At 32.0% G+C, this 269528-nt stretch overlaps 35 protein-coding genes, 3 long non-coding RNA genes and 1 other non-coding gene across 55 annotated transcripts in view; 25 read left to right on the top strand and 14 right to left on the bottom strand.

Annotated features, from left to right (window-relative positions):
* On the top strand, positions 7296 to 12419 carry LOC109358919. The gene is made up of 7 exons (XM_019603414.1): positions 7296 to 7737; positions 9034 to 9133; positions 9805 to 9870; positions 10431 to 10548; positions 10691 to 10773; positions 11167 to 11228; positions 11953 to 12419. Exons 1-7 carry the CDS (start codon positions 7574 to 7576, stop codon positions 12065 to 12067), a joined length of 708 nt encoding a protein of 235 aa, XP_019458959.1. The 5' UTR covers positions 7296 to 7573; the 3' UTR covers positions 12068 to 12419.
* LOC109357651 lies at positions 13042 to 17794 on the top strand. 3 transcript variants are annotated; one of them, XR_002108883.1, is made up of 11 exons: positions 13042 to 13406; positions 13498 to 13558; positions 14157 to 14205; positions 14448 to 14502; positions 14583 to 14670; positions 14925 to 15043; positions 15824 to 15949; positions 16319 to 16412; positions 16701 to 16855; positions 17360 to 17483; positions 17651 to 17794. XR_002108883.1 is itself a non-coding variant. In XM_019601638.1 (10 exons), exons 1-9 carry the CDS (start codon positions 13092 to 13094, stop codon positions 16907 to 16909), a joined length of 1116 nt encoding a protein of 371 aa, XP_019457183.1. In that variant the 5' UTR covers positions 13042 to 13091; the 3' UTR covers positions 16910 to 16914; positions 17360 to 17794. The 3 variants fall into 3 exon arrangements, 2 of the variants coding, with proteins under 2 accessions (XP_019457183.1, XP_019457182.1); XM_019601638.1 differs by having other exon boundaries at positions 16701 to 16914; positions 17360 to 17794; XM_019601637.1 differs by lacking the exon at positions 17651 to 17794 and having other exon boundaries at positions 17360 to 17641.
* On the top strand, positions 19709 to 21199 carry LOC109357825 (protein SHORT-ROOT-like). The gene has a single exon (XM_019601881.1). The coding sequence runs from the start codon at positions 19739 to 19741 to the stop codon at positions 20963 to 20965; it is 1227 nt and encodes a 408-aa protein (XP_019457426.1). The 5' UTR covers positions 19709 to 19738; the 3' UTR covers positions 20966 to 21199.
* On the top strand, positions 24992 to 27293 carry LOC109357812. Its single transcript, XR_002108890.1, has 3 exons — positions 24992 to 25087; positions 25862 to 25977; positions 27003 to 27293. It is a non-coding gene; the product is annotated as an uncharacterized LOC109357812 (long non-coding RNA).
* LOC109358193 (electron transfer flavoprotein-ubiquinone oxidoreductase, mitochondrial) lies at positions 28921 to 56476 on the bottom strand. 3 transcript variants are annotated; one of them, XM_019602288.1, is made up of 20 exons: positions 56120 to 56476; positions 55949 to 56025; positions 54907 to 55013; positions 54492 to 54573; positions 54313 to 54421; positions 53908 to 53954; positions 53731 to 53805; positions 53428 to 53544; positions 52620 to 52688; positions 51776 to 51868; positions 51045 to 51147; positions 50551 to 50675; positions 50425 to 50474; positions 50240 to 50306; positions 49936 to 50015; positions 49242 to 49370; positions 49088 to 49151; positions 48629 to 48711; positions 31572 to 31592; positions 28921 to 28932 (listed from the first exon to the last, which is right to left on the bottom strand). In XM_019602288.1, coding segments are annotated over exons 1-19 (1782 nt in total). In that variant the 5' UTR covers positions 56424 to 56476; the 3' UTR covers positions 28921 to 28932; positions 31572 to 31591. The 3 variants fall into 3 exon arrangements, 2 of the variants coding, with proteins under 2 accessions (XP_019457833.1, XP_019457832.1); XM_019602287.1 differs by lacking the exons at positions 28921 to 28932; positions 31572 to 31592 and having other exon boundaries at positions 48500 to 48711; XR_002108926.1 differs by lacking the exons at positions 28921 to 28932; positions 31572 to 31592 and having other exon boundaries at positions 48628 to 48711; positions 49009 to 49151.
* LOC109358192 lies at positions 33332 to 37462 on the top strand. Its single transcript, XM_019602286.1, has 4 exons — positions 33332 to 34923; positions 35188 to 35496; positions 35784 to 35875; positions 36376 to 37462. The coding sequence occupies exons 1-4, from the start codon at positions 33838 to 33840 to the stop codon at positions 37244 to 37246; spliced, it is 2358 nt and encodes a 785-aa protein (XP_019457831.1). The 5' UTR covers positions 33332 to 33837; the 3' UTR covers positions 37247 to 37462.
* LOC109358197 (probable hydroxyacylglutathione hydrolase 2, chloroplastic) lies at positions 38850 to 42676 on the top strand. The gene is made up of 8 exons (XM_019602291.1): positions 38850 to 39058; positions 39530 to 39715; positions 40096 to 40299; positions 40778 to 40901; positions 41043 to 41143; positions 41874 to 41948; positions 42043 to 42141; positions 42312 to 42676. Exons 1-8 carry the CDS (start codon positions 39035 to 39037, stop codon positions 42456 to 42458), a joined length of 960 nt encoding a protein of 319 aa, XP_019457836.1. The 5' UTR covers positions 38850 to 39034; the 3' UTR covers positions 42459 to 42676.
* On the top strand, positions 44084 to 47509 carry LOC109358194 (probable transcription factor PosF21). Its single transcript, XM_019602289.1, has 5 exons — positions 44084 to 44199; positions 44575 to 45399; positions 46133 to 46265; positions 46428 to 46512; positions 46895 to 47509. The coding sequence occupies exons 2-5, from the start codon at positions 44678 to 44680 to the stop codon at positions 47272 to 47274; spliced, it is 1320 nt and encodes a 439-aa protein (XP_019457834.1). The 5' UTR covers positions 44084 to 44199; positions 44575 to 44677; the 3' UTR covers positions 47275 to 47509.
* On the top strand, positions 60913 to 63357 carry LOC109358199 (B-box zinc finger protein 24-like). Of its 2 annotated transcripts, none has more exons than XM_019602293.1 (3): positions 60913 to 61325; positions 62101 to 62400; positions 62809 to 63357. In XM_019602293.1, the coding sequence occupies exons 1-3, from the start codon at positions 61143 to 61145 to the stop codon at positions 63049 to 63051; spliced, it is 726 nt and encodes a 241-aa protein (XP_019457838.1). In that variant the 5' UTR covers positions 60913 to 61142; the 3' UTR covers positions 63052 to 63357. The 2 variants fall into 2 exon arrangements, with proteins under 2 accessions (XP_019457838.1, XP_019457839.1); XM_019602294.1 differs by having other exon boundaries at positions 62812 to 63357.
* LOC109358195 (leucine-rich repeat receptor-like serine/threonine-protein kinase BAM1) lies at positions 63974 to 65366 on the top strand. The gene has a single exon (XM_019602290.1). It carries the CDS (start codon positions 64049 to 64051, stop codon positions 65285 to 65287), a length of 1239 nt encoding a protein of 412 aa, XP_019457835.1. The 5' UTR covers positions 63974 to 64048; the 3' UTR covers positions 65288 to 65366.
* Positions 66434 to 69660, top strand: LOC109358198 (protein FAR1-RELATED SEQUENCE 6-like). The gene is made up of 3 exons (XM_019602292.1): positions 66434 to 66592; positions 67899 to 68470; positions 69114 to 69660. Coding segments are annotated over exons 1-3 (753 nt in total). The 5' UTR covers positions 66434 to 66591; the 3' UTR covers positions 69294 to 69660.
* Positions 70222 to 73803, bottom strand: LOC109358191 (serine/threonine-protein kinase-like protein ACR4). Its single transcript, XM_019602285.1, has one exon. It carries the CDS (start codon positions 73201 to 73203, stop codon positions 70426 to 70428), a length of 2778 nt encoding a protein of 925 aa, XP_019457830.1. The 5' UTR covers positions 73204 to 73803; the 3' UTR covers positions 70222 to 70425.
* On the top strand, positions 77252 to 77333 carry TRNAS-GCU. Its single transcript has one exon. It is a non-coding gene; the product is annotated as a tRNA-Ser (tRNA).
* On the top strand, positions 77654 to 79524 carry LOC109357712. The gene has a single exon (XM_019601729.1). It carries the CDS (start codon positions 77708 to 77710, stop codon positions 78104 to 78106), a length of 399 nt encoding a protein of 132 aa, XP_019457274.1. The 5' UTR covers positions 77654 to 77707; the 3' UTR covers positions 78107 to 79524.
* Positions 81393 to 93042, top strand: LOC109358524. 4 transcript variants are annotated; one of them, XM_019602813.1, is made up of 21 exons: positions 81393 to 81662; positions 82453 to 82614; positions 83109 to 83183; positions 84028 to 84143; positions 85047 to 85161; positions 85413 to 85541; positions 86181 to 86228; positions 86469 to 86596; positions 86685 to 86881; positions 86971 to 87263; positions 88155 to 88304; positions 88398 to 88718; positions 88901 to 89050; positions 89697 to 89772; positions 89969 to 90096; positions 90236 to 90430; positions 91080 to 91220; positions 91303 to 91341; positions 91396 to 91431; positions 91574 to 91780; positions 92663 to 93042. In XM_019602813.1, exons 2-21 carry the CDS (start codon positions 82480 to 82482, stop codon positions 92840 to 92842), a joined length of 2859 nt encoding a protein of 952 aa, XP_019458358.1. In that variant the 5' UTR covers positions 81393 to 81662; positions 82453 to 82479; the 3' UTR covers positions 92843 to 93042. The 4 variants fall into 4 exon arrangements, with proteins under 4 accessions (XP_019458358.1, XP_019458356.1, XP_019458355.1 ...); XM_019602811.1 differs by having other exon boundaries at positions 91080 to 91215; positions 91301 to 91431; XM_019602810.1 differs by having other exon boundaries at positions 81394 to 81662; positions 91303 to 91431.
* LOC109358510 lies at positions 93646 to 100417 on the bottom strand. Of its 4 annotated transcripts, none has more exons than XM_019602777.1 (11): positions 100257 to 100417; positions 99419 to 99944; positions 98885 to 99035; positions 98250 to 98360; positions 97676 to 97760; positions 97394 to 97600; positions 96444 to 96680; positions 95931 to 96000; positions 95292 to 95467; positions 94260 to 94326; positions 93646 to 94025 (listed from the first exon to the last, which is right to left on the bottom strand). In XM_019602777.1, the coding sequence occupies exons 1-11, from the start codon at positions 100392 to 100394 to the stop codon at positions 93877 to 93879; spliced, it is 1917 nt and encodes a 638-aa protein (XP_019458322.1). In that variant the 5' UTR covers positions 100395 to 100417; the 3' UTR covers positions 93646 to 93876. The 4 variants fall into 4 exon arrangements, with proteins under 4 accessions (XP_019458322.1, XP_019458321.1, XP_019458320.1 ...); XM_019602776.1 differs by having other exon boundaries at positions 97394 to 97606; positions 97637 to 97760; XM_019602775.1 differs by having other exon boundaries at positions 95292 to 95464; positions 97394 to 97760.
* Positions 102817 to 107345, bottom strand: LOC109358511. The gene is made up of 8 exons (XM_019602779.1): positions 107036 to 107345; positions 106366 to 106541; positions 106188 to 106235; positions 105686 to 105752; positions 105213 to 105313; positions 104944 to 104988; positions 103737 to 104207; positions 102817 to 103291 (listed from the first exon to the last, which is right to left on the bottom strand). The coding sequence occupies exons 2-8, from the start codon at positions 106504 to 106506 to the stop codon at positions 103118 to 103120; spliced, it is 1047 nt and encodes a 348-aa protein (XP_019458324.1). The 5' UTR covers positions 106507 to 106541; positions 107036 to 107345; the 3' UTR covers positions 102817 to 103117.
* LOC109358884 lies at positions 119515 to 121525 on the top strand. Its single transcript, XM_019603366.1, has 3 exons — positions 119515 to 119709; positions 119843 to 119923; positions 120833 to 121525. Exon 3 carries the CDS (start codon positions 120879 to 120881, stop codon positions 121281 to 121283), a length of 405 nt encoding a protein of 134 aa, XP_019458911.1. The 5' UTR covers positions 119515 to 119709; positions 119843 to 119923; positions 120833 to 120878; the 3' UTR covers positions 121284 to 121525.
* On the top strand, positions 124747 to 131742 carry LOC109357624 (cyanogenic beta-glucosidase-like). Its single transcript, XM_019601596.1, has 13 exons — positions 124747 to 124941; positions 125429 to 125498; positions 127387 to 127445; positions 127992 to 128067; positions 128168 to 128245; positions 128345 to 128432; positions 128678 to 128933; positions 129033 to 129178; positions 130244 to 130461; positions 130561 to 130592; positions 130695 to 130797; positions 131277 to 131385; positions 131486 to 131742. Exons 1-13 carry the CDS (start codon positions 124777 to 124779, stop codon positions 131655 to 131657), a joined length of 1572 nt encoding a protein of 523 aa, XP_019457141.1. The 5' UTR covers positions 124747 to 124776; the 3' UTR covers positions 131658 to 131742.
* Positions 136331 to 141882, top strand: LOC109357626 (beta-glucosidase 12-like). Its single transcript, XM_019601597.1, has 13 exons — positions 136331 to 136594; positions 137196 to 137265; positions 138205 to 138263; positions 138455 to 138530; positions 138631 to 138708; positions 138830 to 138917; positions 139373 to 139628; positions 140032 to 140147; positions 140541 to 140758; positions 140992 to 141023; positions 141109 to 141211; positions 141389 to 141497; positions 141593 to 141882. The coding sequence occupies exons 1-13, from the start codon at positions 136427 to 136429 to the stop codon at positions 141759 to 141761; spliced, it is 1542 nt and encodes a 513-aa protein (XP_019457142.1). The 5' UTR covers positions 136331 to 136426; the 3' UTR covers positions 141762 to 141882.
* LOC109357912 lies at positions 143114 to 146169 on the bottom strand. Its single transcript, XM_019601966.1, has 4 exons — positions 145749 to 146169; positions 145525 to 145629; positions 144322 to 145403; positions 143114 to 144025 (listed from the first exon to the last, which is right to left on the bottom strand). Exons 1-4 carry the CDS (start codon positions 146068 to 146070, stop codon positions 143195 to 143197), a joined length of 2340 nt encoding a protein of 779 aa, XP_019457511.1. The 5' UTR covers positions 146071 to 146169; the 3' UTR covers positions 143114 to 143194.
* LOC109358911 lies at positions 149617 to 155041 on the bottom strand. The gene is made up of 12 exons (XM_019603403.1): positions 154778 to 155041; positions 152363 to 152522; positions 151915 to 152115; positions 151771 to 151835; positions 151628 to 151655; positions 151452 to 151534; positions 151281 to 151367; positions 151122 to 151172; positions 150666 to 150887; positions 150508 to 150601; positions 150265 to 150405; positions 149617 to 149902 (listed from the first exon to the last, which is right to left on the bottom strand). The coding sequence occupies exons 1-12, from the start codon at positions 154982 to 154984 to the stop codon at positions 149817 to 149819; spliced, it is 1425 nt and encodes a 474-aa protein (XP_019458948.1). The 5' UTR covers positions 154985 to 155041; the 3' UTR covers positions 149617 to 149816.
* LOC109358910 (uncharacterized protein DDB_G0283357-like) lies at positions 157029 to 168607 on the top strand. 2 transcript variants are annotated; one of them, XM_019603401.1, is made up of 23 exons: positions 157029 to 157137; positions 158558 to 158689; positions 159246 to 159526; positions 159634 to 159738; positions 159860 to 160201; positions 160329 to 161029; positions 161589 to 162091; positions 162197 to 162406; positions 162512 to 162721; positions 162829 to 163038; positions 163144 to 163353; positions 163457 to 163666; positions 163774 to 163983; positions 164387 to 164596; positions 165018 to 165227; positions 165334 to 165543; positions 165955 to 166164; positions 166324 to 166533; positions 166641 to 166850; positions 166959 to 167168; positions 167277 to 167486; positions 167595 to 167882; positions 167987 to 168607. In XM_019603401.1, exons 2-23 carry the CDS (start codon positions 158595 to 158597, stop codon positions 168345 to 168347), a joined length of 5616 nt encoding a protein of 1871 aa, XP_019458946.1. In that variant the 5' UTR covers positions 157029 to 157137; positions 158558 to 158594; the 3' UTR covers positions 168348 to 168607. The 2 variants fall into 2 exon arrangements, with proteins under 2 accessions (XP_019458946.1, XP_019458947.1); XM_019603402.1 differs by lacking the exon at positions 165334 to 165543.
* On the top strand, positions 171464 to 176859 carry LOC109358069 (DNA topoisomerase 6 subunit B). Its single transcript, XM_019602138.1, has 19 exons — positions 171464 to 171666; positions 171754 to 171806; positions 171910 to 172007; positions 172132 to 172237; positions 172442 to 172579; positions 172797 to 172848; positions 172971 to 173035; positions 173206 to 173312; positions 173397 to 173499; positions 173670 to 173755; positions 173844 to 174040; positions 174122 to 174237; positions 174359 to 174444; positions 174724 to 174796; positions 175279 to 175370; positions 175518 to 175656; positions 175727 to 175821; positions 175925 to 176102; positions 176582 to 176859. Exons 1-19 carry the CDS (start codon positions 171573 to 171575, stop codon positions 176726 to 176728), a joined length of 2025 nt encoding a protein of 674 aa, XP_019457683.1. The 5' UTR covers positions 171464 to 171572; the 3' UTR covers positions 176729 to 176859.
* LOC109358070 (ETHYLENE INSENSITIVE 3-like 3 protein) lies at positions 179328 to 182507 on the top strand. 2 transcript variants are annotated; one of them, XM_019602140.1, is made up of 3 exons: positions 179328 to 179661; positions 180347 to 182120; positions 182281 to 182507. In XM_019602140.1, exons 1-2 carry the CDS (start codon positions 179627 to 179629, stop codon positions 182088 to 182090), a joined length of 1779 nt encoding a protein of 592 aa, XP_019457685.1. In that variant the 5' UTR covers positions 179328 to 179626; the 3' UTR covers positions 182091 to 182120; positions 182281 to 182507. The 2 variants fall into 2 exon arrangements, with proteins under 2 accessions (XP_019457685.1, XP_019457684.1); XM_019602139.1 differs by having other exon boundaries at positions 182207 to 182379.
* LOC109358068 (pre-mRNA-splicing factor ATP-dependent RNA helicase DEAH7) lies at positions 183677 to 194359 on the bottom strand. 2 transcript variants are annotated; one of them, XM_019602135.1, is made up of 17 exons: positions 194156 to 194358; positions 193917 to 194055; positions 193423 to 193644; positions 191874 to 191944; positions 190905 to 191115; positions 190566 to 190736; positions 190296 to 190438; positions 190003 to 190100; positions 189211 to 189319; positions 188029 to 188206; positions 187707 to 187936; positions 187447 to 187623; positions 186384 to 186455; positions 186059 to 186235; positions 185808 to 185869; positions 185572 to 185724; positions 183677 to 185492 (listed from the first exon to the last, which is right to left on the bottom strand). In XM_019602135.1, exons 1-17 carry the CDS (start codon positions 194159 to 194161, stop codon positions 183893 to 183895), a joined length of 3819 nt encoding a protein of 1272 aa, XP_019457680.1. In that variant the 5' UTR covers positions 194162 to 194358; the 3' UTR covers positions 183677 to 183892. The 2 variants fall into 2 exon arrangements, with proteins under 2 accessions (XP_019457680.1, XP_019457682.1); XM_019602137.1 differs by having other exon boundaries at positions 183893 to 185492; positions 190905 to 191103; positions 194156 to 194359.
* Positions 196295 to 212795, top strand: LOC109358077. The gene is made up of 3 exons (XR_002108908.1): positions 196295 to 196307; positions 209801 to 209803; positions 212711 to 212795. It is a non-coding gene; the product is annotated as an uncharacterized LOC109358077 (long non-coding RNA).
* LOC109358072 (UDP-glycosyltransferase 92A1) lies at positions 197682 to 199235 on the bottom strand. The gene has a single exon (XM_019602142.1). The coding sequence runs from the start codon at positions 199194 to 199196 to the stop codon at positions 197697 to 197699; it is 1500 nt and encodes a 499-aa protein (XP_019457687.1). The 5' UTR covers positions 199197 to 199235; the 3' UTR covers positions 197682 to 197696.
* On the bottom strand, positions 201449 to 204390 carry LOC109358071 (IRK-interacting protein-like). Its single transcript, XM_019602141.1, has 2 exons — positions 203881 to 204390; positions 201449 to 203017 (listed from the first exon to the last, which is right to left on the bottom strand). The coding sequence occupies exons 1-2, from the start codon at positions 204130 to 204132 to the stop codon at positions 201506 to 201508; spliced, it is 1764 nt and encodes a 587-aa protein (XP_019457686.1). The 5' UTR covers positions 204133 to 204390; the 3' UTR covers positions 201449 to 201505.
* LOC109358075 (histone H3.2) lies at positions 208941 to 209525 on the top strand. The gene has a single exon (XM_019602148.1). It carries the CDS (start codon positions 209031 to 209033, stop codon positions 209439 to 209441), a length of 411 nt encoding a protein of 136 aa, XP_019457693.1. The 5' UTR covers positions 208941 to 209030; the 3' UTR covers positions 209442 to 209525.
* Positions 210971 to 211638, bottom strand: LOC109358076 (histone H3.2). The gene is made up of 2 exons (XM_019602149.1): positions 211134 to 211638; positions 210971 to 211102 (listed from the first exon to the last, which is right to left on the bottom strand). Exon 1 carries the CDS (start codon positions 211562 to 211564, stop codon positions 211154 to 211156), a length of 411 nt encoding a protein of 136 aa, XP_019457694.1. The 5' UTR covers positions 211565 to 211638; the 3' UTR covers positions 210971 to 211102; positions 211134 to 211153.
* On the bottom strand, positions 212774 to 216743 carry LOC109358073. Its single transcript, XM_019602143.1, has 5 exons — positions 216161 to 216743; positions 214396 to 214679; positions 214079 to 214306; positions 213093 to 213782; positions 212774 to 213038 (listed from the first exon to the last, which is right to left on the bottom strand). The coding sequence occupies exons 1-4, from the start codon at positions 216579 to 216581 to the stop codon at positions 213273 to 213275; spliced, it is 1443 nt and encodes a 480-aa protein (XP_019457688.1). The 5' UTR covers positions 216582 to 216743; the 3' UTR covers positions 212774 to 213038; positions 213093 to 213272.
* Positions 221738 to 224631, bottom strand: LOC109358074 (transcription factor bHLH130-like). 3 transcript variants are annotated; one of them, XM_019602147.1, is made up of 7 exons: positions 223776 to 224631; positions 223102 to 223337; positions 223006 to 223047; positions 222603 to 222752; positions 222203 to 222268; positions 222026 to 222094; positions 221738 to 221909 (listed from the first exon to the last, which is right to left on the bottom strand). In XM_019602147.1, exons 1-7 carry the CDS (start codon positions 224182 to 224184, stop codon positions 221856 to 221858), a joined length of 1026 nt encoding a protein of 341 aa, XP_019457692.1. In that variant the 5' UTR covers positions 224185 to 224631; the 3' UTR covers positions 221738 to 221855. The 3 variants fall into 3 exon arrangements, with proteins under 3 accessions (XP_019457692.1, XP_019457691.1, XP_019457690.1); XM_019602146.1 differs by having other exon boundaries at positions 223006 to 223337; XM_019602145.1 differs by having other exon boundaries at positions 222603 to 222764; positions 223003 to 223337; positions 223776 to 224630.
* On the top strand, positions 232257 to 233451 carry LOC109357869 (DNA-damage-repair/toleration protein DRT100-like). The gene has a single exon (XM_019601925.1). It carries the CDS (start codon positions 232324 to 232326, stop codon positions 233428 to 233430), a length of 1107 nt encoding a protein of 368 aa, XP_019457470.1. The 5' UTR covers positions 232257 to 232323; the 3' UTR covers positions 233431 to 233451.
* Positions 240953 to 246358, top strand: LOC109357913 (AP2-like ethylene-responsive transcription factor PLT1). The gene is made up of 9 exons (XM_019601968.1): positions 240953 to 241134; positions 241235 to 241559; positions 241670 to 241752; positions 241888 to 241896; positions 242002 to 242090; positions 243401 to 243474; positions 243634 to 243684; positions 244964 to 245040; positions 245127 to 246358. Exons 1-9 carry the CDS (start codon positions 240984 to 240986, stop codon positions 246356 to 246358), a joined length of 2091 nt encoding a protein of 696 aa, XP_019457513.1. The 5' UTR covers positions 240953 to 240983.
* On the top strand, positions 250647 to 252064 carry LOC109358594 (protein slowmo homolog). The gene is made up of 2 exons (XM_019602916.1): positions 250647 to 250773; positions 251050 to 252064. The coding sequence occupies exon 2, from the start codon at positions 251057 to 251059 to the stop codon at positions 251612 to 251614; it is 558 nt and encodes a 185-aa protein (XP_019458461.1). The 5' UTR covers positions 250647 to 250773; positions 251050 to 251056; the 3' UTR covers positions 251615 to 252064.
* LOC109358596 (zinc finger A20 and AN1 domain-containing stress-associated protein 8-like) lies at positions 253148 to 255742 on the bottom strand. Its single transcript, XM_019602917.1, has 3 exons — positions 255619 to 255742; positions 255425 to 255521; positions 253148 to 253873 (listed from the first exon to the last, which is right to left on the bottom strand). The coding sequence occupies exon 3, from the start codon at positions 253856 to 253858 to the stop codon at positions 253340 to 253342; it is 519 nt and encodes a 172-aa protein (XP_019458462.1). The 5' UTR covers positions 253859 to 253873; positions 255425 to 255521; positions 255619 to 255742; the 3' UTR covers positions 253148 to 253339.
* Positions 258688 to 265837, bottom strand: LOC109358711 (outer envelope protein 80, chloroplastic). The gene is made up of 16 exons (XM_019603114.1): positions 265186 to 265837; positions 264429 to 264522; positions 264255 to 264337; positions 263897 to 263994; positions 263706 to 263775; positions 263304 to 263394; positions 262705 to 262786; positions 262327 to 262362; positions 261718 to 261871; positions 261482 to 261622; positions 261177 to 261247; positions 260988 to 261066; positions 260794 to 260909; positions 260509 to 260656; positions 259414 to 259483; positions 258688 to 259020 (listed from the first exon to the last, which is right to left on the bottom strand). The coding sequence occupies exons 1-16, from the start codon at positions 265714 to 265716 to the stop codon at positions 258866 to 258868; spliced, it is 2019 nt and encodes a 672-aa protein (XP_019458659.1). The 5' UTR covers positions 265717 to 265837; the 3' UTR covers positions 258688 to 258865.
* The window catches only part of LOC109358083, a 966-nt gene continuing 371 nt past the window's right edge, over positions 268934 to 269528 (top strand). Inside the window, exon 1 of the long non-coding RNA XR_002108909.1 lies at positions 268934 to 269503. This is a non-coding gene — a long non-coding RNA (uncharacterized LOC109358083). The remainder of the gene's footprint in view (positions 269504 to 269528) is intronic.

Raw genomic sequence — 269528 nt, forward strand, 5'->3', positions numbered from 1 at the left:
AACTATAATATCTGTAACTATAAACGTAATCATGACTGCAACTATAATTTAAAATAATATGTACATCTATCATTCTAACGAGAGTGGGAGCATCGTGGACTGAACCATCCATTATGGCCAGATTGTGTAATCCAAACATTACGGCATGGTGTGAGGAAAAAGTGAGGCATGGGGCTGTTCACATGCACCAAGGCGGTATCAACATCCTTAGAAAGCCATGTTAATGCCATAACGTGCATAACAAGGAATGTGCATTCCATGTGACCAAAGACTTGGATTTGTGGTTCATATTTAATTCTAATACACTAACTAAGAGGATGGACCTTTTTTGTGATCCAATATTTCATACAAATCGAGAATGGTCCTATCTAATCAGTGAGTAGAGTATTATGGATACAGGGTTTCATCTGCTAATTGCAGAGTGGTTGATCTACCTAATTATTAAGTTTGATATTGGCACTACAAGAATCTGCACACCATTTTTCTGTCTTTGATAAGGGTTCAATGTCTCTTTACATCATTTTGCACTAGTTAATAATATACCAGCATAGTTTTTAATCAATGATTTATATTATGTAGTCAATGAGGTTAGTAATATTAGTCCTTGTTAATTAACAATAACCCTCTTACTCATGATGCATGTTAATGAAGTTAGTAGTTAACAATAGCCATCTTACTAATTATACATCTAGGGACCCATTAGAAAATTCATGTAGTGATAAAAAATTTTATAGATGAAATGATTAAGAAAGACTCGAAAATCATTGTTTTTGTCAATAAATATGATTTATAATAGAACATTATAATAATGTTCGATTCATGTAGTTGATCTCACCCTTAATATAAAATCTTGATTTTATTGTAATTGTGGTTTCAGGAGTAGAAGACGTAAAGGAAGAATCAAGAAAATGGTGATTAAACACCAATCACTTCCATTTTTTACACCACTTAATAATCTATAATTTTCTTATTAATAGCCGTATCATGTGATTTGGGATTGACAATTAAGAGTATTCTCTAATTTGCCAAATGACATGTTAATTTACTTTAAAAAAAATTATGTTGAAAATTGGTATATTTATAAAATTTCCGTGAAAAAAAATGCATGTTTATTAACTCTCACTATAAGTTTACCATTTTTATTGAGTTAAAGTACCTCATGTACGTATTAATAGAAGAGACTTCTGATATAAAAAGATAAGTTATTTTCTTTCACCACTAAAATTATGACATATATCCTATTTAATTATTTTTGACAAAAATATTTTTAAAAATAAACAAAATAGTACATGTGTCATACTTTTATTGGTTGGAGGAAATAATTTATCTCGTGCTGCTATGAATAAATACTTTATTCTCTTAATCAAAAAAAACTTTTTTTTTGCTAACCAACTCACAAAGTTGAAGATGAATAAATGCAATGAAATATGAGTCAAATGATTGTAAGTCATTTATTATGATGGTTGGTCACAATGGAGATGAAATTACTCACAAGATAAAGGGGTTTGAATCCTGAAATCAATATTCTAAGACATTTTATCTTACCCATCAATGCACAAAGTTTAGTTCCATGTGTATGTTTTGAGGATACCGGGTCAATGGGTAGGAAAAAAAAATACACATGATGGAAAGTGTAACACCTCAACCCTAACATGCGATCACCCAAGTTCATAAATACATTGGGCGTGCCACCCCGTTAAACTTGAATACCATTGCAATATTTTATTCCTCTTCCAGGGAAGCCTTTCGCGACTCGAACCTGTGACATCAGGGATAATGGTAGTGACTCAGTGATATAGTGGCTATTTATACTTGAGATCACGGGTTCGAGTCACGGAAGGCTCCCCTACGAGGGGAATAAAATATTGCAGGATATTTAAACTTAATGGGTAGTACACCTAGTATATTCATGAATCTGAGAGATCACATGTAACAACGGAGTGTTACAGAAAGCAACTAGACACTACCTAAACATGCAATTAGGCATACAAAGTCCTCGTGCAAAATTAAAAATAAGCCAAGTTGAAGCTAATTTGTTGGTAACAAAAAGCAAAAAGTGTTAAAGTTGAAGCTAATTTGTTGGTAAGAAAAACAAAAAGGTAGTGTTAAGATTTAAGGTTATAGTTATATTATTAGTGTATGTTTAAGAAATTAAAGAAGCTTTTGAGTTGAGTGTGTTATAAACATAGAGAGTTAAAAAATAGTAATGATGAGTTGTATTAAAGAGTGAAAAGAAAACAAGAACAGCATATATTGGGTATGTGTTGAAATTGAAAATTGGTCTTAATTAATTGAAGGTAACGTTTGCTTGTAATAAAGGCTTAGTACGAAATTACTAATTCAAGCAATGTGGTGGCTGGCAACTACACTTAGAATAATTTCCATTTGAGTACAAATACAACTACTCAACTGGAATGTTGAATTTAGAACTCTATGGTTTATATCAAAATGATATATTTTTTATACTACCAAATATATTCTCTCACTTTTCTGATAAAGAATTAATTTATTTTGAAGTTTGTGGCTGCCCTTCCCAATAAGTGTCACTAGTAGAATTTATTCTATTTATGCTTGTATTAAGCAATATAAATAAATTAAACTTTGTTCACCTGACACAAAATGTGATTGTTAGCCACAATTTCCTAGTGTGTTACATGTAGAGCTCTAAATATTTGAGTTATACATTCATTTTGACACATCCATTTAATCAAATATAAACATTTACATTTATCTTCACTTTACTTTATAGCTTTATTTTACTACTATTGCTCAAATTTAACATATAATTCAGACTTTCTCAACTAGAAACTTGATATCTAAGACATAAAATCCCTTTTTAAAATATTTATGAATAAGAGGAATCATCTAAAACATGTTAGTCTTTACTTATTATATAGTATAAAAACAAACAGACATATGCTCTACTTGTTTTAATGTAAAGAAACATATATCACTACTAAAAAAATGTGGAAGAAGTATAGATTCTCATGGATAATTTCAGATATCACCTATCCCGATCAGATTTGATTGTTCTTTTTGTTTTTAAAAATTTTCTTTTATTTATATAATAATATGTGATTAATTTTAAATAGGGAATGAGATATCATTATGGGCATGTGATGATTGTTCCTTTGTCTCACTCTTTATAAGGATATTCTTATTTTTAATAATAAGATTTTTTTTTGTAGCATTCAACATTTCTTCTGACATCAATTATTTTAATAATGTGTTGTTTATAAAAAATATTGTTTAATATTATTTTTCGCATTGGATTTATTCTATTTTTTCTAATATATTTCACTTAATTTAACTATCCATTTCATTAACGTTCATGAAATCATTTTTTTGTTAAAACTTCTTTACATTCGATGACTAATATTTATGATTTTTTTTTAACAATTTGATTAATATTCATAAACTTAATTTTTAAACGTTATTTAGCATTTCAGTGTTATTTAAATTGGGAACTAAAATAACTTTTAAAGAAAAAACATAACATGAGAAATATAATCAAATATATGTAGTCTATCACATATATTCTATATAGAAAGTAATTTATTTTGAGTTGGAAACATTCTTACTCTATACAAAACTCTAACCCCAATATTGCTTAGAAACCAACATATTATACAAATCTATTAACTATATAATAAAAAAACTCATTCAAATCACATGTCACATCTTTCTCATTTTTTCTCTCTTAAAATGTTCTATACTATTATTATGTACCTTCTCACATCACGTCTTTATTTTCTGTACATTTTATATTTTAATAATCTATTAATTAACTATATAAAAAATAAAATCTCCTTAAAGCTACATGTCAACTCATCTTCATTTTTTTCTTCCTAAAAGGTTATATGCTACTACTATGTATCTTCTCACACCATATCCATACTTTTTATACATTTTGTATCATACTAATTTAATGATAAGTAGTGATGACCTCTATGTTTTGTTATGTTAAAAAGTAATAACATTGAACATTAGATATGAATGAAATCGTTTTTCACATATGGACTATTTCGTTTTCCTCTTTCATTTATTTATACTATTAGATCTTCGTCTCTACCTACCTCTTCACCTCTCACATAGGAATCTAAGTATGTAACTTCATATAAAGGTTGGTGGGTGACTTGGGTGAGCAAATCTTATGCTCTCACTTGTGGTAACAAAACTTTAATATAATTCCTTCATATTCCCTTATGTAGTTGTTTAATTTAAATTAAAAAAACTATATAGTATCATGATTTGATTTCTCTATTTTTATTAAAAAAAATCATATTCGAAATTGAAAATTTTATTTTATTTCCTACAACTTTTAAAATATTTATTTTAAAAAAATCACATAGTATCATGTTTCAGTTTCCTTGTATGCTTGAAAATGCAAGCAAATACACATGTAATACGTGTGTTCTTAACAATGTGAATATACGAGTAACATTCGTGTTTTAACTATGCGAGTGCACGTACAACATGTGTTTTCTTAGCCTTTATTTGGTAGGATAGAATTAGAGTGGAGAGAATAAATGAGAGAGAGATTGGAGAGACACTAAAGATTTCTCCCCTTTGGTTGTGGAGGGAGAAGGAGAGGAAAGAATAAAAAAGGTGTGGGGTTCACATATGTTCTTTCTCCTCTAATGTGGTGAGAAAGTGAAGAGAGAATTGTGATTTTATTTGAAATGTCAAATATATCCTCAAACTTTTCTATTTGTTTGTTTTAAAAGTGTAATATCTATGATTGATAGTGTAAAAATTTATACATAGTTAGTGCATCAATCATCATTCATTTGTATTAATTTTATTTAATAGTAAATGATGATTGAAAGTGAATAATATAATAACAGTGTAGAAAACTCACATGCTAACATTACATACATATTTTCTCTTGCTTTAAATATTATTAACATACATAAATCTTTTTTAAATATAAAATATTAATTAAAAAATGAAATTATAATAAAATATAAAATTATAAAATTTATTTTTAATTAATAATAAAACAATAATTTTATTTGTCTTTTATTTATTTTAGGGACATTTTTGTCATTTGAACCATAACATTATCCATCTCTTCTCATTTTTCTATTCAACCAAACAAAAGATAAGAGAAGAAAATATATATTTCTATTCATTATCTCTCCTTATTCTCTTATACCAAACATCACAAAAATCTACTTTAATTCTTCTCTTTCTCTTTCTCACTTCTTATTTTTCTCTTGTCAACCAAATGAAGCATTAGTGATGCAAATTTATGGGTAACATGTGTATTTTTAAGCATGTAAATGCATATGTCACATGTGTGTTCTTAACCATGTGAATACATATGTAATATGTGTTCTTAATCATGTAGCAAAAAAATATTTTCTTGTGCGAATGCACAAGTAACTTGCTAGTTTTGTATTAAATTTAACATTAAACAAACATTGTTGTAAAGAAGAGTTTAATATCTATATACTATGTAAAAATTTATACATAATCATTATATTATCCACTATTCAATTGTATTTTTTAAGAGTCAATGATGATAAAACATGAATATTGGATAATACAGTAACAATTTATCAAACTCATACATTATTAATGCATACAATAAGAATTTAATATTTATGCACTATTAATATAAATATTTATATACAATCAATATATTATTCACAATTCAATTGTAATACTTTTTTATACAGTAACACTTTACTGCATTCACTTTGTCTCTATAAATAAATATTTGATATATAAACTGGTGTAATATCGTAATTGTATCTCAATGGTTTCTTGAATTTTCGAGAGAGTGAATAAAAAGATAAAGTTTAAAGGATAAAATATATCTGTGAGATAACTCTAAAACTTATTTTCTCATTCATTTTTGTCTGGAATTCAACTCTGAAACCCTAAGAAATTGGTAACTAAATTAAAAAGGGTGTAGTTTTAAAAAAGATCTTGTGAAGGGTGATATCACAGCTAATATTCTACTCTTAAGTTGTTACTCTAAGACCGAAGTAAAACTAAGGATGCCCTTAATCAAGTAGTTCAAATAGAGTGAAATGCCTCTAGGCATAAAAGGTTTTTTAAATGATGTATAATTGAGAAATAAAATAAACATTTTGTTTAATTTTTCAATTAAAAAAGTTACCTTTTAAGTTTTAGATTTCATTTTTTCACATTAAAGTTTATATAAATTGGATCTGAGCTACATGGGGATTAGGCAAGTCTCAAAGTTATGTACTTATATTGTTGGTCCATCATATCCTATTTATTCAATGTATTTTCTATCCCATGAAAAAAGTCAGGTTACAAACAAGTATTATTATTATATAATAATGTAACTCCTTATACCATATGAATCTCTTGTTCATATCATATATTGACCAACAAAAATACCCAAAAATTCTTAGCTATGAATAATGAATTGGGAAACCCCAATAAATAAAAAATAAGACCTACATTGAGGAGCAAGGTAAATAGCATATATTTTGACATGATATTCTCTTTTAATACAATATTTTATATTTATATTAAATATATGTAAAGTCAACAAAATTAGAAATATAATTAAGTGAGTGGTACATGAGTTTTAGCAATGGATCAAATAGCTAGTGAGTGACAAATGATTAGTGAGTGACAAATGATACATGAATTCTACCAAGAAGCGAATTATGAATAAAAAAATTACTAAATTAATGTTTGCCAATTTTCTCATTCATTAATATAATAAGAGTAGTCATGTTTTTTTTTCTTCATTTTTTCTTTTACACTTCCATTTACCCTTCATCCTTTTTCCTTCCCAACAATATCACCTCCATTTTTACTATGTCTACAACTAAAAAGATAATTTGAAATAAACATTTTTCTTATAATAACCTAAGATTTTCAGTTGATATATTATAGTTTTTTTCCAAAATCATGGTTTCTCTCATGCTCTTCTATGTTTTCAACATATTTGGATGAGGATTAATATGAAATGGCAATATTGGAAAGTATTAACAAATTGAGGAATACTTTTTAATCAACAAATTAAATTGAAGCATAATAAAGAAAATTATTTTGGCCTAAACACAATACTCCTGTAAGAAAAAAACAAGAGGACACATAAGTAATCCAAATACTCTATTATTTTGTTTTTTTTAGTTTTAATTCTTTTTTCGAATCAAATAAGTGTCACTCAGAAAAATAATCGAAATTTTGGTCTTGATTTTGTTTTTGTAGCATAATAATGGATATATCTTAGTCCAAAACTGGCTAGTTGGCAGTGTTCGTCCTGTTGCAGAAAATCTCATTTTCCTTTAAAAGAGAATCTTTTTAATTTTATTTTTCATTATCATAATTTCCAATTTCACACTTCCTTTTCCATTCCATTCCACTCTCCTTTCATCATTACCTTAACTCTCATCTCTAACAATTCAACCTCACTCTCTCTATTTCATATTTTTTTTTTCATCAATTTTGATTTTTGCAGTGTAACCTTGTTGCTGTAATTGGCCGGAACCAACGATTAATTTGGATACCCATTAATCCAATTTGGCGATAAAACGTGTAAAGTTTGAGTCTTTGATTGTATTTGAAGAAGGGTTTTTTGATGGCGAACCCATCTGGGAACAATAATCAGGAACAAACACACCATGTTTCAGCTTTTAATGGGAACTCAGCTTTGGATACTTCTATACCTATGAAGCATAACCCTGGAATTTCCCTTGATTGGACCACGGAGGAACAAGCCATTCTTGAAGAAGGACTCGCTGAGTTAGTAAATTTATTTGTTTATAATTTAATTCTGTAGTGAATTGTTTGTTTTAATTCACTTTGGGTTTTGATAGTTGTAGATGTGTTAATTTTATATTGGGTTTTATTCATGTGCAATTACCAAATCATTAACTTTTATCTTTATGTGATATTTACTGATATTGGAAATGTGTTTTAGGGCTGTTTTTTTAGATTTTTTTATATGAAAAAGTGTTTTTTCCTAATAAAGAATCATTTCAGAGATTTTGTACTTGTTTGTTAGGCTTGTACTAAAAAGCAGAAGCTAAAACAAGCTGAAATTCAGCTTTATGAGAAACTATATTTTTCTACAACAACAACCAAGCCTTAATCCTAGTAGGTTGAGTTAACTACATAGATTGAACGACGCCATAATGTTCTATCATACATCACATTCATCGACAAAACTATATTTTTCTACTTCTTCAAAATTTATTTCTTAGTGTATCTTAGAATAACTTTTCTTAAGGCCGAAGAATGGTTTTGTGATTTTTTATATTAATCTAGATAGTCGCAATTGGACGTGAGCTGAAAATTTTGGCTTGTTTGTTAAACGAGTCAAGTTGCTCGTGAGTCGGTTCCAGAGTCATTTTTAGTTTAGTTCATAATCACAGAATTTGCCCGCCCCATACGGTTTGTGGTACGTTCACAACTTGATTCACTGCAATTAGATAACCCAGCCATGGAAGAGAAAGAAAGCATAAGCAGTGGAGAAGTGCATGATGTCGCCGGAGGAACAATAAGGAATGGATGGGAACTGAACATGCTGCGCAGAAGAAAGAAATTCAGCAGCAGCAGAAGAAGAAGAACGTGCAAAGCAGAAACACAGCAGAGAGAGTGAATGGCACTAACACAAGGATGGGTAAAAAACCCTAGTATACGGTTTTTCGAAACATACTGTGAACCCAAAGAGGTGCCCCCTCACATACCATATATTTGCAAAATGATGTACAGTGTACCCGTACCCATACCCGTGTCAAAGGGTATCACATATCGGTTGACTATGATTTAGCTTGTATTGATCATATCGAAAATCCCAATTTTTTTTTAAAGTTAAGATCCCAAAGTTAGTTTTGGGTTTCATAGCTTTATTCAAAATGTGTTTCTGTTAGTTTATTTTGTCAGCATCCTGCAAATACCCGCTCACTTCCATTTATTTACACAAAGACAGACCAGAAATTAGGCAACCTAATTGATAATTTTATACATTTCTGTTGTCATACTGTTTAACACCTGACTCTTCATTAAAGTAATAAAAATTTCAATGTTTCCTTGTAGGTATGCCTCAGCATCTAACATAGTACGCTATGCGAAGATAGCCCTACAGCTACAAAATAAGACGGTCCGAGATGTAGCACTGCGAGTTAGGTGGATGAATGTGAGCTACACACTCGTTTGTTTCTTCCTTAAGCCATTCATGTAATTGTGAATGCTACTAAATTCTATTTCCCGTGAGTTATTAGTGGTGCTATTGCATTAGGTATAAGCTTATGACCTTTGAACCATTTGTACTAAGTATCAACTAGGCAGCATCTCTAACTTATCACAGCCTTTTTAGAAGATTATCATAAAGCGTTGAAGAGCTTAATGTGCGTACTTTGTTGTTGTGAGAATTTCTTATTTGCTAGAGACATGAGAATCTTATCTTAGATATGTCAATGCATGATAAATATCAACCAAATATTTCTATTATGTAGTTATAAATTTTATAAGGTTTTTGCCTCACGTAACATCCTTCTTGTGAACTTGTTATATCCTCCTGTTCTTTATCTTAGATAAGATTCTTCATAAGATTTATTGAAAAACGTAAGATACTTAATAAAGTTCTTTATGGTTAGCTGTGCTGTGCCTTCCTGATTGGAAAGGGTACTCATGATTGGTTCCTCCATTAGAATGATGCTAGACACTCTGGTTCCCGACGCAAGCCTCCTCACCCTTGACAAATGGAAATAGCGATCTCATTTTTATTTTTGGGATATGAGATTGCTTTAAACTTAGTTTCTACTTACTCTTATTAATAAAACTTGTTTGTTTTGCTTTTTATTACAGAAGAAAGAAAATAGCAAGAGAAGGAAGGATGATCACAATTTGTCAAGGAAAAGTAAAGATAAAAAGGTACCGTGTACATTTGTTGGTCACTCTTTTAATTAGTTTCTGTGTCACTATTGAGATGCTTTTTAATGTCTAACTCTGTTATATGGATGTTGATTGGGTCTAGAACAGAATGTGAATGTATATGTTGAATATTCTCTTTTTCTTGCTTGCTGATGGGGAGAACCCCACCCCTAATTTCAACATTGATGCACATATCAAGATATATATTTAAGTGAGAAAACTTTGGATGATAGTTATTATATATTTCTCGATAGAAATTGCATTATGAAGGTTATTATATTATTTTTTCTTTTTTATAGAACGGGCATTGTAATTGTTAAATTTCGGAACTAGGAAGAAACTAGCATGATTTTTTGTTGCCTTATAGCTTTTGATTTGTTAAATTAGGAGTAGTTTAGTACCTTGGCTAAAAGAACAGTAGCAAAGGGGAAGGAAGCTAACAGAGTATCAGTGTATTTGTAAAATACAGGAAACTCTAGGTTCTTTCTTTAAGTCTTTATATTTCTATTTATATGCAATGGGACTTTATATGCTCGGCCGAATTCTATTTTTGTTTCCAGGAAAGAATTTCTGATCCTGCAGCAAAGCCATCTCACTTTGCTGCTCGGTCCAATGTTCCCCCGTATGCGCCTCTGCCGATGATTCCAATGGACAATGACGATGGCATTTCTTATAAAGGTCAGATTCCATATCTTGTGGATTTCTTCATAGCTTTGGATGTTGTGGTTTGAGAACACAACAATACAGGCTTCTTACTTTGTTTCTCTTAGAAATGTTCAAGCTTCTCTTTTCCAACTCGAATTGTTTTTTTTCTTTGCAGCGATTGGAGGTCCCACTGGTGAGCTACTGGAGCAAAATACTCAGGCCTTGAATCAAATCTCTGCAAATCTTTCTGCTTTCCAGGTGATTTTATTTATTACGTGGAAAGAATTGCTGCAAAAAATAGTATTTCTGAATCAGCCTTGTTATCTATGTATTTGTATTAACCACATGGCTAAGGGTATTAGGCAGATTTTTCCTCAAAGTTCGCTTTTATCGTTTCCGTCCATGTTATTTTATATTAATTTCATACCAGTTAGGTCAACAATAATATGCTTATCATTATCAATGACATGAGTAAATTAGCTAGTCTTTGAGTTGAAACTAATTAGTTTGCTTCTCTTTTTATTTCAATTCAGTTTTTCTGTTTTCTTGTCTTGGTAGAAAATTCTCAGATATAGGATTTCGTTTGATGCTTTGGATTCAGAAGAAGCCTTATCAGAGGTTAACACTGACTGACACTTTTTTTGTTTCCAGATTCAGGAGAACATCAATCTTTTCTGTCAAACTAGAGATAACATCCTCAAAATCATGAATGAGTAAGTTATACTGTTTCTTCTTCTTTTTTTAGTGGTACAAGTGATTTGTTTGTTTCCCTTTTGATATCATGGTAACAAAAGCGCTAACAAGTTGTTTTCCATTCGATTAAGTTAGAACTTTAAGTCGGCATTTTAAGGACCAAACTTGGGTGAAGTTCGTTAGGTGTTTGTGCTGTTGTTTCACTCACACTTATAAAAATGTAGCTCATGTATACCATTTTCTTAAATCTCATCAATGAGGGCACAATTATGTTTTTCATGGTGAATAGTACCACAAGCACCTAAAGAACTTCACAAAGTTTTATCCCTATTTCAGTAAAAAGGGAATACCGATTTATTTAGGTAAAGTAAGTAGTTTGGTCCCTTGTCTTTTCTTTCCTTTCAATTTGGACCCCTAACTTTTATTTTCGCCACTTTAGTCCTCATAGCTTGCAAATCATCATTCAATTTGGTCCTCTATCATGGCCTTGTTGCAAACCCTAACAGAAGTGATGATGCGTCACTAGCCAGTCATGTCCACACCACCACCATGTCGTCACTTACGTTAGAGGAGGACCACGTTGAGTGACGATTTGCAAGATGGCCAGACTGACAAAAAAGAGGGAGGGGCCTAAATTGAAAAGGAAATATTGGAATTATATGTGTTGCTCTAATTCCAAATTCCACTTCGACTTGATGTAAAAAGCTTCATTTTTTTCTTGTTCTCTTTACTTTCATTTCGCAGTTTCAACGACTCGCCAGAAGTGATGAAGCAAATGCCGAGCATTCCCGCGAAGTTAAATGAAGAACTAGCGAACTCCATACTTCCAAGAACAATTCTCCCACCACCGCTATCATGATGCTGCTTATTCATCATTAACTGGGCACATGCCCCTTCCATCTTTCTACCTGAAGGGGTACTCAAATCATATTCTGCTTCTGATAAAGAGAATAGCTTCCAGTCAATTTGACCCAAGATTTACTTCTGGAGAAAATAATGAAATAATTGTTGATAATCTTCAAGTTGAATTAGTCTTTCACAATTACTTCTTTCCCATTTCAAATGTTTGTTTTTCTTGCTCTTGTTCTCTTATTGGCTCTAACTCAGAGCTATACTATAGGGGGATTATTTAGTATTCCTGGTATTAATTTCTTCTAGGAAATGAGCTATTTGAGCAATAAGTAGTGTTATTACATTTTATGGTCTCTTAATTTTGTTTAGTATATGCAGGCAAACTGTTGCAAAGTATTTGGATGTAAATGGTTTGTTTGTAGATGTGATTCATAATAGACTATAATTACATCATCCGATTCATGTATACCCACTAGAAAAAGACTTAGTTGTTGTCGATATTGCACGAAATGAATACCATGTTTCTCCTTCAGTTGTACTCGATCTTTTATCTTTTACTAGCAGTTTTCTTAGTGTTTAAGAATAGAATTATTTAACAAAAGTCATATTTAATGTTTGTGATTAGTTGCGTATATTAGATGTGTTTAGTAATCATAATCATTCAAACACTTCCATGGTTGGTTGATTGTGCCATGCCTATAAAATCAACATACAAGTTCTTCTACACATATTACTAGAAGAAAGTGACATGCCTATAAACTAATCAATTATCACTTCGTTAATTTGGCTTTGGAAGAAGTGTGAAGAAGGTCATTCCTTGTAACTAAATGAATGTACCGACAATCATTTAATCATTATCGACTCTTTAAAAAACAATATAACTGAGTAGTGAATAACATAGTCGTATAAATGTTACACCCTATTTTTTAGAGTAATTAAGATACAAGTTCTGCTACACATATCAGTAGAAGAAAGTGATGAAGAAGAATGGTGATGGTGGTGGTGGTGGTGAAGATAATGAATCTCCTTGGATGAGAGATTGCATAGATGAGGTTATGAAGTTGACTCTCCAATCTCACTCTCATCTCATAAACCTCTCTCCTCAATTCTGCTCCAACCTTCTCAAACATGATCCAATACACTCTCCATCCTCAGATTCTTCGAAAGGAGTTCCACTGTATCCCTTGTATAAGCATCTTGCCTCATCTCTCTTCAGATTTATGGATTCTCATTCATTTTGTTCCACACCCTGCAATTCAGCAATGACGGTTGAAGACACTTTAATGCACTACAAACATAATCAATGGCACAAATTGGTTCTGGACAAGGGATCTCAATTACTCAATGTAAAATCTTATCTTATATATATATATGTTAAATCTTTGTCTATTAATTTAAATGGTTTCAATATATTATTTTATGTTTTTGTTTCAACAGATTTTGAGGAATGTTTCATTTGAATTTCATGTTCAAGAGCCTTTCTTTTCACAGCTAAAAGGTATTAATCACTCCATAATAGTCTATGTGAATATGATTTAGCTCCATGTAATCACAGCTAATTGCATAAGATGTGCTACATGGTTAAAAAATTATTTAGTTAGTGCCTATAATACAAGAATATACAAACTGCACACAATTGCCATCAATAACGTCTTTGAAAATGGCATTCTAATTCCAATTTAAATTCAATTCAACTAAGTCTTATCATTAAACTCCATGTAGCATATATGAGAATGTTGTGTTTAATGAGTGGACATACTAGACAAAATAGGATTAAAATTAATGCATTAGGGAGAAAGTTGAAGTTTCCCCTATTGTCGAAAAAATGGTAGAATTGCGCCTTAGGTGGTTTGGACATGTGTGGAGGAGACCGATAGAAGCCACAGTAAGGAGAGTAGATCAAATAGAGATTGGTCCAATTTCTATAGGAAGAGAGAGGACTAGTAAAATCACGGGAGAAACGATTAGGAAATATGTAGAGATCAATATTTTGTTAATGATGATTTATGAGAGAACATTATGATATTGTTCGACCTAGTGAGGTTAAGGTTTGGCTGTTGTTGTAATTCTTGTGATTGTGATATTATTGAATGCAGATGGCCTGAAAACAATTGAAGGGAGGTGTGCTACCAGTAAATACAGCAGGTTTCAGTACTTTTCGATTTTAAATCTATGCTTAAATATGTATTACTATCATCTTAACTTTCTTGATCAACATTCGCCAAATTTCTTCCATTATAGAAGTTTTTCATGCATTAAAATTTGTAATTCACATGGACTTAGTAGTTGATACCAAATTCAATGTTGTGACTGTTATGAATATTTTCAATACCCTTCAGGGTAAAAGACATAGATTTAAAAAAAGTTCTTCCTATTTTGGTTTCCAGGATTGAGTTGGGAGATCTGATTCTCATAAATAAGTCTGTGGTGTTTGAAGTTCAGGTGATGATTAGTTTCACTATTAATTGGTTCTTATGTGTGTAATGCCTTTGCTCTTCTCTCTTAACTTCACCAATATGTAGGGAATACGGCGGTATCCTACATTCTCTGACATGTTGGAGGCAGAAAAGTTGGAAAAAGTTCTGCCAGGGGTTGAAAGTGTTGAAGAAGGTATTGAATATCCTGGTTACAAGCAAAGAAGTACAATCTACTAGTATAGCAAGACAAATAACCATCTGGTTATTCAACTAAAAAATGAATAGCAAAATGAGCTAAATAACTACTTTGTGTGGTTATTTGCTCCTTCATTGTAATTAAGCATCTAAAAATCCCTCATGGTGAAAGAAACCCCATTTACTCTATGTTTAAGTGAAATCCAGATTTTATACTGATGCTTCCAGAGTAACACTTATATAGAATTGCAGGTTTAGAAGTCTATCGGAGGTTTTACACAGAAGAGAAAGAACTAGCAAATGGTGTTCTTGCCATCATTGTTTCAAAAGTGGCCTTTCAACCATACATTCCTTTGGTTAATTTATTCTCTGTGAGTTCACTTTCCTTTGGCTTATTGGAGTTAAAAATCATCTTAAAATCTTCTAAAGGCTGCTCCCATCTGATTGGTCAGTTATTAGTGTGAATTTTCCTTTGATTTGATAATTTTTATTACTTCCCAATTATCATAATTCATAATAGCCTTAGTATGCATTTCTTTTTATATTTTGATGTTTTGAAAAAAGAAAAAGATACAAGCAGTGAAAGTTAAGTCTGAAGACCATAAGAACTATGTTACTTATTCCCTATTAGAAATAAAGTCCCATTGACAATTATATTCTGGTTTGGTTGTAATATTGCAGCATACTAAAGCTATAAATTTTATGCGATTAAACGACATGGTTTCAGATAGGAAATATTTGAAGAAAATATTTCATTAAACAAGAGATTAACATCAACAACAATGTAGGAATACATTCAGATATTTCTTAGCGTCTTCATTGCAGAAAATTTCAACTTGTTCCTTCATAGTTCAAATAATATTTGGTTTTATCAGATTTCCCTATCCCCATTTACCGCTGTCTCTGCCTCTACAGTGCTAATGTTTCAAGTGAACTCAACTGTCCTACTTTTGATTGCCTTGCAGTTATTGGTTGTGGTAGTTAATGTTTTAATTTGTTAAAGCACAGAACCAATCACAGATACTAATGTTTCTGTACTTACATATGTCAAATGTTTCACCTTACTGCATGTGAACTAATTCTTGAGTGTTCTCATATAAAAGTTCATTTCAGATAGTACCTGACTATTGCACTATCATGCCTTTATCCAGGGATTAAGCTATGAGGGTGTTCAGGGCCTTCTAGGTCTGATGCATACCACAGGGACAAGTCCTGATGCACTTCCACCATCAAAATCAACTCTGTTAGCATCATTTAATATGCCTTGCAATCCAAATGTAAAAAAGTGACTCTGTTGCACTGCTCCTTTTTGTTTGGTACTTACTGAAAGTTTTAGTCATTTTCCCTTTGTCAAGGCATTTTGGACTGATGTCTGTATTTATGATCAATCTTAGGATAAATACCCCACTTAACAATTTGAATTAAAACTTCGTAGGAATTTTCACTGTTTTTACTATAATAAGTTGTTCGCACCCAATGGGATAATGACTTTATTGACACTTCACGAGAAACTGTATATGTACACTTTCTGATCATTATTTGGGAAATTATATTGTTTGGTATTATGTTGTCTAGACTTAATGTTCACTGAAAGTTCTGTGTATCTTGATCATCTATGACACCCTTTGTTGTCTTGGCTGCTTGAGGTTAAAAGTAGTTCCTTGACACATGGAGCTCGAGCATTGGCCAAGCATGCAGGTAGAAGCAGCAACGGTTATTGGGGCTCTCTGGATGGAAGCGGTAAGGTTTTTCTTTTGTTGAAAGATAAGCTTTAGACATAACATATGATAATAATTGCTTTACAATTTCCATACTGCCTTGGTTCTATAGGTTTGTGTGCATGTAGAGTCTGTATCCCACAAAAAGAATTTGTGTGTGGATTTTTAATGAGTTTGATCTTTCATGTGTGCCTAAAGTAAATATGTAGTGAGTAGTGACTACTACTGACTTGTGAGTATATTAATGGCCCGTCTCAAATAAGTTGCTCATTGTTTTTACTAATCCTATCTTTTTAACCATTCTTTGCAGATTCTAATAAAAATAGGCTTGCAATGAATGTTATTAACTACTTGATTGGACATTGTTGTTGGATGAATCTGCATGCTGTCTCACCACACGGGGTTGTATTTGAAATACGGGTTGCTGATGGATATGGTGCACGCTGGACAGAAGATGGAAGTAAGGTGTGTGAATTCCCACCAAATTCTGGAACTTATCTGCTTCAATTACAAGTTTAAACATGGTATGCTGCTCTCATTACTTATGGTTGAAGTATGAGTTTATAACTAGATTTACAACTTTGTTCTGCTGTTGGTCTTTTAAGGATCCATGCAATAACGTTTGAAATCACTTCAGAACTTAATTGTTGACAAAAAGCTTTCAGGGGCATATCTGTTGACACCTTTCAATGATAGAATTGAGTATTTACTCTTACAGTTTTCCAGTTATGCTTCTGGATTAGCACATGATCCATTATCAGAAACTCACCAACTCTAATAATTCATCTATGGAGAGGAAATTTAATTAGCTTTTGATTGTTCAGCTGATAATTATTTATCACAGGTTCAACCTGAAGAAAAGCTTTCTATTTCAAACTTTTAATATTCATATTTCTTTGAAGTTGGTAAAAGATTGAGTTTGTTCCAAAATAAAATCCTACCTACTTATCAAATTATCTTGTTTTTCAGTTTATTGGATTTTTAGAGCCCTACATGAGAAATGGTCATTCAAAGGGATGGAAGCACTAGTTCTGCTAGCCAGAAGGCAACAACAACAACACCCTTGTAATTAAATGCCACTTATGAAATTGTGTATATGGTACATTATTTTTATTTAGCATATGCTTTAGTGCTTTTCAGTACTGGACTTATGAAATCATTTCTCATACCTCTGACACAGAGTGATATACTCTCTACTGACTTTTGTATGTATAAATGGTGACCAATAAGATGATTGAGTCAGTGTATATATTACTTGTCTTGATCTTATACAACAAATTAAGTCTTTTTCCATTAAATGGGATTGGCTTAGCCTCCACTTTTCTCAACCTTGTACTTTTAGGATCTGTTTGCGAGTTGAGCATTGGAGAATAAGGAAAGAAATGAAAAACTTGAGAGCCATGAAATACACTCAGCATAATTTGGTATAAATTTGGTGCCACAACTTTACTATATTAACTGTCACAGAATGAGATGATTAAAGACCTTTTATGAAAAAATAAAATAATTAACAAACATTTCCTACAATTATTAAAGAGTATATATATATTATTTAGGCATTGGCAATGTAAAGTGCATGCGTTTATTTCGCATGATTAAATGGTACCTTGTATTTTAGGTTATAGATTTGGCACTTAGCAGTGATAGAGTAAATGATGTTTTTGAGTAAATGATCTTCTTATAGCTATCATTATCATATATATTATACAATCATGTTACATTATTATATATTATATGTATGTAAAATAACATTTATTAATGTATAGCAGAAGGAGGGAACATGGTATATGTGAGAAGAAACAATTAATTGTAGCAGGGCATGGTCTATGTATATATTTTGTAAAGACTAATAGGGAAGTGAACTATGTTATAATAATCTACCAACTTCATGTCACATTATAAAACAGTTATAGTTTTCATCAATTGTATCATATTCTTTATCATTATCTCTTTGTTTTCATTCTCTCAAGAAATATGTTGTTTGTTATTTTTCATTTAGATTATCTGATCTGATGATTCCTCACCCACATATTTTGTGTGGGAACTTATATTCTATATATTCCTTCCAATCCAACTTGTGTGGTTAAACTAGACACTATGATAACAAGGAATTATGGGTTCTGCTGTTCTAAATTCTTTTCATAATTCAGAGCCAGGTTTCAAAATTGTTATGTGGGGTAACTATATGGGATTACTATCCCAATTTTTGTATCACTTCATGTACTGTTAACTTTGATTGGTTGGAAAAAAAATATTTAATTTAAAATTGTAATTATTAAATATTTTTCTGATCAATCATACATCTTAACACGTGGAGTAACACAAAAATGTGGGACAACAAATATACTCCCGTATAATTAGATTGTTTGGTTTGAAAGAAAAGTGGAAAAAAATAATAATAAAAGCCCACTTCTATTGGGTTATCTGTCAACCATTTTGTGCAGGCTCCGAGTTCTCTAACTCAGTCACTGAGTTTATTATGTAGTTATTCAAGTTAGTTTTTTAGATTTATACCCTATAAAGTAAGGAGGATCTTTTGTTTTTACTCTTTCAAAAAAATTGGTCGAAGCTCTATAAGTTCATTTATTATGATTTTAATTTGATCTTTGTTGTTAGTTGCTATTGTGTTTCATAGTTTTGAATTTAGTTTGTAATATGTGGATATATATTTTGGACTTAGTCCTGTAATATAGCACTATTTTAGATTCAATCATTATAATGTATTTGGATATTGGATTTAATCTAAATAAACTATTTATGTGAATTTAAACAAAAAATTACAAAAAGACAAGCTAAAAACATATTTAAGTAATAAACTTATACTTATATATTATTAGAGACATCCATTTAAAAAAAATTACTCTACAATTTAATGGTTGAGATCTATTCACTACTTTTAACTATTAGATTTATCTAGAATGAATCACTATGACATAGAATAGGTTTTTTAGAGTAAATGTATCTCCTCTCATATTATAGTAAATAGAGTATAAAATTATGTATTGTTAGTATAAATATTTATATATAGTCGTTATCATTTACTTTTATTTATATTACTTATATTACTTATATTTATAATATGAATAGTATAATTTAAAAAACTTCACACTATGTATAATTTCCAAATCATATGGTTTTTATATTTGTTAAGATTGAGTGAAAAAGAGATAGGAATTTGTGAGAGAAATATAGGTAGGGAGTTGAAAATACTGTGTGACAAAGTCAATTGTGAAGCCATTGGAACATATGATGGATATGAGTCTTTATACTTAAAAAAACACTTGAACATTATTCGTTACAACATCACAACAACAACAACAATATTATGAATAAGCAGCAGCCATAGACATGCACCACAACCACCACCATCATACATCAACAAGCCATGATAATTCTTCTGGCTCATGTCATAATGAACCTTCTAAGGATGCTAAATGGTCTTCCAAGCTTCTTAGGGAGTGTGCTATAGCAATATCTCAAAGAGACTCCACCAAAATCCACCAACTTCTATGGATGTTAAATGAGCTTGCTTCCCCTTATGGAGATTGTGATCAGAAACTAGCTTCTTATTTCTTGCAAGCACTTTTTTCCAAGGCCACAGGATCAGGCTATAGGTGTTACAAGACTTTATCCTCAGTTGCTCAGAAAAACCACTCCTTTGATTCAGCAAGAAAGTTAATACTCAAGTTCCAAGAGGTGAGTCCTTGGACAACTTTTGGACATGTAGCTTCAAATGGTGCTATTTTGGAAGCCTTAGAAGGTGAGACTAAACTCCACATAATTGATATTAGCAACACCCTTTGCACTCAATGGCCTACTCTTTTAGAAGCCTTGGCTACAAGAAGTGATGAAACCCCTCACCTTAAGCTCACGGTTGTCGCGATAACCGCGAGCTTGGTAGGGTCTGTGATGAAGGAAGTTGGGCAAAGGATGGAGAAGTTTGCCAGGCTAATGGGAGTGCCCTTTGAATTTAACATGATTAGTGGTTTGAATCACCTCACAAAAGAAGGGTTAGGGGTTCAAGAGGATGAGGCTATTGCTGTGAATTGTGTTGGGGGATTGAGAAGATTGGAAGTGGAAGAAAGGGAAAGTGTGATTTCCATGTTCAAATCTCTTAGTCCAAAGGTGGTAACTATTGTTGAGGAAGAAGCAGATTTTTGCACCTCAAAAGATGAAGACTTTGTGAAGTGCTTTGAAGAGTGCCTTAGGTTTTACACCCTCTACTTTGAGATGCTGGAAGAGAGTTTTCCTCCAACAAGCAATGAAAGGTTGATGCTAGAAAGGGAGTGTTCTAGAAGCATGGTTAGGGTTTTGGCTTGCAATAACAGTGATGAACTTGAAGATGGTGATTGTTGTGAGAGAAGGGAGAGAGGAACACAATGGTGTGAAAGGCTTAAGAAGGAGTTTTCATCATATGGGTTTAGTGATGATGTTGTTGATGATGTCAAAGCATTGCTCAAGAGGTATAGATCAGGTTGGTCACTTGTAGTGCCTCAAGGAAATGATCATGTTTTGGGAATTTACTTGACATGGAAAGATGAACCTGTAATTTGGGCATCAGCATGGAAACCCTAGATAGCTATATAATTGAATTGATGAATATGTATCGTATCTACTATTATTTGGTTCATGTAACCATTTGCTATATATCATATTATTATAGCTACCTAGTAAGCTAGGTAAGCCTTATACCCAAGGGTTTGAAGATTTGTACACTAGGAATTAAAGATTGCTTATTTTGTGGAGAAAAGATTATTATTAGCCATGGATATATATGGATACCAATATGGAATTTTAGTTTTGTTTTAACTTTCTCTCTTGATTCTTGCATACTTTGTAATCTTTCTTCTGTCAAAGTTCTCTGAAGAACTAGCTTTTTGCTTGGGAGTTTGTGCTGTTTATAGGGCTCTTTGCACTTTTGTTGTAAGTTCATTGCTCTTGTTTGAAGGTGTTTGCACTTGTGCTCTTTTTATGAATTCCATGGCAATCCACTTTTTTCTTACATGGACTACTATGATATATTCAAATGATTCTATTGATATAGGTAGCATTTGATATATATATATATATATATTATATATATATATATGTTATTGTCTTTCTTCCTTGATTTATTGATGGCTACAAAACAGAATATCAAAATTCTTCAATTCGTTTCAGGGAGCTTGCACTATTATTTTTTGTACCCTTTGATCGATAAGCATGGATAAAAATTGTGAGAAAAGTGCAATAACTATTTCTCGAGTTTTAAAATTTTCTGACTAGACATTAGCATTAGTATCACCCAAAGAGATTGACATAAACTTAATAGAAACAAAACGTAATAATTATTCCTCCCATTTCTTTTATGCTAATTTCTGTCTATTTGCAAAGAAAACTGTAGAAATTAAATCCAAGTGTGATGAGCATTGTTCTTAAGGATATAGCCTTTGCCCTTTGGTTCGTTTCATGCTTAGTTAGGAGAAAGAATTGCATGAATATGTGCACTGTGCATTTTTTGGGTACATATTCCCTTGTATTCTTTGGTAAGGAATTAATCCATTTCAAAGAATTTAATAATGATTTGTTGTTTTATAAAAAGATAAATGATTTGTCCACTAACATTGTAAAATAAACTTTTTTAAATTGTTATTTTAATGACGACATGCAAATATTTGATTCATTATATCTAATAAGCATTGACCCATACAAGATCTATTATCTACATAATTCTATCTGATCGAAAGTTCTTGAAGTTAAAAGTAGAGAGATAATTAGTCCAGCATAAATAAAACATTATAGTGTACATGATATAACACTGTATATCACTCCACAATAAACTAGTTTTAGTTCCAAATAATAAGAAACACCAAGATAAACTCAAACCACATTTAAGATGGGACGTGGATTGCGTTAGCATGAGTCAAAGTTATGCATTTACCTAATAATAATTACTTTTATAACAATAGTAGTAAAAAACAATTATAAGCAAATATATTATAAAACTATGAAAATGTCTCCTTCTTTAGTTAGATTATATGAGCAAATGCCCGAACCAAAATATGTTATTGCTATGGGAGCCTGTACAATTACAGGGGAATGTTCAGTACCGATTCTTATAGTACTGTTCGGGGCATAGATAAGCTAATTCATGTGGATGTCTATTTGCATCCTACAAAAAATAGTTTAATACAAGTATAGAGATGTATACCATTGAATAAAAGTGTAGAAGTAGATCACATATTTTTAGAGAACTATTATCAGGATTTAATTTGGATCAAATTCATAATGTAGATAAAACTAGTTTCCCCCTAAAAATAATGCCATTCCTTATACTCCAAATGAAACAAATAACAACAAACCACAATATTCTTCACGAAGATTTTCCTTTACCAATTTTACATTTTAATCATGAATTTGAGGCGCTTCCGTAATGAAATTCAATACATTAATCTAAATTTGTTGTCAATAATAAAATCTTTTCCACACATTAGAGACAAAAGGGCAAGATGCAAACAAATAATGCCCAACATATTCATCATATAAAACACAAAAAACACATTTCAAATCATCCACCCTACTATATTTATCACTCACTTAATTGCTACCCTTCCTATGTACAATAGTAATAAAATAATATTATATAAACACATAATGATCAATCAGATGGCCTTGATGGTAGATATTGATATATTATATTATATTATATTTGTAAATCCTATAATAATTTATTGATGAACACACATAATAGACACAATATATTGTGTCCACATGAAAATCAGAGATAGTCTCAAAAGAGTGATGGATGCACAGTACAGTGATCTTTACCCTTATAGTACAGGCTTTAACTTTAAAAGGCAACTTGGTGGAAAGAAGATTGATCTCACTCTTAGTGGGAAACATGGAAACCTACATGTGCTATATTTTTCATAACTGACAAGTGTCTCTAAATTTTTTCATGGGCCACTTTATACACATTTCTTTCTTTCCTTTTTCCTTCAATGTTTACCCTAATGTCATTGCTTTTATAGATGCAATTATATGACCTCAAGCCTTCTTTGAAACACTCAAAGCTAGACATATCCACAAGTTCATGCATCCCTTTTTGCATATATACATCCACCAGCTTTATTTCAAACTGTGGACCACTCCAGGTAGCAAGATTACGGTTTCTATGATAGTCGCAATTATATCATACTGATGTAATCGTATTGGAGTCGTATTTGGTCATATCGAATCGTATTAAGGTGCATGTATTCGGAAGTAAATTTTCAATAGCAAAAAGATTTCATACCATAATGTTTGGAAGTCGTAACAAGATGATCCTGAATTTCTGATACTCGTAATCGCAACCACGATAACCACAATCGCAGATGCTGGATGCATTGATTTCCATATTATAACTTTTGTGTATAAAAGTGGGAGGTAGAATGAAAAAGGAAGAAGAGGGGCCCTAGCAAGAGGGAGTGAAAGGCATGTATTACTTTTGGTCCAGTGATTTGAATAGCATATTTGGCTTTAATGACAGAGCTTTTGCATTGCATTACTATTTGATTTTTACAGGCCAACATTATATAGTGGCAAGCAACTTTTTAGGATTTGGATTAGACTTGTTTGGTACCAATTACTACTCTTTTATATTCTTGGTTTCTCTCTTTGGTATCCATAGATATGTACATGCATAAGAATGCAAACATAACATCAACATCTAAATTATACTTGTAATTGAGTTATCATTAGCTTCAGTTGCTGTCAATATAATCTACAATCATGATTTAATATATCAGAATATTCTATGGTTCAAACATCTATTGAGTTGTAATTATGGTTGAGTTCATGTCAATATGATCTATAATCATGGTTTAATATCTAAACCATTAATTTTGATTATATTTAAATAAATTTAGTTCATTAATACTTGTTTCTTGGTATAGATGTGTTCAAGACCATTACCCACGAGCAACACAATAATTTCTCTAAATAGACTTATGGTAGTTTTTTTTTTATTTCACTTGCACTTGAGGCAATCATGTCCGAACCGGGAACATCCACGGGTATCAAGCATGTACTACTTGAACCAACTTTCATTGGTTGGTAGTTGTCACAATATTAAAAAATTATGATGAACACATTAAATGATTATTGATTAAGATATGTTTTAAATCATTGATCTCGAATGGTGTAATGGTTTCCCTTACTATACACTTGTTGTAGTTGCTGCAAGGCCATTCATATCACATGGTGTGGCCTTCATTCTTAAAACTTACATAATATACACTTTAGAAATGAAAAATACACACATTTGATTGTTGAAAAATGAAAAATCACCATTTGGAGCTAAAAAATTTAAAATATAAATCAAATTGTTGGATAAGGCTCGTGAACAAAATATTAATAACCAAATGTGTGGTGCGTTTTTTGTAAACCAATTTTAAGTCTTTATTCTAAAATAAAAATAAAAAAAGGCTTCCTTTTTTGGGTAAAAAATCCTAATACAAGAAACAGGTTGAAGAGCCCAGATATGTGTAAGCTTGGCCCAGAGAAGCAGGGCTAAGCCTGACTAAAAAGGCCCATTTTATCGAAGGATATAATCGTCATTTACCTAATTTTTCCTCGGTGGGAAATTGGAATTTAGGGTTTTGTTTATGAACCCTAAAAAAGCAGGATTCTGAATCTGAAGTGGACAGTGACTAAGGAATCGTACCCAACTCCAAAATGGTAAAAAAAAAACCGGTTTGAATACGATTTACATGTTTTCATCACTTCTCGTATTTTTGAAGTATCTATCTCTCTAATCTGTTCCCCTTTTACAATGTCGAAAAGAGGGTTTTGAATTCTCTTTTTTTTCTTTCAATTTCTCAATAACACGCCAACTTAGATTTCTACTTGTTCAATTTTATGATTAGAAGATCAAAATAAGTGTAGATATAACTAAGATGATGAAGCTGAAACGATTTTTTATATAATTTTCTTGCCAAAGGTTAAAATAGTGTGCTTGATTAATTGTTTGAGCAGTGAGGACGTTGTAGGCATGTTTAATCTGTAAAAAATTTAATTTGCTGTATGCTTTAGTTCAAGTTTCTGAATTTTGCTGTTATTAGTTTCTGCATGTTTGTTTAAATTGTGCCTTTTCTTTGAATTATATGTGTGGTTGCATAAAGTGCGTGTTTTAGTAAAAAAATCCCACTAATTGCTTATTTAATAAGTTTTTTTTGTAATAAGCTAATGAGAACTTATATTTAGGTCATCAACTATTTTTGTAAGCAGTTTTTTTAAGTTATTCTTATAAGCCTAAATTAGCTCTCTATAAACTATTTCAAATTATCTGCAGTTATTTTTATTTTCATTAAAATTAACTTATGATCAATATTTTACTGCTTTTGAAAAACAACAATCACTCCTTAAAACTTTTTAAACCACCTGTGGACTTGTACTTTTATATGGTAGTCGCTGCTCACGTATGCTTTGTGGTGTTTTTAATGTTTTATGCAGCCTAAGCAAATTCATGAGATTAAAGACTTCCTTCTCACTGCGAGGAGGAAGGATGCTCGTTCGGTGAAAATCAAGCGGAGCAAAGATGTGGTCAAGTTCAAGGTCCGCTGCTCCCGGTACCTGTACACCCTGTCTGTGTTTGATTCTGACAAGGCTGATAAGTTGAAGCAATCACTTCCTCCAGGTTAGTTTATTCAGAACTGTTTCTCGTGAGATATATGTTTGGCTTCTATTATTATTCTTTTTGGTGCTGCAAATAACATGTATATATAGCGTACACTTTTTGGGGGGTGAATTAAATGGATTGTATATTTCCCTTTGGCTATAAGTTGGAGCTTAAAACATAGGATAAAGTGTATATTTCTGCTGTTACGTGTTTGATTTTTTGATATAATGCTCATGTGGTTCTAAATGTTAACATGTGAATATGTAAAACCTTTGGTGGATGAATTGCATAAATGGTATATTTGTGTTGGAGCTTTCATAATTTTTACTTTTAAATTCTTTAAAATGGCAGAGTAATGGATAAGATTGTACTGTGGCCAAAAATAACAAAACTGTATAGATTGCATGTCTCAGCTGCCTGCTATGGTGCTTGTCCCAGATGAATGAATGTGTTTGGAATGTTAATAAATGGGAAATGATTCCACTATCTTATGTTCGGAGTATTAAATTTTTTGAAATGATTTGATTTCTAAAATTCCATGTTTTTTATTTATAAATTCCATGAAATTTGTTAAGAATTGATTGGATTTTACCCTTAGTAAGTACCCTACAACAACGAACAAACCTTTGGAGTCGACGTCATAGATCGAACGACACCATAATACTCTATTATAAGTCTGCCTATGTGTGTTTGATGTTGTTACATAGCCTATCCTAAGCCCGGATAAAAAAGTGAAAGTTGTGTTAGATAGTCGACCAACTTAAAACTTTAATCTCAATGATACGGAAGTACCTTGAAAATGTAAAATAATAAAATCAAATCAATTTCCATTGTAATGAATTTGAAACACCATTTAATTTCTAAATTTTAATTGATTCCAGAGTATCTTTGGGGTGATGTACTTTGATGAGGAACATGTGTTAGACCTTGAGTTTTATGTCATTCTCTACTCACATATATGATATGGTGTTGCAGGTTTGACTGTGCAAGACGTGTAATTCTGATAGTGAAGATCAAGTTTTGGTTTGGAGTTTAGCTTAAAAATTGTTGTTATATTTGTTGCTTATGATTATGATTATTTTTTTGACGGGTTCAACTTGCTTATGATAAAAGTGGCTTATGATTATGTTATCAACTTATTATTATGATGCCTGTCTTTAATTTTATCTATTGACCTATTCTACCTCTCTCATGTACTCAATTTATTCTAGTAATCTCTTCACTTCTTTTCCTTCTAGTACATAATTAAATGAGTTGTTATTGGTTTACCTTTTCTAGCTTGGTTTGAACAACTATCTCGTCTAAGAAAACAAAAAATGTTGTGTACAGAATGAAAAAAGTTTAGTGTTGTAGAGTATATGATTCATTGTGGAGGACTATTGATTAATTTATCATTGCTATTAGCCACCAACTTTGTTGGACATAAATTATAAATAAAACAGCTTTGTCTCAATACAAGACTCAGACCCAGGTCTATGCCACCAATTTCAACTCCAACCGCAATTTTTTAACTTGAGTGAGAGTGACAGCAACAACGAGTGAGAGTGACGACGACATCGACCTAGAGGTGGTTCTCATGAAGGCTAAATTTTCTACAAGTTATGTGTGAGTAATAAGTGAGTTGTGTTTGTTTACTATTTTAGAATTTTTTTAATTGGAATTAACGGCCAATTTAACCAACCGGATTATTCCAGGTTCTACCAATTTAACTCAATTAGATCAGATTTAACATGGTCCAAAACGACTTGGAATAATGCCCGGGCTGTGGGGTGGTAAGGGGTTGTTTTTGCTTCTAGTGACCGTTGGATCGTCCAGTCCTAACAACCTTGGATAGATGTATGTAATTTTAGCCTGTCAGCATAGAGGTTGTCCAATATTTGAACTTGTGATTACTAATCAATAATCTTACTATTACACGATTGACTAATATAAATTATGACTTGAAATGGGCATCATTGCTACTTTACGAATAATTTTGTCCATGAGTTACTCGTGCTCCTTAGGTGACTATTCCTCCCACTCGCACTAATACATTTCCCCAAGTCTGAATGGAACCTTAGAGTTAGATGCAACAAATTAAACTCTAACTTTCTCTTTATTTTCTATTAGCTTAGTTTTCATCTAAAGCATGAGCCTAGTCAATCCATGGTGTTACCAACTATAGTAGCTCTTTAATTATTTGGACGATGTCCCAAGGTCAATGATTCAATTTCTGAGAATAATACTTGTTAGGAGGGACAGTTATGAACTTTGAAATGGATTAGTTCCTTATTTAAAAAGATGAGATGATATCCTTAATAGTACCCAAAAAAGAATTATTTGAACATGAAAGACCTTATTATGAAGGATTGGAACAAATAATTTCTCTAATAAATTTAAGGAAGGAAATTAGTTTGTACACTTTTTAGCCAATATTGGGATCAAGAGGTAGTTCCTTTTTTGGTTTTTAAGTCTTTAGAGGATTAAAGATATTTTGGATCTCTATTTATATCTCTACAATTTATGAAGATCGTAGTATTTAATATTCAGTTTTAAGATACTAAATAATATAGCATAATGTTTGTTTATTCTTTACTGTCAAATTAAACCCCAATGAATTTCCTTCCAAACCCCATCTTAATTAAACACATGCTACTTTTTATGGAGAAAGTTTTGTGTGGAATGTAAGGAATTTTGGGTTACATATATGATGTTTAAATGTGTTTAGAGTTATTATTTTATGTAGCCAAATTAAAGTGATTTAATTAAAGTAAGATATATGACTATAGACATAATTGCCATAAAAATTATTGTATAGATACTTAAAGTCGTATTTTTTTATGATGGGCAAAATTGGAAATAAGAAATTAAGTAGCATCACTCTTCATGGAATGGTATGCACTTCTTATAAATAAGGGGATCATACCTTAATTGTATATTAACACCACAACAACATAAAACAATATGAATCACAACATATCAAGTTATATTCTTCATCCCATTAGAGGAGAAACTAAGACTAAGAGTGATATACGATGGAAGGCACATGTTCTACTATGAACATGCATTCATATTCAAGGATGAAGGACATGCATGGACTTGGTTGATACATGATGAAGGATGATATAAAGTTAATTCACCATATTCTTCATGAGTATATTAAGGTACATTTCCACATTAGTTTTATATTTCTTCTTGATGATTTAATATGAAAGATCTTGGCTATATACGATGATAGTTGTTCATCATCTTTATTGTTATATATCTTTAAGTATAGTCTCCCATCACATATAAGTCTATCTTAAAGATATTTTTCCTACATGAAAATGTATATGTATATAGATACGCTGAATAAAATATTTACAACATGTAAAAACTGTGTTCAGGGGGAGTTATTGTCTATCGTTGGCCTCTATGGTAGAATCAGTCGGGGCCTGAGAGGCGGTGGTTTACCCTGTGGCGGATGTCAGCGGTTCGAGTCCGCTTATCTCCAACTCGTGAACTTAGCTGATACAAAGCTATATAATAGCACCCAATTTTTCCGATTCGGCAGTTAATCCTAAATAATAACATCATAAAATATAAATACATTTATATCTAAATATGACATATTATATACATCTATTTCTTTCTTTTTATGACATTAGGTACAAGAACTCGTGCTACTTATTTATAATTGGTGTAACTAGAAAACCACAAGAAAACGTGAAAGGAACATCTTTGTCACTGTGCTTGATAGGCTTAAATAGGCAACTAGTTATTTACTTCTTAAGCAGACAAATGTAATATGCCATAAATGATTTTTACAACTTAATGATACTTGCTGTATTATATTTATTTACGCAGGCTACCATGTATCTAAGCACGCATCAATATTGATTGCTAGTTACTATTTACCACTATATTGATTAAGTAAAGAATCTTTTTGTTCCATCCTGGTAAATTGGATATCTTATCCGATTAGGATGGAACTTACCCCAACAAACAAGGCTCAATTGACTAGACACTTATGTTACTCTCACACAAGCCTCATAATCACCTCTGACGCTTCATTAAATGCATCATCCAATTGGACTATGTCATGTCACCTGTAAAGTCACTTTGTCCCCTTAGCCAAACAAGTCAAACTTGGAGGCTTGCATAACTCGCATTAAGTGTCATTGTTCCTAACATCTCATTCAATGCACCCTCAATTGGGCTCTGTCATGCTGCCTACAACTTCAACATTTCCCATCTGACAGTACAGTCAGAAACGAACCTACTATGAGGCGGGGACAGATTTGCTACGCCCCTATGACACCTGCTATTAATCATCAGCCACTGAATAGATGACACATCACTACAAAATTTACTATAAATAAGGAGTGCCCATTACAAAATTTACTAGCATTTACTCTCATATATTCTCCACTAATCTCTCATATACTCATACTGATTTGGGCGTGAGAGAACCTTTTCCGATATAACTCATACTTACACCATATTATTAGGATAGAAAACAAATCTTTTGGATATGGCCAAGCTTATCCTCTTAATAATACATTGTATAGTTCTTTAGATCTATAGTGCACTTCTATAACTACACCAATGCTTTTATTTTATAATTAATATTTTCAAAATTAACAAGGCAAATAATTAAATAAAAGGGATAAACTCGAAACTTTGACGTAAAAGACATATTTAGATTCTTGAAACCATTAAATATAGAGTAAATTATACTCGCACCCCCTGAGTTTTAGCGAAATTATATAAATCACTATTCAATTTTTTACACCTACATAAACCCCTTCATTTTTATATTTCATTACACTGACCACCTCTGAACGTGAAATAAGTGTAATAAAAAGTGTGATAAATGCAATTTAGTTAAACAAAATATTGTATATTGTGGAGACAAATCCAAATAATATATGAGTTAATAACTATTTATCATTTTTGGTTCGTTACGATATAATATAAGAGCGATTTAAACAATATCTCTTTAGAATTGTTGATGCATTTTGTAACAAAAAATAATAAAGATACATTGATTTGTATATTATTTGGATTTGTCTCCACAATATATTATCTTTTGTTTAACTTAATTGCATTTATTATATTTTTTTGTTTAAAAAATTACATTTATTTCTCATGTAGGGGTAGTCAGTGTAATAAAAGTGTAAAAATTAGGGATTTTTATATAGGTGTAAAAAAGTGAGGAGTGGTTTGTATAATTTCACTAAAATTCAGGGGTGTCAGTATAATTTACTCTTAAATATATGTCAATAAATTAGAATAAAATATATAATTTTATTTAAAAATTTCTATTGATGCATATAATTCCTTTTCTAAATTTATAGTCAAACCATTTATCCTTATAAACTCACCTATTATGAAAATATCTTATAATTAAATATATCATAACCTACTTATAAAAAATTCAACATTAAGTCATGCGAGTAGTAAAATATTCCATCCAAAACTTGGTAACATGTTAAACAATTTTCTAATTGAAGTTAGTTTACTTTTTGCCTAATGTCTTTGTAGAGTTTAGAAAATAAAAACCACACAACTCAAATAGTTTACTAGTACTGCTCCTTCTGGATCCAATTCGCACACTTATGCTTTCTTTGGTTAAGAGAAGAAAATGAAAGAAGATAGATTAGTGAAAAGAGAAAAGGGAGAAATGGATAGAGAAGAATTATGGTAGATTTTGTGTTGTTTGATATGAGAATAAGAAAAAAGAAAAAGATAGAAATAAATTTTTGTATGACAAAAATATCCACTCTTTCCTATCTCTCATGGAAACCAAAAGGAGAAATATGTCAACTATCTTCACAACTTTTTTCTTCACAAACTCTTACATACCAAAGGAATGATTAATTAGATCGGACTTGAACTTCCTTATATGCTTTAAGTTTTTCTTAAACAATATTTTATAACTTTATGGTTTGGTCAAATTTTATACAAGTATATTATTATTTAATAATTAAATATCATTCATCAAATCTATTTTTCTCTCATAAGTAATAGATGAGAATATTTTATGGCAATATTATATTATTTAATAATTTATTAATTTATATACGTGTATTATTAAAAAGATAGTATAAATTTATATATAATCGTTACATACCTTATTTTCTCTTTAAAATATAAATTATTAGATAATCATAACATTTTGTTGGTAAAATTTAAATTTTGTGAGGTCAAATTCAAGTCATGCTGCAAGTGAAACTTTTCAAACTTGTATTTACTTGCCATTAATTAGACACCTATGTACATCACCCTTCTCCATGAGAGCATCCTCAATAATATCCACAAAATAATTGATTTTTAGGAGAGTGCATACAACTTCTATAAATTTTATATTTTTGATAAGTAGATATTATGTATGGTTTCTTCAATGTTCGTTTATTTATCTCTATTTGCTTTACCATCGTATCTTTTTACTATATATATTATCTATACCTAAAAAATGATGTGTGGTGATATTTTCCTTTTTTATTAGTGGTGTAATAAAAGACCCATTTCTTATACATTATTTCAGATAATAAAATATCTTTTAATATAAAGAAATAAATTATCTTTTCTGACTACTAAAATCATAACACATCTTATTTAATCATTTTTTTAATAAAAATACTTTTAAAATTAAACAAAACAATACACAAATTATACATTTATTTATCGAAAAAAATAAATTATCTCATTATTTTACAATGATGTGATTCATTCTTCCAACACACCATAACCTTTATTTTGTCGTCAAACTTACATGCACATGCAATCTCTCGTAGGAAAAATTCAGCCTTAATCGTTTACCATAGAAACTCATGTAGATATATATATATATAGAGGTCCACACATATTTATATAGAGACAAATAATAAAATTTTGATAACACATTAAAAATTTATTTTCTATTCAAATTTAGTCCTACATAATTATACTCAATAACACCTTAAAAAATACACTTATATCTGAATATAGGATCATACATATAAATTTTTGTCCCCCCATAATTCTGTGTTTGTTTCTGTAACCCAACCAAAGCATGAGTTCCACCAATTATTATAGACCCTCCCAAGTTTTTTCACCACCATTCAATTCCAAAGTCCACGCAGATATATAGATTATAGAGTACCAATTAAAAGTACTTATTTTTTTCCTCCCATCCTATACATTCTAAAAATAAATTGTAATATTTCATCACCTTTTTTTCTTGAGTTTACTATATATATGTAGTGAGAGTCAAAAAGTTATATCATTTACCATAAAGGATTTAATGATTATTGCTTTTAATGAATAAAATTATATATTATTACATGATTCTGAAATGTAAACCAAATCCAACTTATTACCAAATGGCGTTATGAATCTTTTTCTCCACTTATGGAATTTGCATGAATGCTAGAAGGTTTATGAATAGTAAAGTTTAGCCTGTGGTTTTGTTTTACTTCATGCTTCTTCTTAATGTATTAGCTTACCCACCACCCACTGAAAAGTGAAAAACCGCAGTTTATAATTTCTGATTCAACAACCCTTAATTCCTTACTTTGCTGATTTCTTGTCTTATTTGTTACTTACTTTACATTTTCTACCGAAATTGCTGTTTCAAATTTTGAGTAGTTGCATAGGTGAGAAAATGGTCCTTTTTTTTACAATCCATGATGTAGGCCTTATTTGCTGAGAGAAAATTTTCATTTGGGTTTATAGTTTTGTGCCAAAGTTCCAATCTTTGCATTCTGGGTCTTGAAGAGTAGGAAGAAAAATCCTTTCTTTCTTTCTTTCTTTCTCCCATTTAAATAATCACATTTTGGGTGTTTGAAAAAAGTGATGCATATTGAAGATGTTGGTGCAACAAAGAATGACAAATCTTGTTCCAGGAGTTCTGTTGAACCTTGTGCATCATATGAACACAGATATGAAAGTTTCTGGTGAGCACAGGTCATCACTGTTGCAAGTTGTGAGCATTGTTCCAGCACTTGCAGGGGGTGAGTTGTTCCCAAACCAAGGTTTTTATCTTAAAGTCTCAGATTCTTCTCATGCCACATTTGTGTCTCTCCTTAATGAAGATGTTGATCTCATACTCAGTGATGAGATTCAGTTAGGACAGTTTGTTTTTGTTGATAGGCTTGAGCCTGCTTCTCCTGTTCCCATTCTTCATGGGGTTAGGCCTGTCCCTGGGAGACACCCTTGTGTAGGAACCCCTGAAGATATTGTTGCAACTCATTCACTTGGTTTTCTTAATAACAATGACACTGACAGTGACAATAATAATAAGAATAGGAATAGGAATAGGGATAGTGTTAGTTCTGGTAGTATAAACATGGATAGATCAAAACCTCCTATGAGAGTGGTGGGAAATCGCGGTGTTGTTGGAGAGAAGGAGAAAGAGAAGAGAGTTATTAAATCAGCGAATGTTGGTGATCGCGGTGCTGCTAAGGAGGAGCAATCAGAGAGGAGAAGTTCTGTTCTTGGTAGATTGAAATCTCAACCAACTAAGTCAGGATTGGCATTGAATGCTATTCTGAAGAAGGAAAAGGAATCATCATTGGTTCAATCGAGGTCTATGAATTCGTGGTCGATTTCTATTCCTCCATCGCCGAGAAGTTGCTGTTCGTTGCCTGGCTCCTTTGCGAGGTTTGCCAATGGGGTCAAGGGAGTGGACAAGCTTACCAGTAAGGTTAAGAGAGTGGACAAGCTTACCGGTAAGGTTGGTGTGGTAGATACAAGAAAAGCTATCCACGCAGCTAGTCCTTCTGCGACGAAAATTGGAGTGGGAAATCCAATCAAAAATTTGGTGCAGGGTATTGAGTCGGGGGCTAAGGCGATGCGTAAGAGCTGGGAAGGGAGTATGGAGGTTAGGACTATAGAACCTTTCAAACTAAGGCCAGCCACCAAGTATGATCCTAAGCCTGAAGTTCTTAGCTTGGTAAGTGTGATCCACAGTTTGCACCTTTTAATAACTCTTGGTATTAAAATCCATTTGATTTCATTGCATGTTTGATTGCCCTCCTTCATTTTGTTTTTTGTGTTTTTTTCCTCCGTCGATTTTATACGGAATTAGAATACTTTGCTAGTCTGCTATATAGTTAATTGATGTCAGTCTGAGATACCTGAATCTCATTACCTCTGGCTCTATATTTTTGAGTTAACCTGAGAATCATGCTATTTATTTCATTTTATGGTTTACCAGACTCGTAGGAGAAGTTTAACAAGTGAGAGGTTGTTCATTAAAGAGGAGAACAGGATCAAAGCACCAATAAAGCCCTGTAAGGAAGAACGGAAGACTCAAATGTCAGTAAAGAAGGCTACAACTAATGGAACTACGGCGGAACATGAAAATTCCAGTAAGCAAAGAACTTCCATCCGAAAGAAATCACTAGAAGGTTCAAACAATGGATTCCCTGGAAACTTGGTCAAAGTTTCACTAAATAATAGAAAAGTAACAGATGCAAGTGTTCAATGGGCTTCCCTCCCATCCTCTTTATCAAAGCTTGGGAAGGTATATCTCTTGAAAGTTCCTCGACTTTTACAATTAATCCGAAGCGTACATGACTGGGTGACAATTGTAATAGAAATAAGAAAGGAAGGCTTGAGTCTTATAAAAAAATGCCTCATTAGTGTTACGAAAACACGTATATGTTACGTCATAAATACATGTCTGCTGCGAGTGTAGTGCTGCATCAAATGATTGGATTACACACATTTACTCGAGTAAACGCTTTTACTAGATGACAAATTCTGTAGCTGCTATGTTTAGTTCTTATTCTATTTTCACATTTGTGACAGGAAATAATGAAGCAGAGAGATGCGGCACAGATGGCAGCAGTTGAAGCTATGCAAGAGGCTGCAGCTGCAGATAGCTTGCTGCAATGTCTAAGGTATGAATATATTCAAGAAAGTAACTGAAATGTTTAGATCAGATCTCTAGTGTTACACAGTATGGTCAAGATTGTGAACCGGACACACTCGCAATTTAGATTTAGAACAACATTATATTACTACTGTGTACTTCTCAGTATATTCTTTCACCTAGTAATGCAAAGCACCTCTAGAAGATATGCAGAATAGTCTTTTTTACTCAGTTTATTGAAGATGAAATCAAAGTCATTCCAAATTGTAATTTTGATACTTTTTGTCTAACTATGATTTCCATCACTACTTCAATATCCTGCCTAACCATACGATAATTATGATAAGATTTAATCTTAAGCGTTTTGCTTCCTAGAAGAAATTCTGAACTTTATTAATATCAATGCTACATAGGGATTTTCTTCACCCTTTTGTCCCATTTAAGTTTTCCCTAATTTATTACTGATATATTGATTATAAGGTTTTAATCATTCCTTTGTCCTATACCCTTTTGTGATATTTCTGGCAGTATGTATTCAGAGCTAAGAAGTTCGGCTAAGGAACAGAACCCACAGCCAGCAGTGGAGCAGTTTTTAACTCTTAATGCTAGCCTGAATAGTATCAAGATGATTGCTGAATCCTTATTGAAACCAATACCAGATAGTTCATCTCCAAATTCTGAAAGCAACACAATGGAAGAAGCACGGAAAGTAATAACAGATAGACAAAAACACGCGGCTTCCTGGGTCGAAGCGGCATTAGCCACAAATCTATCACCCTTTGCTGTTTTTACTGAAGAACCTCAGTCATCCAGGCTTCCAGCTTCAAGCAATTCTCAAAATCAAAAGACTATACAGGGAAGTCAGCACATGTTAATCCTGCACAATTCAAGTGAAGACGCTTCGTCAAAAGCTCGAGGAAAAACTCGCCTAGCGACTACTTCCAAGCTTGCCACTCAAGCAACTACTCGCAGACCACCAAGTGGTGCATTAGCAAATGGGCACAAGCAACAATTCCAACCGCTCCCCGAGTGGATTAAAGGAAATGGCCTCAATGAGGTGCTTCATTTGGTCGAAATGTTGCAATTACAATCCCGAGACTGGTTTTTGGGATTCGTTGAGAGATTCTTGGACAGTGATGATGATATTGCCTTATCAGATAACAGCAAAATAGCAGGTATGCTCACTCAACTAAAGAGCGTAAACGATTGGTTAGATGAGATAGGATCAAGCAAGGGGGGTGAAGGCGAATCAAGCCAGATTTCAGCAGAGACGATTAACCTATTGCGGATGAAGATATATGAGTATCTTCTAACACATGTCGAATCCGCAGCTGCGGCACTTAGTGTTAGATCACAACCATTGCCAAAGATATACAAACAACAAAGACTAAAACCATAAGGTGAATGAGTACATAGCTTAGCTTAAAGGATTCATAAGTAGGGACAATTGGAACTAACCTTGGTCACTAAAAGGTTCTCCAAGGAGCTAGGTTCCCTCCAAAGAAATTTATACATTTTCTTTCTGTTCTTTGTACATAAATCCTACATGGGGTTTGAGGTATAGATAGAGTAATGCGAAAAATTAATATGGACTATTGAATCTTATTTGTATAGACACATGACTTTTGGTCGTAAAAGCCAGATTTATTATTCTCACAATTTTTTATAATACGAGAACTGTTACTTGAGTCACTCTCATATACTGAGTGCTGATTATTTATTATGGGAGGTAGGAAATGTGTCCTGTGAGCATCTTTTTCTACTTTCATTGTTATAAAATATTGTTCAGAATAATTTATATACAAAATGAAACAGTGGAAGATATAGGTAGACATTTATCTCTTCTTATCCCCTCCTTGAATGTGGTTCTTGTATAGTTTTTGTTGATTATGGAAATAAATGAAAACAAGGTGATATAACTCTTATTCCCCTAAACTTGAAAGCATGAGGTGAGTTTATCACATCTCTAAAGTGATTTAACGTGTAAAGTCAGCAAGTAAATGTAGATTAGTGTAATATTTATGTTGATTTATACTAGCTAATATATCTTCCATAATTTATTTATATTACTTATTCTTTTATTTAATTATGAATGATGAATGTTACGATAATAATCCTCACTAAAAAACTTATGCTGTCTATATTAAATATTACAACAATAATAACATAGTTAGGATCTTCTCTATTAATAAAAAGATAAATACTTCAAAAAATAAAGAGAAGTGCAACTTTCAATTATACATATAACTCTTTGATTACAATGAAATTACATTTTTTGCCATTAAAAATAAGTGAAAAATATACACGGAGAATCCTTACTCACAATAACAATATTGGGTGGTATTTTTAGCATACATCTATACAATAACAACATTGGGTGGTATTTTTTTAATCAGGTGTTGTCCAGTTATGCATAAATATCATTAAAAATAATCACCACAAAATGTTATTAAATTGAGGTTATATTGACACCTCAGAAAATGAGAGAGAGAAGTGTGATGCATAAATTTCATAATAAAATAATCAGATAATGTATAAGAAATATATAGTTAAAAATCTATCTTGAAATTTACAAATTTTAACACCTAATTTATAAAGAGAAAATATTATATGCATTATACTGTATGAATTTTATATATTATCCAAGATAATCTACTAGCTACACACTTAAATAAAATATAAATAAATAATAGATAATTATGTATAAATTTTTACACTCAAAATATATAAATATTACATTAATTTATCAAATACATAGTACATATTTTTAAAATACAAGTTTTTTCCCGATATTTAATTGATATCCTTAACACAATCATTAACCTTCCCATGAAAAAAAATACTAGGAATGATTGTAAGGACAAGAACGGATATTACAACATCATTAGCAACTATCGTGCATGTGATGTTAAATAAATTTTATAATATAAAAATGATTATCTCAAAGAAATGTGAAAATGAATGAACTGAATAGAGTTGAGTGGTGATAGAAGAGTGAAAGAGATGATAAAAAAAGTAACTTGGTTTTCAAAGAAACTATACTAGTTAGTGTTTGGTGTGATGCCACAACCACTCTTTCCATTTTTTTTGTTTTTTTTTGTTTTTTCCCTTTTCAATCACATATAAGAAACAAAAGCACATAAACATAATGATGCAGATTCTATCTAAGGCTTAATCTGCCACTGCCATGACCCCTTTCCTTTCTTCTAAGGTCTCTCTCCTTTCTTTCTATTTCTTAATCATTTTTTATCTTTTAATTTCGTTTCACAAATTATTCGGCAAAATTATGTATTGAATAGCAGAAAGTTCATTTCTTTATGTGAGTTTCGAAGCAAACAAGAGAAAATGGATAGTTTTGACCCAACAGCTTAAATCATATAAAGATGCTTTTTTTACATTCATATAAAAAATTATGATTATGATAATCACCATGTTCATCATTTGGTTTCTTAAAGTAATTTGTAAATGCTAAACTATCATATTACAATTTGATTTTTGAGTACTTCTGTTACTGTTTTGCATTTTATGTATGTATTTTTTGTTTGCTTGTTTTAATAGTATTTTGATGTCTACTTTCATATTACAATTTATTATTTTTAATGATTCTGTTTGGTTGAAGTGGTAACTGTTGTTTATTTGGTAATAATAATGGATGTTGATTATTCTGTGTTTTCTTTCTTAGATGAGAAGTAGGTTTAAGGTGTGGCCAGATGTGAGACAACTTTGCTTTAGAAAAGGCCTTCTATATGGATTTGTGAGGTTCTTTTCTACTCCATTAAAATCATTGCATAGAACTGCTAGTCGTTCACTCCGAGTTGGCCGATTTTGCAGTGTTGTCAATATGTCTTCCTCATTGCAGATTGAATTGGTTAGTGCACCTCTCCTGCTACTTTTATAGCGTGTCATTGGTGCCATTGATTAACATTAGACTAAGTAAACCTTTAATTTAGTTATGGAAAGATTATGGTGTCACCAGATCGGTCCATGAAAGGTTAAAGGTTTTTCTCACCAAATTAAATCCTTGAAATAGTTATAGCTCTCTTAAAATTGAAGTTTTTGTCACCACTCAGAAGTATCATCAATGCCGTGATGTTTTAAATTTTAAGGACTTTTTTGATGTCGAAAAACTTTCAAGTACCTAACGGGTGAGACCATATTGTTTTTAGGACTGAATTGAGAGCTTACTCTATTAACTATTAAGTCACACAAGCTGATAACATTTCTCAGGAAATATTCTTAAATTTTTAGGTACCATGTCTGAGGGACAATTATGCATACCTTTTACATGATATGGATACAGGCACAGTTGGTGTTGTTGATCCTTCTGAAGCTGTGCCTGTCATTGATGCACTGAGCAGGAAAAATCGAAATTTGACATACATTCTCAACACTCATCATCATCATGGTCACACTGGTGGAAATTCAGAGTTGAAAGCAAGATATGGGGCAAAGGTATGGCATGTCTTTCTTCTTCTGAATATGATGGGACAATGAATAAATTCAACTCTTGGTTGTTGTTGTATTGTTTATGTTTGAAATTCAACTCCCTTGTGAGAAGTGTTTTAAAGTGAATTTTGCTTTGCTTCGTTGGTCTTATTTCTTATCATGTATGCTCCACTAGACCATACTTTATTTTTGGATGGAGAGATTGCCTTTACCTTATAAGAATAAATTAAGTCTCTTCGTACTTGTCCAACTTGATGTTCATTCTTAGATCTAATTACTGAAAACTTGGCAAAGTAATTTGTTGCAATTTTGATTGGTTTAGTTATTGACCTGCTATGCATTTTGATGACTGATCAATCACTTTGGAAGAATTGACTGCTCTTACTTCGAGGGTTTTCATTTTTATGAAACCAACGTTTTCTGTATTTCTTCTATATGCTTAATACTTTGTGTGAATGTTAACACTTTGTAAGTTGCATTATAGGTGATTGGTTCAGGAAGTGACAAGGAAAGGATTCCTGACATTGATATCTATTTGAATGATGGTGATAAGTGGATGTTTGCTGGCCATGAGGTGCATATAATGGACACCCCTGGTCACACCCGAGGTCACATTCATAGAAATAAAATATCATTTTTATTAAATCTTCTTAATTTTGAAAATTAATAGAAAAAATATACCAGCTCAGTTTTTTTTTTATCGTGTGGCTCATTTTTCTATTTTCCTATTTGCTTATACCATAAAGCAGGCCATATAAGCTTCTACTTTCCGGGATCTGGGGCAATTTTTACCGGAGACACTTTGTTCAGCTTATCCTGTGGCAAGCTCTTTGAAGGAAGCCCTGAACAGGTTGATTTGAATTGAGTTTGCTTTTCTTTTTTGTTTCATGGTTTTAGATTTCTATCTGCAGTGATAAGTCACTTCATCTTGTGATCTGTCTTATTTTACATTTCATGTTTTATTCCTTTACCAGAAGTACTTGATATTCGAAAGTGCCTCCGATAAAAGTTTATAAGTCCTTGTTATTTAAACGGCACATAAATGCAGACTGTGATATTTGAAATCGGTATCCTTTCTGCAACTCTTAAGTTGAGTGTAAATGCCTCTATACAATATGGTAGAGTTGTTTGACTTGTTTCTGGAAGGCTTATCTAATACCGAGTCTTAAGTTGTAGATATAGAATAAGAATAGTCCAATTAAAAAGTTCCCCTAACTCTGAAATCCTAATGCAGGAACAGTTGATTTGTTATACGCGGTTATGCTATTTCTTGCTACTCGCTAGTCATAAATTATTTACACCACTAAACATCTGTTTAGTTGTTACAATATTGTTTTCATTTCGTTCTTAGGATATATGTCTAAGTTAGGATGTACAAATTCTTTACTCTTATGTCTGCGTCAAACGATGCTTGTCTGAGTTGTCTCTAAGCCGAATATTGGAAATTCACTACCAAATATGTTGTTGCTTATGTGAAGTGTGGTTATGAATGTAAGTCAATTCTTGCATGGTGTCAAGTCGGTTACTTTGTATAGTGCATGTTGTATCTTGGACTATACAGAAATTCATCCATGTTGCAGATGCTATCTTCTCTTAGGAAGATCATGTCTTTGCCAGACAATACAAGTATATACTGTGGGCATGAGTATACATTGGTTAGTTATTTTTATTTTCATGCTTCGTCTTCTTCGCTGTGATTTCTTAGCCTAACTTCCGTGACCTCGACTTTGGTACTTCGGAATTTGGCAGAGTAATTTGAAGTTTGCATTGTCTATTGAACCTGGAAACAAACAACTTCAATCCTATGCTACCCATGTAGCTTATCTTCGAAATAAGGGCTTACCGACAGTAAGTTTCCGAACTGCGCTTCTTTAATCTATGATTTGAAGTTTGAAGGGTCATCCCTCTCTCCCTAACAGCTCTTCTTTATTAGTATGTCACATTGTTTTTAAACTCACATACCTTTGTTACTCTATTTGAATTTGCTTTAAACAAACTGATAAGTATTGTTTCCTCAGATTCCTACTACGCTGAAGACGGAAAAGGCCTGTAATCCATTCCTTCGTACATCGAGTGCCGAAATCCGACAATCATTAAACATTGCAGCCACAACAGATGATGCAAAAACCCTGGATGTTATACGGCAAGCAAAGGATAATTTTTAGAATTTTTGAACTTTTAATTTCAAAGTCCAAAGATGCTTATTATGTATAGAGTAGGCTTAGAATCCATCTGTACAATCCTGTACACTTGATGATGCTATCTTCTCAAAATTTAAGAGGATTAAATGTTTGACTTCACTTAGTTTTTTCTTTGGGAGTTAGTTATTGAATGGCAACAGAGGGAAAGAAAAGACTTCATAATTATGAAATATATTTGTAAGATAACTCTCAAATCATTTGTTTCCTTTTATTTCATTCTAAAACATAATTCTCAAATTCCGTGTCTCGGTTTGTGAAATGTGTATATACATTATATTCGACAGACCCATGTATAAGATATCTCGGGTACATTCTCATACTTATGAATTGTTTATTGTGAATGGTCATTATTTGTAATTTTCAGTATGTCAATGCATGATACTTATTTATTACACTACATCCATGCAGAAAGCAACACTGCTTGTGTTGAATTCCTAAATAGTTTCATGAAAATATGAATTCAAAACAATTAGTGTGAGAATACATGGCTGATTGAAATATATGTAGTATTAATCACTCTCAACCTCTTCAAAGTTTAAACTAATGAAGATAAAATACTCCATAAAATCATATAAGTATTTATTGTCAATGTTTATTTTACATAAAGTTTTTTATTCTTCATAGGGGGTACCATTATTCTGCTGCAGAGAACAATATTAAACCCAGTAAGATTTTGTGAATAGATTTCCCCCTCCTTTTCATATGGATGGACAAATGCTAAAAAATGCATTGATTTTATTTAGAGAAATTGAAGAAAAAAATCAAATGTCATCCAGAATTGTAGAGTGTTTTAATGAATATATGAAATCAAATATGGTATATATTTACTAAATTGTTAAAACCTAACATAATTGTTAAATAAAAAAGAGTTATTAAAAAAATATTATTTATTAGTTATTGGTTTAATGATATATGTATCGATGTTTCAAGTTTTAGAATAGAGTCATTGGTTTCTTACATAAAACCAATACTTTATATTAAAATTGTTATTTTAAAATAAAATGAGAATTTAATATTTTAAAAGCAAAACAAGATTTAAACAGCAGAATCAGAAGTAAAAGAATCAAACTGAAACTGAAAAAATAATATTTTTATATTCCAAGGGATTTTTTGTTTGTTTAAACAGCAATCTCAAAACAGATTCAGATGAAAAAAACTCGTATGATAGACAACATGAGCAAAAAAAAAATATAAATACATTCGTTCCAAATATAACGTGTTATATTCTATAGATTTTTTTCTGTCTGAATGATGAATGAATAATAAATATAGAAGATAATAATAGAGTACATATTCACACTTAATATAGAGATTTACATACTCGATCAATTATTTATATTATTATTTTTTATATTATAAAGAAAATGAATTTTTTCTTGGTTTTCCATATATTTTCTCATAGTGATGACAATCCTGTCCAAACCAAGAACCCAAAAATATCACAAATATATGAGGTTAAATCTTCTAGAAGGTATTTTTTCATCGATAAAACTCGAACGCTAGATTTTGATTAAGATGAATTATAACAACCGCCAGTTGAATATTGAATAAAATGTTCCCTCCATCCCTCACTTGGAAGCTTCCTTTCCTGTCTCAGATCAGATCTCGCTTTTCATTTTCTCTCTCTTGATATCATCAACTCTTCCTCTACGCTTTTCAATTTCGCTTCAATTTTTATTCCGATCTTCCTCTCATCTACGCCAAGGTAAAATTTCTTACTCTCTTCTACGCCTAAGGCCGTTTCTTTAGAAATGTAATTTTACCAAACTCGTTAATTCGAGAAGCTGAAAAATATAGCTTCTCCGTAAAAGCTATATTTCACTTTTTTTTGCAGCTTCTGCAACTGCTTTTATCTTTTTCAATCACAATAAAGTAAATGTGCAAGTATTAGAAGTGAACTTTTTTTATATCAAAATAATTGCTTTTACTTGAAAAGCTTGATCAAATGAGCCCTAATATACTCTATCAGTGTAGCAATGTTTTTACTTTAAAGTTTTTTGTTTTTCTTACAATTCAGATTTTTTGACATGAATTTTCAGCTACAGAGTTGATTTTTTCTTTTGTTTGCTTCTTGTTCTAGGTATTTCCATTTTCCTGCAACTTGAATATCACTAGGGTTTTAGAGTTATTGGACTGGATTATCAGTGTGATTGAAGTAAGTTTTATAGGATTAAGGAATCTCCATGGATAAGGACAAATCTTTGGGTCATGGTGGAGGTTTCCCACCTCCATCGGGGCGTTATTTGGGTTACTCACCCCCCAAAAGTGCCGCCTTTAACGTGAAATCTGAACCTGCATCGTCATCATTGTCATTTCCTCCACCGGCTGTTCCGGGTACCAGTGCAGATTCTAGTCATTTTGGACATGGAATGTTGACAAACTCTAGTGGATTTAGTCATGATATTAGCAGAATGCCTGATAATCCACCGAAAAGTAGAGGTCATAGGCGTGCTCATTCAGAGATTCTCACCTTACCTGATGATTTTAGCTTTGATAGTGACCTTGGTGTAGTTGGAGGTGCTGATGGGCCCTCATTCTCTGATGACACCGAGGAAGACTTACTGTCAATGTATCTTGATATGGACAAGTTCAATTCTTCGTCTGCTACATCAACATTTCAATTTGGTGATCCATCTATTGCTGCAGCCGCATCAGGTTCAGGGCCAGCATTGGCACCTGCATCAGGAGCACCCAATTCTTCTACCATGAACATAGTTACTGGTACTAATGAAAGGCCCAGAATTAGACACCAGCATAGCCAATCCATGGATGGGTCAACAACCATTAAACCTGAGATGCTAGTATCACGTTCTTCAGATGACATGTCTGTAGCTGATTCCAAAAAAGCAATGTCAGCTGCCAAGCTTGCAGAACTTGCCTTAATTGACCCCAAGCGTGCCAAAAGGTATTTTTCCGGAACAATTTTTTTGTTTTATCATTATCTCTGGCTTTGGGATGATTTTCTGTAGAAAATTTTTTAGACATAGAATTCTATATTAATTCTTGAAGGCATATTTGTAATAGGAAAGCACTTACCATATGAAATTCATAAACTATAGAAGGCATGATAAAACTTGAGCAACAAGAAAGAGCAATATATTCTACAGGAATGTTTTTAACTAATATTAATGTAATTTGCTTGAGAATGAGTTTGGCGCAACGGTAAGGTTGTTGCTTAGTGACCATGATGTGACAAGTTCAAATTTTGGAAACAACCTATCTGCTTGCAGGGGTAAAACTTTATACATCTACCCTCCCCGGGCTGTACTAAGTGGAAGCCTCATGCATTGGGCTGCCCTTTTTATAATGTAAATTGCTAGGTTTTGAGATCCTTTATGATTGATAACTATGTGGATTTGACTTCGATACATGACATTTTGCATCCAGTTAAGAGTCATGCCTTGTTTTTTAGGCAAACATACTAGAAATACTTGAGGCAATCACAACTAAGCTCACTATATCAAATGAAATTGTGAAAATATATTCAAGCTTAAATTTGAAAGTTTGTTAAAGTCTACTAAGGAAAAGTGGAGGGAGTATTGGCTGTTGCTGTAGTAGTCGTTGTTGACTTGTTGGTGTGTTTTCCCCCTAGATAAACTTTCCAAATGACAAATGCTGCTTTTGATTCTGTGTAACAGAATATGGGCAAATAGGCAGTCTGCAGCAAGGTCAAAAGAGAGGAAGATGCGCTACATTGCTGAGCTTGAAAGAAAGGTGCAGACATTACAAACTGAAGCAACGTCTTTGTCTGCACAGTTAACTCTTTTGCAGGTATTGCATTTGCTCATTATCTGCATATGTTGATAATTTCCCGTTGACTTTTGTGCCTTTTTGAAGATGTATGATGTATTTCAGTCATTTTTTACTATATCACCTTCTGATTGAAAAGCTAATAGGAGGATTATATTATATGGATTTGCTTATTATGCACAGAGAGATACAAGCGGACTGAATTCTGAGAACAGTGAGCTGAAGTTGCGGTTGCAAACCATGGAGCAACAAGTTCGCTTGCAAGATGGTAAGCCCCTGAGCTGGTGTTTGCTGCTTTTCTTTCCAATTCTATCTCTGAGCAAAATCTTTATTGGCAGACCATTTTAAGCCATACATTCTTGTATGTATATCTTGCTTGCACATCACATTATGGTTTAGCATTTCCTTTGGATTAATACGCATACATCTTAGATAAAGGTGCATGTCTAATGTAAAACTGGCTGCACAATTTTGTTGTTGGGTTGGTTTCCTGGATGGTTAAAGGTGAAAGTGCTCTCTGAAATTTGAGTTTCATGCTTCTATTTTAAAAAGAAAATATATGCATGTTTAAAGCATATGCAAGGTGGACAGTTCATCTTGATCTTGGTACTTCTACTATTATAAGAATTAATTCATTTTTGTCCTTGTAGCATTAAACGACGCCTTAAAAGAGGAAATTCAGCATTTGAAAATACTGACTGGGCAAGCTATGCCACCTAATGGAGGACCTATGATGAACTTCGCTTCTTTTGGAGGTGGCCAGCAATTTTATCCCAATAGTAATCATGCCATGCACACTATTTTAGCTGCACAACAGTTTCAACAACTCCAAATTCATCCTCAGAAGCAGCAGCAGCAGCAGCAGCATCAGCAGCAGCAACAAATGCATCAACAGCAACAACATCAACAGCAACAAGAACAACAGCATCAACAATCAGGGGACTTAAAAATGAGAGCAGCTACACATCCTCCATGTCCCAGAGACAATACTTCACCAGATGCCAATCCTTCAGTATCCAAGGATTGTTGAGACTGCACATTGTTTTCTGTATTAGCTATTTTACTTAACCTTTGTTCCGTGTCTTAGTGTGTTTAGGTTCGGCCTGGTTAAATTTCTTTATTCTTGAACAGTACAGATGGAGATGGTCCTAGTTAGTGTCTAAGAAGAATGTGTTGCATCTTTGATATTGTAGAATACCATATTTCTTTGGCACCTTAGTTAATTAGCTATGGATATAAGAGGTAGGTTTATTTTTGCTTGGTATTTGGTATGCCTTGGGTTGGTTTTGCCTACAACTTTTATCCCAATAGGCTACTTGTTTATATTGCTGACAAAGTTGGCCAACAATTTCCGCAGGAACTCTTTGAGTTTTAATTTCAAGTTGAAGGGAAAATTTGGAATATATAGATGGTCTTGTTTGTCAAACTTGAAAGTTTCACTCAAATTTGGAAAACTTCCAAGCGTTTTGCAAATTGAGCAAAGGGTAATAGAAAGTAAGGTGATAAACTTCTTAGTTTATAAATAATTTAGTCAACTTTTTTTTAAATAGCCATTTTAATCTTTTTTTTAAGGTTAAAATCAAAGGCTTGAGAATTCTGTCAAGTGTATTCCAGGATTCTTAATTCTTCCTCTTCTCTCTGCTACCCGAGAATAACCTTGCATATAGTGGCTAAGCTTTGCTTTATATGAGTGTAAAGAGAGAGAATTTGTGTTAGTTATCAAAATATGACCAATTTTCGCATTTACACCATTTCTTTCGTGATATACTAGTCTTTTACCTAATGAACATTTCGCTCCTTAACAATAAAATATAAAAAAGCTAGTTTTCTTTCTTCCCTTTGTTTCATCATTTCACTCATATCCCCATTTTTTCCTTTCCAAAATCAAACAAAGTGTAAACTTTATTTTAACTTCTCAACTGATTAAGTAATTTTAACATTGTTCATGAAGTAAAAAATTTAAATTATTTTATTCCACAGTTAACATATATTTATGACTTACACTTTGTTCATATCAATAAGGGTGTACAAATGGGATCAACCCAATAGGTAATGGTGTATAAGAATGTATACTTATGTTTGTCTGGTTCTCACTTTTAATTTGAAAAAGTAATTCTATAGCACTTCATTGTTTCACATGATTATTCATCGGTAACAATACAAGGATATTCTCATGATTAGTACATGATTTTTTATAGTCAAATGATATTTTAAGGTTGGAAGATTTGAAAAGAAAATTGATATTAAATGTTTCATTTAACCGATCACCCCTCACATTTTCGATGTAATGTTGTATAAGAAACAAATAAATTACCTTGTTTGGTACATACAACAAATGATTTTTATTGTGGAAAATGTGCAACACTTAACCTTGGGGCCAATACTACATGACTGAGTATCCTGGGCCTCCACCCCCTTCTGGCACTGTCCACTCTATGTTTTGCTTTGGATCTTTAATATCACATGCCTGAATATCATACCACTCTATTACACCTTGTACTATACAACATATTTAATATTTGACTATGAACATAAAACCTTAATGTTGACCCAAGAAAAAGGTTAGAATCTATCAGATCTCATCTAAGTATGCATATAGGTATGAGGTATCCCAATATATATTCCAATGAGTTACTTAGTAATATTATATCTATTCTCCGCTTCTACTCAGTACTCACTGCTCTTGTAAATGTTTATACTCGTATACAGCAGAAATAAGTTAGTTACTCAAATCTACTGAATACCATTTTTTAATTATATGCACATGCACAAAAAAGGCTATATCTTAGGCATGGAATAATATTTAACCACCATATTCAAATAATCCTTTAACAGAAATTTACCTTGCAATGTAAGCAGTTTTGTGCATTAATCTGCAATTTCAGCTGATTCTGCTCACCCACATACCTATATTTCGTAAATATAGATGAAAAATATCAAGGAATGAATCAAAAACTGAAAATCCCTTCAAAAACCAGACTGGTAAATGGGCATTACTCATATACTCGTGCAGGACAATATCGTGTCTCAGGAGCTGCATAAACTGGTAAATTTGTAAGTTCAGGAATCTTTGGGTCTCTCAAACGAAGGTGAGGAGGTTGATCATGATCATGATTTGTGTTGCTCCTGTAAATATGTTAAACAAAAATGCCTATAAAGCAAGGAAATGAGCTGCAAATTATGCCAGTTCAGTGTTGACTAATAAATAAATCAATAATTTCCACCATCACTCAAATGAATGTTAGGACGATCCTTTCAACATTTAAATTAGGAGCTATCACTTTCTGGTCTGTGCAGGATGGGGTTGAAGAATAAATAAAAACATAAATCTTTTTATAAAAGAAAAAGAAACAGTAAGATACCGGACTATTTTGGAAAAGACAATAAGATGGTCTTTAACCACAAAAGTAGGACACTAGTATCCAGTTATATAAAGGAACTATTTTGATTTCAATTTGAGTCCTCTCCTTTTAATTTCAACAATTTCTCTACCACACTTGGCTTGCTCTCTTCATAAATTTCTTCTATATTACGTTGCTAAAAGATCCAAAATACCATGTGACCTTCCATTATTTTAGAACCTAAGTTTGAGACAACCTTGCTACCCTCCCCTAGTTTCATTCATGTTAAAAATGATCATTTGTCTCAACACTCAATAGTAAGCAACAGGATAGAAATAATGTTCTGATACCTGTGCAGAGAGGTAGGTACATCAAAGGACAAAACACCATCTGCCTTTGGATAGTCAATCGGAGAATGCAGCTGTGCAGCCTGCGTAAATGTCAAACAAAGAATGTCTAAATGAACATTGGGAGTTTGCCTATAAAAAAATTGAACATTGGGAAAATATCATGCATAATCTAATGATGTAATAATAATCATAAATTGCACTAAAATAACTCTTCACGAAAACAAAAGTAAAACAACGACAATCAAGCTTTAAATTTTTTCACTCAAATAGTTAATTTCCTAAACAAATTTTCTAAGTTTCTTACATTTGTAGCTTCATGATCAGGTTTACCATGCTTCAATGTAATTGGATGCCTCCCCCTGAATATGTAGCTGATAGGAACAGAAAAGGATAAGTGAAGTTTCAAGACAACAAAGGAAGTACAAGAAATACTGGTTTCCTGTGTTGAATTGACGAAGAGAGAAACCATAAGTTAGATGTTAGTCTTACTGTTCCAGACCACTTAAGGCCAGTCCTGGAATAAGCCCATATTCAAAGGCCTACAATAAAAAGATATCTGTAACTAAAAGGTCAATAAATATGGCATAAAGGAAGGCAATAAATTGCTTCACTAACTGGCCGATAGTTCCGAGCTTTATATAGTTCTTGCCAAATCCATGAATTCCTCAAAGCATCCCAATATGTATCCATGCCCAGACCTTCATGAAGTACACCAAATGTAGCTTCAGCTGCAAGCATTCCTACAAAAAGAAGTATCAAGTCAACTTTAGACCGCTATTTGCATATCACACAGAACCATTGACAGGTCTCCATGTCCCAATACGTGTTTGATTAATAATCAATTGATAGGACAACTTAACAAATGGAAGAATGGATGTAAAATTGATATACATCAGACATTAAGAATGCACCAAATAATCGGCTCTATAGAATTGCAAATCCCTAAAATTGAGACAATATTTTAGATCAGTGTCATGCAAAAGTGACTATTTGCATTGACAGTGAAAGTTTGAGACTGTTTGTACCAAAACTAGAAAATTAAATTTAGTGAAAATTAGTGATTAGCAATATGCTTAAAATCAACTTAGAAAATTTGAGTATGCCACTACCTGATTTCATTGCTGTGTGTGTTCCCTTTATCTTGGGCACATTCAAAAAGCCAGCTGAACACCCAATAATTGCTCCTCCAGGAAAAACCGGATATGGGACAGACTGAAATTTAACTAGAATTGTATTCTTATTTGTATAATGTGGAAATTTTAAAGAAATAATACAGGGCAACAAATAGCAGGCAATTGGACGACTAATAGGATAAAAAGAATGAATCTATCAACAACAATGACAACCGATAACAACTAAGCTTTACATGGATGTAGGTTTTCTCTATCAACAACAATGACAACAATAGCAACTAAGACTTACATGGGTGACTGTAAAAATTAGCAAACATGTAGCTCAAGGTGTATGAAGCATAAACATTTAAAAAAACAGTGCTATTGTTATGAACAACGTGGCACTTCTAAAGTACTTGGATTTTTCAACACTTTAAATTTGTTGTGTTTGTGGCTTAGTTATTGTCTATGCTTCTTAGTCCATGGATCTTTCCAATCTTAAGTTCTTAATCACCCACCAAATACCATGAAATTTTACGTTAGAAATCTTGACCATTAGGACTTAGGAGTATCCATTTGGCATACAGCATACTTCTTTATTGCTAATATACCTGATTCACAACAATACAACGCCTCATGAGACTGGCGACGTAGAGAAGTTTTTCTTACAATCCTGTATTTTCTCATTGGTTGCAAAGAAGAAAAGGAAGCCATCATTAATAATGTACCTGAATACCACCTTCGTTTAAAGTGCGAGCTCCATACTGAATAACTGTTCCACCTTCCAGTAATGGTTTGATTGCAGGATGATGCTTAAGTTTCTGGTGAACCAAAGAAAGGGAGAAGGAAGAATTAAAGAAAGTATTAACAAGAGTAGGGATCAGGAATACAGAACACTTGTAATGTGATTTGAAAGATGCTTAAAATTAACACAGCCAATCAGCAAAAGTTTCATAAAATGAACCAGAACATGATTGTCGAATTTGGCAAACTAAATCTTTTGGGTCGATTTACGTTCATGCAAAATGCATAGAAAGACGGGGAAAACAACTTAGAAGAGGCATAAAAATGGCTTGCCATTTTAGATATACATAGTATTGTTCCTTCAAAGGAACAATATGTACCTTCAAAAAGTCTGATAGAAGTCAACCAAATTTTCCATTCATATAAATTGCATAAGTACTCATATACCTATAAAACTCACCCTAGAGAGATAGAAAAAATGCAAAACCAACTTAGAAGAAACATAAAAGTGCCTTTTCAGGTTAAATACCACCAAAACTTAGATATTTCGCTTAGAGGGGATACTCTGTAACTTAAAAAACTCAGGCAAATGACATACAAAGATGGAAAGGTCACCATAGAAGAAATGTAGAAGTGGCTAGTCGGTTATACAACACAAAATCCAACAATGTCCTAAAGTATGTTTGTTTAGCAGTTGTCATAACAATATGCTTTCCATTTTTTCCCACATTAAAAAATATATAGCAAGATTAAGGTCAAGTAATATATAATTGATAATAATTTTGAATGCATATTTTAAACACATCACAAATTAAAAAAACAAATTACCTGGAATTCCTCATAAGGATTCATAAAAGGGTTCTGATAGTTCAAAGCAACAACAAGGCCTATAGATATCTGTCACCAATAAATGGAATTATTGAAATGGAGAATATATTATTAGAAAAAATAGCCAGAAAAACTAGTTCAGTGAAAGTCTGTGGATATAGCTGCATGTGACTTTTAAATAGATTGATATAATATGATGACTTCTAGTCAGAACAGGCAAGCGCCATGAAGTGAGAAATTTAATTTCATCAAATTGAAGCATATCATCTTGTACCATAGTGGTTTTATGCATACGAATGAGTAACCACCAAGCTAATAAGAGACTCAGCTCAAATATAACAATCTACAGCTAAATGGATTAAAACAACTCGGAGATATCATAAATAAAATAAGAAAACTGGCGAGTTTATTTTTAGTGATAAATGTGTATTTTTATAGGGTTTATTTCAGATATGAAGCACAGAATAATGCTTCTTTTAAAAGAACAAGGATCATAGTACGGGTCAGCAGTCTGAGTAACAACGACCATAGATATTTCATTGGGAGGCAACTAACAGGTAAGCATGCCAACTGGAACTATATTATTATAGAGTTGCCAAGCTAACAAATTACCAGAATAGAAAACCAGCTGAAAAATATATGCAGTCACATATCGACCTTGCCCATCAAATTTGGGAGGACAAGATAGATTAATTTTGCAATTAAAAACGCACATAAAGAGAGGCTCCCCAGAAGGAATAGAAACAGTGATCAATAAAACAGAGAACAAAAAATTTGAATACATGATATTGATGAACAAAAAACTCACTTGTTTATCTTTCATGTGATATAGAAAAGATCCTCCATATGTTTTATGATCCAACGGCCACCCTAATGTGTGGAGTACTGTGCCAGGTTGATGCTTTTGTTCATCAACTTCCCAAACCTAAGAGTCTAAGGTTAGAAACTCTAAATGGGTGACATAAAATTCAACGAAAACACCCATAATTTTCAGTTATTAGAGTTTCTAAGTGGATAAGCACAATCCTGACAGCTTGCAGTTTTTCATGAAAAATAAAGATGAGAAAAAATGACTTGGAAAATTTGGACAAAATAAGAAAAGTACTGATACCTCCTTAATTCCCAAGGCATATGTCTGATGTTCTGCGCCTCCCTTCTCTCTCAGGTTGTACTTTTTCATTATTTGCTACAGGGAACATTGGAATGGGGATTGGACCCCTAGTTATTAAAAAGACATTTGACAAGAAAAACTTGATTCGGAATGGATTTTACACTTCAATTTTCAAACCTCTGATAATGAACCTCTACATCCCTCAGCCAGAAGTGTCACTCGACCTGTATGTGATTTCAAACTCATGTAGTTATTGAGTGTATAAATCAGCTTTAAGAAGATCTGAAAAACTATATGCGAAGACAAAATATGCAAATTGCATGAGATTTTGTCTCAAAAATACGAATATTGTATGCCATAGAAATGATAACAGTTTAACTTCTGCAGCTGTGTCCATGTGTTTCTCAAAAACATAATATCATTCACAAATACATTGATTCATGGACAACCAAATACTGACCCAAATCATAGTCAAGTTGATAGAGCAGCTAGACAAGGGTTAAACAGGGACCTTTTCACTCTACCAACTGAGACAAAGCACATAAACATATGCATGATAGAATGAAACATCTAAAATGAAACCTTTGACCTCAACACCACGTTGAAAATTCTCCTTTTCTGAACCATCTTTTGAAATTCCCATATCGTTAGTTCCAATACCGATAACTTTGTTGTTTGCATCATACAATATCTGTTCAGGAAAAACACGTGTAAACAACAGCAAATGTAGAGAAGTGGCATCCAAAGAAATGCAGAACTACCTCACTAGCAGCAAATCCTGGGTATATTTCCACTCCTAACTCTTCGGCTTTTTCTCCCATCCAACGTACTAACTGACTTAGACTGTATCATATTGTCAAAGATAAGAAGCTTTATCAAAAATGGGGAAAAACTAAATCTTTGAACCAAAATTGAGTGAGCATCTAAATATAGAAGAAAAAGCATCTTTCAAATTTCAATTTTAAATTTTACACCAAATAACAATAAAAAGGTTGGAAATCAAGAACGTAACAAAAAATTAAATGATCTTTACTTAATGTCATCAAACATAGATTGCATCTTTGGCACAGTATAGTGTCGAATGTAAAAATTTAATTTGCAACCTTATGGCAAGTATAATTAGCAGCAACTTTGATTTCTACCAGCACAGACTAACGGTTTGATATAGATAGAAACCTGATTACATAGTTGCCTTTGTTGTCAAAGGGGGATGGAAGTGATATAGCACGATTCTTGGTGAGAAACCAAAACTTGTCAGATGAAACAGGGGTGCTGATTGGAGCCTGTGGATAAACGCAGTCTGGAATAAGATAGGAAAAGGATTCTCAAATCTGATTTTCAATTTGAAAGTGATTTGAACAACTTATTCGGATAACTTCTTACGAGTTACGACACCTAATAGTTTATGAGCAAAGTACATCCAGCTTATGTAAAAAATTAACAAGTACTGTGGCAAATTGTCTAAGGTAGTGTTTGAAAGAGTATATAGAGAGAGCTTATTCATACTTATGAGAACAAGTTATGAAAATAGCTTATAAAATATTTTCTACGTTGGCATGCGATTTTTTCTTATTTCAATAGGTTTGTCATGGAAGCATATGAAAATTAGCTTTTTTTAAAAGTATCTTGAAATAGCTTACTGAATATGTGTTGAATTAAGTTGTTTACTGTTTACTCAAAAGCCCCATAAATAAGTTGTTCAAATAATCCAGCTCTCATAAAATTAAGGATTTTCTTAACAACGACCCTAATAAGAGGCTAAAAGGGATCTTTACATAGTAAAACTAAATATATAATATTCTAAGAGATAGTGGACTTAGTTCCCAATGTACTCTCACTGCTTTTTAATCGAACAAAAAGTTCTCCTTTTTTCTTTTAGTTGTAAGGATAAAAGTATAATATCACCATAAATAAAAAGGACACAAATGTCATCACATTTACTTTTTCTTTGTTTTTTAAGAGTACTTGACTCTCGATCCGGAGACGACTCTCACTCCTTTTTAACTCCTTAACCTCAAAAAAGTCTAAAATTAAAGCTACTTGAAGGTTATATAAAATTATCAGGTGTTGCAAGAAGTAATCTAAATTAGTAGCTCAAATAATATCGCTGCTATCAATTAACGTACTTGAAGCATATACAATAAGACTGTTGTCACCACAAGTTATTCAAATAATACTAAGCTACTTGAAATCTAGTTTGTGACATAGAAAAGAAGACCTGTTGTTGCTTCCACTGCGGAATAAGCTCATCAAGTGCACGCGGTTCAAAGACGTTTCCAGAAAGAATATGAGCACCTAAACACAACAACAACACAACACCAATCGCTACATTTTAGATTGATTAATAACCAAAACAGGAATGAAACAATGAGTGATCAATATCACATACCAACTTCACCACCTTTCTCGACCACACATACTGATAAATCAGCACCTTTTTCAATACACATTTGCTTCAACCGTATCGCCGCCGATAACCCGGCGGGTCCAGCTCCGACGATGACAACATCGTAGTGAATCGATTCACGTTGTTCCGGTGCGGTGCAGAAATGATGAGAGTTCGGAACCCTAGAATTTGCGAAGGGAGATGCAGTTGAGAAATGAGATTTGGAATTTGGATATATACGGCGAGATAAGTAATAAGCAGAAGCAGAAGCAGATTTGGAGAAGATAGAAGCAACTTTGAGCATCATGCTTTTTTTGTGAAAATCGATTATTCAATTTTTTGAAGTTGTAAGAGGAATTTAAAGTAGCTTGATTATTTATATTATATTGGTCTCACGTGTTTTACTTCAACATTGACGTGTTTGCTTCATCCAAAATGTTCATTGTTCCTACCTTCATTTTCTTTGGGAAGACAATCCTTACCTTAAATGGGTATGTGTGAGTGATACAATTCTCATTGTGTCTTATTATGTGTAGTCTAATGAAAAGTTATCATATATTAAAAAAAGAAAAAACAAATATAAAATAATATTTTTACACTATTTAGTGAAATATGATTGGCTTGAGATATGAGCATATGAAATTTTGGATAAAATATTATACTTCATGTGTAATCACACCTCAATATAATGTACAACAATGATATTTTTTGTGTTACTACCAATAATGATGATTACACTTGACATCTATGTAATTAAAGGTTTATTGAGAATTATTATATGATGAAAAACTACATTATCGATTGGTTCAACTAGAAAATTGATGAACATGTTATCATATCAATAAAATAAAATAATTATATCAGTCATACAATTATATTGACTACAATAAGTTAAACTGGTCGGATTTCAATCGAACCGTACGTACCAGCCATATCGTGGTTTGTAAATAATTTAATTTTTAACAAAATATTAGTATGGAGAATCAAAACATAACTACAAATTTTTTTTAATACTTTTGAAAGTCTAACACCAAATGGCACATTTTATTTTTAAAAAATGGTATAACTACAAGTATTTATTGTCTTAATCATTAACTTTTCACCATATTGTTCATATAATATATAAATGTATATTAATTTCATTAATATATAATTTAATTAATAAATCATTTTAAGTAAAACATATGTGGAAGTTGTAATTTAATTAGTAAATCAGCATGAAGTTATTGAAAATCAAAATGTTTCTTGGACCTACAATAAGCACTTTAGGCTAAAACATATGTGGAAGTTGTTATTGAAATGCCCAATTGGTGTATTTTTATTCCTTTTACTAGAGATATGGAGAAAATGCATTATTAATAGATTGCTAAAAAATAAATTTGTAGGTCACTTTTTTACAATTACATTCATACCATGTCTGACTTTTTTGTGTTAATCCCTTCCTCTCATGGACCATTAATGGATAAACATGACCAAATACCAAAAATAGTTGCCCTTACCCTAATAAGAAATAATAATAATAATAATAATATAAGGAATTAATATGTTATTTTTAGTGTTTTTTATACTATTAAGATGTCAACAAATCATTCACTATTCATATGTTAATTATTATTAACTTTTAAATAAAAGTAACACAAATCAGCAATGAATGATATGCTAAGAATAGCATGCAACTATTTTATAATAATTTATATTAAAAATAAAATGAATATTGGTTCTATGGTGTATTTTCTTTATTATTTTATAATAATTTATATTAAAAATCATAGTATAGGAATACGACAGTACCCAGTGGCAGAGCCACAGTCACTCAAAAAATATTATTTTTTTAAAGTGCCATAGAGTTCTATGTAAGCATATTAAAAAAATAATATTTTTCGAGTGACTGTGGCTCTGCCACTGGGTACTGTCGTATTCCTATACTATGATTTTTAATATAAATTATTATAAAATAATAAAGAAAATACACCATAGAACCAATATTCATTTTATTTATACTCACGTATTTTTAGTTTTTAATATCAAATATTTAAGTTTTATATATTATATTTTGATGAATTATAATATATTTTTGAATTGAATGTACTTTATATTGTAATTTTTATTGGGAACTTTATATTATGTTTTTCTTTATTTTAATGGTCAAATTAAGGTGAGTGGGTGATTAATATATTGATAGTGATTATATATAATTATATGAATTTTTGTAGAAATTAAAAATTATTAAGAGTAAAATTGTATCCATAGTAGTAGACTACATCATTTATATATAGTATAGAGATATACATAATAAACTAATATAATCTTGATATATTGCTGCCATTTAAATACTTTGTATGATAATATTCACTCCACCCAACCATCGAAAATTTATATATAAACCAGTAAGTTATCCGTACAAACACATATGACAATATTTTTTGTCTATGATTAAGAATACATATATTATTCGTGCATTAATATAATTAAAAACATATATGTTATCTCGTACATTCACATAGTTTAAAATACAAAATGATCATTAATCTTCTTGAACAGTCAAAATGTAAGAAAAATCATATTTTTTGATGATACAATGTAAACAATGAAAAAAAATCTAAATTTGTAATAGAAAGCTTGAACTTTAAACAAAGAAATAAATATATTAGCAATAATATGAAGAGAATGCAAATACTGCTTGTGAAATAGAAAGTTTTAGTAAAATATAGTTTTGAGGGAATAAAAATAAATAAATGAATTGAAAAATAATACATTTGATGGTGATAAAATAAACTAATAAATGATTTCATTCATAAATAAATATATTTAATATAAATATTAGTAATAAATGAATAAATGTAATGAAAGAATAAATTAATAAATATAATTTTTTTATTAAAGATGTATTACAAAATATGTTATTATCTAGAAAACTAATAAATTTGTATTAAAAATAATTTGCATTAAGTTGAAAGAATTCTAAAAGAAAACTTTTTTTAGGAGGTTGAATAAGTTGAAAGGTTAGAATTATTTTAAATAAATCTCTTAAAATGAAAAACTCTTGAAAATGAAAGGTATAATATGCTTGAACCGTAAAAGTGACTTTAGTCACATGTATTTTAATAAGTGCATTGCACATGATGAAGGTTTTTGGGTGGGATTCCCCCACGAGTTTGGTGAGTAGTAAATGTTATAATATGGTGAGGTACATTGAAAAAAAAGTTAATATAAACTAAACAAAGAGTCACATGATACAATGTGTGAAAATATATGATAAAAATATGAACCTGTTTTTGGAGGGAAGAAAGTGAAAGAAAAAGTTGATACTTATCACGAGGAACATTTTTTTCTCATCTGGCAAAAATATGGTGAAATACATGGAAAAAGAAGGGTAACATGAACTAAATAAAGAATCACATGATGCAATGTGTGAAAATATTGTAAAAACATGGACATGAGGTAAAACTTAATTGGGTAATGTAGTTTGACTATATTATCTCACGTTTGGGTACCTTTTGAATTAGTTTGACTCTCAAATATCACACTTCACACTTTTCGATGTCCAAAGTCTCTATTCACACCCAACACCATAATATTTACATTTTGCAACATATCTATCTGACCTATACTCATCCACATGGTAATCAACAGAATTCCTAATATGAAATTGTTTTACAGCATTCATTGTTGCTTCCTTTGATTCAAATTGCATACCAACAAATAGATCATTATCCACATCAGTACTTATGTGAGAGTACTTCTATATGGAAAATTTTGTCCATACTAATAATCAATGCTAATGAAAAAAGATGAAGGAATATTGCCATCTATATATAAACATACAATAACGTTAAATAAAATTAACAAAAGTAAATGAACTGAAAAAATATAAAGACTTTTTAGTTATATTCAATAATCATAGTTCTTCAATTACAAATTATCCTAAATATTTCTCATACGTTTTCTTCCTTCAATGTGCTTTGAGTCGGGACAGGGTTTATATATTGTTTGGATGTCGTGGATCCAAGACACGACTTGGATCTCGTGTACAGGGTCCACGAGAATAGCATGGAACTCATGTACGAGGTCCACGAGATTGTCATGAAACTCGTGTCCCTGGTGTACGACTTATAGAAGCCTGACTTCGTGTAAGGAAATCGTGGATGGGGTCCACGACATTGGTGGGAAATCGCATTTCCCATCCACGACTTTGGTGAAATCGTGGATGATATCCACACAAAAAACACTATTCTCGTAATTAATTCAAAACCTACCTCAAACGTGAGATAGTGTAATCAAACTATACTACCCACGTGAATTTTCCATAAAAAGTCACATGACGCAATGTGTGAGAATGTTGTAAAAATATGGACATGATGAAGGAAAATTTGACATTATCATAAGGAACATTTTTTTTTTTATATAGGTAATAAGTATCTATGTACTATTAATACATAGATTTTTACATAATCATAATATAATCTATCATTTAATTGTATTATTTATGTTTATAATAAATCCAATAATGATCAAATACCAAATGTGAATAATGGTGTGACAATATAAAAATGACACCTAAGCATAGGGACGTGCCAGTTTGGTCACACCAAGTGAAATGCGAGCATGTAACACCTAAGTACATATCTTATATATAATATATACAAAAAAATAATGGCCACCCAAACTTTGCTTAACTGTATTGGTGCCTCACAGCCACATAAACAATGCAATGTGACCCCACTAAACCATAATGTTCATATTACTCTTCCATATATTGATCCTCAACATCTCCTTATCTTAACATAACCCACCAGTATTAATCTGTGGCCTAACATTTTCTTCTTACATTATTGCTTATCACTTAGATCTTATCACTTCTTATGTTATATTCCTTTCTACATTATTATTTACCATTTTTAGCTAGACCGGTTCATGTCTGCTAAAGGTATAACCATTTATATCACTAAGAGTTGTCACTTACTCTTGAGTCTTTATTAGAAGAGAAGGTGAAGGGTGAGAGAAGGGTATAAGAAATAATAAGAATATGAAAATTCAGTGTGATGTGTGTGAGAAAGCTCCAGCAACATTGATTTGTTGTGCAGATGAAGCTGCTTTGTGTGCTAAATGTGATGTTGAAGTTCATGCTGCAAATAAGCTTGCAAGCAAGCACCAAAGGCTTCTTCTTCATTCTCTATCAACCAAGCTTCCTAGATGTGATATATGCCAAGTTAGTACATCACTTTTTTATGTGTTTCTTGTTCATGTATCATGTTATAAAATCATCTTTTAGTAAATTATTGTGCTTGGGTTGTTTTATTATGCCAATTTTCCTTATTATGTTAACAAGACACTTGTGTGAAGGGAAGTGTTAAAGATCTACACTAGCTTTAGTGTAAAGTAAGGATATATTGTCTTTGATTCCATATATATATACAGTTCATGATTGTTGCTTTATCTTGTGATATTTTGCACATTATGCATGTGCAAATCTTGAAAGCCATTAGGTTCTGGTATTTGTAAAACAAAAGGTAATCTTTCATTCTGCTTATGACACAACTAAGTAACCATTACGAAAATATCTTAATCTTTCATTTGAGCTTGTTATTAATAGATATGTTAGAAATACAACACCATTTTTCTTACAACTTTATGAGTCCTTTTTTCACCCCAATTGAATCTTTTTAAGCATTGAATATAGAATTTTTGTTTTGTTCGACAGCAATAACCAAGCCTTTATCTCACGAGTTGAAATATTAATACATAAAGTAGACTTTCTTCTAGTGTGTGTTGAGAATGTTGCATGCTATTCACTACCTCCTTGTGAAATGTTAATACTTGTTGACTGAATTTTACTATCTTGAGCTGGGTTAACAGGATTAGGATATCTCAATTCTCAAGCACAGTGTAAGAGCTAACACTATATTGAACACTGATAATTGTATTAATTTTCCAATAAGCATTGCTCATTAGTTCTTTTTTTCTTCTTCTACATGTACCAACAGGATAAGCCAGCTTTCATATTTTGTGTTGAAGACAGAGCACTTTTCTGTCAGGATTGTGATGAACCAATTCACTCAGCTGGCACCATTTCTGCGAACCACCAGCGCTTCCTCGCTACTGGTATCCGAGTTGCCTCGAGTTCTAATTGCACCAAAGACAATGAGAAAAGTCACTCAGAGCCATCTAATAGGAATGCACAATTAGTTTCTGTGGAAGTTCCATCTCAGCAAGTGCCTACCTTCACATCCTCTTGGGCTGTTGATGACTTGTTGGAGTTAACAGACTTTGAATCGAACGACAAAGTAAGACATCTTTATTTCATATTTTGAATTGCATATTTGTGATGAACTAATTGAACTAAGGAATTGGAATGTTTTAGCTGAAAGAAGTTTGTACCAACCATTAGCCTGTAACATTTGTTGTCCAAATTTCCATCTTTGAACTTCCATATAGAACAAAAGTTCGGTAGTATAGCCGATCATTATGGCACATGTGAACATTATAATCAGGTTTAATAAAGTGTGACTCGGTGCATGAGACTCTCACCTAGTAGAGTCTGGAGAGGGTAAATATACGTAGCCATATCTTTGTTTGTTTTCATTGATTCTTTAATGATCACAAGATTGACGAGGAAATGAGTTACATTGAAGAATTATATTTCAACTAGTGATGTATACAGAATATTGAGAACTTTATTCTTCTATGCTCAGAAGGAATCCTTGCAGTTTGGAGAGCTGGAATGGCTGGAAGAAGGTCTTTTCGGTGAACAATTTCCTCATGAAGCTTTGGCTGCAGCTGAAGTCCCTCAGCTTCCACCAACACATATTAGCAGCAATGTTTCCTCATACAGAACCTACAAGTCCTACTTGTCTCACAAAAAGCCGAGGATTGAAGTCCAATATAATGACGATGACGACGAGGACGAGTTTTTCACTGTGCCTGATCTTGGTTGAAGCTTATTGACATATAGGCTTCAACACTAGTACAACCTATGAATCTCTTGCTGTAAGGTTGGTGGGTTGTGTATTTCATATCTAAGTGCAGTAGTATAAGATTTTATGTTATATAAGTTGTGTGGAGTTACTTGAGTTTCCTTGCTCAGGATAGTATAAAATCTATACCTTTGAGGTAGAAATTTTCCTTTTTTGTTGTAGTAATTGTTTGTACTTCATACACTAGGGGTGCTCACAAAGTCACACCCACAACATGAACTTGGGGTGGTTGATTTCATTATATTTGGATATGTTAAGCTGTAATCAGTTCAGGGACAAAAAATTGTTTGGATAATATAAAGTAATTATATTTATGTTAATCATCAACAAAAGAAAAACATGAACCAACAAGAAGTTCCTCAGCGGTGTAAAGCCACATCAGATATCCAAAAATTACAGTTTAATGCGAAAGAGAAACACTTGTTATGAGAGGAAGTCATGCAATTTGAAAGGAGTTTGTTCCTTATTCATAGAATGAGGATGCCGGTGTGTAAGAAAAAATAAAAGACATGAAATAATTAAAAATATATGTATGTTATTTTAATAAGGAATAATTATACTTATAAAGGATAGATATGAAATTTAGTAAAATCAATTTCAAGCACCATTAATTCATATGTTGTTATTTATTGAAAAGAGCTTTTTCATGAGTTGAAATTCAAAACAAAAAAAGAATATTGATCATTACCAAACACCAATGAAGCAAGATTTCAAGAACTATTTCACAAAAGTTGAGTAGGTTCAGTTCCTTAATCTTTATGCTTTGTATCTATACAACCAGAGTTCTTGGCATGGACCAAGTCTTTTAGCTATCTAGAAAATAATTCTTTTCTATTGACAATTCCTTAGTTCTTGATTCTCTATCCACTCACCTATGCCATGAGGGTATTATAAAAAAGGATTTGGAAATTCATATCAACAAAACAACCTCAGAAACTAGGCCATTTTCCTAAAGGACATGCCAATAATAATGCCTACAAAATTATTCTACCTTCTCTATTCCACCTTAACCATAATCCTATGCCTCATGCCATCACAAACCAACTCATCAACACTTGAATCTGATACTCAAGCCCTTGTAGAAATAAAAAGTGCCATTGATCCAAACTCAATTCCTCCCTCATCCTATCTAAATAGTTGGGATTTCACAATGGATCCATGTGAAAGCACAGGTTCACAATTCCTTGGAATATTGTGCAACTTGCCTCTAGACAATTCTTCTAGTAGAGTAACAGCACTTGATCTTGATAGCATTGGATATGATGGTTTCTTAACACCAGTTATAGGGAACCTTACAGAACTAACAGTGCTTAACCTTGACAATAACAACTTTAGAGGTCCAATACCAGAAACCATTTCCAACCTTAGGAAACTTATCAGACTCACCCTTTCAGATAATTTCTTCACTGGTCCTATTCCCTTAGGAATAAGTGCACTCAAAAATCTTCAACACCTTGATGTTTCTTTTAACAGGCTCTCTGGTGCAATACCAACAAATATTAGTGGTTTGAGAAGCTTAAACTATATGAGTTTATCAAACAATGCATTTGCAGGTAGAGTTCCAGATTTAACAGGACTATGGCAGCTACAAACAATAGACCTTAGTATTAACCAGTTTTATGGTGACATACCAAACCTTCCAATAAGTTTGAGAAAAATATATTTCAACCATAACATTCTCTCAGGTCACATGACACCACTGAAGGGTCTCAAAATGCTGAAATGGCTAGACATAAGTGATAACAGGCTTTCAGGTGCCATAAGCAAGGACATAATGTCCTTAAAAGGGATTGTTCATCTCAATGTTTCTTACAACAGGTTCACTGCATTAGAAGTCATTAACTACTCATTAGAAGGGCCAATGCTTCAATTGCTTGAGGCTCAAGGTAACCATTTGAGGGGTCATTTGCCACTGAATTTGGTGACACTTAAGAACTTGACTAGTGTTAACTTAGCTAATAATCAATTCTATGGTATCATTCCAAATGAGTATGGAACAAAAGTTATGACATCATGGACAAGATTGTATTTGGATAATAACTTTCTTACAGGGGATCTTCCACCTGAGTTTGCTCTACAAACAAATGTTAGAGGTAGTCTTTCAAACAATTGTCTTCAATGTCCACCAAATATTGTTCTTTGCCATGGAGCACAAAGACCAGCTACACAATGTGTTGGGAACCATCAAGCACCATAACATGATATTATCAACATGTACCAATTTTTATATTCTATGCTTTTGTTTCCTTATGCAAATATGATACCCCTAGAAGTCTTTCAAAAAAATAACAACAAAATTGTTTATTATTGTAAGGAAAATAAAGTTATATAATAATTTAAAAGCACTTTTAATTTCCCATCTTTTTTAATATTGACATGTTTTCAAAATTATGTTATTTCCTCACCTTTCTAATCATGTCATTACATAATGATGTTATATAGAGTTCATTTAATAATCTTCTCCTACTCCCATTTCCGCATGAATAGTTTTGACAAATCACCTTCCTAATTAAATTCATGAATTGTTAATGATTTTTGTCAGCTTTTTTGTTGTTGTTATATCTAAGCAATGACACATAAATAATGCAATAAGTAAGAATCTAAAACTTTCAACTACAAAAAATAATAATCAAAACAATGTGTTAACCAGTAGTGTAAGACCCCACTTAATTGTTTCAACGTCGAGTATTTGATTCTCGGGAGCGATATTTGTTATTTTCTCACTTTTTCCGTCTTAATGTCCCAAACCAATCAAACTTCATGAAATAATATTAAAATATTAATTTCTGTTTTTATAATTTTTTTATTTAAATGAATGGAGCTTAGCTTGAAATACCAAATGAGACATGAATAAGGACATGTAATCCCCATCCATTATTTCCGCATGAATAATTTTGTGATTATCTATAATTTTATCAAATCACCTTCTTAATTAAACTCATGAATTGTTAATGATTTTGTCAGCTGTTTTTTTTGTTATATGTAAGCATTGACACACAAATAATGTAATAAGTGAGAATCTATAAGTTCAATAACTGATTCAACTAATAACAATAATAATATCGAACAAGATGTTAATTTAGTAATATAAAGTTTCATTAGATGTTCAACGTCGAATACTAAATTTTTGAGAGCAACACTTATCAGAAAGTTTAACCACAAACCTAAAATAATTAGTTTTTTACAAAAAGATAAAAAATACTCATACAAAAAAAACTACTAACAATAAATATTATCTAACTCAACCATTAATTAAACTCATCCCATAGACATTGTTGGAATTAGTTGAAAAATTGACTTTTTAAGCATATAAAATATACCCAATGACTTATTGACACGTAAGACCCACTCGATACACCATTCCTCACCAGATTGATCCATTCTCTTCAGAATCTCTTTCTCTCTCTGGACTGCACGGTCACACAGAAGATTATCGTAATATTTTGAATCATCACAGACATTTCCTACGACTAATCGAACTTGCGTCACTCCTTATTTTTCAGTAAGTTTATTTTTTTACCCGTTTTTCCTTCCAATTTTACCTTCATTAATTCGATTCTGATTGAACATTTTAGGGTTTTTGACTGCATAATTTGGGGTTGAATTGGAAGCCATTAAAAGGGTAATTAAAAAATGAAGCTTTTTTCTTTTTGGATACTCTGATGAATCCCAATTCTGCAAATAAGTAAATAAAATAACAGTTTTCAAAACAAAATTAATACCAAGTTCAAACTAGGCCTCTCAGATTTTTATTGAGTAAAATCCAGGAATTTATATTAGGCATAAATAAAGGTTTTATTAAGTAAATTGCTAAAATCCATATTAGGCATAAATCAATGTAAGTAGTTCAATTTATGATGATACACATTATGTCTCTGTTTTTCGTCTTACAGATTTGATGGGAGGCTTTAACATTAGCTGAGAGTTTTTGAATCTTGTTTGAAATTTTGTATATAATTCTCTTCTTGACGAATTTCCCAGAGAATCTGGAAAAAGAAAAGGAAAAGGCATTAACAAAAAACAGAATGTTAAAGATATCATTCATTGTATTGTAGAACCTACCAAATTTTATTTTTCTAGGCAAAGTTTTTTTCTGCATTTTTTTTATATTTCCAATATGTGTCATAATTTTTTAGTTGTTGCCCCATTTTCCTCCATGTTTTGGGCTGGGATAAATCGTGAAGAACACGTTTGCGACCATATAATTTCGTCACCTTCGCTTTGCCTCTTTACTTTTGACAGCAACAACAAATACCAAGCCTTACCCCATTTGATAGGGTTGGCTGCATAGTTCATTCAATGCCCTTAAGCTTAGCAAAGCCATTTTGTTACAAATTCATTCAGATCTAATTATTTTTCTTCATATTCTTTCTTTTCCGCTTTGTCTTTCAACTAAAGGCTTTTCTATATGCATAAAAAAGGAAAAAAAAATTGAGGTTGATTGAACTTTTGCCATACTATGGCATCTTTGGTTGTTGTTTAATGTCAGAATCTTCAGAAAGACAAATTTCCTTTACATCGACTTTGTCAGAGAAAATCCTTTTAGATTCAGTGTGGCAACTGGTAATCTGTTTAACTAGCATACAGAAGTGCACAATGTCATTTAAATGATCTCCTATATAAGTGATTTGTATCTATTTTTTCTCTGGGTTTTTTAGTACATTTTGCAATCCTATTTGTACTTATCTTATTCCCCCTTTTCATCTTATTTTTCTTCAATAATAGGGTATTTTATCAATTTTTATACACTGCTCAGTAGAATATCACTGGGACTGAAAACCTTATAGCTGATTTTTTTTTTGCTGCAGTGGAGTTTGGGATCGATGACTCCATTAATGATGAGACAGTAGGAAATGCTACTATGGGAGAGTTTAGTAGCAGCATAGCTGATGAAAACAAAACGGGTGAGAGTTCTTTCGATTTAGTTTGTAAACAAGATCAAGATGAAAATGTAACTCAAGATTCTTATGGAGGGGACATAATTCCATCTGCAATTCCGGCAGTATCAATTGTTTCAGCTGATGAACCTTATGTGGGTCAGGAGTTTGACTCGGAAGCGGCAGCACATGCATTCTATAATGCTTATGCCACGAGCGTTGGGTTCATCATACGTGTAAGTAAACTTTCACGATCAAGGCGTGATGGAACTGCTATTGGACGGTCTCTTGTTTGCAACAAAGAAGGTTACAGAATGCCTGACAAGCGTGAAAAAATTGTAAGACAAAGGGCAGAGACAAGGGTTGGTTGTAGGGCGATGATTATGGTAAGGAAAGTAAGTTCCAGTAAATGGGTTGTTACGAAGTTTGTAAAGGAGCATACACATCCTCTAGCTCTATCACCTGTAAAAGGTAGAAGGGGATTCATTTATGAGCAATATCCCGTGAGTCCATGCTCTTTTATTGCTGAAAGATGGTAGATATGATTATGTTAATTATTACTTTTTGCTAGATACTAGATAGATTAGATTGCAATTCACACACCATCTTTTGCCTCTACACAAATAACCCAATTTTGCTTTTATATAAAGTGTAAACATTACCAAATATAAAACTCATTTTTCCAAAAGTAATTCATGTTCTAAGACTTAAGTGCAGTACCAGAGAAGTTTAGATGGATGCAGTTTTCTGTTTATTACATAAACATAATCATTGAGCTGCTTAAAAAATAGCATTAGAGGAACATACAAATTTATAGCACATCATTGCTGAATGTTATTAAGATGTACTTCAACCATGCTTTAATACAATAAGGTAAACTTGTTTAAAGAGAATGGCAGAAGAGAAACTAATGCTTTACCTCTATGCCTATTCATTGCAAACTTAATTGATGTTCGAGGTCCTGTTTCAACATATATGGAAAATATTTTGACAACATCTTCTGTTGGAGCATATATGCATGTATTATCTCTGTGAGACCTTATATTGTATGTAAAAAGTAACTTGAGTGGTTCCTAGATAAAATCTTCAGCACTCATTTAATGTTTTTCACCCATGCTTACCTATTTGTTTTTATGCAATTTCTAGAACGAGCATGATAAAATTCGAGAACTATCTCAGCAGTTGGCTTTAGAGAAAAGGAGATCTGCAACCTATAAAAGGCATCTTGAATTGTTATTTGAGCACATTGAGGAGCATAATGATAGCCTTTCAAAGAGAATACAGAACGTAGTTGACAGTGTGAAGGAGATGGAGACCAAGGAATGAGAGAGTCATAGATAGGTTCAACTCCCAATTATCTAGCCATTTAATTGTTTTTCCCTGGATGAAACGGAGAATCAATTGTCGGTGTCAAAAGTGGTGTAAGACGGATCATGCAATAACATAATTGCTAACATATGTATCTGCTGAATTCCACAGCTTTAGGTGTCAGGTGATTTCTGTAGGTTCAGTTTGTTAAGATTAAATGTTCAATGGAATCATTGGATTGCTTTATGTGCTGTGATACTTTAGCTTGTAGAAGAAACTAGTTCAGTCAATGTACAGGTTCTTTGAGTCATTCTTGTGAAGTTGTTGTGCTAACAGTGTGACCAACTCATAACAGGTATTCAACTACCCTAATAGAAATAAATTATTTGATCTTTTTTTTGTAACTTTGATCCAAGGCTGTTTTCTTTGTATAGCATTCAAATGAATCTATTTTATATAGAATGTTCATTATTTCTAAAATAGCTCAACTTACAATATATGGATTTACTTTATGGGCTGCTTTTAATTACATTAATTGTCCACCCTTTTTATTGTGCTGTTACTTTGAATTTGCTTTTGGAAGGAGTATTAATTGTGTAATGAATTGTATACAATGTTACAATGTAACTACACCTCTAAGTAATAAGTACAGTGCAGAAAAGGAAATTCTTGTAAATTATTATCATTGTGGTTGAGAGAAATTCTTGTACCCATGGATGCTACAAGTAAAATGAAATTTTGTCATAGATTTTTTTAATGAATATTGTCATAAAATTGAACACCAATGATACACTTCACAATCAATAAAATAAAATGAGTTGATAGTGAAGTTGCATCCAAACTAAAATTTTGAAACAAAGCTTTCTGGATATAGAAAGTAAATAATGTCAGAGTTGCATTCATGATGATTATGAAACTAATGAAAATAAATCTCTGGAGTCACATAGAAAGTAAACAATGCCAGAGTTACATTCATATGATGATTATGAAACTCTAATTAAAAACAATCTCTGGACATAGAAACTAAACAATGTCAGAGATCATGAAGTTCTAATAAAACAAAACAAAAGTTGCATCTAACAATAATAACATTGGTGATAGTTTCATTCCTAGTTTCCTCCAAACTTCTTTACTTCACCTCCATGCATGGTTAGAAGTTGTGCTGCAAGAACAACCTCTCTCTAGGAGAAGCAGGACCTATCTCTTCTTCATCAAGGCTTCTCAAAACATCACCACCAACTCCAACTCCAATATTTGATCCTATGTTCCTCCCTTCTGCTGCAGTATTATTTTTGCCATCAACTTCAGCTTCTGAGCCTGATGACTTTCTCCTTTGAGATGAAGTAACACTTGGAAAAGTTATCCATGAGGGTGCTCTAAACTCGAATCTCTGATCCTCGGTTTCCGGCACATCAATTTCTGAATTAGCTGACCTGTTTGAAGACCTTTGAGATGATTTTTTGTGCATCCTGTTACTTCCTAAAACCACCTCAGTTGGCAAAATTGGTTGTTCAATGCAAGGACTACCCATTAACTGTGCAAGTCCTCTCTCCAAAGCTGTTGTTACTTTATCCATTGAAGGCCTATCTTTCCCTCTCATCCTCACACTTTTACAAGCCACATTAGCAATCCTTTTCAAGGCTTCAAGATCAGGAGGAGGTTTAAGAACTGGATCCAAGATTGCAGTTATATCTCCTGACTTGATCAAAGGCACTGCCCATTCAACTATATTGCCTACATCATATTGCATGTCAATGGCTTTTCTACCACTTAGAATCTCCAATAGTAGAACACCAAAGCTGTATACATCCGATTTTGTGGTGAGATAATGAAGCCTGTAGTATTCAGGATCAAGATAACCGAGAGTACCAGCTGGTAGTTCTGCTAGTGGGGAGCTACTATCTGTAGGACCAAGTAATGATAAGCCAAAATCAGCAACTCTAGCATTGTGTTCTTCATCAATGAGGATGTTTGAGGATTTTATGTCTCGATGAATCACTGGCGGACATGCATAGCCATGCAAGTATTCGATTCCGCGAGCCGCTTGGACTGCAATTGTCACCCTCCTGATCCAATCCAATTGCTCCTTGTTTTTGCCATGTAGGTGTTGATATAGAGATCCATGAGCCATGAACTCATAAACAAGAAGCCTTTCTCCACCTTCTTCACAATAGCCTAGTAGGTTGAGCAAGTGTGCATGGTTCAGCCTTGAGAGTAAGTCAAGCTCGGTGTGAAACTCTTTGGAGTTTTTCTGCATGTTGGGAGAGGGAGACATTATGGCCCTTTTAACAGCAACAACAGTGCCGTCTTTCAAAACTCCCTTGAACACACAAGAGAAACTCCCCTTCCCAACTATGGATTCTTCTTTGAATCCATCAGTCGCCCTTTCGAGTTCCTCATATGTGAACATCTGTGCCCTCCTAATCTTGAATTCCTCCATGTCTGGCCTTATCTTGATGTTCTCGTTCTGAAGTGAAGGATTCTTCACCTTTGACCTTGTTGCTGAACACTTACAATTTCTTAGCCTGTATCTAACATACAAAACTGCAGAAATAGATACAACACAAACTATAAAAACTACAAAAGCTATCTCAGCAATAATGACCGGCAACTGCTGAGACCAAATCTTTTCATTTTTCTTCTTCAAATAAACAGCAGGAACAGGATTGGCATATATAACTGAGCAATTGGAGGAGCATTCGGGCGACGAACAAGTAGTACAATTATATTCACATACTCTATCAGATGTCACATTGCATTTACTTTTCTGATACATTTCAGAAGGACAACCACTGCTGCAAGGCATGCAAAGATGAGAATCTGGTGGCTTGCAAAGACCCTTTTTCTGATCCACTTCATAGTAATCTGGAGGACATGGAGTGGACCTACATATTCTCGGTGAGGCAGCAATTGGAAGAGAGGTAGGGAAATTAGTACCCCAACAAACTGGTTGAAGAGATTTCTCAGCAATTATTCCACATGTGAAATAATTCCCAGCAGCAATCTCAAACACCTTAATCTCACTAGGAGGTGGAGTGCTTCCTCTCAAACTACAGCCCCAACAAATGACTCTATGATCATAGCTCTTAATACCACAAGCATGAAACTTTCCTCCAACTACAGAAAGCATAGAAACATTAGGAACCAAAGCAATATCACCTTGTCCTTGTCCTGAATGTACCAATGGAATTTCTTCCTCCATATTCAAGTCCCTTCCCCAACAAAGAGTTTTCGCATTCACCCCTTCTAATATCCCACATACATGCAATCCACCACAAGCAATCTTCTGGAATCTATTGTCTTTAGGAACCTTACTAATAATATCCTTGTTATCTGGCTCATCACTCCAGCAAAACACAGTCCTATTCTGTGAAAACAAGCCACAATTGAATTCGGCGCCAGATGAAATTGATTGAATCTGTCCATCAAACACATAGTTCTTGGTCATCTTGTAGCCCCAACAATCAACAAAAGAAGTGTTCCTGTGCCTTCCCTTCAAGGGTTTCCTCAATCCACAAACATGGTAATCACCAGCACTGATTTCTAGGTACTCAGCTCCTTTGATCATAGGTTGAGGCACACCCATCTGAATGTGGCTACTGCTACCCCAACAGTAGGGTTGATTAGAACTCATCAGAAGCCCACAGACAAAGCCATCACCAGCAGTTAGGCCAAGGAATTGTAAATGAGGTTGTGTTCCATAAATTATGGCCGAGTTTTTTCCATAACAGTTCACAGTACGAGACCCGTCCGATTTCAAGACACAAATGACAGAACCTTGGTCACCATAAGAGGTAGCCATTGGAGACATGGAACCAAGACTTGAAACTGGAGACCATAAGTATGATAAAACCACAAGCTTAAACACAAAACCCCATGGGTTCAAACTCAAAGCATAGATTGAGACTTGTCTAACCGAGAACCCCATGATAATGAGCCACTAAGAAATCATCTTATGTACAAAAAGCTAGAATTTTTACTAGTAATGTTGGTAAAGATTATTGACTACTCAACAAGAAACCCAGCTGAGAGTGCAGTTTAGAGATGAGTGCAACCCTTACAAACTTCATCTAATGAGCCAAAACAACATGATCTCATGAAATTTCACAACTTTCATGGATAATCTAGCAATGCAGGTTGAAGAGGCCCAAAAAAATTTGATGGTTATGCAAATTAAATAGCCAAATCAGAATGATTCAAGGGAATACATAAGCAAGGCAGGAACTTCACTGGATCATATACATTCACTTTGAATGCTTACAAGAGAAAATTCCATGCATGGTCCTGATTTGGTAAAGGGAGATAAACTTACCAAGAAGAAAAAGTACCTCCATTCCAATGATTTCAACAATTCCAGAATCAAAAAAATGGACTTCAACTTGATAAAAAAAACTGCAGCTATGGTGAGTTAGCACATTTTTGTAAAAATTTGCAGAAACTCTTCGACAGCATTTTGAAAGCTTGATGATATGTTTAGGGTGAAGAATTGTTTGACGAAGGTGTTTTGTTTTGCAAAGAGAAAGTGAAAGAGAGAAGGTGCATTAAATAATACAAAACTGCTACTTCAGAATAAAGGGGTGTAGGTGAATGCATTAAATGAAAAAGTTAATGCTATTTGATCTTTTCATACTGCACCACCCGGATTTTACTTTCATGAAGAGAGATATGAAGCATGGGAACAATATAACCTTCAAAACTCCATCAAATTTGAGTCCCTACTCCATTTCAATTATTTCTTTTCACTTTGGGTTGGTGTGTACTTAATGAACTTTGTTTTCTGAACATGCACCATTGCTTTCTATGACTGTTATGCATTTTATGACTCTTTAGCCATTCAAAGTGTTTTATTCACACTGAAACATTGAGATCAATATTTTGTTCAATGTTTTTGAACATGTATTTTAGAAAAAATGTATATCAAAAATAAGTGAGAGATAAGGATAAATATACATGATGTCACATATAGTATCAAATTTTTGGTGGAAGAGGTGTTTAGTCATAACTCATAAGTTTCTTTCTTATCTTTCTTCAATATTTTAATATTGAGTTATAAGTATTTTAATATTATTACATTAAAAATATATGTTAAATAAAGTTAAGCATTTAATGCATTAAGAAATAAAATTTATTTCTCATTCAATACTTTTAATCTTCTTCATTTATGTAATGGGAGAGGATTCACTTACTCTAAGAGTAAGTAGAAAAAATATACTCCACATCTTAGCCATAAAAATATAATGGTTTAAATTTACTTACAAATTTAAATTATTAGATTTTCCTAAAATACAAAGTAAGTTTTTTCACTTACATTTAGAGTAAGTAGATCCAAACACTCCAATATCTTTGATTTTTCAAAAGAAGTTTGATTATGAAGCATTATAAAGGGTGAAGATTTTTGTTTTCTTCTGAGAGACTAAAATTATATTAATATTATACATATTATTTGTATAACGGTTTAATCGATGATTCATAAATTAAACCATATACAGTGAAATTATATATAGAATGTGATAAATAATTTTATTTAAATTATTTGTTAAAACAAAAATTTATGACTTAATAGAATACAATATTTTAGAAGTACAAATAAATATAATCGTTATTCGTTTGATTCTTCGCAATAACATTTAGTAAAAATTAAGTCAATTTCATACAAATTTTGTAATTTTAAATAAAAATCAGTCAATGCGATAAATTTTGACTGCATGACCGGTATGTTTATTATATTTAACGAGGTTGATGTATCAACTAATCACTTAATTTGAACAATTTTTTAAATACAACCAGTTAAACTTACCCAACATAAATTTTTAGCCCTTAACTTTCCAATTTTGTGAATCAGAGCCTCCATTAATATATCTTTATTTTTTACTACATTATTACACACTCTTATATTCTTATATATATATGGGTAGAAATTTGAGCTTTTTTAGACTTGCTTGATGGATAATGAGTTAGTTGATATGAACCATGACCATCCAAATTAAACCTTAGAGTAAATGTATTTATTAAACCTTAGAGTAAATGTATTTAATTGAAGACACCTTAGCAATACAAAGTAATTACATGCTTCACATCCCACATATTGGGAATTAGTGTTGCATATATATAGTATATTACCTTTACAATATGGTTTCAAATGTGTTTATCCATAGAGAGAGTGAGATAAACACACTTTCCTTATTAGTTTTACACACTCTAGTTTCTTCACTCATGTTGAAACACTAATTCTAGAAAATCACTATTTATCATTAAAAAACTGAATGAACACTCAATTGATGTTGACTTTATGAAATATGTATGTGGGCCTCAATAAGCAATTAATATTGCAAATTGGGCTAACTTGTCTTCAAGCTTAATAAATTGTATCTAGGGTCATATCTTGTGGTAATTAATACTATGCAATGTAGATATAATATCATGTAATCTTGGTAAAAAATTGAAGAAGTTTTAAAATGAACTAGTGTGTTAGTTACCCAATGGAAATAAAAAGTCAAATACTGCATTAGTCAGCCAATGTAAACTTGAAAAAATTGTTACATAGTACATGATCAATAAATGGTCTCAACCACATTTGTATCACTATAACTTATTATTTATTTTAAATAAGGTTAATCCAAGGTATAGAAATTAATAACTTCTTAATGTATTAAACAAAGAATCATACTTTTAAATTCTACTTGCACTTGCAATTGCGTTTACCATAATCGTTGAAAATTGTGATGATTGTGATCATAATCGTTGTCACAATATTGTTATAGAGACTCTCAAAACCACAATATTACGAATATAATTATGATCATATAATTACTGTAAAGAATTACAAATAACTCTAGATTGTTTGTTAACCCACACAAGATTTTTAGTCATGCATGCTTCTAATGGATGATGAAAATTGTCATTTATAGTAGCCCAACCACTAAGGTAAGATTATTTTTTTAACCTGCTACATTCAACCCTATGGTCTCTATCATATCAAAGCTTAACAATAAACTGAACTCAATAATCATCCCAAATTTGTTTTTTTGGTAAAATTTAGTTTATGTTCAATGAATAGTACATTGATTGAGTGTTTAATAGCAATACATGATGTTCCATATTTATCCCATGACACATTTATGGTTCTCATTCAATAAGCACCAAAGAAACACTCTTGTCATCAATCCTTTAATTTTTTTCCGTATCATATAATAAAGACAAACACCAAATCATGGACATTGAGTCACTAAAAATTATAAACCTTTTATATATATATATATATATATATATATATATATATATATATTCACATACCAACAAATATGATGTTATATATGGCATAGAAAATGAATTTTTATGATGAAAAAAATATGTATCCATATAAGTGAATGAAAAGAAGAAGTCTACAACCCCAAATAAAGAGAAAAGATCCAAGAGTTTTGATGGGATATTGGGATCAATTATGCAGAAATTGAAGACCCATTGCATGGATCCATAGCACATGAATAAAACTCTTCAAATTTGTGAAACACTTTCTACATTTCCATGTATTCATATAAACTTGTCTAAATGTGTTATAGCTATACCACTCAACTGTGTATAAATGGAAGCATGAGATGTTTTCCCTTTTATAGCTACACCACTCCTGGTCTTAGTTGAATATATAGAGGCATGCATGGAATATATATATATATATAAAAGGTAAGCCCGAAAAATATGAATGACTGAAATGAGTATTTACTCATGATTAAATTAGAATATGAAAATAAAAATGAGAATAATAAAATAAATTTGGTAACAAAGTTCCTCCAATTTATATATTTTTTATAAATTAAGTTTGTTATCAAATAAGTATGATTTATGAAAAAAAGTTTATAAAGCAAAAAAAAAGTAGACGTAATTGAAATAAAACCTGATGTAGAAAGATTCAAGTTTTGTAGCATTTTATTATGAAGTCATGCTATAATATAAACAATTTGCTATTTACTATCAACAGTGTCGCTTTGGCCGAGTGGTTAAGGCGTGTGCCTGCTAAGTACATGGGGTTTCCCCGCGAGAGTTCGAATCTCTCAGGCGACGTTTTGAAGATTTTTATACATTTCTTAGATTCATCATTAACCACACAAAAACACTTATATCTCTACTATTTTTTCTTTTTTTTAGTTTCCAACATGTATCCTCGCACTGGAGGCAATCCTGTCCGAGCTGGGAACATCCACAGGTATGTAGGGCTAACTCTCAAACCCGAGACCGTTGGTTTATATCTTACTATTATGCTACACCTTAATCATATCTCTACTACTACTATGCTACAATTATAAGTGCACATACTCATAGTGAAGTTGGGCTAAATATTGGGCCAGCCCAATGATAATGAGTAATTGGAGTCACACATATAGGAAACGAAAGATTGTTGCATCTTTGTGTTTGTTCAGAATCACAATCACAAACACATGGCGGGCACAATCCATAACCATAACCACCACATTCTCCAGCTTCTACTTTCATGTCGGAAAATCACTGCCCAGGTCACAAACTCCACCACCTCATCCATCATCGCCATGGCTTCTTCTTCCGAACAGGAATTCGTTGCTCACTATCGCACCAAGCTCAACCGTTTCCCCAGATCTCATCAATTCTGGGACGCTAAAGTTGCATCCCGTGTTGGCGAGAAGCTAGGGTTACGACTCAGAGAAATCGGTGTTACCGGTGTCCAAATTGATCACCGTGAAGAGCGATCGCGACCTGTTCAGTATCGAATGATGGTTTCCCCTTTGTTTTATTCAATGAAACGTGCTGGAGTTGAGGTTTCTGGTGTTGAGAAATTGGGGGAGGTTCATTCTTCAGTGTAATAGTAAGTTCAAATTTTGAGTATTCAGAAGGAGGAAGTTTTCAATTTTTTTGGTGATAGAGGATTGTTGTGCCGAATAGAATCTGCTAACTATTATCATTGTTAGTTTTTTTATGTAAAAATAATTGGAAATGAATCTTCACTTGTGATTTTTCACATGCTAATGTGAAACCCGGAGAGAGATGAATACAAATGTTATAATTGTATGTTATTTTAATATACAAATTTTCATTTGATTGATAAGGAAATGTCTTTGTATACATGATGATCCACATAATAGGATATATTTTGTGCCTGCTCTAGGAGGAAGTTTCCGTTTGTGTTTCTTTCTTTTGGTTCTAGAATGAGTGTTTGCAAATTAATGCCTGCAAAAGTGTGATCAGTGAAAGTGTTTGGTATCAAAAGGTTGTGAACAATAATTGCAGATTCTTAGGTTTTTTATAGATGTTTACAGGTTAAAGATTACCCTTTCTAAAATTGGTATGGCAAGTGCTAATGCGATTCTCGGATTAACCTCTTGTCTATTTAGCTGGTTGTTAAATTCTTCAATGAATTTGAATTGAAAAATTCTTGAATGACCCCTTATTTACCTAGGTGTTCGTTTCGGTGGTAATCCCCAGGGTCCCTTCCTTTTGTGATCCTGTCATTAGAAACATTTCTGTAATGAGATTGATCTAGACTAAGGAAATCATAATCCAGCAACTGATGATGCACTAAATGTAAATGATATTAAGAAGCCGTTCAATGAAGTACACATACAATCACTGGTACAAAAAATAGAGAAGTTGACATGGAGAGAGAAGAGGAGAAGAAAGCCCGAGGAAGAAGGGGCTGAGTATCCAGATTGTCGAAATTCTTCACCCCATTGCCCATGTGTTGTAAACTTGACCCCCATTTCTTTGCTGACATGGTCTATCTCCTATGCTTTATTTACTTTTCCTTGAAACTCACATTTTCCTTCCATTGATATCATTACATTTCATGCAGTTACATGGCTGGAAAGACACTTCTGTTTGTTTTTGTTTTTCTTGGAGGTCATATATCTCTAATTAAGTCATGTTAGTCTAGTATGCCATTGTATTATCTATCTTTTTTTGTGTGCGTCCATGTGGTTGTTTCTCAAAGAATTAAGGAGATTGTGAGGGGTTTACTTTGGCTTGGGTTTAATGGAATTACTAGAGATTACCTTGTTTGTTGGGAGATTTGCTCTAGAACTAAACACGGAGGTGGACCGAGTCTTGGAATTTTAGTTTATAGAAACATTGATTTGGTAGTTAAATAACTTTGGCATTTTCATCCTTGGTTTAGACATGTGTGGAGGAGACTATTAGAAGCTCCAATAAGGAGTGTATGTTAAATGGAGGTTAGTCTAATTCCTAGAGGAAGATGGAGGCCAAGAAAAACTATAGGCATAACGATTAATTAGGAAAGGTTTAGAAATCATTGTTTTGTCAATGAACATGATTTGTGATAAAATTCTATGGTGTTGTTCGATCCATGTAGTCAATCACACCTAGTGAGATTAAGATTTAGTTGTTGTTGTTGTAAGTAATCCAAACTAATTCTCAAGGTTATGCTTCTTTTAGATATCTTATTTTCTTGGGTTCATAAGATATCTCTTGTATTGACTTTTGGGAGGATACTGCCCCCTTGTTCCATTGTATTATCTCTCTGTTTTTGTACAGTGCTCCTATATTTTAGTTCTACTTTTCATCTCATTGCACTATACTTATTTCCATTTAAAGAAATTTGCATGATAGGAAAGCTGAGTTTGTTGTTGGATTCAATTCATGTATGATAAAATTGCAGAGAAGTTGACATGTTTTGTTGCATGTTTCCTATCTCTATAACTATTACTATTACTTTCTTCTCTGCTACTGCAACCTATGCAAATCTTTCTCTCCATACTCATTATGATTCATATTACAAGTTCTGTACCTATGTTGCCAAGTTTGACAGTTGGCCAATCAATTCAGAAGAGTTTTTGCCATCTTCTCATTAGGAGTATTCATCAATCTTCCATTAATACATAAATCATCACTAGCCATACCTTCAAAAATATTAGTACAAAATTGAAATAAACCCAATCATACACTTATTAACTTGACAACTATTGACACTTCATGTTATCGAACCTGACAGTGACAAATGCCACATTAGCATTTTGTAAGGTATGCTCCAATATTCTATAATCATATCTTGCTGCAGAACGGGATATGCTTATGTACAAACAATGAAAAAAACGCACACATTTCTTGTAATGTAATTAGTCAACCTTACATTTTTAATTAATTTGTGTCTAACATCACAATATTCTATAAATGATCTGAATAATAATTAAAAATAGAGGAAATATCTTCGTTTCTTTTCAATTTTCGTAATCAATGACGTGAGTTTGAATGTTTGAGAAACCCATTGATGCAAAATCCATAAGTGTCTAAGAACAGTTTATTGAGCAACAAGAACTACCCTCATGACCAACTCGAGTAAAGTTTACTTCATAAAAATTGTTTAAATGTATTTTTTATTCCTGAAAATATATTTGGTTTTGGTTTGATCCTACTAAATTGTTACCTAACCAATTATGGTGTTGACATTATCAAAACTAACTATTTTTACGACTAAAAAACATATTGAAATAATTTTTTTATCTATAATCCAATTGCAATTTCATTTGCCCAGGTATATTTGGGATAGTTGAGACTTTAAGAAAATAGTTTTTACTATAACAGTAATGTTAGAGAATCTCGTTTATAATGAGACTTAGGCTTATTAATTACTCGAGAGTTTTTAATATACTCATGAGTATTCTCTTAATAAGGAGCTAACTTATTCAACAAATGTTACTCTCAGAAATCGAACTTATAATTTAATCTAAAATTTCTAATTTTTAATTACTTAATTGACCATCTTAGTTTTGCTTCATCCATTAAAATAATAGAGGAAATTATTTGATGAAATAATATAATATGAAGTATAAATGTGAGTTAATTTATGGAATCCATCTAAAATAAATGAATAAAAACATAGACTTACATTATCTAAATTTAAAAGCAAATATAAAATAAGAAATGTGATTTATTGAAAAAACAAAACTACAGTTCATCTCTCATGACGATCCTGCTGTATGAATCATAACGTGCTATTATATAAAAGAAATAAATTATTATTTTATTATAAAAAATAAAGTAAACTCACGATGGTTGACCATGGCGTTAGATGAGAGCAAAGTTTGATCCTGAAGTAAGATTTATATGACGTCAGCGTCCATTTTTCCTTTTAATTTTATTTAATACTATTTTTATCTTTTGTGATTAGCAATTTTGTATTTCACGGTTCTATGTATTTTCTTTTTTGATTTCCGTTCATATTAATGTCAATGGCTGGGGCAGAATTCCTGACCCCATAGCCATTTTCCTTACCTAATTTTATTTATTTTACTTTTCCAGATTTTTCAATCTGGATCAATTCTCATTATAATTTATTTGCAGAATTTTATTGTGCGATTGGAGACGCTTGATTTTTGCGAAGAATTCGATTTTTCATAATTCGATTTGGTAGGTTTCCAAATTCTGATGTTTACTTTCTTCAATTGTTTGATTGGTGAAATTCATTAAACCCTGTGTGGTGCTTTTGATGGTGCTGAATTTGAAGAAACTAGGATGAATTGTTGTGATTGTGAGATTTGTTCTTTTGTCCTGTCGGAGAGATGAAGTGGCAGTGGTTTTCTGGAGCTGAACCCGGACGGCCTTCGGCCTTCTAGATTGGGTTGAACTGGGCTGAGAATAGTCTTGAGTTGCCGAAACTCGGCTGAATAGGTTGTGAACTGGCCTTGGACCGCCTCTGGCTGGGTACCTGAAAAGAGACTCCTCAAGCCAATATTTATAAAGGAAAGATGATGGATCAGAGATTAGATTGTACTTCATGTATAGGCATCCTCTGTTTATACTGAATGGGATAAGTTTATTGAAGGAAGATCCAACGATATCATGGATGATGCCATGCTCTTATTTCTATCAATCGGTCATCTTACAGACCTATGTATGAGTCTATTGTCGTTCCTTGATGTCCCTTAGGGGAGTCTTCCCTCACAAGTTACCCAGTAGGCCGATAGTAGACCTCGTTGGTCGTAATGGGCCGGTCTGTTTCATGGGCTAGTCTTGGGCCTTATAGGTTATGGCCTTCTTGCATTGACCAGCCTGCTGGCTCTCTGGGCTATTCGTGGCCGGTCCAATAAGCTTTTGGACCTATGGTTAGGAACAAGATGGAAGTTTTGATTATACTTGGATGTGTAATTGCAAATTTTGAAGTGGATCTGTTTGTTATTGAATTGAATATTATGTTTCAGGGAAGGGCTTGTGAATTCATAGGAAAATGGGGGTTATGTCCAGGCGGGTTGTACCTGTCTGTGGTAACCTCTGTGTCTGTTGTCCTGCTCTGCGGGCAAGGTCAAGACAACCAGTGAAACGCTACAAGAAGTTAATTGCTGAAATCTTCCCACGTAAGCAGGTGATTTTTTTCCGTTCATATTGTTATGGTAGCTATTAGTCTTAGAAGCCCCATCAATATTAAGTTATTAACTTGACTCAGCTAGCAATCATTTTTAGACATATGTATGAGATGGTTTATTTCAATGCTTTTGTACTATTTTGTCTGGGTTTTGTATTTTAATTACGATACACTATGCATAAATTTAGTTTTTTAATAACCCTTATTGTAATTGCCATCTTGTGTTCATTACTGTTGCCCTTAGACTTCAGTGGCTGGTGTGTTATTATGTTTTGAGTAATAAGATTTTCAGTTTCCTGAAGAGCAGTAGGGATACTTGAGGGTGCTTTATGATGATTTTTTTCTTTTACCAGTAAAGATTATCTGAATTTAACAAAAATTTAGAATGCATTGGAGCCCCCATCAGCCCATTGTCTTCCACTCCCTTAGCCAAACCAAAAAAAAATTAAGAATTTTTTCTGATGCACATGATGATTACTAACTCTTTTTTGCAGGTTGCTGAACCTAATGATAGGAAAATTGGAAAGTTATGTGAGTATGCTTCCAAGAATCCACTGAGAATTCCCAAGGTATTTTTGTTCTTAGCAACCTTTTCTCTTAGTTCCAGTTTTTTCATGTAATCAATTAAATTATGACATGGTAGATGAAATTCAGAAAATGATTGTCATTAGAAACTCAAACTATTATACTTGATCAAAATAGTACATGTTTAAGAAATAATAAAACTCAAAATTTTAAAATTGGAGTTTTTTAAGTAGTCAATGCCAGATAGCGGAGTGGAGTGGCCAACCCCAAAAATGGGATAATGGGTAGCAGATTGGTTGGGATTAGGGCATTTAGGGAAACAAAATGAGCATATATACTATAGACATATAAATGCTAAAAAAATAGAAAATACACAAAATTAAAGACAACTCAAATATAATATAACCAAATAAAAAGTAATGTTCAAAATCAATGGCATAACTTAAATCCAATAACAATATAACCGAGGTGGCGGTGGCTGGGATGATGGTGCCTGAGGCTGAGATGATGCCATGACTGAAACTTGGATGATATTAGGTTGAAAAAGAATGGCATGAAAGAGTGTTATGAATGAGAGCCGAGAATGGTGAGAGCACTGTTTTGGCCAAATGGCATGAAAGCTGCTCTCCAAGAGCCTTTAGTTTGAATTAGACGACTGGGTCCAAAAACATAGGAGAAAGTGATTTAAAATGAGGTCAAAACAGGGATGTAACTCTGTTACCTCCAATGTGCTGAATGTTTTCAACATTCTTTTCACATAGTTTGAGGTTTGGAATGTATTAAATTTAAAGAAACACCATTCAATCAATTTAAGCACTGGGTCTTTCGTGAAGCATTGAATTGAGATCTCTGACATATCCTAATTTTGGTGGAGTTTTAACTTGGCAGATTACTGATAACTTGGAGCAAAGATGTTACAAGGATTTACGTAACGGAAACTTCGATTCAGTGAAGGTTGTCTTGTGCATATACAGGAAACTGTTATCGTCATGTAAGGAGCAGATGTAAGTTTATGCCATATAAGTTCAGTGCATATTTCTTGGATTGAATTGTAACTTGACCCCAACTAAGTTTGTTGGAATAAAAATGGGTTCTGGGGGATTTATCTCCCAAATTCGAAGATTCGGGAACCATAAGAGTATTATGTTTCATAAGCCTTATTAAAAATCATGGACCTGATGATTTTTACGTATCCAGGCATCATTCTTGTAATACACATCCAGCTTTGCTCACTGATTTTACTTAGTTTTGAGAAAACTTGGGTATATGGGACTATGGGTAATGATGAGTTCATGACTGACTGGGATCAGAATAAGCAGGTAAAATTGTGTATTATTGATAGAAACAATGATCTCTGAACTGTATCAGTAAGATGCTAATCCAGAGGTTGAAGAGCTATTTTGAACTAATGAACATACTCTCGTACACCAGGATATTTGAGACACCTGTAGTCTTCGCATTTCCTTCCCTTTTCAAACAATGACTCCCTTCTTGTAACTGCTTTATAACTGTCTGTTAGAGACAGTTGTTTTGTTATTAACAGATCCTAATAGCTTCAAATCCCAATTTCATGCTCGGGTATCTATCAATTTAGTTCCAACGAGTAATCTTATTTTAAAATATTATTACAAAAGATTTGCCAATTGTTGCTTCTGTAGACACATATGCTCCTGATGAATCTGGTGAGAAACCCTTCTTGAAAATATGATTTGTATAGAACTATTTCTTTTTCCTATAACTTACTTTTGTATTCAGAAGCAATATGAAGCTGTCAATTCTTTGTCCTCCTATTTGCTAGTGATTTAAAACCTCTTACAACGAAATTATGCTTCATTGTTTTTTTCTGTTGTTGGATGCTACTTTTCATTTTATGAAGAACATTCAAATGATATTTTTTGATATTGCAGGTCGCTATTTGCCAATAGTTTATTAGGGATCATCCGGACTCTTTTAGAGCAAACTCAAGCAGATGAAATGCGAATCTTAGGTTGCAATACACTTGCTGAATTTATAGATTGCCAGGTAGTTAATTATTAAACCTGTCTGACTTGTTAGTTCTAAAATCACTATAGGGTTGGCTCATGTGCATGATGTTTGAGAGTTTGCGACTCCTTTAAAGTATATTCACTGATTTAAATTTGAAGTTTACATTATAAGTCTGCTTACTTGATATATTGCATTTTGTAGCCCTTGTATAACCCCCTCCCCCAACCACACTCAAACACACGTTTATTTGATTAAATTGTGTTATTGACCCTTTGAGTTAAAAATAGACAGATGGTACATACATGTTCAACTTAGAGGGTTTTATCCCGAAACTTTGTCAATTGGCTCAAGAAGTGGGAGATGATGATCGAGCTTTGCTTTTACGTTCAAGTGGACTTCAAGCTCTATCCTATATGGTAATACACCTTCTCTGGTTCATTGTTACTTAAAGAATCTGCTTACCTATTTCCTTAAGATCACATAGGGCAACTCTTTTTTTATTAACCAATCCACACAAGAATTTAGGCACCTTGATTATGTACTGAAAAGGAGCTCTCTGCAGGGGGCATAATATAATGTAGATGAGTGACAAAGATGGTCATTTGCAATTTTATTATTTCTGATTGAACTTATTCATAGTGATTTGCAACTTTTCTTTAATTTAGTAGAATAAACAATAACCAAGCCTTAAGCTCATTGGAGTCAGTTACATGGATCAAATGGCGACATAATGTTCTATCATAATGCTTTAGTTTATTAGAATGTACATAAAGATTAAGCTGTAGTAATATACGGAGTGAATTGAAATTTACCAGAATTAAAGAACGAAAATGGTATTTACCAAAAGAAATAGAGTGAAAATGGTAGTCTGTAGTAATTTAAGCTGTAGAGGGCTTAAAGCTTTGATTTTACAAACAATTGTAAGTGCGTCAGAGTGAAACTTCTAAATTTAAAGGATATGGATTGTTACTGTATCCTTTTATCGGTTTCCTTTCAAGGTCACTTGTACCTTCTCTGATGCTTTTTTTCCTTTTCCCCTATGTTCTTTGGACCAGGTGAAATTCATGGGTGAGCACTCACATCTTTCCATGGATTTTGACAAAGTGAGTATTATTATACTTTTATTCCTTCAATCACTGTGGATTGATACAAGCAGTGACATACAGACAAGGATTGCCTTAAAGATTGATGCTTAGCTTTGATGGACTTTTTATTTTTTCCAAAATTTGAATCAAAACTTGGGTCTTGAATTTTAGGGCAGTTTGAACTTGAAGCAACAGGTTTTTTTGTCAATCAAATTATTTATGTTTTGTTTCTTTCTGGGTGGGTGGATCTTTAAATAGATTATATCTGCGGTTTTGGAGAATTACACGGATCTCCAATCTAAATCGAACCTTGCCAATGTAGAGAAACTGAATTCACAATCTCAGAACCAGTTGGTTCAAGGATTTACTAAAGAAGAGTCCAAGTTGTATGTCTTCTCTTACTTTTCTACCCTTTCCCTTTAATATGTAGCTAACATTCATGATCCTAGACAGTATGCATTACCACTTCTGCAGGGATACTGCTAAAGATCCTGCTTATTGGTCGAAGGTTTGCTTGTATAATATGGCCAAATTAGCAAAGGAAGCTACAACTGTTCGGCGAGTCCTTGAGCCACTTTTTCATAATTTTGATACTGAAAACCATTGGTCTTCTGAAAAAGGAGTTGCTTGTGGTGTTTTGTTTTATTTGCAGTCCCTTTTAGCAGAATCAGGTAGCTTTGGAACATTCAGTGCTATAATTTTCCTTAAACACAGTTTTATCTAATTTTGTATGTAATTGATTCTCATTTTTTAACACCAGGAGATAACTCCCATCTTTTTTTGTCCATTTTGGTCAAGCACTTGGACAATAAGAATGTTATGAAGCAGCCTGTCCTTCAGATCCATATCATTAACACTGCGACACAGCTTGCACAAAATGTGAAGCAGCAGGCTTCAGTTGCAATTGTTGGTGCGATATCTGACCTCATCAAACATTTAAGGAAGTGCCTCCAAAATTCAGCTGAATCATCTAGTCTCGGAAATGATGTGTACAAGATTAATACTGAACTTCAGTCTGCCTTAGAAATGTGCATATCACAACTTTCAAACAAGGTATTTATCATTATTGTTTGTCTTTCAAACTGAGTTATATGACACCTGGCTTCATTCTGGGAATTTAGCTGTGGTTTTTCCGAGTAAGGTTCCTTGAATTCTAGATTTGTTATTTGTTCTCTCTAGGGCAGAGGTTTTCTTGTATCATTGGTTATCAATCTCCTTACAATATCATATCATGTCACAAGTCACTAGATTTAAGTATCTTGGGTCAATAATACAACACGATGGGAAAATGAGGGAGATATAAACCATAAGATTTAAGTGGGGTGGATGAAACGACAAGGTGCTTCAGGTGTCATATGTGATAGATATGTGTCACTCAAGCTGAAGGGGAAAATTTATCACACAACTATAAGACGTGCAATGTTATATAGGATTGAATGTTGGGTGGTAAAATACCAACTAGATAATAAACTCAATGTAGTAGAGGTGAGAATGGTGTGTTGGATGAGTGACACAATTTTATGTAGGATTAGGACAGAACGCATTAGGGAGAAAGTTGGGATAGGTCCTGTTGTATAAAAGATGTTAGAATTGTGCCATAGGGGGTTTGGCCATGTATAACTGAGACCATTAAAAGCCTCAGTAAGATAGTAAGGAGAGTAGACGATATGGAGATTAGTCCAATATGTAGAGGCAGATGGAGATGAAGAAAATCTTGGGTAAAACATTTAGAAAAGATTTAGAGATCAATGTTTTATCAATGAACATGATTTATGATAGAACTTATGGCGTCGTTCGTTTCATATAACCGAACCACCTAGTAGAACTAAGGTTTGCTTGTTGTTGTATTGTTTGTCCTCTCTTTTTTGGATTGAAACTAAATTCTAGAAGTATTATGATCAAGTATATTGCTGTAGTTGTGTCACACTGCGTCTACTATAACAGGTTGGAGATGTAGGACCCATTCTTGATTTGATGGCTGTGGTGCTAGAAAATGTCTCAACAAATACCATCATAGCAAGAACAACTATCTCTGCTGCCTATCGTACGGCAAAATTAATCACTTCCATCCCTAATGTGTCATATCACAATAAGGCAAGTGTTCTTATTTGGACCGGAAATGAGATTTATACATGCTAAGCTCTAGAAAAATGTCTAAATTCTTAGGTTACTTTTGGACCTTTCTAGGCTTTCCCTGATTCCTTGTTTCATCAATTGCTCCTGGCCATGTCTCATCCAGACCATGAAACACAAATCGGAGCACATAGTGTCTTCTCTATGGTGCTTAAGCCATCCATGTTTTGTCCTTGGCTAGACCAGAAAGCCAAGATGGCTCAAAAGGTACCGAGTGACAACTTCTCCATTCAGCATGAAAGATTTTCTGGATCAGAACACTTGAATGGGAACGCGTTAGAAGGAAAGGCAGTAGCAGGTGTTAACCCGATGAAAAGTGCAGTTCATCCATATCGTGGCTTCAGCTTTACGCGGGCACTAACTGACGGAAACCATGTATGAATTTTTTACCTATCATTATTAATCGTATGTATTGAATAGTGTTTTTTGGATGAGCATTTGTGAAGCATGTAGTTCGTTCAGTTTGATCAAATATTTTTTCTTTTTCTAATAATGGGGACTCTGGATATTTTTTTGTTCTAATTTCTAACCAAATGTTGTATGTCTTAAATTTTCAGGATTTAAGTTCTCTTAGGTTGAGCAGTCACCAAGTGAGACTCTTGCTTTCTTCAATCTGGGTTCAGGCGACATCTGTGGAAAATGACCCTGCAAATTTTGAGGCAATGGCGCACACTTACAGCATTGCCTTGTTATTTACTCGTTCTAAGGTGAGATTGGTTAATACCAAGTGCCATGATTAGGTTTAATAATTTAGTCTTATCCTCCTTTGTACTCTTCCTTTCTTGTAATAATATCTTCTTTTTTAAGGACAACCTAGTGCATGTGGCTCCCACCTAGTGAGATCTGAGGAGGGTAGATGTATGTAACCTTACTCTCACAAATGAAGAGAATATTTCTAGGATTTGAACCTATGGTCTCCAGGTCACAAGGCATGCAACGTTACTGTTGCGCCAAGGCTCATCCTCAATAATATCTCCTTTTCTATTAATAAAAATTAATTTTAAAGATTCATGATCAATAAAGACAATAAAATAAAGACTTCACTCACTTTGTTTAATTATTACTCATTTAAGAACTTGTTTAAATTGTTAATTACTGGTTAGGAATATCCGGGTGACTTGTACTCATACATGAGTTACTATAATGCTGCTCAGTTCCCATTTCTCTTTACCGAAATGCAATTATCTATATAAGGAAAAAATCATCTATAGAAGAACGACTTAGAGTATATCCAAAATAAAGAAAAAACAGTGTACTTAATAATTTTAAAAAAATCTCCGTAGTTTTTAAAACTAAATAATGTTGCATTATTAATCTGTCTAAATTCATGAAGATCTGATTTTCTTGTTGCAGGCATCCAGTTACATGGCTTTAGTAAGATGTTTCCAACTAGCATTCTCCATCATGAGCATCTCTTTGGAGCAAGAAGGTAAGTGGGATGTATAAATGATTTTTTAATCTCTAGGAAGTAATGACAAAGTATTACCGTTTGTATGGAATTAAGGCTTGGAACGGAATGGGGGCATGAAGGGGATCATAATTCAAACTTTCAAATGTTCTCCTGTTGTGAATAATTTTTTCCTGATTAAAATCTTCTGACATGCTTCTCTACATGCCTTTTAAAGGAGGCTTGCAACCATCTCGTAGGAGGTCCCTTTTTACCTTGGCTTCATACATGCTCATATTCTCTGCCAGGGTAGGCAATTTCCTTGATCTAATTCCAACAGTTAAAGCATCTCTGACAGAGGCAACAGTTAGTATCTTCTTTGAACCTCTTAACTCAAACCCCGTTCTACCTCAATGTTCTTCACCTTCCTTTTAAAATTGAGTTACACATTTTTCCTTTTTTTAATTTATCATTAGATTAACTAATTAAATTCGTATATACTCAGGTAGATCCTTTTCTTGAATTAGTCGATGATATCTGGCTGCAGACAGTTTGTCTAGAATCAGAGAAGATGATTTACGGATCTCAGGAAGATGAAGTTGCTGCTATGAAGTCACTTTCAGCTGTAGAATTGGATGAAAAAAAGTTGAAAGAGACTGTAATATCATTCTTTATGACTAAATTTTCTAAGTTGTCTGAGGTAATATGAATTTACTTGGGCTGACAAAGATTGCTCTAATATGCTGAGAATTAATAATAGTACTTTAGGCCTAAATTAATACTCAATTAGTTGATTTCCTAAATAATATGACTGTTACTGTTTCTGCAATCTTTCTAATACATACTTAATACATTCCCTCCACATGAAAGAGGGAAAATAACGCAAAGAGTGTAGGGTGTTTTAATGGCCCAAATAGAAGGAGGCTGGTGATATGCAACATATATAAAAAGAACAGTAAATGTAATAAGGAGTATTGAGTATGGATTACATTTTGGTTTGCTTGAGTAGAAAAGATGTGGGAGTTTGAGATAATAAGTTGAATGTGTGACCAAGTGTTCAATAAATGATTGAATATATGCAGTTAAATGCTTACTTTTGTTCAAGTTTTAACTTATTTGTGCGTTGCATGTGTACCACCAGAGCATGCACACAGATATTTTTATGAAAACTAGCTATTAAAGCAATTTTCTAATGGAAAAGAATACGTGCACATATCATGTGACTATGTGAGGTATGTGCTGAGTGTGGGACATTCGTCAAAACTTGCAGTGTAGTGGCTTGCAGTTGGCTATGTTGGTGGTGTGTAAGTATGTGTGGAACTAACATGATTTTTCCTTATATTTACCAGGATCAGTTGTCCAGCATAAAGAAACAACTCCTGGAGGTGTTTTCCCCTGATGATGCATATCCGTCAGGACCTCCATTATTTATGGAGACACCAAGGCCATGTTCTCCTCTTGCTCAGATTGAGTTCCCAGATTTGGACGAGGTAGTATTTTCTACATTTGCATCTCAGTGTAATGATCTTGATATTTTTTGTGTGACTAGTACTGTCATTGGTCATTTTGCAGATGATTGATCCAGATGCTTTGATGGATGAAGAGACTGGGCCTGAACCAAGTGGAAGTCAATCAGATCGCAGAACGTCACTCTCAGCCAATAACCCTGATGTTATAGGTGTTAGTCAACTTTTGGAATCGGTAAAACAAATGCTTTTATTTCTATAATCTAGCTGGTTGGAATGTGATTGTACTTCGAATCAATTTTTCATTCTTCTGCTGGAGAGTGGATGCCATGTTTCTTCTTTTCCTAAAGATACTCTGTGGATTATTGTATGGATAGGTTTTGGAAACCGCACGGGAAGTTGCAAGTCTCTCCATCTCCTCAAATCCTTTACCTTATGACCAAATGAAGGACCAGTGTGAGGCACTTGTAACAGGAAAACAACAGAAAATGTCAGTTCTTCAGAGTTTCAAGCACCGACAGGAGACGAAGGCTGTAGTTCTTTCAAGTAAAAGTGAAGTAAAAGATTCCCCTCTATCATCTACGGTTAGTATCTTTTACAACAGTAAAAGTTTACTTCTTCATAACACAAGTTATATGTTAATAATGTTTTTTTCTTGAGGATCTATTTGCCATTCAATTGGTTATAATGGTCTTGGTTATTGGTGTATGGATTTTGCACCTCTAAAGTGATGGGTGCACTTTAGAGAATGAAGTTGGGAATTATAATTGTTAATACTAAAATGTAAAATCAGTGTTTGAGATTTTATTAACTCCTTCATTTGTTATATATCATGTGCATATCTTATTCTAATCTCAACCGTTGATTTTCCAATAATGGTTACATTTGCACTTTATCCTCCAAAGTGCTCCCTGCACCTTCAGAGGAAAGCTTATGCTTTGTCATAATATGGTTCTGCTTTTAAAGCAATGTCAGTGTCTTTTCATCTTCTTTGGTTTCAGGAGTCACAGCATTATTAGAATTTTGTTGTATATAACATCATGATTTCTTTTGAATTTCATTCAACAAATTGTGATATAATAGTAAGCTAGTGTTGGAGAGGGTATGGGCATAAACTGTAAGCTAGAGGTCATTTATTTGTTTACTGCTGCTACATTTGATAGACATGGATACTAAGGCATGCATTCATGTTTGTGCCATGTCTTATATAGTTTTAGTTATGCAACCGTTGCATACATTTCAACTTACTTTTTGCATCTTCAACCATGCAACTCTTGTGCAACATTTGCACAAAGCTATTTGCAGCTCCCATTAGATGTGCTCTTAAAATACATAAAGAATTTATCGACACGGTGGGAGCTCCCACATCAAGCCAAAGTCAAGGCTATGTGCAATGTTTAGTTGTTTGCTAATCTGGAAAAGTGAAATGAATATTAATTAATTGTTGATACTGTACCATTGTGTAGGCACTGGAATATTCAAAAGGTGATTTGAAGTTAGTGACTCAGGAGCAATTTCAAGCGCTTGATCAATACCCCTTATATTCACATGACCATGTAAGTCAAGATCCTTTGAGACTACCACCTTCAAGCCCCTTTGATAAATTCTTGAAAGCTGCCGGATCTAATGAAAACAGATTGCACTAGATGATGCCACTTATTCATTCTTAGCATTCATATAACTCTTTCTTTATATGGTTATACCATTCATGCCCACGTCCATTAAATGTGCACAAGAAAAAATGTCCCTTTTTTCCCTTTGTTGGGGGAGGGGATGCTTCTTTCCAGCAAATGTATGAATATGTTGATATTTGTTAATATAATATAAAGTGATTTTTTTTGGTTTAGTTACTTTTGTTTTGGGTACACTAGTTAATTTTGTAAAATAATGCAATTTTAATTTTCCCCCAAATGCAAGAAGCGGTGCATGAGGATTGAATGAGTTTGAATATTTTTATAAATAATGCAATTTTAATTTTTCATAATTTTTATCGTCTTACTATAGATGCTTCTACTAAATTTTTTGAATACTACTTGCACTGATTCTGCTGCATATATTATGCAAATATTCAAAAAGAAAATTGTATTTGTTTTCATTCTAAAATGAAAAATGCTGGACAATCATGTTTGTCAGAATAGGTTGGTGTGATCTTGTACTTGGATGGATGGATGGGTTTGACCTCATCATTTAATCTGACATGATATTCATCTTAGTTAAATAATCAAATCAATAGAGATTGTAAAATTAAATATATTTTATACATTCTAATTAACTTTATTTATTGACTATCAGCTGCCATATTTTAATTTTGCAACAGTAAAGTAGCTCAAAAAACTGTAAAGGAATTTATCATCCAAATGTTTCACTTTTGCACCTTATCACAAATTGCTAGGCATGTCATATAGACATTAACTGAAATGTCATAGCTATCAATGGCTACAAAAACAAGTAGCAAAATGAAGAACAACATTGTAGTTGGAATGATATTTATACAAACCTCATGTCACTCTAAGTACTGGTGTTAATCTCATCCCATCAAGACACCTCAACAATTGTAAGTTCAGCATTTCAAAAAGCAGTTAACTCACTATACTACATTAATAACATGTCCTGCACTTTCCCTAACATTCTTACTTCACAAGAATTAAGATTTCTATGCTTACAACATAAAGAGCCAAAATTAGTGGTCTGATTTTGCCATATTTCTTAACTTGGCCAAAACCTGAGCAGCAGCTGATTCTCTTGCTTCAAGCGGATGGGTAAAAGTGTTATCCCCACATGAAAACTCGAAGTCGGGTCCTTTAACAATTACATTAGCTTGGAATCCACCTTCAAAAGGTACACATTATACTTGTCAAGTACATGATAATTCCTTAACATAGATATAAACATTTAAGGGAGTTGAGTATCACAAAGGTGAACTAAAAGGACCAATTATATGTGCAATTGATCTCTATATTTAACCAACATGCATGTAAATGGTGCATTGCATAATCTTAGTTTAACTTTGAATAATTCATACTACTGGATTCTAAATCTACACTAGATGCTAGACAGTCTTACCATCTGAATGAGATACGCGATAAGTTGGTAGGATCCAATTATTTTCGTGACATATACCATCGAGCTCCTGCATGATTAACAAGAATATGACGATAACGAGAGATGGCATTTATTGCTAACTAATAAGTCACGCTATAGTTCACACATGAAAGTAATAAATCCCTTCCAAGATACTTTTAAAGATGACACACAACAAAAGATAAAAAAGGTCACAAAACACATATCTGTAAGTAACATGTCAAACTAAAGTGCTTTTGAAAAAATTTATACAACACCCAAGCCTTTTCCTAGTGGGTCAGGTCAGCTACATGAATCAAACAATGATGTGATGTTCTATCATAAATCATGTCCATAAACAAACCATTTAACAAGATGTACACCGAAGAAATAAAAAAGGTTAACTGCCTATATTGGTACTCGTTGAAAGTAGCTCATTCATATTCAAGTAGGCACTCAGAGACTCGCAATAATCAAATTTCATTATATAAAAAGATGTGCGCATTAAAAAGATAAAATCACAAGTATTATCTGAGATACATCACTGAGAACAAGTTGACTTCCTCCAAATAAAATTCTAGTATTTGATGTAAATTAATAGTTTGTATTTTCTTGTATAGGAATCAATCTGCTTTGAAGTTGTTTACTAAGTTGAATTCTCATCTTTTTCCATAATGTTACTACTGCTTTTTCTTTAATATATAGTACATTGATTAATCAATTATGGATTTTTGCTGTCCGAATACGATATATTTCTTTTAAATCACTCTATTTTTGTATCAGTATAAATTCATATTCTTGTTCCTAACTAGCAACATTCATGGGATCCTGACATCCTGTGTACAGCACAAAAAAGATTTAACAAAGCATCATATTTTTGGTAAAGCACTAGTAAGTGATCATTTCAATGCACCGAAAACACCAATCACAGGCTACTTATAAAATGAAAACCCAACATAACATTTTTTCAAACTAAAGCATACTTATGAATAATTGAAATGTGGGAAACTAATAATTGGTTAGAACATGTCTTGCCTGGCATGAACTTCGCATAGTGAGCACAGCCTCTGACAATCTTTTCCTCTTAAAACATGCAGGTGAACATTGATTCTCATTATGTTGACACATCCTTCCTTGATTTCTTACCCATATATCATTACAGCCTTCTATAATAGATTCTATCTTTATTTCCAACTCATCTTCCACACCTACTTTTTTGTCAAGCAAACACAAACATCAAGCAATCACTTTCAATCTTCACATTGATAAAATTTAAATGGTAGGGGAATAAATCAATTTACATAAGCTAACTTATATCTCAAGCTTTAAGCTTCATGGCCAGGATTGAAAATTTTATGACGAAAAATATGTCTTACAATTGGTGCTACATGTAGTCATGAATCTTCAGGAATGAAGACTCATGTAATACAATAATTTCACATTGAAATTTAAGAGCCACAAAGAAGTTTTAGAATCAATCCAACTAATGAATCTTAAGTTTATGATGATCCTTAATATACACTATCTTGAACCTAATGTGCTTGTTGAATTTGAGATCCTAACACCAGATATTCCCTAGAAAAACCCAGAATTACATGTGATGCAATGGGGAAATACTTACTGAGAAGAATAAATATAAGCAAAGACAAACGACACGGTAAAATAAAAATATACCAGATGAGATTTTCTCAATTTTCTTATCACACAGAGCAATCTCATCCTCTATCATGCGCTGCTGAAGAGCCTGCACAAAGAAACTAAGTCTAAGATAAATGCAAACGCATATAGTTTCACCATATGAATAATAGTAGGAGGCTAATCATTAAAGTTAAAAAAAGAATCAGTGAAGTAGGTACACAACAATAGGTGCATTTCCATGGAAAAATACACTGAATACTAGTTTAACAGTTTAGACACAATGTACTACAACCATAGGATCAACATACAATACTAGTAATTACAGAATCATGGAAGCATGTAAGTTGCAAGATATGATCTACACATTATATAAAAAAATGAGGTTTGGTGTTAAACCAATAAACGGTGGTGGTAAGCAAAACTTTTTTCACCATGTAGTCAACTTACTGATACATAGTAGGTGTATATGATCTGGGTGAACACGCATGGTTATTCAGAAGAAATATAAACATTCATATAATTAGAAAAGGCAATGAAAAAAAAAATTACCAGCTCATTCCTCTTTCCTATAAGAGAGGCGAGGGCAGTTTGTGACAATGTTTCCCTCTTTGAAGCTAAAAGAGTTCGTAGCTTCTCAAGATCTGAGTTGGAATGATTTGGAATCAACGAACGTTCACCGACAGCAGCTTTTTCAGAAGAGGTATTGGCACACTTCTGATTACAAGCAGATTGGTTTTTTATTTCAGCCACAGTGATGAGCATCCTAGTTGAATCATCTTTCTCAGCCTAGCAAATTAATGGCATGCAAGTAGATGAGAATCAATGAATATTGAAAAATATCTTTGAAACTACTTTTCTAACATGAAAGAAATTTCATGAGCAACCAAAGAGGACAAGTGCAAGTAAGGAAACAAAAACAATATCTTTGAACCATACTCCCTGTCTAGCCTCAGATGTCATCATTCCATCACAGAAATCGGTTAAGCAAAAGTGACAAACATAAAGACCGGTGAAATTACAGAATCATATTTACTTTATATTCAACACAGATTGGGCCCACATCCACACAGAATGCTTAATTGGAAGCCTATATATGTAAAAAAAAATTATAACTAAGGATAAGAGTGATTCCATAACTTTCCGGATAGACTTCATTACTTTAATTCCATAAATTAACATGAAATTTCATGATTCAAAAAGGTTATTCAGCTTTATGTCACAACTAGTTCATATATGCACCATTTTGATTTCAGCAACAATTCAAGTACAAACCTCATCTACTCAATCAGAGGATTATAGCAGTTCTAACAAGATTGTGTTCTCAGTAAACTTCAACTTTTAAAATTAAAACGAAATGACTCAAATCATATCATTAAATAAACCAATATGACAATTACTTCCAACTCAGAAGCTACTTTATTGGATAGGAGTAGTACATCAACTGCAGTCAAAAGAAGGAAAGCAGTAAACGTGATTGTTAAGTTTAGTGAGTTTAGAACCTTGACAAGGGCTGCAGATCCATTAGAGTAATGTTGCACAGATGGAGTCCCTATTTCTTGATCTTCACTAACTTGTAAAGTATCAGCAATATCCTGGCATTCTGCGTTAATTTGAGATGGATAAAGTGTAGAGTCGTCCACATTCATATCCTGGGCTTCCTCGACAGAATCTGACAGTATACTTGTGCAACTTCCATTTTTTTCTTTCTGCTTCATAGATTCAATGTCATCACTGCTTGGCTTGTTATATAGGGTAACAGACATGCCCTCATCGTTACTTACATGTGATTCTGTCACTTCAGGGACGTCTGCCATTACATTTTTCTCTGCCAGCTTCAAATCTTGGGTACTATTTGAGAACGCTTCTCTACAAAGATAGAATTTATTACACACATGATTGATATTTTCTTATTGGGATAGTTGTAAAAGAAACATAAAATGGCAATGGTCAAATACTGCTAAATCAAGAAGAAAATTTTGTGATAAACATGGTATAGAACATCAATACCCCACACCTAGAACTCCGAAACAAAATGAAGTTGTTGAAAGAAAGAATAGAGTTCTAGAGGAGTTAGTAAGAACCATGTTAAATAAAAGTAAAGTTCCCAAGTATTTTTGGGCAGATGCTGTGCATACTGCTTACTATGTTATGAATAGAATCCTATTAAGGCCAATTCTTAACAAAACACATCAATATTTTCTTATTCCCACACTTATAAAGTTAGATCAAGAAGAAAATTTGAAGCATAAACTAGAATAGCATCACTCACGAAATATAGAATGCAAAATAGTGAAAATACTGCTAAATCAATCATAATCAGGCACTTCAAAATGGAAAAAAGACATTTATACTAACCTTGAAATCCAGTCTGAGATTATTTTAGAATAAGGAAGCACATGGAAGTACTCGACAACTGGGGTGAATATCCAACTGCTAGAACTCTTTATAACTAAAGGACCCTGCAAACTATCCAAAGATAAGCCAATGTTATGCATAAGCAAGCATGTGCAAAAGTTGCAAACAATCAGATTTACTTTAGCACAATCATTTAAAAGTTTAGGGAGAATTATCCAAGCATTAAATCAAGAAAATATACTTCAAGTGTGACAAGATAGAGCAGTCCAATTACTGCATGTGTCATTCTATGATCTCCATATCATAAAAAAACAGTAACAGAACACACACTCATATTTAGACTGTAACATTCTGGCTAACAAGTAGTGTTCGAATGATAATCGTGAAAAAATAAATAAACTATGAAATGGAAGCTAATATACTAGTCACCAATCAGAGATTCATATTATTGAAAAGTAAGTTAAGTAATTTGTATATGCAAACAAGTAAATATGAGTTTCCGAAGTAGAAGAACAGATGAATCCACCTTAATAGCTGACAAAAAAATGAACATTTTCCTATGATCCTATCAATGGAAAAACGGTTGCCACTCACCCTTGAGATCTGAGCATCAGCTAATAGCAATTAAAACAAACCTTTCAATTAAATCTTTGATAGGAACTTGATTAACCTCCTGACTGATCAACTGGGAGGACTTCATTATGTAAAATCGCGAAGCTGCCTTCTCTTTGCTATGAGAATATACAGTGCAGCTTTCCAAAAGCGTAAGATCAGTCTTATTGATACCTGTAAGGTATACAAGAATCATATTCTACTTTTCATGAATCAAAAACACCCATCAAAGCAAAATTAAGAGACAGTGACAGATTAACTAACAAGTTCAAGTATGATGCAATAACTTATAGAAAAATGATCATTAAAGATAGAAGAAAAAGTTTGACTCAATAATAAGTTCAAAATAGACTGAAAGCACAAATGAAAGCTTAAAGCATAATACTGCATCATGTCATGTTGACATCTTCAATAGGTTAAATAAATTAGATATGAAAACCTTATATTGAAAAATGTTCCTTGACCTGCAGTGCCAAAATTTATAATAAATTAAGACTAAATCACAATAGATGCAAACTAATGCCATGACAAATTTTCGGCAGAAGAAGCATAACTACCTGCAGCTTCCTTTACAGCAGAATACCCTATTTGCAGAAAAGCAGAATCATCAACATTTGATTCATCTTTTGTGCACTTTTTTATAACTCTTCTCTTTATGTATGTAACCATGGTTCCATTTGTAACTTCAGAACTTTGGCTGGAGGTGACTGCATCCTTTTCAAGCACTGACCACACCCCCTCAGTGATGGAACTAAACAGCAAGACGCAGTTCTTCTTCTCACCATCGATTAAAAGGACAGCAACTTTCGAAATTGGCCATCCCTTTATGTTAGGGACATTTTTTGATGCATCTAAACATGTACATATATCACATGCATCCATGATCTTTTTTTCTGTTAATGACAACTGTTTCTCCGCATCAACAAGCTCAGTTTCATCAGGCTTTTGCATGTATTTCATATATGCTAACAAAGGTGGCCTCAGAACCACCACTAACTTGCAAAATTCATCAAACTTCAAAAATACCAGTTGTGGATGCTGTTTTCTGTGGTAGTAATTGTACAGCAACACAACAGAATACACCTAACGCCGATGATCACAAAATCCAGAATAATTAGTAACTACACAGACAGTTACCTCCACGTACATTTTTAAAAAATGTAACAAAATATTTTGTACTATTCTCTTTGGTGCACAAATGTAACAGGACAGAATAAGACATAACAAAATATTTTGTACTATTCTCTTTGTTTTCACCCCTTTCAGTGGAATTAAAATGTTCTACTATGTAAATTAATCTTTTGTCATTTTGTTAACAGAGTATACCAAACACATAAAAGAACCTTGCATGTTCTACTTGTAAGGTAAAACCGTAAAAGAGGTGAATGAAGAAACCTGTTTTGCAACTGACTGCTGTTGAGATAATGTTGGATTATCTCGGCTAGTAGATTTTGCTGGCAGCATTGGATCAACCAAGTATTCTAGAAATACCTTCACTGCATCTTCAGTAGCACACACTTCTGATGGAGCCATGTTTCATCCACTGATTTTTAAAGTTCCACTCACCCTTCAGTTATCAGCTGTCAAATAAGTTCCATTAAAACACATATCAAAGCTAACAGACCAAAGGGGTGAAGTGAAACAAATCATCACCATTTCTCAAGAGCTAGTATAAAAAATTATAACAAAAGCAAAACCACATTTCTCCAACACCATAACCTTAGGAATGACATATATAGCGTTTCTAATATAATTTGTATCAACAACAAAATTATCACATGCATGTTCTGTACATAAAAAACAACTATCAGAAATGTTTGTACTTTCTCAAATGAACCGTTCAATAATCTTTTTGACATATACATTTTTGTAAATAGCTTTAAAAAACTCACTTGATCTAGTACTTTTTTGTAATAAAAAAAACAACTAAAAAACCGTCTTTTAGTTTTTTTCTTCATATACATTATTATTAGTAAAAGCTCAATCAAACAAAAATGTCAGAAATCATTCTTTTAATAAAAAACACATTTTGAATGGAAAAATGCTTAAACAACATAAATAAGAGTTTTTTACTTGGGAATTTTGACTTAAAGAAATGAACCTTTAAATGACACTGGTTTCTTTGCCTGAAAAGGCGTCACCTTTAAATGACCCTGTAAATGGGGTTATACAAAATGATATGCATGCAATGGGGTTTTGTTAAAGATTGAAACTTGAAGAGAAAAAATGAAATATTAGAAAATTACCAGGTGAAGAAGAGTGAGAGTTAGTTCCCTTTGAAGGCCGCAAAGATGAAAAATTGAAATGCAAAAAGTGGTAAAATATGAAATTGAGAGCGAAAGTTGTAACTATTTAAGCTAGCTGAGTTGTGAAACACTGAAAACGGTTGAAAGTGAAAGAAGGGGAATCACCATGGATCTCTCACTCTCTCTCTCTCACTCTCTCTTATTACCCAATGCTCATACACAAGGAATACCTAAAATACTATTATATTATGACTATTTGTTTGAAATTATTTTTCAAGTTCAATTCTATTAAGATAAAATATATTTGGATAACATTATTTGTATGATGATAACATACCTATGTACTGATAGGTTAGAAATTTTATATAAGTTATTACATTATCCGCTATTCATTTTAATTATTTTTTGTAAGAACTAATGATGATTAAATATTTATGGTAGATAGTACAATAATAATGTATAAATCTCATAATGTATTGTTAAAGCATATATTTTCTCCTCTAATATATTTCAAGAGTTAATTTATATTATATTTGCTGTTATATAAGAAAGAGAAATAGAGCTAAAACTCAAAATGCAATAAATAGGTTTTTGATTTTTTATATAGAGTAAATTACATTGACACCCCCTAAGTTTTAGTTAAATTACATAAACTATTTTTCTAATTTTTACACCTACAAAAGTCTCTCTGATTTTTACACCTACAAAATGCAATAAATAGGTTTCAGTTCAAATAGTATATAAATCAGTATATTTTTATTACAAAATGCATCAATAATTCTAATAATATATTATTTAAATCACTCTTATATTATATTGTAACGAACAAAAAATAATAAAAATGTATTGATTCGTATACTATTTGTACTTGTCTCCACAATTTACTATATTTTGTTTAGCTTAATTACACTTATCACCTACTTTTATTTAAAAAATCACACTTATTTCTTATAGAGGAGTAGTTAGTGTAACATATGTATAAAAATTAGGGAGTTTTGGAGGGGTAAAAATTGGAGGATGATTTGTTTAATTTCAATATAATTCATGGGGTGTCACTGTAATTTACCGTTTATATATAAAAAATCACCTAATTAACAGTACATAGAATCACTTATTTTAATTGTGACGTTCAAATTATGTTCATCATCTATCTTGTTTTATGCGATTAATACTTGAAAGTTGCTTAAAAGTGTTGTCATAATTGAATTCGATTATGAAATAGTTATAGTGACAAGTGTGTATTTTAAGAATAGGAGCAATTCAACATGTTCCTCAAAATGGTCCCCTTATTGCTGATGCTATCAAAAAGTTGATGATGCTACTTTTAAAGCTTCAAGTGTCTCCATAGTTTTCATATCATTATATCAATTTAACTTCTTATGTTCATGTTGTGTTTTATTAATTGAATATATTTGCCTGTAATTTAATTTAGGGTGTCCTTTTCCAGGTTGGGTTTTATACAAATAAAACCAATAACTTCAAAAAAGTTGCAAATGTTTTTCTCTCTAAGCATAGGTCCTAAGATAGCTCATTTGGTATGTCATTATATCAGATATGTTTGCTTAGTTTTGTTGGGTTCATTTTGGCACTGGCGTTAGTGTTTTTGCTTCTTTTGAAAGTTCATTTTGTTAATGGCAACTAATAAGTAATGTACTTCCATGCTATAAAATAAATGTTAAAAGTGTAAACTGCAAATGATACACAAAATATAAATACAAATAAAGTATTAATTTAAATCCAAAGCATGATTTACAATGCTAACATGTGAATCATTTTCCACTCAAGATTGGAAAAGAATTACATGAGGCAGCTTCATACTGAAGATATCCTTCACTGATTTTCAAACTCAGACCTATGTTATTACTAAGCTATAAGAAAAATAGAGAAAGTTTAGATAAAAAACAAAAGAATGCTTTGTGATTCAGATTATAAAAATATGTATGATGAAATATCAGAAATTATTGTGTTGTTGTTGCTAAATAGTTCATCTGATATTTGATTTTTTTTTGTTCACTTGAGAAAGAACTTCCAAATATCTCTGTCAGCCAAATCCTTGAATAAATGTGCTCCATAAATGCCTTCCTCATCTACCAAACTTTTCAGTTGCCTTGCTCCATTATTGAAACCAACATAGTGCTTCTTAGTAGTAGCTACATATAACACTCCATATGGAGGCCTCAAACACTGATATATCAAAGGGAAATAGGAAAAAAGGATTAGAAACTCTACAGTTACTACTAAAAAATGATTTGTAACTCAGCTAAAATAGAAAGTATAAACTTCTGCAATCAAGGCAATGCAATTTTAAGGGAAATGGTTAAGGAACCCAACAAATCAAAGTCTCTATCAGAAAACTAAATAGTAAACCTCTTGATCTATTAATTTTATGCATAAATATACAACTCGCAATGGTACCAATTTGTTGTGCCTTATAGCAATGCAATAAGTAGAAGTGCCAAAGCCCACAAGGCCAAAATACATGATGCAATTTCGCCGAGCCTAAAACTATAACTACAAATGAAGGAAGGCATCAACTTACGTTAACCAATCAACCACTTTTCTAACAATATATGCCAGACACATACAAGAGTTTCAGTGAGCATATAAGATCAAGTATAAGAAAACAAACCTTCTTAATAAGTGCATACAGCTTCTTCAGAGAGGTAGCGGAGTATGGAATATCTGTCATTAAAATAACATCATATCCACCCTCCCCTTGATCGGCCTCATTAGCTCTTTCCCATGCTCGGCTTCCTGAGAGCTTCCTAGATCGTCTTGAGGAATATTCATGTCCTACAATGCTACCATCTTGGCTACTGCACACATCCATAAAGTCTTCCTCAGAGAAGCTCAAACTCATTCCAGGCGTCATTTCATGTCCATCTTTTTTCACAACAGACAACACAGCAGGTAACTCCTCCCAGTTTCCAGCATAAAAGTTAACTGATGGCGCTAGAGTCTGTCTTGAAGGAGTAAGGGGAGGCTCTGGTTGTCGACTCTGCCTATCACGCGCTTGCTTGAGATTGGCAAAGACATTTGGTATAGTGGTGCATCTTACAGTTTCTGCATTCGGATCTTGAAAATGTACAGTGGAAGCTCCCTGTGAAATATAGAACCAAGTAGAGGAAAATGCATGTTATTCCAGTTAAAATCCACACTAAATGTATAAGCATAGATACAACACAGACATGGAATACAGAAAATTTTAGAAGTATGGGACACGACACAGCTTTGATACGAGATATAAGATTAACATAAAAGCACAAATCTTAAATTGAAAGAGAAGGATAATGTTTTAAAAGTTGGCATGAGCCATTACAGACGTGATATAATACTAACACTAATCTAATTATATGCCATTTCGATCTATAACAGAATAAAAATTCAAAAAGCTACATGTAAAAAGTTTTAAAATATAGTTACGAGTGTTTGAAAATAACATGAAGTGTTCATTATGCATGCATGTCCGAAATAGCACAACAAGAACACGATGACTATTTTGAAGTTCCATACTTCATAACTTGTTGTCCTTTATGCTCCAAAAAATACTAAGATTTTCCCTTCTAGTCATGCTTTTGTTTATAATGGTAAAAAAAAACACAAACAAAAACCCATGAAATTTGTAGTGGGTCATAACGGAAAGACATTAATTCAAACTAACATGAACAAATACATGCACAATTTAGATTTATGCCAATGTCATCATTCTCAAAATAGAGTTTATATTGTGAGGAAATAAAACTACCATCGAAACAAATTTAGGTTTTCTTTCCAGCTACAATTTACACATAGCCTAGTGACAAATGAACCATCAAAAAGAGAAAGTTAAATCATACCTTCAAGCAAGCAAAGATTCCAGGAAGTCCATAGTTGCAACTGAGCTGCAAGAAACATGAAGCAGAGAGATTAATAAATAATTAATAATATATACCACTAACATGACTGAAAAATATGGATTAAGGGAGAAGAAAAGACAGTAGTCTCACAAAGATAGCTAACATTGCGAACTTTGAAAAAAGAAGGATGCAGGAAGCAGTGCAAGGAGAATTTAAGAAATCAAATCAAGGGATAATAGCAAGGAATAGACTCTACATAGACACATTACCTCAAGTACTCTTTTTCCTCTAAAGGTCAGCTGCCCGTCACGAATCTCATGCTTAAGAACACCAACAAGATCAATGGAACTGTCCCAGGACTTCAGATACCCTACAGAGTCAGATAAATCAATTTGATAGCTCATTACTTTGTATTGACAAGGAACTAAATTGTATGTATACGGAAAAGCATAATTGTTGGAAGGCATTTTCCTCAGCCAGACAAATTTTGTTATTTACTTATTTTTGTGTCTTTAACTGCGCTTGTAGGTTGCTTAAACATCTTAAACTAATACTACACTTGTTATAGGGATTTGCCACTTTCTTTCCACGCCAAAAATTATTTTGTTTTATGTTAAGCATTACAACATAGTACTATACCTTCCATGTTAATTCATTCACTAATTGAAAGAAAATGCTTGTAGACAATAAAACACCACTCATATGTCCAAATGCATACAAGACTGAAATATGATGTACATACCATCAGGTCTTAAGGATAATGCCTCTGAACGACTGAACCCAATGATATCAGCAACATTAACTATACCCTGTAAGAGTTTTTAAGATAGCATCAGACCAACTATCAAAATAACAGGTATACAAACATAAGTTGAAACATTAACTAAGCTTATTGACGAATAAGTTTATGTGAGAGTTTCTTAATAAAAAATGGTAAAACTGAAAGCACACAAGACACCACAAAAATGAAACTGAAAGGTCCTATTTCGATATGGCTTAGCAGGCACATTTCATAATCTGATGCCTTTCACATATTAACTTAGAGATATACCCAAGTCCCAATGTATTGCTATAGAAAATGAAAGAGTAGAAACCAACCAGAAAACCTTCTACTACAAGTCTAAAATCAATTTGACAATAACACTAACTACCCATTGAGAATTAAACATAGGACACAAGCCATCTGAGTATGCCATTCTCAGGAAAACAAATACTAAAACAATGAACCATACTAGGATTTGTACCTTAAAAGAGTCTATATTCTCCCCCATGTCCTTGTCATTACGAAATGCCTGCAGAGCATAACAAACTTAACTTTTAAACCACAATCATCGGAGAAGAAAACATCACTTCAAGGTAATTTTCTTTGTAACATTTTTGTGTTATTTTTTGGACGGTTGATGATATAAACAATGATTGTACCTTTGAAGGGAGAATCTCTACTGCTGGTGATGAGAGATTAATTTCTCTCTCGTGAACGGAGGTTATGCTGAGACTCACACGATCGTGAGGCACTAAACCAGGCAAGCAATGTGAAAGTAATGCCGGTGCACGCATTGGCATTGTAGTTGAAAATTGGAAGCAATCTCTTGTGGAAACTAATAAGATAAGCCACTACCATATATTAGAATGAGAACATAAAAATAGTTTACAATCATCTAAATTCTAAAGCTCATCACATAATTTCTAACCTCATGAGAACTTAGAGAGTGAAAATAAAAAGGGATTATAATAAGCAAAATATAGTAAGGAACATATAATCATAAAGCAAGAAACTTTCCAAAACTGTACCTAGAAAAAATATACACATTTATAACAAAATCAATGAAAAAATAACATGAAACACATTCTAAAGTCATCAATTGCATACCAGAACCTTCAAATCAAAGACGGTGATCTTAGTAATAAAATTTCGAAATTTTACCAATACCAATCGAAATTGGAGAATTAAACAATATATAAAGTAATTATAACTTTATAATGAGACGTAATGAAGAGGGTAAATAAGAAAAGAAGAGAATAAAAATTGGGAAAATCGAGAAATGATGTAAATAAAGATGAGAGAATGGGAAAATCGGAGAGAAAAGAATACCTGAAGAGAAGGAAAACCGGAAAAGTCAACGGCGATGATGGGGAAGAAATTTTGAGTTTGATTTTTCAGTTTGGTGAATATATATAAAAAAGCGATTATGAATTTATGATGAGGTGAATATATATAAAAAAAGTGATTATGATGAGAAGAAGAATAAGAGAAGCGAAGTTGAAAGTTGTAACTTAAGATTATAACTTAAAATTTGTAAATAAGAAGAAGAAGAAAAGGGAAAGAGAGGAAGTAGAGAAGAAGCTTCAACGTCAGAGACTTCTTCTTTCACCTGCCTAGGCCTGCAACTACTGTCACACTCACATTTCCCAAAATGCCCCCATTATTATTCTTATATTTGTAATTAGTTTTTAACCTTATATTAAATAAGTTGTTCTTCAAGTGGTAAATATATGATTTTCCTTAAGAATGTCTTGATATCGAGTTTTGTGGACGGAAAAAATATTCGTTGAAAAAATTGACCTCACATATTTATGGATATTTTCAGCTGAATATAATTACATCTAGTATAAAGAAAATACATGTGAGAAACCAAAACAACATACTTTAAATTTGTGAGTTAAAGGTACTTATTTCTTTTTCCTTTTTATCATGTTGATTATTAAAAATGGCAGGTTTTATTTTTATGTTTAAATATTTGAGTTGAATAAATGTAATTACTTTAGAAATAAATAAAGTTTATCTCATTTTATAATTATTAGTTAATTTGTCAACTAATATTATCATGTTTTATCATTGGATTTTAATTTTCAACTTCTACCTTAAGTACATACTACATAGTTTTGAATGGATCTAGACAGAAAAAAATAATTTATTTTATTTTGTCTATATATTATTGGACTTGGACTTTATGGAGAGTATGATTGTGGGGTAGGATTGAATCACACGCTTCCATCTTTTTTGCTAATTTCACAAAATGACAACTCCTTCTTTACACCCCAAAGGGGCCCTAGTTATATCATATTTTATAGTAATTTTTGTAGAAGGGTCCATTAATGGAGAGACGTGTACTTCAATTTTTTCGTATTTTTAATGACAAATATGTTATTTTGTTATACTTAAAAGGATATGTGTGTCATTACATATTAAATTTAATGACTTGTCTCTCCATTAACAGAGATGATCCATACTCATTTACTTTATATCTTAGTTATCAATCATAGAGAAATTTAATAGCTTGAATTAGTGAATAATTTCAAAATAAAGTTTAAACTCTTAAAGTAAATGAATTCTCTCTCTTTTTTAAACATTGTATATGAATTTTTTGATAATAAGATATTCTTTTATATATAATTTGAATTATTGTTCTTGTAAATCTATTAGTTTAAAGTTATTTGATTTTCTCTCTAAACTTATTTCATTTTAAAATATGTATTTAAACTAACTTATTTTTTATAATATTTTATGATTAAAATTTTTATTCAAAATAAAAAGTAAAAACTTATTTCACTAAAAATAATTTCCCCCATTGAAAAATTCATGAACTTGAAATGAGAATGGTTTTTTACCGACTAAAATTTTATGTCATGGTTGCCATGGACTTTTCTTAGTCATGAATAGATGATAAAAAATAATAGATTTGAAGCTTGTCATTCATACATCAAGTACTTATTTCAAATGTAGCATTTGAGAGTATTTAATTTACTTAATTGCTTCCTCTCTTTTTGACAAAAAATGTAGAATTTGCTAAGGTTAGACAAAAGTTCAATGAATATTTATAGTTTACCTACCAACAATGTTCCATATCACAAGATATGATCTCACAACCTTGTGAATTGAGCTAATTTCTTACCAACTAGACCAACTTTCATTAACACCTCTCAATTATTTTATCTGCCAATGGATAAAATATAAAATAAATTATCACTTACACGCGTCAACTCTTTAAGGTGGGAATGGTAGTCCCTAAATTGCATATGTATTCAATTCTAGATATTTTTATTATTTTAAAAATTATGATCAATGTATAAGGAATGTGAATATATGTTTTAATGTGTCAAGAGTCTCACTTATTTTTATATAAATACTTACCATTTTAGAGAAAAATGTTTACTCCAATAACTTATTAAAAAATCAAAACTATCATACTAACTTTTAAATCATTTTCAAGTTGGTCTTATAAATATTTAATTCCAAATAGGTTGTTTAAGTATTTTGTTTTTAAATTCATCATATTAATTGTCTTTCATTAGGTTATTTTTATCAATGCAATTTAGAAAGAAAGAAGTGGTATTCTGATTCTGAATTCAATGATATGAAAATCCTTTGGGATAGAAATCATACTTGAATGGGATCACTTGTCCTAAAATTTGGTGTTCTATTGCGTATCAATTCTATCAAAAAATATCAACTAATTAAGAAAAAAATCATAAAAACAGAAACTAATTTTTTTTATTACTTGTTGTAATTATCAATTAGCTTGAGAGAGGGAGACAAAAAAAAATTTGGGACATCTGATACAGTTACTATTTCATCATGCTCAAAAGTTTTTGTTTGGCATATAAATTATAGATCACTCAAAATTAAAGGGCATGAAGGTGGATTGAATCCCCCTCAAGTGATGAATGTGGTTCTTGTTCCACGGTCAGCATTTAGCAGCTTCAAAATTCATTCAACGACTTGACCCCAAACACGCTGAGAAGGATCCCCTCAATTTCCAAACTTTCAACAACTACCTCCTCCTTATATTCCTTTTTTGCCCCTATCAAATGCAAAAAAAAATTTGGTTTCCCACAATATATCATCGCACATGAGACAATTCTATCTGAGCCGAGAACATCCACTTACAGGTATGTGGCTCTCCCAGTAGTTATTTTTTTCACCCACAAGACTTGAACCCAAGACATTGTTTAAGGAAAATCAAATATATATCACTTGAACCAATAAAAGACTATTTATTTGTTTTCTAATTAAATTGAAGTCTTGTTGCGGAAGAATTTCTCATTCACGCGTATATATTCACAAGGAAACTTTGCATACACGGTACACACTAACTCATCTAAAATGGAATGGTCTATAACCTATTTCTGTCACAGCCCTTTAGCATAAGAAGAAATCGGGACACAAACAAGCACATTTGTGTTTATCTTCCGGCATGAGTTGTATACAATATTCAATTACAGAAGCCTGGTGCATAAACCTCATGTGTAAATTTTAAGATAAAACATATATCCATCAAATTGAGTAGTATTCCATAGGAGTGCAAAGAGGATAACCTTTCTTGCATGACTTACCCCTGTTTCACACATTAAATAGCCTAACAAAAAGGAGCTAGCATAAAACTAGGAAGTAATAAATAATTGACCTTAGGCAGATAGCAAGTGTTCTAAAGAAGGTTTTGAAATTTTCATTGAGGCTGTTGATTGCACATCTGGCATGTAGTGGCAGATTTGACATTTGCATAGGTACCAGTGTTTTAAATTGCGCTAAGGCCGCAATATTGCGGTTGCGGTAACAGCCGCAACCGCATCACACCGTAATTATTGTGGTATGATTCTGAATCACAATGATACAGTCGCATCAGGTCGCAACGTAACTGCATCGGGTCGCAATGCAACCGCACCGGACCACATCAGACCGCATGGAATTCAAAAATATTTTTTTAATCACAACATAATTCACACTGCAAAGCAATAACCACAATCATAGTAACCACAATGTTCCCGTAATTGCGACCGCAAACACAATTTAAAACACGTACGATGCTCACACTACTAAAGATTATCGTCAGTAGTTCTGCTGGACATGCTTGCTCGAATAGTTCCCTTTCCTCTTCCACCTCTTTTACTGCTCCCTGCAGCGTTTTTTGAGCTAGTTGTTTTGCTAGAATTAGCTCCATTACTATCTACATCAGATAAATAACTCTCTAATGCCCTAACCAAATTCTCAAAGTAGTTTCTAGTCACACTGCCAAAATAATAGGATTAGAAATTCAAACCACACAATTTGGGGAAGATTGCTAGTGATGTCATTGATATGCTATTCAATAACCAACTGCATACTTAAACCAAATTGACAGGCTTAGGAACATGAAAGAAATAATTAACAGGAATCTAAACATAACATGTATGGATTATATAGAAGTGAAAGAGCTTTTTGCCTTGACTGCAGGAGAAAGAAAATTAATCATATATCTTTTGAAACAGTAGGAATACTAGCAAAATCTAAAATTAGAAACTCCAGAGTAAAACAAAATCATAGACATATGAAACAGAACAGAGTAAGTATGGAATGGTGCTTACAGATTGATTGCTGGCCCACCGCTCAGTTAACATCAGTATAAGCTCAAACTATTTCAAAACATCGTAAGACATGTTGATGGTGATAAAATCTTTATAAAAAATAATCATCCTGAGTTCTAAGAGTAAACAAAAATAACAATTTGCATGATATCATTACCAATCCTCTACAACAATTTGCATAATAATGTTAAAAAAACATATCAGCAAAATTCAAATTTACAAGGTGGTGTACAAGTAATGTGCATGCATCCTTGGATGGGACACATATCATGATTCAAGCATAAAAATCAGAATAACTTTTCAATCCTAAAACTTTGTCCATTGAAAATGTCCGGTTTAACGATTGGATCCTTGCATTTACTAAAAGAAATCTGTAGGAGAAAAACATGCTCCAATTTAAATATCAATTACCATTACAAAAGTATAATTAGACAAAATTGAAAACGAAAAGTTATGATCAATAACTTCAACAAATTATTCAACATCTGTGTCAAGTTCATTAGCTAAGAACACAAAATAATACATACATGCATACAAGTTGATATAAATGCATACAAATATGAAAATGCAAGCACTGATACAGCCATCAAAACAAAACATAAAAACAGAAAACTCATTGACCTTGACATGAATTGAGCATGGTATACTATAATTTCTATTGGCAACTGAAAAATGGGCAATCATTGAATGGCAGCAGACACAACAAGAAAATAATATGCAGAGATGTCAATATATTATGTACCAGTTCATGTTTTCAGATTCTGCACTGTTTTTCAAAGTCCACTTTGCCACAGTGCCACAATTAAGCTGAATGTGGCCAAGTACATACAAAAGGCAAAATTTCAATCCTAGACTGTATCGATGGTCACAAGAAGAGAAGGATAGCACACAAGCAATACCTGAGCAGTTTCGATCCAAAACAGATGCCACAAGTAAGCTGACCACAGAAGGAAAAAAGTGAAATACAAATGGAGCCTAAGCAAAAGAGGACGAGAAAATCCAACTACATTGGTGGCCTGTTTTAAAAACCCAAACACCTCTGTCTAGTATCTCACCTCTCTAGCATTGGTATGCTGGACAACAAGCTTCTCCAATAACCAACTGTCTTCCTAACTTGATCTTCATCAGCAAACCATGCATCATGCACTTTAGTGCTCGTGCAACGTGTTAGAAAGTAAGTCCACATCGCCTACCTCATTGTCTCGGTAATGGTTTAAATACCTGTTGGGCTACTCTTCTCATTGCCCAACTACTTTCCGGTTGTCATGGGCCAAAAGATACAAAAATAAAGCACAGCAGCTACTCTAATGATGTCATCTTCCTGCCTTTGCCTGATATCCGATTCCTTCAATATGGTGATGCTGAAAACGAGAGAGGTATCCATAAATTAGAGAGGCGAATATAATCGCCACAAAATGAAGCAACAAGCAACACCATAAGCCTTGAACACGAAATTGCAGCATCCATCCATTCCGAACAAAGAGAATACTATTTTGCCATTTAATTTTCTTTACTTCAATGAATGAGTTAATAAATTATCTTCACACTTCACTATTTAAAAACAGAAGAAGAACACAACTTAAACATGTTATTCTTTAGAATGTTGATTTTCGAAGTAGCCAACATTCTCAGCTGAACAACGCATTGAACAGAATCTTTAACTGTGATAAGCAAATAATAACAAAGAGTGAATGATACCTCATAGCAACTAGACTGAAGCCTATCGGAATCATCACCGTCGTCAAAGTAATCATTTGCATCATCATCATCATCGTAGTCCGTGTAGTAATCCATGGGAGCATGCTGCCACATAAGATTGTGATATGTAACTTTAAAAATATTTGAATGGTATATATTTTAAAATATTTATAAACAAAATATTATTATAAATGATGAAATCAAATCTTTGTCTTACATTTATATATTATATCATCCTCATGCAAATAACTCAAACAGTTAATCATCTGTTTTGGATGTTGTGACTGTCTTCAGGTTTTTGGACTAGAGAAGAGTTCAAATATGATGGGTATTTCATATTTATAAATGATTAAGAGGGTAATATCTATATATTGAGGGGATAAATATTTATATACGATCAATACATTAGTCATTTATATTACTTGTTTAAAAAGTTAATGAATGATTAAAAATGAATAAAATACATACATATATTATGAGTATATACATTTTTTTTTCTATTTGTAATGAATAAAAATGAGTTTATCTTGTGTTGCAAGAAAATCTAGCGACATATATGAGTGAGCTTATGGCGATTTTTATATATCATTTATGAAATTTTTCCTTCCGAGTTATTCAGCATACTAGATTTTGGACCTTTATAGACTTCATTGAGTCGGTTCGGATCCTAGGTTAATCTTTGACCTTTTCGGTTTTAGTCTTGGACCGACTAGTTTCTTTGAATTAGTTGACCGGATTGGTTGGATCTAGATCTTGGTTGATTGTGAGCCTCATTGACAATTAGCGAACAATCCAAGTCGTGAAACAAAGCTTTGTCCAATACATTTAAATTATATGTTGTGATAATAAGTGCTCCAAATGTATTGTTTAACTAATACAAAAGAAGAAAACTAATATTGAAAAATAGAGAAGTATACCAAAAAGATGAATGAAATATTATTAGTAGTATAATATTATAATCTAAATCTAAGATATACATATTTATTGGGCCAAAGGGCTTGGATTCCATGGCATGGAGAAGTTATTCAAGCAAGCTAATCGACTTAACTTAGAATATAATCTTAATATATTGTTTCATATTCTTATAGTATTGTCTAACAGATTGCAAGAATGATGACTAATCGTAGTACTTTTTGACGTTCTTAATTATATTATCTCATCTCTCCATATTTTTTATATTAAAGATTATGCACATAGTTTAAGAAATAGTTTAATATAATTTGACTAAAATTAGGACAAACTCTTATTGGTGTATGGCAAGTGCATCCCACCAGGCCCATGATTAATAGGGTCTCAAATATATTTTTTACTCATACAATTCATTTTATCTATTATTAATACTCTATACATAAATTTGGCATTCAATATTATGTTGATATTAATGATTACTGTTTTATATTATTATATAGTTGATGTATAATTAAAATAAAAATCTAACCCAATAAGGAAAATATGAAACTGTTTAACGTTTATTAAGAAGAATATCCCATAAAAATATATTAGACTTAAATTCTCAATAATTAACATAATCCAATCCAAAAAAATGTGCTATTACATTTGTATGGGATATATTTTATTCAAAATTTATTATAAAATATTCCATAATTAAGTTATTTGATAATATAGTTAAATGAGAGCTCCAAAAAAATTCTTACACCGGACCTACAAAACATTAGCATTGGATCAGGCTAAAATAACTCTTTTGATATACATTGGAAACTAAATTAAAATAAAATGGAGAAATAAGGAGGAAAATATCACTAATAAATGATAGTATAGTTGCAAAATAAAACATAAATATATTGAGTTTTTAAAAATAATTTATTTGAACTAACATGAAAAAGGTAGAAATATGTTAATTTAGCTACTTTCCCAAACCATCTGAGTTTGTCATTAATACTAGTGCCATTCTATGTTCTGCCCCTGTATTAGTAACAAATTGCATTTCAATTTTGTTTGGGATCATGTGTGTATGTGTGAGACCATGAGAACAATTCTTACTTGGAAATGGTCAACCTTATTGATTTCTTATCTGAGTGGTTGCTTGTTTTAAGTATGAGAAAAAAATGTATATAGAGACAATAATATAAGAGTTTTTACACTGTTATTATATTATCCATCATTTATTTCTTACATTATTGACTTTTTAGAAAATAAATAATCTCAATGAAGGGAGAAAGATACAATGACTATGTATAAATCTTTATACTGTCAATAGTACATTTTTTTTAAGTATATATGAATTGCATGTGAAGTTACTTAAATGTCAGTGAATCTGTGTAGTCATACTTCATTATAACTTTTCTCTTTAAATTAATCCTCTCCTTGGTCAAGTGTTTGGAAACATAGATGTATGAAGACAAAACATAATTCAGTCCATTATTTATTTGGATTATTTTTTTAAAAAGTAATAATGATTGAAATCGAATAATAAATATAAAAAATATTATAATGTTAGCATATATATTTCTTTCTCATCATTTGAGAAAAAATTCTGATGGGATTGTCATGAAAATAATATGACCATTTTATTTTTATGGGATCGATCATTGTTGTCATTATCCAAATTAATTTGGAGCATTAAATAAATGAAAGATAGATGTAATCCAAATGGCACTAAGGAATAATATCACCATGATAGAACATAGAAGTAGTCGAGTTACAACTTCATTTTTGTAATACATAATACAAGCAGAGTAATGATGAATACATTATCCACACAGATAATAATAACAACAACAATGGTGATGAGATAAACGACTATGGTAGCTGTAATCTGATAACAACAATCATAATAATAACAACTACAATGGTAGCAATAATTATAATAATGGCATGGTCCTGATAACGTATAATGACAACTACTATGATAGTAACAATAATATAAAAAGTTAGGTGTTTTTCTCATATTTTTAATTTATAGCATTATAATTAAAGTTTTGATTAAGGATTTAATTAGAAAAGGAGAGACTTTTGCATGGTCTCTTAATTAAATTTTTGTCATGCATTTAACCCAAAATAAAAATAAAATAATAGAAATTTATTGTTTCATCAACTGTTTTCTAAGGTGTTATTTTGGTGGTGTAAGGTTCGGCTAGATTTTTAAAATAATCAAAAGGTTAAGAGTTCGATTCCTGAAAGCGACACTTGTTGGAATGATAATAAAACACCTCGAATTTGAAAGAGATTAGTTTATTACTCAAACTGGTAAAAGATAGTACAAAAACAAATGCAACCTTGTAACTCTTCCTTAGCACATTGGTTTTAAAATAATATTTTGTTATAGAGAGAAAACTCTTCGGTGCTCTTTTTCTAATGAGAATAAGATATATGCAATAAATTATTAATAAAAATGTAATATGTCTAAAACATTAACATGCTTCAAAGTTCAAACATAAATAATTATATATATTTTAACCGATTCCAATTTTAACAGAATTGTAAGTGATAATGTGTCCCTAATGATTCCAATCTGCACTTGCGATTTGATATTCATTCAGCTTAGCAAAGCACAGAACAGTACTTACGAGTCATAAACACTTCACATACAAAAGCGTGACTGCGTCACCCACACTCATTCCAATTGTAGTATAAACTTATGGTTACTATTGTGATTATTGTGATGATAGTTATTGTAGTTATTACAGTGTAAATTATTTTATGAGTAAAAAAATATTTTTGACATCGATGTATTTTGATTCGGCCTGTCGCGGTTGAGTTGCGGCCTGATATGGTCTAAATGCAGTCCGACATGGTTGCGTTGCGGCCTATGGCGGTCGCACCATTGTGATTCAATATCACATTATAATTGCGGTGTGATGCGATTATAACGGTCACTACAATCACAGTATTAGGGTGACATTACATGATGATATCCACAAGTTGAAACACTGTATTGTCAATGTACATGCAAATTTATATATTGTTATTATAAGTAGTATCATTCACCATTCATTTGTAATATTATTTTATAAAAAATCAATACTAATTAAATATAAACAATAATAATACTGTATAAAACTCGTGCACTAAATTTGCTTATATTTTTTCCTCATAACAAATGGGACTAATTATTATATTATATTATATTAAATAACATAAACTCGTACACTATCTTCATATATATTTGGTATAATTTTGTTTTCTCTATTCAAATGTACCAAAAAAAAACATGAACTATGGATATCGGGTTTTCTAACGTGTCAACATAGTTATATAAACCGTATTGTACCGGCCGGTTCAACCGGAAAACCGGTGTACCGGGCCCCAAACTGGTACGGTATAGGTATTGAACCGGCCAAGTCTCAAAACTGGTCAAAAATCGATCAAAACTGGTCAAAATTGGTGAACCGACCGGTATTTTACTAAACCGGTCGGTTTATACACATATATTTTTTTTAAAAAAACTTAAAAACCTATTATAAGGTGACCCATCTTTCCAACCTTTCTTCAACACTTCAAGGCACATGCTTCCACAGCATACTTAGATTACACCTTTCGGTTCCCGTGTGTAATCTCAGTGACATTTGTGTAATCTTGGAGGAATGTCTGAAGATAGGATTTGATAGAAAAATATAATATTCATATAAGATAATTTTGACTCTTTGGTGTTAAATGTTAAAACTCTAAATTGTGAAGTTATGTCATTTATTTATATTTTGTGGTTGTTAAGTGATACTTTTGGATTGATATATGTTGTAATTTAGATTTTGAATTTGTTAAAGACTTAAAGTTATTTATTTATGTGAATTTTGAGTAGATTATAAATATGGATTATAAATTTGAGTATATACCTATTTGAAATTTTTTTTGTTATAGGTTTATATATATAAATATAAGTAGATATGTCCAGTTTAACTGACATACGGTTTAATTACTGAACCACTGTACCACTATACCAGTACCCTGACTGGTTTGATAACTGGTACGGTTTTAACAACACTGCGTATCATAGAACATATTTTGATAGATACAAAATAAGATAACTTCGAAAAATGGTACATTTATAAAAAAATTATTCACCAAGAAGCATGTATTTATCAATTGACGATACAAGATTATATTTGTAAGAATAAATTAAACCATTGAGCACAAATTAGGAAAATACATAAATGTTAATCTATGCATTTAACATTTTAAAAAATCGTATGCATTTAAGTGTATGCTATCTAATAAGCAAGAAAAAATAATTATTAATCGTTATCGAAAAATTAAATAATTTATAGTTGATATTCTTAACTTTTAAATAAAATTAATATACACTGAGGAATAAATTACGTCCATAACCTGTAAAAGACTTTACATATTGAATGTATGTCAAACTCTTTACATGTTGTGGATTTTTCAACTCAAATAATATCATTTCCTTTTAAATTTTAATAATGCATAAAATCTGAGAAAAACAATAATATATATAAGGTAAGATATAAAAGTATTTTTTTATAGAAAAACAAAAAATAAACTTATGCATTAAATACACAAGATAAACAAGAAAAAAGATGATTTAATTTTAATAAAGAATTAAAAAATATACTACTCCTTAATTGCACCCCATCAACCTCACTTTTCGACAAAAATATAATATATGTATACTTACTTACCATTTCATCATAATATCTTAAATCCTCTTATAAACCTTCGTACTTATCAAAATTTGAGTTTCTATACTATGTATCACACCATTTAACATTTCCTAATAAAATATATATAGAATTTTTAACTATAAACAAATTCTTACTTTCAAATAAAAGTATTATAAATTAATAGTGATAATATACTGATAATATAAAAAACTTTACACTACCGATACATAAATTTTAAACTTATATAATATATATGAGAATGGAGTATCTCCTTATATAAGGAGATAAGTTATCTGCCAGTGAAATCATGACATGTGTCATGTTTCACTATTTTATATAAAAATATTTTAAAAAATAAACAAAATAACACACATGTCACATTTTTATTGATTAAAGGAGATAAATTATCTCCTTATACAAGGAAATACATTATTCTCAACATATATCTATACTATATATAAAGGGAAAACTACAAATAACTACCATGGCATAATTTTTCACATTCCAAAGTTACCCTTTTGTATTTCCTTCGTCATTCTTCCACAATATATCATTATTCTTCAACAAATTTTCTTATTTTCATATTTTCTTCTTCAATTCTATATTTGATTAATCTTCTTATATCTTTGGTTTTTATTGAGTTTTTGTGTAACATTTCTTATATTAAATTATTTTTCTTTAAAAAATGTAACGCAAAAATGATACATATTAGAAAAATAAGAATGCGGGTCGATGGGCACGAAGTAACATCGCTAGTATATATAAAGAGTAACACAATTATGATTACTTGAGAACAAAACACAAATGAAAGTAAAGTGAAGCTCACGGTTTCACCTACACATTCCGTACTTACTAAAATACCCCTGATGACTTTAAATACTTTCACGCGTTACAGAGACATTTGTTTAGAAAATAAAAAATATTAATACCCTTGTGAGTGTACAGAGTCACAGAGAGTGAAGATCCAATAAAGAAATATCTCATCACGTTTCTTACCCTTTTCTCCTATCTCTCTATCTATCGCCTCTGTTTCATTTGGTTTTGGCCCTTTCTTTTCTTCTCAAGAACCACCCCACACACTGTTCTTCTTCAAGCTTCAAACTTTAACCCTTATTCCATTCAATCTCAATGTTTCTTCATCTGGGTATTTCTTATTCCTTCTTCTTCAGATCATATATTTTTTATTTGTTTTTTCAAAGTTTCTATTTTTGAGCTTTTCACTATTCGAATCTGCTTCTTTACCAATATATAACTTTTTGGGTCTTTGCTTATTCTAGAGTTCTTCTTTTGAGGGCTTTTCCTGATTCCATTTCCTGAATATCATGCTATATATTCAGACCGAGTTATCTTCATTTCTGGTCAGTGTTTCTCTCCTTCTGATTTTGTTTGTCATGTTATGTGGTTAATGCTTTTGGATTTATGGATTTTGAAAACTTAAAGGTGATATTTTTGGATTTGGATTATTGTATGTTTGTTCTAAGTACAAGCATGTTACTTTATTTCATGTTTAGTTGTGGATCTTATAGAGATACTTACTTTATGTTTAGATTATAAGCTTAGTTTGTTCATTATTTCTCATTGATTTGCATATTCTCCTGATTATGATCTGATATGTTCTTATCTATTTTTTTCTCAGACAAAGTTCTGGATTGTAAGTTTTGGAATTTGTTTCCTATAGCTTTCTGCTATTTTGTTTATATTATTATGTGGTGTTCAAAAATAAGGTTTTGTTGTTCTTGAAAACACACTCTACTGGTTTATTGTAGCTGGAATTAAAGGAAAGTAAGATTGGGCTGGAAAAGCCTTTGTTTTTCTATATAAATTGTTTAGGATCCTCAACATCAAAATGATTATCCAGAAATAAACACTTATGCTAGAAGCTGAAAAATCCAGCTTTTCCTAACAGCTGAATTTCAGTTTTCTTTTCTCTCTTCAGGTAAACATTTTGTGAAACCAAACAAATATATAATGTTAGAAGTGATTATTTTGTTAAACCACACTTATGATGAGAGACAGTGATTTTTCTCTTGTCTTCCTTTTCCCAAAAAACATTCACAGCAATAATATTATTTCTCAGATTTTCATTTAGTAACACTCCATTTATAAGCTAGTGTTTGTGCAAACCTTCTTTGTGAGTACATGCAAGATTGAACATTTGTTTATAGGATGCTTTATTGTTTGTGAAGTGTTTAGTTTAAGATTAGAATGAATTTAGAATCTTGTACTATTGGTGTTGAACATTTAATTATGATCCTTTTTTCTTGCAGAGACCCGTGTGTGCATGATCACATCATTCTTGAGGATTTTAGGATCATGGGTAGAGGTAGAGGAAAGGGTAAAAAGCTAACTGCTACTAATCACGAAGATGCTGGGAGTGGCGAGGATGAAAAAATCCCCGTGCAGAAGAGAAGAGGAAGGCCACAAAAACCACTAAAGGATGATTTCGATGAAGACGAAGTTGAAAAAATGGACGATGACAGTGACAATGTTAAGAATGGAGTCTCTCGTAAAGAGATGAAGAGCACGACTGCAGCAGAAAGGAAAAGGAAACGAAACCTACAGGTAAAAGAGAAATTAGAGTCTGCCGAAGAAGAAAATGGCGTTGGCAATCGTTCCAGCACTGAGGAGTTGACAAAGTCGAATGGATTTCGACACAATGGAAGTAGGAGGAAAAGCACGCCTCGTCGAGCTGCTGAAGCAGGTGTGCAGTGCAAGTGAAAACATGGCAGGTTGTGCAATAGCTTCTTTCTTTTCATGTTTAGCCCATGAGATAGGAAACAAGGCCTAGTGATCTTTGATTTCCTTTTCTTATTTCTTTATCCTTATTTTTGTGGGAGTTCCATTCGGCTATTTGTGTCATTAATTCCTTTTTATATTAAGCATGAATTTGAGAATTTATTATGCTGGTTGTAGTTTTATAATGCCATCACGTTTTTTAGATCAAATCTTTTCTGCTTTGACTTTCAATTTTAATTGAAGATTGATAGAAAAATGAGTTATACTCTTACACTAGTAATTTTCTATTAAGACCTGGTCTTTCATGCTACCTGTTCTTTCATATGGGGCCATGCTAGATGTGACAATTACTCTAGTCTTGAACTTATTTTATGTATTAGTCTCATTTTGCAGATAATACATGTAATGATTTTTTATAGGTCTTTCTTTTCCCGGAGCTTTAGGGTCTGTTTGTGAGTTTACTTTTAAACGATAAGAAGAGAAAATGAAGTTTTGAGAGTCATCTCATAAGTGTATTTTATGGCTCCTAAGCTCTCCTCTTCTCTCCATTGGTTTCTGAAAATTAACTCGTACAACTTTTCTTTAATATATAAAAACAAAATTCAAATAACATGCATAGTCTTATAATACAATATAAAGCTGCTATTTTTAAGAATAAAGCTAAGGCAACTCGAATGATGAGATCTCCCTATAGTTGTGTGATAAAACTTTTCTTAAAGCTTGAACGACACTTTTTATTACAAATGACATCTGAAGTATTCCTTCATTTCATTCAACTCGCTTGAATTATATGATTCTCATTTCTATTAATTTTCTTAACATATTGAATAATTGAGTCAAAATACTTTAATATAAAAGAAAAACTAAACCTTTAAACTATAACCAACAAAAATATTAACAAATTCCACAAAGAAACTCGTGCTAAGATTGTGTAACAATTGCACTCTAGTGGTCCATTTCATGAGAAATTCAAGTAATTTGAACATGTGATGTACCCCAACCTAACATAAGACAAGATAAAACCTATTGTCGTGATCAAAGATCACAATGCGTAATAATAATATTAAATATTTCTGAATTTTAAGAGGGAAAATATTGAGGAAGAAAACAAACCCCTTTATTTTAAATAATTGATTTTTTAAAAAACTGGTGGGGTTTGAGAGTAAATGGTAGAATCTGGAATCACAGTATTCCCTATACATTTGTCCTGAGCTATGTTCACTAAATATATTTTGTCAATTAAGATTAAGAATAACAGCAAGTGTAATTTGAAATAATAAAAAAAACATTTATGTATGAGGTGTTAAGTTCGACCATAGGATATGTCAAAAATACTATTTAGAGGAGTCTTGAGAATAATCGCTAGATATTTGAGAAGTATTATTTGAAGGAATTTTTGCTTAAACCACCAACTATATATTGAGAAAATAGTCAAAAATCAAAATACTCTAGAAACTAGGAAATGATTATTGTTGAAATATTTTTATATTTTGAGTTAATATTGTATTGGGTTGGTAATTAGTTTAAATTTACTTACCCTTTATATAATGTTTTTTATTATTAAAACATGTATAAAATAGATTAGTTAGTTGGTTAAGAGTTAGATAAGGTTAAAACTATTATATTTTGCTTGTAATTCAATTTGAGTGTAAAATCTATATACTAATCGACGGTGTAAAGATTTATACATATATACTCTATCATTTACCATTCATTTAGAATATTTTTTTTTTGATAAATCAACAATAATTAAATATCAATGATATGTGACACACTGAAAGTATATAAAACTCATAACTGTCGATGCATATATTTTTCATTTAATTTAATTCATTCAATGAAATATACTTTCTTACTCTTTAATTTCTAATAATTAATTGATTTATATCCATATCCTAAAAGAAATTGGATGCATGGACACATCTAATTTTTGGAATACATATTATAAGTAAAATATATATATTAAAATCAAATATTTCCTATTTGGAAAGATTTCAAATAAGAATTTTTTTATAATTAAATTATTTCTGTATTATTTTAGCCTTATTAGATGAGATAATACTTGAAAAACAATTTTATTGCTTCAACGGTCATAAAATGCATATTTAAATTGAGGTTTGTTATGGTTTTTTTTACTTAGATATGTGAGAGATTCATGCATTTGGTTACTCTTTACTTTATAAATTTATCTCACCTAACGTTATTAAATACTTTTTTTCAATTAGAAAAAGTGCCACTTTTTTTTCCTTTTGATTTTTTGGTAACATCTTTATTATATATGTTCTTTCCTAACGCTAGCTAGGGGCAAAAGGGAGCTGAACATTGTTTGAAACATTGAAAAGTACTACCATTTTGAAAACCATTTGACTCGTCATCACACTTATTTCATTGTTTCCATAACAGAAAATAATAAGAGATAATGATGTGAGAAAGAAAGAGAAATGAAATATGGTAGATTTTTATCATATTCTAATAATGAAAAAATGAAGATAAAAAAATATTTCCTTTTCTCACTCTTTTTGTTTGATTGAGTGGAAAATGATTAGAGAAATATGTTATAGTTTAAAGGACAAAATTTACCAAAATAAAAAAATAGAGAAAATATTATTTTATTATTAATTAAAAATTAATGTCATGCTTTAAATTGTAGATTTTATTATATAAAATTTATTATAATTCCAATTAAATTTTTAATTGATATTTTTATATTCAAATGAGATTTATTTATATTAGTAGTATTTAAAACAAAAAGGTAGATGAAATAAAAAATTGAATGACAAGACGTTGATATAGTAATGTAAGATCCTACTAGATTTCCAAAGTTGAAGATTCGATTCACAATAATGACAATTGTAAAGAATGTCAACCATCAACTCGAAATGGATTATATCCTTATAAAAAAAGGTAAGGAATATTATTGAGGGTACAAAAAAATATTTTCTTAACTTTTGCACGAAAGTAGGAGAAAAAAAATTATAGTAACTACCACAACTTTTTATTCTCTATACTAGAAAGTTTCCATTTCTCTTTCACCATTTTCTTTGTAATTTATTTCTCCTCTACCAAGGACAGAATTAATATTAGGGTCTAAAATAAGTGGAGTGGAACATGACTCAGCTGATGCATCATAACTATTAACTAATGTACATACAAATAAATGTGTATATATAATGAGAAATAAATTTTTTAAATATATATTTTTATTAGCTAACTTATAAATTTAATGAATTAAAATTGTATTTAATTCAAGTTTGACTCATTTTATTAAAGAACTCAAATTTAACTCTTTTAATTCATAAATTGAGTTTATTGATCTCAATAATTAATTGAATTTCGAATTTCGAATGAAAATAAAGTTAGCTCTGATCTAACATTTAAATAGTATATGTGATGTGTTTGTCTTATCTAGCGACTTTTTCCTACATAAAAAGCCCCACACAAGAGTAGAAATGCAATTCATCACATCACATAACATATGGCTTTCACCACCTTTTTTCTTCTCAGCCTCTTTGCTTTTGCTACCACCATTCCATTGGTTACTTTTACAGAAGCTGTTTCATCCATTCTTGATGTTTCTTCATTGAATCGAACCAGTTTTCCACCAGGCTTCATCTTTGGTTCAGCAGCTTCAGCATACCAGGTATATACAATAAATACTCTTTCATATATGAGAACAAAGTATCTTCCGAGATAATTTATTTTCATCTATCCATATATACTATTTTGTTTAAATTTAAAAATATTACTGTAAAGAATAATTAGATAAGACACATGTCGTGATTTCAGTAGCTAGAAGAGATAATTTATCTTTTTATATGAAGAAATACTTTAATTTATTCTCTTTTGCATATTAAGTTATTAACAATACCAACTCTTATCTCGATTTATTTTATTTTATTTTCTTTCCCAATATCTTTATATTTAGGTTTGAGACAAATTCTATTGGAGTATTGATGTTTTCGCATTATTATAGATAATACTTCTTCCTATCTCAATTCAAACTAGCAAGATCATTTTATTACATGATTTAATTTTACACAAGATAGATTATTGACAAATATTTATTATGCACGTCATATATATCAAATCTACATAATAAACATTGTTTTTAATTACTACATGAACAGTATGAAGGTGCAGCAAATGAAGATGGCAGAGGAGCATGTATATGGGACACCTTCGCCCATAAATATCCAGGTGGTATTTCTATAGAGTTTCTGTTTATGGATGACAAAATCACCAAACTAATCAATATCCACAAAAATACTTGCAATAATATTTATGGGTCAGAATGAATATCATAATATTTGTCTCACCAGTATTATATATTCATTTATTTTTAATTAATATTATATTTTTTTGTTAATTATATAAATCTATTTTATTGGTTATAATTAATTTTAGTGATGAAAGTCAATATTGTGAAACCGAATTGAACATTAAACTGAAAAATATCTCATATTAGGTTTAATCGAATCGAATAATTTTACATTTAATTAATAATTATCTATAAATATATAATATATATGAATTCACAATTTTATATAATTAATAATAACGTATAATTATAATGAGTATAATTATAATGAGGTAACATTTTCCATTATTTTTTGGACCTAATAAAATAAAATATTAGAGTAATTTTTTATTTTTTAATTTTAAATGAATCGTCCCGTTCACTTTCACGTTATTTTAAATTAAGTTTAATACAGTTAGACCGAAATTTCTATGATTCAAAGTTGTCAAACATTTCATTCAATTAAAACTATAAATTAGAGACATTTTTAAACTCAGTCAGACTGCGCCATCCAATTTTCACAACACTGATTAAAGTATTAAATTTATCATATATATATATACATGTATGTTGTAATTCATGTAATAATTATGTATATACTCCTTACTAAAAAATATATATAAATATATAACTAAACATCAAAATTTGCTAGGTATTTACAAATAATGTATTGATTACGCCACAATATATCATATTTTGTTTAATTTAATTATAATAATTTTGTTTAAAAGAACACATATATATCTTTTATATGAATAATCAATATAAAGTATGTGTCAAATTATGAGTGATTTATGTATGTACAAAAAACAGAGATAATTTATACAATTTCATTAAAATTCAGGGAAATCAATATAAATTACTAAAAACTAAATCACCGCTCTCTATTTTTTTCTAATTTTTAAAAGTTTTACCAAATTTATGGAAATGGGGAAGTACTTATTAATGATGAGTTAGCATTCATTTAATTATGTGATTAAGAATGTTTAAATTATTTAATATGTTAATTAATTTTTTAATAAAAATATATCAAACCTTTTTGGGAATCCAATAATTTTTTATTTAATTTTTTATTATATAATATTTCATATTTGCTCATATTTTTTAAAAACTTATTTAAGAATTTTCATATAATAATTGTTTATTGATCATTTGATTGTACTATTTTATTAACACATTGAAAAAAATCTAAAAATTTAAAAGTATCAATAAAACATGAATGCTACACCAGAAAAAAATAAAATTATGGCGATGTACCAAAATAAATAAATAAAATAATAGTATGTTATTAATTATAGGTTGGTACTTGGTAGTTTGTCTAATCCTCCTGCAGTACGTAGCAACACCTTTTTTTTAATTCATGAAAATATATGAAAAATATAATGTCAACAGAAAAATATCATAAATTTTGTTTTGCTTCATTATTTCTTTCATGCTAAAATAAACAAACACCACTTTGAACTTTTTGATACCTACTTAGAATATTACATGCAGAAATAGATCTTGTACTAAAAAGAGAAGAAAAAACCGTGTTTATTTATTTATATATATAATATATATATATGTGTGTGACAGCAATTTTATTTGTTAATCCTGCGAAAGTTGTATGTCATATTTAATTTAATAGTGTGAGCAAGTGCTAACAGCTAAGTCACAATATAGACCTCATAAAATTGTATAATTAATCATATTCTATAAGCTAAAACTTAATAGTAAATTATTTTATATGGAATGATGAATTATGTATATGTAAAACTTACATTTATCCAATGGTGGATCCACAAGCAGAGAAAATTATGGACGGAAGCAATGCAGATGTCCCCATTGACGAATATCACATGTACAAGGTAGAACACATGTCACAATCTCCATCTATTGTACCCTATAATACTTTACTCCTCTTTTTACTTATCCTAGATAAGTGATTGCCACAGTAACAAGGTCTATCATAAAGAGTTTTGATTATTTAGTTTAATATAGCGTTATTAATACTGTATCGGTCATAAACTAGTTAGGGTATTAATATAGTGGTATAGTGATTTCGGTGGTTCACTAATTAAATTGCATACAGGCGCAATTAGATATAGATATATAATATATTAATATCAATGTTAAAAATCAATAAAAAACCAATAATTTTTTTTATTCTCATTAAAAAATTAATTTTAAATAAAAATCGGCCGATATCATTAGTCTTGTACGTTGTGATTACATGACTAATATAATTATTGTATTATACCGGAATTGAAACCTTTTCACCGGTTGCACTGACTGACATGAACTGGTTTTTACATCATTGGTGGTTCAATGGATTTCCTAAATTAATATCTTTCTATTTTTTTTAATTTCATGTGAAATAAATGGATTGACTATTTTACATTTTTATATCACAGGAAGATGTGGGGATCATGAAAAACATGAGTTTTGATGCTTACAGATTATCCATCTCTTGGTCTAGAATATTACCAAGTAATGTTGACAAATCCCTATACTTCACTCAATTATACATTTATGTTCATGTTTAACATTGTATTTTTCTTCTTCTCAAAATATACAATGTCCACCACAGAAGGGAGATTAAGTGGAGGTATAAATCAAGAAGGAATCAAATATTATAATAACCTCATCAACGAGCTAGTGGCTAATGGTCATGATCCATTCTTTTATAACTCAACTTTTACTTTAACTTGAATTTTAATTTCTCAATGAAGTTTATAATAATCATAATTCATTAAATATTTTACAGGTATACAACCATTCGTGACCCTTTTTCATTGGGATCTCCCTCAAGCCTTGGAAGATGAGTATGGAGGCTTCTTAAGCCCTCAAATAGTGTGAGTGACACAATTTAGTTTCCACCCAGTCGCGCTGTCGAAAATCAGGGTGTGACAGATCGACTACGTGACACACCCCTTCATATCAAACTATATATTTATCTAAATCACATATTTTGATTGAGGTTTTAAATTATTAAAATATATAATTTGGTTAAGTTGTCATAAAGGGTAAGTATGAAGATTATTCAAACATGTGTGAAATATACATGTATATTCTAACTAGACAAATTGTTTAAATTCAGAAATGATTATAGAGATTATGCAGAAGTATGTTTCAAAGAATTTGGAGACAGAGTAAAACATTGGATTACTTTGAACGAGCCATCTACTTATAGCACAGGTGGTTATTCAATAGGAATGTTTCCACCAGGTCGATGTTCTGATTGGCAGAATCTAAATTGCACTGGTGGTGATTCAGCCACAGAACCCTATTTAGTTGCACATAACTTGCTCCTTGCTCATGCTGCAGCTGTTCAACTTTATAAAACTAAGTATCAGGTACTTCATATATATATATATATCTTTCATTTAATTTTATGATATAGTTCTAAAGTTTATTAGATAATTTAATACTAAGTTGTGATGATCCAAATGTAGGTACCATTGTTACTGAAAAGGAGCAAAAACACATTTGAAGAGGGTAAAATAGGCATAACATTGATATCTCATTGGTTTGTGCCGGCTACAGATAGCAAATTGGACCAAAGAGCTACTCAACGAGCATTTGATTCCATGCTCGGATGGTCAGTGGTTTATTAATATAACATAAAATATATACGTAAAGATTTATACATAATTAATATATTACCCACATTTATTTACATTACTTTTAATTAAATGTAAATAATAATTAAAAATAAACAGTAAATGATACAATAATAATATAAAAAACTCTTACATATATTATCAATAGGTATATATTTTTCTTTATTAATATCTGGATGTGAAATTAAACACCACATCTTTATTAATAACAAATATATGCATGTTGCTTATCTCTAGCACTTGGTCATGGAGGGATAATAAGTGAAATGGAAAATTTGACCTTCTTACTATATATTTTTATGCTTTTTAATTTTAAGCCTTCATTTTTCTTTCAAAAATTAATTTTTACACATGATTTATAATTACTATTATTTTTATACTATTCATTGGTCCAAGAATATGAAGCGTTGTTATTCGTTTTCCATATGAAGAAACTCCTTATTATACCCATCATTTTTCGTGGATTTGGATTCTCTATATTTGAATTTTGGTGAGTTTTAATGAACCTAATATACGATTGACTAATTTTGAACTTACTTAACAATGGTCGTTCATAAAACAAATTGCAAATGTACCAAGTTCAGATTTACTCAATTGAGTTTGAGATTGATCAACCATATTTCAAATCATTCAAAAGTCACCAAAGTGGAAAGATATGAGTATGCAAAACCATTTTTCATCCATATTTTGATTTCATTTTGTTTTTATGGAAAACTTTCATTTTAGGGCATCATTTGATGCTTATGATGACATTTACATCATAATACCATAAGTTTTTTTGGGTACTACTAATGGTAGTTTTCACTTTTTTTTTATAAGAAATTAATTTGTTTTGAGTTTGTGGTTGCTTCTCTTAGAAATCAAACTCTCGACCTTAGGGATCTAGTGAAACTTTACACCACTATACCAACATTTTGTTGGTATACTGTCATGCCATAAGCTTGATAATGAAGTGGTCATGTATCAAATGAGCACGCACACATAAAATATCAGAATATATAGAACACTATCATATTTTTCATTGGTAAGATTTTTGGTTGCAGGTTTATGGAACCATTGACAAAAGGTGAGTATCCAAAAAGCATGAGATCATTGGTTGGAAGTAGATTGCCCAAATTCTCAAAAGAGCAAGCCAGATTACTTACTGGTTCATTTGATTTTCTTGGACTAAACTACTACACCGCTATGTATGTTTCCAATGCACCAAACCAAACCAATGCCCAACCCACTTACCTCACAGATTCTCTTGCCAACATGACATGTATGTATACCTTTATCAATCATTTTTAATTTACAAACCACATATATATATATATGTGTTGAATTTGATAGTGACATTTTTTTAATTCTGTGATTGAAGATGTATGGAATGGGAAACCCATAGGCCCAAAGGTACATATTTGACACATTTAATTGTACATAAGTATCAAATTTAATCTCCTTGATAAGGTAAAAAGAAATCTCCATTTACAATTATACATTATATTTCTGCAGGCTGCTTCATTTTGGCTATATGTTTATCCAAGAGGATTCCAAAATTTGCTGCTCTACATCAAGGAAAAGTACAACAACCCTATCATTTATATTACTGAAAATGGTAAGTGCACCAACATTTTCATGCATGCAATAATCCTTCAATGCTATTAGTTAACTATGGATGAAGCTAATTAATATACATTATCAACTTTTACATAAATCTCATTTTTTAAGTAAACAAATTCGTTGATAGGCATCATAGGTGCACATAACATGACATACAAATATAAGAATATAGATCCCCTGTTCCAAAAATCTTGTCTCTCTCTGTCTAATAAATTTATACCAAGTAATATGATTTTGTTTTTATAATTTTCTATTTAATAGAATGACACTTTTTGCTTGGTCTAAGACATAAATGAGAACATAAATCGAGACAAGAAATTTCAATTCCATAACATACAAGAAATATCACCCAAGGCACATGTAAAATAGTGGTCATTGTATAAGACCCCAGCCATCCAAGTACCAAAACTAAAGAACAAACTACTTATTGCAATACCACTCAACACTAATTTACATATCTCACTTGATTTGTAGGTATAGATGAGCATAACGATCCAACAATTTCTTTGGATCAAGCTCTTGTGGATGTTGACAGAATAAAATATCATTATGAACATCTCTTTTATCTTCGAGAAGCAATTAGGTAAGCGATTTCTTTTATATACAAATAAAACTTAGGTCTTAACATGTATTTTAGTACTTTTACTAACTTTATTTTTTTTATTAATAAATATATATATTAGGAATGGTTCAAATGTGAAAGGATATTTTCTTTGGTCATTGTTGGATAACTTTGAATGGGAAGAAGGCTACACAGTGCGATTTGGATTATACTTTGTCGATTATAACAATAATTTTAGAAGGTATCAGAAGCTATCAGCACAATGGTTCCAAAGATTTCTGAAGAATTTGTAATTTGTGATATACACCTCTTGTTTCTAATAAATAATGTCAAAGGTATAGCAGCCATGATTCTATGGAGATGAACACTCCTTGGTTATACAGCAACATACCTCATATCTTAAGGGTATAAAATAAGAAATTAAGAATAGTTGTAAGTCCTAGGAGAGGATTTAATTAGAAAGAAATATAATAGTGATACAAATCATTGTGTGTTACAAACAAGTTGGGATAAGTTTATTATAATAAATTCAAAGCACATGCTAAATTTGAACAACGTGCTCCTCAATTCAAGTAAGCTGAATTTTTAACTAAACTTAAAACAATAGTTCAGATGGCACTAGACGCACCAACAATTTTATAAATATACATATAAACTTAATTAAATAATACATAATGTGGAAGTGTTAGTGACCAATAATACCTGATCATGCAACAATTTGACTTGGTTATGGGCAAACGCCATTAGTGTTTTATAACAGATGATAATTAAATGATGTATATTTTTTATTAGTTGGTAGATTCCTATTAGGCTGTTAGAAAGAGACAGAAAATTAGTGAAGAGGATTGCATTCACCACCAAAATAGTTCGACAAGTGAATTTCTGAAAGGAAAACTAACAATATATTTAGCAAATATGGGTTGTGAGCTTCATGCATACTATGTAGAAATTTTTATCACATTTGATCTAAATATATTTTCTTTCTTTTGGCTTAGTCCTACTTGATTACCGAAACAAATAAAATATAGCCTCTTTAGTAAAATGAAAACGTGTAGAAATCTTGGTTTTTCACATGACCAATGGCCGGAAGGAAAGTTGCGGATGGTAAAAAGCGCTAGCTTTTGGCATGACCAATGGTTAGGTTCCAACACACTTGAGGTTAGATGTCAGATGCTTTACAATCTTACATCAAATAGGGATGCAACTATAGATGATATAGGCCATTGATCGAACTTCGGCTGAGAATGGTCACTATCATGACAAAGACATCTTATAGTTTAGGAATTTGAACTAACTACTAATCTTTGCAAGACCTACAATAGATTACCCTGAGGAGATAAACAAAAGGTAGTTGGGAGTGGATTCACGACAAGTCAAGCGAATACACTGTCAAATCAGCATATCATATTCTCCTTAGCAAGGTGAATGACCAGACACATCATCATAACATTTCCGAAACTATTGTAGGAGTCCAAAGCACCTTTGAAGGCAATTGCTTTTGTTTGGAGACTTTTTCAAGACATAGTACCCACCGTGGAAGCTTTGCTTAAGAGAGGAATTACACAACTACAAGAAGGAACCACGTGCAAGCTCTGCAACGAAGAACCAGAAACTTCTCAACATTTATCCTTAGCATGTAGAATCACTTACCAACTTTGCTAGAAGATATACAACTAGTTGGGTTTAACATCACTCTTCCCCAAGGTATGAAAGGACACTTCATAATGCACATGAGACTATCCACCAACAAAAGGAGCAGAAGGTTCCAGAGCATTATATGACTATCCGTAATATGATCAATCTAGTTAGCAAGAAATGACATCATAATCCACTCCAACAAGGCTCCCTTCTCAAAAATCGTGGAAACCATAAAAGGGAAATCACAACTATGGATTAGAGGAATAACTGATGACACAACAATATCATACTATGGAAATGTAAACTATATGAATGTTTACTTTGTTATTGCTCCTAAGTTCTTATTTTTGGTTTCCCACATGTACGTGGAGCTAACTTTCTCCACGAGTATTTTTCTATCCTAAATTCTTATTGTAATTATGTAATTATTTAACTCTTGTGTAAATCCTGTACCACTTATACTTTTTATTAATCTAATTTTACTTATCATTTTTTTTATAACTGACATATATTAATTTTTTAAGGGAATTAAAATTGACATATATTAATGTGGTGTATACTTCGATTGGCAATCTGATTTACTGTGTGGATATTTTTTGGCATTATCTAATGTAACTTTACTTGCAAGACATTTCATAGTTAAATTTTGGATCAAATGTTATAACATATCGCTTCTTCCTTAAATATTCCATTACTCCCTTGATTATATTTTGACGTTTTCCATTTTCATTTTATTTAATTTTTTGATATTCTAGAAACCAATATTTAACTATACATTCTTTTTCCAAATATACCCTTATTTACTACATGTTCTTTTTACCATCATTATGGAAAGTAAACAAAATTTAATTGAAAGTATTTTAGCCAAATTATATTAATTTTTTACATAATTTAATTATCTGTTAATTTATATGTATGACATTAAATATCAAAACATAAAAATATATGTATGTAATAATAAATTATTTAAAATAATATATATTCATATATATAAAATACTTATCTTATTTTAAAAATGGTTTAATTTTTAGAAAAAAATATCAGAGTCCAAAAATATATCTTTAACTTTGATATGATGTGTGATTTAACCTGGAATTTCATTTAAAAATAAATTTAGTGATTTATTGTCTAAAATGTTACAATTGGATTAGGTAGTGTGAAGTTGTGTACCCCAATATTCACACCATTTGCAATACTCTTACCTAACAAATTTTTAATTTTAATTATATATTTATATAATTAACTATGACAAAAAACTATTATGAAATTTATAATACTTAAAGAAGAGAAAATCCAAAATAACCACTTCACTATAGTGTAATATGTGGTTCCCTATTTTGCCTTTATTATTTTCTAATTTCTATCAAAAAAATCATATATAACCCAATGTATATTTCATGTTATTTGGTTAACTATTTCTTCTTTCCTACATTATAACTATCAGTTTTTGAGCAGAATGTAGAACATGAATGTTCAATATTTAAAAATATTGAGCATTACACCAAACAAATAAATTCAAGTACATATTACAAATATTTAACATAATACTATATTTGACATTTATGACATGCAAACTACACATTATAGATATTAGGAAAACGGGTTAACAAGCATGACAGTGCCTTTCAATATGTTAGTAATAATAAAGTATATAATATATAGTCTTAAAATAATAGTTTATAGTAATAATATTATTTTGGAAAATAATTAGTACATTAAATATTTTGTTATTAATAATATTATATTTTACTATTAATACTATTATTTTTTTATGCACCAAAATAATAAATTTTTATAAAATAATTATTATACTAAATAACTCATAAGCTATTATTGTAGGTATGGATTTTTTATGGTTCTCATGAATCTGGTTTTTTTGTAATCCCTAATTAAATCCGTATGGAAATGTGTACACCAAAATTCAAAATATCAAATGTCTACAAAAACGTTATACTACTTTTATATTCAAAATTTCATTAATGAAGATTAGTCCAATTTCTAGAGTTGTTGAAATTTCAAGAAAATCATATATGAAAAAACTATGAAATAATTATAAAAAACAACGTTTTTGTCAATAAACATTATTTATGTTATAACATTTTGACGTTATTCCATCTATTTTGTTGATCCTAATAGATAGAAAATTATCTTTCAATTCATATAAATGCATTGAATCATATTTTAAATTATCTAATTCATTCATTTTGAAACTTAATAAATATATTTTAATTCATTCATAAATCATTTTAATGAACCAAATACATAGAAGTCCAGTCTATTTGATCTTTATATGAATTAGAACTAAAAACACTTTGAAAAAATCACCCTTTTAAAATCATTATTCAATAATCATTTTTTAAAATAACATTTAAAAAAGTCACTTTAAAAATCATCTTTAAAAAAGTGCATTTTAATTTTTATAAGAAACATTCTTTTGCAACATTCTACAAGAGTTTATGTCTAAAGATTTTAACCAATATTCATATATGTTATATATTTATAAACAAACTTGTAATATTAATTATATACACATAGCAATTGATCTAACCACCATATAAAAAATGTTACTAAGCATGCATACTAACAAGATAATTTATTTAATAAAAAATCAAAGTGAGAGGGAGAATGAGAAACACCTACAAAATAAAAGTTAAGATAATGAATGAAATTGAAAATTAAAGTATATTATATGGTATGTGAATGTTTTTTTTTTTTAACGGATAGGATATAATGAATGAATCGAATAAATCTATTATTATAACTTTCAACTAGGTTATATTTATTTTAATTCAGTAACTTTAATTCTAGAATTTATTTTTTTTGGATTAAACGCGTTTTTAATTGTGAATAATTTTGTGATCATTAAATAAAACTAAGGTGTTGTTAGATTTTGTTTAATGTGGGAGAGTTAGGTCATATATCTTACAAAATTAAAAGGATATTTCTGAACAGAAAATGAATTCTTTTGCACTCTAACTATTCAGAAGATGGTAATTTAGAGTTTTTCCTATTTATCATTTGAAAAGGCTCAAAACACTTGTGACTAACACTGCCCCGTGAGACCTTATGCATGTGAGGAATAAGGATACCTCGTATGTTGTAATTAAGAGGAAAATAAAATAATAACTTCTATTATACATTGTTCACGTATGATCCGAATCTGATTCTACTTGCCATTCATATGTGACAACCTTATCTCTTTTGTCTTACTTTATTTTTATATTATATATTTTAAATTTTATATTTAAACGCGAGTAAATGAAGAAAAAGACAAGGTGGACCAAAGGAAAATTTCAAAAGAATGGTTTAGCACATTTGTAAGTGTCTTTTTTTCTGTCTGAACCAGCATCATTTACGCTAATCCAGAACAGTTTTTTTCCTTATAAAAGGCACACAAATACTTAATCACATTTCATCATATCAGATGGAGTTTAAAGCGTTTTTACTTGTTGGCCTATTTGCTCTTGTTACAATATCTGCATCAGTTAGTTTTGCAGAAGAAGTTGTTGCACCCATTCTTGATGTTTCTTCTCTCAATCGGACCAGTTTTCCTAAAGGATTTATTTTTGGGACAGCATCTGCGGCGTACCAGGTATGTAGAAACCACTCTTCTTACAAATCATCCAAGGAATATATAAATGGTGAAAATATTCGTACCCGTAAAAAGATCTTTAACAAGTATCCATAATAATAGTTTATAAATGGGGACGATTGGATGAATATTATAATACATGTTTCTCAAATATTGGAATACTCATAAATTTCATTTTTAATAAATACTTTTATATTACATTGTTTTATTGTTTTTAGACTATATAATTTTATTTATTATTATTTTATAAAAAATTAAAAATTCAGATTGGGAAATTTATTATATATATTATCATTTAATAATTTTTATATTAATTTTATAAATATATAATTAAACTTGAAAATTTATTGATTCATATTAATTGCAAATGTGAGTATGAGATACAAGTAAGTTACTATTTATATCCTCTGAACGAACGATTAGAATCAAAAGTTATTATTAATCATGTGACTAATTCAAAATGCCCATTTATATTTTAATTTTTAACATTCAAATAATTACTTGTTCTTTCTTAAAATCACAATTGTTTTAAGTTCCTATGTATAGCAATTGTTGTATTCTTAGTATATATTTTATACTGTAATACTGTATACATATGTAGTATGAAGGCGCTGCAAAAGAAGGTGGTAGAGGACCAAGTATATGGGATACCTTCACTCATAAATATCCAGGTATATGCTCAACCCATTTTTCTGTCTCTCTAATACATGCACAACCTAACCTGTGTTTTTCGTCCCTGGCCTTTTTATGTCTTAAAACTATTTTTTATCCTTAATTTTTGGCCATAAGTTATAAGTTACGAGTATAATATCTAAGCACTGTTAATATAAAAATTAATACACGGTTATTATATCATTTACTATTTATTTAGATTATTTTTCTGAAAAATTAGTGATAATTAAATATCAATAATAAATGATACAATAATAATATATAAAATTTATATATGAATATTTTTCTCATAACTTATATGGCTAAGAGACTGGAAAAAGTTTGAGTGTTGAAAAAAATGTATTTACCCTTTCTTCATTTTTAAATTATTAAAAAAACGCAGTATAATTTATTAATTAGACATTTTATTTAGCATAGCTTGTCTAATCATGTCTTGCAATGTATAAAATATCTACTCTAAAAAAAAATAGTCATATATATAAAGTCATCTGAATTTCTTAAAATATAATAATGCAACGCCTTTTTTTAATAGTGGTAAAAATGTTTAAATAAAATAATCAATTTAGTAATTATTAAATTATTGATATTTATTGCAAACATAATTTTTTAAGAAATGCATTAAATATAAATGATTTTTTTACTAGTACTTCCTAAAAAATCTTATCTCTTACACTCTCTATTTTTTCACTATATGTTCGTCTCTATATGACAACAATTTTATTTCCACCGCTTGTGAAAAGGCTAAAAGTCAAAATTATATATGGAGTTGAAATAAAAATATTATATCTTCTAAGCTTTTGGCTTGTAACGCACTTCTAAATAATTTAATAGCATATATGTCTTTTGAAAAAAATAGTATGTTCTTTCATCACTAGCTATAGTAGTGTGTTACCCCGACAAAAAATATGATATAATAATAACAATGATGTAAAACGCAGAAAGGATACAAGATAGAAGCAATGGAGATGTTGCTAATGATCAATATCACCACTATAAGGTATGATTTAAATTCTGAATGATATCGTAAAAAACCAAACAATTTATTCCAATGAAACTTATCACAAGTAGAACCATATGTTCAAATATATAAGTAAAAAAAATTCATTATAGTCTTACATTTTTTTTCTTTTCAATTTTTTTTTGAACAATGAAGTGATATATAAAGTGCTGAAACTGTATATATAACAGGAAGATGTTGGGATCATGAAGCATATGAATTTGGATGCTTATAGATTATCCATTTCTTGGTCTAGAATACTCCCAAGTGAGTTGATGAATATTGATTTAAATCACAAATTATGCTCACTAATTATATATATGTATTTTTATATTAACCATTTCAAATTTTGTCAATAACTCAATAGTTGGAAAGCTAAGTGGAGGTATAAACAAAGAAGGGGTCAATTATTACAACAATCTCATCAACGAGCTACTAGCTAATGGTCACAATTCAAACTTGTTATACTTGACTTTATCTTTTTTTAATATCAGTTTTTATTTTAATATTTGCTCAAAAAGTTGATAACAGTCACAATTAATCAAATATTATTTTTAATTTTGCAGGAATACAACCATTTGTGACCCTTTTTCATTGGGATCTTCCCCAAACCTTGGAAGAGGAGTATGGTGGCTTCCTAAGCCCGGACATTGTGTATGTGATATGAAATTTAATTAACCTTTTCTGCTTTTCAATCTTTGAGGATATGTTTATGAATATTTTTTCCACAGGGTTTGAAAAAAAGTAGGAAAAAAGAATGTCTGTTAATTTTGAAAAGTTGTATTTCATTTTTTTTTTAATTTTTTTATAAGAATATTTTATTAAGGACATAAAGTAAAAAAATTACTTCATTGCATCAAAACAAGAGTGATTTACAAAGGTTGAAATGCAGATATGTTTAACTGCAGCAAACATATCTAATTCACTAAAATGTATTAAGGGTATATAATAATATTTATTCTCCTTTCACTGCTTTTTACCCTATTTCGCTCTTAGACTCTTAAATTTTGTTTTTTCACATTGGACTACACTTATTCTTGTATTAAAACAAAAAATATGTAACAATACTGTGGAAATATATATCTATGATACATTTTATTCATTTGCAGAAAACATTTTGGAGAATATGTAGATGTTTGCTTCAAGGAATTTGGAGATAGGGTGAAACATTGGATTACTTTGAATGAGCCATTCACTTATAGTTTTGCTGGTTATGCACTAGGACAATTTGTACCAGCTAGATGTTCAAAATGGGTAAATCCAAATTGCATTGGAGGTGATTCAGGGACAGAACCCTATGTGGTTGCACATCACCTCCTTCTTGCTCATGCAGCAGCTGTTCAAATATACAAGAACAAGTATCAGGTTCATTTAAATTTGATCATAACTCTCAATCTAAAGATTATTAGTCTTCATCATTTGATGAATTATTTATGTTTTTAATTGCTACAAATATGTATACGTTGTCATGTGTCAATGGAAAATAAGATATGTCAATTAAAAATTTAAACCTTCTCTATTTTTATTGATCTTTTACTTCTTTATCATTGACATGAGACATCATATAGTACAAGATTTGGGACAACATATTTATGTTCATATAAATATAATGTTCATATTTATATATAGGCACTTACGAAAATATTAGTGACTATAATCAGAAAATGTTAAATGTGCTGGGAAAAAGGCATATTTAAACCTTAATTAATCCATTTATTGTGAAGACACGTTTATAGATGTAACGAGACCAGAACATTATACTATGCAGGCGTCTCAAAAGGGTGTAATAGGCATAACCTTGGTGTCTAGTTGGTTTGAGCCACGTTCAAATAGCAACGAAGATAAAGAAGCTGCCAAACGAGCAATTGACTTCATGTTTGGATGGTAAGTCCTTACCTTTTCTATGTGTATGTCAATCTTATCACTAATCACAGACCAATTGAGTAGATGTTGATTATGTACATTTTGCTTCCATTTATATTCATTGTTCATTCACAAGACATTTTGAACAATGGTGATAGTTAAACTCTACTATGAATTTAGTAGTTTGTTATATAAATAATGATACAGAAACCAATGAAAGCTTTTAGGTAACAAGTATGAGGTGACGTGTTTGATGTTTTTGTTCACCAAGTATGATTATTAGCCACAATCACAACTCAATAACCATGTAATCCTAGATAGTGAAAAAGAGTTCTACACATATATATATATAGAAGTCATAAGAGAATAAGAAGATTCTGAAGTTGGGTATTTTTGTTTGTGAAATTGTTGCAGGTTTATGGCACCATTGGCAACAGGAGATTATCCAAAAAGTATGCGATCCTTAGTGGGAAATCGATTACCAAAGTTTAATACACAACAAGCTACAGAAGTCAATGGTTCATTTGATTTTATTGGTCTAAATTACTACACAGCCAAGTATGCTTCTCCTGCACCTAAGTTAAATGATGGGAAACTTAATTATATCACAGATTCTCTTGCCAATCTTACAGGTAACAAAGCTTTAATTTATCATCCATTAAATAAAAGAATATAATATCTATACACTTTCAATATAAAGATTTATATATTCGTCATATATTATTTATTTGTATTACATTTTTTGAAGATCGATAATGAACTAGTATTATATAAAACTCTTATACGCATATATATATTTTTTCCTCTAAATTAAATATGTTGGATTTTATAATGAAATATTTTTTTTTCTTGTGTGTGATGATAGATGAGCGCAACGGGATTCCCATAGGCCCAAGGGTGCGTATGTGACCATGTCAAATAATTATAATTTATTACATTTCTAATTTGTTTTATATATAACTATGTTGATAATTTTATGCAGGCTGCTTCAGATTGGTTATATGTTTATCCAAAAGGAATTAAAGAAGTATTGCTCCACATTAAAAATGATTATAACAATCCTTTGATCTACATCACTGAAAATGGTAAGTATATGACAAACATCGTATTTATTATTTTTGAATGCTATTGTAAAATTTCATAAAATACTATGGAGTTTCATATTCATGTTAGAGATTTAATTTCCATCTATCTAACATAGTTATAAGCATATGTAAGAGAATTTTTATTTTGCATACTTCACTTAATTTTTTATTTTTTAGGTATGGATGAGTATGATGATCCAACACTATCACTTAAGGAAGCTCTCATGGATACATTTAGAATTGACTATCATTATCGTCATCTCTTTTATCTTCAATCGGCAATTTGGTAAATAATTTCCTAAACTTTTGTTACATAATTGGTTTTCTTATTTTGTTTTTAATATTCAACCTAATGGTTTTCTTTTATTTGGTGACTTTAAGTGATGGCGCAAATGTAAAGGGATATTTTGCATGGTCATTGTTGGACAATTTTGAATGGTCTTCAGGCTACACATTACGATTTGGAATAAACTATGTAGATTATAAAAGTGGTAAGAGATACCAAAAGCTTTCAGCAGAATGGTTCAAGAATTTTCTCAAAAAATATTAATGTTTTATGAACTTGATGTAATTTCATATTAATGCAAATAATGATGTAATGAAATATATTGGACCAGCTTTCTTTAATTGATATATGAATGTTCCTTTTGAAAAGGCATTATAATGATTCATTTTGTTACACTTTCTCTACCATACTTTCTATCTTAAATATATGTAGATTATAATGATTTATTCTCATTCTATAACTTCATCACTCTTATAAATTTCACTCAAACCTAAATTAAAAATGATTTCATAAGTCATATTAAACACAAATGTCTAAAACGTTTAGGAAAATTGTAATTTGCAATCCTTCATGTCATTCAACTCAAGAAATCAATTTAGAAAGCATACCCCATGTAATACAATAACAACAACAACAACAATTAGAGTGAATTTTGGAAAATTCAATCATGTGGAAATTTTAAATAACGATTACATTAAATATATCATATCGTGTATAATCGGAGAAAAAATGTGACTAGGAAACTACCAAAATTGGAACATGGTCGCTGATTCTTGAAATGTACTGTCAAGACACTGTTCAACCATACTGATATAGATATAGCATTGCTAACTAAATATCCAAATTATAAAAAAGTGATAGCAGTGATGTAACTTGTGATGAGTAATAGCATGTATATGACATTTTAAGCATCATAAATTTTGTAACCACAAAATTATAACCATTATAAAGTTATTGATGCCTTTGTAACTTATAAGCATTATAAATACCATAACATGAATGTACAAGTTAATTTATAGATACCCTTCAATTCTCACTTGATATATCCATTAGTTCAGATCCATCCTCAAGTCAAAAAAATTCAGCTTTCAATTCAAATATTTGTCTCTAAATTGAAAATGAAATATTATTTTCTAGTCTCATCTAACAGTGAAATTATGCAGAGATTATTTATGAAAAAACAAAAAGGAAAGTACTAAAGAAAAATTGTAACATGAAGGTGCATATCAGAAAAGCTCTATAGCAGAATGAATGGTTTCAATCCTTTTCATGTTCTTTCATTTTACCCTTCTGTTTCTTTGTCAATTTACGTCCATGAGAAGGTAAGTCAGATCTTTGTTCATGAACACTTTTTTCTAATTGCAGATCTTCACCATTGATCATGTATGCATTCCCTTCTCCTGACACAGTGAAATCAGCAGGGTTTCTGTTAATCATGCATAAGTTTCCAGATACAGTATTGGAGGGCCCTGAAGTTCCCTGATTACCGAGAACATTTGATCCACAAACTAACTCCTTGAGGTCTCTTCCAAGATTATGCCTGCTGAACTGCTTACTAACTCCACTCATCATGGCTGACATAGAGCTTTCTCCCTTTCCAGACTTCATCGAATTTCGATCACTGAAATCAATTAGACTTATTAATTTCTCACTATGCTAAATTGATGATTGGAGAGCCAGGAAAATGGTTATATGATTTATCGAATAAACGATAAGTACCTTATTGAGGAACCAATCTTTAAGTTGTTACTGCAACCACCAGGATAGAAGGCGCTCTGAAGCATTCGAGCTCCCACGCTAGCATTGAAGGATGAAGTTGATTGCCTGCCTGCACCCGTAAGGTTGAGTAAATTCATGTTTGGAATGGTATTCCATGAGGCAGATTGAAAGGAAAACTTGTCAAAGTTGTTTCTACTTGTTGGCTGAGAAAAACCCTTTCTAGATGCAGCATCAAATCTCATGGATGTATTGTTTCTTATCAATGTAGGCCATGGACGAGACACATTAAAATCATTTTTCAGGATACTCTTCCATACGTTAGATCCTCCCTTGTCTTGCAAGGCAGCACCAGAGGATCCGCGTTCTGCAATGCTCCTATTAAACCTGGAAGTTCCAAAGTTTCTGGTGTCTATTGGTGAAAAATAGAGCCCACTTGATGGCTTATTTTTGGATCGTAAAACCTCGAGTCCAAAAGGGGACTGCGTTTTGCGTAAATCGGTTAATCCAAATTGGTTTCCACTATATGGATAAAAGAAGTTTGTTGAGTTTCCTTTCCCATACAACATGTTTTCATCTCTTGTGACTATTCCATTTGTCCTCTCACATGTCTGATGTTTTGCCATCTGGATGGACTTATCCAACAGGCTGTTTCTGTTGTCTACATGAGGAATAGGCCTTTCATACTGGTTTCTAGCCATCATATCTACAACTTCCATTCGCACATTATTATTTGCTCCCTCTTCGGCCGCCTCTACTGTCAGATCATAGAATTGCACTGTTTTGGCCTTGTTTCTGGCCCCATCAATTTCCTGCAAAACAAAAATGATTACCTTCTAGGAAACATTTTTCTAATAAATTGTTATCATCTCAAGATTCTAAAGAAGACAACATTTTACAATCGAAATTTTAGATGTATGAACTTCATTTTCATAGGTATATATGGTTCATGCTAACAAATAAACTGAAAAAGAACATTGCATGAACAATGGCATACATTATTTTTCCCTTGCCTGGACATGGAAATCAATCACATGTTAACTATGAATGTATATATTATTTTTATTACAAAAACAATTTGAAAGGGGGAATTTTTATTGGTACATACTTCAAGATGAACTCCTTTTCCTTTTCTGGAAATAGCATTTGAGATGTGCCTAGAAGCTCTGGAAATATTTGGTTCACTATCTTCCCTTATAAGATGAGATTTAGAACTACCCTCAGATAATGAGAAAGGCATCTGATTTTTTGTTTGACAGATACCCTTTTTGCTGCAAGCTTCTACTGAAGAATTGCAGTTTAAAGAAAGATGCAGTCTTTCTTTCAATCCTTCTCCATTCCATGCACCTTGAGCTGAAGGAATTGGAATAGATGCAGGCATATTTGACAAAACTTTTTCCCTTTTGTGTGAAAATGCATCTTCAACTTGCTTCTCATTTTTCCAGTAGAATAAGGAATCCAAATCCTCATCAGCTTGCAACATTTTCCCTTTTCCCTTAGAAATATTATGCTCATTTTCATTTCTAGAGGCATGTAAACCAAAAACATTCATTCCTTTCTCAATAGATGCACCTTCCTTCTCTACAACATCCTTCTTACTCATGGTACTACTTCTCTCAAGTTCAGGTTTATTCTGATGGCCCTTCACGCCATTTTGTAAACTCATTTCGACAAGTACATCTTTATACCTATTATCCGGAACAATGTCACATGTTCTGGCATCTCCATCTGGGTTCTGCACTGCATTTTTAGTCCTCTGGAAACACATATCTGCAGGATCTTTACTCTCTTCATCAGGAAGAAACTTCCTTTTTCTAACATGGCCATTTTTTATCAAAGTCATGCCTTCTTGAACATCCACCTTATCTGGTAAAATTGACAGGTTCTGTGAATCTGCATACACATTAGAAGGAAGATGTGATGCTGATCCTAGTCCAGTAATTTGTTCAGACCTAGTGACCATATTTTCGCTTAATAAATCGGTACTTAAGCGCCTCTTTGGAGGTTTTTTACTAGTGGAATTTGTTAGATGATGATCATGGATATCATTTTTGAAAATGTTGCTTGTATTGCCCATAGGCACAGCATCACTACAAGCAACTAGTTCTAGAGGAAGGTGTCTTGTTGGGTGCTCAATGTTGACATTGCTAGTAAGTGGCTCAACGTCAGAAACTTCATCACCTTCATGAACTGTCTCAAAAAAATTATTCTCAGTTTGACTCTTTGAAATAAAAACAATATTGCAGTAAAGTTATGTTAATATAAATTACTAATTGCATGATTGTTATAAATTCTATTCCATTGAACCTACCTCTCTTTCTTGTATGTGTTTCTTGTGCAAGGCCTGGGCAAACTTCTAGTGATGAAATACTTGATACTTCATGATTAATATTATTCTCCAAACCAATCTCATGGTCTGAAGAAAAGAGAGAAAAACAAGCCATAATAGTAAACAAAAAACCTTTATAGAACTGACCATCATTACATGTTATTCTGGCAAGCAAAAATTTAAGCATTTTTTATATTTCTTGTTACCTATTGGTGAGAAATCACTGTTGCTGCTTAGATCAATAGGTATATTCAAATCAATATCTCTCATGACAACAGTACTTTCAGGCTTTGGAGATTGCTGAATACCAGAATTGGTACAATTGCTATCTGATCCATGTAGAGTACTGCAACAACGAAAATCTGTTTGGTCATCTTTATTGTCATTGTTCTCAGGAGCAGTTGTTTGTTGACAAATGTCACAAGCCCACCATCTGAATTTGGGTACATCTAATGGTGGAAATGATGGTCGTTTCTCAGACTCATGCACCCCAAAGGGCCAATGTTTCTTCCACTCTATATTACGCATATTAGAAACATAGCCACTGAATTAACCAAAAACATATGTTAAGGATATTCAATTCAATTCCACACTAGACCAACTATGTCAGAATTTAAAATTAAAAAATAAATTATGTAAAAAAACATTATTAAACTGAAGCCCCTCAAACATAATTGTGTACTATCCACAAATTCTTTGACTAAGTATCAGTGATATTTGACTCTTTATTACGATCATATACTGCTACATATTAATTAAATGGCTTCTATTTAAAATGCTTATATTTGTAAATATTTAAATTTCCTACAATGAAAAAAAACTCAAATAAAACTATAAAGCTCACCATAGTGAAAAATGTTGACATTCGCTTCTATCAATGTTGTCAACAGAATTGTTGAGATCGATAGAGATTAACTTGACCCGAACTATTGAACCCATGAACCTGATGTGTTTCCCTTTTCACAAAAGTATCAAATTTAAATGGAAATGGAGAGTTCCAATAATCAAATCTAGCTGCCACTGATCAAAACATTTTGACAGGTCTAAACACATGTAAGAAAAACATATTAAATATACATTTACAAGAACATATTTACCAAAAACCTTTTAGTGTTTACGCAAAGCTGCGCTAACGAACAAATGGAAAGTCAAGCTAAATGAAGGAAAAAATCAAGGTGAAGTAATATAAAACTAACAAATCCTCCATGGATAGTGATTAATCACATAAAATGACAACCTATAGCATCATAAAAGCATTTAAATACTAGTTTTCCATTCAATAAACCCAACCAATAACGCAAAAACTCAAGCTCACTTAAGTTCAGGTTTGATTTAACACACTACAATCCAAATAAAAGAGAAGAATCCAAACAACAAGATGAAAAAAGATCAACTCACCCAGAGATTATTCCTCCCAGTTGGGAGCACTGATTCTCGACGAAACGAGATCAAAAGATAGAGCAGGCAACAAAGATTCAACAAAGTGTAGCTCAGAGATTGAATTCTCAGCTCAAAGGAGCAGAATTTGAGTGTGAAAAAGGATAAAAACCCTAGAGAGAAAGTTAAGTTTATGAAGAAGAGAATGAAAAGAAATGAGAATGTATGAATCGATGAGCAGACAAAAAAGAATAAATGTAGAGAGAAAAGAAGGAAATAGAAGAGGTGAACTAATAGGAAAACGCCACGTGGCAAAAACAATGTTGTCTACTATTACGTAATTGATGGATATTGCAATGAAACCCTAGAAACGGAAGGGTAAAACACAATGGCAAGGGCATCGTCACTTCGCGTGGAAAGCACGCACTTATTATAGTGGCTCCACTTCATTAAAAAGGTGATTGGTCATTTACATGAGAGATTATCATTGGTGCGTGGTGAACACAGACTATATTGGAGTGTGGCTGTAGCTGGAATGATTCCAAACCCTAGCTATCTTTTTATGGAAGATAGAAAGAAGGGTTACGGCACGTGACCCTAAAAGCTACAAGAGCATAAGAGTTTGTTGGATTTTATTGTAAATATGATTTTGTCCGAATTTAGATTTTTCAAGTATGGAAACTTTTTAATTTCTTAATTTTTTGATATGGTATATAAGTGTTGTTATAATTACAATACCTACTAGAAAGATACACTGTATTTTCGGGTGTATAATTTGCATAGATACATGAATATACAGGTGTTTCAATTTCTGTATATGATTATCGAATAAATGTGTCTCGACAATATAAAAAAATTATAGTTTTATTATATTATCATTTATATTTAATTATTATTGACTCTTAAATATAAATAATACAAATAAATTATAAACAATATTTGTTATATATAAATTTTTATACTTACGATGGATGGATAGATATTATATTCTTATTAGAATTAGATTGGGCATGTCACATTTATAAAATAAATAATAAATAAATAAAAACAATAAAAGGAATAGTAGGTGTTAATATCGTAAGAAAGCTTCCCTTAAAATCATGCTTAAGTTTTAATAATTATTATAATTTCATTTTTCCTTATCTAACAACCCCAACGTGTATTTTGTTATCCTATTATACTATATATATTTAGAGTTTAATATTTATAAATTGTTAGAGTAAAAAATTAGAGAAAAAGATATCTAATTAACAATATAATAGTTTTTATACTATCATTGTATTATTTATCATCTATTTTTAATTATTATCATTGACATTTCAAAAAAAATAATTCAAATGAATGATATATTTTGTTATGTCTAAATCTTTATACTATCACTGCATAGACATTACACTAAAAAAATTATGATGTTAATATATCATTGTTATTCACATGTATTACTTAAATTTATTTAATAGTAAGTAATTATTAATACATAATTAGTAAATAATGTGCTAATAATATAAAAAAATTATACATTTATTATATTAATTATTTTCTCTTATTTTTATTGGTATATATTATTACATTTTAGAATATTATAAATTATGTCCTTTTAGAGGGGGAAAATTACATTTATATTATATGGTATATTGCCTTTTTTAATTACAACTTAATTTCTCCTATTAGTATATAGGATTTTTCACTTTTCCTTTTTCTATAGTCACACATTACCAATTCACAATGTACCCAAAAAAATAATGCACCTATTCACACTGCATCCCTTACAAAAGACAGCATTTTTTTGTACAATTCACATTCCATCCTTCACAATTTATGATTCTCTTCATCATTTTCTTCCTCTCATCCTACAAACCTGTTATTAATCTTATATCATTTAGTAAACCGGTTAGGATATTCCTATTATGGCATAATTATTTAACATTTGGTTCACTAATATAATTAAACTTTAGTACTAGTAAAATTAGATAAACATATATATTATATGAGGAGTGATTCATTTACACCCAAGTTAAGTTATATTTAATCACAATCATTCATTTTTTCTTAAATTCAATAGACCAAATCAGTCAAAGAAATAAGTAATGAGAGGGAAAAAAAATCTCAAATAACTTTTAAGTTTTACCCACTTGATGAGTTGGACTTAAATAAATTGTTGAGATTAAGTATAACTAGTGTAATTTAACTTGGGTGTAAACAAATTTATCATCATATTATAATAACATTAATGTTGAGAAATTAATAAAGACAATAATTATTTTTATTCATATCATTTGTTAAAACAAAATGTGTAACTTAGTGTACATCATGTTTTAGAAGTATAAACAAAAGTACAAGTTGTGTATTTGATTATCCATACTAACATTTTGGTAAAAATTAAGTCATTTGTATTAAAAAATAATTTTAAATAAAAACTAATAGATATAACTGGTATGATTGAATTAAAAATTGATTAATACCACTAATTTGATTGACATAATTTTATCTGTGTCACACTAACATTTATTTACATTTCAAGAATAGTCAAACTTAAAAGCTAAAGAATTTGACAATAGCTTTAGTTCCCCCATCACTCAAATTGGGGGCCCAAAGCATCATATAAAAGAATTTGACAATAGCTGTGAAGATTGATATAGGCCTAATTCTGCAATCAACGATAAGTCTAAGACAAACTTTAAGATTGTCTTTTAAACAAAATGTTATTAATATCGGACCAGACATCAAATCAGTCAGAGTAGTACTATAATGATATTTGACACCTTCTATGGTCATCTAGAAAAAATTACATAATTGTGTAAACATAATGTATCCATATTGCATATCATGATTATTACTAGTTTACTACGCTGTCCTATGGATGCATTTAAATAAATAATTCATAAATACACAACCAACTATGTATCATAGTTGCAAAGGTCCTCAAATCCCATGTATTCATTCCTCTGAATCTTCCCAATTATGTCTGATATACCAACTCCACCTATAGCATTATACAAAAAAAATATGAAATAGTTCGAATTAGTGAGTAGATCTAAACCATTAGATGTCCATAATATTGATTACTAGGAAGGGGAGTAAGTGTATCCCCACTCTAAACTTTATAGGAAGGGGAGTAAATATATATATATATTTGTATAACCAAAAATATAATTTCAATAGGTAACAAACTAATCTCTTATGAGATGTATGATTGTCTCTCTCAATAATTATTCTCACGAATCGAACATTTTGACCTTTAGACTTATTTAGAAATCTACCTTAAACCACTAGACTAATGTGATATTGGTGGATAAACTTTATATTATAAAGGGTAAGATATTGTAAAAACAAATATACACTCACCTAGTGCAATTGTACTAACAAATATTGTGAAGGCTAAGACAAAGATAATCAAAGATGCCCTTCCAAATAGATTAACCAACTTGTTGATGATATGTTGTCCTATATATGCTGCAATAGCAGCCACAAGTGTAAGGTATAAAGCTGCAAAACAAGAGAAACATGCACACATATTACTTGAAACATTTTTTACTTTAAAGACCATTGAGCAAAAAGAAAGGGTAAAATGTGAGTGTAGTTAATTACCATAAGGAACAGGAAAACGATTCAAAAGGTAATATTGTACAACAGATATAGATGCTGTGAATATCATGCCAAATGTGGCTGTAGCACTTGCAACCTGCAAGATTATGAATTTATGATAGATAATAAGATAAGGGTGAAAATGGTAGTAGAAAACTCACTTGAGGTGCAATTCCTAATTCAACAAATAAAGGACCCATCACAAATCCAGCACCAATACCAAGTAGTCCACCAATAGTTCCAGCCAAAAGAGCACAAAGACTAGCTAGAATCAAATGGTGCAATGGTAAATGTGTTCCTTGTTCTCCTTTTGAAGAAATTACTCTCCACCCTTGATGTAGGCCTATTGCTTGGTACAGAAACACTCCTAGAGAAACTGGTATCTACAAAAAAAAGAAAGGTTATGCCTCTGATAATTGAGATCAAAGTCACGCCGATCATTTAATTAGCTTATTCTATGTAGCATGGATACGAGCGCGACCATACGAATACCTATACTAGTTGGGATACAGGATGCAACAAAATTACTAAAATCCGGGTACGGAATGACATATACATTATACGAATGGCTCGCACACTTTGACAGAAAGGATACAGAAATGTGCAGTTCAGTTTACCTGTGACACATTAAGTATCCAGTATGTGATTGAACAGGAAGCTGTATGAATCTGGCAGAAGCAAGTGAATTATTTGAATGATTAGTTCAAAGAAATATATCAGATAAAGGAGGGGGTGGAATACAAGTTGTATTTCTACCAGAACCAAAAGAAAATTACTTTGGCAATTTGTATGACAAGGTGTGCAAACCATACAAAAGAAAGAAGTCCAAGTTCCTTCCAATGCCTGAAGCCTTGGAAAGTCCCCTGTATACATAGTCACATTTCAATATTTCATATCATAACCAATCATTTAAACACACAAAAAAAACTACACCAAATTATGCCAACCTCAGGTTTTGTAGTTTCCTTTTGAGTTCCACTATCTAGAGAACCTGGAAGAGATTTATAGTCCCCTTTTCCACTGCAAGTGGCTGGAAGAAAAGGGCAGTGACATGTGCTTAATTTTGAGATATAAATAAATTGAGTTTGTGTCTTGTGCCCATGAAAAAATAACATAAACTCACCAGTTGATTCCAAGAGCTTCGCACTCTCCTGAAATTCCAAAAGATCAGAAAGAAAAGGCAGCATTATGAGTTACGCGTATCCGAAAGAATGCGAAGGTCCATGCATCAACACCTAAATGCTGCAAGAGTAGTGTACTACTTACCTCTTTCAATATGGTTTCTTTTTTCCAAATCTCAAGACCCTGGAAGCACGCCTTGATTGAGGTCCCTGCAGGTGAATTTATCTTAATCATATTACTAAGTTAATCTTTTTAAGTGGTGTTGAGGAAAAAATCTAGTAACATTACCTATGAAGAGAATAATTAGAAGAACAGTGACCATCCAACCAGCAAATATTACACTTAAAGTAACTCCTATGCTAATACCAATCATGAGAATGGGTTGCATAAGCAGCACCAAATCATACTCTATAATGGGTATATCAAGTGTTGGGTGCTTTAGTTTCCAGTTGAATATTACAGTTGAGATTGCTGCACCTGTGAGCATACCTAAAACAGACACAATATTTGGCCAAATCATTTCAGCAATAGGGTAGTTTGCAAAAAACAAGTTTCATCCCATGAAGTTCAATGATTCTCTAAACCATCTTAGAAGCAACATTCAGAAAAAAACATCATTTGTATTTTTAAGATAGCCTTTGGCACAAAGACAAAATGGAACAAAATGTTTTATCTTTTCGGTACTAACATGTCTACCAAACGAGTTCGATAAATGATGAGAGATATGAAATGTTACACTTTGAAAGGGCGGTTGCTGATTTAGTATCAAAGCCAATAACAAGGACAAGCATTGGTACAAATATGCCTCCACCACCAACTCCACCTACACTTCCAAATGCGGCTCCAAAGATTCCTATCAAGGTGCCAAAAGTGATTTGCCACCCAAATTCTAGTTCCTATTCATAGATGAACAATCAAAGTTCCTTAATACAGTTAAGTAATTGGAAGATAATTGGCAAGTTACATAGTTTTCAACCTTCATTTGTTTATTTTTGTATTAAATTCGCAACTTTATAACCCAAGACATTCCCCGAGAAAGAATATGAATGAGGATCAGCTGCTTAATTGTGTCCTGAGCCAATTGAAAGTTCACACGTACATGAAAATAAAAAATATACAATAACATTTTTATATCATTTGATAGTATATGGTTGGTTTGGAACATAGAGACATAAATTTTTAAGGGCAGAGGATCTTGGTTCATGCATAGTGTGCCAACTTGAAGAATCAGGATCCTCCATCCCAAAAACTTCCCCTCCCCATATCTCAAGCCAATAATATCTCACCAAATCACATAAAAATGTTATTTTATATTTTTCTTAATTTTATTTTCAAGTATGTGTCAAATTTCTATTGGATTGGGATACAATGGGACACAAAAAAGTGGGACACTTGATCCTCATTCCAACTTGAAAGGTCCCTTGCAGCTTAACCCTCATAATTATGGTATACTAATCAATTATATTATTATATTAAACATTAAGATAATTAACAATATATTTGCCCTCTTATATTATGTTTTAATAAATGGGTATAAAAATTTATGCATAATTACTGTATTTTCTACTGTTTATCTGTATTACTTTTTTTTAACAGTTAGGGTTAGTAGTGATAATTAAATATAAGTGATGAATATGCACTAACTTTGCATTTTTTTCTCTTATCATTCTACCACTGTGGAATTAATCTTATGGTATCATATAATTTGAAAGATAATTAACTTGAAAAAAGATACTTGTTATTTGTTAAGATATATAACTAAGCATTTTGAGAAGAAAAAAACATTCACAAAATCCTAGAAGAGGATCTTTATCCCTTAGTATGCTTTGTTTGGTAGAGGTGATTTAAGAAGGAAAGAGAGAAGAAAGAGAGAAAGAGAAGAGAGATTGGCCATTTCTCTTATTTGGTAGAAGGGGTGAATAGGGAGGAGGGAGGAAAAATTGCATGGGCCCCACATGAAAACTCTTCTTCTCCCTTGTGGGAAGAAAATGAAGATTAAGTGTATTATTTTTTATTTTGACAATTTTGCCCCCTTTCTTTTTTTCTTGACATCTTGCCCTCATCTTTTTTTATTTTAACATATTTTTCCCTTTCTTTTTTATCATGTTATGTTTGCCCTATTTCTTTGATTATCATCCAACTATTATTATATTCTTTATTTATCTCTAAATATATCTTCTACAAAATATTGTGAGTTACTCATGGACCTAAAAATATTATTTTTGTATGTTTTCATCACTATTAAGATAGTTCACATTTAAATACTAACTAATTTATTTAATTAAATATTTCAATTTTATTTCAACATTTTTTAGACACTTTAATTAAATCCATATATTTAATCATTGATATAAAATTTTATATTTATTGTTAACATTATATTTTTAACATTTTAATCTAATATTTATTTTTAATTTAGAATGAAAAGTATTATTAATATGACCAAGGGTAAAGTTGTCTATTTCATAGGTGGAAAGTGAAAGTCTTACTCTCTCTATCTTCTCTTTCTTTCATTTTTCTCCTCAACCAAACAACTCACAATTCCACTTTTCTCTCACCTTTTTCTTTCTCCTCATCCTCTTTCTCACCTCTTTCTTTCTTCTCAACAGTACAAGTTACAATATTTTAGGGAACATCATTACTCTTTCAATCTTAGATGGTGAATACCACAACTACTTTTTCTATCACTTTTCAATTACCACCATGCTTATTAATTCTTTTAAATAAACATTCACAAAATCGTAGAAGAATTTATGAACCGAAATTATAAGAGGTATATATAATCCTAAGTAAACTGTTGAGCTAGCCTAAGAAACAATAAAAGTAAGAAGTTGAGTATGAAAGAGTAAGATTACATGTCCCGAACAGTGTCTCATTTCAAGTCTCAAGCTAATCAAAATATGATTTTTTGTTTTTAGAAATTTTCTTTTATTTATGTGGCAAAATATGATAGACTTCAGAGAGAGAATGAGACATGGTTGAAAATAAAAAATGGTTTAATTTTCAGAGCATGATAACACATCAAAGAGTGTTTTTTTTTAATCTCCATACACTTTGCTAAATTAAAAATAGATACCCATTTATTTACTCGTATTAAAGACAACCTTAAAGAAGTTTTATTTGAGAAAGAGATAACATGTAAAAAACTTACTGGCCACACATGTTGATAATCTGAATGGCCCCATAAGAACTTCATAGCATTATTGACTAGAAAAGAAAAACGTTGTGATCCATTTGTTTCAGATTCTTCACTTTTGGTGCTTCTTTTACCAGAAACTAATACAGTAATCAGCAAAAACAAGAATGAAACTGTAACTAGATCTCTCAAGACTCTCCATTTTGCTCCAGACAAAGCCATGGAAAGTTAGAAGATAAGTGTTATTGTATTAGCCAAGCAAGAACCTTTTATTTGAAAAAAATGCGATAAAAACGTGGAATATAATAATATTATTTAACCAATTACGAAATGGAGGAGTATTCAACTATGTAAGATACTTTGGAGTTATTAGGAAAAAGGTACAAGAAAATATCTGAGGCATGCATATGCAACAATTTATGTAATGACAAACTTAATTATAAGTTTTTTATATGATTTTCAATTTGCAAAATTGATCCCTTATTATTATTTTTGTGCGATTTTGTTGTTCAATTGTCATGATGATTCTGTAATAATAAAATTAAAACAAATAAACAAATGACAATAAAGATATATAATGACATGCTTGTTTTCAATCAAACATATGACATTATCACAATAGGGAAATGTAACGTATCAAAACTACTTGATATATGTTACTGAATTAGCCATTTTATCGCAATCACGCACTCAATATTATTAATTTATTAGCATACATATGCAACAAGTTATGTATGTGAAAACAACATGCATTTTATTAAGGTTCTTGCTTTCTCAGAAACAAATCTTTTTCAAGCTTGGGGTTGGTAAATATTTTTACTAAGCAAAATGTATTAAAATCAGCACAAGGAGTATTAACTCAATACAATGGAAAGATTAAAAGTTGATCTTTTTAGAAGAAAATAAATACAAGATTTTGGGCCATTATACTAATTAGCAAAAACTAATGATGTAGGAGCTACTTTACCAAAAACCAAGTCCAAGATCTAGCTTGAATCAAATCCATAATATGAACATAGCTCACAGGCTTATCTAAAAAAATAAAATCATTCCGCATAATCCAAATAGACCAAACTACAGTAAACCAAATCATCCTCTGGAGATTTGATCATTTGGTAGTAGACAAGATAGCATCATGCGCATTAAAGCGATCAATTAAAGATGTTTGAGTTGAAGTTGACACTTGAAGCCAACAATAAACTCCTTTCCAAACGGCAAAAGCAAATTCGCAAGATAGAAAAAGATGTTCAATAGATTCTTCGTAGTTCAAGCAAATGGCACATTTAGCTTCATCAACGTTAAGAAGAACTTGTCTCTTCAAAAATTCCAACTTAGTGGAAAGCCTAAGTCTAAGTAATGAGAACACTCAAAATATGATGTTTGATTTATACTTTTTTATCGGTATGTAAATATTTATGATTACATTTCGATTGTTGTTGACAAATATGCTACTTTCTTTAGGCAATGTTTAAATATCTGTTACGATATTTCACTTATTATTCATTGATTTTGACATAAATTTTTAATAAATAAGTCCAATAAAATAAAATATTTAGATAAATTTTGTAGGTTGGAAAAGCTAAAAATTTTGGGAAAGGAGAGAGGCACTTGAATAACATATGTTAGAAATAATTGTACATTAATAAATCAATTCCCATAAGATTAATATTCATAAAAGCATGATTAGATCTGAAGATGGACAATAATAAGATTTTGTGGAACATTACAAGATTAATGGAGCTGTGAGAATAAGAGTTATAAATAACACGTGCATTAATTACGGTGGTGTTGTTTTCCCCATGTTCCTTTTTTTCCTCCAGGGAATTTATTTTGTAGTGATTCAGTATTGTTGTTTAGATTTGATGGCATTGGTTTGCTCCATCTTCATTTTAAAGAATGAGTAAAATGATGAGGTCAATGAATGTGTTGTGTGCTTGGCTTCTTAAAGTGGGGGCTTGAGCATTAATATGGTGGCATGGTTGTAAGCTTTAGTTGATTAATCTTGGCCTAATTTATAGCCACTTTCTCAAGGTGAGTGTTAATAAAAAGATTGGAGAGTTGGGCTTAGTACTAGGCTTTTTGTATTGAACTTTTGTTTTGGTGGGAGTGGACCCACTTCTATAAAATAAATTAGAAGTCTGAATAAATTTGAGGACTAACGCGATCTCTTTACCTGATTTATCTTGGGCCGTTTATGTTTACAATAGTCCATATTAAGAGTATAAAAACATGTACCCTAGGTATTTCATACCCTAGAAACCAGAACGATTGAAGTCTTCTCGCCTTCGAAGAGTGTCGCCGCTTCTGACAAACAATTGAGAAAAGCTCGATCCACATTGAGTTCATATCTAATCAATTTGGGAACGCCAAATCTGGTATGTGATCTAAACCTATTTATGTTGTGTTCTGATTCATTTATGATTTGATCATATAATTGCATTATGCGCTCGATTTGATCTCACGGTATAGTGATCTATCTCTCTATCTAAAATGGAATATTAAAAAATGAAAAATATTTAGTTGTGGATGTATACAAAGATAATATAATAAATTTGTGATTTTTGGGATTTAAGTTTCAAGATCTAAAGTCTATTCATATAAAATATTGAGATCATCCTAAATTTTATGAAACATGTCTGAATTTTAATTTTGATTTAATGAATCTTGAATCAATCAAATTGACCACCAGCCTTTGGCCAATCCCATTGACCTATCATTCCTTGGCTAATCCAAACTCGCCTTAACTTTTCATATAAAAGGGTTGAATCATTTGATCTGTGTGCAACCAGTCAATTCGACTTTGTAGGGATTTATTATATTGATGAAAAATAAATAAATATTTTATATTTTATTATTTTTAGTAAAATATAAATTTAATTTAATTTAATTTAATTTAATTTAATTTAATTTAATTTAATTTAATTTATTAAATTATTTATATATTTGTTTAATTTATATGATTCCGGGAAAGACTCCTTGGTGGAATAAGCTACTCTTGCTATCTCTTATTGGGTGATGTTCTATCCAAGTTTTTTTAAATACTTTTATCCTTGTCCAAATATTTTGTTTAAATTTATTTATACCTCATGTCATTTGCAATGAATATGATGTACATTTGCAGACACCACAAGCCCAACAACACAAAAGTGGTAGAGTTATGACATAACTTTGTCTTGTTTTTTGTTTTAAATATGGTCATGCATATCAAAGACATAAAAATGCAAAATGGAGACAAATAACAATTGTTATTGTTAATCTACTACCATCATAAATGGTTCATCATTGTAACTAGAGATCATTTCAGGTCTCTATAAATGAAAGTGAAATCAATGTTATCATCGTTTTCATTTGAGTCTTTATGGTTGTTTTGAGTGGAAGTTTACTTGATTATTTATACGTGGGCTTAAATACTCTTGGTTTGGGCTTTGAGTTTGGGCCCATTTATCCATAATTATTGCATGAAATGCATATACGTATAGTTATTATTAGTTAAATTCTTTAGTGTACAATTACATTAATATGTTTCCTAATAAATGTTTAAGAATGGAATTAATATAACTAAGGATGTGGTAGTGGAAAATTGTAAAGTTTCCACTTGTAGCTTCCATTTTTTATTCCTATGCAACTTCAATTAGTTAACTTCAATTTTATTCCTATGCAACTTCCTAACATGTGTTTATACCTTTCAAAATCCTTTGATTTATTGTAGATGAACTTTATTCGTGAAATCATTTATTTCCACATTATATTTCTAATATGCATATTTTATGAGTTTTAGTTGTTTATACTTTACAGAAACAGGTCTGCTTAGGTGATTATTGCTATCAATTCCATGGGATCCTTCATTGGTGCTAGATCAATCTCTATAAATTTAAACGACCCCTTAGATATCAGAGACAGAAATCGCTGTAAGCATTTTTCATTACGGTAAGCTTTGTTCTTCTTATTACCAGTAGATTTTTCCAGATTATATTATAGCTTTTCTAACTATTTAGCTTTATCTATGCTCTAGAGTTTTTTAATAGAAAAACATTTTTAATGGAGTCTTTTTAATACTTTTTTACGATGTCATTGCATTATCTGTCATTCATATTTAATCATTGACTCTTAGATATAAATAATACAAATAATATATTGATTGTGTATAAATATTTACGGAAAGTGTTAGACTATTTTACCTTTATAGTGTGTATGTCTATCATCTATACACATGAGACATTTTGATTTTTTATGATTGCACACAACTTAAGTATTTAAAAACATTAGCATTTTAAAGTTAGAACTCCAATTGATTAATATGTCACATTATAGGACCATCATAAAGAATCAAATAATGTAAGTGATGCCTAAAGAAACTAGAGAAGTTGTGGGTATTACACTATTATGTCAGGGTTTCAATTTGATAAAGATTGTCTGTAACTAGGGATGTGTGTCCATAATTTAATTATTCACTAACAAGTTCATTTTTTTATGGTTAATTCAGGGAATATGTTTCCAGTAAGCGAAATACTGATTGGAGGAAAAGTTGGACATTTCCTACAAATATGTCTAACGAAGAATCATCATTCCCACCAATGAATGTTAAAAAATTCAAATTGTGGTCATGTCAAAATTGCCTTAATGAAACCAATGCTGAAGCCACAGATAATATTGTTTCAGCCATTCAACAAGCTCCTATACCAGATGATAATTTGGTCAGGAGAGGTGTTGATTTGAATTTACCTATTGATATAAGCAGTGATGATGATGATGACTTACCCATAGGTAATGGAACAAAGAAAAAATATTGAAGTTTTACTCAGTAAAATAATATATTAATTGTTTGCTATTATATATTATATATATGGCTTGATTTTCATTGTTTTCTTCAGAATTTGAGACTGGCTTGGAGAACAATCTCAATTCTCAAGTACCATTTATTCCATCACCTGAAGTTTCTCCACATATTGAACAAGAAGTACAGACAGAAAAAGAAGGTAGGTTCAATGTGATAGAATATAATATATATCATAATTACTATGTTGTAGTAATGTCTTGTTTTCAAAGAGTTAAAATGATATTTTTTTCAGTCATGTAATGGAATTGTTGAATTTTCAGATGTTGAGCCACCTGCTACAACTCTCATCAATGAGAATCCAATTAATCATCTTCCTCAGGATACAACTGTTTGTAGTGATGCTGTGCCTACAAACAATGCAGACAATGTTGTCCAAGAAGATGTAATGGATCCTCATCTATCAAAATCCACAAACTTTTCTGATAAGGAACACCAAAAGAAGAGTTTAGTCAGTGAAAATCTAGAGCAAGGACTCAACCAACCCACTGAAGTGCATGAATCAGTATCCCTTCCTCCTACTAATATGGTTGCAGATGAACAAACACCACCAGTTTTATCTGATAAGGTTGATGTTGAAGAAGACATGCATGCAAAAGAAAGAGGTACATACGTTCAATTTAATAGAATTTATCAGTCACACAATTAGTAATATATATACTAATATTACTTTACAGTAATAATGTTTTTTTTATTTTAAAGAGTCAAAATTAAGAACTATTTTTGAGACAGGTCGTGAAAGTGATGAAGTCAACGATGTCGAGCCACTTGCTATTGCTACTGTTGTACCAGACGACAACCGGGGAGTCTTAAATCTTAACACTGAGCACCCAGAAGGACATCCTCCTCTAGATTCAAATGTTCCTGGTGATGGTACTGTGCCTACAGGCAATCCAGAAGATATTGCCAAAAATGATATTTTGGATGATAATCCAACAGATTCCATAAGATTATCTTGGATTAGACCTCTAAAGATGCGCTCACTCGCTGATTTATTAAGCAGATCTGATCTGTTAGTCAGAGAAGAAAACGTGTCAGAACCCCAACCTCCTACTGATGTGCCTACAAATCCAGATTCATTGCCAAATTTACCTGCAGATAGTGTTGATGTTGAAGAAGCCACGACTTCAAGAAAAAGAGGTCGAGGTAGAAAAAAGAAGAGTCCTTCTAATAAAAAGAGTAAGAAACCTGCAAGGAATGAAAATGAAGTTGAAAACCTAGAGGGAGATGCCAATGCAATTGACACCATTCCGCATAATGAACTTGAAGAGCTTAATAGCACCGAACAAACAAAGAAATGGTTGTCTTTGCAAGAGGTCACTTCAAACCCTCATCTTTTACTGAAAGATAGTGAAACCAATATTTCTGGACCTTCCATGCATAATGCAGATGTTAATCGTGGAAAAGGAAAAGGAAAAGAAATTCTCATTGAAGTAAGTATTAATAAAAATCGCATTTTCATATTCTTTTTCTTAGTGAAAGGAATAAAAATCACTTCCATGGTTAACAAATGGTATTATTTTTTTGTTTCTCATTAAAGAGTATCATCAACTACCATGTTAAATATTTTTAGAGATTAGTTTTAGTTAATTCCATTTTATTCCAATGTCCGACCAATAATTTCCATTAGTGAACGTGTTTTAATTTATTGGCATCAACAATATCTTAGTATTTTAGCTATGTACTTCTGTAGTATCTTGAAATGTTTACATCAAGAACCAGTTTGATTTCTTGAACCAGAAATTAATACTCAAATTAAATAGTTGCATATTAAACTACTTTGCATATTAGTCTAATTCTTCAAACAATAAGAATTAATCATGTAGACCACAAAGCATTTATGCAGTGTAATTTACAGATTTTATATGCATTGAGTTGTAGTGTACTTGTTTGTTGATAACTTCTGTGAATGTCTTATTATTTAGAGTATTGAACAATAACCATTTCATAGAAAACACATTTCCAATAACATAACCATCTTCATTTTTGCAGGAAAATAACAGGGCAGAGAAAAGGGCTGAAACTGTTGGAGCCACCATGACAGAAAACTCTAACCAGGGTGCAACTGATGACATACCCATGGATGTTGTTGAGTTTATGGCAAAAATGCAATATGAAAAGACTCTACCTGATGAGGGAAATGCAACTAATCTACTTGACAAACCCAACCAAAAGGAGAGTGAAAATATCACAAGAGAAGAAAATGTATTGCCTGAAAATAATGGAAACTCAATCAACTTTGAGAAAAAGGGTAAGAAAAAGAAGAAAAAGAATATGAATGGGAATGAGAAAAATTCCAATGCTAATATTAATCTTGAGAAGCCTCCTAAGAATATTGGTGTTGGAACTTTAAAAAGAAAAAATGCAAAAAAAATCAAGGATCCAAGCAATCAATCAACTACTGCCTTTAATGTTGTTGCTGCAGCTGAAATGCTTCAAAGTGCCTTTGACTCTAGTCATAGCACTAAAAAGCTGAAGATTGAACCCTCGAAAAGGTATTTATATAATAAATCACATGACAATTTTCTTGCGTCTCTAGTCCTTAATGCATACTCATAGGTTCAATATATATAGAAATTTATAAACATTGTTAATTTCAGTGACAAAAATTCCAATGCTAAAATTAATCTTGAGAAGTCTGCTGAGAATATTGATCCTGGAACTTCGAAAAGAAAAAATGTCAAAAAAATCAAAGATACAAGCAATCAATCAACTACAGCCTTCAATGTTGTTGCTGCAGCTGAAATGCTTCAAAGTGCCTTTGATTCTAGTCATAGCACTGAAAAGCCGAAGAATGAATCCTCTAAAAGGTACTTATATAATAAAACAATTGACTATTTTTTTGCATCTCTAGTCCTTAATGCATACTCATAGGTTCAATATATATAGAAATTTATAAACTTTATTAATTTCAGTGGCAAAAATTCCAATGCTAATATTAATCTTGAGAAGCCTGCTGAGAATATTCATCCTGGAACTTTGGAAAGACAAAATGTAAAAAAAATCAAGGATACAAACAATCAATCAACTACAGCCTTCAATGTTGTTGGTGCAGCCGAAACGCTTCAAAGTGCCTTTGATTCTAGTCATAGCACTGAAAAGCTGAAGAATGAATCCTCTAAAAGGTACTTATATAATAAATCACATGACAATTTTCTTGCATTTCTAGTCCTTAATGCATACTCATAGGTTCAATATATATAGAAATTTATAAACTTTATTAAATTTTCAGTGGCAAAAATTCAAATGCTAATATTAATCTTGAGAAGCCTGGTGAGAATATTGATCCTGGAATTTCGAAAAGAAAAAATGTAAAAAGAATGAATGATACAAGCAATCAATCAGCTACACCCTTCAATGTTGTTGCTACAGCTCAAATGCTTCAAAGTGCCTTTGATTCTAGTCATAGCACTGAAAAGCTGAAGAATGAATCCTCTAAAAGGTACTTATATAATAAATCACATGACAATTTTCTTGCATCTCTAGTCCTTAATGCATACTCATAGGTTCAATATATATAGAAATTTATAAAATTTATTAATTTCAGTGGCAAAAATTCCAATGATAATATTAATCTTGAGAAGCCTGCTGAGAATATTCATCCTGGAACTTCGGAAAGAAAAAATGTAAAAAAAATCAAGGATACAAACAATCAATCAACTACAGCCTTCAATGTTGTTGGTACAGCTAAAATGCTTCAAAGTGCCTTTGATTCTAGTCATAGCACTGAAAAGCTGAAGAATGAATCTTCTAAAAGGTACTTATATAATAAATCACATGACAATTTTATTGCATCTCTAGTCCTTAATGCATACTCATAGGTTCAATATATAGAAATTTATAAACTTTATTAATTTCAGTGGCAAAAATTCCAATGTTAATATTAATCTTGAGAAGCCTGCTGAGAATATTGATCCTGGAACTTCGGAAAGAAAAAATGTAAAAAGAATAAGTGATACAAGCAATCAATCAACTACAGCCTTCAATGTTGTTGCTGCAGCTGAAATGCTTCAAAGTGGCTTTGATTCTAGTCATAGCACTGAAAAGTCGAAGAATGAATCCTCTAAAAGGTACTTATATAATAAATCATATGACTATTTTCTTGCATATCTAGTCCTTAATGCATACTCATAAGTTCAATATATATAGAAATTTATTAACTTTATTAATTTTTCAGTGGCAAAAATTCCAATGCTAATATTAATCTTAAGAAGCCTGCTGAGAATATTGATCCTGGAATTTCGAAAAGAAAAAATGTAAAAAGAATGAATGATACAAGCAATCAATCAGCTACACCCTTCAATGTTGTTGCTACAGCTCAAATGCTTCAAAGTGCCTTTGATTCTAGTCATAGCACTGAAAAGCTGAAGATTGGTCAATCAAAAAGGTACCTATATAATAAATCACATAACCATTTTCTTGCATCTATGGTCCTTAATGCAACTTCATAGGTTCAATACATAGAAATTTATCGATTTTATTGATTTTAGTGACAAAAATTTCAATGCAAATATTAATATTGAGAAGTCTGCTGAGAATATAGATGTTGAAACTTTGAAAAGAAAAAATGCAAAAAGAATGGAGGATACAAGCAATCAATCAACTATAGCATTCAATGTTGTTAATGCAACTGAAATGCTTCAAAATGCCTTGATATTAGTCACAACATTGATCCCTCTAAAAAGTACTTATATAATAAATCACATAACTACTTTCTTGCATCTCTAGTCCTTAATGCAACTTCATAGGTTCTATACATTATAGAAACTTATAAACTTTATTGATTTCAGTGGCGAAAATTTCAATGCTAATATTAATCTTGAGAAGCTTGCTGAGAATATTGATGTTGGAACTTCGAAAAGAGAAAATGCAAAAATAAGGAAGGATACATACAATCAAACAACTGCAACCTTCAATGTTGTTGATGCAGCTGAAATACTTCAAAGAGCTTTTGATTCTAGTCATAGCAGTGAAAATCTGAAGATTCATCTCTCAAAAAGGTACCTATATAATAAATCACATAATCATTTTCTTGCATTTCTATTCCTTAATGCAACTTCATAGGTTCAATACATATAGAAATTTATAAACTTTACTCATTTGAGTGGCAAAAATTTCATTGCTAATATTAATCTTGAGAAGTCTGCTGAGAATATTGGTGTTGAAACTTCCAAAAGATTTTTTTTAAAAAGAATGAAGGATACAAGCAATCAATCGACTATAGTGTTCAATGTTGTTGTTGCAACTGAAATGCTTCAAAATGCATTAGATCTTAGTCCTAGTAGTAAAAAGTTGAATATTAACCCCTCTAAAAATTTCATATATAATAAATCACATAACTATTTTCTTGCATATCTAGTCCTTAATGCAACTTCGTAGGTTCTATACATTATAGAAACTTATAAACTTAATTGATTTCAGTGGCGAAAATTCCAATGCTAATATTAATCTTGAGAAGCTTGCTAAGAATATTGATGCTGGAACTTCGAAAATAGAAAATGCAAAAATAATGAAGGATACATACAACCAAACAACTACAACCTTCAATGTTGTGGATGCAGCTGAAATGCTTCAAAGTGCCTTTGATTCTAGTCATAGCAGTGAAAATCTGAAGATTCATATCTCAAAAAGGTACCTATATAATAAATCACATAATCATTTTCTTGCATCTCTAGTCCTTAATGCAACTTCATAGGTTCTATACATTATAGAAACTTATAAACTTTATTGATTTCAGTGGCGAAAATTTCAATGCTAATATTAATCTTGAGAAGCTTGCTGAGAATATTGATGTTGGAACTTCGAAAAGAGAAAATGCAAAAATAATGAAGGATACATACAATCAAACAACTACAACCTTCAATGTTGTTGATGCAGCTGAAATGCTACAAAGTGCCTTTGATTCTACTCATAGCAGTGAAAATCTGAAGATTCATCTCTCAAAAAGGTACCTATATAATAAATCACATAATCATTTTCTTGCATTTCTAGTCCTTAATGCAACTTCATAGGTTCAATACATATAGAAATTTATAAACTTTATTGATGTGGCAAAATTTCAATGCTAATATTAATCTTGAAAAGTCTGCTGAGAATATTGGTGAAACTTCGAAAAGATTTTTTTAAAAAGAATGAAGGATAAAGCAATCAATCGACTATAATGTTCAATGTTGTTGTTGCAACTGAAATGCTTCAAAATGCATTTGATCTTAGTCCTAGTAGTAAAAAGCTGAATATTAAGCCCTCTAAAAAGTACATATATAATAAATCACATAACTATTTTCTTTTATCTCTAGTCCTTAATGCAACTTCATACGTTCTATACATTATAGAAACTTATAAACTTAATTGATTTCAGTGGCGAAAATTCCAATGCTAATATTAATCTTGAGAAGCTTGCTGAGAATATTGATGCTGGAACTTCGAAAAGAGAAAATGAAAAAATAATGAAGGATACATACAATCAAACAACTACAACCTTCAATGTTGTGGATGCAGCTGAAATGCTTCAAAGTCCCTTTGATTCTAGTCATAGTAGTGAAAATCTGAAGATTCATCTCTCAAAAAGGTACCTATATAATAAATCACATAATCATTTTCTTGCATTTTTGGTCCTTAATGCAACTTCATAGGTTCAATACATATAGGAATTTATAAACTTTATTGATGTGGCAAAAATTCATAGGTTCTATACATTATAGAAACTTATAAACTTTATTGATTTTAGTGGCGAAAATTCCAATGCTAATATTAATCTGGAGAAGCTTGCTGAGAATATTGATGTTGGAACTTCGAAAAGAGAAAATGCAAAAAAAATGAAGGATACAAGCAATCAATCAACTACAACCTTCAATGTTGTTGCGGAAGCTGAAACACTTCAAAGGGCTTTGGATCCTAGTTATAGCAGTGAAAAGTTGATGATTGGTTCGTCTAAAAGGTACTTATATTATAAATCACATAACTATTTTCTTGCATCTCCAATCCTTAATGCAACTTTATAGGCTCAATACATCTAAAATTTATGAACTTTATTGATTATTTCAGTGATGAAAATTCCAATTCTAATATTAATCTTGAGAAGGCTGCTGAGAATATTGGTGTTGGAACTTTGAAAAGGAAAAATGCAAAAATAATTAAGGATGCAAACAATCAATCAACTACAACCTTCAATGCTATTGCTGAAGCTGAAATGCTTCAAAGGGCTTTGGATCCTACTTATGGCAGTAAAAAGCTGATGATTGGTTCCTCTAAAAGGTACTTATATTATAAACCACATAACTATTTTCTTGCATCTCCAATCCTTAATGCAACTTCATAGGCTCAATACACCTAGAAAGTTATGAACTTTATTGATTATTTCAGTGACGAAAATTCCAATTCTAATATTAATCTTGAGAAGCCTACTGAGAATATTGGTGCTGGAACTTCGAAAAGAAAGAATGCAAAAATAATGAAGGATACAAGCAATCAATCAACTACAACCTTCAATGCTATTGTTGAAGCTGAAATGCTTCAAAGTGCTTTGGATCCTAGTCAGAGTAGTAAAAAGCTAAAGATTGGTTCCTCTAAAAGGTACTTATATTATAAATGACATAACTATTTTCTTGCAACTTCAATCCTTAATGCAACTTCATAGGCCTAATACATCTAGAAATTTATGAACTTTATTGATTATTTCAGTGATGGAAATTCCAATCCTAATATTAATGTGGAGAAGTCTGCTGAGAATATTGGTGTTGGAACTTCGAAAAGAAAAAATACAAAAAGAATGAAGGATACAAGCAATCAATCAATTACGACCTTCAATGCTATTGCTGAAGCTGAAATGCTTCAAAGTGCTTTAGATCCTAGTCATAGCAGTAAAAAACTGAAGATTGGTTCCTCTAAAAGGTACTTATATTATAAATCACATAACTATTTTCTTGCATCTCCGGTCCTTAATGTAACTTCATAGGATCAATACATCTAGAAATTTATTAACTTTATTGATTATTTCAGTGACGGAAATTCCAATTCTAATATTAAACTTGAGAAGCCTGCTGAGAATATTGGTGTTGAAACTTCGAAAAGAAAATATGCAAGAAAAATGAAGGATAAAAGCAATCAATCAACTATACCCTTTGATCCTATTGCTGAAGCTGAAATGCTTATAAGGGCTTTGGATCCTAGTGGTAGCAGTAAAAGAATAGAGGATACAGACAATCAATCATCTATGGCCTTCGATGCTTTTATTGCAGATGAAATGCTGGATCCTAGTAAAGACACTAAAAAGTTGTTGAAAAAAAGGTACTTTATAATAAACCACATAACTGTTTTCTTGCATCTCCAATATTTTATGCAATTTCATGGCTTCAGCACAGTTAGAAATTTATAAACTTTATTGATTTTAGTGGCAAAAATGCGAAGAAAAAGAAGGAAAAGGGTGAAAGCTCTAAGTCAAGCAAGAAGAAAGAAGCTAGTGATGACTCCCCTTGGTGGTTTAATCGTAAAATAAATCTGAAGGACATGGCAAATAGAATGAGTAATTTTCAACGTACCCAAGAAACTTCAGGGCCCTTAGGCACTAGCTATGAAAAGATTGGTATGTTTAATAGTAACCCTGTTGATCTCAACGTGAGTGAAGAAAGAACTGCACCCAAGAACAATGGAGAAGATATGATATTAGAGGACAATGTTGCTGAAGAAAGGAATGATTTACCTGCTCCTGGTGGTAACGATTCGAAGAAGAATTTGGAGGGTGATAAGAAATAATATCAAAATTGTTGAAATTGTTCACTGCTTTTACTCAAAGCTTTTCTGAGACTCCTTCATGCAACTTATTTTCTTGAGAACCATATATCACCCTCATTTACTTTTGTTTTTTACATACACATTATTTGCTCATGATTTTACTGTTGGATTTGACTATATTAATATTTTGATTTTCAATGTGGTGGCAGATATTTGAATTGAAAATTGAAATTTACTGACTTGGGTTGATATATGACATGTCCAAATTTGAACTAATGGATATGTCATATGAGATTTATATATCATGACATTTATGTTGGATGATATTTGGATTGATTGCTTATTATTTTTGATTAGTTAGTTTCATTTTATATATATATATATATATTATATATATATATATATGTGTGTTTATTTATAATTTATGATTATTTGGATTGTTATTATCTTATTGTTTATAATAATTTTTGTTTATGAAATAAATTTTTGAACTAACAATTGATTTTCACAAATCCTTATCATCCTAATTTTTTTAGGAAATCATCAATTTAGTTGATTTTTTTTGTAATATTGAGAGTATCCTCTCACACTTTTGTGTAAATAATAAATTTCTTTCGAGTTTGTGATTACCCTTTCCAACATGTGTTACTCTCATGAATAGAACTATACGAAAACCATTCAATTTTAGCTATTCGATCAATAATGACTTTGTGGTAGTAAACTTGTAACATTTAATGGTTACATGTGCCTTAAAAATCATGGTTATGAATTTATGATGTTGATTCCATCCTATTTTTACTTCTTATCAAGATGTCACTTGTTTTTCAGCCTTTTGCGATTATTTGTTGTTTTTTTCTAATTGAGCTTATATGATATTGATTTCTAATAACTTACAAGTAGGAAAAATACATACAAATTCTCACATTTCTCATATTATGCTGGCTTGATTGCAAGTTTTTTTCTTCCTGTATCTCCTTCGAATTTGTTCAAAAGTAATTTGAAGTATCACATAGACATCTTGTTTTGAATGTTGATCCAACAAATTATCAAACTGCGAAATTTTTACACTTTTGTTCTTCATACTAAAAAGTAATCTTAATTTGTTATAATACAATGGCTTAAATTTTCTTCCTCGTCTCATGTTGTGGAAATTTATATTCATTTTCTTAGATTGTTACAATACAATAAAATTCACGAAAAACACACCCCAACCTCTACACACAAATATATATTGATATTTAACACATTAACAAGTAATTAATTTAGATTTAAGCCATTTTTTCAACCGCTCATTCATCACATAATTAACTTTTAAACACCAACAAAAGGATTTAATTAGGACTTATATATAAACAAGATTAATAAAATGATTTGGCATTTAACTTATTAACATCTAATTAATTTAGATTTTGGCCATTTTCACCCCTCACTCATTACATGATTAGTTTTTGAACTTCAACATAAAAAAATTAATCAATACTTAGACATATTTTTAGTCTTTGCAAATAACATATTATTTTGTTTCAATTTCTATATAAATTTTATATTGACGTATCCCTAAAATATAAAAAATAATGACCACTTTAGTTCGAGACTAACGAATACAATTTTTTTTGGTAAAAAGAGGGGTCAAAAACAAAGAAAGTTTGTATACAAACTAAGGGAAAAAGATATATACACCGACAGTGTAAAGATTTTTTATATTGTGACTATATCATTTACCATTGATTTTTAGTTATTATTGACTTTTAAATAAAAGTATTGCAAATGAATGGTGGATGAAGCATTAATTATGTATAAATCTTTACACTGTCAGTGCATACATTTTACACTCACAAACTAAATACATAAAAAAAAATTTATACATGAGTATGTACAAACACATTCAAGTCTTTAGTGAAGAATGATTTTACCATAATTCATGAAAGATGTTTTCGAAGTACCATAAAAGGACTATGTAGGACTCTTGAAAGATAAATATAACTTAGACATTAGACAATATCTTCATTACAAATAAAAATGATCATTGTAGAACTATTGAATTTTGTATATATTATGATTTTAATTTTAATCATCTTTATGATATTACTATTAGTTTGTTAGAATCAAAATCATTTTCTATAACTCTCATTTTCATATAGATGAGGTAATGAAATTAATTTTTTTACACTCTTAAAACCCTTCTTAATGTCTTTTTGGGTGTGATGTTTAGATTTGTGTAGTATTTTGTGGAATGGACGGCAAACATAGGGATAACAATGAAAACCGAATTCGTTGGTATCTGCCTGAATTCAACTCGAATTTAACAAGGAAAACCCAATATGATTGGGTTGAGGTTTTACCTAGGTTTAATTTTCAGGTTCAGGTTCAAGTTTGGTAGAGCAAAGACCATAACCAAAAATAATGTAATGCAATTTAAAATTGAAAATTAATTATTTTTAATTTCTAATTCTACTTTCCATTTTATTGATTTTTCAAACAGAAATAAAATAATATAAAAGAAAATAGAAATTCTAGAGAATGATGAAACAAAAATGATACTATAAATTTCCTAATACATTTATTAATTTCGGATTTGATTTAACCAAACCTGATGAGTTCGGGGACGATATCTTTATTTTCAATCTCGTTGAGGTTTTGAATTTTGGATTCAGGTATGTACAAACCCGATTATGACCGTCTCATTGTTATTCCTAGGTAAACTCCATTTTAATTGGTTCATTAGACATTTTGTATAATATTTATATGGATAGAACTCATATTTTTCTTTTTTACGATGAACAAAAAAAGAAGATTAAACTTAAAATTACAATAACCCTCGTAAATGTAACAGGAACGCACAGAAATTGAGAATCCACTCTTTGTTGGCGGGAAATGGCGACCTCATTGCAAATGCAAATTGAAAATCCTCTGCGGAGTCATATATTATAGTCAACACGTACGAATACAATGAATCTTATCCATTCAATACTACCACTCCAGTTATATTAACCACTCTACATAAAATATCAGCCGTTGATTAAACAAATCCGTTGCTCATCGTCGTTAGGCAAATAGCGACAGCGTGATTCGCAATGCTGATGATAACACTAGATCGCACCCAAATAAGGCAAAACTTGCAAGCCCTAGGTAGCATTTTCGAACCCTAGAGTATTCGCTGAATCGAAGTTGATCGCTCTCACATTCAGCTTCGTTCGAAGTCGAATTTAACGGTTATTGAAGATTTTTGTTTCGAATCGAACTTCAATGGATGAAAGAGATAGCAGTGAAAGTCCAATTCAAGGGAAGAAATCAAAGTCCAAAACCGCTCGAAAACCTAAAGAAACTGTTCTCAAGCAAAGTCTCTCTCTCACCCTCGATCTATCGATGTTACGATCTCACTGTTTCACAATCATTTTTGTTTAATTGGTTTTTTTTTAATTTGTAGAATCTCCAGCTGAATTCTTCGCTGAGAACAAGAACATCGCAGGATTTGATAATGTAAGCATAATTATACATTAATTATGTGTTTGATTTGTGATATTTGAATTTTGTGTCAATTTTGAAAATGATTTTGTCCGGAATTGTGTGGATTTCACTTCAGCCTGGAAAATCTCTGTACACTACTGTTAGAGAGCTTGTGGAGAACGCTCTTGATTCGGCGGAATCCATATCCAAGCTTCCAGTGGTTGAAGTAACTATGTAAGTGTTTAGTTGGAATTTAGAAGTATGATGAATGGTGAACAAATCATTGAGCACATGTAGAGAGGTGATACTTTTTAGTGTATTTGTAAATGTTTTGTTATGTGGAATTTGGTTGCTGCAGTGAGGAGATAAAGAAAAGCAAGTTTAATTCTATGATTGGTCTTGTTGACCGTGAACGTGTCGACGCTGCATTGTATGATGATTATGAAAATGAGAAGGCTCGCGAGGTGTGTTTAATTTCATTTTGTTACATCGGTTGTGTTATACTGAGATAAATAGTCTGAGTAAAACTCTATGGTTGAGTTTGAGTGGTATAAATTGTTAACTTGTTATGGCATCAAATGTGAAAGTATGATCTTGGTTCATATAAACGTTGAAGGCTCACTGTATAGGGTTCTGTCTCACTCTCGCATTATAATCTTACCATGCAGAAACGATTAGCTAAAGAGGCTCGTACTCAAGAAATACAAGCTAAGAATGCTACCCTTGGAAAGAAAGTGAAAGAGACTCCAGCTTCAAAGGGTATCAAAGGTCGAGGTGAGGCATCGTTTTATAGAGTTACATGCAAGGTGCGTTTGGTTTCTGCCCCATCCTTATTTTGTGGTTCTGTATTGATGTGCAACATCTTTCTATGTGTTTGAATGCAGTCAGCATAACTGTTTGGTCTTATTTTGAAATAAAATTTGAAAGTGTTGAATCATTTTCTGTGGATATCAATCTCATTCTCATTTTTGTATGTAATTCTAGTCTGTAGGCAATCTCATGCTTGCTACTAACTAATTTCAGGATAACGGAAAAGGAATGCCACATGATGACATCCCAAATATGTTTGGCCGAGGTCAGTTACTTGCTACCTTAGTTATCTATGAATCAACATTTCTATAGACATTTCAGCAGTTATTTTTTTGTTGATATAGGAACTAGAGACCTCATTTTCTGTAAACTTGTCTATTCATGCAGTTCTGTCTGGGACAAAATATGGCTTGAAGCAGACGAGGGGGAAGTTTGGTCTTGGTGCAAAGATGGTAGTGGCAACAGCCAACGTGCACTAGTTTATATATAGGCCCCCTTTCTCTTTGTTTTCTGTAACTTTGGAAAGTGATAACTAACTTGTAACAGTTGCCAACTTTTTGCTTGAGGTTGAATTATATACCAGTTTCTGTTGGCCGTATTGATCTGTTGTTCATATATGCAGGCACTGATATGGTCTAAAATGAGTACTGGGCTTCCTATTGAGATCTCCTCATCAATGAAAAACCAAACTTATATTACATTTTGCAGGCTGGATATTGACATTCATAAGTATGATTTTTTTTAAAGTACATTCATAAGTATAAATGAACTGATATTTCTACCCCTCCAAATAAAGAATGCTTTAATTTTCAGGAATATTCCTCATGTACATTTGCATGAAAAACGGGAGAACAAGGAATTCTGGCATGGAGCTGAAATTCAAGTTGTCATTGAAGGCAATTGGACTACTTACCGTGTATGCAATACTTATTTGGTGGATTTTTTTAATTCACTGCGATATCCAGATATTATTGAGCATTTCCACTTTCCACAATTCGCTGTTGTTATGCTTATTGATTTATCTATACTCTCTAGACTAATGGAGGTTATGTTTAACTGATATAAGCCCTTTGTTTGCATTTGCAGTCAAAAATATTGCATTACATGCGACAAATGGCTGTTATCACCCCTTATGCCCAGTTTCAATTTAAATTTGTCTCAGATGCACCTGAGTATGTATATATGTCTCTTTACTTCCTCCCCACATTCCCCAAGAACAACAATGCTCAATCATCTTATACTAGCTGTTCTCTTCTGCAGCAAGAATGTTACAATAAGGTTTGCCCGCAGAACAGATGTGATGCCACCCATTCCTCTGGAGACAAAGCATCATCCATCCTCTGTTGATTTGCTGCTAATTAAACGACTTATTACAGAAACTTCGAAGCAGAACCTTTTGCAGTTTCTTCAGCATGAATTTGTAAACATCAGTAAACCCCATGCTGAAAGATTGATAGGTAAAGGAAAACAGTTCACATGGTTCGGTATTCATATTAGAGATGCTCAATCTGTTAACTATTGCACTCTACTTTTTCCAGGAGAAATGGGTCCAGACTTCAGCTCAAAAATGGCTGTGAAGTCTCTAACTTCACAACAAGTAGTGCGCATTCATCAGTTGTTTCGTCAAGCCAAGTTTGATGATCCTAGTGGTCATGTAAGTTATGGAGTCTTTGTTATAAGCCCCTTTTCTATATAATTCATTTTGTTTTTTTCCATTATTTTTATTCTATATTCCTTACTTTGTCATTTGGTTTGCCCTTCATACCTATTTTCAGTGTCTTAGCCCTGCTGGTGAATACAATCTTCGGCTAGGAATTATAAAAGAGCTGAACCCAGACATGGTTGCAACTTATTCAGGCAGGTTGTGGTTCATTAATAAAGTTTTGCTAGTTTTTTTTCTTTCCTCAGATCATTGCTTCTTGGAACTTCCATGTCTCTTAATTAAACTTTTTTATCCTTGTGGCTGTGGGTCATAGGTCTACTTTTTATCTAACTTTATATATTGGGAGTCCTAAGGGGTAACTCTATGTCACTATGTTAGAGGCCCATGAGAGATTTTTAATTTTGTTTATCTGCTTGGTTTATTGGTAATAGATAATTCATAATTCTTAAAAGCTAGTTTTCTGTTATTACTTCACAGTGCTCAAGTTTTTGAAGGCCACCCATTCATCGTGGAAGCTGGAGTCAGTATAGGTGGAAAAGATGTCAAGCAAGTTAAGTTTCACTTCCATCAATACTTATGTCAAAAAATAGTTTGAAACTCACGTGTTAAGAAGTACCATTTTATCTGAGAAATAGTTGGAGATAGAGTGAATTGCTATGATTATACTAATAAGCAAAGACAATAAATGTACAAGAGAAAAGATTTTTTGCTAGATATGCAAAAGAAAAGACTTTGGGGAGCTCTCTTGATCTGATGTTTTTTGTGCTGTTAGCATGATTCCTGATCCTCCTAATCTGTGCTTCTCTTATATTCTAACAAAAAAGTTTAACATGCTTTCTGATCGGTTGTGATAATACCACTTCCCCCCTGCACCCACCTCATGCTTCCACCCTTAAATAATGTGATTTAGGGTGACTCCTGGTCAAGCATTTGATTCGGCAATACGAAGTGCTAGTTATATAGTGTTGTTTTATTCTGTTCTCGGACAATGGCAACGATTTTTCAATGACACCATATAATACTTGTTTTCAGGGTCTTAATATATTCAGGTTTGCAAATAGAATTCCACTACTTTTTGAGCAAGGTGCTGATGTTGTCACCAGGACGGCACTTAAGAGAATCAAGTAAGTGTGTGCAGTAGCAAATGCTTTTCTCTTGACTTTCTAATGTTGGGAGGAGGTGGCTGAATAAAGGATCCATAATTGCTTTACAAAATTCTCTGGCAATTTCATGGATAATAATATATGGAATCTTACTAAATACCTTTTCAGCTGGAGTAATTACAAAATTAACCAGATACAAGATAAGATTGGTGTCTTTGTAAGCATTGTGAGTACTAAAATTCCATTCAAAGGGACTGGAAAAGAATACATCGGTGACGACATAACTGAGATTGCTTCTGCTGTCAAGGTTCGAACTTTTTAATTTATGAATTTTCAATTGCAGCAATGGTAATTAATCCAACACTATTTTTCTCCAGTATGCAATTCAGCAGTGTTGCATCCAATTAAAATCCAAGATTGTAAAAAGGATACAGGCCCGTGAGCAGCAGGAGAGGAAACGAAATTTAAGCAGGTATACCGAAGTCTTATTCCCCCTCATTATTCCAGGAGTCTAATGAATGATGTCATTCTTTTTTTTCTGTATGAAGTAAAATACGTTTTCTACCAATTGGCAGGTATATTCCTGATGCTGCTGGTGCAGTTTACAATGTTTTGAAAGATATGACACAGTTACATGCATCAAAGAAGAGTCGTAATGGAAATGATGATGATGCAGAACTACTGAGAAAAGTCTCTGAGAAATTGATTACTAAAGAAACATTGATTGAAAAGCTTGCTAAACATGTTGAACAGGTGCTCTATAGCTGTTAATTTTTTACGAAAAAATTAGTTTTCTTGCAAATTTACAAACTAAAGGATTCTTAACCTGAATAAGATCAGAACTGTCCAGTGCCAGTTTTAGATTGGTCCAGAGGAACAACTCTTGATTGTCACGTGAACAAGATCTTATATTTAAAATCTAGACATAGTTATTGTTGTTACTGAAATTAGGGGTACCTTGAAGAGCTACAAATTAAGCCTCATAGTTAAACTACAATGTTCAGAAATTTATTCTTGACAATCTAGATTGTTCTTACTGCTTATAGCATTGAACCAAAACACCATATGGACATTTAGGCAATACTACCCTCTAGGATCATAATCTGTCCCTTATTATGAACATAAGAAAAAGTGACGCATTTGGGGGTACTTTAATTTATATAGGATCTATTTTTTTGAAGCTACTTGTATTTAAATTTATTGCTAAAGTTTGGTATATTATGTTTATGCAGGTGGACTACGAAATGGCATTGGAGTATGCCACACACAGTGGAGTAAGTGAGGAACCCAGAGAACCAATTTATATACAATCATTGGAATCTCCAAATAAGATGATTGACTTACATGCTCCATTCTTTGTATTCAGAGTCTTACAGTAGATTGATTTCAAAATAAACAAAAATGAAAGTGAAAACGATTTTTCAATTTATATTTTTTTTTATCTTACAGTAGATGAAGGAACAGTTATTGTATCTATTCTTTTCATTGCAAGGGTAAGAATGTTGTTTACCTTTTTACATGAAGCTTATAAGTTTAAATATTGGAAATAACCTTCCTATGTTATGATGATTGTTACATTTATGTTTCCAAACCTCGTGTCGTTTTTATTCTTTTCATTGCAATAAATGCCAATAAGATTGATAAGATATTTCAGATGATTCTGATTTTATGTTTAACGGTGCATTTACACTCCCACAATTTGGAAGTAAACACACTGCGCAATGAATAATTGGTATACCATGATCTGGGATGGTCATTATTGTTGAAATAAGAACAACATTTTTCCTTTATTTGTTACGCCAGATTCTTATTTATTAGAAATATATTTTACATAAGATCATCATGATTTTTTTTATAAAAAAATAAGAATAAAAATTATGTTTATTATTATTAGCATGTTGACTTATATTTTGTGTCTGTTAACCTACAGTATTATTTCATGATATTAAGTATTAAATTTATATTTATATTTATATTTTAAAGAATTATAGTGTTTTTTATTGGATGTACTTCATGATATAATTTTTGTATTATTTATTATAATATTCGACTTAAAGTGAGATATATTAATTATAATTGTCTAAGATTATATGGTTTTACTTTATAAATAATAAATATTAAGGACAAAATAGAAAAATGAAATAATTATTTAAAGTTTTGATTATATATATATATAGTTATATAGTTATAATATAAAAACAAATGTCATTATCAGAAATATATTAAATTATAAAATATTATTGAAATTCAAATAAAAATAAAGTTGAGATTTGCATGGTCTAAGCTCACTTGCAAACAAAACATTGTTTGTTTGGAGTTGTTGAGTTGTAAGAATGCTAAAACAACGGCAGAAACAAGTGTTTTGTAATGATAGCGTTGTGGAACAAGTACGATTCCTGAGTGATACTTTTAGACCCATTATTTCAATTTTGTACACCACTTTTAAAATTTCATAAAAATATATAGTTCAACAAGTTGATGAATGTAAATACCTTTTAGCATAAGTTTCTATAAATGTATAAGCCAATGGATGAAATAATGTAACATACACTTAGTGCTTATGTTAGGTTCATACTGAACGTGCTTACATTTTTAGTTGATATATATGGTACTAAAATCAAAGGGAGAATTTAAAATTTTAAAAATATCATTTACTTTTTCTTTTTCCTTCTTGGAATATATTTTTACATTAAGATGAATGTCTACAGAAATATATTCCTATATATTTAGATATATGTTTAATGAAATGTATTCGTATAAGAGATAGAGAAATACTTTTAGCTAAAAAATTACATCTTATTATATATTTGTAAGAAAGAAAACGAGGAAAGGGTAAATTGTTAATACATTTTTGTAAAGTTAATAAAGAAATAATTAATTACTCATAAAAATAAAAATGATTGGGCAAAGTAAAAAAAATTGCTAAAATATTATTTTGGTATTTTATCTCATTTGAAGTTTTAATTTGATTTTGTAATAAAATAAATTATCATCTTAGTCTTCTAATTTTATAATATTTGTCAACTTCATTATTATAATGTTAATCAAATCTATAACAAAATAATATCAAATTCTTCACAAATTATTTTTTTCATAACTGAAATTTTCATTTTTTTTTCGCCTATTGCAAAAAAATACAACATGTAATATCCATAAGAATATACGCAATAATAACTTATAAGTGAGAACATGTTTTATAATAATTGCATGTGGTTACTCACATATTTATAATTTTATTTTTTAATAAAATTTTATATATTACATTTTTTTTGTATTTTAAGATATATATTATCTACAAAATTTAATAATAAATTGCACTGATTTAATTATAATCATAAATTTATTATATAAATAATTTATTATTCATTTAATAACTTATTTATTACAAAATATATAAATATATATTAAAAATTAAAAATTTATTAGTTACCAATAAATAATGCCAACTCGGGAGTGGTAAATAATTTGACTATGTTGCTATCCCTAATTTGGACATGTCATTTGGTTCAATTTAAATAATTGAATGATGAGGTTTTTTTGTTGGTATTTTTTCATTTTTTAATGAAATAATCTTTTTCGGAACTTATAGTTGTTCATCTCAACAAGTGATACTTCAAAGAATCAAACATTTAACTTTTTAATCTTTTGAATGATCTAATAAAACCTTACATAACTAGATTAATATTTTTTGTGGTTCTCGAATAATGAGTCAAAAGGAATGAAAATATAAACATTAGCGAGAGATATGGAAATACCATAAGAAACTAACATATTCCAATTACACTTCTTAAATATTAAAAACATAGATGCTTAAATTAATATTTTATGGACCAAATTAAAAAACAAAAGATAAGAAAAGGTAATGTAGCTGGAAATGAATAATAGTTGTGAGGGAAAGAATGAAAATTTGAAATAAAAATAAGATAAATGTGGAAAAGGTAAAGTATCTATATATTTTAGCTAACAATGAATAAAAAACTGAGGGAAAGGTGCAGAGTACTATATAGCGCAATATAGGGTATCTTATAAGATTGAATAAATGTCACATTTTCAATCAAATTTCTCGTCTCTCATAATCTTAGGCTCACCATAACATTGAATTTCGATCCATTTTGGGTCCCAAAATCAAAACCCTTTTTGGGTTCTTATACTTTTTCATGAATTCACCATCGTCTTCTTCATCCTCAATACCCAAATAACAAATCCAAAAAAGTTCAAGTTTTTTGGACCTTTCAATTTGCAATTATCGATAACCCTCTCTATCCAATCCTTATAAGATGGGAGAAATTGAAGAAATTGGACCTGATGTCTGGTATGTGTTCCAAGTTTTTCTTTTTACTTGTATATAACAACATAATATGTTTCGTTGTTTTTTAATTTTATTTATTTTGTCATTTTAGATTATTATTGTTGTGATTTTTTGTTGGTCTTTATATATGAATGCTATGTTGTTGGATAATAATATATTTTGCTCTTTGAATCTTAAGTGGCTTTCTTCAATCGTGACTTAGTTGAATTATGCTTATGGGTTTTGAGACTTAAGATTCATCATATAGAAATTTTCCAATAGTTTGTTAAAGTTTTCATTTTGATATATGATAGACACTAGTGTAAAACAATTTTAATAAGTAATTTATCTTATGTGTAGCGTATGTGAGATGAATTGGACTTTAATGTTTTTGGAATGGATGTTAGGTTTTAATATCTTTACAATGCATTTTCCTCTTATCTGTATGTTCCAATGATTATATAAGAGCATTTGGCGTCGTTCGATCTATATGGTTGACCTCATCCAGTGGAACTGTGGCTTCGTTCTTGTATCTTTCAATGATAATTTTGGCATATGCAACATCAGATTTATATATATGGCGACCAACTGAACCTAATCTTGTATGTTCAAAATGTGTGCCATAATTGTTTGAATATATTATATCTACGCAATCAAGCTAAGTGTACTTGTTTCATTTTTTTATTAATGATGACATGTTGGACTGCAGTTCGGATATAGAAATGGATGACATTAGAGTTCAAAATATAGCCGAGAAAGATGTCAGTGATGAAGAGATTGAAGCAGAAGACTTGGAGAGACGGATGTGGAAGGATCGTATCAAGCTCAAAAGGCTCAAGGAAAAACAGAAGCTAGAAGCACAGAAAGCTGCAGAGAAGCAAAAATCCAGCTCGACAACTGATCAAGCTCGTCGGAAGAAAATGTCCAGAGCACAAGATGGGATTCTTAAGTATATGCTCAAGCTTATGGAAGTCTGCAAAGCTCGTGGATTTGTGTACGGGATCATTCCTGAGAAGGGCAAGCCGGTAAGTGGTTCCTCTGATAACATTAGAGCTTGGTGGAAAGAGAAGGTGAAGTTTGATAAGAATGGCCCTGCAGCCATAGCCAAGTATGAAGCGGAGTGCCTTGCTATGAGTGAGGCTGATAATAACCGAAACGGGAGCTCTCAGAACATTCTCCAAGACCTGCAGGATGCGACACTTGGGTCATTATTATCTTCTCTGATGCAACATTGTGATCCTCCTCAGAGGAAGTATCCATTGGAAAAGGGTGTTCCCCCTCCATGGTGGCCAACTGGGAACGAAGATTGGTGGGTACAATTGAACTTACCTCATGGTCAAAGTCCTCCTTATAAGAAGCCGCATGATTTGAAGAAGATGTGGAAAGTGGGAGTGTTAACTGCTGTCATAAAGCACATGTCGCCTAATATTGCAAAAATAAGGAGGCATGTGCGTCAGTCAAAATGCTTGCAGGACAAGATGACAGCAAAGGAAAGTGCAATTTGGCTGGGAGTGTTAAGTCGGGAAGAAGCTCTCATCAGTCAGCCTAGTAGTGATAATGGTGCATCTGGAGTAACTGAAACGCCGCCTGGTGGTCAAGTTAAAAATAAGAGGCCTGCCACTAGTAGTGATAGCAATTACGACGTCGATGGTGCTGATGATGGTGTTGGCTCTGTTTCTTCTAATGAAAATACGAGAAACCAGTTTGTGGAGGTTGAACCATCAGATAACTCACAGAGGAATTGTGTCCTTAATAAAGATCAAGTTAAGAAGCAGCCCCGGAAAAAGAGGCCGCGTTTCAGGTCTTCCTCCACTGACAAACAACCAGCAGCACAATCTGACAATGAAATCTTACATGTTGAGCCAACAGACAATACGATCAATATGAACCAGACAGAAGCACAGGTAGTTGAACTCCAGATTCATGGAAATGAACAGAGAAATGAGACAGATTCTGCTTTGAGACCCATGGAAAAAGGTTTTGAGGTGCCAACTGAACAACCAGCACCTGATTTAGACCACTTCTCTTATCTCCACTCAAACAACTTAATCCCCACAGAAAGCTTGTATATGAATGGAAGGCCACCATTGCACTATCCCGAGGTGCAAAACCCTGCCTTGCATCACGACACTACTTATAACCTTTATAATCCAGTGACAGGGTATGGCCCGAGTCATGGCGGGCTGCAGTTGCCGCCTGGAAACAGTGAACCCATTAAGCCAGAGAATGGCACAGTTGGCCCAGTTTCTATACCACCAGATGAAGTTACTGGAGGAGACTTGCAATATTTTGGTAGAGACACATTTCCAAATGAGCTTGATAGACCTATAGATCACTCTTTCTTTGGATCACCACTCAATAGCTTGCCATTAGATTTTGCACTCAACAGTCCACCATTCAACATAGATGATTTCTTGGGCGAAGATGAAATGATGCAGTACTTTGGAGCATAGATTATTGTAACTGGTGACTCAGTAGAGACTGTAAGTGTTATTCTTGTATCAAATTATGCTTCAAGTTATACTTCATATCATGACTACTGTATTGGGTTTGTGCCATCTTTCTCCAGGAACTACACAATTTGGTGCGTTTATTGCTTAGTTGGGGGTGAAGATACTCAGATATGTGTTAATGTTTATGCAGTTTGAGGTTGAAAGATGTAATCTTAACATTGACAAGTCATCAATTCACAAAGCAGGGAGAACAGAAGCATGGATTTATTCCATTAATTACCCCATTTACTTAGAAATAATTATGTTTGGGGTTTAATGTAAATGTACCATTTGGTAGACTTGCTAAACTAAACATATGTTTAGCTAAATTTCTTTGGAATAGAGTTTTTTCCTAATTTAATAAACAATCATTGTCTTCGTCCTACTCTTGGATTTGGCTGGTGTGTATATTTTCAACCTCTCTGAAACATTACCCTTTGTGTTAGCTTTTACTATCTCTGACTATCTTCTTTTTGCAACATATGTATTCATATACTGAAAGAAAAGCAGTGGTTAACGTCATTACATTGTCATATCCTGTCTTAAATTTAAGCAGTCTTGTTGTAATAACTCAGTTCATATACTTCTTTTTTTAGTACTACTAATAGAAAAATCACTTTATAGGTAAAGAACTAATTCCTCTCCGGGTACGTGACTGCCCTTTCCAATAAGTATCGCTTCTAAGATTCGAACTCTTACATTTTGGTCAATGGGGTCTCTTATCACTTTATAGGTAAAGAACTAATTCCTCTCCGGGTACGTGACTGCCCTTTCCAATAAGTATCGCTTCTAAGATTCAAACTCTTACATTTTGGTCAATGGAGTCTCTTATCACTAAACATGGTTCTTGTTTGTAGTTCATATACGTCTGTGACAACATGGTTTGCTCTGTTCCAAAAATATACTGAATATTGGCGTCTAACTTGTGTATTTTTGACATTTATTTGCCCCTTAAGTAGCATAAGTTGATCTTCCAATAATAATGCAAATTGTGAATCACTAAATTAAGAAATGAAAAGTTCATATGGGTATATGGCACTCGGGTGTATCGTGTGATGGTCAAACTAATAATTAGACTTTATGAGTGCCCTGGACAATTGTTAGACTAAAAGCCATTTTAATGTTGTTTTGACATATTAGCAATAATCAGCAGCCCTAAAAAATGTCACTTTATGTATGACTATTTAAAAAATGTATTTAATTAAAAGTTCATATTTTCTGAACAATTACACTAAATTACATTTTTCAGACGATAGTACATGAACTCATTGAATTTATAATGAATATATCCAAACAATATTTTCTTTTTCCTGAAATTATGTCATTAAACATGAGTGTTGAAGTATAAAATTAATGAATAAAGGACTTATATGTTCATCTTGAATCAGAAAATAAAGCTATATATAGCAAAAATAAAACATTTAAAATCATAACAGCTAATCTAGTAGCCACCATATTCACATCTGATTAGAGAATAAAAGGATCACGTTTTTGCTTCAATTGTTTAACGTTTCAACACACGGTTTCTGTCTATTTCTTGTGTACTGTAAATTAACAATTTGAAGTTGTTTGATTTCAGTAACAATATAGCAACAGATACAGTGCGCAAGGTTGCAAAGCAAATTAAATAATGAATGTGCATTACCTAGAATTCATGAGACCATCAGCAACCTAATGGGTACAGATTCTGACTTGTTTTTACAATCAGAATGTAGACTTTTTCTATCTCCCATGAGGCTACAAGTAAATCCTTGATAGTATTATTACAAACCAAACTTCTTTGGTCTCAAAAAAGTGGAAGAACCCTTTCGCAAACCCGGCATGGAGATTTGCTGTTGCTGCTTGGCCATCTTTTCCTTTTCTTTCTGTTTCATTTCTTTCTCAACCTCTGCTTGCACCTTCTTCAAATTCTCCATCTCTTCTTCCATTGCTGTTTTCTCTTGTTTCTGTCTCTTCTTATGCTCCAGCAATGATGTATCAGACTCCTTAACAGAGAAAAACATGGGTCCCAACTCAGCCAGCCAATGCGGCTCCACCGCTGTGGCACACTGCATGTACTCCTTCGAAGTCAGGACCAACTCGTGATAAACCACGTAATCAGGTGTGCAACCCATACCATAGAGAGCGCTACTGGGATGTAGATGACAAGGCATACCGTTCCGGCTGTTAACATACTCCCCCACACCCTTTAATCTTGCAGAGTTGTGGAAGTATGCTGAACAAATAGCTTTTCTGACAATGTCTGTATCTGGAAAACAGGAGGTTAAGGGTATCTTTAAAGTCTTGAGAATATCAAGCAGCTGGGATCTCACCTCTCTAGCCTTCCTTAGACCTTTAACATGCAAATAATGATCATTGCACCAATCACCTCTGTAATCATGCTGTTTCCATTGCTGATAAACATTGTATAAGGTTAAATGGTCAGATTCTGGCACAAAAAATCTTTCACGAGCAGCGTCACTCTCCTCTGCTCGGTCCTTGGGTCTAAAGAAAACAGATGGTACTGAAAGCATGGAAACAATTGTCAAAACCTCCTCAAGACATTCTAGCTGTTCACCCATCAAAAGCATCTTAGCAAGTGGAGGGTCCAGCGGAAATTCGACCATTTTCCATCCAAGAGCAGTTAAGCCCCCAACATTATTAAGGGCACCCAAGACCCACAACTGGTACATAGAATTGAGAATATTATCCTGGGGAGGAGGATCCATGAAATCAAAATCAAGTAAATTTTCAACTTTAAGAGATTTCAGCAACAAGACCACATTGCCAAGGTTAGTTCTCTGAATCTCCGGAACAGGACTGGCCAACATTTCGTTTAAGTAAGCACTCTCTGTATATAACCTATAGCACGTACCAGGCCCAGTTCTACCAGCACGACCAGCACGCTGGTCAGCAGCAGCACGACTGACAGGGAAGACTTGGAGAGCATCCATGCCCATCCTGGGGTTATATACTTTCATCTTACCATAGCCTGTATCTATGACATAGTAGATACCATCAACAGTCAATGATGTCTCAGCAATATTAGTGGCGACGATGCATTTACGTTCTCCGTCTTCCGCTTTATCGAATATCTTTGCTTGTAAGTCCGCAGGAAGCTGAGAGTATATGGGAAGAATTGAGAGTTTAGGGACATCTTTCTTTGAAGACGACACCATCTGTTCCATTCTTTCCTTAAGGGCATAGCAAGCTGCCTCAATCTCATCTTGGCCAGTCATGAAGATAAGGATGTCGCCTGGAGGACTGGTTATGTGAATTGTCATAGCTTGCTTCACTGCACCTTCAACATAATCTTCAACTGGAGTCTTACTCCATAATATATTCACAGGAAATGTTCTTCCAGGAATATGAAAAACAGGCACACTGCAAGTATACCCAAATTAGGTTGAACGATGCAAAACTTAATAATGGGAAAGAATGCTAGATAAGGAACCGGAATTACCTTCCAAAGAAATTCGAAAATTTCTGTGCATTAAGAGTTGCTGATGTAACAATCAGCTTGAAATCGCGACGTTGCGCTACAACCTTCTTCAATATTCCAAAAAGAACATCTGTACTTAATGATCTTTCATGGGCTTCATCCATAACAATAACCCTGCAATATTTTCAAACCGGGTTACTTTTATTGCAAACGAAGAGACGTAAATGTGGAGGCAAATTTTCAAAATATTTACATACCGGTACTTGTCTAGGTCAGAGTCTTTGAGTGTTTCACGCAGAAGTACTCCATCTGTCATATACTGTAAAATTTAACCACTGAAGGTTAGAGCATAGCATAAAAAGTTGATAATTGATGTGTCCAAAAAATTACAGTAGCGTGCTTACAATATGTATGCACTAACAATTATATACAAATGATGAAACCACACTTAATAGTAGTGTAATGTGAAGCATGAAAATAAATTTAACCCTATTAACTAAGTGTTCACCTTTATAATGGTATTTGGCCCAGTCACATCCTCAAAACGTATAGCATAGCCAACTTTATCGCCCAGCTCTGTATCCATCTCCTCGCTAACTCTCTTGGCAACACTCATAGCTGCCACACGCCTTGGTTGGGTGCAGCCTACTATGCCATTTATAGTGTATCCATCCTCATGCAGATACTGTCAAGAAAATCAAATGTCACATTCCATTTTTAACGTATTCAGATACCTATCTCTAAGCAAGGACATGTGATTTTCACTTTCTCTTTCCTCTTCTCTGACTAAGTACAAAAATTAAAACCACGGAAGAAAAGAAAAGGTAAAAAACCTGTGTCAGTTGTGTTGTCTTTCCAGAACCAGTTTCTCCAACCACTACCACCACTTGATTTTCTCGAATCACCTACACATGGTATATCATGAAATAGAGAAATTGTTCCATAAGCATATATGGGCCAAAATCTACATGTTTCAGAACAATACTGTCAAAGATAAAAAAGTTCAAACATTAACATATTGACAAAAGAATAGAGCAACCTAAACAACAGTCAAGCTCTCATTAAGTGGAGTCAGCTACATGAATCAAATTATGTCATAATGGTCCATCATAATTCATATTCATATGCAAATCAGTGATATTTGAGCCATCCTTAATATTTCCGCCTAGTTTTTCTTGTCTCTGTCTGCCTCTCCTAATGGGGGCTTCTACATGTCTCCTTCACACATGTCCAAATCACATAAGAAGAGATTCTACCATAGGTGCTACCTGAATTATCTTTCTAATGCATTAATTTATAATCTTATCTTGTCTAGTGTGTCCACTCATCCAACTCAGTATGCTTGTCTCTACTACTTTCAGTTCATTCTCTTCTTGGCAGTTTACCACTAACATTCAGTTTCATACAATAATTTTCCCCCTTATGGTTGAGTAGTACATTTTTACCACAAATACAATAGTACTCAAAGCACTTCAACATTCCATCAATCCCGCTTTAATAATATGGTTTACATCTTCTATTTCTCCATCAATTTGTATTATTGACACAAGACACTTAAAACCTTGTGACTTGGTATAGTATGATCTCCATTTTTCACCTCCAAGTTAGAATTAACGCACCTCTTGGAACTTGCATTTAACATTCTCTATCTTACTTCTACTTAAGTGAAAGTCATTACACAAGTACATTGAACAAATGCAGAAGTACATTACACAAGTACATTGAGCAAATTCAAACTAATGTCTGATGGGGTGAAAGAAGGAAAAAGAAGTACATCACTAATGCTTTAACTTGAATACTGAATTCCAAAGACTCCTTGTTTAGATAGAAAGCAACTCTATCATTAATTAAGTATTTAATTATCATGTATATACTGTATAACAAAGAAAAACAAACCTGTAATAACTCTTCTCGCACAGAAAAAATGGGCAAGTATTGCCTTTGCTCTGAAATGCTTTTTGACTTAGCAAAGTCACTCACAGCTTCTCCCTTTTTCAAATGCTGTGAAAACTTAGCTTCTTCCTTAAAATCAATTTCACCATCTTCACCCACTACTGCAGTGTCTGCATCGATCTGGCATTTAAAACAAAGAATAAGATTACATCTTCAAACAACAAACAGAGAAAGCAAAGATCACATTTATTCTAAAAGCATACCTGTTCTGCTGTTTTTTCAACACCCAATATATTACCAAGGTTTGAGCCAGCAAGCTCCCAAAAGCGTTGGCGAGACTTATTCGCACTCTGCTTCTCATGTATTTCTCTGACCAGAGTAGATCCCTTGCGAGAAATTATAGCCATGTCAGATGTTGGGTCTTTGATTGGCATAATTGGTTCTGCCTGCTTAGTGAAAACAACTCTGCCATCAAGAAAAGGAGGCTTTGTATCTGTGGCCGACATGGGGGGACAATATCAATTAGAAAAGAGTGATACTATGCAAAACTGTATTAGAATGTAAGTCAGCCAGATGAAGATTTACCGTGAACAAGAAGAATAACCTTGCGTTCTTCCTCATCATCAAATTCAGTCTGAACCTCAGTACCTCTAACAGCTCCTGATCTCAGCAGTTGCCGATCCTCCCACTGAGCATTATCAGCTGTGAGCTGAGACAATTTCTTGCTCTGAGCAAGGGACATCTTAGTCCCATCTCTTCTAACCTGTGTTATTTTGATAACAACTCTTAAATACTTCACGAGATGACAAGTTCATACCAACTTGCTTGAAACAAAATGCACCAATACATTAAGCATTCCGGAAATAAGCAAAGCCATGATTATTTCACCACATAAAATGAAAAAACAAGTCGACAGAACATATGCCATGACGGAAATACTGCTCCTAGAACACAGTAAACTGTTGTTGCATGCATAGATACCTTTTGTCAGTAAATCTCCTAAGTCAAAAGGACTCGTATAAAGATAGCAAGTACCAGTTAGCAGTCAACCATATTTCAATACAAGGAAGACTTTACGCCCAGTACCAAACTTAAGGCATTTTGAAGTTCAAGAAGTACATGTCACTGTTGATCACATAGGTATCTTAATCCCTTCATATACATGTCATCAACTAATCAAAATAAGAATCCTAAACATGTAATCATACAAATCATGAAAATACATCACAGACAAGTTCTAGAACACAGGACAATGGAATGGGATACAGCATGCACAAGCAGCATCTAATAAATCAATCCTACAGCCCATTTATTTGAAGTGTATACCAGAATTAAAATTTAAATCACTCAAGCCGCCTAACTTGGTAGATTAAAAGCTAAAATATATTTATCAAGCTTAACACAAGCAACTATGATTTCCATGACCAAGCACATAGACAAAGTCAAAGTAATTGCACCAAAATATATCTCGCTGGATGAAATCAAAACAGAAGCACATAACTAAACTAAACAATCACAATGGCAACATAACTTTTGGGCTACCATCTTTATGCTACAAAATATAGGGTGTAGAACTCTTTCACATGCAAGCTTTTCAATTTTAAAATATACCAGTTATCCTTATGGTCTGTAATTGTAATTTATACTGACATACTAAAGATTATAAATGATAGCAGGAAACTCCATATATATAAACAGTCATGCACAAACTAGTGCAAGAAACAATCATTTAAAACTTCAAAAACAATCAGAACTCTTGAAAGTTACCAGTCTTTTGGCCAACTCGGCCTCTCTTTTTTGAAAGGAAGCCTCGTCTCCAAGAAAAGCTGATGACTTATCTGTATCAAACACTGTGCTTCCTTCCTCTTGATCATACCTTCAAATAAATAATATCAATCAGATTAAACTATATTTAACTAAAAATACAGAGCTTGCAGGTTACACAACATAATGTGAAGTCTGAGTCATTGACAACTTCAACACCATCACCTCTAAGATAAGGTAAAACCTAATAATGGGTCAAGTTTTAGATCTATCTAGAAAAAACATGAAAACTTAAGACTGATCTAACATACTCCCTCCAACTTGAAACAAGAATTATAAAAGACAAGCATAACAAAGGAACAAGCATAATCTTCCAACATACTCCCTCTGTTCCCTATTACCTGTCCTTTTTTGTGAGAGAAAATTGTGTCTACGTACTTGTCCATTTATAAGTTCAACATTTATAACTAGTTTTTTTATTATGCCCTTGTCAGTAATAGCTATTTTTATAGTTAGAGAGATAGTTAGTAGCATAAAAATAATGATAGCAGTGGACAGGTAAAAGGTAATAATGAAAAAACAGAATTTTATGTGCTTTTGCTATATGAATTGACTACATTGGTCTGTGTGTTCATGTCTAAAGAGACAAAAAAATAAGGAACGGAGGAGGGAGTATCATCATATGCGCTCTCATCTCTTTTCCCAAAAGATTCATCTTATGATCATGTAACAATTCAAATAGTTATTTGAAAAGGATGTCGAAGAAAAATACTTATTGAAACTAAATTTAGTTACCATGCTCGGTCAGCATCGTATTCCATTTCTTTACGCATGCTTTCAGTAATCTCATACTTGTGCTCTTCACCCAAGTCAAACTTATCTGCCACTTCATCCTGGATAAATGAAATTTTAATGACATAAATTGATGATATAGCATGCATATACAACATATTCAGAACTGTGCTACAAATATTTTGTCAGGTGATATGCTAGACACATCCAGCGCATAAGATAAACTATCAAATATATATATATATTATATATATATATATATGTAGGAACTATCAGACAACAAGTGCAAAATATACCTCGCGTGTATTTGAATTGTCTGATGAAAAAGTGAGCGGATGAGACCTATTATTTCTAGAAACAGAAGATTTGATTGAAGGTCCCGAAGCACGTATTGGAACAGGAGATGGAGAAACATGGTCCCAAGGAGAAGATGCACCAACTATGTTCAATCCAACAATAAGATAAAATTATTTCTCAGAGACTACAATCATCAGAATCAATTATAGGAATAAAAAGCATTGAGATTTAGACAATCAGAAAAATGACATCAAATTTGAATAACATACAGGATGAATTGGGAGTATGGCCCCCCGACCATGGAGAAACTAATCGTGCATCCGGTGAGGCACCAACAAACATTGGGGATGGTGAAGGTTGATAACGTCTGGAACTAGAGACACTTTCCCTTCGTGGAGTATCTTCCCATTCCCAGCGGCCATCATCCCAGTCAGACCTGCCTGCAAATACAAGTTTATAGTATAAAAAATGACACTCTTAAATTTCAGTTCAATAATATGAGAACAGAGCAAGCTTATAGGATAACAAATAGGACGAATCAACTGCATTTCCTGGCTTCAATACTTAAGCTTAATTCAAATACCGCAATAAACATGGCAATCACATACCAGGTGTTCTCCTGGAACCATCATATCTGTTTCGCTTTCTACCATATTCATGGTCATATCTACTACGTGAATCCCTTTCTGGATAAGGCTCCTTACTTTCATAATTGTTTCTATGCCGCACTCTACTGCTATCACTTCTTGAATCATCCCTGTAATGTCTCCTCTCACTCCTATGATCGTTCCTGTCATATCCAGAAGGCGAGCCAGAAACCTACAAAGTCGACATAAAAATTAGAGATACACAGCAAACATCCAAAATAAAAGAATTTATTGAACAAAAATTGAAAATTGTACAAAATGAAATGTCTATATTAGGCAATGGAGATATTGGACATTTAAGTGTTGCACAGAGTGAAAGAACCAAAACTTTTTTACACTTCCCTTACAGACACTCAATACATTGTTCATATTCCATAATTCCAATGCAGCTAGGTTAAAAAACACGAGATTCGCGCTACCTATTTCCTGCTGGTGCTCATATGCTACAAAGTTGCAAACAATAATTAAAAATGTAAAATCCATTGCTTAACTAATAATTCAATTTATAACCTCCACAGATCCCGAAGACTGGAAGGAACTATGTAGTCAAAAAAATAGCAAGAGACACGAATTCATAACATTAAGAACCAGGACTCCAAGATGCTTCAAAATCTATAATTTAACCATGAACATGTTAACTTAAATATTTGCTTCATGCTATACATAGTTGGTCCTAAGCCCAGAGAAAAGGTGAAGGTTGTGTTAGGCAGTCGACGGCCAACATAAAACTTTGTTCAATCTCTATGATATGGATATTCAACTTTAAGAGGTGACAGACCATTTGACTTTCAGGACACACATAATCAAGAGACAGAGGCATAAATGAAGTACTAAGAGCTAGATGATAACATCATACCAATTTAACACTGTTCCCATAAGCAATAAAAAGAATAAGACATCTGGAAAAAATGAGAAGAGAAATAATCTTACACTCGAACCCATATGCTCAGTTGAACGAGTCCCATGTGTACTACCATGGTGATCTACAGTCAACGAACTTTCTGTTCACACAAAAAACATAGAACCCTGAATTATTATTTGCTTTTCATGAGAAAAAGGCTAAAACTTAAATTCTAAAGGTATGCATTCAAAAAGGCAATATGCATACATCTAAAAAAACAATAAACAATCATGTCAAATAGATTAAGCATGTTGAGTTTGGGAATTTCCTTTACAGTTACCCTTTGTAATTGTACCTAGTAAAAAACCCTGTTCACTCATCACTCCCTTTACAAATCCAAAAAACTTCATATTTACCATTTGATCCATGTTTTACCCTAAAATAACACCTCATGTGGACTGCAAGTGTAAAGGCAATGATGATAAGAACACACGTGCACATCCTTTAATTGTGCCACCACCTCAAGTGTACAACTAGTATCAAGTTAGTCAGGGGTGAAACACCTCAATAACACCGCCTTGAGTACCACCTATTAAAGTAGACGGTCCATCTGAACACTACCAAACATTTTTTGAACAAATATGGATATAAGAAGTTAACTAAACTTAAATGCTATTGCTACAGATGGACAGGGCCAGCCCTGGGCACTTGCTGTAAGTGCAACCACCCAAAGCGCGTGATGATTAGGGGCCTATTTTATAATTAAAAAAATCAACTATCTTCATTTTTCTGTTGTATTTTATTTATGTTTATTTATATAAATCATATAATGATTTTAGTACATTTCATAGTTTAACTTTAGGTCATTTGGTAAACATGACGATTAAAACTTCAGGGCTCATCAAAATTTAAAATTTATAAATTGGTACTTTGTTTGCACTTTGGTGTTAATTTATACAGTCTCATAAAATCAATTATGTCGGTAGAAATGCGATACATAAAATGCAAGAACTCGTAGCCACACAATTTCTCCAATACCCATAAAAAACTGTCTAGAATTTTTTGTAAATAAATTTAGGGGCCATATTTTTTTCCTGCACATAGCTCGGATATGTGAGGATCGGCCCTGCAGATGGATTCACATGTGCTAGGTATTAGTAACTTCACATGATAAATCCCAGCATTGGTACAACAACCTAAGATCTAGCTTGCCTCTCCTGGCATGAAAGCATGATTCTGAATCACTACTAAGCATAACTCCTTCACATTAACAACCACTTTATGTTTCAACCATGTAAAGATGATTCCCAGTTTCCAAATATAGCCTATATTTGAATATTTGCATACGAAATATTACTATACAAGGTACTGATGGCGCCAAACATTTAAAAGTCCTTTTAATTCCATCAGTAGGATTTGAATTTTAATTAAATTTGTAATATGTAATGCATTAGACATGTACACTAACATTATGGCATCATTTGATCCAGATAACCGACTCACCTAGTGGAAAACATTCGATTGCTGTTATTGTCAACAACATACAGATGTGATTAGCATCATAAATTTTATTATACAGTTGATATTTTACTACGAAAATTAATGTATGCAAAGAGATATTAATATTTAAGAAAATACCTGGTGTTTCATTGGTGGTTTCACGGTATCTCCTATTACCATGTCTGCGTTTACTATCAAGTCTGCCATGCTCGCTTTCATCAATAACAACAGAAGACTCAGACTTATCTTCATCCTCCTCGGCAGATGCTGCAATGGATGTAGTTCTTTCTTTTGGGACCTTGAATCCTCCTCCATCAGGTTGAGACTCAGCCCGTTTCGCAATGGCGAGGACATCAAGTCCTGTTAAATCATTCAGTTAAAATAAAACAAATAAACAGCTGCAAGACCAAGTGCCTAAGTATAAAATGGTGATCCACTGCACAAGCCTCTCGCCTAGTTGGGTCTGAGGAGGCCAAATGTAACCGACTAACCAGTCTCGCAAACAAATAAGTTGTTTCCAGGATTTGAACTCATAACCTCTTCGGATGACAGGGCAAGCAAACTTAAAGTTGCGCTACATCGAGTGCTTAAGGATAATCAAGATAAATACATATATTAAAATGAAAGAATACCTAAACGAGATTTTCTTTCAGGAGGAACGTACACCATTCTATCCTTCCCAGGAAGGTAGAGTCCGCCACCACTACTACCAATCTCAGGTTCCATTGTAACTGTGGTCTTGTCTAAGTCAACAGCTTCATCTCCAGCTTTCTATTCACATACAAAACAACATCAATTTAAATTCATGAATTCGAACCCTTGAAGCGTGAAGGGACAAAAAAGATTGAACGAATAATAATACGATACTAACCTTCATCTTGATATTGGAGTGAAATTCTCAAAACCCTAAATCAGTCACGCGATATCGGGGTTATGAGGTTTGGACGGAGAGGCGACTGCGGCGGTGGTGAGACGGCGGCGCAAGGAGATCGGGGAAGAAGTAAAACCGAATTGGTTATGTACTCTTTATGATGCAGATGGTTAATAATAAATTTCTCTTATTCAAAAATAAAATGAGAAGATAATCGATGAGCTTTGTTATTGTGGCCGACTTATAATTTTATCTTTTAGGCCGGAAAAAATATATTTTTGATATTTGTTGATTACTTTTATAATAGATGATGTTTAAAACAAAATATGTTGAATATATTTTGGTTTTTGTTGGATAAAACTAACTTATAGGTGTGAGAGTGTTATGAGAATTGGATCGATGGTTTGACCAGTCAAACTGTTGACCTGACTTGAAAATGGTTTTGGTTTACAATCTTAATCGAATGAGAGTTGAATTGCTTTGAACCGCGAAAATTATGGTCCGATTGTGTAAAATTCGGTTCAATTTCATTAACTCGAAAAGCAAATTGGTTGGTTAAAAATTAAAACCACTTGAATATTTTGTTTTATTTTAGTCCAAAAAATGAAGATATGTTACTTCAATATAATTATATATAAATATTAATTATATAAAACTTTACATTTCCATATAATTATATATTTCTAGATAAAAATTATCAATTATGTATAAAATCACTCTGTCAGGCTGAACGATTTAACCATTTAAACTGGTTAAACCTAATAAGAGACCTCTTTCGTTTTGACATTGGGCTCGAGTTTCACAACATTGGTTGTGAGCTTATAGTTTGTAGTTGTAAGTTTGTAATAGTGTAGGTGGTTTGAAACTTAAAGCTATGAACCGCCTAGTTAGTTAAAGTTGTGCGATAAAACGAATTTTGTAACTAGCTAAAATTTAAGAAATATGATATATATTACTTAAAAATGGAATTAAGTTAGATAAGTTTATTATTCTTCACATTGTATATAGTTAAAGATAAATGTGAAAATACTTCATACATTCATCTAACAATCAAATACAACAATAATGTATATATCACAAAAAATTAGTGAAAAATAATTTATTTATCACAAAAAATTGGTGACTTAAATGATTGATTGAGTCAATCGAGTGAATCAAAAAACCATTTTTTTAAAAACAATATTTTGAGATGAAAGTAGTTTCAACTTATTTGTCGTATTTTTTGTTATTTGTTAGTTTATGTTATAACAAAATCTTACTTGTTTAATTAAATTTTAAAATTATTTATCTCTTTTGTGGCAATTAAAGCATAAAACGTAAGTTGATTGATGATATTTTCAACTTAATTGTAAGATTTTATCCTGTTAGTAAAACATTTTTTGATGGCTGATTAATTAGGTATGATAAAGTATAAAGTTATTAAATATTAACTAATATATAATTTTTTTTTGAATTTTTAATATAAACTAGGTCAAATAGTCTAATTATTAACTCACTGATTTAACCAGTGACCCATTAAACTGGTAGCTTTACTTCCGATTTTTGTTTAATAACATTTGTAAAAAAAGAGTAATAAGAAAGTTAAAAAAAAAGGGAAGGTGCTGGTTAAGGTGGTGTATCAAAATGTGATTTTTGATAGGGGTGGACGTAATTGTAGAAATGTGGTTTTTGGGTGGGCAATGGTGTCTAATGAGTAATGACACTCGTTATGGTTGTCCACATGCTAGTTGTTTGTAAAAGCAAGTAGAAAGTGTTCTTAACTTTAAGTTATGCTAATAAAAAATGGAATGGTGGTGAGTGAATAAGGTTGGCAAATCTAAGTGGTTTTTCTTGGAGGAGGATCACCTGTATTCATGTTTATTGGTTACTAAACCAATCAAAATTAGTTATTTTATTAGAAATTGTTTTTATAAAAAAATATAAATTAATGTTTTATATTATTTTAAGAAATGTGATTGGTTAAAGACAAAGGACATAGCTTTTTTGGGACAGAATATCCTTTTCCGTTTTTTCTTCTCTTTATTGGAACAATTATGATAGTTGAGTTGGGTGGTGACGGCAGATGAAATGGACTATTGATAACAACATATGAAAATATTAATAACTTTTGAGTGCTATCAATAAGAGGAAGAGAAATAATAATATAATGGTAGTGGTTGGAATAGTTAGTTTTGGTTGATGGCACCATGAATATTATGTTGGTTACTTGAGTGAGTGAAATTGGTAATTTTTTACCTCCTATAAAGTAAATTATGTATTTTTTACTATATGGAAAACGTGATATGTGTAATTCATCAATAGATTTATAAGCGATACATATCATTTTATTGTGATATAAAAGGATTTATATATTTATTATTCTGTAGTGATACATATCCAAATTGGTCCTTGAACTGATTTTGGCAAAATTTTGTACCTCAGAACATGACAGCAAAGCTGACCTAGAAAATTTGGTTCATGATACATTTTGGTCTTTTAAGATGTGGACTTTCAAAGATTAAATTATTCAACAAAAGAATTTATTGGACCAAATTGTCTAAAGGGTATTTGATGATTTCATTCTTTATGGATGAAAATATCAAGAACTATTTTGGAACTCTTTGGTAATGAACTTCACCATGCGAAAAATTCAAAGATCAATCTGACACTTCAATCTATTCGTAACATTGAACATTAAGTTGATAACTAAAAGTTAATATATTGTTCATTTTTGTAATAGGAAAAAAAATATGGTGGTGAATTAGCTGGTGATGACAGTTGGTGCTGTTTATTGATTATGGGTAAATAAGGAATGAGACTCTTCTCCGGTAATGGAGAAGCAAGTAATGTCAAAAACCAAAGAAAATGTGATATGTTTTTGCACTTATACCTTTATGTTTATTATGATAAAACAAATTTACCCTTCAAACTAATAGAAAAATTGCACTTACCTCTCCATTAATGGAGATGAACCTGACCCGTAAATAAGCGCTTTTTCATAACTTGGATTGAAAAACATGTTCATAACTGAAATTAACAGAATGAATTAAAAAGCACATTATAAAAATAAGGTCTACCCAATAGTTGACCTATGAGCTATCCAAAAAAACCTAGCCTTTTGTCCAAGTTTTATTTGGTACTATTAATGATATTTCATTATTTTTTGGTAAGAAACTAGTCACTTTCAGAATTTGTGACTGTTTCTTCCAACAAATATCACTTTCAAAAATCTATTTGCCCGAAGATTGCTTCATGTAACCTGGCATAAGGCATAATGTTGCTTGATTTTCAAGTTAAAATTGCATGAATAATTAATTAAAAGCACTAAAAAACTAACTCACCATGTCTAAGTGCAGCCCCAAACTAATGTGAACGTACTTCATAGGGGGCTTATCTGAATTTATGCTGAACAAGATTTTGATGGTAACAAACTCTACCAAAATTTTAATACACACGAGACAAAGGATATCATATCCATTTATCATATAGTATAATCAAACATAAAATAGAACAAATAACCTAATCAGATAGTGTAAATATCTGTTATCCTAAAATTATGATTTTAGTGGTGTAAGACATCGACCTGATTTGAGACAACAGAACTCTGATCAAATGTTTTGTCCTCGATTGAGGTTGCAGCAACTGATAAGAACTCATCCAAAGCCCTAACAGAAGACCCTTTAAACCCATCTTCATCTTTGACAGCATCCTTAATCATATCTCTAATTTCTCCAACCTTTTTCCTCATCTTAATACCTTTCTCACTCTCACCCATCACCAACAAAATCTTATCCACAATATCTTCATGCTTAACTTCACACCTCTTTCCTCTTGCAACCTCAACACAAACCCCAACTTCTTCTTCTAAATACTTACAGTTATAAAACTGCTCCGCCGCCATTGGCCACCCCAGAATCGGAACACCGTGACTCAGCGATTCCACCACCGAGTTCCACCCACAGTGACTCAGAAAAGCACAAACTGAGCCATGTTTCAGAACCTCCACTTGTGGTGCCCAATCATAAACTATCAAACCTTTATTTCCTTCTAGAATCTTCTCCATGAAACCTTGTGGAAACCACTCATTTTGTCTAAACTCAGAATTTATATCAAAACCAATCGGTGGCCTCACAACCCAAACGAAATTCTTCTCACTCTTTTCCAACGCTATGGCCAACTCCATCATCTGAGAAACCGAGATCGTGTTCATCGATCCAAAGCAAACAAACAAAACGGAATTCAAAGGCTTCGTGTTAAGCCATTCTAAACAAAGCTCCGGTTCAATCCCACCACCTTTTCCACGTGAACCGGATCCGGTTGAGAGAACAACCGGTCCAATCGCCCAAACCGGAACGTTAAGCTTTCGTGTAAAGTAATCTAAACCAACCGAGTCAAATTCCTGAACCGTATTTAACAGAATCCCATCAGAGTTACTCCACTGTGAAAAATTATCGTGTTGGAACAAAGACCACGCGTCTTTTCCATCAGCTTCAGCTATGTTAACTGGTAACTGCGTTCGGTGAATCACACGCGCTTCAGGAAAATCCGGCAATGTAAACTCATCTGAATCCACGTGGCGATGAGGAAGGTTAACCCAAAGAGAGAAATAACACGCTAAGCCGTAACCACCGGAGCCACTAAAGATGACGTGGAAAACGCCGAGATCTTTTGCCACGGTGGCAGTCCAGCCAAAGAACAAGTCAGAAATGATTACAATCTTTTGATTTTGATGTTGTTGTTGAATGTTTTGGATGAGTTTTGTGAAAGTGGGTTTTAAGGAATTTGTGGCTTGAAGGAGTTTGATGACGAGGTGGTAGGGGATGCTGTCGGTGTTTTCTATGTTTGGAGGGAGAGAGTGGTTGGAGCTGTTGAAAGGGATTTCAAGGAGGGTTATGGAGGAGTGTGGTGGGAGTGAGAATTTGAGTTTTTTAATGTTTAATGGTGTGTTTACTATCATGATTTTGTTGTCTTTGTTTTTGTGTTCTAGTTTAAGGGCTAATGCTAGGAAGGGGATTATGTGGCCTTGTGCCATACATGGGAATAGGACTATGGTTTTTGCCATTGTTGGTGAGGAGAGATTGGAGATTCGGAAGATTGGAGTGCTCAGTGGTTGCTGAACCAGCTATGAGAATCACTTTTTATTCATCAAAAACTTATTCTATTACTGCATTCATGGGAAAGAGATTTATTATTTGATTTATTTTTAATAGGCATTTCCATTATTTAACTTTTGAAGGAGATTTTGCCTTATTGATTTCTCAAATTCTGTTTTTTTAGTAATTTAATTAAAAATATGTAGAATCAATTTAGATACTTTTCTAGTGCATTCATACGAAGGAAAATTTCCTTCAGTAACTTGCAAACTTACTCACAGTCTCACCCTTACTATAATATATGATTGATTATAAAAATATTTAATAATTATAATTTAAATAATTTTTTAACCAATCAGAAATAATAATACATAAAGTAATATAAAAGTGGGATAACAAATATACTTCATTTTTCTGTCTGGCCTCCTCTTTTGAATTTTATGGTATTATTTTCAAATGTGGAGTCAAGGAAGTCAGTGGAGGTTATTTGTGCACAATTTTTCTTCTTCAAGGAATTGGTAAGACTGAATAAGTCAATGAAGTCAACGAAGTCAATGAATGTAAGTGCATATGTCATGATAGATAGCAATATTTTTCATTGATAGAATATGATGAGAGAAAATATATAAATAAACTAGCAAAATACCCATGAAGTGTCACGAGCAAATTACTATGTTTACTAATTAATACTATTGTTTATGGAAAGGTTAAATTGATAAATATATTTTAATATTTGTATTATAATTTTTATTTAGTACCGTTAAGAGTATTCTTTCATTTTTTCGATCAAATTTTCTCTTTTATTATTATAAGATCAATGAATCAATCAAAATTTTAACCTTTTTTAATTCCTATTAATTAACTAATTTCGAAACAGTGTCATATAAATTAGACAGATTGACACACATTTAAGGAATTTCTCATTTGTTATTAAGGGTGTTTAATATACCCTCCCAAAACTTTGACAAATCATATATTTCAAGTTAAGAATTTATGAAGGTGGATGAGAAACTAAATGCATTAGAAATTTGCATTTTATGATGTTTTATTTTTCAATAAATCGCAGCTAGAAATTCCACATGGGATGGCTAAGTTTCAACGATTTTTATAAGAATACAAGATGGTGCAGATAATTGTGAGGATTTATTGTCATAATAGATAAACTGAGATTCATTCTAATGGCCGTTTTTATTCTCTTGATTATTATATACGGAGGGTTAATGTTTAAATTTGTTTATTTAGAAGAATATAACTTTATAATGGCCACTAAGCAAAAAAAACATTGAATTCTACCAGATTCATAAATATCCTGACATTGTAAATTTTGTTAGGATTCTTGATATTGACATTAATGGCAAAAAAATATGCAAATTATAAATCTCCTGTTTTTTATGATAAATAGGATGAAAAGTGAAAACGCACAAAAATAAATAAATAATCATTCTGGAAAAAACAATTTCGCAAGCATTCTCATAAAGGAGGGATTAAAGAAAGAGCTAACTGAAGTGGAAAAAAGATACAATCAAATGTCCTTAAGCAACTCTTAAGGCACAAATACATTTGTTAGCTTCATAAAAATATTTCTTTTTAGTATAATCAAAGTATTTCACTCATATACATAAAGAAGTAATTATTTTGAAATATGCAATTGTTTCTTCCAAATAAATAATGTCACTTTTAAGATTAGAAAGTTTAACATTTGGACTAATACTTTACTTGCAAATTTAATAAAATCTTATACCATTGTAATAAAAAATATAGGAGAAATAATATATTTGTTCTAACAAAGCAATTAAAAATCACATTCTACAACATGAGAGTATTTGAAGGTTAATGGTGACAATACAAAGCAAATATTTACAATATAAAATAAAAATATGTAAAGAGGAGTTTAACTTTTCCTTATACCCATGAATCATCACATACTCATACAATATATAGTTGAGATAGATAATTAGATATAATTAATTTTAATCATTATTAATTATCACATACATTTTTTTTGTGGTTTTCTATCTATATCCTCATATTGGAGGCAATTCTATCCGAGCCGAGAAGATGTTCAGGTATGTGAGACTAACTCTCTCAGGAGACATTTTTTCCTCCACAAGACTCGAATTCGAGACCTTACTTAAAGGGAATCAAATATGTATCACTTTAATCAACACTTGGTCACATATATTTTGAGAAGTTACAAACTTAAACAAGAGAGGGTCTAAAATTAAAGCAAAACAAAATGGACACTAAAATGAAACATATTTGCCAATTCCAATTTACTTTATGTTGCAAATTTGTTCCTGCAAATAACTTTACACCTTAATACCCTATCTTGAACATAAAACCCTGGCATGACCATGATCTTAACCTTGTTTTGACCCTGTGATCTTTGCCTATCTGGAACAACATCTTCCATGTAGTGAGGATCAAAGTTTCTATTCTCTTCAACTCTTAAAACTCCCAATGGTGCATTAAAAGAAAATGCTAACAAATGTAATAGCCATATGCATTTTGCTGCTATAAAGAAAACTTGAAGGAGTTGCTCAGACCAAGGCCTAGTCCAATTTAATGTAGTGATTATGGAATTCATTTTCTGGTCACAAAACTTACTAAACTCTTCACTATAATACTTTGTTCCCTTTCTCACAACCTCATTCCAGCTCAAATTCCGAAGCGCGACGAATGAAGAGAATCGCGCTTGGCGATCCTGTTGCGGGTCTAGCAATTTTGTGCAGCCATTCTTTTGGAACACACAATTCTCAAAGTCTTGGTAGAGACATTGGTTTATGAAAGCTTCAAAATGATATAGAACTGCCTTTGAGTATTTGGAATTCAATGAAAGCCTATATGGTTGAAGAATCATGTTCAAATTGTCCATCAAAGTGTGATCATTTTCTTCAATTTGACATATAAGGGTCTTGCAGAATTGCTTCACTGATAACCTTGATTCTGATACTATTTGCAAGAAACCTTCTACCATTACTTCCTCATTCACAGGCATCGAATTTTCTCGTCCATTCGCGCAAAGATTTTCACAAAGTGGCGACTCTTTTGACTGCATAGCTTGTCTCAAAGCTTTCTTCAGCTCTTCACAGTAACTTTCCAAGTACTCAAGCTTTTGTTTGAGACCCCCCAATGAAGATCTCATCTCAGAAGCTTCCATTAACGCGGCGTCTCTACTCTCATTCGCTTCCATCAATTCTCTCTTCAATGACTCCACTGATATTATTCCCATGTCCTTGAGAACATGAGGAACTTCCTCATATTCTGTTCTGTTTGGTGAACTCTCATTCTTGTTGTGCTTCTTCTTGAACCTTGGAAACAACCACGAAATCACGCCTTTACTTTTCGGCTGGGTTCGAAAAGATACATGAGAATCTGTGAGGGGTACAACAATATTTGAGCTTTTGTTGATCCTTATGTTATCAAACTCACTAGTTATGACAGCTGGGTTACATCTATTGCATGAAGATATAGGTTTGAAATCATCTAAACTGTTTCTCCTTCTTGATTTGAAGTAATCATTGGTAGGTGATGTTTGAAGAACTGTGACGTTATTTGCACAAGAGCTAGTTGCAGATTTGGCATCATCAACAGAACATATGTGAGGAGAATCTTGGTTGGAAAAACCAAAATGTAGTCCTTTTCTTGAACTTGTTTTTTCTTTGTAATCTGGGATAGTTGTTTCTATGTTGTTTCCTGTTTCCACCCCATTCTCATCCCAACATTCTGATATTATTCTGGTTTTTGTTGTTGGGCTTTGATTATATGGAACTGGGTCATCTTCATAGCTCTGTCCATGATTGAAATTAATGGTTACCTATGTATTTAAATGATGAAAATTTGATAATAAATGAAGATATTAGTTGAAATTAATTGTGTATCAAAGTGGTAAGGAAAGTTATACTTGTACCCAAAAAAGTTGAAAGAAAAACATGACCTATGTTTTTGAATGATAAAAAATGAGATAATAAATAAAAATCATTGTTAAAGACCAAAACAACATCATTCTTTTCTTTTTGTTGAAGTGGTAGATCAGTTTAATTGAGTTGCTCTCTCTCAATCTTAAAAGTTCCACACTTCCATGCATTGATGAATGATGTATGACAATATAAAGCAAAAATGCTAATTAAAAAATAAAAAATCAAATCCCCATTTCATGCTTTGTGTAGAGAGGGAGCAGTTCCAGAATGTATGAAGTATTAACTATCACATTACAAAATTTTAAAGCAGGTTCATAAATAATGCATATTTTAGAAATACAAAAATATCTACCATAGTAATATGGTGGATATCACAGTAAATGAGGACAATCACATTTCATGCATATTGTTTCCGGGGATGGATTTAAAAGGGTCGAGAATATGGATCATGGTTGCCCCTTGTACAATATATTTTGTAAAATTAGTTAACATTATTATTATTTTTTAATAGAGGAATACATTGTCCAAAATATTTGATATAGATAAACTATATACCTGTGTTTTTTAACTAATGTTTTCTAGTTATATCCCTTATTCTAGCAATACTTGTATCTTTTGAACAACAATATAGCAGTGTTTATATGAATGAGGTAAATTCTGGATACCCTTTTGAGCTAAGAATTAGAAAACAAAGTTGAAAGACAAAAAAGAAGCAAAAATGATTCTTACTTACTGGTGTGAAAACAGGGTAATCTTGAGCAGAGAACTGAGAAACAGAGCGTGAAACAGGGGAAGGAGATGAGAATCTAGCATTAACTGGGCTACTTCCTTGAGTTAAAGCAGCATGAAGGGCTCTTAACTCTACAGCTTTGGCTATGGCAGTTTGAATTTCTTGCCTACTAATTTCAGGGTTGCCATTGTTGCTTTTGTTATTATGGTTTTGAAAATTTTGTGTGGTGGTGGTGGTGGTAGTAGTTGAAGCCATGAAACAGAACAGAGGAAAGAACAAAGTGGAGCATGTAATGTAAATGCTGAGAAGATAATATGTGCTTTGGTATATAGAATATAAAATGGAATAGATATACTTGGAATGTTTATTGAGAATGGAAAAAGGATAAACAAGTGGTATCCAACGGTTGGATTTGGTTTGAAGGTTGATAATCTATGGTAATGGTAGGAACATGATTTTGGAGAACAAGAAATGAGGGCATGTGTTTTGTCTTTGTCATCATAGGAAAATTAATGGCACAAGGGCATGTGACTAAGAAAGAGATAAATAGGCTGAGGTAAAAGCTAATTTCAATACCTAGACGTAAAGTCTCTCTCATTCTTATTTATGATATTAGACAAGAGTCGGAGGTTCAATTCTTGAGAACAATAATTTTTATGAGAGATATTCAAGTAGCATATTAGTTATTTACTCATAGGGTTAAACATACCGTTTGTTACACAAGAAAAACTCAATATATTTAGTCATCTATCATAATGAAGTTAGTTTACCAATATACCCACTTGTTTGAAAATTTAGGAAAAAACATAATTGGGTTACTTAGAACCAAAATAAGACTTTACATGTCAATTTCTTAAGGTCATGTTGCAAATTTGTAAATTTGTTTTGTAATTTTTTAAATGTGGCATGAATAATTACTTTGAACTGTTGCACAAAGTGTAATTATCAAATTAGGCATATCTTGATTCCAAAATTACAACTAGAATAAAGATAGTAATAAGAAGTTCCCACCTGCTACGTTCTACCACCATAGAGATTAGGTCTGAAGTAATCCACCTTTAAGTTTGAGGATATTGTGAACCATATGTTGCTTTAATACTCATTCATATTTCATGTGTAATCATGACAGGGGTATATGTTGCTTTCTAGTCCAATAACTATTTTTCATCAACAGCGTCGGATTGGAAATCATCTATATCTAATGATATCTTATTCTCTCTTCCAAGCCAATTACATATTAACATGTGAATAAAAGAAATTTTTTAAAAACAAAATGTAATAAAAAGTAGCAATTTGATTGAGTTGAATAGGGAACGAGGACATCATTTTAGACTTTACAACATAGTTTGGTAAATGGTCTAGTTAAGATTGGTGACCTTTATTTTTCATCAAAGAAATCACGTGTCTTATGTTAAGTTACAAGGGAATATTTTAGACCTAGGCTTTTATGTATCAATCTCTGTAATTTGATTTGTCATTGTCGAATCTAATCCTAAAACCTCTAATTTATAATCTCGTATTGAAATCCTTATAGACATGTTACAACATAAGCCAAATTGTTATTTATTTCCCATGCAAACGTGGTGACTCGAACCCTTCATAGAGTTTAAGGTAGTAAACCTATGGATGAAACCAAAGGTCACTAGTAATTTCCAAATGTGAAAAACCACTTATCTTATTCATATAATTGACCTCAAATGAAATCCCTGGTTATATATACAATTATGGTGGCAGAGGTCAATATGGTCCAAATGCAAAATGAAAAAATAATAATAATATTGAGCTATGGAAGGAATCGGCCGAAAGGGTAAGAAAAATAAGGAAAAGGTGCAAAACCTTCCAAAACTTTACAGACATTGAATCTTACAAGACAGTGTGCCAAAGTGGGGACGAATTGTGTTTCTAACATTGTTTAAAATTGCATAAAGCCCATGTCATGTTAGGTTTGGAATTGTCTGTTTCTAATGGCGTCTCATTTCCTATCCTAAATTCATTATATATTAACACATGGATAAAAATAAAAATTTTAAAAGAAAAAATAATAAAATGGAGCATTCTAATTGACTTGAGACATGGAGTGAGATACCACTTGAGAGAATTAATCTTCATCCGTCACATTATGCGAGTCCCAATAGGGTATTTTTGAAAATGGAGAATATTTTTTGCTTTGAGCCTTGGAACATGGCATCTTCTTATATAATTGGAGTTGGAATTACACGTAGGACAATGCAATTGTTTAATGAGGGTTTAGTTGTGAGAAGGATGGGTTCAAACAAAAAACAGTAGATATATATAAATATAATTGTATAAATATGTTTTAAATTTATTTTTTTTGTATAAGAAATGTTATATATAATTAAACATGCAAAATGTGTGAACATGAGTAGGTGAGGGTATTCGGCTGTGACTATAATCATATATTTTTCTCTATTGCAAAGGTCACTATTTTATGGAAAATAAGATCCCTAAGCCCAATCAGATAGGGCAGTTAGTAAGATTTGTCAAACAACCACATGCAAAAAGTGTATTTCCTTGTTTGATTGATTAGCATAGATGCCTTAAAAATAATTCATATATTATGTGTATTCTAGAAATATATATTAGATATCATGAATTCAAGCAAAACAATAGTACTGTTGCTTAGACTGTAATGTTATCTGTTCAAATTCTGAAATCAATTTTTTCGATTATAAGATAACTTTGATTATAAGATAACTCTCTACAAACCTCACTAAATGGAAGTTTTATATACTAGACGATTCATCATTATCCAAGAAGATTGTTACACCCACTAAAGAAACACATTGCAGATAGTAGGTAGTTTAGCTATATTTTAGAACACCACGACCAAAAAAACAAAAAGCTTTCTTTATAACACAGGCGTTTTTGGTTTTGACTATGGAAATTATGTAGTTGTTGGGAAAGATTTAGCCTTTTCCTAACACTTCATATTATAACTGATTTTCACATCATATTTTTTTGTAATCATATATGTAATGAGATTAAGACTAGACTTAATTGTTTGTCTAATTACAATTGCAAGCCATCCATTGCTTTAAAGTTTTAATCTTTGATCTGCTACTGATTTAAAATCTGCCTAAGCAATATACTATCATGGCTAATGAATTATGAATGATTAACAAATAGAGACCCACCTGCAGTGGATAATAATCGAAATAAATGTTTCTTGTTATTGAAAGAGCCGTAACAAACTTAATCATAGAGTTTAGAGGATATATATATATATATGTGGACCAAAATAATAAATATCAGAGCACATAAGGTTCAATAATCATGGAGTAAGGTTTACTCATGCAGGTATCTGTCTGTTTCTTCAATAATTGACTTCATTAGCAAGTAAAGTTAAAGATCTTAAATAATTGCTTACATGAGGGAAACTTTATGATTCACCCTTATCATCATTTGAAACTAAACTAAAGACCTCAATAATAATTTAATTCACGCATTCAACTTTATTTTGCAACCATACATGCTTAGGTGAAACACCTCTAGTTAAAAACACATATACACAGAAATATGGGTCGTTTTTGTTTCCTAAACTTTCCTTGGATACAGAACATGGGAATGTACCTCAGTTCAAACTCTGTGTGCTTGAACAGTACTTCTCTGTCATTTTATCACTCACAGTCGATCACAACCTAGCCTGAAATAAACAAGTAATGTATTTTGTGTCTCCTTCTATGTAGTATGGTTTATTTTTGTTTAGTATAAAATGACAACATTCATTCTTCTATACATTATATCAGAGATATAATATGTATATATTGAGAGTTTTTTATACTGTCAGCGATCATCCACCTACAGTGTAAAGTAAAGTAGGTATTACGAAAGTTTAGAAGGCGTTACACTTAGTGGTGTGGGCATCCTCGTATAATGTTTAGGTTTTGTCATGTTGTGATTGTTACATTCATGCAAAAGAAGATTCTCCAATCTCCATTATCTGCTTTACCACGCTTTCGCTTATCATAAATTATTAATTTATCATCTTACACTTTTTGTGGAATTGTTCAATGTAAATATACCTACCCTTTTAGATTCTTCTTGGTTACGCAGTAAGATAGTCAGAGTTCAGTGTTTTGCGAACGTTTTTCTTGTCTTATAAGCCCTAAGTTTGTTGTAGTATTCATTCCGTGTTTTCTCATAGCTTGATTTTGGAGGAGTTATATTTTTATTTTTTTGTACTACATAATATACCCTTTCATTTTTTTTTGTAACAAACTAATCTCTTTCCGATTTATGGTTGTCCCTCCCAATAATGTCGCTCTTAATAATTGAATATTTGACCTTTGTGATCTAGTTAAGCCTTACACTATTAGATAAACATCATGTGGCTAGATGAGTTATATAATTGTTGATGATATGTAACTAGAAAAACAAAAAATAAAAGCGGCTTAATTGGCTAATAGAAAAGTGGCTTAGTTGATAAAATTATTGGAAGAAGTTCATCTTCATGTGGGTTAGTTAACATTTTCTTTTTTAAGTTAAAAGGAAGAGCAGAAGGATAAATTATATTATCATCTTGTATTTGTCAATGATAAACATATTTGTATTTCGAAACAGAAGTCTATAATTAAAAAAAAAACATATTTGTTGAACATATGATTGTTTGACTATTAATTATTAGTTTTTAAATATATACATTCTATAAACAATATAATATTCTAATAGTGTAAGGTTTCACTAGATTTCCAAGATCAAGTATAAATATATATATTTTAACAAACACATGGTGGGGAAATTTGAAGAGGATTATGAGTTTTGTAATAATAACCGGTAAAGCCCGTATATCCATTCTAACTCAACGGACTTGTAAAAACTGGTAAAGCCCGCTCCAGAAAATTTCCCCTCAAAAACAAAAATTAAAAAGCGCCACAAATTTATTTCCCGCCTTATAAACAACCAAATCCTATTGGTCTATTCCAACACGTCACGGATTACAAATCTTAACCGTATATTCCAAACATATCAACGGCTATGACTTATTCTTTGAAGGATTCAAATCCAACTTCGCCACTTCATCTATCTTCTTATATATAACACCATGGATGAAGTAACAATCACAAGCATAGAAGAAGCGTTTAATTTTTCATCAGAAAACATAGTTTATTGAAAATTTGTGTTTACCTCAATCAATGGCAAGAACAAAGCAAACTGCACGTAAGTCCACCGGAGGAAAGGCGCCGAGGAAGCAATTGGCAACAAAAGCTGCTCGGAAATCAGCTCCGGCCACCGGAGGTGTGAAGAAGCCTCACCGTTTCAGACCTGGAACTGTGGCTCTGAGAGAAATTAGGAAATATCAGAAGAGCACTGAGCTATTGATCCGAAAACTTCCATTTCAGAGGCTTGTGAGAGAGATAGCGCAGGATTTCAAAACCGATTTGAGATTCCAAAGTAGCGCTGTTTCTGCGTTGCAAGAAGCTGCTGAAGCTTATTTAGTTGGTTTGTTTGAGGATACTAACCTATGTGCAATTCATGCCAAGCGTGTTACTATCATGCCTAAGGATATTCAACTTGCTCGTAGGATTAGGGGCGAGAGAGCTTAAATCATTGTTTTCAATAAAAAGTGGCGTGTGTTTATGTATTTGTTATGCTATTCTGAATGAAAACGTGGTTTATGAATTATTGAATCAGTATTTTATGTAATTGAAATTGTTATAAATTATGCTTTTATTATTTCTTTCAAGGAAATGGTTTCTATTATCATAGCACATCAACGTTTACGAGATATTTCATTTTGATTTAGGGTTTCAATTTCAGATTATTCTAACATTTGTCGGTGGAATCACAATAAATGTTGATTGTTGACTGTATTACTGTGTAGTTGCTAACGGCATAATTTTGTCTCAGATGAGGAGAGGAACTTGCGATTCTCTAGAAGTTCAATTTTCGTGTTAGATCAAAGCACGTTTTATGTGGTTTTACAATCTCTTTTGAGTATTAATTTGGTTGTCATATCTGCGCTACTGCTGTATATTTTACCAAATTGCTTGAATTTGTTTAAGATACAAAATCTGAAGATATAAAGTTATTGATTATTGGTTTTGCTTGGATTGTTCTGGAATTTCTTTTCATGTAGTAGACTTTTAGAATTTATCCAGACTTCATATCATGAAATCATATTCAATTAGCTTACTGGTATTTTATGTTTCTGATTTAGCAATAAAGTTTGTTTTTTTGCTTTTAGGAACTACCATCCAAAACTATTTGCAATTGGACATACTGCAGCATTAGGAGCAAATGTTCTTTGCTACCTTTATTTGGTAATACTCTTGAATTAAACATTAATGTGTGCATTGTCATTGTGCAAAGGCTGACCCTAAGTAACACTAAACACGTGTCCCCTTCTTAAGTGCAAATCTAAGGCATTAGAGTAGATATTGAGCACAAGCGGTTATATCAACTCCTCTCTAGTACTACAGAAACCAATACTTAAACATGAGGATGAGATTTTTTGAAGAGTTTTTATTTATTTTTTAATAGAAAATAACATGTAATTATAGCCGTTAATTTTTTGTCACACGTTTTAATTTTATTATCCCAAGTTGATGATGTATTTTTAGAATAGGATTCCTCTCAAGTACTTGTGGGAATATAAAGAGATGAATTTTTGAAGTTATTTAATTAAAAAATAAATTAAAATCTAAACTTGAAAATTTACTTTTGCCACATGTAATGATTTAAACTAGATGTACTGGTCTCTCCTCTTATAGAGAGGAGTCAGACTCCAATTTTCATCTCAATATCCGAATCTAGCATTTCTCAAGATGGAGAATGTCACAGGATATCACAACCAAAGCTCTTATAGTCCAAATTTTATGGGAGTTGATCCTTAAGCAATGGGTGGATAATTATGTTTGAGTTTTGACACTCAAAAAACGTTGCTTATTAAACTTCAAAGGATTTCACTATTGGAAATACTATTACTGATTTTAAAGCTACTTGCTGAATTGAATCCAATTCTGAATAAAAAATTCTAACAATGATGTCAATTACCATGAAATTCTTGGAAATTACTGATAAATCATTTGAAATTTGAATAACAGTTACTAATACAAATTTGAAATTTCACTTAGAAACAATATCAACTCTTGTATTTTCAATACATAACAACACAAATTCAAATCTATAGACTACAGCGCTGGGATTTTAGACTTGAATTGAGCACAATTTTATATATTAAATAAAGATGGATCTAACAAAACACATTCAGAACAACATCATAATTCACTTGTTAATTTCAATAAAAACATAAACCCTAAGCCCTCTCACCCCTAATTCTACGAGCAAGTTGAATATCTTTGGGCATAATAGTGACCCTCTTAGCATGAATTGCACAAAGGTTAGTATCTTCAAACAAACCAACAAGATAAGCCTCTGCAGCTTCCTGAAGCGCAGACACAGCACTGCTCTGAAATCTCAGATCAGTTTTGAAATCTTGAGCAATTTCTCTCACAAGCCTCTGAAATGGAAGCTTGCGGATTAAAAGTTCAGTACTCTTTTGATATTTTCTGATTTCCCTCAAAGCCACCGTTCCAGGCCTGAAACGGTGAGGCTTCTTCACTCCTCCGGTCGCCGGTGCTGATTTCCGAGCAGCTTTTGTCGCCAATTGCTTCCTCGGTGCCTTTCCTCCGGTGGATTTTCGTGCAGTCTGCTTAGTACGAGCCATAACGTTAACAAAAATTGAAATTAAAATTTGAACTCTGAATAATAATGATATAAAGATAGAGAGATAACTAATATGGTTTTGATTTGGATTTGAGTTGTATATATAGTATCAAAATATTTGAGCGGGAAATTGAAATTTTGTGAGGAGCGAAAGATGAATACGAATGAGCATTTTCTACCGTGGATGACTAATTAATCAACGGTGTAGGCTCTCTGAAGGCACGGATAGTGATCATGAAACGCGGTACCTTTAATTTTCTCCCGCTCTAATTAAGGAAGTTCCTACAATCAATTAGTGGATTTCAACTTAAAGTATATTTTTTATAAGCGAAATTTTTTATTAAGGAAGAACTAAAATACAATCAATACAAATAATATACAATAGGATATGGAAGGGGCATCTAACTCCCTTCATTTTAAATAGAACTAATAATAACAATCCAAACATAATATAATATTAGAAACTCATTCAAACCAACACATAGGAGTTCTATTCTATCGGCCTTTGATCCATAATCAGGACTTGAACTTAATGTTGTCCACAAGCTCCTCCATACACACCCTTTTTGCTAAAGATGATATTATTTTGATATTGTCAAAGACACCAAATTTCAGCCATCCAAATCACAAAGCAAACTCTTTTCATCAAACGATCTTTAACCGATAAATAATATTGTAAACAATGAGACTTACCAGTTCAAGGTAAAACCACTACAAGCCCCAATCAATCATAGAGAAGTTATCAGATATGATAAAGATTTATGTATATTTAGTATATTAATTATTTTTCATTTTAATTACATTTTTGAAAAATGTTGATTAATTGTAAATAGTAAATAATATATAGAACTCATGTAATTAAAATCTAATTGCTCTTGAAGTTGTGCTTAGATCAACTAGAAGAGCTCTTGAAAAATCTAATTGCTCTTGAAAAAAATTATCTTTAATTATTGCTTTAGTGAGTGTTTATTTTTCTTCTTTTTTGTTTGTACGAAGTGCAGTTGGTAAGTTAACATTACTCTTCCATACAGAAATGGAGAAAACAACATAGAAAATAAATTTGAGTAGTCATTTTTTTTGTAAACAATATTGTTTGTCGTTGAGTAGAATTTGTAGAACCCTTCAAAGATTTCAATGCATTACACAGAGCCGTAGGCCAACAATTTTTTCACCCAAATTTCTAGCTTGCTCAAACTCCAAAGCTAATAAATTACTAGGCAGAAAAGTTATTGATATTTATGAATTATTATAATGTACATCACCAACACCCTAAAGTACAAAGACAAAGGCCACATACTCATGTTTTCCAAATTTCCAGCAATCAATTTATATGTTTTACTACTGAATTATACATTCTTTATTCTGTTCTTCTTCTATGGACAAGCTAAAGAAGCAAAGCAAACTAGTACCTCCCTGAAGACCTGAATCTCAAACAACAAGCATGAATAGGAAAAAAAAGCCTTGATCTGTATAACCTTCTTACAAGGAACCTCGATCCTCTCCGGTCCAGTACAGGAGAAGATCCCAACCCTCTTACAAGGTGGTAAAACAAAAGGTGGCTCAGTCTTCATGGTTCAGCATTACCCTCAAACCTATAGACTAATTCTAGGATTTGAACGTGTAACATTCATATCAGAAAATAACCTTGCCTTGTGCAAAGGCTCGTCCTAAAAAAACACAATCATTAAAACAACTACGCATGATGTAAATCATACCCAATTGCTGGACAAGGAGAAGTCATGGAATCTGAATGAGGCTTCCCCAGCTGTGTCTCTCTGAAGCCTAGACTGAGAAAGATCACTGGTTATTTGATCACTTGAATCAGATGCATCAGGTGGCAATGGAAGTACATGACTTTCATTTGGATGGTGTGCCATTTGAACTTCAGATGGTAATTGTATCACAGGAGAAGACACAGTCCTAAATCTATTGCTTCCTCCACTTGAAGAAGCCAATGCACTTTCCCAGAGGAAGACATGCAATAGAATGGGAACTTTGGTGTGTCTGTGCAAGGAGAGCTTCTGGCTAAGCGAAACAGTGTCATAACATCGAATTGCTCCGGTTGAAGAGACCATCCATGGAAGGACTTTTTGATTTGAAACTCTTGAAACTACCAACAATCTAGAAGTATCTGTTGCTAGCTTATACAGATTGCAGAGCCCTGACCGTGTAGCAGGTACATTTTCTTGATTAATAACTGAAGATATGAAAATAAATCCCTGTATACATTACATAGAAAAATATTAGCTGAAACTTCAAATGATATTGATTATAACATCAATGATAAGCACATAGTATTCTTCTAACTTCTAATAATAAGACATGACATGTCAAACATAGAACAGATTCTGTTTTATTCCGTTCTAGTACGTCTACCAAACGCTATAAAGTATACTATATAGTGAATCACCAATGATCAATTATGTGTGTAAAATGGAGTGAAAAGATATTAATGGTGTTCACTCATCATTTCCTAGAATAATATAAGCTGAAGCATGATCAAGAGAAATGAGACCTCTTCTGTACGACTAATGGCAAAACCAAGTTTAGCATCATCTTCTTTTAGTTTTATCTCAATAGAGAACTCTCCCCCAATTGGTGCATACCACAGGCGAACCGCACGAACAACGCCTATGTCTATGCCATGGTAATCCTCGAAGCCGTAAAGGCTTGCATTTGCCAGGTTAGATAAGTCAGATAATGACCCTGCATTCACAGTGGAAGAAGCTGTCTCTCCAGATATCTGTTACACAAATAAAGGGCAATGTCTACATGTCAAAGTTCACCACAAAAACCAAACATGAACAGAAAATTATGTCAAAGGGCATTTACCTTAGTGAGTAATGACTCAGTTTGGATATTCATGAAGACAATAGGGACCCCTGAAGCTTGACCTGCATTAAGCCATGCATTTGCCCTGGCTAGTGTGTCCTCTAGATCATTGTAGCGAGAAGCGACTCGATCTGAAGCTTTGGGAAGGAGTAATATGGAAAGGAAGTTGCTAGAATTTGGAACTGGTAGCATCTCCTGCATTCTTCTTTCCCATGGATATGAAACATATCCATCCTGTAACCGGGTCCTCGTTAGCGCATTCACCATCCTAGTGGTTCTTGAAGCTGCAAATTGTAGTTTGCATTCACAGATTAGATATCATTAGATGAAAAAGGTGATCCAGTACATGATGTTTTTATCTAATGAGGTCTAGAAAAAGGTCTATACACACAATCTTGTGTTATGTTAGTCTTACCCTAGCGCGGGAATAGTATTTTTAAGATTTGAATCTATGACCTCTGGTTCATAAGACAAACAACTTTACCGTTGTGCGAGACTTATCCTCGTTAGATATGGTGTGAACAAAAATAAATGTGAAGGAAAATTTGGGAAGTCCATATTTGACCAACCAAATCCTAGTATAAGGTAAGGTGAATAAGATGCTTTAGTTATGATGTAAAAAAAAAGGATTATTGTGATGAATATATCATCTTTTTTTCCGTAAAAGATCATGCAGTGAAATTAAAAAGTTCATTATATTTATATCGTTCTGTTAATTTTAATATAAATATTACTCTATCTATCAAGGTCTTCTTATCAAAAGAAGAAAGTAATTTAATACAAAAAATAGATATAGCATCACATGTACCACTATTCATTCATGTTAACTCTAAGTTACTTCCAGAAAGTTAATTATAAGGAATAAAACCAAAGTTCACAATATTTCCAGAAATAAAAACATATTTAAGCAAAAATTGAGATATTGAATAACTAATGATGTAACAGAATGTGAAACATACTTTTGTGAGTACTCCCAAAGTCTTTATCGGTATAGTATATCTTTGATTATATGTTTGACAATGTGATTCACGACTTTCACCTCCACTATCATTGGCAGACAATTAAGATAAGAACACGACCCTATATTTTATATTATCCTCATCAAAATCTCATGGGTTATAATGTTATATCCTCTCACTTTGGACTATAACTCTAGAAGGAGAAATTACATTCTAAGAAAACAAGATATCCATCGGAAATGGGCTATGCACTTAAGTGTCTATTTGGGAGTTATATTAATGAAAACGAAAGATTTAGAATCATACATATACAAGATGATTTTCAAATTCTCTCCAAATATATCTAAATATTACATTGACAGGGCTCTAATCATAATGCTATATTTGTTGTCCCACTTTTTATAAGGTACAATTAATTCTGATGAGTTTGGAAAAAAATTATTTAAGTTAAAATTATAATTATTTTATATTTTTCTAGCCAATAATATCTCTTGACACAAAACTGTGGGAGCATATGTGCTACCATCATGAATTAACCATAATCGACTTACATGATGAAGGAATAACCCTTCCTTATCAACCTTACATTTTCGTTTTTAAAATAATTTGGTCAAGTCGTTTTGTTTAAAAGTAAAATAATCATTTAAGGTTGTTTGTTCTTAACTTCTTATCCCATGTGAAAGGAAGCTACGTCGTAATCTCCACTAATATACTTTTCAGAACACAATTTGAAATAGAAAATACACAAGTTAGAAAAAAACAAATGGAAGCTGAAAAGTCAAAAGCAAACCAGAAAAAGAAAATACCTTGAAGATCAAAGCATTCAGCTTCATTTCGATCCAAGAAACCGACCACATAATTTGGATCAATAATAGACCTTAACACAAAGTTCTTCTTCCCATCATTGGGCACAATACACGCCTGCATCTCCGAAAACTCATCGATTCCTCGTCTAACCCGAACAACTATCGACGTTTCTTTTTTCTTAAACGCATCGTTAAGTATCTTCTGGACCCCACTTTTTCCGTTTTTAAACGGTGACTTGAACCGGATAATCGAGTTTATTGAACTCCCGAGCCGAAGTTCTTGAACTATGTCTCCGGTTTGAAGCATATCACCGGTCCATTCATCGGCTTTGGAACTTCCTTTGAGACATTCGATTGATACAACTTTGGTGTCTCTGGTTGGTGAATCGGAACTGGTTTGTGATGCTTTGTCCATGGTCATGTTAAACGCAACAACACTCTTTTATGTTATGTGTCATTAATTTGCAACACCTTTAATGGGATAATAATAATCACTTAAAAAGTAATTGACTTTAGTAATGGATATTTTGGTTAGAGAAATAAAGGAGGAGGGAGCTATATTAGAATTTGCTTAGAGAGAATGAAATGAAATGGAAAATATCATATTCTCCTATTCCATTTTCTTTAGCTTCACTTTAAATTGGTGGGGAGAATTTGTACTGTTATGTGAGGGATATTTTATTTTATTCAATGATGAAGGATTCCCAAATTATCAAATGTCATTTTTAAGTCTTTTTATTTCAGTCTTTGTCCTATGACAATTGCTTATACACCAAATATGGAGAACTAATCCTAACTAAGGTTGACATAGTTGTCAAAATTTCTAGATGATTATATTACTTAATATTATGTAGGAGAGGAACACACTTTATCCACAATAAAAAATGTCACTATATTTTTTATAGGTACAAAAGTAAAATTAAAAAACTTAATTCATATCTTAGTCATTAATTCTTAAAAAATATAATAGTTTAGATCTGCTCACTAATTCAATGGATTTCTTAATACTAAGATATGAAGTAAACTTTTTTAAAGGATTCCTTCTTTTTTATATATATTTATACATACATGTATATTCAAAAGATATAAAATAAAAAGTATATGGCGTTGAATATAATGTTTAGAGGTTGATATATAAATATCAGAACATGTTATTAAGTGACTAAAAATACTGTTGTAAATAACCTGTAAGGTAATTATTATAAAAGTGATTTTTTTTATAAAGATAAGGGTAAAGTTGCTCTTTAAGTTGATCATTTTTACATTAATCCCATACTATTTTTCTTTAAAATTGGTCCCTTAAGGCCTTAAGTTCACATATATATATACCCACTATTGGTTATAAAGATAAACTCTTCAATCACTGTTAAACATTACTATCAAGTTGATCAAAAGTTGGATTGAGTTATGCCGGACCAAAATTCAATCCATTGTAAATATGTTGGATTGAATTTGATCAAATGAAACTACTTTTAGATCTAAAATCCAATCCAACTTGGTTAATAATGTGTTGGACTAAATCAGATCAATCAAATTATTTGATATTTTTTACTACTTTAGTTGCTTTCCCTAAAAAATGTCAAGCTCACAATCCAATTCACATCCTTGTTTCTAAACAACATTAGTTTATCATATACATAGATAAGAGAAATTTAAAATAGTCCAAGGTTGAAGCCAAATAACAGCACTTCACTAGTGTTGAGTACAAATATATAAACCACCAAGAATATAAAGGATTTAAAGTTTTGAGTCAATTAATAATAAACATTAGTTCAACATTCAGGTGGTCATAAAAAAATAATATACTATGTTTGGGATTTTACATTTCTATTTACTAGGTTAATAGTCTAATAAATTAAATTTATTTTTATATATAATAAGAGCCGGTTTAGATTCAACATGGAAATGTAAATCTAATGTCCAAACAAAAGGCTGCTGAATTTTGGCTCAACTATATGGGGTTCAATCTAACTAGTACACGTCACCCATAACCAATGGTATTAATTATATGAAGTTGAGGGCCAATTTAGAAATAAAAAGATGAAAAACTTATGAGACTAACGTGCAAACACAATGAATTTGAAGGATTAAAAGATTGATTTTGCCTATGATTAATTCATAAGGTGGGAAAAAACAGAGCATTATAATACAATCATTTAACAAAATAGGGCATTCTAATACAATCATTTAACAAAATAATGAAATTAAAAGTCAAGGAATATAGTGTGGTGAGAAACGTCACATGTAGTAATAGGTACCTATTGGTGTGGTTTTATTTTATACTAAATTATTGATTGTAGGAAGTTCAAGATTTATCTAAGGCTGCAACCTATCAATTTTTCTAGAAAAATAAATCAAATGCACTATGGTGGTTCATTTATCGTTGTTATGTCACGTAGACTGGGACCAACGTAATTTCCTTTATCTTTCTTCTTTCAAATTTCCCTGCATAATATTTTAATGTAGATTGTTGTGGATGTACTCAGTATAATAGAATCTGTACCCAATAAAATAAACTAAAAATAGAGTATTGTGTTAGTTTGCTTCATATCAAATTAAATCTCGATTAAACCAAACTATGCCCAAGTCATTTTTTAAAATTCGATCAACTCTTGATACTACGACTTTCACATTTAAAAAAATATATACTTGCTCAATCTAGAATCTAGATAAGTGAATGTCTCTCACTTTTGGTGAAAATGCAAAAACAAAATTGAAAAAATAAACAAAAAAGTTCAAAAATTGATGAGATTCTTAATGATTTTTTCATGAATGGAGGAATCTCAAAACTCGGAAGTCATAAGGGTAAATATATGGAAGAAGGGTGAACATCCCATGTCTAACATGTTTAGGACGATTTTATGCTTCCGCATGATTTTCGTAATAGCATCCTCCAAAAATTTCTTTTATATATATAATATAGAGAATTACTCAGTGAGAGCGGTGTACTATTGTGAAAATGAGAATACATATTATTGACTACTGAATCTTGATTGAATGGTTAAGATTAAAAGATACATGCATATGATCATCACATGACTAATAACTAACTTTTAATAATAACCATCCATAATTGGTTATAAGATTTAGATTTATTCTTCTCACAATTTTTATATTAGAATTGTCTATTCCATATATATATATATATATATATATATATTGGGTGAAAATTTTATGCTTCTTTGGTTGCCCACTTTAAGCTCACCTAAAGTAACATGTACATATGAATTTTTCTTCCGAGAAATAAAGCCGCGGGAATAATAATAATAATAATAATAATAAAAAAGTAAAGTGGAGTATATATCTCTTGGGGTCTTTGCCCTCCTAATTACCAAAAAAAATTGAAGTATATATACTTTTTTAAAATGGAGTTTATATTACCTTTTGGGTTGTTGTGAATTTTCATTTCAAAGTCGTAGAATTTCATTCATTCAAAGTTGGAGCTCCAATTCCACTACCAACCGTATAATTTGACTATATTTTTTCTTATTCTCAAACTTTGTCCCCACCCTTATGAAATTTTATAGCTTGCTCCTTCCACTACCTTAAGGACATCCCATCATAAAATTATTAAGATTATTAGGATATTGTAAATTTGTAACATCAATGTTGTTTGCTAAGATTCACTTTGAAATTCATCGTGTAACACCCATGATAGAACTATTGACATAAATGAAAATTAAAAAACCAATATCCAAACATAATAGGCTTCAAGGAATTCGTCTCTATTTGTTCCATAATTGTCACTACTTCATCGTGTATATATAGCCACATTATACGGTTTTAATGGGGTAAAATTCGAGGGGAGTGGGGCAAGGAGAATAATGGATGGGAAAGGGTGATGGAGAAGAAGATAAATGAAAATAACATTTTGTGGTTTTTGCTAAAGAAATTGAAGGGTGAAAATTAAATGGTGGGGTTAAAAATCAAATTCCTATTTGATAATTGAAACATGATCATGAAATGAATTGGGTCAATGGGCTTGACAAACCAATATGAAACCTTCTCCTCATGCAAAGAATTTTGAGTATATGGGCTAAGGGGACATGTGTGTGAATCTTTTGGTAAAACTTCTAAAATCAAATTATAATTTTCAAAAGGTAATGTAAAAATAATGAAAGTTTTTTGGCACAGTTGTCAAATGACATATTTTAGGGTGGTATATAATGTAAAATAATTACATAAGAAAAAGAGTTACAATATTCTTGAAGAGGTGCATTGTACGCCAATGTCCACGACAACCCCATGTTTACTTAACGTTTATGGCAACTTTTTGTGCTCTACCATCATATGTGACATTGCTTTCACTTAACGAACCACCTTTGGCCCAGTACGAATATGCTGACCCAACATGTACATTGCTTTTCTAGATGCGCCATATCTATCCTAAGATGATTGTTTTTAGGGTTGTTCTTAATGGAATAAGAACATTTTTATTATGTTTTTTACTATGTCATTCTTATTTTATGAGGAGAGAGATAAATAATGTGAGAAAAAAGTAGTTGATGGGAAACCTAAATAAAAAATAAGAATGATATTTGTATTGTGAGAAAAAAATAGATGTTGTTCTTATTTTATGAAAAGTTATAATAAATTATAAAATAATGTGTGAGACCAAAATAAAAATAAATATGTTGTTTGTCGTTACGGTTGCTCTAACTTCTCTCTTAAAAAAACTCATAATCTCTTCCACCAAATTAACCTCTATCCTTAGATAATACCTAAGCTCTTTTGGGATTTAGAAGGTCCTCACTCTTTACAAATACATGTGAGTTCCACCTAATGTATCAGTAGAGTCAAACCAACATTGGTGATAGATAGTATTCAAAAAGTTATAAAAAGGTAGCTCAATATAATATTTAATGAAGACTAATCATTTTTCACTTAATAAATTCGTCTTTTACATTAAGTTATCTTTATATGGTTAAGTCCAAACATTTTGATAGCAAAGAAGAGTCACAATCCACATATACATATGCTTATACATATACATATATTAGAATGAAATAATAATACCAAAAATGCAATTGATAACCACCGATTTGGCTTTTATGAAAAATTGAAAACACGTGAATATATGAAAGATAATAGAAAAAGATGGGGAGGTAAACGGTGAAGTGTATATGGTATACCACACATATTGTCTAACCAACAATAACACTTCTGACTAGGGACCAATGTTTTTAATGCATTCAATGTGACACAAAACACATAGTCACATACATATTTTCGAAGAATACATTTATTGTCCCATAGTTTTATATCACTTTATGTATTAGGAAGTAAGTATGATTAATCATAAAAATATTTAATAATTATAATTTTAACCTAAATGATTTTTTTCAACCAATCAAAATGATGATATATGAAATAGTACAACAAAGTTTTACACCACTTTTAATGCTCTAATAAAGACATACACTTACAACAACACATTTTGGACACACATGCTTTGCTCATGTGGCATGAAAAGTCAGTTTTTTATGCCATTTTTCTCCTCCACCTCCCCTAACCGTTGAAGAACTAGCACACTACATCTGCATAATTTTTTTTCTCTTTTTTGGGTACCTAAATTTATCTCATTTAGAAGTGTATAAAGAGAAAAAAAGCTGCTCTACATTAATTCTAGCTTAGTAACCAAATTATTACAAACATGTACAGAGACTAGACCAATCTTATCTTCCCCTCTTTCATGTTATTGATCCTGCTTTTGTGAACAGGTACACTTAGACTGACATTCTGAAAGAACCTATATATACACATTTGTGGAAAGAAAATGAGTGACCTGAATTGGTAATGTTTCATGATAATAATAATAATAATAACAAATAACATATTTGAGATGGGTTGGAATTTTTAACATACCTGAACTTCCTTTTGAAGGTCTTTGATATAATGAACAGCTAAATCCAACATGTCTGCTGTGTTTGTTTGCTGCAAAGGAAGAAAAAAAATATACAAGTTGGTGTTTGAGACTACACATTGAATCTACAATAGAATATGTGTGTATGTGTGTAACTAGTTTTGTAGTCAAAATGTTACCTTGTCCATGTTTGGGACTAGATCTTGTAGTTTTCTCATACGTTCACTAATTTTAGTTCTTCTAACCTGAAAACATGCAATTTCCACAAACTTTGGATACTCACACTATATATCCAATCATAACTTTAGTATAATAAATTAATAACTCTATGAAACACTTGTAAAATCAAATTAAGTATAGATATATAGAAACTGTGGAAGAATGTAAAAACTGTATCCTTGAAATGTCGTGTGTGTATAAATGTGTCTGGATAAAGGCATTTATGAATTATTTGATGCTTTCCAAATCAAGTGATGGAAAGAGAACATGGGTTGTCTACTTTACTTTAGAATGAAGAATTCACAGGTACTACTACTAGTGAGAGAAAAAAGGGGAACATTTGGCTAGAATAAAATGTACCCTCTCTGCAATGCTTCTTGGGTGAGTGGCACAGCCTCTCTTGGCACGAGTTTTGCATGGAACAGAATCTGAAAACTGCAGAAACTTCTCAATGGCTGCCATTTCAGATGAAGTATTTGGCATACTCAACTGATGAACCAAATGAGTTTGTCCTTTTTCATTCTGATCAATGACAGAAAAATCATGTCAATAACATTCTGGTGACAAATTATACATCAAATCAAATCAAACCAATGCTACATAGAAAACTGGGAAAAACAGTCTCTAATAAGTAATACTTAATAAACTAATCAGAATACATGACACTGTGACACATTATGTGTGCACCAAGAGCACCAAATTGGTTATACTAGACCAATCACATCATTAATTACAATACATTATAACTTTGGATTGATACCTTAGTCTCTGCTGCATTTAAACTAGAAAATAGTTTTGAATCATCCTCTCTGTGTCTTTTTAAACAAGTAACATTATTAAGCATGATTGCAGAATCATCCCAAGGATCAACACAGAAACCTGTGATATAATCATTGTCATTGCTTTCAGCAAAACCTTCATTGTCTGGATTGTTTTCTCTATTTCCTTTGCCCTCAATTTCAGCTATTGCTGACATTAGCCCTGATGAGGGGTTTGGTTGCTTCTTCAACCTCCTTGAAATAGAAAATTTTGCTTCTTCCATAGTGTTACTACCAGCTGCTCCTAAATTTCTCATGCCTCTGATGCCAGCATGGGCTGCAAATTAAGCTTGCATATTGTCATTATAAATAAAAACCTATGAACTTATTCATGATGTAAAAATAATGTAAAATTTAAAACAAATATGAAGCCTAATATATATCCAAGACTAGCTCAAGCAAAATGTCTAACATAATTATGTTTTTGTTTTTATTTTGCAGGACTATGGTTGTGTAACAAACAAATAATTATTAAAAAGTTGTTAAATTATGTCAATAATTTTAACATTTCTACATATTTGAACTATTTTATATCCAAGTTAAACATTTTACAAATTTAGGGACTTAATCAAGTATGAACCTTAAGTTATGGGGCATTTTTAGACTTCACCACTAGGTAAATCTGAAAACATTAATGCTACATGAAAGAGTTCCTTAGAGTATGCAATATTGAAGTCTCTCAAAAACTTTTGACATGAACATGTTTCATCCTTACCTGAGTTAAGGTTCTGATTTGGCAAAGGTGGTTTTGCAGAGCTTTGATAAAAACCATGAGTAGGAGCAGCAGGGGAATAATTATTACTTTTAATATCACTATGCTGTTTTTGCTCCTTCCATACTACAGGTTCATCATTCACCTTCTGGTTAATAATAATCTCTTCCTTCACTGGTGAGAAACTCTGAGTGAGTGAAACTTCTTCTATAACATCACTACCACCTATACTATTCATAAAGCGTGAGAAGATTTGTTCTGTTTCAGGGCTTGAAGGGTGATTGAAAATGTGCTCATAGAAGTCCTTGTCAATGATGTTGGTAAAATAGGAACTTGGTGCTGATTTGTAACGTGTTAACCCAGATGAAGAATTATTTACCTGATGCTGTTGTTGCTCGAGATCTGACTCCATTATTATGATATATGAAAAACAACAACAAAAATTTATTCTTTTTAGAATTATCCACCAACCCTTCTTATCAGATCAAATCATTTGACTCCATCTGCTGAGAAATTTAACACTTTTTTCTATAAGCCAAGCCTTCAGAGAAGAAAGAACCAATTTTGACCCTTTACTCAGATCTAAAAAGGTATGAATTCACTTATAAGCTGTGTAAGTGTGATGCAGCTAGAGTGCATTAGAATGAGGATAAAGAATATTCAATACAAGAATGGGAAAAGGAAAAAGAAAATGACTGAAAAGAAAGAGAGGGGAATATAACTGGTATATTTTTTTCTGTCACTTAAGAGTTATGAATAGAAGTGATGAAAGTAGGGGTTAAGGCCTAAAGGGGCAAGGACAAGGAGTTTTTTCTATTATTGGAAGTGAATCACTTACTCTCTCTTTCTCTATATCTACACTACTCACGGGCCAAGGCACAACCAACATCTTAAAATAATAATGGTGGATCTAGTGGCTTATTAGACCAAAAAGCTGACCAAAAAGTGAATGGTTTAATTTATAGAAGGGTAGTTATACAATTCAAAAAAGATTAATTATTTATCCAAAAAGTAGATGCCCGTACAAAAAAAATGTATCTCTTTCCATTTAGAATGCCTCTTATTTTAATTTATTATTAGGTTGCTATCGGTCAACCTTGTTATTTCCATTTTATTCTTCTATTTTTTTAAAAAGAGATGAGAGTTTTACTATGCGGTATTTAGCTTTAATTGTTGATTGAGAAAGTTTTTGGATTTGAACGGAAGAAACCTATATATATTCAGGTCTAATTAAGATGTAACTGGACAAAGACAAACCAAATTATGAATATATAAAAGGTTATGGATGCCTTGTATTTATTAAATGCAATTTTCTATTTTTATTATGATACAACGAATTTCCAATAATTTGTAAACCTTGTTTACTTGAAGTAAAATAGGTTTCATTTGCATATTTAAGAAAGAAAAAACACAACTCACTCAAATAATGGAGATTAAGGAGTGTTGTTTAAAGAATAAGAAAGCAAATGATGAGTAGTAGTATTTTAAAAAGGAAAGAGAGAGAAAACAATATTTAATTTTTCTATTTGGGGTTGTGCAGCCAAATAGAATGAAACTAAAACACAGCCATAGATTTAGAGTACCAGATTTGGTATGTTTCCTGTTCTGTTTTACTATATTGCCCTATGTTGGAAGAAAACCATGTGTGTGGCGACTGAGAGGAAAGTGGGCTTTTTGAGAATGAGTGTAAATCTTCTATCCTACAAGTTGTGTCACTGCATCTACCATCCATCACAGTTAAAAAATTAATAATTAATTAATTTTCTGACACAATTGATGATATATTCAGTGATATTACTTGAGGTTGTGCACCACAATATGGTAGAAGGCTGGTACGTGTGTTTCCCATATTTGTTTGTTATGTTTTTTCAATTAAGGAAGTTGAAAATGAAACTCATCAAATTGGCAAAATGGAACACTAACTGAAGTGAGTGAGACTCCATGGAGAGGGAAATGCAGTGTAAAAGTAAAGAAAAAATAATTTATATTGATATTTATATTCTTTTTATTTAAAATGATATTACACTTTTATCCTTAAAATATAAAGGAAAAAGTCACATATTTCTCTATTACTTGAGATGAGTCACTCAACTGAAATGGGTATTATGTAATAGTGCATACTTGGAATCTTATAAAGCATAGTAGAAGATGAATGGAGGCTCCGACTGTGTTGGAGAAATGACTCAAAGGGCACCAAGATGAAGTAAAGATTATTCTATTCTTTCCCTTTTTACCGTTATAGACAAATATACATAATTAAAGGAATATATATATTCTTAAGTCTTAACAAGCACATCCCTACTAATATTATTTTTTTACTTTGTTAGCATACATTTATTTACTAATTTCTTAATCAGATTTTTTATCTGGATTTTAGCTATGTTTTAAAATTTTAACTATAGAGTGAACTGATTGATAACCCATCCTAGTCAATAATGAGATAAACATGTATATAATGATAATGTAAGAGTTTTTTACACTGTCACTGTATCATCTCTCGTTCATTTGCAATCATTATATATTGACTTTAAAAAAAGTAATACAAATGAACGATAAAAGATACACTAATTATGTATATATCTTTACACTGTCAGTACATAGATTTAATACTTGTTATTACTTGGTTGAATTTGTGATTGAACTCTAATTCAAGAGAATTATGATTAAATAGGATGATGTTGTAATCAAAGTGTTTATGGCCAAACTAGCTAATCAACCATATGATTTTTCGACTTTGTAAAAACATTTATTTTCAGTAATAGGTACAACTATGATATTTTTTAACATAAAATAAACATGAAGTACAAGGAATGTTCAGAGTCTAACGTGTGAACAACTTTTGATAGCAAAAGTTGTGATTTCTTTTGTGCGTGGGAATTGGACTTGAAAAAATGTTGTACTTGAGAATGTCTAACAAACTATTTTAGTCTAAACATAATGACTATGTAGTGAGCTACCTTGTTATAAACTATATGGGGCATGAATAAAAGATTAAAACCAATAGTATAGGGAATTAGTATCTCAAAGGATGAGCTATTTTAAAGATAAATTCATCACATGTGAGAGGATTTTAGGTATTTCCTAAAAATTGATGCAGTAAATGTCTCTCAAATATTTCCTTGGACTTCATGTCAATTTTATGGGCATAATCTTTAATAGCATAAAGTAAGAGATTTCATATTGCTTCATAGAAAACCTTACTGAAACTTGTAGCATGGCAACTCTTATAATGGGAAAATTTTCCTCAGCCCTTTCTCTTGAACTTATTTTATTTTATTTAGGTTCATTCTTTGGTAAATCCCCTAAACTTTTTAATAAAAAAATTGTTTGTTTCTTGTAAGAAATACCAATTTTGTTTTGAATAAAATGCATCACTTTCTTTGAACAATAATTGATTGAGCTAAGCTACAAAATTTGCCTAGACCCATAGTACAATAAGGCCTAAATTGTGTTTCAGTCCATGAGGCCATATCAATTATCCACAAAGTGGGTGCATATATCCAAATTATGGAGTTTAGGTGTTTTTTGAAAGGTTTCCACAACTTCATTTGTTTGCCCTTTTAGGGCTAGTCGATTTTAATTGTACGTAGAAAGTACAACACAACTTCGTTTGTTATTTATTATAAGTCATATTTTCTAAATTTGGTGATAAAATGTTAACTATTATTTACTATTAAACAAAAGTAATATAAATAAACAAATAATAAATGATGTAAACAACTTTACCCTAATAATAAATAAATATTAAATTCTTAAGTCCATTTCCTCGTGCGGTCTTTTCCCACCTCATACATTATCCATTAATACTATTTAATTTAAAGTGGGTAAATTATGAATATATGTTACCTTTTCAGCGAGGAATATATGCCAAGATTGCACAGCTGCAATATACAAAAGTATTAATATAAAAATCCCGATTAAAAGGTGGGATTTAAACAAATCGCAGTTTCTTGCTTGAATAGTCATTTTGACTTTGAGGTTCCTAAATGCAACCATCCAGTAATCAAATAAAATAGTCTTGGATGATTTTGGTTAACTCCCATAAAATCTGCAACAATTAATCAATTATTACTCCGGAAGATTTCAGGAATTTTTTCCTCCTAAAATTATGCAATGTCGGCCTATAAATAGTGTAAATTTTTATAAATAGGCCTAAATTTCTTCCACATATATCTCTTTCTTGTCGGGATATTATATATCCAAGCAAATCAAATTATCTATCATTAATGTAAATTAAATTATAAGCAAGTGAAAGGTCGTTCATGTAGTAATTAGATAGCGGGGAATGAAGATAAAACAGATGATAGGTCCTTGTTGCATGACATGTTTGCCGGGGAAGAAGATCACTTATCTTAAATGTTGTCTTACTTTATGTCCTAAGTCAATTAGACTGATTCATTTTATTATTTTTTGTTTTTAAATTTTTATTTTATTCATTATTAATATACAATTGACTTGTAACAGGAAATGTAATATGTCAGGTGATCCTCATCAGTTTTGTGGCGCCTAATACAAGTAATAATAGACCAATAGCATGTATTAATGATTTTTTCTTTCTATACACCATATTTCAAAAAGAGTTTAATATTGATGCACTGATAGTATAAAAAATTATGTATAACTAGTGCATCATTCACCTTTTATTTGAATTACTTTTTGTGAAAAATCAAACATAATTGAAAATGAATGGAAGATAACGAAGTAACAGTGTAAAAAACTCTTACACTATTGGTATATACATCTTTTTCTCTTTCAATATTTCATTTGTGGTTTATTATAAGTCATATATTTTTAATTTTTTTTGGTGATCATGATTATAATGTATTACTTTATACTTTATTTGTCACAATATCCCCATAAAACTGAAAATCAACAATAATAAAATAAATATGAATGTATCTCGTCAGTGTAAAGATTAATATATACTCACTACATTATTCACAATGTATTTAGATTTTTTTTTTGAAAAAATTAATGATAAATAATGAAATGATAATATATAAAATTTATATGGTGCATATATTCTTTCTTAATAAATATTGCATAATTTTACATATCATTACAGTCAATACATATATTCCCTCTAATAAAGTATTACATATACTACCTCCAAATGCTCCACCAAATTTTATTTCTTCTCTTTACTATGGATTGATCAGATATTATTTTTCCATAGTTACTCAATCATAGATGCAATGCACAATTTTCAAAGTTTTTAATTTATTAGTTTTACCTTGATCCAGGACAAAAAAGTTGCAATTTTTTACTAAGATATTGGGATGGAGGGTGTAATTTATATGCGGAATTTATTATTTTCTCTTATTCCTTATTCGCACTTTGCTAATTCGATTAAAAATGTCTTCTAATAAGTCCCAAAAATTAATTGCATGCTTTTATATTGTGTGACACTTATTCACCAAAAAAATATTGTGTGACACTTATATTTCGCACCTCTAAATAGGAGAATACCCATAGAGGATTCCATTAATCATATTAACACTTGAAGCCATATCAGTAAAATTATCGTTATAAAGGGAACTATATTAATCTCCCATGAAATCTGACTTATAGTTTACATCGATCTTTCTTGTTTAAGTAAGAGATATAGGGTGAGTGTAACTTTTAAAATTAAAATGACATATATGGTGTAATTAAGTCAAAATTGAGCAAGGGTTAATATTTAATATGTTGATCTAAATTTAAAATGTGTCAGATATTATCTTGGATTTCTTTCATCATTATCAAGACATAATAAGTTGATTTGGAAATAATAAGATGATATTTAGCGTTGCAATTGGATTCCTACAATGAGGACCTTATTATGATTCCTATTTTAGTAAGAGTGATGATCATTGTGGAACTTATAAGGTTTAAAAGAGATCTCGGGTTCTTGTTAGTTAGATTTCATGCTTATATATAATGAGTTTTGATAAATTAAATAATGTTTTTCTGACCAATATTCCTATGGCTATGATAATGTTTGGAAAACTAAATATATGCTTTGAAGGATGTGACTTATAAACATTAATATTATCACCAAATTAAAATAGTTTTTCAACTATGCAAACGAGCATTTTATAACACTTTGTATAATACTAGTGTGTCAGATTTTAGAAAGAAAGAAAGAAAAACGAAAACCCTTAAAATCATCTCACATATACACTTTATGACTTTAAAATCATCTTATTATTTATGTTTTCTTCTATTCTTATCCAAAATTTAACTTACAAATAATCCATTAGGAGTTTTTTGTTGGTACATTTCTTTTACATATAAGATTATATATATATATATAAGATAACAAATGTATTAATAGCGTTTGAGTTTTATACATTGTTACTGTATCATCTGACATTCATATCTAATTATTATTGATTCTTCAAAAAAAATATATAAATAAATAATAGATAATATACTGACTGTGTATAAATCTTTACTATTATGATATATAGATATTCTTCTACCTGTTCAGTTTTGCTAAAGTTTTATCAGTATAAGAATGGCATGTTTGTTATTTACCCATGACAGAGAGAGTGAGTCCCTGGATTCCATGACCAACCATGCATCTGAATGAAGATTATTTTGCACATGTATACACATGCTTTATTGGCTGTCACCTGACCTTAAGAAATGGCAGGATCATATGAGTTATTGTCTTATTGGTTCAGTCAATTCATATACAAATTTGAGGGTTTCTAAAATAACCCAAAGTGGCAGGTCTTGTGTGAAATCTTGGTAGAAACAAACAATTAACATAATTAAACCACTTTATTCCTTAATCTATCCCATCATTATTACAAGACATCATTTAAAGGATTTTGGTGGTCTTTTTTATGATATGTTATATTTGTATGGGTATTATTTTGTTTCCACACTTGCACATATAAAAGCTTTCACTATCTCAACTTATTTTGTTGTTGTCATTAAAGTTAATATCAAACAAAGAGAAATGTTAAATAAGGTCAAGCTTGTAATATTATAATATTTTCTTTAAAAATCAAGAAAAACAATTATTTTCAGCTGAAGTGTGGTAAATTTTTAATGACTTCAAAATTCACTCCTTCCCATAAAGGAAGCATAAAATATGATGGGACAAAATTTTCTGCATTCACTCGCTGCTCTGCTTTCATGCAAAACAAAGGAGCTACAATAATTGAAAACGTACATATGCACAAGCAACAATTTATGCAAATTATTCATTATTGCCTTCAAACCATTGGGAATATATATATAGGAAGAAATGAAGAAGGAAGCCTCATATATTTATTCACTTTCCATCCTCAATATGAGATAGACATAGATCCCTTCATATATATATAACCTACATACAGGTGCCATCAAATTCAACACAGTAAAAAAGTGTCGATTAAATTAGTAGTCATAATCAATGGGGAAAACAAACATAAAATAGCAAATTAGAGAAAAGAAAGAGACCTAAATCATGAAGTTAAATAAATTAGAATGTGCAGATGTGATTGATAAATCTCTTTGTGCCTAAAATCGAGTGATTAGGTAAATATGATTAATTAGAAATAATTGAAGGTCCTAATACAAGGTGTCAGACAAGATAGACAGCTTAATTATGTAGAGTTCTGGCACTGGACCTGTCGCCACTACCATGTGCATCCTTAAACTCTCCATCTCTGTTGTATATATTACACTCCGGACAAGGATCTGCTGTTCCATGTTCCAAACTCTGTTTCAGACTAATCATATTATAAATGAAAAATATTTTCTTTTATTGCACTCACACTATTTTCTTTGGAAATAAATCTCACAATGTCTGCTTGCTTATTATATGTAGTATAAATACATTCCATATTACTTCTCATATGGTTAAATTTTAGATATAATTTTTATGAGGTAATATATTGTTTAGGTAAACAGAATTTGATAATTTCTAAAATTATTTTATTTAAAAATAATTTTAATTCTAAACTCTTAAAACTTTATTTATGTCATGTATCATACACCCTATGATATTAGAGAGAATTTGAATATGAAATTATAGGATACTAGATTGGGTGGTGTTCTTTAAACAATTCACAAATCACTATCACATTATAATGAAGATTTTTTCAATACAGACTCAAACTTAATCCTTCATTAGGGGAAATCAAACATGACATGCACTATTTCATTCACCTAATAATGCAAACATTCATTATCTTATTCATCTAACCCATTCATATGTTGTTTTCTTTTGGTACATATTCATATGTTGTTTTATCACCAAATAATGTTTTTTGAATAAATTATTTCTAATATTTATCCTTATTAGTTTACAACATTTATTTCTAATTAGTTAAAATGACCAGCAGGGACAATTTCGAAGGAAGTAGGAAAAAGAGAAATTGATTAATAATCCAAAACTTCCCCAGTTAGGAACTAGTGTATTCATTATTAGTGAGACAGCTTAATCAACAGTATAAATCACGTTGTCATCATTCATAGTCCCTATATATATATATATATCATGCAGCTTCATATCTTCTCACAGAGAGACTATATTTCACAAAATCGGAGAGTGCAAATAAACTTAACAACCACCATGGGTGGCGGTTGCTTTATACAATTAACAACAGTAGCAGTCTTATTTCTCTCCCTAACCTCCTCCGTGCTGTCATGTCCACCGTCTGATAGGGCGGCGCTGCTAGCTATCAAGGCAGCTCTCAACGATTCATACCTCGGCATATTCAACACATGGACCGGCGCCGACTGCTGCCACAACTGGTACGGCGTCAGTTGCGACCAGGAGACTCGCCGCGTCGCCGATATCAACCTCCGCGGCGAGTCGGAAAAGCCGATTTCCAATAATGCTCACCGCACAGGTTACATGACCGGTTACATTTCGCCGGCGATATGTAAGCTTACTCGCCTCTCCAGCGTCACCATCTCCGACTGGAAAGGAATCTCCGGCGAGATCCCGCGCTGCATCTCCGATTTACCTTTCCTCCGAATCCTCGACCTCGTTGGAAACAAAATCTCCGGCACGATCCCGCCGGAAATCGGCAAGCTCCACCGGTTGACAGTGCTCAATGTTGCCGACAATCTGATCTCCGGCAAAATCCCACTATCAATAACCAACATAAAAAGCTTGATGCACTTGGACATCCGTAATAACTTCATCTCTGGGCCTATTCCACGCAGCATAGGCCGACTTAGAATGTTAAGTCGAGCTTTGCTAAGTGGTAATAGGTTGAGTGGAACAATTCCAGCCTCAATTTCTCGTATTTATCGTTTGGCCGATCTAGATCTATCTCGAAATCAAATATCTGGGTCTATTCCGAAATCGATAGGTAAGATGGCTGTTCTTACAACGTTAAGTTTAGATTTGAATAAAATTTCAGGACAAATTCCAATCACTCTTCTTAGTTCAGGAATTAGTGACTTAAATTTAAGTCGCAATGCCTTAGAGGGTAATATACCAAACGCATTCGGGGCAAGATCTTATTTTACTGCTTTGGATTTGTCTTATAATAACTTGAAGGGGCCTATACCAAAATCTGTTTCATCTGCTTCTTATATTGGACACTTGGATTTGAGTCACAACCATCTTTGTGGCCAAATTCCAATAGGTTCACCTTTTGATCACCTCGAAGCTTCGTCGTTTGTCTATAATGATTGCTTATGTGGGAAGCCACTCAAAACTTGTTAATCTTTGGATAATTATGGCTACCATGTACTAAACAACCTCTCTCAATTAAAAATGTATTTGCTTTTATTTTGAGCATTTTGTAATTTGTATTAGGGAGATACGTGTTTATTAGTTAACTGATTTCATGTATTTGTGTTTCTGACTATGATCATGATAAATATAAATGGTGCCAAACTAAATAAATGTACAAGGTTTTTTCCCATCCATGCACGTCATTTTTGCATGAATTTGGAAACTTATCGCAAGTCTTAAAAGTGCTCTTTTTTGGTCATATGTTAAAAGTGATTATTGTGGAAAGGAAATGTCGCTCTAAAATCCCATGTCATTTTCTCTTTGTCATTGTTTTAGTGAATCATTTCTTTCGTGGACCTTTTAGCGCATAATCATTCCATCCTTTTATATCAATAAACTTTATATGGATAATAATTGGATACTTTTTAATAGACTGTTTAATAAATTAAAATAAGGTTTTTTTTTGTGAAACTAAACGCATAATTTATTAGATGTGTTATATGAATAATGAAAATGTCACAATCTCTAGAATTAATCAAATTTTCTCTATTTCACTTACTTTTTATATTATATCCATATACACATCTCTAAAAAGGGATTGTAGCTTTTCTGAAAGCCAAAAGCTAATATTGAGAAGTATAAATAATTGTTTTCACATTTTTGTTATTGTTTTCAATAAATGCCAACTTTACATTCTGTTGTGCAATGACTCATATCTCTAGATAACAACAATACAAGTTATGGGTTTGGGCTAATATAAATGAGTTGAGGTAGAGAGCTATATATATTTATGTTATGTAAACCTAATGTAAAAAGGAGAAGAATAGTAAAACACTAATCCTAATTCTCTAATAATATATAGTGGTAGCCACTCAACATTCCCGAGGACGTAGGCACAATTGGCCGAACATCGTTACCAAATCTCTTGTGTTATTCTCTTGTCTATGTACTCTTTACTATTTGTTTGTTCACTTGTTCCCAACAATTGATATCAGGTGGCTCTTAACCTAGGTGTCAAATTCAAGGTGGGGAAGTTCGATGGAACTGGTAATTCCAGATTGTGGCAAATGAGGGTTAAGGATGTGTTGGCTCAACAAGGTCTATCAAAGGCGTTGTGTGAGAATAAACTAGAGGGTATGGATCAATTGAATTGAGAAGAGTTGAAGGAGAAGGTTGCGAGAACTATACGGCTCTGTCTATCAGATGAGGTGATGTATCATGTTATAGATCTGACGTCACCAACAGAGGTATGAGAGACATTAGAGAAACGATTCATGTCCAAGTCTCTAACAAATAAGTTGTATTTGAAATAGAGACTATATGGCCTGAAGATGCAGGAAGGTGCTGATTTGCAACAACATCTCAACAATTTTAATCAAGTGATCAATGACTTGCAGAAACTTGATGTGAAGATTGATGATGAGTACAAAACAATAATATTACTGCGTTCTTTGCCAAATTCCTATGAACACTTGGTGACAACATTGACGTACAGGAAAGACTCAATCAAACTGGATGAGATCACATCTGCACTTTTGTCCCATACTCAAAGAAGACAGAATGTAGGTGAAGGGTCTCAGAGTGATGGTCTTTATGTGAAAGGGAGCCGAGCGCGTGGGAGGAGACAAGGCAGAGGAGGTCCTGCCAAAGCGGAAAGACCAAATTCCAGGGGCAGAACACCAATAGAGTGTTATAAGTGCAAACATACTAGGCATTACAAAAAAGATTGTCCCAATGAATGGAGTCCTATCAAGTCGGTGGAGAAAGATGAAGTATCTACATATACAAATGTTGCACAAATAGATGACTCTGGTTACAACAGTGAAGTTGATCTACTACATGTATCATCAAATTATAGTACAGATGAGTGGATACTTGACACTAGTTGTTCCCACCATATGACACCAAACAGAGAATGGTTCACCACATACAAGGCAGATAATTTTGGTTTCGTGTATCTCGAAAATAATAAAGCATTTGAAATTATTGGTATGAGAGAACTCAGAATTATGATGGATGATGGTGTAGTGAAGACGTTATGTGAGGTTAGACATATACCAGATTTGAAGAAGAATTTGATTTCTTTGGGGACATTGCATGCCAAATAATTTAGCTATAGAGCTGATGGGGACAGTGATATTCTTCGAGTACGCAAAAATGCTCTGACTGTGATGAAGGGTAAAAGGACTGTAGGGAACACTTACAAATTGTTAGGGAGAACAATTGTAGGTGGAGTTGCTGGAGTGGTTGAAGAGATCTTAGTAGATTCAGACCATGGTACTACAAAATTATGGCACATGTGTTTGAGACATATGAGTGTGTGTGGTATGACAGAACTATGCAAAAGAAGACTGTTGAGGGGAGTTAGCAAATGCAAGCTAGATTTGTGCAAGTACTGTGTGCTTGGGAAACATACACGAGTTAGTTTCAAGAATGGCCAACACAAGACTCAGAGCATTCTAGGTATTTTGTTACCTTCATTGATGACTTTTCTCGTAAGGTCTGGGTATATTTTTTGAAGCATAAGTCAGAAGTCTTTGCCAAGTTCAAAGTTTGGAAGGCAGAGGTAGAGAACCAGTCTAGCATAGTTTCAAATACATGAGGTCAAATAATGATATGAAGTACAAAAATTCATAGTTTCAGAAATTCTGTGAGGAACATGGCATTCAGAGACACTTTTCAGTGAAGAAGACTCCTCAGCAGAATGGTGTTGTAGAGAGGATGAATAGAACTCTTACAGAGAGGGCCAAATGTATGAAACTGAATGCTGGACTTTCCAAATGATTTTGGGCAGAGGCACTTAGTATGACATGTTATGTCATTAATAGATCACCATGGACTTCATTGGATGGTAAAGTTGCAGAAGAAGTATGGACATGTAACCCAGTCAATTATAATATGTTACGCATATTTGGTTGTCCTGCTTATGTACATGTATCCAGCGATGATCGATCCAAACTTGATCCTAAGTCAAAGAGGTGTATCTTCATTTGATATACCAAAGGGGGTTCAAGTTTTGGGATCCAGTTTCAAGAAAGGTGGTGTTGAGCAACGATGCAGTGTTTGATGAAGATTGATGATTTTCGCCAAGGTGGAGATTGTTGTGTAATGACTCATATATCTAGATAACAACAATACAAGTTATGAGCTTGGACTGATGTAAAAGGGTTAGGGTAGATGGCTATATATATTTATGTTAGATAAACCTAATGTAACAAAGAGAAGAATAGCAAAACACTAATTCTAATTCTCTAATAATATATAGTAGTAGCCGCTCAACGCTCCTGGGGACATAGGCATAATTGACCGAATCTCCTTACCAAATCTCTTGTGTTATTTAAGTTTTCAATAAATGCCAACTTTACATTCCATAAATTTATATGTTTTAGGTTAACTAACAAGTTTTAGCTAGCCATACAACTAGTTTCCTAAATGATTAAATCATTTTTTTCAATTAGCTATCTAATTATATATCAACTTTTAGTTACAATTTCATTCATATTATCTTGTTTCACAAATTTTATTTACGACTTTCTAGGATTTTTTCTAAATTGAGCATTAGAATTAGTGAACATACATAATTTTATTTCCAATATAAGATGTTATGATAAATAGAAGGAAATCCACCTCATAGAATTGCTAAAGTCCAATTTCCATACTAGGGATAAATGTTCATGTATTGAGTGAAGAAGGACATACGGTCACGCTAGACCAAATAATAAATAGAAGCTCGAGCTATAAGAATTAATTACAATTATAGTACCATATATCATTTGGAGCTTGGGTGCGCTTTTACTCCCATATGAAGAGATAAGGGTTGGACAAGGCTTAATAACAAATAGAAGTTCAAACCATGATAACTCTTAAAAGCTGCTATGCCATAATGGAGTTAATGGGGCTCTTATTCCCATATAAGATTGAGAAGGGGCCAAGATCGAACACTACCAATGGAAGTGGAGGAAACACGGATCTTAATCTAAGCTTTAGGATGAACTACAATATTTAATTACTATTAATAACTAAAATTAATTTAGTAATGAATAATATAAATAAACATATATAATTGGACTAGATGTAAAATTTTCAGCTATTTCCTTTTCATATAAATCATTATGGTGTCTGCAAGAAATTCATCTTCTATATTACTACGTAATTTTGTTTGGTTGTTTACATTATAGAAAAATATATTTATATTGTAGTTGAACCACAATAGCCAAAATAAGACGGATAACTTGATAAAACAAAATATGACTAAAGACATATAATTTAGAAATTTTCAAACTTGAATGACTAATGAATCCAAGAAAAAATATTGAAATTGACATTTTAAACTAATCTTTTGTTTCTCATTGAAATTTATAGGATAAATTTTTTGGACAAAAAATATAATCATATTAAATGATATAAGTATCCTTAGAGTATATATTATGATTACACACATAATCTCTTTATCAAATATAAAGTCATTACGAATTCAAATGAAGTCATATTATTATAAGCAACATCATCATCTATATGTATAAGAGATTTTGATCCATCATGTATAATTTTTAGAATGACCATACAAGTTGCACTATATTTATTTAGCAAGTTACGAATTAAATAAATATGTGAGTTCCAACTAGTATCTCCATAAAGACGTCATTTGAGTGTAGTAGGTAAATGAATTATATATCTCTTATTCGAAAAAATGTGTCATTCTATGTGTCATTTTTTATAATTAAAAGTTTAATAATTAACTAATTTTATGGTTAACCACAATAAGTGATATATAGAACAACACACTTTATGAGATAACAAATATATTTTCTTAAAAAAAACATTTTAGAAAAATTCAGGGGCTGCTGCCCCACCTGCCCTTTGGAACATCCGCCCATGAGACTACTAGCAACTAAAACAAATCATTAATTAGACAATCATAGAATCAGAGAACTCAATCCACACAAAAATAATTGGATTAAGACTTGGGAGTGACTCTATGTTACCGTAACACGTGAAACCTATATTCCACGCGCTCGACTAAGAGCATGGCCCAATAAATTGGTATTGATGTTGCAAAAAACTCTCGAAACTTCTAGACACGTGTTGTCAGATGTTGAAATCTTAATGTATCTGAAGGAATTGTAAGAGTACTTAGAGCAACTATAATGATTATTCTTAAAGTTGTTCTTAATAAAATAAAAATATTTTTATTATGTTCTCCATAATATCATTCTTATTTTCTAACCTTTGTTCTTAAATAAGAAAATTTCTTGGTTGTTCTTGGACAAGTGAAAGTAATGATAAAGGGAAATGTTAGGGGAAAAAATAGATGTTGTGAGACCCAAATAAGAATAATATTTACTATTGTGAAAAAAAGTATATGATATGCTTATTTCATAGAAAGTTATAATAAATTATAAAATGTGAGAGCCAAGAATCAAAATTGTATTTGTTGGAGATGTTGTTAGAGTTCTTATACAGTCAAAATAGTACTAATCCCAACATCTTCAATTCAATCATAATCAAAGTATATCAAGGTTACACCCTTCTTTTCTTGGGAGCACATCTTCTACCCAAAACAATGTATACTCTATGTGTCACTATTTATGATTGGTGAGATTAATTATTAAATTTTTAATGTTAATTTTTTTTAACCAATTATAAATAGTGGTACATATAGCGACACATAAGACAAATTAAAGCTTAATGTAAATATGATGTGTCTTCCTTCATATGAACTTATTATTCATTTGGACTAAAAATTTACATAAGCATACTAGTTTAAGGTCTAACAGAGATGAGCAGCCCAGAAGTTATTGGCCCAAGTGTAGGAGTAACCCACTTAAAGCATGCCAACAAAAAATCCTGGACATGCTGGAGATATGGGTCAGTTATTGGGACTGAGATCTTCCGTCCCAAAATACATATGTTCCCCGTCTCTAACCAATAACATTGTACTTAATAATATCAAATTGTTAGTTTTTATTTTTATGAATTTTTATTTTATGTACGTATCACTTTTCAATTAGTTGGACATAAAATAAAGACATAATTGAAGACAGCTGATGTCCCAGTTGTGACTATCTTTTTAACTGTAATTACTTATCTTGCTCAAGATACCTGACCCCACTTCTAGTAACTGATGGCAACATTTCCAAAGTCACATCTCACAAAAAATCTTGGTTGTAAACAATAGGCAAAACAAGGTTGAAATATACACTCCTAACCCTTCTACTACAATTGAGTTGATCATTTGATTCTTACTAGAGGAAGGAGAAAAGACGTTGGAGTCAAGCAAGGAGAAAACAGCATAAAGCCAATATCAGCTAGAGGCGCGTCTTGACTTCGGTAAGCCACTCTTTAATAAAAGCTTGCTTGTAATTCAAACAAATTTGTTAAAAGTATGCTATCTATACCTTATAATAATTGATTTTGTGCATCTAAGTGTCAATGTAGATAACCTTTAAAAATCAAGGAAGAGGAAGGAAACATGGAGTCACATGTTAAAGGAATACAAATCATATCCAAATATTGGAGAGTCTAATACTAGAATACAATAAAAGAAAATTTTTGTTAATTATTAAATTTATTTTGCTAATTTTTTGCATAAAATGTCGATATCTTTGTCCTGTAGACTCTCCAGTGTTGGAGAGACATCCGTACTCCAGCTAAAAACATATTGTCTCATCTCATGTGTTAGATATGAACTTAATTATAGTAAAATCAGAAGTAATTACACTATTTTGTCTCAAATTTGGGTTAATTAGATCTGATATTTATCCAATTTTTTTTGACTTCCTTCAAGGTTTATTTTCATTATTCATATACACCCTTGATGTGAACAAGTGGTGATCCCAAATAAAAACTCAATTGTGTTGACCGAAATTTGGTGTGATTTTCACTTACTCTGTGATGTTCTGTAAATTAAATCCATAACCGTAAGAAGAAAGAGGTGACATCATTACTTCATCTCAATAAATTTTATAATAATTATTAATACAACAATGAATACAGTCAATTAAAATGTGTGTAAAATTTAATGCATACATATTATTTTGAAAGTATAGCTTATTGGCATTTGACAAATAATAGTTACTATTTACCGATCAGAATATATTTATTAAATTTAATTACGATAAACAAATGTATGCCTATTAGATTTTTATAATGAGTTTAATATTTATATATTTATAATGTAATTTTTTATATTATGAATTTATTATATAACATTTATTTATAATACTTTTATTTTATAGTTAGCAATAATTAATATATAAATGATTGATGAAATACTGATAATGAAATTTTCTTTAAGATGAATGCATATTATGGACCATGGTGAAGCAAGGTGTTCACTTTAAATACTGTCTTTTTCTCAATGTTTTTACCCTAGACAATGCCCTTGTAAACCTAAGACTATACTCTTCTCATCACTCTCTCTTATAATATTTCTCACTTCATAAAACTTTCTTACTTCATATCTATCTATTCTTATTCAAAGTTTTAGAAACTGCAGATATTTCTAGCTTGATTTGTTGAAGGAGCAAAATCATAAGAATATGGATGACTCAAACAATTGGCTTTCTTCCATCCCTTTTTCTCCTATTCATCCTTCCTTACCACTTCAATTTCAAGAATCTCAATCTCATAACCCCTTCTCTCTTGGGACCTCAGTAGATGAAAATATGGAAAGCCTTTTCCAAAATTATGGTATGATACCTCTTTTTTATGTCTTTCTCTTTCTGTTTTAGGGCTCCAATTATTTTTTATCTACGTATTAGCTTATTTTGTGTGTTAACTTTTTAAACAGACTGGACTCAAGTTAATTCTCCCAGCAACAATGAAATTCCAAAGGTTGCAGAAGTTTTAGACGTGAGAAGCACTGAAAATGAATCTGATCTTATGCCAATGCAGAACTCAGTGGTTGCAGCTAACTCTAGCAACCATGAATGTCAAGAAAACAATGCTAACAATAATATGCAGTCATTAACATCATCCATGGAAAATGGTGGTAATAAGGATTCAACAAATGAAACAAATGGTGATAATAGTACAAGAAATAACGTTGAAGCTACACATAAGAGAACTTCTCATAACTCTGGCCAGAGAAAACCAATATTTCGTGGTGTAACAAGGTGGTATATCACATCATATATTATATGTTTAATCAAACAAAACTCATGATATCACTGAAATAACTTAAGGTGTTACCTTATTTATGTTTTCATATACAAAATCGATATAGGCATGCATCAACTGGAAGGTATGAAGCCCACCTTTGGGATCGTAGCATTATAAGGGATGGACAACCAAAAAAAGGTTACCAAGGTAAAATTCAATTCAATAGCTATAGGGTTTCCTCATTTATCTTTTTTTCTCTTAAAAATTAACCTACTTTGAAATGTTGGCTAACACATTTTTACTTCTTTTTGTGGCTTATGTTTCTTCCCATATTTCTGTTAGTTTATTTGGGTAAGTGTCTCTCCCTTATAAATTATTTACCTTCCCTCTTTGTATTTTGTTATCCGAGGTAGAGAAATTAATGCACAATATATATTCAATTTTCCTTTTATGTAGGTGGGTATGACACAGCAGAGAAAGCAGCGAGGGCCTATGATTTAGCTGCCCTAAAGTACTGGGGGGAATCTAGCACTATCAATTTTCCTGTAAGTGCCATAGAAATGATAGTGACCATAGGAGTAGATTGTTTTAGATGAAAAACAAAATACATTTGATAGAGTAAATTTGGTGGATTGAAAGGTATAGTATAGACACATGTTTGTGCTTTAGCATCTTTCGTTATACCATATTGCATTTCACCTTATAAGGCCTACTTATAGGAATATCACCACCTAAATATGTTTGATGAAACTTGTAGATAATACATGTAGTATTTATCATGATGTAATTTGTCTAGAATCTATAGATACAAACTAAACGTTATGCATTGCCACATGCTTGTAGAATTTTCTAGAAAATTTTGGCACACTTCAACAATACCTCTCCTTGATACAATTTTCTAAAATCTCTTAGAATTATTTGCAACATTTTCTTATCCTTTCCTTCTCTTACACCGACGCTCAAATGATATCGTTGAATTCCAAATTAGAACTCCTACATTTTTCTATATTTGAAGTGTCAAATCTCCTTGCCTACATTGTTAGGGAATTTCTAATGAAGACTCGTGTTAGCTCTGGAGTTATGTTATAGCATCTTTGTTGGTTTTGGTTAGAAACTTTTGACAAGAACTCTATAATGTATCTCCAATCTTCTTTTTTGGCACGTACTCAAGAGAGTCTCAAAGGCCACATATCGTTCCATTTTTAGTCATTACATGAGTTTGTACTCCTTATCTAAGCTTGTGTATCAAAGACCACATATCTGAAGTACTTAGACAAATATAAATCATAATTGGGTTAAGTCTGTCCTATCTCTACATTTTTTAGTAGTTTAATATTAATAGAAGATTTGTTTGAAGTAATAAGTGTTGTTATTAGACCACATGTTGGCATAATAGTTGACTGACTATGCACAATATATGACCGAATGTATCTATGATACTACTTGTTGGTTTTAGTAGGGGATAGAAACAATATTTTAGTGTTGGAGGAGATTGATCGTAGAAGAAGATAACATACATTTGATAGAGTAAGTTTGGTAAGTTGAATGGTGTAACATATGCATATGTTTTTGTTCTAACACGCTTAGTTATATTACATGCTACATTTCATGTTATAAGTCTTAATTATAGGACTATGACCACCTAAATCAGTTTATGAAACTTTTACGCAATACAAATTAAATAATATATATCATAATACAATTTATTTAGGACTCACTAATACAAGCTAAATATTATGTCTTATCACATACTTATAGATTTCCCTAGAAAATTGTATCACATTTAAATACATTTACTTTTGTCAATGGTTGCTAAACTAAGGTTTTAAGCCTTGTTATGTTTTGTTTTGTGTAGATCGGTAACTATGAGAAGGAGTTGGAAGAAATGAAGAACACGACCACAAAAGATTATGTGGCCACAATTAAAAGGTAACCCAATAAATAACAAGTTTCGATTTTGTTAACTAGTTAACTCTATGAATATCTCAATAAATTCATTTTGTAAATTAAGTAATTAAGAATATATTATTAGACGCATGTGCTTTGAAGCTCATAGTTTAACTTCCTCTTTTTGTTGATTAATTGCAGGAAGAGTAGTGGATTCTCTAGGGGTGCATCAATTTATCGTGGAGTCACAAGGTACCAAATTAGACTACTATGCTTTCTTCACTCTTCAATTTATATCTACTCTACTCAATAAATCCACCTTTACAAATGTAATTCATGGTTGGTATGAGCTACTTATGAATATTTATTATAAAATTAGTCTTTAATAAATGTTTTCAATATTACCCTTGGTAGCATTCTCATCATTAAGGCACTATTATGCTTATAAAAAAGGCACTATTATAATTTTTGTATATGGTTTATAATGAAGCAAACTGAAAAATCTGGTGCACATTGGGTTGGCCTTACATTGGCTAAGGGCTTCCGTCACACACCAATAATTCTGGCTCGGCAGTATTAGTCAAGCATACTCGGTCATGCACCAAATTTGACTTGGCATCCTCAGTCAGACATACTCGTTGACACACCAAATCTGACTCGATACCCTCGATCAAGCATACTCTGTCATACTCAGAATCCTTGCTCAGAAACACTGGACTGATTACCTCCATCAGCCTAGGACACTATGGTCATGATGGACACTTTGGCCCACCTAACTACTCCACCAAATTAGCACGATGCTTTAATAACACTGGTTTACATGAGCCTATCATTATTTCTTCAAGGTTATATCATTGTGCACTACTTAATCATTATTTTTCCTAGTAATTAAGGCATATTTTAGTTAGTTAGTTGTAAGTAAATTGGCTTATGGGTTGGCTTGTTATATAAGCAATTTGTTTTTTCTCTTGTATATAAGGCTGAGTTTTCTGCTCCTAACAAGTATTAAAAATAAAGATTTATTTTCGGTACTTGCAAGGAGTAGAAAATCCAACCTTATATGTAAGAGAAAAAACAATTTGCTTGGATAACAAGCCAACCTATAAGCCAATTTAGTTACAACTAACTAAAACATGCCTTAATCATTAGAAATGATCAAGTAGTGCAAATTGATGTAGCCCAAAAGAAATAATGATAGGCCCATGTAAACTAATGTTACTAAAGCATCCTGCCAACTTGGTAGAGTCAGATGGGCCAAAGTGTCCATCGTGATTGTGCTAACCTAGGCTGATGGAGCTGGCTAGTCCAGTGTTTCAGACCGAAGATCCTGAGCGTAAACGAGGCTGCCGAGCCAGATTTGGTACATGACCGAGTATGTTTGGCCGAGGCTGCCGAGCTAGAATTATTGGTGCATGACCGAAGCCCTTGGCCAATGTAAGGCCAATCCAATGTGCACCAGATTTTTCAGTTTGCTTCATTAGTTTAGTTTCTTACGTAGGTAGTATTTAAAATGAGAATGTTATTGTTTCAGGCACTACCAAAAAGGAAAATGGCAAGCGAAGATGGGCAGGGTTGGAGGAGGGAAAGATCTTTACTTGGGAACGTTTAGTAAGTTAAATATTTAAGATTTATATGCAACACACATATTATATTTCCGATCAATCTTCATATTTGAATCAAACTCTAAATTATAGGTACCGAGGAAGATGCAGCACGAGCCTATGATATCGCTGCAATAAAATTCAAAGGCCCTAACGCGATGACTAATTTTGATATCAGTCATTACGATGTTAAAGCTATTACTGAAAGCAGAACCCTCCCAATAAAAGGAGGAGTTTCTAAAAGACTACATGAGCATATGAACATAAGGTCTTCTTCATCAGTGATGGACAACAATCATGGTGATTCTAATAATTGGAATTATAATGGATCTGATTTTATAGGGAATTATAATGGCCTAATTGAAATGACTTCAAATTCCTCTTCATCTTTGATAGACAACAATTGTGGTCACTCTAATCATCGGAATTATAATGGAGCTGGTTTTATAGGGAATAACAATGGCTTGGTTGAAATGACTTCAAATTATTCTTCATCTTTGGTAGACAATAATGGTGGTAATTTTAATCATTGGAATTATAATGGAGCTGGTTTTATAGGGAATAACAATGACCTAGTTGAAATGACGTCAAATTATTCTTCATCTTTGATGGACAACAATGGTGGTGATTCTAATCATTGGAGTTATAACGGAGCTGGTTTTATAGGAAATCACAATGTCCTAGTTGAAACGACTTCAAATTCTTCTTCATCTTTGATAGATAACCATGGTGGTCATTCTAATCATTGGAAATATAATGGAGCTGGTTTTATAGGGAATAACAATGGCCTGGTTGAAATGACTTCAAATTCTTCTTCATCTTTGATAGACAACAATGGTGGTAATCATTGGAATTATAATGGAGCTGGTCTTATAAGGAATAACAATGGCCTATTTGACATGACTTCAAATTCTTATTCATCTTTGGTAGACAACAATGGTGGTCATTCTAATCATTGGAATTATAATGGAGCTGGTTTTATAAGGAATAACAATGGCCTATTTGACATGACTTCAAATTCTTATTCATCTTTAGTAGACAACAATGGTGGTCATTCTAATCATTGGAATTATAATGGAGCTGGTTTGATAGGAAATAACAATGGCTTAGTTGAAATGACTTCAAATTCTTTTTCACCTTTGATTGACAACAATGGTGGTAGTGGTTCTGACAATGGCCTTTCTGGAATGGCTTTAAATCCCTCTTTGAATGATGAGGCGGAGTTATCCCATATGGTTGATCATGACATTGCTACTAAAGGATATAGCGGCTGGTTGATGGACTCTATTAATGCTTCGAATGTTGATTTTACAAAGTTGCAGTGAAAGGGGTCAAAGAAGACCCTAACTAATCATGTAGTAAGTTCCCATGCTACTGATCAAGCTAGTGTGTTTTATTCACTCTATGTACTTAAAGAAATGACTTCAAACAAAGTATTATGCTTGATTTAGGTCATCATTTGTTGCAGTATTATTCATTGACATACCAACTATATATGCAACATGTTAAATATGTGTCGGTCTTGCAATATATGGTGTGCACTTTTGAGATTTTGTATGCATATGGTTGATTTGGTTTGTTTTTATAATTTTCAAAAAGGTCTCATTTTTTCCTTTTATTTTTAGGTTACAAAACTCTTAATTGTTTTATTTTTAAGGTAGCCATTTGTTAGTAAATCGCATTGAATCGAGATTTTGTTGGAGTGCATTTTATGGAAGGATAGTCTTTAGGAATGATACTCTTTATTAGTCACCTAATTCATGCACTACCGCACAATTACTATTCTTGATCATTGCAGATGGAGTCATTGGTTTGATGGAGTCTGCAATGGCATATGCATGGTATTTTCAAAGAATATGAGGTGGGTAAGGACAACATAATCATCTCACACTTGAAATATGTGAACGATATACTGCTTGTGGGAGAACACTCAATGAAGAATGTAAAAGCCATTAAATGCATTCTGAGGTGTTTTGAACTCATTTATGGGCTGGAAATAAATTATCATAATATTATTTGGAAGTGTACCCTTCAAATATCTTAGCATTTCCATTGAAGTGAATGTGCAAAGTTGATTTTCGCCTCCAACTTAACTAGTCAATAGCGTATTATTGCACTGGGATAACGGTGTAGTAGTTGTCGACCCTTTCATGCGACGGAAGGGTGTGTAGCCGTACGAATTAGGGGTGAGAAGCACTCCACCCTACATGCTCACCCAGTATGACTCGATTATGATCGGGTCTGAATAAAGTTGAGTCTCTCATTGAGTCTAGGTCAGGTTCGGGTTCAAAAAATGACCCAATCATCATTTAGAGTCGCGTAAAGGACAAACCCTTAGCTAACCCAACCCGACTCATGATGCATTCTTAATACGAATGGTCGTCATGCTTGTCACAGTTAAAGAATAACGTTTTCACGGACGAAAATGCAGATCACAACCTGTTTCAACAAGATTGAGGGTGAAATCCTAGTTTAGGTGGGAAATTCTTTTTGCTATTATTTTTTAATACATGAGATATTTTTTTAGTGTTTGGGGTAATTTACCCCCTCTCTTCTTCCTTCTTCTAGAAACATGTGAGAAAACCCTAAAATAAAATATTGTAGAAACCCTCTTCCCCTTCTTTCCCTCTTTCTCCAACAAACCCTCTTCCCCTTCTTTCCATCTTTCTACATGAGTGGATAAGCTCTACAAATTTTGGTCACTCATTCTCATCTCAACCTCTCACATATACATTTCTAGGACAAAGCTTCTTCCAATCACTTCCTTTCTCATATACCCACTTCTTTCACAACCATGAGATCATCTCAACCTCCCACATAAGCACTCCCATTAGTGTTAAACACAAGTTTTAAAAACTTAAAAGAATTTAAATGATTTATTTTTTTGATATTTTAGGTGTATTTCTTCTCTTAGATGTAGCATCTATCCCACAATATGCTATAATGTATTTTAGGTCGGTTCCTATATTCAGCTATACTAATTGACTACTAAGCTTGGAACATAAACTTTTGATAAAATTTTATAGAAAGATGATGTATTTGTTGAAAATGATGTCTCTTTCCAAGGTGGAGCTAGTCAATTGTGTAAACAAAGACGGACTAGGTTTGGGGTTAAAATATTTAGATAAGTTTAATTTTTTCAGTTTTGGATAAATGAGATGGAGAATTGTAAAAGAAAAAGGAGACACTGGTGTAGGATTATTCATCGTAAATATGGGGATATAATTCTTAAGTGTGGGTCAAAGTGTGTAAATAAAGTTTTTAGAAAGCGTTCAAACTGGTAAAGAGTTGTGGGTATGGTAGAGTCATGTTTTGATAGAGTTCAATGAAGAATGAAGTTGTTTATGTGGGAACAATCGGATGTTTGAGTTTTTTAGGTTGATTGAAAACATGAACTTTCCATGGATATTAAAGACTTCAGGTTTGTTTGGCAATTTGATGTTGGAGAGGAAGGAAGGAAAATGCAAGGTTTGAGAGTCATATCACAAGTGTATTTCATGACTCACAAGTCTTCCACTTCCATTCATTCTCCTCCGAAACCTAACTTTCAAACTAACCATTAGAGAAGTGGAAGTTCGAAACCTCTGAAGTATACACTGTGAAGAGTGATTATCTCTCACTTTTGCATCAAGAGTGTGATGGAGAGGGCTTTGGGGGGAAGATTATTATGAATCGATTAACCACCCTTATGAATCTTATAAGATAAAGTGAATAGATCAAGCAAATGATGAGACTTTATTGTAGTTATTCAATGAATCTTCATTTATAATTCCTTGCCCCTAACTAATATATTCAAATTAGCTTCAATAAATACCTTAAAGCAAGGGTGAAGGTTTTTCTGTCATAACTTAAACCTTATTGTTTTTGAAAAGATTTTGAGTGCTTTTTCCTCTCTCAACACTTCTACGTGTCTACTTCACTTGTTAATTTTGTTAAATAACTAGTGTAGCATCTTATGGTAAAAGTTAAAAGAAAAACATAAAAAATGTTAACATATATACATCTTTAAAGTCGAATAAATGCTGTTGCAAATTGAATCTCTTATTGTACCAAAAAAATGCACAAAATCTCTTGAAACATTTAACATAAAATAAACAGAAAATAAAACTTAAGCATTTTACTTCGTAGCATGCGTTTATTCTTATCTAACAAAATAAAATTTACAAAAGAGTAAACAGTTAGAATATACTAATTGGGATAGAGTCTAGATTCATTTATTCTAAGAATAAGTTTTGTAATCTTATATCATATCTTAACTATCAATTATAGAGAAATTTAATAATTTAGATTTTCTCAAAAAGCCATTTAATTATTATTTAGTGGATCCCAGCATATTATTACAGACATTTCTAAAAGAAGTTTCTTATGAAACTGTCTTTAATGTCCATAATAAAGCATTTCATTTTTATAATCCTCTTTAAACTAATCTTATAAGAATAGTCCAAATCACTAAACCCTTTAAAGATATATTCTTCATTTAAAATAATCAAAATTTCTCTCATAAAGTAATTCCTTATATAGTGCCCCATAAATAAAAATGTTTGCTCCCTAAAATAGAGAAACCTCATTATCATAAAAAAATCACCCTCAACAAAAAAAGACACGATTGGAACCCTATTTTTTATGACCATTGGAAAAACCTATTTTTGTAGAATTAGAATCCTCTAATATACATCAATCTAGACAATAAATATAATAAATAGTTAAATAAATAGATTAACATCCAAGTTTGATTTAGATTCATGCATATTCAAATGGACTAAATTATACTGATACATTATGAGTTTAGTAAAATTACACAAATCACCATTCTATTTTTTATATTTACAAAAAACCCTTAATTTATATACACATGTTAATGTTAAACTGACTATCTCTGCATGAGAAATTAAGTGTCTTTTAAACAAAAAAGTGATAAATATAATTAAGTTGAACAAAATATGATATCTTATTCAAAACAAGTCTAAATAGTATCAACATATTTTCATTATTTTTTTCATTACAATATAATATAAGAGTGATTTAAACAATATATTATTAGAATTATTGATGCATTTTGTAATGAAACAAAAATAATAGAAACACATTGTATCCTATACTATTTAAATTTCTCTTCATAATGTATCATATTATATTTAACTTAATCATACTTATCATCATTTTTCATTTTAAATATCACATTTATTTCTAATACAGGGATAATCATTGTAATGTGTATATATAAATTAGGGTGTTTTTTATAAGTATTAAAAATGGAAAAAATATTTATTTAATTTCGCTAAAACTTATGGAATATCTACATAATTTTTTTTTTTGGTTTCCCACAGGTATCCTCGCACTGGAGGCAATCATGTCCAAGCCGGGCACATCCACAGGTAAGTGGGGCTAACTCTCCCAACGAGCATTTTTTCCATCCACAAGATTCGAACCCGAATTCTTGCTTAAGGGGAATCAAACATGTACCACTTGAACCAACGCCCGTCGGTAATATCTACATAATTTACTCTATTCAAATGTATTTGTTGATTTGGAGGGCCATGAGTTGTTGTAATTGGTAGTTAAGCCCAATGCATGTTCAACCCAATCCAGTGATTATTAAACGCGTGAAGGAAGAAAATTGGAATATACCATCGCCTTCTTCTTCCACTTATTTATTTATTTTTATTTTTTCATTTTCTATCATCTAATTTAATATTTGATTCGGATCTATCCATTCTCTGCAACATTCTTGTTTCAATCGGTACGGTCATCTACCCTTTTGATAATTCAATTCAACTGTTACTAATTTCTGGGTTCTAGATTTTTGTCTTAAATTTAATTACTTTAGTATTTATTTCTGAATCAAACAAGTCCTCAAATTACGATATGTTTCAATTGATTATTGTTTGTTTAGGGTTTTTATTTCATATGTGCATTGCTTGAGTCAAATTCACCGTTATTAGATAAACCCTAGGTCATCATTTTCACTTGTTTGTGTTGTGTTAACTGAATTGCTGTTTTTGTTGTTGGTATTTAGAAGCATTATGGTGAAAGCATATACTCAAGAATACATTTACAAGCATCCATGGGAAAGGGTAACTTCTGCGTCTTGGCGAAAATTTGTTGATAAGGAGAATAAGCGCATATTATCCCATATTCTTGAGGTTGACACATTGAACCACAGCCTTGATTCTTCGTCCGGGAAGCTTTGTGCCACCCGTGCTATTACAATTCATTGTCCGGGGCCATGGTTTGTCCGTAAGATTGTTGGTCAGGATATTTGCCATTGTCTGGAGTCAACTGTTGTGGATGCTCGGTCACGGTCTATGCAACTGATCTCACGGAATATCAGCCTCCAGAAATTTATAGAAGTGGAAGAGAAGACTCGGTATGATCCTCATCCGGATAATCCAGCTGGGTGGACGATTTGTCGGCAGGAGACTTCTATCCGGATTAAGCCATTGTCTGCTCTGGCATCCATGGCTGAAAAGGTCGAGCAGAAATGTGCTGAGAGGTTCCTTCAGAATAGTGGCAAGAGTAGAGAGGTTATGGAGCGGATCTGTAAATATCTTGAAGCAGAATCGAGTGGCTTTGCTTTGTGATCATGTCTTTCTCACTTCATTTTTAGTCTGTTGTAGTGTAGCTCATTACATACATAAATAACTCATAAAAGAGTGCAAGAATCTCAAGAGTGGAAGGTGATTATCTGAAGCTCGGATCTTTTCCATTCGATAAATGAAGACCATTGGATTTTTCGGCAATTTAATATGGCAAAATAGCTTTGTTTGATGCCTTCCTGACATTCTTTCTGTTATTTGAAGTTTAAACTGATGGAACAGAGCTTAAAAATTAGTATCTTCAGTCTCTTGTTATCTGAATTTTGACACTGTAGAACATGAATCTGTTGATCATGTTTATCACAAATCCTTGTCTTTTAAGGCATGTAATTTTGGAAACGATTTGTTGTTTTTCTATTACCTGGGTACATAAGTGATAATTCACAGACTATGACAAATGCCCGTGAGAACTGTGTTGATTTGTTTCTCTTTTTATGACATGCTAGTTAAACATTCATAATCTATGTTATTATTGATTTGTTTCTCTTGTTAACAGTCAACACAATGTACTTGAGAGTTAAATTACTCAGAAATCCAATAGTTTGAAATTTCAAATCACATCCAGCATCGTTCAAGTGGTGAGGTTATGATTGTCCACAATGGCAGCTAGAAAGAAAGCCAACTTCTTGTGATGTTTTTGTTATGACAATTTGTGCAGATTTAGCCGAGACTGTTATGCAAGATCATTTTTACAAAAGATGGATTATACTATTTGTTTGCACCAGTTTTCCTTTATGTTCATGCTTTATAACTATTACAGTTTAACCATGTTTCCTTCCCTCATCTTCAGTATAGCCTTGCTTTAAAATTAGATATACAAGTTCAAGTGCAAACAGGGGTTGACACATGTGGTCGAAATGTCTGTTCACATCTACTGTGACTTGATTCTATTCCCACGTTCCTCTTTTTCGTAGACAATATGTAAATTAATATGATTGTTGGGGTTGATAATCTTATCTAACCTTGTACGGGTATGCCTTCTCTTAATATAAACTTTTTCTTGATTAAGACAAATAATTCAAGTGGTCAAAAGTCAAAACCTGATGGAAGAACGGTGTAGCCTCTTACTTCGACAATGACAATATGAGATGGCTATCAACCAAAGATAACATCTAGAATATTTCATTTTAACGGCCTATTCATATCACAGGTACCGAAATATTTCCAACACCAGATCATAAATTTTCTAAGATCGTATTAGACTTGCTTGAAAATTCACTAAGAGTTTCGGAAACTAATGATTAATTAAACCTTAAGCATTTATAACAACAAATCCTTAATCCCAGGTGAAGATTAAACCTTAAGCACATGTAAGAAAAAAAAAATTTGTCTTAACAATTTGAATACATTTTGGTGACAGAAATTCATAGATAACCATGAAACCATAACAATAATTTACAATCTAACCACGTGTTCTGAAATCATCTGTAAATCGCACATACTATTCTGACATGTACTACTATAGAGATAAAGGCGTTACAATACTAACAACACCAACTTCCAGGAAACCAACAGAGATTTAAAGACTTGAAAACAGAGGCATATATTTTCATAAATAACATGAAATAGTCCTTCAAACTGCAGAGATGTCCTACAACTCCAAGTCCCCTCATCACATATAACATTATAATAAGAACATTAAAATATGCAGGAAACTTGGATTATCTCATGATGAAAATGAGCATAACAGCTATACTCAGGATACCAAATCTAGATCTTATCAAGCTTCTCAGCCTTAACAACTGGGTTTGCCTTCGCTATGGCATCCTGTGCAGCAGTGTGGTAATCGAATGGACAATTATGTTTGTCTGAGTATCGATGTACAGCACAGAAAAGGCTACCACATCGACAATTAAATCCTGTCAAACCAACCCGCTTATTGCAGCTGCTGCAACGTTTTGGACCGTTCTTGGGTTTTGCTTCACCACTCTCCTCTGAGCCTGAAGCAAGTGAAGGTTGTGCACAAATAGTTTTAGGCTCTATTGGATTAACAGAGATATCCACATTAGCAGCAACTACTGGTTCATTTCCATTGCTGCTTGATGATCCATTCATAATATTCCCAATGGATGATGCTGCAAGTTTGGCCTGCTCCTGTTTCAGCATCATGTCTTTGTGGCACTTAGAACACATGTTCATCGTAGCTGCACTTCCAAAAAAACCACAATTGTTAATGCATAATAGAGGACCTTCTGGGGGAGCCTGGCATCCGGAATTGTCATGGTCCATCTTTTATCAACTTCCCTGCACCAAAAAAAATAAATATTAAATTACCTAGGGTCAAGTTATCACTAAATCATGACAAAATCCAAGCCATTCCCCCTAGGTGGTATCAGCTATATAGATCAAACAACACTTCTATTAATGTCCACAGTTTCACCAAGAGTTTATCTTCGTCTTACTCTCATTCTAAATAATAAAACAAGCTTCTGAGCAGACACGTTTGAGCATCTAAATAATCAAAAAAACAGGGACATGGTGTGGTGTGCCTTATTTATCATTCCTTCCCAGAATGCGAGAACCATCATCCATTGCAAAAATGGGTTAAATTAATTCTTGTCGTGTTTCCTTGTTTATTTTGACTAATTATTAATATAATTTCATATACAGAACATACAACAAAATGAAATGGGATAAAATAGATTTGATTCATACATGAAAAATATGCTGGAACAGCAATTATCATCATTTTCATCGCATTAAAGAGATTCATGTGCCAAACATATACCCTAAGAGACAGAGCATGTTAAATTAACAACCAGAGACTGGTTTAATACATCATAAAAAAATACAAAAGTGTGATTGGTATACATCAAATAAGCGAAGTGGCAAATTTGGTTAAGGAAAACTAATATGACTTGGACTTTTAAGAAGCTAATACAGATTACATACCTGCACCTAGAAATAATTTAAACAACTCCACCACCCTACCCCCTAGGCCTAAACTAGAAATTACCACATTCATAAATTTTAACACTCTGATAGCACAAAGGCATGGCATCAACAACAACAACCTTACATCATTAGGTGGTATTGGCTACATGGACCAAAGAATACCATTGGGGAGCACAAAGACACAACACAATAGTAAAATAGTTTTACAGCATATCTAACTGCCCATTTCAATTAGCATATGCCATACCCACAGGCATAAGATATCAATCAATAGTATCAAATTTCTTCTTAAGCTTTTCCTAACTAGACCTGTGTACAATTCTGAACTACCCCCATGTTCAGCAAAGCTTCATTATTGCTGAAAATATATGATTCCTCGGCTCATACTTGTGCTTATACACATGTTTAGTTCATGCATAAGATAAAACCACGAAACTTACCAGATCATGAAAACTAAAACTGATTGCATACTTTTCAATTTTTACCAGAACAGATTACACATGCATATAAATGTTAGTGCTAGATGCTACAAACAACCTTCACTAAAAGAATCAAGACCATTTGAAAAAACATTAATTTCAGAGAAATGTGAAGGTTTGATCAAAACTTCTGAAACGTAAACTAAGAAAATAAATAATAAGCACCAAAAACACTTAAGAGTTAATCATTAATAGCAGCAATCAGAATGGATTATAGTAAAAAAAAAAGGCAAGTCTATTTCATTCTACAACTCTGCTTATGTATTGAGCATTTAAATTTCAAATTTTCAAATTTTCAAATTTCAACCAAACCAAAACTCGAATTCCTTAAAAGACAATAAGACAATCAAAATTCGACAAACATAAAAATCATTGACAGACACGTCATCAACCACACGAATATTAAAGGACATAATCTAACCTGTTATAACCAGAAGAAAAAAACAATAAATAAATCTGGGAAACGAAACCTTCAGACCGATCTATTAGTTCAGAACCGATCGCATCGAATAGCAATCCTGGAAATGAAAACAGGAACGAATCATTTAATAATAAAACAGATTAACAGTAACAAAAAATCGAAAAGAAAAGATATAAGATAAACGGAACCCTAACCCTAACAGATTTGGGATCGATTTGGAGGAGAGAGAAAGAGGCGCTGTCACTCTCTCTTTCTCTCTGTTTTTGTTTTTATGTTTAAAATAAAGAAAATGGTTTTTTGCTTCTTCTATGTTTCTGATGATTGGAGTCAACGTGTAAAGTTATTATTGGGTGTATGTGTTGTTCTCACATTCCCAATTTTGTCCCCATTTGAATTCCTATTTAACAGTTTTGCTTCACTTTCTTTCAGGAACATGGGCAAGACAAGATAGTCCAAAATATGTTTTCTTATACCAGTTTTTTGGAATAGAAAAAGATGTATATGTTGACGGTGTATGAGTTTTTTACATTGTCATTTCATTATTTATTATTTATTTTTAATTATGTTACTAAAAAATAATCCAAATAAATGGTGAATGATGTAATGGCTGTGCATAATTTTTTACACTGTCAGAGCATCAATATTAGTATATTATACTCTTTTTTTTTGAACTCATAATTTGGAAAGTTTATATTATTGAAATATATATGAATTATTTTATATATTTTAATAAATGAATCACTACATTATTTATTGTATTATAATTAAAATGTATGGGTTAGAATTAGAGTAATAATATGTGCATATACAAGTCAATAAATGATGATTTACTGGAAAAATTGTGTTATAAGTGCATCACTTACTATGTTAGAAGATAAATTGATGATACAAAACATGACAAAATTGCCAATGATACTCTAGATTTTAGTTTTCCTTGAAATCCTAAAATAGTAGAAGTTATAATATGTGAATAATGTATCCGGGTTCAAGGAGATAAATTATTTCTTTCGACCATTAATATTATGACATATGTCATATTTAATTATTTTGTACAAAAATATTTTTAAAACTAAACAATACACATGTCATACTTTTACTGACCCGAGGGGATAAATTATCCACTTTCATTGAATTTTCTTAAATATTTTTTTCCATGAGTATGTTCTGCAATTAGTCTTTTGTTCAGATTAAGGATCACTACACTTAATATATAACTTTATCAAACTTAAGACCTATTAGACTTTTTAAATAGAAATTAGTTTTTGTTTTATAATTTCATTTTTTCATGGGGTTTTATGTTTTCAAAAGTTGTTTCCAAGCTTGAAATTTTTAGAGCATCATCATTGCTATCACAAATCCTCTACCAATGCAACCACCAAACTATAATCTCCATTACACTAACACCCTACCACCTTAATTTGCATATATATTTTTATACAATTCTCATTGACACAAGACACAATGACGATGGTGGTTGTGATTTTCATCATCTAGTTGTTGCTAGTGGTGGTAATTGATAGATGTAGTGAATATGATGATTGTAGTGGTTGGTATGGTAGTTGAGAGTAATGGTAGTTAATGGTGTCGTAGTTGAAAGTAATGATACTGTTAGTGATGGCAAGGGTAGTAATCGAGGGTGCTAATCTTCTCAAATGGATCCTTAATCATCCAACTTTGTGTTGTGCTAAATTTAATGTGGTAGTGAAATGTTTTGCTTGGATTAATGGTCCAAAAGATTCTAATAAATCTCTGACAACCCTTATAAAAAATAATAACGATTCCTTTAACAAATCTATATAAAAAATAATGAGGAATCTCTTATTCACGCACTTAATCGGAGGATTCAAAAGATTTTAAGAAATTTGTTTCAATTTTTTAAGATTCCATGAAATGATTCTAACAAATCTAGAAATAAAAATTGGATAAATTAGATTTTAACCTGCTCAAATTAAATAAAAACAAATGATATCCTCTCAAGCAGTAAGAAAATGAAATCAGTTGTAAATCAATAACAAAGTACTATTAGCTTGTAAAACAAGTGACTTTTATACGTTATAATTGTCCTTGATTATGATATATCAACAGAACAGTGTTTGATGTATGGTGATAAAACCGAAGAGTAGTGTTTTGTAGGTAAGGTATATGGTGCATTAAGGGCTGCAAAACCGAAGAGAATAGTTCTTGAGTTCTTGTTATGAAGTGCCCATTGTTTATGGCATATTATAATTTAGGGGACAACTACTCAAACTAGCTTTGGTATAAAAAGTACCACGTCGATTTGTCCCAAAATAACTTCCATCTCGGTTTTAAAAACATATATACTATTTTATTGCCTTAACTTGCAGTAAACCTTATAGAAACATGTTTAAAACGTTAAAAAGACCCGATGTAGGTGCTCTGAGTCTGAGGATGGAATTCAACTCCTTTCCAGTACTGGAATATGAGGTTGAGAATTTTTTAAAGAATTTTTATTTATTTTTAATAAAAAATAACATATAACCGTAGTCGTTAAAAAAAAATTTGGCCACATGTCATCATCCTATCTAGCACTGGACTCTCCAGTACTGGAGAGGATCCATTTCACTCAGGATGATATTTGTACCACATTTCCCAAGGCATTCATATTGTCTTCTATTTGTCAGTTTTGTCTACAATCTATCCTCTCCAGTTCCCAACTTCTTCACCCTAACTCATTTGTAGACCCCAATAAATTTAACTTTAAATGGACAAGAGAAGAGAACAAAGCCCAATTGATTTGTATCATTAGATCTAATTTCAAACATTTATAGTATATCTGCCTCTTCAAAATTTAATGTGTGATTTGAATTAATACGTCTATAGATTCGGTATCTATTATTTATTTAAAACATCAGTTTTTCAGTTCCTCGAGAGAAATTTGTATTTTTTTATACACCAATCTATCTAAATCTTGAGTTCCTGACTACGCCATTGTATGCTTATCTCACCTTGCAATATTCGTTGAAAGTACATGAATTATTGATATCAAGCTCAGTCTATGCGGGAAATACCATTAGTCTATTCATCTCAAATGACAATTCAAGTGATTTCTTTTCTTTTAATCTTTCACCTGGACAATCTACAAGTATATTTGAGACTAATCATAAAGTTCTCAAAATGACAATTCTAGGATTATTTATTTATTTATTTATGCAAATGTTAGTATTTGTAGTAAGACTTGAAACTGGGAAGATTCACTTTCATTGCAATCAACAACTTTGAAACTGGGAAGATGAAAACGGAAATGAACCAAAAATGGGAAACATTTAAAAGAAGCATCAAGGCAGCTGAATAAATATGGTTTTGAAAAAATTGATAAACAAGTTTCCCAAATAAGGGAAAGCCTATGCAAGGTACAAAAAATTGGGATACATATGAAACAATCAAGAATAACCTAGTAGAACATGTACCCTGAGAGGGCGTTTAATTTCTATGGCCAACTCCAAAGTGAAACCTCTGGTATTTTTTGTCATTAAAGGCATATTCAAGACGCAAAGGACCCAAAGGTGAATCAACACGGATGCCAAACCCATACCCATATCCGCTTCCAGGCTTCAGCCTTGCTCCGGCAGGGTCACCTAATAAAAAAACAAAAAACACTGTTAGAGACAGAATGAACATTATTGTAGAGAGAACTAGCAGTTGGGAATTTGAGATGGAACAATTGGGAGAAAAGGACACAGTAGATATTCATATTGTCACTTAAACAGGGATGAGAGAAAAAATGGTGATTCTGCTTATTAAATGACTCAACTAGTCTATGAACTCTAGTATGATTGGTTGTTCTGTTCTTCTCTGTAAGTTTTAGCAGTAGCAGCTATCAAACTTTATAAAATAGGCAGGTTGACTCTTTTATTAAGATCAGTAAGATAGTTACTATGCCATTCATGTGCACTGGGTGACCTCCAGAATATAATAAATACAAAAAGAATGAACAAAAGAAAAGAAACCAAACAAAAATAAAGACCTACCAGGGACAGTTGGGCCTGTTCCTAGATCAGTCCCATAGTCAGAAAATAAGACACCTTCTACCGGTCCCAACTGCAAAAAGAAACAAAATGTAACCAGATGCATGAACCTTTGGGCACAGAAACATATGCGTCAATTTCTTTTATCATCGATTTAGATACATATACATATAAACAAACTACATGCACATTCTGATTCTAAGAAATGTAGTGTGTTGATATCCTCTAATTTGATCACTAACTAAACAAAACTATCTTTATAATGGTTGTGTACTATGTTTTGTTGTCATTGGCAACTGCGAAAACTGAATTACTAGAAGTAGACAAACCAACCATATATGGTGCTACCTCAAATACTGCTGACTTTGATTTTTGCTAAAATTTGTTCATCCACCATCTATCAATAAATGCTTTTTATTTTCTTTTTACCATCCTCTGTATCTAATAAAAACATTTAAGAATCAGGGTTTTTTGCACTCCTTTATCTGTTAGGCAAAAGATGGGTGCTAACATCTTGTTTTTGTGCTTTAGCTCCACATGCACAGATAAACGTAAAATTTCGGGAGGAACATCAGCACGTTGGAATTTTATACTTCTAATGTGGGACTCAAGTCCCATACCTTGCAATTGGATCCCAGCATTCCACCATGCTCTGCAGCATTGATACCCAGCAGGTTGGCTGTGCACTAGCCCTTTGACTAGTCCCTGCAAACAATGCAATGCTGACATGACCACTCAAATTGCTGGGTTAAAATGAGAGTCATAGTGGAAAGCTTTGATACCAATTGGTGCGAACCTTGGGAGAACCACACCACAAAAGTTAGCCATTACGGTTGACAGCCCCAGGCCATACAAACCACAAACCCATCCCATACTTCCAATGTGGACTCAGGTCCCATACCTTACAACATGATCCTAATAGATAACATGCAAAATTGTTTCTAAAAGAGTGCTGTTATTCTTCAGGGTCTCTCTTCTACAAGAGTTATTTATAATATCTATAAAGCAGTTCTGAACCAGGTGCAGGTCATGGAATTAGGATAAGCATGAGAAGCTTAACTAGATTAAGCAGAGAAGAGTTTGATGAAATTCAATTACCATGGGGAAAGAAATTTCTCCAGATCCAACAACATAAGATCGACCAGAGCCCACAGCACCTTCTTCATAGCCTCTTACGCTGTTTGTTCCACCAATCGCAAATGCTTCAAAGGGAGAGAAGTTCCCCACCACGCGACCCCCAAATAGACTAGCAAAAAAACCAGTTAAAGTTGGTAAATCATACAGGATACAAGATTGTCTGTTTGGCTTCAATGTAAACAACAAAGCACCCCTCTTCTTTTCACGGGAAGTGGGTTTGTTTGACAAGATGTATTTCATTCATACCTTAAATGAAGGTGAGCAGGACCTAACTCAAAACCTTTCCTAGCACGTGCATTCACCCTTGTGAAGGACAACCATTCAGACAAAAGTGGAAGTCCTTGTTCCAAGTTAAGAACAAACTGAAAAGGGAGCAAGTAATGATGAGAATCATAGAAGGTAAATCTAAACTAAAGGATTGAATTCTACAGATAACAAACCATAGAAGACCCGTGGTCGCCAGAGCCAGTGTAAACAGTCTCAAATTTAGCAAGCAATGTTTCATCATGGTTATTGCCACTACAGTGAAAAATGGAAGAGAAAAAGGAGATTAGTAATAAACAGACAAAGTCTTTCATAACCATACTTTTTGAAACAAGCAACATGTAACATCTACTTTAGATCACAACCTTGCAGTAAGAGGACGTCTGTAACAATCCTTGATGATAGGAGCCCCTTTGTCATCACGAACCCCAGCATGCTGGTGTAACAGCATAAAAAGGGGGAGATTGAATCAATAATGTAATAGAAATAGAAGCAAAATTATATTACATTTAACTAATGACAGGCATGATTTGATCACATAGTTTAACTAAACTAATCGAATGAGTAATTTTCCAATGGAGTTGGTAGTGCAGTGTGGAAGGACAAAAAGATGAAATAAGAAAGATATTACAACACACAAAAACAGCCACCAAAATTTTCAATGAAGCACCTGGAAAACAAGTCCAGCTGTTCCACTCCACTTTGGCCTAATCGGTCGACTTAATTCTATACCACCTGTCATGCGGCCAATGGTCAGGTTACTGTCACCATCCTCATTACTATGAACAATTGTTCCAGGCGTTCTTGAATTCTAATAAGAAGTTAAATAAATATCAGCAAACAGTACATTCGATTATTTAAAGAAAAATACATCATTGGGTTCAGACGAATAAACCATTAGATTACCTGAATCATTATTGTTCCAGATGTTCTTTTATCATCTCCTTGAATCCAAGGGTCCGTGTAATTTATACGAAATATTGAGTCAATCTGACCCCTCTCTAATGAAATATTGAGTTTCTGGTTTCTCCCAAAAACATTCCTGTGAGAATAGGCGAAGCTGCAATGGAACAAAAATAAAATTGAGTGGAGCTGCTATGTGTAGCCCAGTTATAGTTGGACAATATGACATGCAAAATGAAAACATAGTAAAACAAAAAGAACCTTATCCCATTTACAAGGGGAAAACATACATGGGCTGATGGGCAAACATAAGTTGAGACAAACTACTAGAACTTAATATCAAGTCAAATTTAAAAATGTCCAATGCTCCAACTTCAATTTCTACGAAATTATGTGCAGGAGTGTGGTGTAAGTGGCATATTTGCACATTTACCAATGTTATAAACACTGCATAGCAGTATACAGAGCAAGCATCAGAGGCAAAATCACACTTAATTGCAGGGAAGTGACCCTTGGATATTAAATGTCAACATCAAGGAGAGGAAAGCATGCCAGAAGACAAAGCATTAAATCATAACCTCACCCATCACATGACTTAGAAAATACACTCACCTTCCTATGAGTCCTCTCAGCGGGCCACTTGTAATCCTGCAAATGTAAATACTGGTCAGATTATGGAGCAACCAAAGGAGAAAATTATGTTCATCTCTCCCGAAGATTTAGAAATGAGAATTATCTCCTTCTATGTGTATTTTCATCAATATGGAGTTGTAGATATGGCTGTATGGAAACAGTATATATATATACATATATAATAGATTGGGATAATTGTCTTGTGAAAATTCAAAGTAGGAAAGTTTGCAGTAATTTTTAAAATTACTGGGAAGGTTAGGGAATTTCATCAGAACTGAAGCAAGCCAGTGTTATTTATCCATTTAGTAAATATAAGCTTCATTAGATTAAGATATGCATTACAATAGTATCACTTACGCCGTTGATATTCCACCACCAGCAGAAAATCCTCCACTAGGACGTTCCACCACATTCATCACCAAATCAACCTTCCCAGTGTCTATAACATGGCAAAGAAATAAAACACATACCTTTAGAGAATACTATGGCTCAAGTGGGGGAAGAAAAGACAAATAAAAAACTCAACAAGATCATGCCAATTGTTCAATATATATTTCCCTTTACACAACATGAATTGAGGTGTAGTGAGGTACCATATACAACACCTTACAGATTCATACACAAACTGAACTAACGGGAAAAGAATTACGTAACTTAGAGAACACTGCAACTTATTGAAGTCCTGTTAGCACTAGTAAACTGCATAAAAGCAAACTACTTATATTTTCAAATCTTGAATAACATCTCACTGTTTTTGGCCCCCATTCTCTTTCTTTTTGGCATTTCCTGTATTTTATAATTAAAATTACTTTCCTAGTTCTTCCCTAAGTTAGCATGAAACATTCTCCCATTTTCATCATATGACAATTGTACAAGTGTAATTGCCAGTTAAAACTGACAGTATTTTTTCCATACATTTATTTCATAAAAACTTATTTTCAGTATGTAAACATTACCTGCTGGTTGAGGAATAATGCTAACATCTTCCATGATCCCCATAGTTAATACAGTCTCTACATCTCTTTTTCCCTGAAGCATGCTGTAGACCTAGAAATACAATGATGGATAATGCCAAAATCCCCTTTAGTAAGAACGCAAATTCAGGAAGCATATTTTCCTCAAGACAAATAAAGTAAGATCTGAAATTTCCCCATCACTAAACAATACTAATAAACATTGAACAGACCAGAGAATGTTGACAGCCAAATTTAATAAAATAATGCTACAACTAGGAAAAAAATTAAAATTATAAAAATACAAAATCCTCTTTATTTTGTTTGATTTGCAGTTTGGTGCAAAACTTAAATTTACATTAGTTATTCATAGTAACTCCAAAAGCTAACTCAAAACTTTAATACCTGTCCCTTCTTGGTTGTAATTTGCCGAAGTATCGTTTCAGGCTTTGTCTTCCCTATAGTAGGCTCACCTCTACCGATATAAACCGAAGTTAGTAATAAAACTTCTCAATAAATATATAGATGAATCTTCAGGTATATTTGTGTCTCCGTGACTGTAATGAGTGTAAATATATTTGAAAGAAGATGCTTACGTCTTCCTGTCAAGAAACCGTATGGAGATATTATTGACCTCAGCCTCTGAAACGTTTAATTTCAGAACACCCCCAGAAAGAATCTCAACATCTGAAACCTAAAATGATGACCAGGGATATAATATTATGATCAAGGAAAAGAGAGGAAAAAGACAATTCCAATTATCGTCGACATTTCAACATAAGCAAAGCAAAGTTGGAGGATATAATATTATGATAAATAGTGCAGCAAAGGCCACTGAAAAACATGAAATGGATCCACAATTTCACATTACGGATTCCCAAATCCCAATCAACTGCAAGCAGGATGATCATATTTCCAGAATTTGAAGCTTGAACAGAAGGTAAGGAAATTTACCATAGCAAAAAGACCGCGCTCCATATACCAGCCATTAATGGAAGATATTGCTTCATCCAAGCGCCTCAGATTGATAACTTTCCCTGCACAGCTTAACATTTAAACTTGAATATAGTGAAGGTCATAGATGAAAATAATCATTATTACAACTGTATGAAAATAAGAATGTGTTACCATATCCATCTCGGAAAGAGTCCTCTAAATATTTAGCTGGAAGAACATTAGCTCCCTCACATACCAACCCTTGGAACTCTTGATTTGGTTCTACCTTATAGCACAAGAAACCAGTAACTAACAGCATTCAGTATTTCATACGATATGACACAAACAGTATTCAGTACTCAAATAACATAAAACTAAAACTGTTATAAACATTATAATCACTTCAAAATGCAATTGCAATCATGGTAAGGTTGCAATTGCAGAAATAGCTAGTAAATGAAGCTGAGACAGCTACATGGTTGTCGCTGTGAAGACCTCCTGGGCTACAAGCCTACAGCATTGAGGCTGAAATGTAAAGCTATTAGACTAAATACCCTAATGCCCTAAGGAACGGAAGATCCTCCGTAAGAATCTTAAATGTTGGTCAAATAGTCTCTGACAGGGGCTAATGTGCTACTACTAATTTCTCCTTAAAAATGACTAATTTGATTGGTATCTGAGCTCCTTAGGGACCAAATTGAGATTTTTCATTTCTAAAACACTAAATTTAGGATGCGGAGTAACATAAAAATTCAGTTAATCCAACCACAATTGCGATGTGATCTCCTAAACAGCAATATTACAACCACAATTTAAAACTATATTAATTTGGAATTATATTAAAGTAAGACAATAATAGTTATAAAAACATAAAATATAACTCAAGTTTCTTCCACATAATTCTACCAAAGACTAAACATATATATAATTGGTAATAAACAAAAGATACCTGAAATACTAATCTGATGCCATCACGAGTATCAACAGCAACGGGCATGCAGGAACAGAAATAGCCACTGTTAATAATTCTATGCACATCATCTTGTACCTCACTCACCGTCAACGCCGAGTTAGGTCGACACGCTTTCAAAGCCTGCAACGCTTCAGCTTCGAGGTCCTTCCTCCCGAGTTCTTCTCCTTCTTTGTTCCGAACCAGCACCTCGCTTATCAGAACCCTCTCCTCGCTCTGTCGAGTCCCCTGCGACTGAGTCGACTCGGACAGAGACAACGAAGCTGAACACAGAATCGGCGATGACCGTTTCCGAAACGGATTTATCAATGATAGTGATGTTGAGCACATGAGTGACGGTTTTCCGAAAACGGAGCGAGTGAACTCATTGGAGTGAGTTTTGAACGAGTCAATGAGTTGAGTAACGGTTTTTGTGGCGTTGGTGAAGTGAGAAGTGAAGGTTGGGGATTTGGGAGGAATAGGGATTTTAATTGAAGAAGAGATGAAACGAACGTCGTCGTTTTGAAGCATCGTTGAAGGTGGAAATAGAAGAATCGAATTTAAATGTGAATTGTGATCGCAAGGCTTTGTTTTCTTCTTCTCTCCGGTGAGGAGTGATGACCGAGGAGGAGAGGGAGAAGAGAAATGGACAAGTTTTTCGGTTCAGATTATGTTTCTCAATGTAGCTATTGGGCTGGGTTTTGAATCTGGCCCATATCAGCTCTGTTTAACAATTTTTATACCATAATTTTAATAATTAGGTTATTATTTCAAAAAATGGAAAAAAAATGTATGCACTTGAAATATTTTTTTATACTTTTATTATATCATTTGTCAGCTCATTTATTTTATTTAGTGTAAATTATATTGATGTTATCTGAGTTTTAGTAAAATTATACAAATCGCACTTCATTTTTACATATACACAAATATTCATGATTTATATATCTACATTATACTAACTACATGTGCATGAAAAATCACTATGATATCTTAAACAAAAAAATAAAAAAGTGTAACTAAACAAAACAAAATAAGGTATATTATTGAGACGAACTCAAATAGTATATCAGTCAATACATTTTTATTATTTTTGGTTCGTTACAATATAGTATAAGATTAATTTAAACAATATCTTCTTCTGATTATTAATGCATTTTGTAACGAACCAAAAACAATGAAGATATATTGCCTATTATACTATTCGGATTTGTTTCTATAATATTTCATATTTTGTTTAACTTAATTACACTCATCACTTTTTTGTTTAAAAGATCACACCTATTTCTTATGTATGAGTAGTTAGTACAATATATGAGTATACATACGCTTAGTCTGTGTCGGTACAAAAAAAGACGGTAATTTACGTAATTTCACTAGAACTCATGGAATGTCACTATAATTTACTCTTTAATTATCAGTGATTAATTCTTAAATAAAAGTAATATCAATGAATGGTGGATGATATATTAAATATGTATAAATATTTACACTAATAATATATATATATATATATATATATTACACTCTTCCAAAAATACCATGTTACTTATGTGGAGATAATAAAATATATCATTATATAATGATATTAGTTATTTCTTCCGGACATTAAAATTATGATATTTGTCTTCTTTTTTGGACATCTGACATAATTTTAATAGCAAAGGAGAAAATTTATCTCCTATTTTTTTATCGTATCAACTCTAGGTTTTGCTAAATGTCTTACTTTTTTATAAGCAAATATATTTAAAAGGGTATAAGGGTTGTCAACCCAATTACACTTTATAATACGTTAATAAGAAGGATCAATGTACATTGTACATATGAGAACAAATTATAACAACATTGTTTGAGAACTATAACTAATATCTAATCTGATTCATAATTGGGTGTAACTCGACTTTTCACCCCTAAAGATAACATCATTCCTCATATTCTAGACATATCAAATCACAGTAAGTCACAACATTCTCCAAATGAATTCTCATTTACAAATTTTCACAAAGATTCGTGAAAGTGTAAAAAATCCACAACATAATTCGGAATATAAACTTGGAGTCGCTACCACAAGTAAAAGCTCTGCTAAACATTCACCATGAAAGAGCACGATAGAAACAAATGATCTATACTTTCATCATACAATAAACACAAACTACACTCAGTTAAATGCCCTCACACTAGTAGGATGCAAGTAAACATTAATAAAAAAGCAAATCAATCATAAGCTAGCGTGATTGCTAAAAGCAATATGTTAAGTTTGAAAGGTAAAAAACATGATGGAAAATATTAGGAAAAAACCATGCAAAACCTAGAGAGAAAGAGAAATAAAAAGTTCGCTACATAGGAAGTATGACATGTTCATTCGTTCAAGTATACTCAATTCTATCTAGCATCAATATTAACAGTGCGTTAGAAGTTCATAAACAACTTCTGCAAAACCTCACATATTTTTAAGAGTTCATAGGTTTTTTATGAAAGAATATCTATCACATCGTGTAATTAGTTAGAAAAATATTTAATTATTAAATTTTTAACTTCAAAATATTTTTTCAACCAATCACACATCAGTGGTACACAGAATGACATACTATACGAAACAACATACGTGCTCCCGTTTTCCATATCATCAAGCATGTGTTTTAAATTAGTCTATGGGTTCAAAAACCCAAGTTAATGACCAGAGGTGAATAAGATCCAACCCTACCTACTCACTTAGCTTGGCCAGTCAGAGAAATAAACATTCTTGTGCTAGTACTTTTTCTTCTTGGCATATATTTTCTTTAACTCCTTTTATTCAGCACTAGCTATTCTATTCTATTCAATCAAATTCAATTATATTACTAAACGGTAGTATTATCAGTGCCTATCATTTTATATTGATTCTAATCAAATCTGCTTAGTTCTGCATCTTAAGGTTAATATATTTATTGGGGAGAACATCATAGTGTGTGCAACAATCATGTATGTGTTTTAATCGGAGTAGATGAACATGACTTTATTATTAACTATTGGATATTTAATTCAAGTGACCAATAAGAACACATAACAAAGAGTTGTGACTCACGAAACGGTAAACTTTATCCAATCTTTCTAATGATAGTCTTTGTAACTTCTCTCTTGATATAAAAGATATAGGTCTGATTGGGACTAAACTAGGCTTTGGTGAAGACGGTTGTGAAGCTTGCATTGCTATGGATTCTCATTATAACACAAAACTAAGGAAATGCTTATATGTGCTTCTTTCTCATCATATCATGCTGATTTAATGCCTTTAAGTAACATCAAATTTATTTTAGTTCGAAAATATTCTTCCAGACACTATGCTATATATCAATGCTTGCTTAGCACCTCTATATTCCTTAGAAGGGATGCATATCATCACAATACCTAAAAGATGTGCTTAGCACCTCTATATTTCCAGAGAATTTGTTAATTTTGATATATACTGGTTAATTTTAATCATATTTTATGACCTCATCGTCTCATTCTACAAGAATATGCTCTTTGAGGAGTTCTATTAATTATTTGAGCATCCATACAAAATTTACTCATATTTGTATATTTAGTATACAATATATAAAATAAAAAGTAAACAACATATAAAATTTGAAAGTAAACAACATTTATGAGATATGGTGTTTCACACAATTGTTTTATACGACATTTTTAAAGTGTAGGGTTTCTATAGTTTATGACAAGAGTTTTGGCAACAGGACAATATTATCAAATAATTTTCTTATATTGGAGGAAAAGTATATTTGGATACAATGCAAATAAGCAAATGGTAACTTGACCACAAAGAATTACAATATATAATATCATATGAATAAGGTAAAACAAGCTTATAAGGTAATAAAACTAAACAATAAAACATGAATGCGCTCATTCAGGCTCTTTAGTTAGCCCCAACTTATTAATGAAATCTGGAAAGAAACTATAATGATGGAGGACATAATTTGTCTGAAACAACTCAAGTTACTTCAAATGTAAGATTAATAGCCTCTTGTAGGTGGTGGGGGTGGTGACTTATAAAGGTAGGGAATGTGATATGATGGAATGTGGGCATGATGAGAAGGTGGTGGAGGAGATTTATAAACATATTGTGAAGATGGTGGTGACTTGTATTGGTAGGGAATGTGATATGAGGGAATACGGACATGATGAGGAGGTGGTGGAGGAGACTTGTAGACGTATAGAGACTTTTTAGTGTATGCTGGAGGAGGTGGAGACTTGTAGACATAAGGAGGGGGTGGTGATGGAGATGGTGGTGGAGGAGACTTGTAGACGTATGCAGACTTTTCAGTGTATGCCGGAGGAGGTGGAGACTTGTAGACATAAGGAGG

This window comes from Lupinus angustifolius, chromosome LG10 (assembly GCF_001865875.1).
Source record: "Lupinus angustifolius cultivar Tanjil chromosome LG10, LupAngTanjil_v1.0, whole genome shotgun sequence".
Lineage (NCBI taxonomy): Eukaryota > Viridiplantae > Streptophyta > Magnoliopsida > Fabales > Fabaceae > Lupinus > Lupinus angustifolius.

What these genes read in the sequence shown, in the direction of transcription:
- LOC109358068 (XM_019602135.1), bottom strand. An exon ending in TGGTTCCAGGAGAACACCTG is followed by an intron (nt 190,737 to 190,904) that starts GTATGTGATTGC and finishes TTGTATTTGCAG; the next exon opens with GCAGGTCTGACTGGGATGAT. An exon ending in AGACAACACAACTGACACAG is followed by an intron (nt 186,236 to 186,383) that starts GTTTTTTACCTT and finishes TTTTCTTGACAG; the next exon opens with TATCTGCATGAGGATGGATA.
- LOC109358910 (XM_019603401.1), top strand. Translation starts at nt 158,595, where the DNA reads ATGGGATCCTTCATTGGTGCTAGATCAATCTCTATAAATTTAAACGAC. An exon ending in AAGAATGAATCCTCTAAAAG is followed by an intron (nt 162,722 to 162,828) that starts GTACTTATATAA and finishes TTAAATTTTCAG; the next exon opens with TGGCAAAAATTCAAATGCTA. An exon ending in AAGATTGGTCAATCAAAAAG is followed by an intron (nt 163,984 to 164,386) that starts GTACCTATATAA and finishes TATTGATTTCAG; the next exon opens with TGGCGAAAATTTCAATGCTA.
- LOC109357626 (XM_019601597.1), top strand. Translation starts at nt 136,427, where the DNA reads ATGGAGTTTAAAGCGTTTTTACTTGTTGGCCTATTTGCTCTTGTTACA. An exon ending in TTCTCTTGCCAATCTTACAG is followed by an intron (nt 140,759 to 140,991) that starts GTAACAAAGCTT and finishes GTGTGATGATAG; the next exon opens with ATGAGCGCAACGGGATTCCC. An exon ending in GATCTACATCACTGAAAATG is followed by an intron (nt 141,212 to 141,388) that starts GTAAGTATATGA and finishes TTTATTTTTTAG; the next exon opens with GTATGGATGAGTATGATGAT.
- LOC109357624 (XM_019601596.1), top strand. Translation starts at nt 124,777, where the DNA reads ATGGCTTTCACCACCTTTTTTCTTCTCAGCCTCTTTGCTTTTGCTACC. An exon ending in TTCTCTTGCCAACATGACAT is followed by an intron (nt 130,462 to 130,560) that starts GTATGTATACCT and finishes CTGTGATTGAAG; the next exon opens with ATGTATGGAATGGGAAACCC. An exon ending in TATCTTCGAGAAGCAATTAG is followed by an intron (nt 131,386 to 131,485) that starts GTAAGCGATTTC and finishes TATATATATTAG; the next exon opens with GAATGGTTCAAATGTGAAAG.
- LOC109358076 (XM_019602149.1), bottom strand. Translation starts at nt 211,564, where the DNA reads ATGGCTCGTACTAAGCAGACTGCACGAAAATCCACCGGAGGAAAGGCA.
- LOC109357712 (XM_019601729.1), top strand. Translation starts at nt 77,708, where the DNA reads ATGGCGGGCACAATCCATAACCATAACCACCACATTCTCCAGCTTCTA.
- LOC109358072 (XM_019602142.1), bottom strand. Translation starts at nt 199,196, where the DNA reads ATGGCAAAAACCATAGTCCTATTCCCATGTATGGCACAAGGCCACATA.
- LOC109358074 (XM_019602145.1), bottom strand. Translation starts at nt 224,184, where the DNA reads ATGGAGTCAGATCTCGAGCAACAACAGCATCAGGTAAATAATTCTTCA. An exon ending in TAGTCCCAAACATGGACAAG is followed by an intron (nt 222,095 to 222,202) that starts GTAACATTTTGA and finishes CTTCCTTTGCAG; the next exon opens with CAAACAAACACAGCAGACAT. An exon ending in ACCTTCAAAAGGAAGTTCAG is followed by an intron (nt 221,910 to 222,025) that starts GTATGTTAAAAA and finishes GTGTATATATAG; the next exon opens with GTTCTTTCAGAATGTCAGTC.
- LOC109358193 (XM_019602288.1), bottom strand. Translation starts at nt 56,423, where the DNA reads ATGATGCTCAAAGTTGCTTCTATCTTCTCCAAATCTGCTTCTGCTTCT. An exon ending in ACGTGGTGTTGAGGTCAAAG is followed by an intron (nt 53,955 to 54,312) that starts GTTTCATTTTAG and finishes AATCACATACAG; the next exon opens with GTCGAGTGACACTTCTGGCT. An exon ending in CTGATCATGAAGCTACAAAT is followed by an intron (nt 50,016 to 50,239) that starts GTAAGAAACTTA and finishes ACATTTACGCAG; the next exon opens with GCTGCACAGCTGCATTCTCC.
- LOC109358199 (XM_019602293.1), top strand. Translation starts at nt 61,143, where the DNA reads ATGAAAATTCAGTGTGATGTGTGTGAGAAAGCTCCAGCAACATTGATT. An exon ending in CTAGATGTGATATATGCCAA is followed by an intron (nt 61,326 to 62,100) that starts GTTAGTACATCA and finishes ATGTACCAACAG; the next exon opens with GATAAGCCAGCTTTCATATT. An exon ending in ACTTTGAATCGAACGACAAA is followed by an intron (nt 62,401 to 62,808) that starts GTAAGACATCTT and finishes TTCTATGCTCAG; the next exon opens with AAGGAATCCTTGCAGTTTGG.
- LOC109358510 (XM_019602774.1), bottom strand. Translation starts at nt 100,394, where the DNA reads ATGGCTCCATCAGAAGTGTGTGCTACTGAAGATGCAGTGAAGGTATTT. An exon ending in ATCAAAGATTTAATTGAAAG is followed by an intron (nt 98,361 to 98,884) that starts GTTTGTTTTAAT and finishes ATCTTTGGATAG; the next exon opens with TTTGCAGGGTCCTTTAGTTA. An exon ending in GATCTGCAGCCCTTGTCAAG is followed by an intron (nt 96,681 to 97,393) that starts GTTCTAAACTCA and finishes TTAATTTGCTAG; the next exon opens with GCTGAGAAAGATGATTCAAC.
- LOC109358073 (XM_019602143.1), bottom strand. Translation starts at nt 216,581, where the DNA reads ATGACCATGGACAAAGCATCACAAACCAGTTCCGATTCACCAACCAGA. An exon ending in CTGAGTCATTACTCACTAAG is followed by an intron (nt 214,307 to 214,395) that starts GTAAATGCCCTT and finishes TTTGTGTAACAG; the next exon opens with ATATCTGGAGAGACAGCTTC. An exon ending in CCATTAGTCGTACAGAAGAG is followed by an intron (nt 213,783 to 214,078) that starts GTCTCATTTCTC and finishes TAATGTATACAG; the next exon opens with GGATTTATTTTCATATCTTC.
- LOC109358919 (XM_019603414.1), top strand. Translation starts at nt 7,574, where the DNA reads ATGGCGAACCCATCTGGGAACAATAATCAGGAACAAACACACCATGTT. An exon ending in TGCGAGTTAGGTGGATGAAT is followed by an intron (nt 9,134 to 9,804) that starts GTGAGCTACACA and finishes TTTTTATTACAG; the next exon opens with AAGAAAGAAAATAGCAAGAG. An exon ending in CGATGGCATTTCTTATAAAG is followed by an intron (nt 10,549 to 10,690) that starts GTCAGATTCCAT and finishes TTTTCTTTGCAG; the next exon opens with CGATTGGAGGTCCCACTGGT.
- LOC109358191 (XM_019602285.1), bottom strand. Translation starts at nt 73,203, where the DNA reads ATGGGGTTCTCGGTTAGACAAGTCTCAATCTATGCTTTGAGTTTGAAC.
- LOC109358195 (XM_019602290.1), top strand. Translation starts at nt 64,049, where the DNA reads ATGCCAATAATAATGCCTACAAAATTATTCTACCTTCTCTATTCCACC.
- LOC109358711 (XM_019603114.1), bottom strand. Translation starts at nt 265,716, where the DNA reads ATGCTTCAAAACGACGACGTTCGTTTCATCTCTTCTTCAATTAAAATC. An exon ending in TTACAACCAAGAAGGGACAG is followed by an intron (nt 263,395 to 263,705) that starts GTATTAAAGTTT and finishes TTGTATTTCTAG; the next exon opens with GTCTACAGCATGCTTCAGGG. An exon ending in CTGAGAGGACTCATAGGAAG is followed by an intron (nt 261,872 to 262,326) that starts GTGAGTGTATTT and finishes GTTCCATTGCAG; the next exon opens with CTTCGCCTATTCTCACAGGA.
- LOC109358511 (XM_019602779.1), bottom strand. Translation starts at nt 106,506, where the DNA reads ATGCCAATGCGTGCACCGGCATTACTTTCACATTGCTTGCCTGGTTTA. An exon ending in TAGAGATTCTCCCTTCAAAG is followed by an intron (nt 106,236 to 106,365) that starts GTACAATCATTG and finishes TATGCTCTGCAG; the next exon opens with GCATTTCGTAATGACAAGGA. An exon ending in AGAATATAGACTCTTTTAAG is followed by an intron (nt 105,753 to 106,187) that starts GTACAAATCCTA and finishes AAACTCTTACAG; the next exon opens with GGTATAGTTAATGTTGCTGA.
- LOC109358071 (XM_019602141.1), bottom strand. Translation starts at nt 204,132, where the DNA reads ATGGCTTCAACTACTACCACCACCACCACCACACAAAATTTTCAAAAC. An exon ending in ATTACCCTGTTTTCACACCA is followed by an intron (nt 203,018 to 203,880) that starts GTAAGTAAGAAT and finishes AATCATGGACAG; the next exon opens with AGCTATGAAGATGACCCAGT.
- LOC109357825 (XM_019601881.1), top strand. Translation starts at nt 19,739, where the DNA reads ATGCACCACAACCACCACCATCATACATCAACAAGCCATGATAATTCT.
- LOC109358075 (XM_019602148.1), top strand. Translation starts at nt 209,031, where the DNA reads ATGGCAAGAACAAAGCAAACTGCACGTAAGTCCACCGGAGGAAAGGCG.
- LOC109358596 (XM_019602917.1), bottom strand. Translation starts at nt 253,858, where the DNA reads ATGGACCATGACAATTCCGGATGCCAGGCTCCCCCAGAAGGTCCTCTA.
- LOC109358070 (XM_019602140.1), top strand. Translation starts at nt 179,627, where the DNA reads ATGGGAGAAATTGAAGAAATTGGACCTGATGTCTG. An exon ending in GAAATTGGACCTGATGTCTG is followed by an intron (nt 179,662 to 180,346) that starts GTATGTGTTCCA and finishes GTTGGACTGCAG; the next exon opens with TTCGGATATAGAAATGGATG.
- LOC109358069 (XM_019602138.1), top strand. Translation starts at nt 171,573, where the DNA reads ATGGATGAAAGAGATAGCAGTGAAAGTCCAATTCAAGGGAAGAAATCA. An exon ending in CCATGCTGAAAGATTGATAG is followed by an intron (nt 174,041 to 174,121) that starts GTAAAGGAAAAC and finishes TACTTTTTCCAG; the next exon opens with GAGAAATGGGTCCAGACTTC. An exon ending in AGGAAACGAAATTTAAGCAG is followed by an intron (nt 175,822 to 175,924) that starts GTATACCGAAGT and finishes ACCAATTGGCAG; the next exon opens with GTATATTCCTGATGCTGCTG.
- LOC109357912 (XM_019601966.1), bottom strand. Translation starts at nt 146,070, where the DNA reads ATGCGTAATATAGAGTGGAAGAAACATTGGCCCTTTGGGGTGCATGAG. An exon ending in CAGTGATTTCTCACCAATAG is followed by an intron (nt 145,630 to 145,748) that starts GTAACAAGAAAT and finishes TCTTTTCTTCAG; the next exon opens with ACCATGAGATTGGTTTGGAG. An exon ending in AACACATACAAGAAAGAGAG is followed by an intron (nt 145,404 to 145,524) that starts GTAGGTTCAATG and finishes TTTTTGAGACAG; the next exon opens with TTCATGAAGGTGATGAAGTT.
- LOC109358192 (XM_019602286.1), top strand. Translation starts at nt 33,838, where the DNA reads ATGTTGGTGCAACAAAGAATGACAAATCTTGTTCCAGGAGTTCTGTTG. An exon ending in AGCCTGAAGTTCTTAGCTTG is followed by an intron (nt 34,924 to 35,187) that starts GTAAGTGTGATC and finishes ATGGTTTACCAG; the next exon opens with ACTCGTAGGAGAAGTTTAAC. An exon ending in CTTTATCAAAGCTTGGGAAG is followed by an intron (nt 35,497 to 35,783) that starts GTATATCTCTTG and finishes CATTTGTGACAG; the next exon opens with GAAATAATGAAGCAGAGAGA.
- LOC109357651 (XM_019601637.1), top strand. Translation starts at nt 13,092, where the DNA reads ATGAGAGATTGCATAGATGAGGTTATGAAGTTGACTCTCCAATCTCAC. An exon ending in CTTTGGTTAATTTATTCTCT is followed by an intron (nt 15,044 to 15,823) that starts GTGAGTTCACTT and finishes GCCTTTATCCAG; the next exon opens with GGATTAAGCTATGAGGGTGT. An exon ending in GGGCTCTCTGGATGGAAGCG is followed by an intron (nt 16,413 to 16,700) that starts GTAAGGTTTTTC and finishes CATTCTTTGCAG; the next exon opens with ATTCTAATAAAAATAGGCTT.
- LOC109358884 (XM_019603366.1), top strand. Translation starts at nt 120,879, where the DNA reads ATGGGTAGAGGTAGAGGAAAGGGTAAAAAGCTAACTGCTACTAATCAC.
- LOC109358197 (XM_019602291.1), top strand. Translation starts at nt 39,035, where the DNA reads ATGACCCCTTTCCTTTCTTCTAAG. An exon ending in TTGAAGGAAGCCCTGAACAG is followed by an intron (nt 41,144 to 41,873) that starts GTTGATTTGAAT and finishes TCCATGTTGCAG; the next exon opens with ATGCTATCTTCTCTTAGGAA. An exon ending in GTGGGCATGAGTATACATTG is followed by an intron (nt 41,949 to 42,042) that starts GTTAGTTATTTT and finishes GGAATTTGGCAG; the next exon opens with AGTAATTTGAAGTTTGCATT.
- LOC109357913 (XM_019601968.1), top strand. Translation starts at nt 240,984, where the DNA reads ATGGATGACTCAAACAATTGGCTTTCTTCCATCCCTTTTTCTCCTATT. An exon ending in TATGTGGCCACAATTAAAAG is followed by an intron (nt 243,475 to 243,633) that starts GTAACCCAATAA and finishes GATTAATTGCAG; the next exon opens with GAAGAGTAGTGGATTCTCTA. An exon ending in ATTTATCGTGGAGTCACAAG is followed by an intron (nt 243,685 to 244,963) that starts GTACCAAATTAG and finishes TTATTGTTTCAG; the next exon opens with GCACTACCAAAAAGGAAAAT.
- LOC109357869 (XM_019601925.1), top strand. Translation starts at nt 232,324, where the DNA reads ATGGGTGGCGGTTGCTTTATACAATTAACAACAGTAGCAGTCTTATTT.
- LOC109358194 (XM_019602289.1), top strand. Translation starts at nt 44,678, where the DNA reads ATGGATAAGGACAAATCTTTGGGTCATGGTGGAGGTTTCCCACCTCCA. An exon ending in CACAGTTAACTCTTTTGCAG is followed by an intron (nt 46,266 to 46,427) that starts GTATTGCATTTG and finishes TATTATGCACAG; the next exon opens with AGAGATACAAGCGGACTGAA. An exon ending in ACAAGTTCGCTTGCAAGATG is followed by an intron (nt 46,513 to 46,894) that starts GTAAGCCCCTGA and finishes TTGTCCTTGTAG; the next exon opens with CATTAAACGACGCCTTAAAA.
- LOC109358198 (XM_019602292.1), top strand. An exon ending in TCATTTATGAGCAATATCCC is followed by an intron (nt 68,471 to 69,113) that starts GTGAGTCCATGC and finishes TGCAATTTCTAG; the next exon opens with AACGAGCATGATAAAATTCG.
- LOC109358911 (XM_019603403.1), bottom strand. Translation starts at nt 154,984, where the DNA reads ATGGCTTTGTCTGGAGCAAAATGGAGAGTCTTGAGAGATCTAGTTACA. An exon ending in ATTATCAACATGTGTGGCCA is followed by an intron (nt 152,523 to 154,777) that starts GTAAGTTTTTTA and finishes ATCTATGAATAG; the next exon opens with GAACTAGAATTTGGGTGGCA. An exon ending in TTGTCATACAAATTGCCAAA is followed by an intron (nt 151,173 to 151,280) that starts GTAATTTTCTTT and finishes TGCTTCTGCCAG; the next exon opens with ATTCATACAGCTTCCTGTTC.
- LOC109358524 (XM_019602810.1), top strand. Translation starts at nt 82,480, where the DNA reads ATGGGGGTTATGTCCAGGCGGGTTGTACCTGTCTGTGGTAACCTCTGT. An exon ending in AAATCTTCCCACGTAAGCAG is followed by an intron (nt 82,615 to 83,108) that starts GTGATTTTTTTC and finishes TCTTTTTTGCAG; the next exon opens with GTTGCTGAACCTAATGATAG. An exon ending in CACTAACTGACGGAAACCAT is followed by an intron (nt 88,719 to 88,900) that starts GTATGAATTTTT and finishes TTAAATTTTCAG; the next exon opens with GATTTAAGTTCTCTTAGGTT.
- LOC109358594 (XM_019602916.1), top strand. Translation starts at nt 251,057, where the DNA reads ATGGTGAAAGCATATACTCAAGAATACATTTACAAGCATCCATGGGAA.